The sequence below is a fragment of the Canis lupus genome, chromosome 9 (assembly GCF_011100685.1).
Source record: "Canis lupus familiaris isolate Mischka breed German Shepherd chromosome 9, alternate assembly UU_Cfam_GSD_1.0, whole genome shotgun sequence".
Taxonomy (NCBI): domain Eukaryota; kingdom Metazoa; phylum Chordata; class Mammalia; order Carnivora; family Canidae; genus Canis; species Canis lupus.
In genome coordinates this window covers 5,406,729-5,680,420 of record NC_049230.1, presented here as the reverse complement: position 1 = coordinate 5,680,420, position 273,692 = coordinate 5,406,729, and the positions used below count along the sequence as shown (strand labels likewise).

The 273,692-nt window shown below is 51.0% G+C and overlaps 15 protein-coding genes, 2 long non-coding RNA genes and 1 pseudogene across 53 annotated transcripts in view; 7 read left to right on the top strand and 11 right to left on the bottom strand.

Moving 5' to 3' along the window:
- The window catches only part of UNK (unk zinc finger), a 33,687-nt gene extending 1,685 nt beyond the window's left edge, over window positions 1–32,002 (top strand). The window contains 15 exon segments of the mRNA NM_001003390.1: window positions 17,319–17,528; window positions 18,364–18,540; window positions 18,671–18,801; window positions 19,268–19,403; window positions 19,978–20,095; window positions 21,068–21,152; window positions 22,735–22,877; window positions 23,302–23,502; window positions 24,062–24,127; window positions 24,624–24,798; window positions 25,730–25,831; window positions 25,998–26,186; window positions 28,799–28,980; window positions 29,593–29,850; window positions 30,599–32,002. Coding sequence (NP_001003390.1) covers window positions 17,319–17,528; window positions 18,364–18,540; window positions 18,671–18,801; window positions 19,268–19,403; window positions 19,978–20,095; window positions 21,068–21,152; window positions 22,735–22,877; window positions 23,302–23,502; window positions 24,062–24,127; window positions 24,624–24,798; window positions 25,730–25,831; window positions 25,998–26,186; window positions 28,799–28,980; window positions 29,593–29,850; window positions 30,599–30,754 — 2,329 coding nt within the window. The 3' untranslated portion in view covers window positions 30,755–32,002.
- Window positions 8,857–9,025, bottom strand: LOC119873522 (annotated as a pseudogene).
- Window positions 32,003–32,994: 992 nt separating the features above from the next.
- Window positions 32,995–46,433, bottom strand: UNC13D (unc-13 homolog D). 2 transcript variants are annotated; one of them, XM_038546571.1, is made up of 32 exons: window positions 46,106–46,433; window positions 45,368–45,403; window positions 45,022–45,129; window positions 44,843–44,902; window positions 44,685–44,751; window positions 44,269–44,449; window positions 43,877–43,921; window positions 43,674–43,742; window positions 43,452–43,521; window positions 43,232–43,336; window positions 43,029–43,121; window positions 42,840–42,943; window positions 41,618–41,735; window positions 41,383–41,507; window positions 41,179–41,269; window positions 41,034–41,090; window positions 40,858–40,955; window positions 40,704–40,755; window positions 40,499–40,632; window positions 40,287–40,407; window positions 39,800–39,943; window positions 39,505–39,603; window positions 39,197–39,403; window positions 38,944–39,012; window positions 37,828–37,907; window positions 36,388–36,493; window positions 36,225–36,296; window positions 35,704–35,787; window positions 35,490–35,610; window positions 35,203–35,326; window positions 34,594–34,790; window positions 32,995–33,869 (listed from the first exon to the last, which is right to left on the bottom strand). In XM_038546571.1, exons 1-32 carry the CDS (start codon window positions 46,220–46,222, stop codon window positions 33,748–33,750), a joined length of 3,276 nt encoding a protein of 1,091 aa, XP_038402499.1. In that variant the 5' UTR covers window positions 46,223–46,433; the 3' UTR covers window positions 32,995–33,747. The 2 variants fall into 2 exon arrangements, with proteins under 2 accessions (XP_038402499.1, XP_038402500.1); XM_038546572.1 differs by lacking the exon at window positions 46,106–46,433 and adding an exon at window positions 45,542–46,073.
- Window positions 46,434–47,443: 1,010 nt separating this feature from the next.
- On the bottom strand, window positions 47,444–56,269 carry WBP2 (WW domain binding protein 2). Of its 4 annotated transcripts, none has more exons than XM_038546574.1 (8): window positions 56,111–56,176; window positions 53,130–53,238; window positions 51,712–51,847; window positions 50,316–50,408; window positions 49,550–49,684; window positions 49,208–49,330; window positions 48,704–48,780; window positions 47,444–48,598 (listed from the first exon to the last, which is right to left on the bottom strand). In XM_038546574.1, exons 1-8 carry the CDS (start codon window positions 56,167–56,169, stop codon window positions 48,545–48,547), a joined length of 786 nt encoding a protein of 261 aa, XP_038402502.1. In that variant the 5' UTR covers window positions 56,170–56,176; the 3' UTR covers window positions 47,444–48,544. The 4 variants fall into 4 exon arrangements, with proteins under 4 accessions (XP_038402502.1, XP_038402505.1, XP_038402503.1 ...); XM_038546575.1 differs by lacking the exon at window positions 56,111–56,176 and adding an exon at window positions 56,029–56,069 and having other exon boundaries at window positions 48,412–48,598; XM_038546576.1 differs by lacking the exon at window positions 56,111–56,176 and adding an exon at window positions 55,753–55,884 and having other exon boundaries at window positions 48,412–48,598.
- Window positions 56,270–69,056: 12,787 nt separating this feature from the next.
- On the bottom strand, window positions 69,057–73,582 carry TRIM47 (tripartite motif containing 47). Of its 2 annotated transcripts, none has more exons than XM_038546569.1 (6): window positions 72,877–73,582; window positions 71,702–71,797; window positions 71,201–71,431; window positions 70,830–71,028; window positions 70,318–70,392; window positions 69,057–70,028 (listed from the first exon to the last, which is right to left on the bottom strand). In XM_038546569.1, the coding sequence occupies exons 1-6, from the start codon at window positions 73,567–73,569 to the stop codon at window positions 69,388–69,390; spliced, it is 1,935 nt and encodes a 644-aa protein (XP_038402497.1). In that variant the 5' UTR covers window positions 73,570–73,582; the 3' UTR covers window positions 69,057–69,387. The 2 variants fall into 2 exon arrangements, with proteins under 2 accessions (XP_038402497.1, XP_038402498.1); XM_038546570.1 differs by having other exon boundaries at window positions 70,318–70,389.
- A 6,304-nt stretch (window positions 73,583–79,886) lies between these two features.
- On the bottom strand, window positions 79,887–85,845 carry TRIM65 (tripartite motif containing 65). 2 transcript variants are annotated; one of them, XM_038546567.1, is made up of 6 exons: window positions 85,381–85,845; window positions 83,758–83,853; window positions 83,273–83,506; window positions 83,014–83,188; window positions 82,814–82,879; window positions 79,887–82,289 (listed from the first exon to the last, which is right to left on the bottom strand). In XM_038546567.1, exons 1-6 carry the CDS (start codon window positions 85,816–85,818, stop codon window positions 81,700–81,702), a joined length of 1,599 nt encoding a protein of 532 aa, XP_038402495.1. In that variant the 5' UTR covers window positions 85,819–85,845; the 3' UTR covers window positions 79,887–81,699. The 2 variants fall into 2 exon arrangements, with proteins under 2 accessions (XP_038402495.1, XP_038402496.1); XM_038546568.1 differs by lacking the exon at window positions 82,814–82,879.
- Window positions 85,846–87,507: 1,662 nt separating this feature from the next.
- MRPL38 (mitochondrial ribosomal protein L38) lies at window positions 87,508–93,594 on the bottom strand. Its single transcript, XM_038546561.1, has 9 exons — window positions 93,436–93,594; window positions 93,156–93,335; window positions 90,894–91,028; window positions 90,602–90,810; window positions 89,984–90,056; window positions 89,822–89,867; window positions 88,423–88,581; window positions 88,043–88,179; window positions 87,508–87,870 (listed from the first exon to the last, which is right to left on the bottom strand). Exons 1-9 carry the CDS (start codon window positions 93,500–93,502, stop codon window positions 87,734–87,736), a joined length of 1,143 nt encoding a protein of 380 aa, XP_038402489.1. The 5' UTR covers window positions 93,503–93,594; the 3' UTR covers window positions 87,508–87,733.
- A 1,932-nt stretch (window positions 93,595–95,526) lies between these two features.
- On the bottom strand, window positions 95,527–117,196 carry FBF1 (Fas binding factor 1). 6 transcript variants are annotated; one of them, XM_038546548.1, is made up of 30 exons: window positions 117,073–117,196; window positions 116,459–116,542; window positions 115,273–115,300; window positions 114,410–114,451; window positions 112,442–112,535; window positions 111,431–111,491; window positions 110,841–110,891; window positions 109,358–109,499; window positions 108,781–108,858; window positions 108,146–108,265; window positions 107,712–107,850; window positions 107,443–107,576; window positions 106,763–106,862; window positions 105,247–105,729; window positions 104,072–104,167; window positions 103,654–103,742; window positions 103,439–103,497; window positions 102,496–102,651; window positions 102,279–102,379; window positions 101,945–102,151; window positions 101,134–101,241; window positions 100,909–101,048; window positions 100,704–100,822; window positions 99,762–99,884; window positions 99,491–99,676; window positions 98,630–98,806; window positions 98,401–98,538; window positions 98,193–98,310; window positions 97,316–97,425; window positions 95,527–96,792 (listed from the first exon to the last, which is right to left on the bottom strand). In XM_038546548.1, exons 2-30 carry the CDS (start codon window positions 116,477–116,479, stop codon window positions 96,709–96,711), a joined length of 3,504 nt encoding a protein of 1,167 aa, XP_038402476.1. In that variant the 5' UTR covers window positions 116,480–116,542; window positions 117,073–117,196; the 3' UTR covers window positions 95,527–96,708. The 6 variants fall into 6 exon arrangements, with proteins under 6 accessions (XP_038402476.1, XP_038402475.1, XP_038402474.1 ...); XM_038546547.1 differs by lacking the exon at window positions 117,073–117,196 and adding an exon at window positions 116,951–117,064; XM_038546546.1 differs by lacking the exon at window positions 117,073–117,196 and adding an exon at window positions 116,637–116,902.
- Window positions 96,144–107,308, top strand: LOC111097293. Of its 4 annotated transcripts, none has more exons than XR_005364200.1 (4): window positions 96,144–96,810; window positions 99,386–100,617; window positions 103,005–103,623; window positions 106,371–107,308. It is a non-coding gene; the product is annotated as an uncharacterized LOC111097293 (long non-coding RNA). The 4 variants fall into 4 exon arrangements; XR_005364199.1 differs by having other exon boundaries at window positions 101,875–103,623; XR_005364198.1 differs by having other exon boundaries at window positions 99,386–103,623.
- A 380-nt stretch (window positions 117,197–117,576) lies between the features above and the next one.
- Window positions 117,577–141,911, bottom strand: ACOX1 (acyl-CoA oxidase 1). 7 transcript variants are annotated; one of them, XM_038546552.1, is made up of 14 exons: window positions 141,382–141,911; window positions 140,972–141,131; window positions 136,952–137,112; window positions 127,402–127,509; window positions 126,467–126,586; window positions 126,205–126,320; window positions 125,642–125,811; window positions 124,403–124,565; window positions 123,803–123,993; window positions 123,118–123,297; window positions 122,878–122,983; window positions 122,578–122,721; window positions 122,225–122,431; window positions 117,577–121,375 (listed from the first exon to the last, which is right to left on the bottom strand). In XM_038546552.1, exons 1-14 carry the CDS (start codon window positions 141,488–141,490, stop codon window positions 121,325–121,327), a joined length of 1,986 nt encoding a protein of 661 aa, XP_038402480.1. In that variant the 5' UTR covers window positions 141,491–141,911; the 3' UTR covers window positions 117,577–121,324. The 7 variants fall into 7 exon arrangements, with proteins under 7 accessions (XP_038402480.1, XP_038402479.1, XP_038402481.1 ...); XM_038546551.1 differs by lacking the exon at window positions 136,952–137,112 and adding an exon at window positions 129,742–129,902 and having other exon boundaries at window positions 141,382–141,908; XM_038546553.1 differs by lacking the exon at window positions 141,382–141,911 and adding an exon at window positions 129,742–129,902 and having other exon boundaries at window positions 140,972–141,111.
- On the top strand, window positions 141,652–165,020 carry TEN1 (TEN1 subunit of CST complex). Of its 5 annotated transcripts, none has more exons than XM_038546565.1 (5): window positions 141,652–142,040; window positions 146,068–146,104; window positions 152,264–152,384; window positions 155,700–155,854; window positions 164,607–165,020. In XM_038546565.1, the coding sequence occupies exons 3-5, from the start codon at window positions 152,296–152,298 to the stop codon at window positions 164,726–164,728; spliced, it is 366 nt and encodes a 121-aa protein (XP_038402493.1). In that variant the 5' UTR covers window positions 141,652–142,040; window positions 146,068–146,104; window positions 152,264–152,295; the 3' UTR covers window positions 164,729–165,020. The 5 variants fall into 5 exon arrangements, with proteins under 5 accessions (XP_038402493.1, XP_038402491.1, XP_038402492.1 ...); XM_038546562.1 differs by lacking the exon at window positions 141,652–142,040 and adding an exon at window positions 143,024–143,061 and having other exon boundaries at window positions 146,068–146,108; XM_038546563.1 differs by lacking the exon at window positions 146,068–146,104 and having other exon boundaries at window positions 141,652–141,931.
- On the top strand, window positions 165,013–169,191 carry CDK3 (cyclin dependent kinase 3). 3 transcript variants are annotated; one of them, XM_038546560.1, is made up of 8 exons: window positions 165,013–165,118; window positions 165,584–165,709; window positions 166,016–166,093; window positions 166,173–166,293; window positions 166,373–166,543; window positions 166,637–166,738; window positions 166,991–167,194; window positions 168,525–169,191. In XM_038546560.1, the coding sequence occupies exons 2-8, from the start codon at window positions 165,594–165,596 to the stop codon at window positions 168,648–168,650; spliced, it is 918 nt and encodes a 305-aa protein (XP_038402488.1). In that variant the 5' UTR covers window positions 165,013–165,118; window positions 165,584–165,593; the 3' UTR covers window positions 168,651–169,191. The 3 variants fall into 3 exon arrangements, with proteins under 3 accessions (XP_038402488.1, XP_038402487.1, XP_038402486.1); XM_038546559.1 differs by having other exon boundaries at window positions 165,090–165,148; XM_038546558.1 differs by lacking the exon at window positions 165,013–165,118 and having other exon boundaries at window positions 165,171–165,709.
- A 317-nt stretch (window positions 169,192–169,508) lies between these two features.
- EVPL (envoplakin) lies at window positions 169,509–188,115 on the bottom strand. 4 transcript variants are annotated; one of them, XM_038546543.1, is made up of 22 exons: window positions 187,966–188,115; window positions 184,194–184,293; window positions 183,665–183,819; window positions 183,436–183,562; window positions 182,535–182,660; window positions 182,305–182,343; window positions 182,000–182,161; window positions 181,804–181,911; window positions 181,522–181,617; window positions 180,509–180,634; window positions 179,938–180,084; window positions 179,650–179,804; window positions 179,409–179,506; window positions 178,930–179,102; window positions 177,412–177,590; window positions 177,181–177,319; window positions 176,885–177,078; window positions 176,373–176,523; window positions 174,357–174,440; window positions 174,139–174,252; window positions 173,941–174,033; window positions 169,509–173,208 (listed from the first exon to the last, which is right to left on the bottom strand). In XM_038546543.1, exons 2-22 carry the CDS (start codon window positions 184,254–184,256, stop codon window positions 169,771–169,773), a joined length of 5,967 nt encoding a protein of 1,988 aa, XP_038402471.1. In that variant the 5' UTR covers window positions 184,257–184,293; window positions 187,966–188,115; the 3' UTR covers window positions 169,509–169,770. The 4 variants fall into 4 exon arrangements, with proteins under 4 accessions (XP_038402471.1, XP_038402469.1, XP_038402472.1 ...); XM_038546541.1 differs by lacking the exon at window positions 187,966–188,115 and adding an exon at window positions 186,614–186,948; XM_038546544.1 differs by lacking the exon at window positions 187,966–188,115 and adding an exon at window positions 186,338–186,474.
- Window positions 188,116–195,937: 7,822 nt separating this feature from the next.
- SRP68 (signal recognition particle 68) lies at window positions 195,938–232,545 on the bottom strand. Its single transcript, NM_001003271.1, is given in 16 exon segments — window positions 195,938–196,743; window positions 197,218–197,270; window positions 197,715–197,790; window positions 199,552–199,681; window positions 200,924–201,018; window positions 201,645–201,798; window positions 205,035–205,099; window positions 207,921–208,019; window positions 220,678–220,818; window positions 222,643–222,725; window positions 223,087–223,196; window positions 223,676–223,758; window positions 225,432–225,627; window positions 228,097–228,210; window positions 230,532–230,598; window positions 232,374–232,545. Coding segments are annotated over 16 exon segments (1,860 nt in total). The 5' UTR covers window positions 232,540–232,545; the 3' UTR covers window positions 195,938–196,515.
- Window positions 232,546–237,709: 5,164 nt separating this feature from the next.
- Window positions 237,710–240,278, top strand: GALR2 (galanin receptor 2). The gene is made up of 2 exons (XM_038546084.1): window positions 237,710–238,077; window positions 239,307–240,278. Exons 1-2 carry the CDS (start codon window positions 237,710–237,712, stop codon window positions 240,100–240,102), a joined length of 1,164 nt encoding a protein of 387 aa, XP_038402012.1. The 3' UTR covers window positions 240,103–240,278.
- A 1,280-nt stretch (window positions 240,279–241,558) lies between these two features.
- ZACN (zinc activated ion channel) lies at window positions 241,559–244,860 on the top strand. Its single transcript, NM_001010955.1, has 9 exons — window positions 241,559–241,655; window positions 241,740–241,864; window positions 241,988–242,032; window positions 242,182–242,288; window positions 242,514–242,683; window positions 243,439–243,563; window positions 243,699–243,909; window positions 244,030–244,194; window positions 244,676–244,860. Exons 1-9 carry the CDS (start codon window positions 241,559–241,561, stop codon window positions 244,858–244,860), a joined length of 1,230 nt encoding a protein of 409 aa, NP_001010955.1.
- Window positions 244,861–245,817: 957 nt separating this feature from the next.
- EXOC7 (exocyst complex component 7) lies at window positions 245,818–262,139 on the bottom strand. 8 transcript variants are annotated; one of them, XM_038546532.1, is made up of 21 exons: window positions 261,982–262,139; window positions 261,729–261,794; window positions 260,413–260,597; window positions 260,124–260,229; window positions 257,008–257,230; window positions 255,906–256,073; window positions 253,487–253,579; window positions 252,499–252,567; window positions 251,399–251,544; window positions 250,993–251,145; window positions 250,643–250,741; window positions 250,255–250,317; window positions 249,929–249,995; window positions 249,195–249,233; window positions 248,416–248,481; window positions 248,013–248,133; window positions 247,638–247,733; window positions 246,777–246,840; window positions 246,498–246,539; window positions 246,236–246,369; window positions 245,818–245,993 (listed from the first exon to the last, which is right to left on the bottom strand). In XM_038546532.1, the coding sequence occupies exons 1-21, from the start codon at window positions 262,039–262,041 to the stop codon at window positions 245,891–245,893; spliced, it is 2,163 nt and encodes a 720-aa protein (XP_038402460.1). In that variant the 5' UTR covers window positions 262,042–262,139; the 3' UTR covers window positions 245,818–245,890. The 8 variants fall into 8 exon arrangements, with proteins under 8 accessions (XP_038402460.1, XP_038402461.1, XP_038402462.1 ...); XM_038546533.1 differs by lacking the exon at window positions 249,195–249,233; XM_038546534.1 differs by lacking the exon at window positions 252,499–252,567.
- Window positions 262,140–264,326: 2,187 nt separating this feature from the next.
- LOC111097292 lies at window positions 264,327–271,200 on the top strand. Its single transcript, XR_005363972.1, has 3 exons — window positions 264,327–264,885; window positions 268,726–268,892; window positions 270,983–271,200. It is a non-coding gene; the product is annotated as an uncharacterized LOC111097292 (long non-coding RNA).
- Window positions 271,201–273,692: the final 2,492 nt, after the last annotated feature.

Genomic DNA, 273,692 nt, shown 5'->3' with positions numbered 1-273,692 from the left:
AGGTGGCTTAGTAATCAACAGAAGTAGATGGAATGAATGCCCAAGCTTGATTGGGTGATTGGAGGTTGTAGGTGTTCCCATCTTTTTATTTCCTGTTAAGTGTTCATTTGCGTATATGTTTATGTTTTTATCCAAAAATCAGAGATAGGCATCCGTTATCTTCCTTGGTAGATTTATGGGCATTCAGAAGCTGTGATGTTTTTGGGAAACTTTATTCCCTTGTCATCCCTGCTCTTAGGAACAGGGAGTTTGAAGATACAGATGATGGCACCTGTATACTTAATGGCACTTTTTTTTTTTTTTTTTTTTTAAGGTGAACCCATTTGTTACCCTTGGGGGTTAGACCACAGGAATATTTTTATTTTGATTTTAATATTTACTTTAAAATTTTGAGCTGGCTAGCATTTTTAAAAATTCTCCCTTCTGAACTTCCAGAATTTGTACCCGTCTGAATATGGCTTTATATTTTGCATTGATCCCATTGTGAAATACAGATATAGACCCCCCTTTTTTTTAATGTCTGTATTTTTTTACCTGTTAATATTATTTTTTTTACTTTTTAAGACTTGTACATAAATCACACTTTGTGTATTTTTGGGGCCTGATATTATTTGAGATTATGAGATATGCAGTAATCTTTGCCATAATCCAAAAATCTGTTAAAATTGAGTGCCACTCGGGGCACCTGGCTGGCTCAGTCAGAAGAACATCTGACTCTTGATCTTGAGGTTATGAGTTTGAGCCCCACGTATGCTGTAGAGATTACTTAAACAGGAATTTTTAAAATTGGGTGGCACTCATCATAATGGCAGACAATCCACCAAAAACAAATAATTGCCTTTCCATAAGCTTGCCTTCTTGCCCCACAAATAAAGTCCTAGAGTTTGAGCTCTTTTTTTTCTTAAACCAAGAGGATTATTCATAACATAGCTTGAAGGATAACTTTTTTTTCTAAACTCATGAATAATCTTGCTTTAAGAAAAACTTTGAAATAATCCTTTCAGCAAATTGGTGTAGTAGACACTTGTGCTAGACCTGAGGAATCCCAACTGTTTAGAAAATGGCTATATTCAAATTTCCTCTGTTGTTCAGCTCCAAGTATTTGATTAGCATGTAGTAAAATGATAATATGCATGTATCAGTCCTCCTTCAGTACAAGAACCACCTGACATCTTGCTAGGTAATTTGTCCTTTTATTTGACAAAGATGGAAATTAATCCACTTGTAAGTCCATCCACTTATAAGTCCATCTTATATATCGTATTAGAAGAGTTTTAGAAAAACAGACTTAACAGGAAATTTTGGAGTAATTACATTCAAAAATGTATGTACGAATTTAGCCGATTGGACTTTTTACTATATAACAATTATTTTGTTAAAAATATATGGTTGAAAGGTCACCAAAAAAACCTAGTTTCTGCCTCATTATTTTGATCCTATAAGAGGATGTAAGCCTTAAAGACGTCAGATCATTTTTGGATTCCTTCACCTGCAGTTGATTCTCAGACTTCTTAATGCTCTTGAGGTAAAGGAAAATGAATTCCAGTTTAGTGAAGGTTTTTTGGAGTTTTCTGGCCACTGGGTGATTTCTTATGGGTAGACAGAGAATAAATGTTTTATAGCGTCATCTAGCCAAGTGTCATTTTTTAAAATTTAGGTCTGTTCCCTGGGCTTCTCTAAACAGGGATATTGTAGCAATTCTTCCATAGGCAACTATTTGGAGGCAAGTTTGTTAATTTGTACATTGTATAAATGTCATGAACTTTACTTGATTGCATCTGACTGTGTTTTGGAAAATTCAGGAAATGAAACTGTATTTAAGTCATTATTGCAAATTGCAATAAAATTGTAAATACGTTACCAGAGTACAACTTGTTGCACAACAGAAGTCACTGGAAGTGTTGCTAAGCAACCTCAACAAGCATGAGTTAAATTACCAATAAATATTTCTAGATCTTGTTTACTTGTTTATCAAGTAGAACTAATTTCTTACAGCACAAAAATTAAGAGCTCGTGGTCTTCAGTCAAGCCCACAAAATCCCCATTAATAATTAAGTGCCCATGCTAAAGGTAGAGTCAAGCATAGCACCTAGTTGATATTTGCTATGAAAGTAATGATTAAAGTGAAGATTTGCTTAATGGTTAAGTTTTTTTGTTTTAATCCAGCTATGTTAGATACTAAAGAAGGCTTCCCCACAATCCATTTGCATCTGCTTTGACTGGTGGTTTCTATCAACCTACAAAGACTGACTTATTGGTGAGGGCAGCTGGACAACTCTGAGAGCAACTTAGAGAAATCCATCTTGGGCACACTCTATAAAGGAGCTCCTTCTCTGGAAATAGCACCCCAGATAAGTGCACAAAAGCAAGACACCCTCGTGGACCTACTTCCTCCCGCTTTCAACACCCTGATGCCTGAAGGTGAGGTCTCCTTCCTGTGTGTCTTAGAAGCCATGAGCTCACTTAGGTAATGAGAGCCCTGCAGCAGCCTGAGCACTACACATCTGCAGGCTTTCCTGCCAGACCTTTGCTTAAAGGTTATTTTTCTTGTTAGGAGAGGGTCTAGGTCACAAGAATGATAAAAGTTACATTACTTTAAATACTGGACTGGTGTAGGGATTGTTTTCCCAAATGGGGCAATATTTACTTAATGATTAAGTTTTTCATTTTGTTGTTGTTGTTGTTTTTTTTTTTTAATCCAGCTATGCTTGATACTAAAGGAGGTTTTCCCACATTTGCATCTTCTATATTTTGAAATTGCAACTATGGAAAGTTATGGCTAATCCTAGTAGATTGTCTTCCCTTCTTTTAACATCTTGGATGAATTTGGGGCACACTAATGTGTTAAGTGAAGATGGATATTGAATGTAAGTTTCTCTGCCATTCTTAGCCAATATAAAAAAATTACATTAGTGTAATTGCTAAAATGTCAAGAATTTGGATTCAGTATCCTTCTGGACAATGTAGCTTTCTTGTTTTCTTACCATATAGATACTGTGTAGATTCACCCCAGCCAGCCATCTTAAAATACCTGCATGGGCCACAGAGATATCTGCGGAGAAAGTATGGGTAAAATCAGTGCATATGATAATAGGTATGGGGTTTCTTTTTGGGGTGATGGAAATGTTCTGGAATTAGATAGTGGTGATAATTCTACAACATGGTGAATATACTAAGAACCACTGAGACGTACACTTTAAAATGGTGAAATTTTTATGTTGTGTAAATTACATCTTGATTATTTTTTTAAAAGCATTAAAAAAATCAGTGTATAACAGTCTATCAGACTCATGTGGCCTTTCAGGGATTGGCAGCATCATTTGGTTATGGGAAAGCCTACAGTTTGTGAAAAGCTCATTGGTGCCGCTTTTCTAGCCTTCTCAATGGCTTGGTCCCTGTGTATCCATTCTAGGTGAATTCCCCCATGTTCTAGGTCTGTGGAGATGCTTTTGAGATAAGAACTGAATACTCAGCAAGTTTGAGATTCCCTAGTTGTTGGTAGTTGTACTTCAAATAGTCTCTGAATTGACAGCCATTATAAGGAACAAGCACATTTTTTCCCAGTGCCTTTGTAAAATTGAATTGAGCTTCCTAGGGTGGGTGGGGGATAGAGGGTTGCTGTTCTGCTGAAATGTAATGAATCCCATTCTCAGTTATTTTATGGTGGTTTTAATGTTCACATTGGCATTTCTTTAAGGACAGGCCATGTGTTTTAGGCATTTTAAATTATATCAATGGCTATAATATTTTAGTACAAGTAATCACAAATTTATTTCTCTATACAATCCCTCAACTTTCACCCCTTTTTTCTTTGCCAGTGTGTAGAATTTGACAGCAGTATCAAGAGCTGATGAGGAAGAGAAGATGGAAAGGAGTCTAGCGACTTAAAAATCTCATAGCGTTCTCTGTGAGGTGACCTTTTTCCTGTTGGGGGCTCAACTTATTTAGGAGATAAAGAAGATATTCAGGCCTGTGATAGTGTCATTATGTCATATCTGAGCTTATTGAAATGTTTCATCCCTTATATAACAGTTTGCTTTTTGTGTTAAGTCGACTCATTTGTTTCCTACTAGTATTTGAAACACATGTGGCCACAGTAAGTCTTGACAAATTGACTTCTTAGGAGGAGGGGAACGGCCCATGTACCCACTTTCCTGTGAAATTTTAGCCTTGTCACAAAACTACCCCCATTGAGGAGAGGTAGTTATGTTTAGGAAAGAAGAGGTTGGGAAAAACCTTTGGCCTGGTGTTTTGAGACTTAACAGTTTAAATATAGTTTTTATATGTAAGTTTTTATTAATTCTGGTAAGAACATTATATTTTTGACATTTACTGCTTAGAGGTGCCAAGTATTTGGTAGCCCACCACATTAGGATTTGTGTAAATCAATCTATCCATACATAACATAAATTAGAAGCCCATACTTGTATTTTTTATTTTAAAAAACTCCAAAACTTAAATTTTATAATTGAACTAAGAGTATTTCATAATGAATATTAAATTTTCAGTAAAGCATGTTAAAGTTAACATTTCTGTTTTTTGTTTTTAGTAACTCATTTTGTGGTTAATTATGGCCTGTTAAAAACTCCCTGACATATCTTGAACAGCTTTTAGAGAGTCACTTATGCTTATTTGCTATTCCTCTTGTTTTTCTTTTTAGCTCAATTAAGAAAAGCATAGTTAACAGTCAGCATGATGTTTAAGAGTACTGACTCCAGGGCCAGACTGATTGAGTTTGAAGCCCAGCTCTGCCACTTACTAGCTGTGGGACCTTAGGCAAGTGACTTTACTCTTTGTATGTCAGTTTCCTCAGGATACCCATGGTACCTGCCCTGTGGAGTTGTTATGAGGTCTAAATGAGTTAGTATCTGTAAAGTGCTTAAAATAGTGCATGGTATTTAGTACAGTGTAAGTACCACTCTTACCAATGTCTGAATAAGGCCCACTTACTGCTTTCAGTTTCATTGCTTCCCTCCTTCAACAGCTTTAACCAGATGCCTTCCTTAGGTACATCTGTCCTAAAGCAGATTCTTCAGTTCCAAGGCACATGTGGGTCAGTGTTGTCTGCAGAGAGCATATTCCTCTCCTCCGTATCCATTCAAATTTTACTTCAGTTGCCATTCTTCTAGTAGTCTCTGTCAGACTACCTGTATCTTACGTGATGGATTTGTGTTCTAAACGGAACAGATCTGCTTTTATGGGGCCAAAGACTCTGTTTTACAGAAAACCATGTACAAAGTAACACATCAGTTCAAACTTACATACTAAAACATTCCTCAAATTGTTTTTTTTTTTTTTTTCCAAGCCAGCTGTTTATAGGAAAACTGAATCAAGTCAAGGTGTTACCTAATTTAGGGAAGAATGAACCAGGGTTTTCAGTGCTTGTCACATATATTCTCCACAATTGTGATGTGAGTGAACCTTCCGTGAATTTTTTTCTCCTGTTTAACTAGTTCCAGAATTCCTAGGGCAAGGGTGTGATCCTGGAAAAAAGGAAGCAGGGGGACATGTAGGACTAGCTGCCAATATTGTATCATTGGCTCTTGTTAATTCTCCTGGCTGGGATGGAGTCAGACCTTGCCCAGTAAAGAGTGGGCTCCAATCATTTACCCATCAGGGCTCCTCGACCTGAAAGCATTTGCTCTCATAAGTGCTTGTAGGACTTAGACACTGTGAGTTCCTATGTATGTTTCTGTGTGTTAGAACAGTTTTATTGAATCCAGGAGGTTCATACTGGCTGTAAAATCCTACTGTATGTGCTCTGGCTAAAAATCAGTTATAGAGGGATCCCTGGGTGGCGCAGCAGTTTGGCGCCTGCCTTTGGCCCAGGGCGCGATCCTGGAGACGCGGGATCGAGTCCCACGTCGGGCTCCCGGTGCATGGAGCCTGCTTCTCCCTCTGCCTGTGTCTCTGCCTCTCTCTCTCTCTCTGTGACTATCATAAATAAATAAAAATTAAAAAAAAAAATCAGTTATAGAATCAAAGTCTGCCTAAAATGTTCAGACACACTCAAATGCATTAGACACTTTATTTAATGCATAGTACTGAATACTGAATAATACTATGAATAATACTATCTGAGCTTGCTTTTTTGCCAGAGAGAATGTCATAGTCAGGATCAATTGAAATTTGAGAACCAAATCTCTATAGGTCTATGGTGCTTTTTCAGAATTGTTCAAATATTTGCTAACAAATTTTAGCTTTATTTGGTCTTGTTTTTTATTTATTTATTTATTTATTTATCTATTTATTTATTGTTGTTGTTTTTAGAAGACATTTTCTGTAAATAAAAATTTTAAGAGGGAGTAGATTGCTTTAGTAGCTCAGTCAGTTGAGTGTCGGACTCTTGGTTTCAGCTCAGGTTGTGATCTCAGGATCATGAGATCAAGCCCAGCATTGAGTCTGCTTTTTCTAGTTTGCATGAGTCTCTCTCTCCCTCCCCCTCTACTCCTCTCCCTCCTCTCTTTTTCTCAAATAAATAAAATCTTAAAAGCCATTTTCTAGTAACTCTCACTAATGTGGTTACTGTTACACAGTTGTATGGTTTCTGGGTTATGTTTGGTATCAAAATAGAATGTGTATTTATATCCTTATATAAAATCTAGAACTAATAATTTGTGTTTTTTTTTTTTTTTTTTTTTTTATGATAGTCACATAGAGAGAGAGAGAGAGAGAAAGAGAGAGGCGCAGAAACATAGGCAGAGGAAGAAGCAGACTCCATGCATCAGGAGCCCGATATGGGATTCGATCCCGGGTCTCCAGGATCGCGCCCTGGGCCAAAGGCAGGCGCTAAACCACTGCGCCACCCAGGGATCCCTAGAACTAATAATTTGTATTAGCTCTTCAAAAATTAGGGAAGATTTTCAGCAAATTGTAAGAAGTATATATATATATTTAAAGTATATATATATATATATATTTTTTAAGAGTTTATTCATGAGAGAGAGGCAGAGACACAGATAGAGGGAGAAGCAGGCTTCACCCAGGGAGCCTGATGTGGGACTCGATCCCAGGACTCCAGGATCATGCCCTGGGCAAAAGGCTGGCGCTAAACTGCTGAGCTACATAGGGATCCCCTTAAAAATGATTTTGAAAAGCCATAATCTATGATTTCTGTGGCTCAGTTTTTTTCTAGGAGTTATATAAGGGTAGGTTAAATATATGTATATATATATTTTAAGATTTATTTATTTATTCGTGAGAGACATAGAGAGAGGCAGAGAGAGAAGCAGGCTCCATGCAGGGAGCCCGATGTGGGACTCGATCCTGGGACTCCAGGATCAGTGCCAGCTGAAGGCAGGCACTCAACTGCTGAGCTGCCCAGGCATCCCATGTATGGGTAGGTTACTTTATTTTATTTTTTTTAAGATTTTATTTATTTATTCATGAGAGACACAGAGACAGGCAGGGACAGGCAGAGGGAGGAAAAGCAGGCCCCGCGCAGGGACTCTGGGATCATGTCCTGAGCTGAAGTCAGGCACTCAACTGCTGAGCCACTCAGGTGTCCCAGCATGACTCTTGATCTTGGAGTCCTGAGATCAAGCCCCACATTAGGAATAGAGCTTACTTTATTTTTTTTTTAAGATTTTATTTATTTATTCATAGAGACAGAGAGAGAGAGAGAGAGAGAGGCAGAGACACAGGCAGAGGGAGAAGCAGGCTCCATGCAGAGAGCCTGACGTGGGACTCGATCCAGGGTCTCCAGGATCATGCCCTGGGCTGCAGGCCTGCAGGCGGTGCTAAACCACTGTGCCACCAGGGCTGCCCTAGAGCTTACTTTAAAAAAAAAAAAAAAAAAAAAAAAAAGGAAGAACAAGACTTTTTTTTTTTTTTTTTAATTTTAATTTTGTATTCTGTTTCCATGGTAAAGCTTATACATTGCTTGAAAAAGATGAAATTCAGTTTTTATGAGACTAGCTGTAATAAAGATGAATATTTGTGACTTATTAGAGATGGAGACCTATCACATTTTCCTTGTGCAGCTTGTGAACAGTGATTTGACTGGCCAAGAGAAGCAGCAGACTCCCTAGAAGCAGGTGCTTCCTTGCGGCCTTCCAGGGTCATGATCTCTGTGTTGGGGGGTGAGAGGGTATCTGAGTTTCTTCAGTTGGCTCAGTCTCTTGCCTATTGTCCCCTTTTGTTGGGCTCACATGTTGCTGTTCACTTTGTGTATTGGGATTCATCACATCTTTAACAAATCTGGTGTTTCAGCACCATCTCTTCTCTTGTTTTTCCAGAGGCCGTCACTGTATTGCTTATTTGCCTGTTTACTCTAACCATTCTGCATATGTGTCCAAATGAGGTTTTACAAATCATAAACTGGATGACATTCTAATAGTTATGAACTTTAAAAAAATATTTACCACAGTTCACTTAACTTTAAAGGAACTCTTTTGGCTTATTAACATCTTTAATTTTGCATCAGTATAGATTCCCTGTCAAATTGTCATTAATATTGTGGATTTCTTTCCCAATAAAAATTTTTTAACTCTAAAAGTAATCACAATTTAATAAAGAGAAGTCTAGATAACCTCTAAAATCAATCAGATTAAAAAATAATAAAATCAAACATATTGGATGTATTTTCTCTTACAGTTTTTTCCCCCTCCCCATTTATAGTCTGGTGACATGCATCCAAGATTTTTCTTGATAAATCCTTAGTTTGTACTCAGTTTTTGCCAAATAGTCATCATAATACACCTTAGTTTTTGGAAGAAACAGAAAAAGGAATTTAATACATTTCTAGCAATCTGTATACATCCCCAGGAATGATAGAGCAAGCCTGGTTGTTTTTCTAGTCTGTGTGTGAGTCTGATCTCAAAATTAGTGTTCAGGGTGAGGAACAAGGCTGGGCAGACATTATGGGGAAGATAGCTAGAGAAGTTACTGGATTATTAATTGCCAGGAGAAGCATGTAAATCAGAGATTGGAATTGTTTCTCTGTTTTGCTGGATTAGTTTTCAATTAGCAATAATCTCACCTCGGATAAACCTCATTGGCTACGATACTGCCACTGCGCAAAGCTGTTTTGCTGGATTAGTATATAGCTGCTATGGACCGGATTTGTACCACTTGTGACGCTTTATGTCTTTGCTTTTTCTTGTACAGACCTATTTTGAATACCTGCTGTGAGCCTGTTCTTGCAGAGGTACAGAAATGTGTAGAGATGGCTACATACAAAGCAGGTGAAATCAACTGCAGTCGGGACTCTCTGGGCTGTATTTATACCTTGTAGTGGAAACATGGAAGGAGGGGGATTAACACCAGTGGGCTGGGTTGGGGAATCCTCATGCAGAGAAGCCAAAAGGGTAAAAAAAAAAAAAAAAAAGCCAAAGGGTGATCTAGACACCAGGAGCAATATGATCAAAAGTGTAGAGATGTGAGGGGAGGATTATGGTATGTTGTGGAATACCAGCTTTTCAGAGCAAAATGCAGCCTGCCTGCCTTTGTATGGCCTGTAAGCTAAGAATGGCTTTTACCTTTCTTTTTTTTTTGCTTTTACATTTTTATTAGTTGAAAAAGAATCAGTAATATTTGATGACACATGAAAATTATATGAAATTCACATTTCAGCATCTATAAATAAAACTTTAATGGACCCCTTTCCCCGTTGGTTTACATATTTTCTGTAGCTGTTTTTGCACTGTAACTGTAGGATTCTGTCGTTGTGACAGAGACCATATGTGGCATTCTCCTCACTTGGCATTGCTGTTCAATGTACTACAAATGGCAAGGACACCGTACAACTTGATGGTGTTTCCAGTGCTGTGTGTGTCAGCACATCATGTTTTATTTATTCTTTATTATCAGTGCCTACTGATCATGTCAGAACAAGTGAGGAAGAGAAAAATGGACTTAGAATGTCATGTTTTTAGGGCACAGTAGAGTGTGCATTCTTTTGTTATCAAATTAGTTGGCAAAGCTATCCTTAGTAAGAGCTGTGCTGAGAGGACCCATCGACATTATCAGACTAAATAGTTGCCACGATAGTCCCAACACATAGGAAGGGAAGTCTTAAAGGGACTGTTTCATCACACACAGCAGAATTTCTTCACAAAAAGGAAAATGAGGCTACTACTAGAGTAGGTTTCCCAAGTGGCTCATCAATTAGCTGAACAAGGAAAGCTTTTTACTGATACAATGCTGAAGAAATGTGTCGAGAGCAAACAAACGTGTTTAAAAGTGTTAGCCTTTTGGCAAGAACAACTTCTCAAAATGTAGAAGTCCTTGGGAGGAATAGCAGTAGTCAAAACACTAGGCAGATGAATTCATGTGGTTTTCCTTGGCTCTTGATGAGTCAACAGATGCCACTGTTACTGTTGGTTTCTTCACAGAATCAATCCCTCGTTTGAAGTGACTGAAGAATTAGCATTAACGAATAGTCTACTTAAAATAATGACAGCTGAGAATGTTTTCAAAAACGTTTAAGAAAAGATCAGTACAGGGGATCCCTGGGTGGCGCAGCGGTTTGGCGCCTGCCTTTGGCCCAGGGCGCGATCCTGGAGACCTGGGATCGAATCCCACATCGGGCTCCCAGTGCATGGAGCCTGCTTCTCCCTCTGCCTGTGTCTCTGCCTCTCTCTCTCTCTGTGACTATGATAAATAAATAAATAAGTAAAAAAAAAAAAAAAATTTAAAAAAAAGAAAAAGAAAAGATCAGTACAAAAAAAAAAAAGAAAAGATCAGTACAACCTGAAGTGTGATCTGCTAATATCTGTTACAGGTGATGGTGGTAAGAATATATATGGAGCAGAAAAAATTTAACTGGACAAATTTATAAAGCTTGTGAAAATGTAAGGTGTTTAAAGCCTGTGGTTATTCATTATATCCTTCCTCAGCAGGTACTTTGCAGAAAAATATTTGAATCTATCATGTTACTGAACTGTTAGAATCAGCACTGAACTTCACTCCCTCTTGTGGACTTCACGATGATAATCAATTCCAAGAATTTTTGTTAGAGAAGCTGAATATTCTAGCATGCCCTAGTACATAATAATTTGACAACTTACCAGTGATAAAGTTTTCTTGTAATTTTCTGAGTTTAGGACTGATGTTGAAATTTTTCTGAACGAGAAGAATCGTCATTCTCAACCACTATTACTGAATGCTGAATAGCTTTGGAAATTGGCCTTTGCTGCAGGCTTGATAAAGTTTCTTAATGACTTTAGCCTAAAATTACAAGGCAAACAGCTTCTTTGCAAACCTTAAATTGTAGTAAAGTCATTTTGACAACTGGTGTTTTTTTTTTTTTTTTTTTTTTTTTAATATATTTTTAATTTTTATTTATTTATGATAGTCACAGAGAGAGAGAGAGAGAGAGGGGCAGAGAGAGAAGCAGGCTCCATGCACCGGGAGCCCGATGTGGGATTCGATCCCGGGTCTCCAGGATCGCGCCCTGGGCCAAAGGCAGGCGCCAAACCGCTGCGCCACCCAGGGATCCCGACAACTGATGTTTGAATCATAAGTCATGTCAAGCTATCTTATGTACTTCGTTTTGTACTGTCAAAAGTTAAAGACAAAATCTCCATTCCTACACAAAGTTACTGTGGATATGATCTCTAAATACAAACTATGGTTCTAGCAGTGATACTGCTGTTTGATGTGAATGGAAAAGAAATTTCCTTATTTCAAAATCCATTTGTGGAACTAAGGAGTTTACACCAAACCTTTGATTGGAAGTGATTAAAAGGCAACTATCAAGACTCTAATAGAATTGTATAAATGTCTTCTAAGAGAAGAATGTGTTCAATTAAAATCATGCTTGTGGAATGATAACAGTATTTGGCGCAATACCTATCTATGTGAAAAGATGTTTTCAGAGATGAAATATGTAAAATCTTATTACAGAATCTGCATATTAACAGGTGAACATTTGTAACCAATTTGATGAAAGGGACCTTTGCAAATGTGATCCCACCCCCTAAATCTGATCTAATCTATTAGTAGAACCTCTACAAAAAATGTAGCTAATTACCAGATTTTGAATTTCATCAATTGAAAAATGTGGAAGTTTGTTTTCTCTCTTGTTATATAAGTACATATTCTCAATTTGGCCTCTTGGCCCTGAAAGTCTAAAATACTTATTGACTGGTCCTTTACAGGAAGTCTGGTTGTTGTGGGAGGGAGCAGGTTAGTGACAACAGGGCAGGTAGAGTCAGAGTAGAGGCAGTGGGGGTCTAGATGTGGATTAGAACACCAGCTCTCTTTTCCCCATTGCCTCTAAACTTACATAGTTCTTCTGTCACCTCTGATACTTTTCTGTTTATTGAGTTTTGTTTAAATTCTCCTCACACTTCTCCCTGGAAGAGAGTGAAACACCCAAACTGATAGGTCTATTAAGTGAGACAACTTGGAATAGGATTTAAAGTTTAGCTGGAAATTGAACTGGTAGCAGTTTAGCACGTGATTTAACACCTCCTTTGGGGTGATGTAAATTACTGAATTTATTGTTAATCTCTTATATACTCTCACAATTAGTGGGGCAGCTAATTTAATTTAGATTTCCAATAGCTTGCTTTTTGCTGTTACTTAGGATTTTAGAAAATATTTGGGCATCTGGGTGGTTAAGTGTCTGCCTTCGGCTCAAGTCACAAGCCTGGGGTCCTGGGATCAAGCCCCACAGCCTGCTTCTCCCTTTGCTGTTCCCCACTGTGCTCTCTCTTTCTCGAATAAATTCTTTAAAAAAATTGGAAAATAAAAATAATCCAGTAAATGTTGAAAGTATCATTTGATTTTTTAAAAAATGGTTGCATATATTTGATTCTAAGTTTTTAGAGAAAAGTATTAACAGTTGTGTAAGTGGCTTAGCAACATGATACATTATATCTGTGTAAAAATACCGAGAAAATTTACCAGAAGGCTAACATTATTAGTGATGGGATTAAGAGTAATTTTGCCCTTTTCTCCATTTTCCAAAATTTTTACAAGTGGGATTGTGACTTTTATAATAATCTTTTACATTTATAAATAAACCATTGCTAGGATAATTAATGTGATGTCCTGAAAAGGAGTGAAAGGTAGCTTTGATTTAAGCTTAGCAGTGGGCCAGACATGGAGGCACTGCTTAGTTAAAGGTGAAGCTCTGAGCAGTTGTGTGTCCCTCTAGGTTTTGTCATCCTTTTATAGGTTGAAGGCGTGGCTTTCTTTGACAGAGCTTTTATCTAGGGCTTGTGTGGTTTCTGGACTCATTCTGGCCATAGTAGCTCACTGAGGCCTCACAGTTTGAAACTTGTATGTTACTGGGTTTTACCCTTGAGTGCAGGTATTCCTGGGAGGTGAGAGTGTGAAGAACTTAGCTGTGTGGCCCTTGTGCCCTCCCAGAGCTTTGAGGGGGGAGTGAACAATTGGTGTGTCTTCCCTCCTTGGTTAGATCCCAAGACTTCTTGGGTTTCCTGAGAGTTTGGTTGAATTAAAGAGTGAGTTTCAACCTATTTAATTTCATAGATCTTGTACTTTCAAAGCCTTAAGATGAAGAGAGGGGATCCCTGGGTGGCTCAGCGGTTTAGTGCCTGCCTTTGGCCCAGAGCACGATCCTGGAGTCCCGGGATCGAGTCCCACATCAGGCTCCCTGCATGGGGCCTGCTTCTCCCTCTGCCTGTGTCTCTGCCTCTCTCTCTCTGTGCATCTGTCATGAATAAATAAATAAAATCTTAAAAAAAAAAAAAAAGATGAAGAGATGGATTGGAGCTTAACAGTGACAGTTGTGTATTTCCACTGAAAATGTTTTATTTCAATTCATGAAAAAAGAAAAGTGATTTCTAAGTGGTTTTCTCCTTGCCTCCTGGGCACTGCATTGCCTTTTAGCATAGGGTCAAAATTGGAGAGGGAAAATGGAACATTCTGAACAAACATTTTGGTTCCAGGGAACAGATGGTACAGTTCCATTCATGACTTTAGCAAAAGGTTAGAAATTTCTCTCCTCTGATTGTAGTTGATTGAAAGTGGGCTCTCTGTGTAAATTTGGTCACTCAGCCCCTTCTCTTATGAGGCTTTTCTGCAGGACACTCTGCCCTATCTCCTAAGTTACAGGTTTCCAATAGTGTAGTACTTTTCACAAGGGAATAGGGATTAGGCTTTCACCTCTCAATGCTCTGCCTGCTGGTGGCATCATCAAGCTGTTGGTATTGCTTTGTGGGTTTGCCTTTTCTGTGACTTCATTTCTTATATTCATTCAGCAAACTGTACTTGATTTTTGCTTGCTGTCAAGGATTATATAATCTAGTAGAGAAAGTAGAGGAAAATGTACAGATTATTAACATGCATTGCAGGGTAGTAAAGGCTATAAAAATATCTAGAGAATGTGCTGGCAAAACTTAGATTACAACTTTTAGCTGGGGACAAGGCCAGAACGGGGAGGGTAGGTGGAAGTCAAGGAAGGCAACATGGAGGTGATGGCATTAGATTTATTACCATTGAATTCCGCCTTGAAAGATTTCTACAGGTAAGGAAGGGGACATAAAGAGATGGAAGTTAAAGATCTATTTGCAAGACACCAAGGACTCCGGTTTTAGTAGCTGGAATGGAAATTAATCAAGGGAAATAAAGCTGGAAGAAATCTATTGGGCCAGATGTATAGGGCCTGGCTTCATGCCAGGCTGAAGAATTGTTTATCTGGAGCTACTGGGGGAAGCTAAAGACTTTTAAGAAAGTGAGAATTAAATTTGGGCTTAAGGAAGAATAATTGAGTGCTGTTAGGATAAGTTGGACAGGGGAAAGGCTTGAAGCAAAGAGACTGGTTTATTAAAAGATACCAAGTCCCTGGCCTACAACTTAAAATGAGATAATTTGTTGCCTTGTGTCTGTCTTTTGTGGCATTCCTGCCAGCCAGAGCCCTTCTGGAGCCCTGGTATTTGCGTGTGGCACTGGGGACATGGCTGCCCCAAGCCAGCAGGCCAAGAGGATAGACTATGCCCAAAGTCAGGGTGACCGTGTCTTAGAGCTCTTCTTCCTCTGGCTGCCTCCTGGTTTTTCACTGAGGCACTGATACCAAGCAGACAGGTACCACTCAGGGTTGGCAGATTTAGCAAACAAAAATGGTGCCAGTTAGATTGGGATTTCAAATAATTGGATACATTTTTATTATCGTTATGCCCCATGAAATATTGGTTTATCCGAAATTCCAATTTAACTAGGTGTCTGTCCCATGTTTAATCTGACAATCCTAACCACTCTTTCTCAGCTCCTGGCCCTGGATTCTGCTTCTTCCTCTCCCATATTCTACCTCTTACTTCCTAGTTAATCTCCTAGTGAGTATGGAGTATGGATAGAGTATGCACTGCCCAGGAGGGATCAGCCTAGTAGTTGGGAGGATAGGTGTCCCAACTCAGTGCCAGGGTTTGGGACATGTGTGCAACATGAGGTACAGCTTTCTGTCTAACCAGACAGGAAGAAAGACTTGCTATTCTGGTGCCAAAAGGGACAGGAGAACATCAGGCCCTCGGGAGACTTCCAGGTTTCTCTCCAGTGTCTCAGAATGTACCTGGGACTCAGTCCCTGAAATTTGGCTCCTCCTGCACCTCACCTTATCCTCATTTCCCCTTTCTAATTCCTTTCCGCCCCACTCATATCCCACAAAGGTACTTGGAGCTCTTGGACGCAGACACACTCTTTCAAAGCTCATACTTAGTCCTTTGCCTAAAAACATCCTTCCCACATTCTTCACTCACCAGCACCTCCCCGTTTCCCTTCCTCTGTCCCAGCCTGGGCCCCCTGCTCTGGGTTCCCAAGGAACTCTCAGCAAACCTCCCTTGTAACCTTTTCCACACTTGGTTGATTATGCCTATTATTTCTATGTTTCTCCCATGAAAATATGGACTTCCAAGGGCAAGGACCTGCTTCATTAGGGTCCTCAGTGCCTACTACCACCACGCCTTCACCTAGAAGATGCTCAAATATGTGCTGAATGAACAGCAGATTCTGTTCGGAAGTTTATTGCCCCTTAAACCCTTACTTGTGTTCCTCAGGGAGCACCCAGCTCCAGCTTCCTCTGGCCCATTAAGTACACCTGGATACTTCTCTACACTTCAAGGTGGAGAGGCTTCTTCAGCACTTTTTTATTAGCGTTAAAGAAAACCTGTCTGGAAAGTCTTAGCCCTCAATCTACCTATCCCTATACCTTCCATATGCTCAGACTAATAAGGCCTCAAGTATCCTGGCATAAGCCGGATCTTCTCACCTTTGTCCCATGCCTTCTAGCTTCAGGTGCTGCTCCAAGCCGGGACAGTTACTTCAGGTCAGGTGGTAGTTCCCTCCCTGTCCCCTTCTGTACACAATCTTCTGTGACTTCTAGAACCATCCTCATTCCTGGTATCAAATATCCTCTGTCAAGCCATTTTTCCCTGCATTGTTAGGGCTTAAGGGAATGAGTAAAGAATGCTGCCTGCCTGTCCCCACTGTGCAGGGGCTCCCAAGTCTAGGATACCCTCCACCTGGATACATAGAGTGAGCAAAAACACGGATGGTGTGTTCTGTAAGGGGGTAAGTGGGTCTTGGGCCCTCCACTGGGTGGTGCATGGGAGAGTGCTGTGTTGGGGTGTCTTGGATATTAAATGCAGAGGAGAGGGACGAAGGTTGGGAGGAGGCCAAAAGCACAGTGCCCCCAAATCCCCAGGTTAGCCAAAACATAAACAGCCCCAGCTTTTGCAGGTATGCAGTTGCAGGTACGCAGAGACTGCTGGGGGCAGGCAAGGCTGGGAAGGAGAGTCTCTTCAGATGCTTCTGTAAAAGGAGCTCCTTTCTAAGAAAGGCACTAACCTGTGTAGTGCTAGGAAGTGTTTCTGAGAGGAGGTAAGCAGACAACGATATTCTGATTGAGTAGAGGAACACCTTGTGACTTGGGCTTTCAGTTCCAAAGCAGTAGCCTCCCTAGCCCTCAGCCTGGAGCCCCAACCCTGCTTCTGGGACAGGTGAGACCCCTAGGGATTGGCAGGCAAACCTGGGCAGCAGAGGACCCTACAGGGAGCTTGGGAGAGGCTCCTCATGCTCTTGTTTGCAGCCCTTTGTCTGCAATCAGTGGTTTGGTGTGGGAAACCACACGGGCTCAGAGAACTAAGCCACTGGTTAAGCCCTCCAACGGCTGCCACGGCAGACAGCTGACTGCTGTGGTCTGTGGTTCCTGCTCTTCAGGCTGGCTTGGGATCTGGGTACTAGGAAGGGTCTGGACGCTAAGGTCTATCCTTAGCTCTGGGCCTCTTCTGTCCTAATGGAACTGGCACCCCAGAGTAGGGCCCTCAGAAGACTTGGTGGCTAACTTCTTGTTGAGAAGCAAAGGGCTTAAGTCTCTGCTCCTGGCCCACCCTACGTGGGGGCTCTCCCTGCAGGTACCTGAAGGAATTCCGCACGGAGCAGTGCCCCCTCTTTGTACAACACAAATGCACTCAGCACCGGCCCTACACCTGCTTCCACTGGCACTTCGTGAACCAGCGACGTCGCCGGTCCATCCGCCGTCGGGACGGCACCTTCAACTACAGCCCTGACGTCTACTGCACCAAGTACGACGAGGCCACAGGCCTCTGCCCGGAGGGCGACGAGTGAGTGCCCTGCCCCTCAGTCTACCCTCAGAGGAGCCTCCTATCTTCTGGGTCAGATGCTCTCAGAATAGGCTGGGTAGATTCTAACAAGCTAGCTAAAAGCTACTTTCAGGGGCGACTGCTACAGCCTGGCCTGCTTTCCTGTGGCCTGGACTTGGGCTCAGACCCCACCATCCTTGAGAGTTGGGGCGGGGGGCTTCTTTACCCACTTTTGGGAAACTCTACACAGGATTTTCTTCTAAATAGAAAAGAAAAGGCAAACCTGGGGACATCATTGGGAGGGAGCATTTGTTGACCCTGCTTGTTTGAACTGTGCAGAGGTGGTAATGGGAAACCCTGCTAGAGGCCTGTGGGTATAGCTCACTGAGCCATCCCTGCATGTGCACTTCTCCCAGACGTCCAAGACTTGTCATCCCCACCGCCCCAGCCTGATAAATAAAGCCCTGCGGCATGAGGGGGTACCCATGCTTTGAGCAGGCCCTTGCTCTGTGGACCTCTGCGGATCCAGGCAGCACTTGCTCTCTCAGAAGTGTGCCGCCTCTGGAGCTTCAAGTCAGCCCAGGGCCCTGGCCAGGTAGCCTTTGAGAGGCCTTGCTGAGCAGGCTGAAGTAGGAATCCTGGCCCCTGTTGGGCCCCCATCCAGCCACAGCATCCGACAGATGGTGGGAGGGTGATTTTGTTCCCACAGCAGGGCCCTTCGCTGCTGGCCTTAGCGCACTATCCACGCACTGTCCCAGTCCTGGAGAAAGCCTTCAATGGGGAGGGCAGGGTAGGGGCTGATTGCCCAGGCTACAGGAGCAAGGTGAGTGACCCCTCCCTCACCCCAATGTTTCAGGTGCCCATTCCTGCACAGGACCACAGGGGACACTGAGCGCAGGTACCACCTGCGCTACTACAAAACTGGAATCTGTATCCATGAGACAGACTCAAAAGGCAACTGCACCAAAAACGGCCTGCACTGCGCTTTTGCCCACGGGCCCCATGACCTCCGTTCCCCTGTCTACGACATCAGGTGGGCTGATGGCTGTGGGCCAGGTGGGGGCCTGGCTGCTGACACAGTGACTGCCATAGATGGGGTGCAGGGGCTGGTACTCTGCTTCTCACCTCATGCCCTGGCCCCACTTTCTGTCCTATCCTCTCAGAGAGCTCCAGGCGATGGAGGCCTTGCAGAACGGCCAGACCACAGTAGAGGGCAGCATAGAGGGCCAGACGGCTGGGGCTGCGAGCCACGCCATGATAGAAAAAATCCTCAGTGAGGAGCCACGGTGGCAAGGTAAAGGTGGCCCCACAAATGGCTATGCTTCCTCCTGCTAGCTGTGTCCTCTCTCCACTCCTGCCCATAGCTACCCTAAGGATTTGGCTCAACACCACCTACTGCATTCTCTAGCCAGAGCCACCACTTCTTCATCCCAGCTTTCTTCCAACCACAGCCCTTTCGTCTGGGGGCACTTCTGGCGAGTTTCCCCAGACACATCTGCTCTGATCAGTCCAGGTGCTCCCCAACTTCCTCAGGGGGCTTTCCCACAAGCGTACTTAGGTATGTTTATATACACCTGTGCTTGACCCTCCTGAGTTGCCCTGTGTTACCCTGTGAGCCCAGTGAGGGACAGTGTTTTGATTATCTTGGGTCTCAGTCTTGGTGTTGGCACGTGAGGAGGTGGCCTGAGCTCCTGGACTCCTTCCTAAGTGGCTTCTTCTGCCCCACCTTCCTGACCCTTGCCTCTGACCCCTCTGTGTAGAGACCGCTTATGTGCTGGGGAACTATAAGACGGAGCCATGCAAGAAGCCCCCGAGGTTGTGCCGCCAGGGCTATGCCTGTCCCTACTACCACAACAGCAAGGACCGGCGGCGGAGCCCCCGGAAACACAAATACAGGTCCTTTGGCCCAGGCAGGCCAGTCATGGGAGGGAGGGGTGGCAAGGAATCATCATGGTGGGGGCTGCTTCTAGTGTGCTCGCAGGGGGGCAGGGAAGCCAGCCCTGGGGATTATAGGGTTGTAGGGCCCAGGTACAAAGGGAGGGGATGGTCAGGATAGCTGCATGACGGGGAGTCCTCTGGGATTCTCCCCTGGCATGAAATAAGGATCTTGGGTCAGATGATTTCTAAGGCCCCTCCAGTTCTGATCCTCAGGGGTGACTGCTGGGGCAAGCCATTGTATGGGAAGTATGGTTTGGCTGTCGTGGGGCTGCAAAGTGCTTGGTGTGAGGACCTGGTGGAAGGGGACAAAATGTGTCCTTGCTGATACAGCCACGCTGCTCCACAGAAGCAGAGTCTAGCTTCTGGCCCCAGTAAGGCTCTCGCTCTGCAGCTCATCTTTTCTCTTTGTGAGCCTGGCCCTGTGAAGCAGGGAGACCAAAGAGGGCCCTGTACAGGCACCTAGTTGGCATTCCCCAGTTCCTACTCTCTCCCTCTCCTATATCCCTCTGACCCCATCATGTAATTGGACCAGGTCATCTCCGTGTCCCAACGTAAAACATGGGGATGAGTGGGGAGACCCTGGCAAGTGTGAGAACGGAGATGCCTGCCAGTACTGTCACACCCGCACGGAGCAGCAGTTCCACCCAGAGGTGGGTGTTGGAGCAGGGGCTGGGGCCCTAGGAGTTCTGTGGGTGGCTTAACATGCCCTTTTTGGGAAGCAAGGAAGAAGGAAAGGAAGGCCTGGGCAGATGTGGGCAGAACTGACACTGACACCGTTCTGGAAGAGGCCCCCACCCAGGCAGTGCCTAAAGGAGCCCTGTACCCTAATTTGGTCACTTGCCTGGTTCTGAGCCCATAGTCACTGAGCAGCCCCCTGCTCCTAATTTTGTATCTCCCTGGCCTCCTGACAGGGAAGATATGGACTGGACATAGTGACCTGGCCATTCTGGGCTTTGTACTACTCATGGTGCTTACAATCCAGTGACCTCAGGATTTAAAAAATAAGAGAGCCCTTTTTTTGTGTTTCAGATCAGAGTTGATGGTACCTGCAACCTCTCTATTGTATTTTCCCAGCCCACTGGCCCCATGCTGTAGCCTTGGGCCACGTCAGTGTTCTAAGATCTGGTATAGGGTATAAAGAGACACATGCTGTCCTGGCCTAAGGGACCATGGAGGCTAGGACATCATGAGATAGACATATGGATAGAGGTCACCTTATGTGGGTTACAGATAGCAGGATGGAAAGTTAGACATAGATCCCAACCCAGGGTGCCCCCTGGTGGGTGGGTGCTGCCTGTGATCTTGACTTTCTTAATGCCCAAAGGGGCATTTAGAGGTCATAGCCCTGGACAAGACCCTGAGTGGAGAAACAGCATCGAAAAGATCCCTTGTGAGGGCCAAAGAAGGACTGGTTGAATCTGTGACTCCAGAAGGGAGGGTGTCCTTGGCATGGGGGTGGCCCTATCTGCTTCAGGAGTTTGAGTAAGAAGTGAATACAGAGAGACTTAAGGAAATGATGTGGAATTAGGAGGAGAAAAGAGTTACTAAACTAATCCTTCCATGTTGAAGGCCTGCCTGTCCCTCTCTGCCTAAGCTTGACCTGCCTCTGTTCTGCCCTCCAGATCTATAAATCCACCAAGTGCAACGACATGCAGCAGTCAGGCAGCTGTCCCCGAGGACCTTTCTGCGCCTTCGCCCACGTAGAACGTATGCTGTTTCCATTGCCCTATCCACCCTCCTCCCCTCACCCTCTGCTCAGGCTCAGTCAGAGGAGTGACCTCTCATTTGCCAGCCAGCAGCGGGCTCTGTCCTCACTGGAAGTTCCAGTCCCCCTCTGCATCTACCCCCTGGAACTGGCCTCAAAGCCCTGGAGCTTCCAGGGTCCTGAGACAGAGAGCAGGACCGGGCCCCTAGTCAGGCACTCACAGGCCCAGACAGGGTGAGGCACCCTCCCAGAGCCAAGTAGGCAGATCTCAGCAGCCACACCATGCTACATCCATGACCGACATCACTAATAGAACACGGCGCTCCATCCTGCTGAGAGCAGAGCTGTTCCATGAAAATGTACTGCAGCCCTCCTTATGTCTTTTTTTTTTTTAAAGATTGTATCTATTTATTCATGAGAGAGAAAGAGGCAGAGACACAGGCAGAGAAGCAGGCTCTATGCAGGGAGCTCAACGTGGCACTAGATCCCGGGTCTCTAGGATCACGCCCTGGGCCGAAGGTGGTGCTAAACCGCTGAGCCACCCAGGATGCCCTCCTTATGTCATTTTAGACTTTATAGTAACCATGTTAAAAAAAGGCTAAATTTTTACAGTATATTTTTAGTTAATCCAGTATAAAATATCGTTTCAAAAATAGTATAAAAATCAATATTTTACTTTTTTATCCCCCCAGACTAAGTCTTTGAAATTTGTTGTACACTTGAATTAGGTACAGCATGTTTCAGTTCCAACCAGCCCCTCATAGCTGCACGTGGCTCATAGCTGCTGTGTCAGACAGCGTGGCTGTCAGTGCTTCCACTGCACTCCAGACCACCACTGCCCAACTCAGAGATGGGGATCGAGTTAAAACCTGTGGCCACCACAAGCCACTGCTCTGATTGTCCTTCACCTCTTTTCAGGGCCAGGCCTTACCTCTGAGATTAGAGTGAAAAGTACACTGAGGGGGATCCCTGGGTGGCGCAGCGGTTTAGCGCCTGCCTTTGGCCCAGGGCGCGATCCTGGAGACCCGGGATCGAATCCCACATCGGGCTCCTGGTGCATGGATCCTGCTTTTCCCTCTGCCTATGTCTCTGCCTCTCTCTCTCTCTCTCTGTGTGACTATCATAAATAAATAAAAATTAAAAAAAAAAAATACACTGAGGGCCCTTAGAGTGGGGAGTGTATTCTTGGCACAGAGGTCATCCCCAGCCAGGGGCAGCTGGACCACATGGAGGGGTAATTAATGGCTCAGGCTTTGGAGTAGTTCAGATCCCAGGTCTCCTGTTTCCTAGCTCCAACACCTAGGGAGACTAACCTTATCTCTCTGAGCCCCAGTTTCCTTACCAGTAGAATGTAGACTACAATATTTTGTATCTTCTAGTCATTGTGAAGATTCACAGTTAATACAAATTGCCTGGCATAAAGTAAGTGCACAGTATGTAATATTAACAGAAGGAAGGTAGGAGCCTTCCCTTTGTGCAGGGGGGGGCGGGTGCATGCTCTCCTTAGAAAAAGACCCAGATGTGTTTTTGGAGGGATAGAGCTGACACAGGAGCCTGCTGACACCCTGACCCTGTCTCTTGCAGAGCCACCCCTCAGTGACGATCTACAGCCTTCCTCAACCGTGTCGAGCCCCACTCAGCCGGGTCCTGTCTTGTACATGCCATCTGCTGCCGGAGACTCGGTGCCCGTGAGCCCTTCCAGCCCGCATGCCCCTGACCTCAGCACTGTACGTGGCCGTCCAGGGAGTGGGTGGGCTCCAGCTAGCCAGGAGTTCAGCGCTTGCCTCTGAGGCCCCCAGTTCCCTCACAGCCAGTGCTTGGGCCCTCATATTTTGCTTCAGGCCAAAGGGTTCTGCCCTTTCTGCCTCCGGGTGTTTCTGTCAAAATCTGCTTGGGGCGGGTTGGGGAGTAAACCCAGAGCCTGCGTTGGTCAGCCTGGGTACAGCTGGTAGAAGGGACACGAGCCTTCTGCCACACATCCCCCGGTCATTTCCTCATGAGGTTTGGGGTCTCTGCATGGTAGTTGCTGCCCATTGGCAGATGAAAATAGAACTGAGCCCTGTTGAGGACTTTTCCTGAGGAAGGGATGGAGGATGGGTTGTGCCGCAGCCCACATTTTGCACACCAAGCTACTCCCTTTCTTTTCTGCAGCTCCTCTGTAGAAACAGCAATCTAGGAAGCCCATCTAATCTCTGCGGCTCCCCCCCGGGCTCCATCAGGAAGCCCCCAAACCTGGAAGGCATTGTCTTCCCTGGGGAGTCTGGCCTCGCCCCTGGCAGCTATAAGAAGGCTCCTGGCTTTGAGAGGGAAGACCAGGTGGGAGCTGAGTACCTGAAAAATTTTAAATGCCAGGTAAGGGCTGCAAGGGGAACCTCAGTGAGGTTAGCCTTCTCCTTGCATGGGACAGGAGGAGCCCTGGAGGGCAGTCTTGCCCCAGCTTTGGGGAGGGAACATGATTGGGAGCTAGGAAGCCCCTGGTCATAGCCTCTTCGACACTAAGCAGAGTGAGTGAGGCTATCCGGATTTTACAAATGAAGACAGGAAGGTTAGCATGGCCAGGCACCTCACCCTGTCACAGAGACTATCTCAGTTTTATGACCCCATAGCCAGTCTTTTCCCTGCCCTATGCTGCCTTGATGGAGTGGCAGGGCCTTGGGGAGCAGGACAGAGAATCTCTAATTGTACTTACCTGAGGCTTGGAGTCCCCAGCGGGGAGAGAACGGCTCACTTGGTTCCTAGGGTAGGTAAAGGAGTAGGGGTGGAGAGTGAGTCCAGTGTGTGTGTTTGGAGGGGAATTGTGGGACACATGCCTTCAGCCTCAGTGGGCCATGGCAGGTGGATGGTTTGGGAGGACTCCTGGACTCCCAAGCATCACATTGATTTCTTGCTCTCTGACTTCTCTTTCTCTCAGGCCAAGTTAAAACCCCACTCACTAGAGCCCAGGAGTCAAGAGCAGCCTCTCCTTCAGCCCAAACAGGTATATAGCTCTCAGCCCCCTTCCTTCCCTTCTGGTACTAGCTATGGACAGGATAGGCCCAGAATCTCAGGCTTCAGGGAGTGGGGCCACTGCTTTCCCCACAAACTGAGGGCAGAACTAAAGTGTGGTCCCAGCCCCAAATCCAGAGAGAGTGGGGTCAGGCCCTGGAACCCCTTACCTCCTGGACTCAGTCATCAGTCAAAAAATATATATTTCTTGAGCACCTATACTCTGCTCAGCACTGGACTTACTTCTCCCTTCCCTACTGCAGGACTTCAGGGTGAGTGGGCCCTGCAGCCTGCAAGCCACAGCTCTCCAACTCCAGCCTCTCAACAAGGTGTCAAGAGGGTGGGGTCCTGTCTGGGGATGGGGTTATCTGTATGAGAGCTGGGATGCACCATTTCCCTCTGCCCCTCCTCCCAGCCTCCATCTCCAGCCACTGGCCATGGCCTCTATAAGCAGGCATCCCATTGCCTCTCCTCCTCTCTCGTTGCAGGACATGCTGGGCATCCTTCCCGTGGGCAGCCCCCTGACCTCAAGCATCTCTTCTAGTATCACCTCCAGCCTGGCAGCTACTCCTCCTAGCCCTGCCGGCACCAGCAGCGTCCCTGGCATGAATGCAAATGCTCTGCCCTTCTATCCCACCAGCGATACGGTAGAGTCAGTCATAGGTAATTAGGCCATTTCTGTTGCCAAGTCCAGGACTGGACCTGTAGTTAGAGAAACTAGGTCTCTGGAGTGAGATTCGAACCAGTGTACTTATCACTTGTCAGTTTATCTTGGGAGAGTCAGAGGGTGGGCACTCTGAGCCTTTGAGCTAAAGGGAAAATGAGCCCAAAGTGTAGGGCCAAGATTAGCCCTTATAGCAAAGTAGCCCTCCAGTTTGCTCTGTTGTGCAAATTAGAAAGAGATGCCTCTTCCTCTGGACAAGTGTAGTCTCATTCCATGGCATAGGTCATTCAGCCCTCACTCATTCTCTCACTAGGTATCCTTGTGTAGTGAACAACCTGCGCAACTGTCCTCAAGAGTTCCTGGTTATTAGAAGCCACTGTCTCTCTCTCTCTCAGCAGCCATTTATGGGTGCCACTTTGTGCCAGATTGTGTTTTAAGCACTGGGATATTAAGAGATGGAGACAGTGTTCCTGCCCTCAGGGAGGGACTTTGTTCCCAATCTCGCAGTCTAGTTCAGCAGAGGGCAGTGGTATTTGTTGAGCACCTACTACGTATACTACCCCCTGAGGGCCGAGAGACTTGCTTTCCCCTAGAGAACTCAGGGATGAGACATGAACTGTAACAATAGGAGACAAGATAAGATCTCCATCAGATTCAGAGACCCTGCATTGGGTCCCCCGGAAGTATCAGTGAAGGCTTCGGAAAAGAGAGCCATGTGAGCTGGACTTGGCAAGGCAGACAGTGCAGGGCATTTGTGTTGGCAGAGGAGCAGCCCAGCAGGCAGAGGCTTGAGAGCATGGGTCTAGTGGGACTGAGCATGAAGAGGAGGCAGTAGAGGGCAGGTGGGTCCTGGAGGCAAGACCTGGAACTCAGGTTTGTGTGGTCCCTTGGGAGGCAAGGAGGCTCATACCCTAATCTCTCTATCCTCAGAGTCTGCCTTGGATGACCTGGACTTGAACGAGTTTGGGGTGGCTGCCCTAGAGAAGACTTTCGATAACAGCACGGTGCCCCACCCAGGCAGCATCACAATTGGTACTGGGCAGTGGGCGGGCAGTGCATGAGGGCGGGCTCCTAGAGGTCCAGCCTGGCCGGGGGAGGTGGGTGGTGGTGGTGGTGGTGGTGGTGGTGTAGATGAGCTGTACCCTGCCCCGTGTAGCTTGCCCTGCCCTCACTGGGCCCTCTGGGGCCTCTCTTACAGGTGGCAGTTTGCTGCAGAGCTCTGCACCCGTGAACATCCCTGGCTCCTTGGGCAGTTCTGCTTCCTTTCACTCAGCATCCCCATCCCCTCCTGTCAGTCTGTCCTCACATTTCCTGCAGCAGCCCCAGGGCCACCTGAGCCAGTCAGAAAACACATTTTTGGGGACCTCAGCATCACATGGATCTTTGGGTAAGAGGGGTTTTATGTCTCTGAGATCTGGGGCAAAATCCGGGCTTTTGGAAAGTGCATCTGGCCACAGCCAGATGCAATGCAGAGTAGAAGCTGAAGTAAGGGGCTCATGGCTTGGAGGTGGGTCAGGCTCTCTCTCACATTTTCCTTAGCTGGGTAAACCTAGACAAGCAATTTAGCCTCTCTTAGTTTTCTCTGCTTGAAGTTTGTGTAATGGCAGCATCCTCTTTGTATAAGACAGGGGTGAGGCTTAAACGGAGTGACAAGAGTGAAGTGTTGGGCACAGGGGCCAGTGTGTAGTGAGAAGCAGTGGCCTTAGGCACAGGGGCCTAGGTGCCAGTTCTTCCTGTCACCTTGAACTCTGCGTGGGGGACTCAAAACAGCCAGCTTCACAGTAGGTGAAAGGAAGAATCTGAACAGGCTCAGGGTTGCCCAGGTGTAACTCCAAAGGCTGTACACAAGAGTTAGAATGGTGTGGACTGTGGGTTCCAGAGGGCACATCAAATCCTAGTTAGAAGCAGGGTGTGGAGAGCCACAGGCTCCACCAGCTCGGGCAGGGTACCTTCTCATGGGCGGCCACTGTTTGAGTATTCACTGACGTAACACTTGGGCCCAGCCTGCCACCTCTCAAACAGCAGCTGCTCTGCTTAGTCCATCTCCCAACCAGAAGCTGTTGGGAGGAGGTCAGGAGTAACCTCCCCCCAGGGTTCTGGGGTTCCTGGTCACACTGAGCCTAAGCCTCTGAGCCTTTGACATTCTGACCAGGTTTGGGAGCTTCCTAATCTCACTCGAGATTTCTTAGCATCTTTCCAGTTTTGAAGGTGGCCATTGCCTTTTTATGTTGATTTTTGTCAGCTTCAGATGCTTTCTGTTACATTTGTCTGACTTGCTCAGTTCTGGAAGCGTCTTGACCCTAGCCCTTCTTACTGACCCCACATTCATTCGTTCCTTCTCTATGTAGTTACTGAGCAGAAGCTTTTAGATACACTGTGAGCTCAACAGGTCCAGCTGGCAGGGAGGAAGGCAGAGGTGCACAGACATTAGAGCATACTTAGGGACTGTCACTCTTGTGTGGAGTCAGAGGCCTGGGTTTGTGATTCAGAATAATAGAGGTCATCTGACCTGGACATGATCAGGAGAGGAAGTGGCTCTCTTCCAAGAGAGGAAATGCCACCTGAGTTGTGGAGGAGAGGTCCATGGGAAGAGCTTGTTGCTGGGATGGTGTTATATTGGTTCTGAATTCCCATCTCTGAGACTGGGCATGTAGGCTCATAGATAGCGCACATCTCAGGCTCTCCACACAGGATGACGTCTCTCATACTTAAGGTGCACTTGTATTGCTTGGAAGGTTCTGGAATATCCTGGCTGGATTAGTTGGGAAGGGAATGAGAAAGAAATTATTAGAATAATAAGTGTGGGGCAGCAGTTTAGTGCCGCCTTCAGCCCAGGGTGTGATCCTGGAGACCCAGGATCGAGTCCCACATCGGGCTCCCTATGTGGAGCCTGCTTCTCCCTCTGCCATGTCTCTGTCTCTCTCTGTGTGTGTCTCATGAATAAATAAATAAAATCTTTAAAAAAAGAAAGAAAGACTGAGCAAGTGCATGGTTGGAGGAGCATGCAGCTTAGCTCATCAAAAAGTGTAAGCCCTTGGAGTCAGATATCCTGACTGTATATTGGCTCCACTATTTACTGTTTGTGTGATTTTTTTTTTAAGATTTATTTATTTATTAGAGAGAGAGCGCGCATGCATGTGAGGGAGTGTGTGGAGAAGGGGCAGAGGGAGAATCTCAAGCCACCTGACATAGGGCTTGATTCGCATGACCCTGAGATCACGACCTGAGCCAAAACCAAGAGTTGGAACCCCAACCAACTGAGCCACCCAGGCGCCCCTACTGTATGTGTGATTCTTAGCAACACGTTTTATCTGTTTCCTTAGCATAAAACAAGGGGAATGAACCCAGGGCTCCCTGAACTCCTCTTGTTCCAGCTGTACCTCCATCTGAAGCTCTAGCCTGCATTTTGCCCCTGACTCTCCTCCCAAGCCTTACAGCAGGTGCAAGAAGGTGCTCCTCCCTCTAGGCTGAAAGTCAGCTCATAGTCACAAATTGCTCCCTCTACAGATTGCTTTCCTGCAGTACTTCTGAAGCCCCTGAATCACTCTGTGAGGCAAGTGATGGCAACCTCACTTTTCAGATGAGGATGCTAAGCCTCAGAAGCTAAGTGCCAAATTTTTTTAAAAATATTTTTTGTTAAGATTTATTTATTTATTCATGAGAGAGAGAGAGAGGCAGAGACCTAGGCAGAAAGAGAAGCAGGCTCCCTGCAGGAAGTCCAATGGGGCACTTGATCCCCAGATCTGAGCCAAAGGCAGATGCTCAGCCGCTGAGCTACCCAGCCATCCTTAAGTGCCAAATGTTGAGTGGCAGGTCGTGCTACAGTAGGTCTGATGCATCTTTGGGCCCTCCATACCTGGGAGAGGCCCCAGCCTGACACGGCAGAAGCCTTACACAGCTAGCCCCTTGAAGCCGCCAGACAAAAGTGGACAAGACCATGGCCTGGGCCCAGGCCTGAAGCCCTCCAGAGCTCTCACATTCCTCCCTTTCCTGAGGCAGGTCTGAACGGGATGAATAGCAGCATCTGGGAGCATTTTGCCTCTGGTAGCTTCTCCCCAGGCACTTCCCCTGCCTTCCTGTCAGGGCCAGGGGCTGCTGAGCTGGCCAGGCTGCGGCAAGAGCTCGAAGAAGCTAATGGCACCATCAAGCAGTGGGAGGAGTCCTGGAAGCAGGCTAAGCAGGTACTGGGTCTCCATAGCCACTCGCCTTCCCAGGGTCTGGGTGGCATGCAGCCTGAGCCCGTCTCAGACAGAGCAGGCACAGGGGTGCAAGGGTGGGGGGTCCTAGAGGACAGAGCAGAAACTCTCACTCTCTTCTCCTGTGGAAACGCTCGCTTTGCCAGTCATGACCCTGGGGAGCCTAGTGTTCCCAGCCCAGAATTCCCACTGAGTTGCTTATTTGATGTGGTTCCACAGCACTGCTGGCCTTTCCCCAGAAGCCCTGACTCTCCAGGGCTCCAGGTCCAAGATTCTAGGTTCTGAGATGGCTCCTCTGGCCAGGTGCAGCCTGGCTGCTCCTGCAGGTGCTGGCCAGCAGCACATGCAGCTCTGCCAGGTGCTACCCTGCTGTGTTGGGCTCAGCCCTCTTCCCTGCCTAGAGAGAGTCTCTGGCAGGTCCTGAAATCTCTCTTCTCTGCAGGCAGTGTCCGCCTCCTCCCTCCCCAGGCAGCTGACCCAGCTCCCGAGCAGCCCCTGCAGCCACAAGTGGCCCACACAGGCTCCCAGAGAGGCACTTGCAGGGGGGACCGGGGGCAGGGGGCCATCACGATGAGGTGCTGTGTGTTGGGCCCACAGGCTTGTGATGCCTGGAAGAAGGAGGCAGAGGAGGCCGGTGAGCGGGCCAGTGCAGCAGGTGCCGAGTGCGAGCTGGCCCGGGAGCAGCGGGATGCACTGGAGGGGCAGGTTAAGAAGCTGCAGGAAGAGCTGGAGCGGCTTCACTCGGGTCCGGACCCGCAGGCCCTACCCACCTTCTCTGACCTGGAGGCCCTCTCGCTCTCTACCCTTTACTCCCTCCAGAAGCAGCTGCGGGCCCACCTGGAGCAAGTGGACAAGGTCAGCCTGGGAGGTTAGGGGAGTGCTGGGTGGGGGTATAGAGTAGCCTCAGCCAGTACTTGGGCTCTGCTGGGTCCATGCTGCTCCAGGGACAGCCACCCTTCTGAGAGCCTCTACCTACCTGCTGGGCTGACACAAGATCCTGCCCTCCTAGGGGTGGGCATGGTGGAGATGGAGAGGTTTCAGTGCCCCCTGCCCCCCACAGTTCTGGGTTGGGCTGACCCAAGCTGCATCACTAGGCCTTCAGTGGCATCGAAATGCTTCTCCTCTGAGCTCTGCACATACCAGTAGGCATTCCAGAACAGTTAGGTCCCCAGGGCTACTTTGTCTGCATTCTTAGGTGCCCGGCTGGATGTCTGGGGAACATGGCACAGTAGAAAGTGCATTCTTTCCTTCACTGGGCATTTGCAGCCAGGCCCCACTATTCTCTTTTGGAGACCAAGGGTCACTGTTAGATCAAATGAAGCAGGGGCAGAGGCTTTGTGAGAGGAAGAGTCTGTCAGGGTAGGAGCCTGTGGAGTCACCCTGGCCCTCTGCTCTCCCCAGGGGGGCCAGAAGCAGACTTTGAGAGTCTTGAGGGTAACAGCCTGAACTCCAGCTCTCACTTGTCTGCCTGGGTCCTGCGAGCATGCTGCTGAACTCTGTGCCTTAGTTTTCTCATGCCAGGGGGACTGAAGTGAATGTTGAGAGAGCTGCTGGCCCCAGTGCTGGGCCAGGCCAGTGATCACGGTATCCCCTCCCACCGCAGGCCGTGTTCCACATGCAGTCGGTGAAATGCCTTAAGTGTCAGGAGCAGAACCGAGCGGTGCTGCCATGCCAACACGCCGTGCTGTGCGAGCTCTGTGCCGAGGGCAGCGAGTGCCCCGTCTGCCAGCCCAGCCGGGCCCACACCCTCCAGTCGTGACCCTGCAGGCCCGGCCCCGGCCTGGCTCAGATCTTCTTACCTAGGACTTTTTAAAGTATATATATATATGTATGTATGTATGTATGTATGTATATGTATATGATTCTGTATATGTATACATTTCTGTACGTGTGCAGGTATGCGTGGGCAGCAGTGTGTGAACAGTGTCTGTGTGTATATCTGTACATAGATATAGACACACACTTTAAAACAGACTTACCAAGCACTTTTTAAAAGAAACTATTTTGCAGCCCTCCCCTTGCCCTCTCTCTCCTTTTCCATTGCAGAGACAAAGTCCCTTCATTGCCCACCGGCCTTTTGGCAGGGGATGTGTTTCTGTCTCTTTTTAATGTAGGAAAACTAACTAGTTTTAACTTCTTCCTGGGGCCCAAGCAGAAAGCTGGAAGGGGCCGAGGGGAGGGACCCAGCCTTCAGGGCAGGCCCTGTTCACTGCACCTCCCCAGGCCAGGGTGAGAGCCAGGGATGTGGACATCCCGGGAACAGACCTGCTTCCCAGCTGTGAGGCTTGAGGAGGTGGCTGTGCTGGGGTCTAAGCTGGCCTAGCTCCTAGGTTTACCAAATGTATATTTAGTCTGGGGCTGGCAGGCCAAAGCTGCAGAGGCCAGCCCCACTCCCAACCCTGGGCCCTTGAAGCTCCTGGAGGGGCAAGGCCTGGGTGTTCTACCCCTCAGGTTCCTGAGGCCAGGGGTCCGCCTCAGTCCTCTCCCTCCGGGCCCCCAGAGCAGCCTCCCCGGCCCCAGGACCCCCAACCAGACTGGCACTGCCCTCTTCCTAACTCCCCAGCTGCTGTCAGCTTCCCCCCTTTCCCCTCCCTCCCTCTGGCAGCTAGCAGGGCAATGGGTGGGGAGGAGCTGCGGACTGAGGACCAAGGTGGGGCTTAAGCCCTGCCCTCCTCATGGGAGGGGCTCCGTATGCATTCCTTGGTGCTCTCTGAGTGCAGCTGACGTCCTGCCCTTTGGAGCGGACGCCTGTATACATGTGTGTGCGTGCCTGTCCAATGTATATTGTGTCTTAGCTTCCATTTTAAAAATTGTTCTGTACAGAAAGATGCAGCGGGGGTGGGAGGGCAGAGCAGGTGGAGGGAAGCCACCCTGCTCCCAGCGCTGGGGGTCTGGGGATGGGAGCGAGAGGGCTGTGAAGGGTCTGGCCTGGCCCAGGCTCCCCCTTGGGCTCAGCACGAAAGGGCTTTCAATGAATTAAGTGAAAACTTTTTTTTTACAAAAATGCAAAAATCAACAAAGCTCCAAACCTATTGGAAATAAAATATGAACTTACAGTGGTAGCCTGTTTACATGGGGGGTGAGGGAGAATAGGGTTCCAAGTAAGGGCCTCTGAAAGACTTGGGTGAGCCAGCTTGGCCCTCCCAGCCTAGGCCCCAGCCCACCTGGGCCATGGAAAGAGCTTGTGCCCCCACCCAAGCTGTGGCTAAGCAGCTAAAGCCACCTTCAAGCCCCCAGGTGGCTCCAGGCCCCTACACAGAGCTCAAGTGCTCTCTGACTCAGGCCTGCTGGCACCTTTAGTCTTGGACACAGACCTCCTAGGGCTTGGGACTCTGCTGGGACCCATTTACTTGTTTTTCCAAAGTTGTTTCCCAGAGAAATAGACTTACTGCCTTCTCATAAAAGCACTAGAAGGAAGGAGGAGGGTCTCCGCCTTTGAGCCACCTCCTTCACCTGCTCTTACCCGGCTTAATAGGTAGCTGTGAGAAAATGCCCCGAGTGGGCTCTGTATGGGTCTCAGGTTCAGAAGCTGAAAGGAGCCTTGGAGATGATCTCGTCTGACGCCTTCCCCTGTCGCACTTGGGCAGGCTCAGAGGGCCAGCTAGAATGACAACCTGGCCTTGGGCTCTGTGACTCTCAATACAGGGGTCACCTCCCCCCCGCCAATCCAGGCAAGGCCAGGACCCTGCTCCTTTAAGCCTTAGAATAGGCACTCAGCCTGCACTCGTGGGAGACCCACACTCCTGGTGTTCCCCCCCTTGGAGTGTCAGGCAACACCCACAAACTGCCATGCCTAGAAATGTTTGTTTGAAGCCCTGCTTGTGCATCAGTTACACACCACCTGCTTTGTAATATGGGGAGATGGGGGGGGGGGGGGACAGGCCACAGGTGGGAGCAGCTCAAGGTCTCCCGGGGGCTGAGGAGGCAGTTGGCATGGCCTGATTGTGATCTCTGGGCCCTGATGCAGGCCAACAGTACAGTTCCTTACAGGACACTGACATGTTTTTGGTTTTTTATTTTTGTTAAGAAAGTTCTTAAGTGGCAGGTACTGTCCCAGGGAGGAGGTGTCCTCAGTAGACATGGCTGGCCAAGCTGTCTTTTCTGCTTCTGCCCCTCCACGCCAGCCCCATTCCCTGCCAGCTTTCACCTCTTCAGAGCCAGAAGGTCCTTGGCTCTAGGCTCCTTAGCCAGGGTACTGGCAGCCGCTCCAGGAGGGGAGCCAGGCTCCCTTCATTAGAACTGTCGCCCTCCCCACTAGCGCAGCTGTAGCCTTGTCTTTCGCAGGGTCCCCTCCCTCCCCCAGGAGGCTTTGTGCTGTAGCTCTAGCCCCAGTGAACCAAGGTAGGGGTGCTAAAGGATAGGCCCAAGGGAGCCGAGCCCCCACCCCAGTGACTGGAATAGATATGCTGGAAACAGATGGCTGAGAGGTCTCTGCCAGAGCAGCTTCTAGAGGGAAGCAGGGGTGAGAGCTGCAGACAGCTGCCCCTCCACCTGGTGCTGGGGTTTGGTAGAGAACGCTGAGGGCAGGAAGGAGGGAATATAAATACTAATGGGGCCCCTGCACCAGCACCACGGGCCCCTGCTCTGGCAGGAGGGCCAGAGGTGATCTTCATGCTGGGCCTTCCACACACTGGGGTTCCCCAGACTTGTGGGGTCCTTCTGGGCTACGCTATGGTGGAGAGAACCCAGAGCTCTCAGGAAAGCCCGTCCCTACTGGGCACCCAACCCCAACCCCATCTGTAACCTCCACTGCTACCGCCCTGGCCTTGGGGCATGCTGGGAGGCCTGCTTGGCTCGCTGCCGCCGCAGCCTCACAAACACCTGGGCCTCCCGATCACCCTTTCGGCTCTCCAACAGCTGCAGGATGGGATCCCCTGTGAAGAGAGGCGTGTGGGGGGGTCAGGCTGCAGCAGGAGGAGACAGTGCCCCATTTTCCAGCCATCCTGGAAACTGGAAACTAGTGGACACACACCAGCCAAGCTCACAAGACAGCCTGACGGTTAAGACAAGACACCTCACTGTCTTTGGCATGACTGCTCTGGCACAGACACTGACCCCATTTGCAGTGGAAGAGGCTGAGGCGCATCTCAGGTTGCAACCATTACCTAGACCTGAAACTAGCTAGTTAACCTCATTGTGCCTCAGTTTACTCATCTGTAAGATAGGAATAATAGTACCTGCCATGGTTGGTGGTTGTAGATTGGGAGTTAACGTGTCAAGTGTTTAAGAGTGGCCTTGGATAAGTACTCAGACATGTGACCTATTATTCGGCCCAGAGAATGTTTGGCCTGTGCCCCCCAGGCGGAGACCCAGTCTCTCTCCCCAGGTAAACTGGTGACCTGCCCCCCACTGAAGAGAGCCACGCCACACATGGCCTAACAAATTTCACTGGTCTCTGCATTAGACTGAGATCTACTCAGCAACACAAGCCACCACACTGACTCCACTGGCTTCTGCATCCAAGGAGGGATTTCTCTGATCTCAACTTCATTCACTTCCCTAGGGGCCACCAACTTTCGTGGGCTGCCCCTTCCCTGCACCCTAGTGCTGGGCCAGGCCCTGCACCCGAAGCCCCACTGCCCTGGGGCTCAGGCCTACCGTTGAGTGCGGGGTAGGTGAGGGGCAGGCGGATCTGAGGCACCTCGCCAGGCTCCTCGGTCCCAGTCAGGCCTGGCACCGAGCACAGGGGCAGAAAGGCCTCCCCTTCCAAGTCGTCAGCCCCCAGCGTGTCATGGTCCAGCACCGTGAGCAGGAGGCACGCTCCGTCCTTCTGGCACGGCTCAGCAGGCACCAGGCTGAGAGGGGGACAGAGTGGGGCTCAGCTGCCTGCCCCCTACATGGTCACTGTCCCCCACCCCCACACACGGTTCACTGCTGGTCCTAGAGGACGGGCCAGGGCTGATGGCAGGTGGGGATTAGGATCGCTGTCAGTGCTCAGTGGGCATGTGCTACGTCGGACGCCTCCTCTGACTGGCCTGCTACTTTAAACCAAGACCCTCCTGTCTTGGGGAACAGAGGACCTCAGGAACAGGATCGTTCCTGGAAGCAAGCCTCTAAGTCCTACAGGTGGACTTCCTGTCCCCGGTCCGACTCCTCCTGGGTCCCTGCAAGCCCCTGTTCCAGGTGCCCCTTGGCCTCAGGTGGGAGGAGCAGGTCTGAAGGAAGTCCAGGGCTGGGGAAGGGTGGCAAGGGTAGGCACCCACTCACAATTCAAACGTCTCATCAAACAGAGGGTGAAGCTCCTTCTTGTGCCTCTGGGTCTCCCGGGGGGCCAGCTCGGGGAACTCGTGCCTGGGCTCCAAGGTCAGCTGGACGAAGGGGTCGCTGGAGCCTGGCAAGTGGGCAGGTGACGGGGCCAAGGCTCTCCCAGCCCCGGCCCCTAGTCGCCGGCGCCTGCGGCTGGCCACATCGCCCCCTGCTGGCAGCACCGCCCCCTCCTGGCAGCATGAGGGAGGCGCAGCCTGCGCTCCAGGGAGGGGGCGGCCTGCACTCACCATTGGAGTCCAGGGGCAGCAGGCTGGAGGCGCTGAGCAGTTCCACCCGCAGCTTCTGCTCCGAGGCGCGGTAGGAGGCCTTGACCGTGACAGCCCCCAGCTCCTCGGAGGCGGTTTCTGCCTGCGGGGGGGGGGGGGCGCACGTGGGCAGTGTGGGGCAGGGTGGAGGGGGCTCCGGGGGCGCCCGGAGTGACTGGGGGGGAAGGAGCCTCACCTGCTGCTGGATGCGGCTGCAGTAGTACTTCTGGATGAGCTCCCGGCTGGAAGCTGCCTGCAGCTCCAGGTCCCTCCGCAGAGCCTGCGAACAGGCATAGCCGAGCAGTCCCGCGAACTGCCATTCTCCACCGCAGCCCGGGGCCGCCCTTCCCCTTCGGGAAAACGCAGCCCAGAGGGTTTGATTCAGCCAACAGCAATTTGATACAGAAAGCACCGGGTGCCCCAGATGCTCACCTGGGGAACGCACCCTCAGGACGGCAGGCCTGCCGCGGCACGGACGCAATGGGCCTCGAGGGTGGCCACCCTTACCATGGCACGGCCACCCCCTCACCGTGCCTGAAGAGCTTTATGTTTGGTTTAATGCTCTGCCGTTGCTGTCTTTAAATTTTTAATGATTTTTGGAAAAGGGGCCCACATTTTCTTTTTGTGCTGGGCCCTGTAAATTATGTAGTTAATACGGGACACAGGACACAGAAAGGCAGGCTCCCTCCACCCCACCAGCTCACCAAAGACCCCCACCTGGAAGGTGACTGTGTGCAGCGCCGCAGGTGGCAGGCCGCAGCCCTCCGCATAGAAGCAGATCTCCAGATTCTAGGGGATGAGACATCCGAGGTGACCCCACCAGGGTTATTATTTGTCATCTCCCACTAGGGTTTTTATTTGTTGTCACTGCTCTTATTACCTGCAACGCAATCTTCAGTCTGCTAGAGGCGAGGGGGCAGCTCCGCTGGGAGGCAGCCACGTCCACCAGCACGGTGAGCGTGTGGGTCCAGAGCAGGGTCAGAAGGCTGGGGTGAGGGGCAGAGGGATGCCAGTCACAGGACAGGAGGATGTAAGAGGAGGAAGCAGAGACACTCTTGAGAAAGGGGCCCCGCCCCGCCCCCAGGTCCTCCCTACCCCACCCTCCACTTCCACCTGTTACTCAGGTAAGGCTGGGACCAGGGCTGTAGGCAGGAGTGTAGGGAGGGAGGGCTGGTCTCCTGAAGGAAGCAGGACAAGGAGGGGGGCAGATGGGGCCAGTCCCAACCAATGTGTCTCACAACCTAGCAAAGAATCTTCCTCAGTAGGATTATCAAACCCCAACAAACAAGGTGCGGTGGGGAGGCTGGTCCCTCATTGACTGAATCCTGATTCAATATGGGATTGGCCAAAAGGAATAGGATTTCAACATGGATAAGCACCTACTCTCCTGGGGAGAAAAAGGTAGCGACCTACTACCTGAAATAACTGAAATTTCACATGTCAAAGTAGAGTCAGGCAGTTAAGTACAAAAAGAAAAAAAACAGCTGAATTGTGTAAGTAAGAATAAGGAAGGTCATACGAAAGGTAGTTCGTGTGTTCAGCATATCTGAGTGCTGATTACGCACCAGGCAATATTCTAACACCTTTTGAGACAGCAGTGAGTCGAGTCCCTATAATGGAGGTTTAACTCTGTTTTAGCTGAACAAATGGCATGTTGTGGCCTGAGAAATAAGGACGCTGGGCTCCCTCGGGCCCCACTGCGCCCCTGGGAGTGGACCTCCAGGGGGAGGGGCAGCAGCCTCAGAGCCCAGATCCCCGTGGAGGACCCACGGTCATCATTCTGCCGCTTGTCACCGACCACTTCCTTTGCACAGGCGCTGGGCTCGGCACCCCATGTGACTCACTCAGTCCTCGTAAGAGGTCAGAACAATGATCATCTGCATGGAAAACTTGAGTAATCTGCTCCATCGGCTCACCGAGCAGCAGCAAAGCTACAGTCTGAATCCAGGTGGGCCAAAGCCCACACCTTTGAGTTCTAGTCCTGCGCCCGGTGTGCCGGGCCCCTGCTTTAAGAGAGAGCCTAACTAGAAGTTCCGTTGGGTCCTGAGACAGGAACACCAGTGGCCTGTGATGTTAGGAGAGTAGAACTGTAGTCGGCAAAGCCCCACAGATAGCCCAGGACTAAGGGAGAAAGAATTGGCAGCTTTCTGCTCAGCCTAAAGGGAAATGGGCAGGTGTGTGAGGTAGTGAGCTCCCCATCCCTAGGAGTGAGCATTTAAGCAGAGGCCGGTTGCCTCCTCCCCTGAAAATGGATGCTGAGGCCGGGAAGGAGGGGCAGGTGGAAGGGAAGGGCGCCGCAGGGCAGGAGGCTGCCGCAGACCTGCTGAAGTTCTCCTGCACCAAGTTGGTATTCATGTAGCAGAGCTTCACCTCCAGAAACTTCATCAGAGGCAGAATGGCCTGCGGAGAGCGGTGGGCGGCAGTCTGGCTCTGGCCCCTTCCCATGCCCCCACCCGGAAGAGGAGACAGGGCCGGGAGCTTTTGCCTGCTCCGTTCAGAACGTGTGCCAGAGCTGAGCCCTGCCTGCAGTCGGCTCCGGCCTCCTGGCTCCTCCGTAGCCCCCCACTGCCAGGCCCCTGCTGTGCGCCCCCCTAGAAATCCTCAGGGCTCCTCTCTGGCTCCCTTTAGGTCTCGTCTCAGCGGTCACCCTCCGGGGAAGGCCTTCGCTAGCCACCATCTAAAACTATCTTAAAAAAAAAAACAAAACAGGGATGCCTGGGTGGCTCAGTGATTGAGCATCTTCCTTTGGCTCAGGGCATGATCCCCGGTTAGGGGTTCGAGTCCCACATCGGGTTCTCTGTGAGGAGCCTGCTTCTCCCTCTGTCTATGTCTCTGCCTCTCTCTGTGTGTCTCTCGTGAATAAATAAATAAATAAATCTTAAAAAAAAATACAATAGATACAAATATTTTCATTTTCTCTAGTTCTTACTACCTGGCATGCGCCTGGGCGCACACACACGTGGAGTGGTCCTCACGGCTATGGTTCTAGCTCTCCGCCTCCCCTGCCAGCACCTAAGCTCTAGGAAGGCAGGGGGTTCTGTGAGTTTCGCTCGTTGATCCATACACCCCAGGCCTAAATCTACGCCTGTGACAGAGCGCTTAAACAGTCGAATTGCTGAGTAACCTTCCCCCCCACACACAACCAACGGGATCTGTGCCCCTGGACCTGCGAGGACGCTGACGTCAGCTGACCTGCAGGAACAGGGAGCTCAGAAGGATGCACGCCCACCCGATCTGTCTTGGCGGCAAAGGCCAAGCCCTCCCCCACCACAGTCCCCTTAGCTGCTGGGAGAGCCAGGGGAATGGCCCACGCTGCCCCCTTGCGTCCAAGGAGGAAACTGAGGTTCAGGAGGGGACATTTCCTGCCGGAGTCTGGGAGACTTATCTCTGCCACCCTAAGCCCCTTTGGCAAAAGTGAGCAGGGAGGGCCACTCACATCCTCAGGCAGGACAGACTCCTTGACGTCCACGAGTTTCTGGATGTGCTTGGCAATGCCTGCCTCCAGCTGGGGACACAAAACGGTGTGGGGGGAGGCCAGGGCATGAGTTCCAGGGACAGGGTGAGGTCACCTGGAGGCTGATTTAGGTTCAGGAAGGGGTAGGGCCTGGACATCAGCCCAAATCCTGCTGAGGATGCTTCAGACCGAGGATGGGGGGCAGGGGGAGGTCACTGTGAATTGCACAAGGTACCTGCTTAGCCAGAGTGCGGACGCCAGTGCGGATCTCGTGGCCCAGCCCAGCCAGCGCGCCCTGCAGCTGGGCGTGCAGCGTGTTCTGCAGCTGCCCCTGCTCCAGCACAGCCCCTACTCGCTGCTCCACTGCCTCCCACGCCAGCTGAGTGGGCAGCCTGCCGATCACCAGCCGCAGCTGCTCCATGTCATTCACCACCACGCACAGCTGAAGGCAGGCATGGGCACAGGGACACAGAGCGTCATGAGCTTGTCGGGACTGGCCCTCCCTGTGCCCACTCAGGCCCAACATCCAGGTCTGGTCCTTACCATGTTGGCGGCCTGGCCCTGGTCCTTCTGGCCTGCGGAGAGCTCACGGGCCCGGGCCTTTATAAGGCTGCAGTACACCAGAGCCAGCCGGCAGGTATCCTGGGGTGGGGAGAGGATGATCAAGGTGGGGGGAGCCCCAGGGGAGGCTGATGCGGGGAGCCACGGAAATCTCAGTGACTTGGGGGTTTAAGACCTAGGCCTTTGGAGGCTGCTAGGGCAAGAGCTTGGGAGAAACAGGGTAAGTCAAATGAAGCTGTCCTGGAAAGGTGGGGGAGGACCCATGAAGACCTTGCACCTCCACAAACTTGACGGTGATCATGAAGGCCTCCTCCGGGTCGGGCCAGTCCAGCTGCCGGGCAGTGTGGCTGATCTGGGCGAAGCAGGTGGACAGGTCCACGGCTGACGTGCTGTGCTTGGTCAGCTCACCCAGGGGCACCAGCTGGGGCATGGGGGAGCGTGCAGATAGGAGGGCTCAGGGCTTGCCAGTTCGTCCCCTCCCTCCCCCCACCTTCCTTCCGCAGGCATTCAGAGCTACCACCAGCAAGCGGGGGTGAGCAGGGGGCTCAAGGGGTACACGCAAGGCTCCACCCAGCCCCCCAGGCTGCAAAGATCAGAGTCTGTAAAGGAAAGCCACAGTCTAAACCAAGGATATCAGGAGGCAGTGTTTTACACACAACGGGCCTCAAGGGCTGGTCACCAGCATTGGTGAGTCCTAGAGGTGCAGAGCCCCGAACCCCGCCCCCCAAGCCCGGACCCCGCCCCGTCTCAGGCCCCGCCCCCACCTCATCCATCTGCACAGCGCGCTGCACCCTCGCCAAGGCCACACTGTAAGTCTTCTGCAACCAGGAGGGGATGGCGGGCTGGAACCAGCGGTGAAAGCCATCCAGGGCCTGGACGCCATCTCTGGGGAGAGCGGGGGCTCAGCCTGGGTGGTGCCGGGGCCAGCACAGACCCTCCGTGCCCCCTTCTTTAGAGCCGACGGCCCGCTGCCCACCTCTCTGCGGGGGCCGGGCCCAGCTGGCAGAGCTCCTTGAGGCTGACATAGAGCTGGAATAGACTCTCGCCCACCTCTGGGGACACAGGGTTGCCCGCCACCACCGCCGTGTGGTCCTGCACCCTCTTGGCCACCTGCAGAGGGAAGGCGTGGGGACAGGGCTCCAGAGCCAGGGGAGAGGGCAAAGGCCCAGGGAGAGACTCACCAGCCACTGCAGCTCCAGGAAAGCCATGGAGAAGAGGTCGACCTTGAGGGTACTGGAAGGAAGGCAACGGGTGTGACCTGGTGGCCCACACAGGGGTCCTTCTGGTCCCATTCTGATCCCCTGCCGTGACCTCCCAACCCTGCCACCTGCTCACTTCTGGAAGATCTTGTTCCATGTGTGCTGGCACTGGCGTAGGTCGACTATGATGTCCTGCACCAGGCTCAGCAGGGCCTGGCCTGCCTCCAGCATGCCCTGGCAGGGACAGAGGGGCACTGAGCAGGGCTGCAGGGAGCGAGCACCCCGCCCCCCGTGCTGCCCAAGCCCCCTCACCTGCACCATGGGCTGGTGGTGCTGCTGCTTCAGGTGGAACCACTCAACGGTGCCAGTCTGCAGGCAGAGGGGCGTGAGCAGGGAGCGCTGCCAGACTCAGGCACCTGCCCTCCTCGTCCCCCCCACCCCTGGGTGAGTCCCGTACCTTCAGCGCTTCGGTCACCAGGTGGGGCAGTGGGGCGCTGTCCCGGCACAGTTCTCCAAAGGCCTTCATCTTGCACATCTGTACGAGGACCCTGTGGAGACAGATAGCTGTGTCCAGGATGCCTCCACTCCTGGCCCCGGCAGGTGCCCCAGTTGTTCCCTCGGCCCTGACCCCACCGAGGAAGGGGGAGGGCTAGCCGCCAACCTGAGAAGAGACTGCAGCCGGGCTGGGGAGTCGGACACAGACAGGGGGAAAACAGACCGGAACCTCCGGATGAGGGAGAGGCCGTAGGCCAGCAGGTTGCTGAACGAGGTGGCCAGCTCCTCCAGCTGCGGGCCGGACAGAGTGGGGAGCAGCGTGAGGGGGCCCCGCGCGGCCTTCCTGCTCCCCGAGCCCCGCCTGCCCAACACCGCTCCTCACTCCGCAGCCCGCTGCCCACCTGTTCCTCCTTGAGCCGGCCCTGGATCCACTGGTACTCGATGCTGGTGATGGGGTGCAGGAGGCAGCTGCTCGGGAACTCCAGGCTCTGGTATAGACGACTGTAGGCCAGCCACTGCCTGCGGCACACGGGGGGCCCTCAGCCCAGCCCGGTGGGGCCTCTCCCTTCCTGCTGCTCCCCGGCCCTGGGGGGGACAGCGAGACGCCCCGCCCCACCCCACAGGCCGCCCGTGGACCCCCATCACCCTCGTCAAGGTGCTTTTCAGACGTGTAAATGAATCAGCTACCTCTCAAATTGGGGGATATTTGTGATTTTAAAATTTAGGATTTCTTGCTCCTTTTGAAAAATCAGATGTGCAGACTAGAGCCTTCAAGTGCACGGGCAAACATCCACTGGGACTCCCCTTTAGACAGTTCAGGGGACATTTGAAGATGGTGACGACCAAGAGGAGATGAGACCCGAGTGGGACCATGAAGGAGGACGGAGGAGAGAGCAGTCTGGCTGCCCCTGGGACATGGCAGTGGGCCCTCACTGTGGGTACCTGCTCCTGCGTCCAGCACTCTCCCCTCTCCCCCACCAATCCGGGGACACCCACCTGCCCATGGTCCTATAGGCCTCGTCCTCCCAGCCTCTGTCCACCTCCCACTCAATGCCAAGTGTCAGCCGTGGCCCAGGGCAGCGTCCGCTCTCATTCCACCTGGTGTGACCCCAGCTGTGTGCCCCTCACCTGAGACACGTCCCCACAACCTATTACAGCCCTGGGGACATGATGGGCCCTCGACACAGGTTTGCTAATGCAGCACACTAATCCGTTGACCCCAGAGCAATGGAGCTGAGGAGGAAGGCTGCCGTCTGGTCTGCGGCAGGGGTAGCAAGTTCAGAGGCACAGGAGGACTCAGAGGGTGTCGGGGGGGCTCTGAGCCCATGGCAGCCATGAGGGGCTGGGGAGGCCATGCGCTCTGCTGTGACCAGCTGCAGCCCAACAAAACGACAGCGCTTAGAGTACACGGGAAGCTGGGGGTGCGAGTCTGTATGGACAATCTCCAGATTTTTAAAAGTTGGCAACTGACTCAAAACTTAAAACACACAGTTAGGGCCAAACAGAAATCTCTCAAGGGTTAGGGGGTTTGGCGTGCCAGCTTCTAGGAGGACAGGCAGGGAGGGAGAGGCTAGAGCCCCTCCACCCCCCCACGACCCAGGCAACCCTCCCAGGGGCACTCACGCCATGGACTGGTGGAAGTCGGACAGGTCCTTCTGCGTTGCATGGAGAAAGAGGATGGTGGCAGCCTGGGGACTCAGCGACCCATCCCAGGAGGTACTCCCTGCCTGAGGGGGCAGAAAGAAGGGCGTCAGGACCTGGCAGGCAGGCCCCGTGCCCCCTCCCCACCCCCCAGCCCTGGGAGGCCAGTACCTGGTGCTGGGTGACCTCATGGGACACAAGCTGCTGGAGCAGGTGGAGATGCACCGAGTAGCTGGGTTGGGAGCGGCTGGCCACAGTGGCTCTCTGTGACAGGGCCAGCATGGCCGTGAGGAGACGACCCCATCCCCAGCATGGCCCGTCCACCTGGCCCAGGCAGACCGCTGGAGGACCCCTGGTCCTGGGCCCAGGCCTACCCGCTTGTGGATGAGCTGGAACTGGAGGTGGCACTGGCCCCGGTCTGGGTGGGTCTCCGTGCGCGGCTCCAGAGGGTACCACTGATCCTCCCGGCAGTGCAGATCCTGGCAGGCCAGGAGGGCAGAGAGGCAATGGGAGGCAGACCCCAGGCTCTGCTTGGTGTGGACCCACAACCCCTCCCTTGAGCCCCTCACGAACCCGTTTCCTGACCCCACTCACCTGTAGCCTCACAACCACGTTCCCCAGAAAATCATCCTGGCCTTTGTCCTTCCGCGCCTCCTTAAAGATCCTGTTCAGGGCAGGGGCCGTGAGACGGATGGGGCAAGGCACGGGGGTCAGGCTGGGATCTGTCCCCTTCCCGCGGCCCTGGGGCCTTGCCAGAGCCTGCAGCCCAGCAAGCAACCCACAGGCATGGGAAGGGCAGGAAGCGCCCACATTCACCTCCGCAGCCCATGCAGGTCTGTGAGCTCCCCGAGCTTCTGTCTGACGGACTCCACGGTGTCCAGGTCCCTGGCGGGGTGGGGTGGGGCAAGGTTGGAGCAGGAGATGGAGAGGGGGTCCTGGGGGCCCTCAGGGAGGAGGATCTGCCAGGCTCCACTCCCCCCTTCTCTCTCTGGCCCCGACGGGCAGGGCAGGCCCCTCACCACATGTCCAGATGGAAGCTCGAGTTGCTTATGTTCTCAAACTCCCTACAGGGAGAAAAGGGTGTGGCTGAGGGCCTTGGACGGCAGCGACCAGAGCCTGTCCCCTGTCCCTCGAAGCTCCCGCCCCCACTAATCCACTGTCCAGTCTGAGCCCCTCCTTGCAAACTCCCCTCCCTCCCCTGAGGTAAGGCTTGGGCCCACCGCCCACCATCAACCCAGCCATGCCCAACCCTCCACCGCCTGCCAGCACAGGGTGTTTGTGCCACGGCTCTGTCCCATCTGGCCTCCTCTGTGTCCCTGGCCTAGTGAGCAGGCCCCTCCTCCGGTCCCCTGAGCCAGGAAGTCCCGCTGAGCTCATGGAGGGGACAGGGGCTGGGGCAAGGGCCACGTACAGAATGAAGGTCTCCTCCCAGACGGGGTTGAGGGTCTGGGTGATGACCTGGGTGCGGTGGGTCTGTTCCTCGGGGATCGTGTGCCTCACCACAGCCTTCTGCCGATGCCGGGACCCAGGGCTGTCCCCCGGCACACCCACCCCCTGCTCAATTCCCAGCAGGCAGTAGGGGTCACTGAATCCTGAGGAGGAGGGGAAGGACAAGCCTCAGGGTGTAGGCTGGGCTCCCTCATCACCCCAGTCTCAGGGGCAGAGACCCTCCCCAACCCAGACTCGAAAGGCCTGGGACCAGCTGCACCAGGGTGAGCCCCAGGGGACATCTGGGAGATGGGAGTCCCAGCTGAATTTTGGACAGATTAACGGAGGGAAGGAGGACTGGAAAGAAGGCCCTCGGGGCCTCTCACCCCCCATACTCACCACTGACATCTTTGCCCAGAATGCCCTTGGCTTGTTTCACCGTTGCCTTGAGACAAAATATTGGCTTCTAGAAGGATGGAAGGGTCAACCTGAGTCCCAGGGGGAGCTGGGCTTCTCAGCCCCTGTCCTAGCCTAGGATGGTCCCGGACCAGGGTTACCTCAAGTTTCTGGACCTGCTGCAGCATCTGCTGGTGCTCCTCGGGTCCCATGTGGAAGGCCTGGGGGGTAGGAGTATGAGAAGCTGGGGGCACAGGGCAGGGGTGGCTGGGCGGGCAAGAGAGAGAGGACTCTTGGGTCCGGGCTGCAGGACGGCGGGCGGAGGGCGGGCTGGACTCACCTCCTGCAGGTACTGCAGCAGCTCGGAGGCCTCCCGCACATGATTGGGCTCAGGCTGCCCCAGGCGGTGCAGGACGGTGTAGAGAGTTTCCTCATAGAGCAGGGCCCGCTGAGACACAGCAGGAGCAGGGTCACCTCAGGAAACCCTGTCTGCCCACAGCAAGGGGAGCCCCACTGGCCACCCCAGCACCAACACTGCACACCCAAAGCTGGGACGAGGCACCCGCAATGCGCAGGGGGTGCGGGGTTTAAGACCCGGACGTGCCCCCCTCCGCTGCTGTTGCCATCAGCCTTGGCCAGTAGCCCAGGAGTGTGTCCCTGTGCCCCCCCGCTGCTCCCATTCTTACCTCCTCCGGGGAGAGGTGATGGGATGGAGGCTCGATCTGGGGAGAGAGGTGAAAAGACAAGGTGTCCCCGAGGCCTGGAGCAGGCCTCAGGCCGCAGAAACGGCTCACGGAGCAGGCCAGGCCAGGGCGCGGGGCCCCCTACTTCCCGGCCCCCAAGCCACCGGTGCTGCCCACCTGTTCCCACAGCAGGCCTCCTGGGAGTCCAGCCCCCGGGCCGCCTTGCCCGTCCCCTGGCCTGCCGTGGCTGAGGTCCATGGGCGCTCAGCGGCCCCAGCAGCCTGAGCTCTCGACACCCGTGGCCCCAACCTCCCTTCCTTCCCCAGAGGAAGCAGCGCTGCTTATCGGGCCGCCACGCTCCGCACCCCAGCGGCGGAAGTGAGGCCCAGCAGTGGAGGTGGGAGACGGGGGGTCATGCCAAGCCGGCCTGGGGGCTGCTCAGCTGATCCCCAAGCAGCCCAGCGGCGGGGACACTCCCAGGCTGATGGAGCCAGTGCCTCTGGGGCCGGAAGACCAGAGGGCAGGAGGCCCCTCCACAGGCGGGCTCAGAGAGGCTGGGACCCCAGACCTGAGACCCGGGAAGGGCCCCGAGCTCACGTGGCCGACCTCGGCCTGCCAACCCAGGAGGCCCTGCCCGGGGGCTGCGACGGGCCGGGAGGGCCCAGGTCCTCCAGCCCAGCCGGCACCCGGAGCCGCGGAGCCCCACCCTGGCCGCTCTCTCCTCGCTGAGGTCACTCCTACCTCCTGAGCGGGTCGGGCCAGGGGATCCTGCAGATCTCTGACCCTGCGGCGCCTTATCTTGATGGCCTGGCGTAAGAGGGGAGGGCGCCGCTGGGGGTGGGAGAGGAGTGTCGCCATGGTGGCCGCTCTGCCCTTCCCTGCGCCGAGGAGCTGCCTCCGCGGGGGAAGATAGCGAAGCCACAGGATTATGCAAAGAGCACCGGGTGCCACCCTGCGCCGGCGAGGGGTGGGGGCGGGCAGGTGGGGGGTTCCGGTCAGGGTTTCACCACCCCGAGGCCTGCACCTTCCTCCCTCTCTGGCTGGGATCCTGGGAGGAACTAAACCAGGCTGGAGGCAGGTGGACACAGTGGGCGGGCCCGGCCCCTCCACGCCCTCCCCCAGAGGCCCGGGTGGGGTGGGGTGTGTGTGTGGGGGGGTGTCTGGTGCTCCCCAGGAGGGGGCGTCAGGGCCAGCCGGGCTGCCACCCTGCCCCATCGTGGGTGTGCACCCAGCTGGGCCAGGGACTGAGGGGGCTGCCCTGGGTGTGTGTGGGGCTTCTCACCCACAGACTTCCCTGAATGGACCCCAGACCTAGGATGGACATGGGCAGGGCACAGGGTGGGGGCTCCAGAGAGGCATCTCCCTAGCAGGCAGCCGGCTGCTCAGCCGGCTCCACCCCACGGGTGACATTCCACCAAGGTGACGGGGCCAAGCCATGCTGGGCTGGGTGGAGAAGGCCCCGCGGCCCCCTCCCCCACAAGGACGGTCGGGAGGTGCTCTCTTCAAATGCCCTTGTAGGGGGCTGGCCAAGGCCAAGGGCTCCTGGGCGGGGCTGGCAGCCAGGACAAGAGACGGACAGAGTCCAGCGCTTTCTCAGAGCCCCAGGCCCACTGAGGCCAGGCCCAGGCTCTCCTCCAGGCCAGGGCCCAGGGGCTGCAGGCCTGGGCATGGGCTCTGGGGGTTTCCTTCCCTCCCCTACACCCAGACGTGGAGGTTCACAGGAGCAGCCACGCGCTGGAGGGACTGCCTGGCACGTTCCTCCTGCAGGCACTGGGCCAGGGCCGCTCTTCCCCGGGGTGGGGAGCACAGCAGCCCAGCAGCCCGGCGCCTGCCTCCAGGGTCTCCCGCCCAGGGCAGCTGCTGTTGCTGCTGCTGCCCAGGCCCCAGGGGACCCCACGGGTGGGCCAAGCTGCTGAGTCATCAGCACAGACTAGAGCCATGGGGGGCCTTAGCGTGGGAACCAAGGGCTCTCACATGCGGAGGGGACGGTCTCCCCACGGGGCCACCCTCAGGGCCCTTAGCAGCAAGACCCCTTTCCCCAAAGAGTTCACACTGGTCACCACACAGAGCCAAAAAGGGTCCAGTCACTTCATTTTTACTACTTCACATTTTCAGCAAATAAAGGTGCAAACAGGGTTTATTTCACATTAATATATTAACTGTTTTTTTTTTTTTTTTTTTTTGTCAAATAAATAGGGAATTCTCTTTTAAATAACCATCTCCTCCCTTCTCGGCCAGTCCAGAAGCAAATGAAAGCAAATTTTAATGCATCCAGGGGGCATATCACCAATTATGCATGAAGCTTAAATGGACAAGGGCAGGGGGAGGGGCTGGTGAGGAGGTCACGGACAGCACACACAGGCTCAGGCCAGGCCCCAGGGGTCAGCACCCAGCAGCCCCAACACGGCATGATGGAATGAACATGCATTCTCCAGTTCCAGTCTGAGAAGCCCCTTCTAGAGGGAGAAGAGAGAAGGCCAAGGGAAACAAAAACCAAAAATGGAGGGAAGCAGTGGGCTCCCTCCCCATCACAGCAGTCTGGCCGGATGCCGCCCACCTTTCAGAAGCTCAAGTTAAAGCTCCAAAAGCCAAAGTGGTGGCAACAGAGGACCAAGGACAGAACAGGGAGGAGAAGGTGAGTGTGACCGGGCTGGAAGCTGGCTGGGATTGGAATGTGGGCCAAGAGCCCGGTGAGAACGTGGCCTTCCACAGGTAGGTACAGACCAGAGTGGAGGGAAGGTGAGAGGGGCCCGGCAGGGCCCCCAGGAAGACACAAGGCTGGTCTGAGGGAGTTCACAAGGCTGAGTATAAAGTGGATTCCAAAACGAGGGAGCTGGACTGCGGTAGAGGAGGTGGCCAGAGAGTCCCTCTGTGGGCAGAAGCTACTAGAGCAGGACAGGAACGAGGTGGATGCCCGCGCTCCTGAGCAGAACCCCGGAGATGGTGAGAGGGGAGCGCATCCGAGCGGCACCCTGGGCTCTGAGCTTGAAAAGCGGGAGGCATGGCTCCCAAGTCAAGGGGTGCCCCCCCTTCCCTCAACACCAGTCTCTGGGAAGTATTTTATAATCAGACCTGGAGGAAGAACAGGGCCCCTTCCATCACCCTCCTAGCCCCAGTGTCAGCCCCCAGGAGAAGGGAAGGGGAGAGTGATGAGGGGTGGGAGGCAGGGGCAGGAGGGGTCTACTGCGTCTTCTTATCTTCTGGGGGGTAGTAGGGAGGTGGCGGAGGCTGGTTCTGAGGGAGGAAGGAAAAAAAATCCCATTAGAAGGTTCACGACAAGACAAGGTCTCCCTGCCCCAAACCCTTGAGAGCTGTCGGCCCGCCCCCGGCCCGGCTCACCGTGGGCATGTAGACATTGTGTGGGTTGCCCGGGTTGTAATAGGCGCTGGCAGCCGCTTCTGCAGCCTTGGCTTCAGCTGTGAGAGCAAACACACTCCGGGTGAGCCCCAGCGACAAGCCCTCCCCTCTTCCAGTTGCCCCCGGAGGCGGTGCTACTGGGTCCCTTCCAGTCCCTTTACCCACTTCTCCCCACCTGATCCTCCGCACAATCCCACCATGTGGTACTGCCACTATCTGATCGTGGATGATGAGATGACAGAGGGAGATCTTCTCCGCCCCAGGGCCCACAGCTAGCGGCGGGGGGAGGGGTGGGGGGAAGGACGACTGGAATCTAGATCTTCACCAGCAGCCACCACACTGCCAATCCCCTGGACTAGACCAAGCCCAGGGGTCATTCACCATTCAGGGCTCCTGGCCAATCTCTAGCCGTTTGCTGAGCTCTCCATGCAGCCATGGAGAGGAGAGAGCTGGCCCCCCAGGACTGCTAGCAGCCCAGGGTCTCACCTGCTGGAGTGGAGGGGACATCAGGGCCGCTGACTGGAGGCTCCATGGGCCCAGGGTAGGGCGGCGGTGGAGGCTGCACATATCCCATGGCCCCATCCATCATGGGAGGTCCTGGATAGAACTCTGCTCCACAAGAGAGTGATAGAGACCCAGTGAGCAACCTAGCCCCCAGCTCCCTCAGCTGGCACCTCCCGGGCCTCTCCAGCTCCTCCATTTGTCCTGAAGCAGCTCAAAGAACAAGTCTCCCCTCTACAACCCCCTGGCCTGGCCGGGGGAGGGGTAGGGGTAGGGGTGATTAGTGGGAGGGGGGTAAAGGGGGTGGGCAGCAAAGGACACACTCACCAGGTGGGGGCGGTGGATAGGGGTAGCCAGGAGGGCAGGGGTACATTCCATTGGCGACTGGCGGGGGAAAGACATAGGCCCCGCTGGGCGTGTAAGAATACCCATAGGCTCCATTGGGGGCTTCACCTCGGGAGGCTATAAGTACAAGGGGAGAGAGAAGTGAGTGTCGTCTACCGAGGGGAGCTGCAGGGTCCCGGGAATGTGCACAGCAGACATGCCTTACTCCGTCCCATTCCATTCCCCACCCACGCTTGAGCCAGCCTCTTGAACAGAGAGGAAGTGAGGGATCTGGATGGGGACAGAGGTCAGAGCCAGGGTAGGGTAGGGTAGGGCCAGGGCAGAGGAGGACAGATAGACAGAGAGAAAGAGGGGGGCTCAGGGACGGGGGACTAGAAGGAGCTGGAGTAAGGCTGGGGACAACGTGAGGATGTCTGCTGAACACACCCCTTGGTGATTTAAACTGCCTAATGGTTGCTTAACGGTTGGGTTTCTTGTTTGTTTTTATAAGGCCACAGTAAAACGTCTCGGAGTCCAAAGAGCTGTGTCAAGATGTCCTATCCAGGCTCCAGACAGGGTAACCCAGCCTCTGAGATACAGGCCACAGTGACAAGCTAATGACAAGCTTCCTTCCCAATTCCCAGCCTCGGTCGGCCCGGGGCCCAGAGACTTAGCTTAGTAACAAAAAGTAAACAAACTCAAATGAACAAACTAAAACCCACAGGTTTCCAATATATGTTTTCACCCCGCACTTTCAGAGCCGGGATACCTTGAGATGCCACCTGTAGCATCCGCTGTCCAAACTCGATGGCGCCCCCTGCCGTAAAGGTCAACTTGTATGACGCAGCGCCTTCCCAGCCACCTGGGAGGGGAACAGGGCATTACTGGCTCAGGAAAAAACACAGATTACAGCTGAAGAGATGGCTCTGTTCCCTACAGGTCTCCTTCCAGTGCCCGTGGGGAGAGGGCTGGCTCTGCAGTGCCTGCCTTCCCGCCAGGCTGCTTCTGGTGCGCTGCCCACACAGCATGTGCCCGCTGCAGGCTGGCCTGTCTTCTGCTCCTGCCTGCTTCACTCTCTCGAACAGGGGGCTTTTCTTTCTTGGAACTTGTTATCCCACCCCCAGCTGTATAAGTTCCTCAGCGAGAGCCTCCCACTCATCAATGAGGCAGCTTCCCCAGAGCAGGTTTCCTCAGCAACAAGTGACATTCAAGTTCAGAGCATCTCTCTCCTCCTGAGGGGCCTAAGGATGGGCCCCCCGCTCCTCCAGCCTGGCTTCTGCCAAAGGGGAACCATGAGTCTCTAGAGAGCAAGGCCACCTGGCTGGGTGGAAGGGGGAGGCCAAGTTTAACACAGAGGTCTCTGGTGTCTGCAGAAGAGCCTGCTGCCAAGCAGGGCCTCTCCAGGAGGCAGAGGGGCCGCTGGCTCTTCCTGGCTCTAGAAAAGACCATTCCTGAGGGACGCCTGGGTGGCTCAGTGGTTGAGCGTCTGCCTTTGGCTCGGCGTGATCCCAGGGTCCCAGGATCGGGTCCGACATTGGTTTCCCCACACAGGGCCTGCTTCTCCCTCTGCCTGTGTCTCTGCCTCTCTCTCTGTATCTCTCGTGAATAAATAAATCAAATCCTTTTTTTTTTTTTTTTAAAGATTTCATCTATTCATGAGAGACACAGAAAGAGAGAGAGGGAGAGGCAGAGACACAGGCAGAGGGAGAAACAGGCTCCATGCAGGGAGCCCGACGTGGGACTCGATCCCGGGGCTCCAGGATCACGTCCTGACCCAAAGACAAAACGCTCAACCGCTGAGCCACCCAGGCATCCCAAATAAATAAAATCTTAAAAAAAAAAAAAAAAAAAAGACCATTTCTGAGAGTCTGACACGTCGTTTCCCATACCTAGAATGTGAACATGCTCCCCGGTTACGGTAAGCATTTATTTTTCAGTCATTTGGCTGATTTCACTCTGAAAAGGTGACATGAGCTGCTTTTAATGTCAGGATTTCTTAGCTCTTGTCATTCAAAAACCCACCCCTGCTGACCAGCTCGCAGCCCAGGGTTGGGTCCTGGAAGCCAATCCAGAGCCAGGAGGAAGAGGATATCTCCGAGACAGTAGAGGTGTGCCCCAGCACCTCCCTGAGAGCCCATCTGTGGCCCTGAGCCCCCTTCACCCACCTCCTGCTTCAGCTTTCACTGTTCCCTTGATGTAGTTTGCACCAAACACAGGCTGCTTGATCTCACAGTCCTTCATCAGATAAAATGGCATCATGAAAGACTGCATGGCATCCTTTCCTTTGGACAGAAAGATAACCTGCACGGAGACAGGAAGAGAGCCTTCAGTGGCCACACCACGGCCAGCCCGCTCAATTATCACTTCCCAGCAGCCCTAGGGCACACTCTGCACCAGACACTTCCGGAGAGAGCTCTGTAAGTGAGAGGGCCTACGTGCGGCCTGGCTGGAGAGGCTGAACGTGGGTGTTCACGAGACAAACACACCACTCACAGGTCACATGAGAGGGACAGGCTGCTCTGCCGTTTAAGTGGTGGCTGTGGTACGCAAGTGAGGGGAGCTGTAAAGCTAGGGCAGGGGGGCAGGGTAGGGCAGTGCTGACTTCCAGAAGGGGGCTGGGAGGCATAGCCTGAGCTTCACAGAACAGAGTGAAGGAGAGGTAGGGGGTGTTGGGTCCCAGGAGAAGGGGGCTGCCCAAACTGCAAGTCTCCCAGCCTGCACTTGGAAAACTACGTTTTAAACCCTTCAATCTGTGACTGAAGATGCCACCAGAAAAGGGGTTTTGAGGCTCCCTTGTCTCTAAGTTGCGGTGATGAAAACCTTAAAGATATGCCGCTCTCTTCCAACCATCTTTAAATCTAACTCTTGGGACGCCTGGGTGGCTCAGTGGTGGAGCGTCTGCCTTCGGCTCAGGGTGTGATCCCGGGGTCCTGGGATCGAGTCCCATATCGGGCTCCCCGCAGGGAGCCTGCTTCTCCCTCTGCCTTTTTGTCTCTCACGAATAAATACATAAAATCTTAAAAAAAAAAAAAATCTAACTTTTGGTAGCTACAAGCAGTGAACCTTTTCTAAGAATGGCCATTTGTCTTTCTCTGGAAGACTCTCAGTCGGCCTGGCTCAGTCTCAGGCAAGGCCCATCCTGCAGTTGGGCACTTCTCGCTCTGCAGGGCTGTGCTGGGCTTTCCGCCCAGACTGGAGGCTCCGGCCATGCTACTATGTCCTGTTTTCCGTACTTGTCACTCTGGATGTGTACAAAGGCCTTGTGGGCCCTTTCTGCTCTCACAGAAATCAAGGTACAACAGCCCCCTGCTGCCCCAGGCCCCAGTCACCCCAGCTGCTGCACACAACAACATAGATTTTACAGTAGTGGTTCCAGAATTTTCATGGATTCAATGCCCAGGGGTTGGTTCAGCTGCCCACAGAGTCTGCTGATTCTAGAACCTGGGAGCACATGACAGAAACATGGGGAGGGCTGGCCACAGGTTCAGGGGCCACTGGACCCATAAGGCTGAGGCTGACATAAGACTCACATCGGCCTCCAGGAACCATGGGCTTGCAAACCCACCATCACTGTGCAACTCACCCGGTAAGGAGTAAGGTAGACGGTGCCTTTCTTGGTCCCTTTGAAGGCCTCGGGCACGTTCTTCATGTCATTGAATGTAAGTTCCACATGGTCATAGGACATCAGAATGCTGTGATGAGAAACGAGAACAGGCCGTGATGAGCCAGCTGGGAGCCACGACCTGCCTACGCCAGGGACTAGACCCCCCATCCCTGAGATACGCAGGTGTCTAGCACGTCGTGTCTCAAAGTTGTTTTGACGTTGCTGCAAGGAAACTATTAATACATCCTCGAAATAGATGAGCAAGGCGGGGTCCTCAGAATTTCCCCAAGCCCCACATATACCCCCTCCTCTCAAGGGACAACAGCAGAAGAGCCGAGGCGGAGGGCTTTAAAGCCATTAACACCATAATCCCTCAAATCAGGTTAGATTACCTGGGTTGACTCTCCCATTTTCTTCTGAGTCCCTATAATGTGTGTCTGTTTTCATTGGCTTATTAGTACTGACCCATAAACCCTCTAAGACAGGACTCTACACATTACCAAAGGGCTCATTTCACACCTCTTTAAACCGGGGCTTCCTGAACTGGGTCTACATGGGTGGGAGTCCATGAAATGATGGTGTACGTGCGTTTTTCTGGAAGAATCTGCGGCTTTCATCACTCTCAAAGGGATTCATCACTTGAAAAGTAAGACTATCTTACACATGAAATTTTAAACGCTAATTTAAACTTCAACTGCCATACAATTTTTTCCAGAAACAAGGCGGAAACATTTTCTAAAACAAGGCACACCATTATTTAGCAGCACAGAGCCCGAAGCCAGGTAGGAGGTCCACCAGGACAGATACATTCTTGTCCCACAAAGTCCCACTGAGAAAGAAAGAAAAATAGTCCCAGGAGATGTTACCAAATGGCATCGAAGTGTTTTTCCAGGCCTAGGACTGGCTTGCACTCAAGAGAGACTACAAAATGGGAACAATGTGAGGTTTCTCTGATTAGAAGATAACAGAGTCCAAGTTCACATGGTTCCATTTGTCTTCCTCCTCCCAAATATCACAACTTTCTTCACTGGGGAGGGTAAGTGGGAAAGAGGACTGGTACCAGGGAAGAGAAGTACAGCTCAGAGGGGCACCAAGGTGGCTCAGTTGGTTAAGTGGCGGACCCTCAGTCTCTGCTCAGGTCATGATCTCAGGGTTCTCATGGGACTCTGAGCTCAGCCCTGAGTCTGCTTGTGGCTTCTCTCTTTCTCTCCCCGTCTGATCCTCCCCCTGCGCTTGCACGGACTCTCTCTAAAATAAATAAACCGGGGATCCCTGGGTGGCGCAGCGGTTTAGCGCCTGCCTTTGGCCCGGGGCGCGATCCTGGAGACCCGGGATCGAATCCCACGTCAGGCTCCCGGTGCATGGAGCCTGCTTCTCCCTCTGCCTGTGTCTCTGCCTCTCTCTCTCTCACTGTGTGCCTATCATAAATAAATAAAAATTAAAAAATAAAAATAAAAAAAATAAATAAACCTTGACAGAGAGAGCGCCCATAAATAGGTGGAGCAGCAGGCAGAGGGAGAGGGAGAAGGAGAAGCAGGCTCCCTGCTGAACAGGGAACCTGATCCGGCCTTGATCCCAGGACCCTGGATCATGACCTGAGCCCAATGCAGATGCTTAACTGACTGAGCCACCCAGGTGTCCCTAAAACAAATAAATCTTAAAAACAAATATAGTTAAGAGGTACAGCTCAGAGAAAAACAGCTCATTACCAGGAACAGGCTGGGCTGGCAGACCCTGAGCAGGGACGATGGAGGGAACGTCAGCACTCTGAAGCCCGGGGCACCCCTGGCTTTCTCCTGACTCATCAAGCATTCCTGGGTGCTGGCCCTGGCAGCCTACAAGGCTCTGATCCCACTGAAGTCTCTTCCAGGGACTCAGACTCCTCGTAAGCACCTCCCGCCTTAAAGAGAATTTCAGCGTCAGCCTAGCTGAACCGAGGCTGGATGGTCTAATTCCCGGTGCCCAAGGAGCAAGAGAGAAGCCACAGAGAAGTTCAGAGACCAGAGCAAAGAGGACAGAACTGACGGGCGGGGGGCGGGGGAAGGTGAGGGAGGGGGTGAGGGGTATGGAGAGAGGCGGGGAGACCTCTGCTCAGGGAAGTGATCCAAGTCAACAGGCACTGGAGAGAAAGACGCAAGGACAGACATTGTGCCAGGAAATGTGTTCGCCATTTGACAAACATTATCTATCTAACTGCACCTCTGGGCCTCAGTCTCTCATCTGGAAACTCGGCAGTTCTGGAATATACCAGAAGGCTATGTACTGGTAGTCAAGCCTTTTGACTTTATTTAAACAGAATTAAGATTTTTCATGAGAGACACAAAGAGAGAGAGAGGCAGAGACACAGGCAGAGGGAGAAGCAGGCTGGATGGGAGACTCGATCCCCGGACCCCAGGATCACGCCCCGGGCTGAAGGTGGCGCTAAACCGCTGAGCCAGCGGGGCTGCCGGCCTTTTGACTTTAAAGACGCCTTTCCTGGAATCCCGTCTGTGTCATATACAGCCCTGTGATCTCTGGCAAGTCACCTAACCTCTCCGTGCCTCAGTTTCCCTGCATGTAAAACGTGCAGACCAGCATGATCTAAGCGCTGCGCCGCACTTACACGTTAAGGCAGAAGAGCACAGCCTGGCGCGTAGGAACGTAGTAAACACTCAGTAAGTAGCAATTATTTTTGTCTAAGGCTCTTCCCACCCCGTGAAGTCATCGACTCTGGGAAAGGGGCTCAAGAGCGACCCCGGGGCCCACCTGTCTGCCCAGCCGCCGCCCCCCCGCGCCAGCCCACAGCTAACCGCGACGTCCCAGCCGCTCCGCCGACCCACCCTCGGCCTCCGGCCCCGCCTCCAGCCGTTAACCCCCCCCCCGCACCCCGTCGGTTTACCTTCACCGGTTCATCCCCGGCCGCCCACCGCCCACGCCCCCCCCCCCATCGTTTTTCCAGGATCCTTCCGCCGTGTTTTCACCTCTCGGTGTTGTTGACGATCACTCCGCCGCCCTCCGAGTGGTTCTTGTTGAGCGCCATAGTCTCTCGGAAAAGGGTCCCGAGACTCTCAACGCAGTGCGCCTGCGCCCCTCCACGGCCCGCCCCTAGTGGCGTCGTTCGTATTAGAGCCAGCCAATCACAGCTCTTGTGCGGAGCCTGGTCCAACCACCTGATCTCGAGCGTCACGTGGTAATAGTTTACTCACTCCCCCTCCCGTTTCGCCTGCATCACAAACAAGCTGAAGACTACAATTCCCAGAAGGCCATGCTCCCTCAATCGGCTTTTCTCTACGTTAGCGGAAGGATGCACTCTGGAACTTGTAGTCTTCCAGGCCGGATTGACTGCCCCAGTTGCATAACTAATCGGCCTGCGCATTACGCACAGCCCTTCGTATCTTCCAAGGGACCGGAATAAACAGTTGGACACGTCACAGGGGTATTACTCGGAAAGGCCTTGAGCACAAAAGTGAATACTCACAGAATGAGGGGGCGGCGGTGGGAATCTAAACCGGGTGTGGGGAATGCTGAGCAGTCACTTGCTAGGGCATCTTTATTTGTGAAACACTGAGTCTACATGACTTTGCCCCTGATCCGGGTGGTCACTGTAGCCGTGTAGATGAGCGCAAGACCCGGGTCCAGGACGGGGCGGGCTGCCAGAGCATCCCTGTCGTGAAGTCAGACCCGGACCCTCGGAGGTTGGGGGTGAGACTGTCCGGTGGCCCGACCTGACCCCTGCACCAAATACCAGGGTCCGGTGGGGAGCGCCTCTACCTTCAGCCCCGCAGGCCTCGCGGTGGCCCTGCTCCCTCTAGAACGATCTGGCTTCGGTCAGGCCCGCCCGGGAGCTTTCCAGCTGTAAGATTTCAACAAGACTCACAGTCATTGAAAGGACCTAGGAGCCCGGACAAGGCAAGTCCGGCAGCCCCATTATGTGGTTTATGAAATACAGCTGAGTCATTTCAGCTTGGGCCCCAGCACTGGGCGGCGCCCTTGGGCAGCTGTAGTAATTATGTATCTCCACGTCCGAGGTAGTTCTTTTTTTATTATTTTTATTTTTTTATTTATTCATGAGAGACAGAGAGAGACAGGCAGGTTCCCTGCGGGGAGCCTGATACAGGACTCGATCCCAGGACCCCGGGATCAAGACCTGAGCCAAAGGCACATGCTCAGCCACTGAACCACCCAGGAGACCCTGAGGTGGATCTTCCAGGGGAGGAAAGAAGGGTGTCACTCCCCACGTGGTGGTGCTGGTGCATCATTAATCTTAAAGGATCGGAAGTTTGAGTTTAAGCAGTACAGCTGATTCCCTGACATGTGATGGCCAACCTGGGGACCCACCTGCCTGACTTATCTTTTAGAGTTTCCTAGGTGAGGGATCAACACCCAGAAAAGATGAAACATGTAACAGCCTTCTGGGAAGTCTTAAGCACAAGCAGGTGGGGCCTTGCAGGACGAGTGCAATAAATTACTGCACGATGGACGTGATCTGCTCCAGTAGTTAAATTAATTTTGGCTCGCGAAGTCTATGCAGCTTTTTTTAAAATTTTTTATTTATTTATTTTTTAAATTTGTATTTATTTATGATAGTCACAGAGAGAGAGAGAGAGGCAGAGGGAGAAGACACAGGCAGAGGGAGAAGCAGGCTCCATGCACCGGTAGCCGACGTGGGATTCGATCCCGGGTCCCCCCAGGATCGTGCCCTGGGCCAAAGGCAGGCGCCAAACCGCTGCGCCACCCAGGGATCCCTTTTTTTTTTTTTTTTTTTTAATGAAGGCAAATTCCATGTGCAGATACAGAAGGATTGCCAGTTTGTTAAGTTCAAACAGGTGTATAAATATGCTTCCACAAAAACAAAACAAAACAAAAAACAAACAAAACTTTTGCCTAGGGGTCGCCTAGGTGGTGCAGTTGGTTCAGGGTCTGCCTTGGGCTCCAGTCATGATCCCAGGACCTGGGTTCTAGCCCCACATCCAGCTCCCTGCTCAGCAGGCAGTCTTTCTCTCTCTCTCTCTCTGCCTCTGACTGCTGTTCCCCCTGCGTCAAATTCTTTTTTAAAAAAAGAAGAAACTTTGCTTGTGTTAACATTAAGATCTAGATCTAGATCTAAAATTTCTAGAAAGAGCTACCAGGCATTGTTTTTGGCATTATCCCACTGAGGCATGTGTCTGGGAATTAGGGTAGGCTGGTGACTCTGTGTATTATATATTTCCTTGTACTGTTTGATTGTTTACTGTGCACATGCTAAATATTAATAACACATTACAAAAGAAAGCGAAAATCCAGGGATCCCTGGGTGGCGTAGCGGTTTGGCGCCTGCCTTTGGCCCAGGGCGCGATCCTGGAGACCCGGGATCGAATCCCACGTCGGGTTCCCGGTGCATGGAGCCTGCTTCTCCCTCTGCCTATGTCTCTGCCTCTCTCTCTCTCTCTGTGACTATCATAAATAAATAAAAATTTAAAAAAAAAAAAAAAAAAAAAAAAAAGAAAGCGAAAATCCACCCAGTAAAGGTTATGCAAGAATAATTGCTTAGAAGACCATAAAAGGGAAGGTGGGGACTCAGTCCAGTCCCACCCCACCCCTCTGCAGAACTCTGTCGGTGGCAGAGGCAATTGAAGGTTTTGTGGGGCTTACAGCTTTTGGAGGCCTTGTTAAGAGCTAATATACACAATCATGAAAACACAGTATACACAGCTGTGGCCTGACTTAGGCCTCCTGCATGAGAGGAAATGTGTTGAAGAGGAAGTCAGAGTGAAGAGCTAGACGGCTTAGCTGGTTTCAGCTTCCATGTCTGACTTTTGCAAATTGAATAAAAACCTATGACTATGGAGACGCCTGGGTGGTCAGTGGTTGGGCACCTGCCTTTGGCTCAAGGCATGATCCCCCAGTCCCAGGATCGAGTCCCGCATTGGGCTCCCTTTGGGGGCCTGATTCCCCCTCTGCCTGTGTCTCTGCCTCTCTCTGTGTGTCTCCCATGAATGAATATATAAAATCTTAAAAACAAAGAAACCTATGACTATGGAGCACTTGGCTGGCTCAGTAGAGCATGCAACTCTTAGTCTCGAGGTTGTTGAGTTTGAGCCCCACGGTGGGTGTGGAGATTACTTAAAAATAAAATCTTTTTTTTTTTTTTTTTTTATGATAGTCACACACACACACACACACACACACAGAGAGGCAGAGACACAGGCAGAGGGAGAAGCAGGCTCCATGCAGGGAGCCCGACGTGGGACCCGATCCCGGGTCTCCAGGATCACGCCCTGGGCCAAAGGCAGGCGCTAAACCACTGCGCCACCCAGGGATCCCAAAAATAAAATCTTTAAAAAGAAATAAAATCTTTAAGAATAATAAAATAAAAATTTAGGACCATGTGAGCACATTGTTAGTCACTCCCAACTGTGAAGGGGGCCAGGTGGTTTCCAGGACCCACACTGAGGGGCTGGAGGGCAGTTCCTTGGTGAACCCAGGCAGTGACAAAGTGCCCCAACTGGGCCCAGGTCTCAGACCTCAGACCCCAGGCCTTGGAGCCACGCAGACTCTGCGTGTTTCCAGAAGTGATCACTTTTCGATGAGCTGTAATCGTTCCTATTCTCCAGAGGGAAGCTTCTTGAGCGGTGCACTAAGCAGGAGCCCGAGTGTGCCTGAGATACTGCTCCCTTCACTGCAGGCCACCCAGGTGTGGTTTGGGGTGACTGGGCCCCTGGCCCCTGGGCCCTGGACCAGTCACCTCTGAAGCCCCAGGAAGCATCATGTATTTGCCCCAGTGAGCAGAGCAAATATCATCTGTACCAAACAAATAATAATTTTCTTTTTTTTTTTTTATTTATTTAAGATTTTTTATTTATTTATGAGAATGCACAGAGAGGAGAGAGAGAGAGGCAGAGACGCAGGCAGAGGGAGAAGCAGGCTCCATGCACCGGGAGCCCGATGTGGGATTCGATCCCGGGTCTCCAGGATCGCGCCCTGGGCCAAAGGCAGTCGCCAAACCGCTGCGCCACCCAGGGATCCCAAATAATAATTTTCTATGTGTGCCACAACATTAAAAAGATTAGGAAGCAGTTTACCAGATGGTGGCTTTTTATTAACCTTGACCACAGTAAGAAATACATTTTATAAAAAAAAAAAAAAAAGAAAGAAATACATTTTATGTCAAGACTGGGTGTACCCAGGGGTATATTTATAAGTGCAACTGAATAAAGGAAAGACCTGGGGCGCCTGGTGGCTCAGTTGGTTAGGTGACTGCCTTCCCCTCAGGTCATGACCTGGGGTCCTGGGATTGAGCCCCACGGCGGGCTTCCTGCCCCTCACCCTGCTCATACTCTCTCTGGGTCTCAAATAAATAAATAAATAAAATCTAGGGACGCCTGGGTGGCTCAGCAGTTGGGCGTCTGCCTTTGGCTCTGGATTTGATCCTGGGATCTGGGGTCGAGTCCCACGTCAGGCTCCCTGCAGGGAGCCTGCTTCTCGCTCTGCCTGTATCTCTGCCTCTCTCTGTGTGTCTCTCATGAATAATCAATAAAGTCTTTTGAAAAAAATCTAAAAAAGGAAAGAAAGAAAACCCCTGTCCCAGAAGAAAGGCTGAGGGAGGGTGGGTGGGGGTGGGTAGGATGGGAGGAGGAGGGAAGGGAGCATAGGAGTTGAGGCTAGCACACTCCCCTCCCCTCCCCCAGCCCCGCCCTGGTGTGGGGGGACACCTGCCTTCACCCAACTCCTGCAGCTGGTACCTGTCATGTTTAGGTTTTCCAGATCAGCCCCTGAAGGGCTGTATCTGTGCTTCCCGTGTGTGGCAGAGCCGTTGAGCAGGTACTGCCCTTTCTCCACCCTTCCCGAGGTGGCCGAGGTGGCTGTGGTGGCCGTGGTGGCCAAGGTGGCTGACTCAAAGACTGTGAGGCATCTTCCCATCTCTTAGCCAAGAGGGCAGGGGAGTCTTTGTTCCCAGGGCGGCCTCCGGGCTCCCTGTCCCCAGCGCGGCTGAGCCCACCGAGGGCGGCTGGGGCTGCGGGTGCTGGAGGCCTGGCCCGGTGCTTCCCGGAGCCGGGGGCAGGGGCAGAGTTTGGGGGATTCTCCTGCGGTAGCCCCCCTGCCCCACCCCCATCGAGCAATCCCAGGAGGTGGGGTGTGGCTGCTGGGAGTAGGGGGGCCGACGCCAAGAACTGTGGTTTGGGGTGCTGTGAAAGGGGCCAGTCAGGAGACCGAAACCACAGCAGCTCTGGGGCCAGGGAGCATTTACTGTAAGGAATTAAAATAGGTATAAAGCTACAGCAACGGAAAAGGTGAAATCTCCCCGAAGACTTCCAGTGATGGGGGGAGTGGTCAGACCCCCAGGGCTGGGGCTCCTTCTCCTCCTCTGGCCCCGCGGGCCGTCTCCCACCCCTGCTGGTGGAGCCTGGCGGGGAGCAGCCGCCGAGCACAAGTGGGGCCCCTGGACCCCAGCATCCTAAAGCCACATGTAGAGGGTGAGTGTTACGGGTTGAATTATGTCCTCCCCCAATTCATATGTTGACATCTTAACCCCTAGTACCCCAGAACTGACCTGAAATGGTCGTGGAGTTGTAGATGTAACTAGTAGAGGTGAAGTCATTGGGGGGGGGGGGGCTAATCCAATATGACTGGTGTCCTTATAAAAAGGGGAGATTTGGGGCATCTGGGTGGCTCAGCGGTTGAGTGGCTGCCTTCGGCTCAGGTCGTGGGCCCGGGGTCCTGGGATCGAGTCCTGCATCGGGCTCCCTGCAGGGAGCCTGCTTCTCCCTCTGCCTTTTTCTGTGTGTCTCATGAATAAATAAATTTTTTAAAAGGAGGGGATCCCTGGGTGGTGCAGCGGTTTAGCGCCTGCCTTTGGCCCAGGGCGCGATCCTGGAGACCCGGGATCGAGTCCCACGTCGGGCTCCCGGTGCATGGAGCCTGCTTCTCTCTCTGCCTGTGTCTCTGCCTCTCTCTCTCTCTCACTGTGTGCCTATCATAAATAAATAAAAATTAAAAAAAATAAAATAAAATGACTTTATAAAAAAAAAATTTTTAAAGGGGAAATTTGGACACAGGCCCACTGGGCGAAGGCCATGTGAAGATGAAGGCAGAGATCTACAAGCCAAGGATTGCCAAATGTCCTCAGCAAACCGCCAGAAGCTAAGGGGCTGGTACAGATTCTCCCCCACAGCCTCAGAAGGACATAAATCTGCCAAGACCTTCATTTCCAACTCTGGCTTTCAGAACTCCGAGACAATAGTTTCTGTTGCCTAAGCCACCTACTTTGCAGTCCTTCCTTATGACGGCTCTAGCGGACCACGACAGTGGGTTTGGGGCAGAAAGACAACAGTTTGGCGCGATCCCCAGACCCTGCTTGGCCCAGGGGAGAGAAGGCTCGCCATACAAGGACCACCTGGAGCTCAGACAATGGGCATCTCGGCAGCTGCCATTCTGGAAAGAAGATTCCCAACCCACGGAGCAGCTCTCCTGTCTGGTGGCACCGTGTAAACCCCAGATCACTGTCTACCAAGGAGAAGGACCACTGTCGCCCCCTCCGAACATGCCTGAGGTCAAATATCTTACCCTCCTGGCAAAGGGCAGCTCATAATCAAATTTTATTTGATTTAGGAAAAACAGCGACATTTCTTGTACCTGAGTGTTACAGAACACATTCATGCTTGACGACACCAGGTTTTTTTCAATCGGCGAGTTGTCCGCTTTCCAATAAGCCAGTGGAGAAAAGAAAACTCTTGGTGACTTTCACTTTTCGGCCATCTGCCTGGTTGGGTGGCCTGCGTCGTTGGAGTGGCAGATGCCATGTAAGGCGTCGGTGATGTGGACGTGAGCTATTTGGGGACAGGTCATTTTGACTGGGTATTTCAGTAACGCGTATTCCTTGCTTCTCCATCAGGAGGCTGAGCCAGGGCACGCCTGGGGCTATTTCTGGTTGCTATGGAGATGAGCCCCACCCCAGGTTCCCAGTCCAGACCTCCCAGCTCTGTCGAGTTCAATGTCCCCGGAGGCAGCTGCAATGGCCTGTTGTGAGCAATCCCTACTGCAGGAGTGTTTACGCAAACCTTCCGCTGTCTGTTTCCATTTCTGTGCCTCCCAAACCCCAGAAAGCCAGAAAAACATGGGCGTCACCTCTGAAGGTATCCCCGGTCCAGCACTGAGGAGCCACACCTGGGGGCACCCCTCTGATGGGGGGGAACCCGGGGAGAAGAGAGACCAGGAGAGGCTGTCATGGATGTGGGCCTCCTCCCAGATTTTCTGGATGCTCCTTCCCAGCAGGGGGATGAGGTAGGGGGAGGGCTCCTTTCCTTCTTCCTGGAGAGATGCAAGTTGGGGCATCCTTAATCCTTCTCCCCTTTTCCCTCTTTTCACCTAAATTACAGAGTGACTTGAGACTTTCAGGTCCGCTTGTACTGTTTCCCCCATGTGACATCCTGCCATGGCTTCCCATTGCTCCGAGGAAAAGTCCAGAATCCTGACCAGCCTCTGCCCTGCCAGATCTGGCTCGTCCACCCACTTCATGCTCTTCCCTACCCTCCTGCCTGGGATGGGAGCGCTCTGGCCTGGCTCACACCACCCTATTTGTCCTTGGCCAGCAGACCTCAGCCTCCAGGAGGTCACCCTGGAAATGCCCCTCCCTGGTCCTAGTAGGGCGCCTTCTCCCAGCCACTGTCCTCTTCTTTTCTTTCTTTCTTTTTTTTTTTTTTCTTCTGACTCTGAAAATGTGGGTTTTGTCTTGTTTGGTTTGGTTAGAGGGGAGGGGAGGCAAAGCTTTTCCTCTACTTTCTTGGGGTCTCTGGGACCTGAGAATTAAGTCAACCTAAGCAGACAGATTTTCCTTTCGCATGTACCCAGGAGCCTTCACAGGAAAAAGAAGACCCCCCAAAATTTAGGCCTAAGTGCGTCTACATGAGGCTGCACAGAGGAGTAATTGTGGAGAAGAAGGCTCACGGAAGTTGTTTTAAGGAGGCCCGTTGGTACAGATGTCTCTAGGCCTCAACATCCCCTCCCCGGTGATAAGAATGTTCTTTTCCTCTCAGTGCAGGGAGGCTATCTTTCACGTGGGAGTTTTATCTCCTCTCGTCAGGAAGAAAAGGGGAGGCCAGAACACCCTTCCTGCATTTGTTGTCTTTCAAAGTCTCTCTAGCACAGGACACACTCTGAACCCCTCAGTGGTAAGAGCATAATGTAAAATGTACTGTTTTGGGGCACCTGGCTGGCTCAGAAGGTAGAGCATGTGACTCTTGATCTTGGGGTCGTGAGTTTGACCCCCACGTTGGGGATAGAGTTTACTTAAAAGAAATTTACTGTTTCAATATTTATTTGAGAGACACAGAGAGAGCAGGAGCAGGGAGAGAGGCAGAGGAAGACAGAGGAGCAGACTCCCCACTGAGCAGGGAGCCTGACTCGGGGGTCAGTCCCAGTACTGATCATGACCTGAGCTTAAGGCAGACGCTTCGCCGACTGAGCCCTCCAGGCACCCCCATTTAATCTTTTTAAGGATACAGTTTGGTGGCATTACACACATTGTCGTGCAGCATCACCACCATCCATCTCCAGATCTTTGTCATCATCCCAAACTGACCCTCTGTCCCCGCTAAACACTAACTCCCTACTTCCCTTCTTTCCCCAGCGGCTGGGACCCACCACCCTACTTCTGTCTCTGAATTTGCCTGGTGTGGGAACCTCATATAAGTAGAATCAGGCAAAATTCCTTTTGTATTTGACTTATTTCACTTAGTGTAATGTCTTCTGGGACCATCCATGTGGTAGCAGGTGTCAGTGGTTCCTTCCTTTTGAAGGCTGCGTAATATTCCATTCTATCGTAAATACCACCCACCCTGAGTTTATCCGTTTATCCATCGATGGACATTTGAGTTGCTTCTACCCTCTGGCTACTGTGAATACTGCGAGGAACCTGGGTATGGAAGGCTCTGGTCAAGTCCCTGTGTTCCGTGCTTTGGGGTATCTCCTGAAGACGGAGTTGAGGCCCTTGTTTAGTGCCTCATTGCAGCAACAGTTATCGTGTAGCCCTTTGTGAGGTTCCCAAGAAGCCGGGGCATCCCTGTTTAGGTCATTCACCCCATATCCCTAGCGCTGAGCACAGCGCACCACACTGAACAAATATGGTAAAATGAGTGAGCCAAAGTTTCTAATCTTTGCAAGTGAGATGTAATGTAGTGTCCTGGCAAATGTGAAGTTTGGGCTCATCTTGGTGCCTGAAGAACATCTCTGGGGCTCCCTCAGAGGTTTGACAAATCTTCCAAGAGTATTGATTTTACTCAGTTATCCCAGGGAAGAATAATAGCAACAACACTTATTGAAAGCTTGCTCTGTGCCAGGACTTGTGCCAATAACTTTGCCTCAGTTCTCTCCTTCCATCTTCAAAATAATGCTATGCAGGTCCACTGTTATCCTGTTTTTTTTTTTTTTTAAGATTTTATTTATTCATAGAGACAGAGAGAGGCAGAGACATAGGCAGAGGGAGAAGCAGGCTCCATGCAGGGAGCCTGACGTGGGACTCGATGCCGGGACCCCAGGATCACACCCTGGGCTGAAGGCGGTGCTAAACCACTGAGCCACCGGGCTGCCCCCTTGAATGCCTTTTAAAGATAAGTACACAGGACACCAAAGCATATTTCCCTCCTGTCTCGGTGCTCTGTGCCACGCACCTTTGAGCCTGTGTGCCCCCAGCTCCTCCTCTGAGGGCCCTGGGGAAGGAGGCTGAGGGTTCCACCCTGGGTGAAGCCCATACGACCTCCTAGGGTCTCCTGCAGTTTCTTCCTTTTTTTTTTTTTTAAGATTTTATTTATTAATCACACACACACACACACACACACACACACACACACAGAGGCAGAGACACAGGCAGAGGGAGAAGCAGGCTTCATGCAGGGAGCCCGACCCAGGACTCGATCCCCGGTCTCCAGGATCACGCCTTGGGCCGAAGGAGGCGCTAAACCGCTGAGCCACCCGGGCCGCCCCTCTCCTGCAGTTTCTATGCATCTTCTGGAAGATGTGACTGTGTTGCCAGGAGGTGGCCTCTGTTCTCCGTTTTGCATGGTAGCATTGAATGAATGTGTGTGCTGTGTGTGGGGCGGGATGGGACACACACCCGCAGCTAGATGCTCCATCTCCCCCGCTGCAGAAACCCTAGCACCAGCCCAGTGGGGACCATCTGCAGGCCTCAGCCCCTGTCTTCCTGGCCAGCCCTCCCACTTAGCTACAGTCTGGGATGAGGGGAGTGTGAAGAGAGGCACGGCTGTGAGTGTGTGCCTTGGGAGAGGACAGCAGAGGAGGCCGAGGACAGGATGGTCAGCCTCTTTCCTCCTGGAGTGAGTGTGTGTGTGGGTGGGGGGTGCAAATGCAAACCAGTGAGGATACAGGACCCTGGCTGCCAAGACAGAGCAGTGCTTAAGGCCCTGCTCAGTCCCTTGTTTGGAACTCTGCAGCTCATTTTCCCACAGAAACAAAGCTCCAGTGGAGGTTGGCTCCCCGCCTGGCCCCAAGGAGCCAGATTCAACTAATAGCAACAGCCTCAGAAGACCCTTCACACTCTCTGCTCTCCATCATTGTGGGTGAGCAGCGGGGGCTCTGGGGTGGGGGCTCTGGAGAGGGCTTGGAGACCACAGGCCCTCGGAACAGCTCTGCCAAGGGCTCTGGTGGCCGTGGGAACTGGGGTGGGGCGGAGGGCGGTTCTTAAACTTGTAGGCAACAGTGCTGGGAAGCAGGGTGTGTGTGTGTGAGTGTGTGTGTGAGTGTGTGTGTGTGTGTGTGTGTGTGTATGTTAGACATTTCTAAGCACAGGACATACCTAAGCCATGGAACGTGGAGCTGGTATCCTGGACTGGGTGGCCTGGGGCAGCTCATGTCCATGTGCCTCAGTTTCTTCATCTGGAAATTATAGCGGTAGAAGGTTTGGACTAGACTGAGGGTTTTCTAACATTTTTTCTTATAAACAGTTTCTCTTTTTGCGAGCAATCTGGATGAAGCATGTACCATCTGCTCTGAGTAAAGCGTCGGTAGGGGCAGTGAAGGGCTGCCCACCCCCCACAGCTGGTTGCTACTCCTGCTCTGCCCATCTGCCCTGCCTCAGTGTACCTTCTTGATGCTTGAGATCTTCTCAGAGCATCTCTCACACGTGCTCCCTCCCACTCCAGCATCATTCCAGAGTCACAGCGGAAGTGCAGGGCTGCAGATGACACTCCAGACTAGAGATAACACTGAAACCTGGAGTCGGGCCCAGACAGCCCCTCGCTAGCTGTGCAGCCTGGCCGAGCCAGTCTCCTGCTCTGAGCAGTAAAGTTGTCAGTGCAGGGATTTGGCATGATGATGCATAAGGTTCCATGAGTTCTGGAAGCTGGGCATCACCCTGCAAGTGGCAGGGACTGCTGGCTGCAGCCTTGGCGGGTTGGCCCAAATTCCACCCAGGCAGCACCAGTCCCATGCAGTGGCCCCTCCGTCTAGCTCATGTTCCGGGACAGGCCAGGGCCCTGCAGAGTCAGGGCCCCGAGAGTGAACGAGTGTTCTTTGCAAAGGGAACATGTGGGGTGGGAAGTGCAAGTTGGAGGAGAAAGAGCTGAGCAGGGGGTGTGGTGGTGGCAAGGGCTCTGTGAAATGTGGGAGGCTTGCAACAGGTGAGCGGGCTCTAGCAACCCCCATTGGTCCATGTTTCTGCCGATGACAGGAGCAGCTTTCCCCATTCTGGTGAGCTGGGGACCCTGGCTGCCAAGGAAACCGTGTTGAAAACACAAAGCACCAAGAGCAAAGAGGCCCCACCCGGAAAAACAACATCCTGGCTACTGGGCAAAAGCAGAGCTCCGAAGGAGGGGCTATTTTTAGCTGCTGAGCCAGGGCAGGACTTGTATGGCCTTGCTGTCTGGCTGCATAACTCACCCATTGTCCCGTCTGACCTTGGACTCATGCCTGAGGAGCCTCTGTCTGTGCCAGTCCGGCGGGCATGGACCCTTTCTAGGGGGCACCTGGGCCCCAGAGAACCCAGGGAGGAGGGACTGGCCTGGAAACACACTCCTGGTGTGGCCTCCCTGTGGGCGATGGGCATCCTGGGTTGGGCTGAGGGCTGTGGGGCAGTGGGGGGCCCTGGGCCTTCCTGGGAGAAAAGCAAAGGCTCTACTGGGGTGCAAGCCCGGGTCTCCCCAGAGTACAGCTGTGTTCCAGCTGCAAGGCTGAGTGTGGGGGCACTGAGGGGGATTCTGGGGCGGACACAGACCCCTTTATTGGAGGCAGTCTCACCTCCAGCCACATCCTGGGGCCGTCTGGGCCGCAGCCCGCCCCGACTGAGAAGTTGTGTGTGTGTGTGTGTGTGTGTGTGTGTATGAAAGCAGCTGTAGCTCTCAAACTTTCCTTCTTCTTTTTTAGATTTTATTTATTTATTCATGAGAGACACACAGAGAGAGAGGCAGAGACATAGGCAGAGGGAGAAGCAGGCTCCACTCAGGGAGCCCGATGTGGGACTCGATCCCAGGACTCCAGGATCACGCCCTGGGCCGAAGGCAGGCGCCTAACCGCTGAGCCACCCAGGCATCCCATCTCTCAAACTTTCTTGCCCACACCCAGGAGTGGTTCCCTGCTCCTGGGGGGTATGTGCTCTGCATTTAGCCCTGGGCACAAACCCCAGAAGGCAGGTCTAGAACCAGGCTGTGGCATCAAGGATGAAAATAGCTCATGGGAATGGGCCACGAAAAAGCACTCAAGCAGCCGGAAGGACTGGGGAGGCTTGGCTCCCTCCGGAGAAGCCACCTCTAGCAGCCCCTGCCCAGAACCAGGAGAAGGGCTGCCCCAAAGGGCAGGCAGCTCTTTTCAGCCCCTCCTCCTGGGTCAGGGCTCCCCATCCCCCACTTTCCCCCCCAGGAATCCTGGGACCTCCTGCCTTTCAAGATCAGCTCTCCAAAGAGAATTCCTGATGGGTGGAGAGAAGGATAGAAAAAGGAGTCATTCATTCAACAAATATTTATTCAGCACCTACTATGTGCCAGGCACTGTCCCAGGAACCTGGGAAAGGAGGGACCGGGTAGCCTGGATCTGTCCCAGCTCTGGCTTTCTCTCCCAGAAACAAGGCCTACAGGGGGACAGGGTCTGAGGGGCATTTCAAGGGGTCTGGGGGACGCTCCTTGAGAGGTGGAAGGCCCAGGAGGCCTCCAGGAATGAGAAGCCTGGGGAGGTGGGGGACTCCACAGTACCGTTCCCTGGGGTCAAGATGAGGGTGTGAAGAGAAGCTAGCTTCCCAGGAGCAGAAACACTGCAGGAGGCCCCATGCCCTCCGGCATCACCTCCTCTTCAGCACAGATATGCAGGACTTCTTGAGAGGCCCGATCTGCAGGTGGGCGTCCACACTCTCCAGGAAGAAAGCAGGCTTGAGCCTGCGAGTGAAGAGTCCTGCAAAATGGCCATCCAGGCGGCTCTGGAAGGGGTCGATGGAGGAGGCCAGGGTGCTGCTCCGGCGGGCCCTGGAGGCCTTCAACCTCCGAAGCAGGTTCATCTTGCCGTCCCGCACGGCGTAGAAGGCCAGGGCTCGGTCAGCATATTCTAGGCAGATCCCGACGGTGGGCGAGAAGGGCTGGGGCAGGGGCGCCTCGAGCCCGTGGAACCAGACGGAGAAGCTCCGTCCATTCCACTGCAGGCAGCAGGAGTGGGCGTTGCGGCCCAGCCGGCCCCGATCATAGGGCTCTTGCGGGGAGAAGTCTTCGGCCATGACCCCCACGCTGACCCAGCCGTCGATGATCTCTACCTCCCAGTAGTAGGTGCCCCGGTCCAGGGCGCCCTCACCCAGCACCTGCTCGCAGTGGGTGAAGCGGGTGGGTGACTCAGGGTAGTTGATGGGACACAGCACCCTCTTTACACCTTTGGTCCCAAACAGCTGCAAGTACTTGTCTGCCGTGTCGCTGTCCAGGTCCACGATGTAGGCGACTGCTCCGGGGGACAGGAGAGAGACATGGGCTCAGGGTTGGGGGCAGGTGGGATAGCCTCTCCGCCAGATGACCACCTCCCTCAACACAGGCCCCCCCCCCCGCCTGCCTTCGTGACCAGCACGACTCAGCCCCCCTGGAGAGCACCCAGTGAGCTGACCCAGTTCCCCCGAGAAAGAATGGGGTGGGAGGGGAGGGAGGAAATCCAAGCCTTTGTGCAGTAGGGCCCAGCCCAGCAGCCTTCGGAGGGCCTGGTGCGGGCAGAGGGGAGAGCCCAGGCGTCCACTTACACTTGAGGAAGTAATCCCTGGGAGCCTCACTCTCCACGTTGTTGGTGCTATCAGGGTCTTGGGACTCGGCATCTGCTGCAGAAGAGACAGGGGAGAGGTTCTCTCCAGCTGCCTGTGGCTGGGCAGGGATGCAAGGTGCTTCTCCCCTGAGCCTGTGACCAAAATCCCTCTCCTTCTGCATCCTCCGGGCCAATACCCGGGCACAGGCACACACCCAAATATGGGACTCCGTCCTCACATGCAAGCCTGGTCCTTGGGTTCTGCCCCTGCTCCACCCCCTCCCCGCTCAGCCCCTCTGAAACTCAAGGGCAGGGCAGGAGGGGCTCCCTTGACCCCCCGATCCTTCGGGCTGTGGCCGCAGGGGCCGGATCGGTGGCCTCGCTCGCCAGTAGGAGTTGGGGCCCACCCTGTGCCAGGCACACAGTTTCCATCTTCCACTCCTGAACGGGTGCCAGGCCTGGGGCCCTGTGTGGGGAGACTGGGGAAGGGTGAGTCACTTGGGGGGCACCCACCTTCTGTGCCCAACTTCTGCAACTCGTCTTCATCACCGCCCAACCCCCGCAGCTGCTCCCACTGGCTGGCACAGGCCGCTGCCAGCACATCTCTAACCGCCCGCACGGCTTGGGAGGATTTTGTGAAGCTGAGCTCCCTCGGGGGGCCGGGCCCAGGGCCGCACCCCTCCTCCAGGGCCAGCCTCAATGCCAGGAGCTCCTGTGCCAGAGAAATGACTAGTGAGGCGTTGCTGGTTCCAGCTCCTTGGGCTGCGGGGAGAGCCCTGTGGGACGATGGCACAGCCCCGGAGCCCAGGCAGCCCCGCAAGCCCTCCCCACTCCTTGCCTGACCCCCTCCCGTGCCCTCTCTGGCCCAGGAGAGCTGTACTTACCTGCAGGAAGCTGACCGAGTCGGCCTCGGGGACCTGACTGAGGTTGTGGCGGGCCCGGCTCAGCCTACTGCGCTGTTCCTCCTGGCGCCGCAGGTCACCCTGGGAGCGGCCCAGCATGGTGGCCTCCCCCTCCTCGATGAAGCCCAGCACCTCTGTCTGGAAGCCCTGCAGGATGGCCGCAGCCTCGGTGAACAGTCGGCTCACCTTCTCCCGCTCTGCCAAGGCTGCGCTCTGCTCGGGACGACACAAGGGACAAGGATGAGGGCAAGAGCAGTGTGATTCTGGCCCCATCCTTCCCACCCTGCCCTCTTGCGGGGACAGAGGGACCAGCCCTGGCTGTCCTGGATCTATGTGCCAGGTCAGAGGAGCCGCTCATGCTCAGCAGGACCAGACAGTGCCCTGCGCACAGGCCTCTTTGGAGAGGACCATAGCATGCTACAAGCTCATTGCCAGGAGCCTGTTGCAGGACTGCACGGGGACGGGGTCAGCGTGGGGTCCGACCTTGATGAGGGCCACCGTGCGCCGGGACAGTGCAATGCCAGCGCCCAGCTCATCCATGCGATCCTCCACGGCACTCAGGACTTTGGATTGGTCCGCCTGTGGGTGATACTCTTAATCAGCATGGGGCCTGCAGTGGCCACAGCCCTACTCTGGGCTACCAGGCTTCACCAAGGGGGAGAAGAGGGATGACCCGGGAGTGGTATGTGTGCACAGGTGGGACTGGGAGTGGCCATGACATCCCATAATATGCCAGAGGTGCTTGGAGCCCAGGAGGGTGCCATTCCCAAATGTCTGGGGAGAGCACAGGCTGGGCAGGTTTGTGGGCTCTGTGCCTCGCCTCTCTGACCAATGGGCAAGCACAGGGCCATCCCTGCTCCTCAATGTTGCTGAACTCGCTGGAGAACTTCCTTCAGTGAGGACGAGGCAGAGAGAGTGGGGTAGGTGCTGCACAGAGGGCATTCAGCTGTCTCGGGGATCACTGTCCCCCAAGAGTCTGTATCCCCATTCCAGGCCTGAAAAATGGGGATTCCGGGCAAATCCCCTGGGTCTTATGAGTCACTGCTCCAGGCAGGAGAGACGGAAAATCCCAAGGCCAGAGGCGCCAAGACCGGGCTGGAGGCCAAAGGAAACTGGGGGTGGAGGTGGTTGACGGCCTGAGAGCACATGCTCCCTCCACGGCCCCGGAACAGCTGGACAAGAGCGGTCTGTATGCTAGGTCCACCCTCTGCCACACTCCTGTCGCCTGCCACACCCATCTAAACCCGATGCCTCAGCCCAGGCCAAATGCGACCTGGGACCGCCAAGAAGCCTGCCCAGCTCAAGGCAGCGGCGAGGCCAGAATCAGCAGGCGGGGACCCCCGCGGGCCCGGACCCCCGCGGTCCTGACTGCTCCCTGTCGCTGGACCGGGCTTCAGGCCCCTGCTTGCCCTTCCAGTCCTTCTTGCGTTCCCTCTGGGCTCCTCCAACCCCCATTCCCAACTCGAGCGGAACGTCCCACAGCGAGTGGATGGATGGGTGACATTGTCAGTATTGGAAAGGACGCCAAAGGGCCAGGTTAGCGAGCATTAGGGCCCTACCAGGGAAGGGCAGGGGGCTGGATCCATGGCTCCCCCCACCCCCGCTCGGCCCTCGCCCGCCCTGGCACCCCCCACCCCGCCCCGGCTGCCTGCGCCCACCTCCTGGAGCGCGCGCTCCTGCTCCAGCGGCACGAGTTCGTGGCCCCGGTGCTCCTGGGCGGCGCAGGCCTCGCACAGGCACACGCGCTCGGCGCGGCAGTAGCGCTCGAGCGGCCGCAGGTGGCGCGGGCACAGGCTCTCCTCCAGCCGGCGCAGCGGCGGCACCAGGCGGTGTCCGCGCAGCGCGGGGCTGCGGTCGTGCGGGCCCAGGTGCGCGGGGCAGAAGGAGGCGAGGCAGGAGAGGCAGGACAGCGCGGCGGGCAGGGCGGCGCCCTCGGGGCACGCGTCGCAGCGCACCGGCTCTTCGCCGCCGGGCCAGGGCTCGGGCGCGCAGGGAGCCGAGGGCTCCGGGGCGCTGGGCGGCGCGCTGGGCGGCGTGGGCTCCGGGGCCGGGGCCGGGGCCGGGGCCGGGGCCGGGGCCGGGCCGGGCCCGGGCGCGGAGCCCGAGCCCTGGCGGAGCTGCAGCAGCTCGGACAGCGTGTGGTTCTTGCGGAGCTGCAGGCCGTCGGGGAAGGGCTCCTGGCACAGCGGGCAGCGGGCCGCGCCTCCGGGCCCGCCGGTGCCACCCGCGCCGCGGTGCGGCCAGAGCGCGCCCAGGCAGGCCAGGCAGAAGTTGTGGCCGCAGGGCAGCGTCACCGGCTCCCGGAGCGGCTCCAGGCAGATGGGGCAGCCGAAGGGCCCGCTGCCGTCCATAGCTCCGCGGCCGCCCGGGCGCCGCCTGCTCTGCTCCCGCCCAGGGAGGGCCCCGGCCCGCGCGCTGCGGCCCCGCCCCCGGGACCCGGGCCAAGGGTCCAGCCCCCTTCCGTCCCCCGCTCGGCCCGCCCCCGGGGCCCGGGACACCGGCCCCAGCCCAGGCTGCGCGCGCGGCCCCGGCCCCGTGTGACCCCCAGGGGCCCCTGGACGACCGTGCCTCCCGGTCCAAGGGGAGGGCGGCACACTGGGAGGGAGCCGGGGTGGGGGGGAGTGCACCCCTCCGGCACCCCTCATCTCCCCTCAAGGCCGCCCCGGGCTCCAGACCTCCCCGCCGCCCTTGTTTTTTTTTTTTTTTAATATTTTATTTATTTATTCATAGAGACACAGAGAGAGAGAAAGAGTCAGAGACACAAGCAGAGGGAGAAGCAGGTCTCCAGGTCTCCAGGTCCCGGGTCTCCAGGATCACACCCCGGGCTGAAGGCGGCGCTAAACCGCTGAGCCACCGGGGCTGCCCCCCGCCGCCCTTGTTAGCAAAGTTCCTGAGCTGTTGAAAATGAACCGCTGATGTGCGCTTGTTTTTGCCCCTTAGCGACTCTATTTACCCCTGTGGGGAACTCGGGCTTTTCTAAACTTGAAACGGGAAGTCGACGTCACCCTCCCAGTCCCTTGTCTGAGATAATTCAGTTTCCCTCCAGGACCCTGGGGCGCAGGCACTTGTGCCTGGGGCTTGAGGTATGGGCTCCCCCAGCGGAGGCATTTAAGGCTTGTCCAGCCATGCACTTAATAATGTTGTTTTAAAAAAAAATGGCAACAAAATAAAGTAGTATTGGCTTATAACCCAAAGTATAAAATAAACACCCGTGAGTGCATACTGATGTAAATAAATGAATGGGTAAATAAACAGAGGAGCACAGGCGAATCTCCCATTCAGAAGAATTCAAAATAACTGTTATACATACTCCAAGATGGCCTAGTTTCCTACTTCTTAAACGTGGGCTGTGCACAGTGACTTTCTTCCAAAGGGAGCTAAAGAATCACTTTATAGGGATGCCTGGGTGGCTCAGCAGTTGAGTGTTGTGTGCCAGGATTGAGTCCCACATTGGGCTCTGGGCGGGGAGCCTGCTTCTCCCTCTGCCTCTCTCTCTGTGTCTCTCATGAATAAATAAATAAAATCTTAAAGAAAAAAAAAGAATCACTTTATAGTGGTGAAGCCTGGCAAGCAGGACCTCAGCCAGGTGATCAAGGTCACTGTCAATAGTGATAAGTCATGTTGACACTAAGCACCCTGTATAGGATGGTCTTCCTCTCCAAAACCCATAGCCCAGTCTAATCATGATTAAAACATCACACAAATCCCAGTGGAGGGACAGTCTACAAAATACCTGGCCAATACTCCTCAAAACCTTCAAAAAAATGCCCCCCCCCCCACACAAATAGTAGGGGGTCAAGTCTGAGAAACTGTCCCAGCCATGAAGAGCCTCAGTAGATATGATGAGTAATGTTATATGTGTTCTGGATGCATTTCTGAGACAGAAAAGACATTAAGGAAAAACTAGTAGGGAGATTTGAATAAATTATGGACTGTAGTTAATGTAATGTATCAATACTGGCTCTTAATTGTGACAAATGCACCATAATTATGTAAGATGTTAACAAAAGAAGAAGTTAGGAGGGAGGTACCTGGGAACTCTGAGTTATCTTTGCAAATTTTTTGTAGATTTACAATTATTCTAAAATTAAAAGTTCCTTAAAAAAATGGTCCCCACCCCCAGACCTCCTGCTGGCAAGAGTCCAAAGAGGAAGGAATAAAAGAGTGAGGAGGGGTGTTCCATCCATAAGTGGGGCTTAACCTTTCTCATCACACCGGAGCTCCTCTTAAAGCCTGGTGCAGACTTTTCCAAAGTTATGCTTTTAAATGTACAAAACAAAATGCATAAGATTCCATGGAGACTGATTATACTGAAATACAGGTACAAAATATTAAGAAAATAAATTTGTGATAGAGTTGTATGTATTTCTTTTTTTGAAAAAAATTAAAAGACGGTATGTATTTATTTGACACAGAGAGAGAGAGAGAGACAGAGAGCACAAGCAGGGGGAGCTGCAGGCAGAGGGAGAAGGAGAAGCAGGCTCGCTGATGAGCAGGGAGCCAGACAACATGGGGCTTGATCCCAGGACCCTGGGATCATGACCTGAGCCGGAGACAGATGCTTAATTGACTGAGCCATCTAGATGCCCCATATGTATTTCTTTTTTTTTTTTCCCATATGTATTTCTTTAACCCAATAAATAACAAATACTGATGGAGGCTAATAATGTATTTTTGAAATAGTGATAAACATAAGTGATATTTGAGTTACTCTGTCGCCACATAATGTGCTATGAAAATATCTGTAATTTCTGTTGGTGACAAGTCACAGAATTGCTAACTCCTCCGTAGTGTGTTCTCTCCATTTGTAATAGAAAGAAATGCTAAATTTCAGTTTAGAGAACAGTGAAAATACAGAGAATTTTCTCATCAAGACCCCCAGCTTAAGAATGTCTAATTTAGGGGCACCTGGGTGGCTCAGTAGTTGAGCGTCTGCCTTTGGATCAGGTCCTGGGATGGAGTCCCACATCAGGCTCCCCGCTGGGAGCCTCCTTCTCCCTCTGCCTATGTCTCTGCCTCTCTCTCTGGGTCTCTCATGAATAAATACATAAAATCTTTAAAAAACTGTTTAATTTAGAAAGATGCTATGCAGAGCTTCCTTATGTCTTTCCTGGAAGGAGGGAAGAAAACTAAGGTCTGTGTAATATTAAATGAGGGGTGCAATCCTGGGGGACTCACGGGAAAGGGGGCGGATCATGGAGGCCTGTGTGGAGGAGGTGGCATCTGAGCTGGGCTTTCATGGGTTGCTAGGACTCAGGCGTGCAGAAACTAAGGCGGGAACAGATCTTGCAGCAGAGGAGTAGCAGGGGGAACCGGCCTGGGTGTGCCCAGTTTGGCAGGAAGACGGGTAATGAGTTCCATACGTTGGTTTCCACAGGGATCACTTCTTGATCATGACTGTCCCTTGTTTGCCAAGACCCAGGAACAGTTTGGAGGCTCAGACATCAGCACCACCCTGCTGCCCGGCTGCACGCCAGGTTGCCTGGACTTGCGGAGACCGCAGACCAGCCTGGTTCTGGAGGGGTGAGGGGTGCCACTTGGGTTGGGGAGTGTTCATAGACAGGTGCCGGCCGACCTTCTGCTCCCACCCCAGAGCACCCCAGGGTGCATGCTCAGGAAGAGCCGCTTCCCTAGGAAAGCTCAGAGATGTGATTTGTCAAGACAGTGGTGTTTTAATACTTCATTTCCATTATCGGAGTTTTAAGGTTGCCTGACATGTTAATTCTTTTTGAAATGAATTGGCTCCTGAGGGGGAAAGGTAATGGGTGTTTTTGACGTCTGCAGGAACATGCTCACACCCGTATCTCACTCTGCCCCTGCAAGAACTATGTCATGAAGGATGGGAAATGGAATTCCAGCCGGTTGTGCATTTTGCCAGAGGTCACACAGCTCATCCTGCGGAGGGGGGAGAATTTAACCCAGAAAAGTGTGACCTGAGAATAATACTAAATCTCTTTTTTTTTTAATTTTATTTATTATTTATGATAGTCACACAGAGAGAGAGAGAGGCAGAGACACAGGCAGAGGGAGAAGCAGGCTCCATGCACCGGGAGCCCGACGTGGGATTCGATCCCGGGTCTCCAGGATCACGCCCTGGGCCAAAGGCAGGCGCCAAACCGCTGCGCCACCCAGGGATCCCAATACTAAATCTCATATATGAACTTGTCTACATGGCTGGAGTATTCATTGAAAGGGGTAAAAAAAGAAGGGCAAAACTGAAACAAAAGTGGGGATACCTGGGTGGCTCAGTGGTTTAGCGCCTGCCTTCGGCTCAGGGCGTGATCCTGGAGTCCCGGGATCGAGTCCCACATCGGGCTCCCAGCATGGAGCCTGCTTCTCCCTCTCCCTCTGCCTGTGTCTCTGCCTCTCTCTCTCTCTCTGTCTTTCATGAATAAATAAATAAAATCTTTAAAAAAAAACTGAAACAAAAGTAAGCAAAAGCAGTCCAGAAACGGGAGTAATGAGCAAGCCATTCCCAGCCTTGCTTACATCTATGAAATTGAAATGGGATCCAAGCCAGGTTCCACAGTAGCACTGAATGGTTCTGATATATATTTTTTTAAGTTTATCTATTTTTTTTACTAACCTCTACACCAAACGTGGGGCTAATGCATGACCCCAAGATCAAGAGTTGAATGCTCTTCCGACTAAACCAGCCAGGCACCTCATTTTGACCTACTTAAAAGTTTTTTTTTTAATTTGTATTCATTTCAAAATAATTGAGTTTACAAAGTAAACAATTTAATGAGGTTTATAACAGAGCTGGCAGTTATGTGTCCCACCTACTCCAGAGGCCAGCTCCCGCGACCACCAGTTTCAACTCTTAACCATTTCTTTCTTTTTTAAAGATTTTATTTATTTATTCATGAGAGACAGAGAGAGAGAGAGAGAGAGAGAGAGAGAGAGGCAGAGACACAGGCAGAGGGAGAAGCAGCCTCCATGCAGGGAGACTGATGTGGGACTCAATCCCTGGTCTCCAGGATCATGCCCTGGGCCGAAGTTGGTGCTAAACCACTGAGCCACCCAGGCTGCCCTCTTAACTATTGCTTTTGGCATTTACTTCCTCATCCGTAAACCCTGTGCTCATAAGCCTTGAACACGTGTGTGGATGTTTATGCTGGAGTTTCTGGAGACTTCAATTCTCTCACTTCTCTTCTGTGTTGATTACTTGTTGCTTGGGTCCCAGGTCTTCCTTCACCTTCAATGACTTTACTTCTTGACTTTGGAAGAGCACATCTTCTGGGGGATTCCTGAGGATGGATGTGAAAATGCCCGCAAAAGTAATTTTTCAGGCTCCAACACCAACTGGCAGTTTGGCTGGGTATGGAATTCTCGAATGAGAATCCCTTGCCTTCAGGAAGCCTGACTCCACTGTCTTCTAGCTTCCAGGCCCATGGTACTTGAAGCCACACCTACAGCACCATGCTGCTCCCTCCATCCCTTCCTGCCTGGGGAACTCAAGCCTTCAACCCAACCCCCTCATCTCCCTGGACACCTAAGACCCATATCTTTTAACATCTCTCTTGTCCCTCTGCCCTGCCTTATCCTGCCTGTGTGTCCATCGTCCTGATTCTGCCTCAGAGAAGCTCAGATACTAGAGCGGTGAGGTAGATATACTGGAAACACCTACAGACTAATCTAGTGTCCTGCCCTTACAAATGTTACACCCCAAAGTCCATGCTCTTTTTCCCTCTTCCCAGTGTGTTTTTCCTACAGAGGAGACAGACTTCTGTCAGAGTCAGGTGGATCGGGGGCATTTCATTTGAAGCAGCTCTCCAACAGATTTGCAAAGGGTTGCCCCACACCTACTTGAAAAACAATCTACAAAAAGGGCAGTAGCATCTCATCACATGTAGATAAACATGAAGGGTCACAATAAGGAACACTCCCACAGAAGAATACGGAAAGGACTAACAATCTGATAAAAGGTAGTATCATAGAATAAAGACCCCAAACCTTTCCCACCACAGAAGCAGAAGGGGGCTGTTCTTCCTTTCTCTCCCCCTTTCAGAGCATGGGCACAACCAATGGGACATGGACACGTGTGGGGCTTTGGGATGGCAGGAGATTGGTTGTGGTGGTGATGGTTAGACTCTACATGAGGACAGCCATCAATGCCAGCTGCTGGACCAGCCCCATCCTGATTCCTCCCCTGCTGGGTCTCTCAGCAACTGTCAACCCACCTGCCCAGCAGTTCTTCCCATCTGGCACCAGGTCCCATCCCCTGACCCATGTTTGCAGAGTCCCCAACTTAGGAGTCTTCTTAGAAGCTCTTTGCCCAGGGTGTACTGGTCAGAGGCCTGGCCCCACCCTTGAACAGGGAGCTACAGGCTGGGGAGGTAGCTGCAGGATTGAATGTGGGGGGCTGGCACCAGGTTACAATATGGGAAAGAGATATATTTTTCACAAATACAAAAAAAAAATCTATATTTTAAAATATTTATTTATTTATTCATGAGAGACACACAGAGAAGCAGAGACACAGACAGAGGGTGAAACAGGCTCCATGCAGGGAGCCTGATGTGGGACCCAATCCCGGATCCCAGGATCACACCTTGAGCCAAAGGCAGACACTACACTCAGGTGTCCCTACAAAAATATTTTGTATTTTTTTGGAGTATGTGTTTTTGCATGTGTCATCCTTTAAAAAATTTATTGTGAAAACATAAAAAAAATAAAGAATTTATTGTAAAATAATTATTCCTGAGTATATAAAACATACATGTACAGCATAAATAGTTATAAGGCCAACATCCTTGTAACCACCACCCAGGTCAAGAAGTGGAATGTTTTTTTTAAAGTTGAATCTTTTTAAAAGATTTTATTTATTTATTCATGAGAGACACAGAGAGATAAACAGGCTCCATGCAGGAAGCCTGACCTGGGACTCGATCCCAGGTCTCCAGGATCACACCCTGGGCTGAAGGCGGTGCTAAACCGCTGAGCCACTTGGGCTGCCCAAGAAGTGGAATGTTTTAAGTAACAAAATTACAGTTGCCTTAGGTCCCAGCAGCACCAGTTCCAGAAACACAAATGCCTGTCCAGGGATCTTCAGGAAAGCATCTCCTGAGTAGCAAAAACAACGGAAGCCAGCACTGTTCTGGCACCTGCACTCATCACTGCATTTAATCCCCACACCCTGGGTAGGGGTGACAGGGGCTGAGGCTGTGTCCAGCTAAGCTGGCTGGTGGGGGTGGGGTGGGGAAGAGTCTGTCTGACTCAAGGTTGCTTCATTTTGGCCATTTGTATAAAAATAAAATCTTCAAGTGCTCATCATTATTATTTTTAAAGATTTTATTTATTTAAGGGGGTAGGGGCAGAGGGAGAGGAAGAGAGTCTTAAGCAGACCCCTCACTGAGCGTGGAGCCCATAGGGCTCCACCTCATGACCCTGAGATCACGACCTGAGCAGAAACCAAGAGTCAGACGCTTAACCAACTGCACCACCCAGGTGCCCCTCATTTTTTTTCGGTTGAGGAACTCCGCTGGGAATTCTGCCTACATATGTAGCCATGGATATGGCCAAAGCTTCCTGCTCAAAAATATGCATCGCGGTGACATTTTTACAGCCCCAAATAAAACAACTGGAATGTTCGATATGAAATCTTTCATGAGCAAAAACAGCACACTGGGACGAGCATCCCTGGCTCTTCAAAAGTTTGCGGCGTTGCCACTGTGCTTTACAAAAGTCCTACAATCGTACCTCTTTTCATGAACCAGAAGAAACTTGAAACCACACCAATATAGGTCTTTTATAAAAGCTAAGTGGCAGAATTTGAACTTTTGGAAAGTGGAAGATGCCCGTAGTGGGGAAGTAAATTCTAATAGTCCTTGGAAAGACTGTTTATATTGCAGTGGTGCAGGAAAAAATATTAATCCCGTGAGAAATGGCTATGCTAGATAACAGAATGCGAAAAACACAAGTGTTTATAAAATGCAATCACAAGGATGTGTAAGAGACTAAGGTGTATCAAATTGTTAAGAAAAAAAAAGAGGGAGGAAAGAGATAAAGATCACTTTTCTCTAGGTTTCTTCCAGAATTGCTTGTGCTTTGGGCCCCCTCGCCTCCCGCCGAATGCCTATGATCTACGTCACCTGCATGGGAGGCAAGCGGCTGCGGGGTGTTTGCATGGCAGCGTGGGTGAGGCCCCAACTGCACAAGCTCTCCTGCAGCCCCAGGAGCCCACAGGCGCTGCACCCACCTCTGAGGCCCAGGCAGCGCCGAGAAGTGCGCTCTCCTCAGGCAGGGTCCTTGTTTTAGTCCCTTCCTAGTCCCCGTGCCCTTCCATAATGTTGGAAAAAGTGAACTCCATTTTGGGGGCATCCTCCCAATCTCTCTTTCCAAGTGGCCCGGCCTCCTCCTGAGTCAATCTTGTGGCCAAAAGCTGGTCCCATTATAGCTGTGGCCTCAGGCCCCCAAGCTAGGGGCTGGGCAGCTCTTGGGCATACAAGCACGGTGGCACCTGTTCCTGGCCCAGAGCTTCACCCTGTGCCTTCCTCCGCTGGGCTCGAGGCCTCTTCCTGGAGCTCTGGAGGGAGCCTGGCCTGAGGCCGATGGCACAGGGTCAGGGTCCTACCCTCCAGGAGCCAGAAGACAGGGTAGAGGGGCTGGGTGAAGATGGCATGGAAGGTGTGCAGAGGCTGGGCCTTGGGTTCCAGGCTGTAGAAGGTGAGGCAGCCAGAGGCCAGGTCCAAATCCATGCCCAGGAGCCGCCCTGACACTCCTGGGAGGTGCTGGGCCTCCCCGTTATGCCAAGCCTGCGCCCTGTCCTCCTGAACACAGAGCCCCCAGGAGCTTGGCCCACGCCCAATGTTGTCTGTGTGGGGCCCCTGCTTGCGCCGCGTCAGTTCTGGATAGGCGACGCCCAGGGTCACTGAGTGGTTAGATGCCCGCACCTCCCAGTAGTGTCGCCCGCTCTGGAAGCTCTGGGCACACTGCACCTGCCAGAGCTCGAAGCTGCTTGGCCCGGCCAGGTCCCGGGGCTTGTGGCGGTGCTTTACCTGCTGGTCCTGCCGAGACAAGTAGAGGTGGCGATTGGCGCTGTCTGGATCGAAGGTCAGATTTCGATAATCTGTCAGGACAGAGGGACGGAGGTGAGTGGGAGGACACCTGTGCACGTCCACCATCTTGTCCCCAGAGGGAGAGATGGCAACTGAAGCTCCAGCAGGGCCAAGCCACACATCTGATGGGTGTACAGCAAGCAGACCAAGCACCGGATGTCACCACAGCAGGTAGCCTGCGAGGGGGACCTCTTCCGTTTACCTCATTTCAAAGATGAAGAAACAGGCTTCCCAAGATAACCTAACTTCGTTAACAAGTGGAAGAAGCATAAGTGATCCCAGGTTTTCATGCCCAGAATCTCCTTACCCCCGTATCGGCTCCACGTATAAGAGGCTTACATCCTGTGACAGATGTGCGGGGGGGGGGGGCAGGCCAGATCCCAGGAAGGGCAGGGCAGTCCCAGCACACGCCCCCCGCGCCCCCAGGTACACACACAGCCACACAGACCTGCGCAAATGCTCACACGCACACGTAGACACACAAATGCACAATGCACACATGCGTATGCGCACGCAAACATGCCAGTCTCCTTACTCTGCCAGAGTTTCCTCCTCAGTGGACACACTGGGCTTGGGACTGGTGCCAGGGGACCTGGGGCCTCTAGGAGGCAAAGAAGTCTTAGGGCAGTGATGGGGAGCAGAGCTCATGGGGGCAGAGTCCTGATCCTGTTCCCGTGGGCCGTGGGAGGGCTGGCTGGGCCCAGAGGGGTAGGGAGGGATCGGGGTGAGCCTTACCCACGGGGCCCAAATTGGCGGCCTCCACTGGTGCCCTGCAGGGGCCCCCCTCATCTAGCAGGAGGCCACACAGCCGGCTCAGAGACTCCTTCAGGCTGGCCAGCCGCTGCTCTCCGTCCCACCGCAGAGGAGTCAGAGGCCTGAGAGGCCCCGGGGGTGCCAGGAGCTGGGATTCCTGGGCCCCAGGGACAGCCACAGTGAGCTTTTGGGTGAGGTGCCGGGACGCCATCCCCCGACCTGCTGTCCTGGGGCCTGGTACCTGGAGGAAGGTCCGGTCATCCAAGTGTTCCAGGACGTCTCGGACCCTGCGGTCATAACGAGACAGGGCTTCCAGGTGGCTCCGCAGTTGTTGTTCTGTATCCTGGGCCTGCGCTAGGGCCTGTGTCTTGGCCGCCTTGATGTCCTCCAGGGCCAGGGCCCGTCGCATCTCCAGGGCCTGGAGCAGGCAGCTGAACTTGCCAGAGATGGCGGAGGCCAGGGTATGGGCTGAGCTCTGAGTGGGTGATGGAGTTGCCTCGGGTGGTCAGGGCCAAGGCTGCCCGTGGACTGAGGGGTGGGGATGTGGGGAGCAGGGGCCCCTGTGACCTTCCCTCCCAACTCTGCTTAGTCCCTCTCTCTCTGCTGCCAGGAGGCATTTTTAAGGCAGCTCACACCTCCTACCCAGCGTCCCAGGGACCCACTGCTGGCTGCCTGAAGGACACAGCATGAGGATGTAGTGGGGGGTCAAACAGACAGGCCTTGTACCTGGATCTGGCTGCTTTGCCGCTGCAGTTCCTCTAGCTGGCTCTCGGCCTGCGTGGCCTGCTGCTGGGTGACCTCCAACATGGCTCTCAGCTGGGCCTGTGGTGCCCACCAGGGAACAAGTGACAAGAGGGGACTGGGAATGGCTGTAAAGTCCTCCCCTCCATCAACAAACACCTGCAGACGTGGGACATCCCCCTCCTTGTGCCACCCCAGGCAAAACCAGTGGACCAGCCCACAGAACAGTGGCCTTGGTCTGAGCCCCGGGGTGAACTGGGTCAGAGTCCTAGGGAGACCCAGACAAAGCCCATTCCCAACTTGAAGCAGGGCGGTACACAGGCAGAGCAGAGGCCTGGGGCTTTAAACCTGATGTCCAGTTCATCTTGCAGGCTGAGCAACCTGGGGCACAGCACCCACCAACTCTGGGCTATAAACCCACCCCAGGGCAGCCCGGGTGGCCAAGTAGTTTAGCGCCACCTTCAGCCCGGGGTGTGATCCTGGAGACCCGGGATCGAGTCCCGCATCGGGCTCCCTGCACAGAGCCTGCTTCTCCCTCTGCCTGTCTCTGTCTCTCTCTCTCTCTCTGTCATGAATAAATAAAATTTAAAAAAAATCTTAAAAAACAAACAAACAAAACAACCCACCCCATACTACCCCCAGCCAATAAACGGTGGAAGCAGTACTTCTGGCTTAGGCAGCCTTGCAGGGAAGGGGCAACAACTCAAAGCACCAAAGCTATTTGACCAGCGGGCATTGTAGTACGTGTGTCTGCATGGGTGGGTTCTTTCAAATACCCAGTCAGGTCTCAGCCCCAGCTCTGGGCATGGGGTAGAAGAGGGCACCCATATTTGTGACTCCTCTGGTACCCGTGAGGGTCACAATGTTGTGCTTTCATGGGAGCAGGGCAAAGCATCATTCCCTGCCCCTGATCAAGAGCCTGCCTTGCTTCTGCTTCTTCCAGCTGTACTTGACAAGGAGATCAAGGGCCATTGTGATCCCCACTTTATAGATGAGAAAACAAGACAGAGAAACTGACAATCTGGCCAAAGGCATCAGATCTTCCAAAGCCCAATTCCTGTGTCTTTGCCCAGGACCCAAGGCCTCAGCGTTGTACAACGTGCCACACCCAGGAAGTGGGGCAGGGGCGCGCTCTGCTGGTTCCATCTGACTGTCCCCCAGGATGGCCAGGGGTCCTCTCACACCCCATAGAACTTCACCTCGCTCTAGGGGAACACGAGCTCCTTCGGTGTGCACGTGCCATCTGCCTGTGCCACCTGCCACTCCCTCCCTCCTGCTCCTGTCACCTGCTGGCCGGCACTGCACTTTCATGCTCAGCCTCAGCACTAACAACTCATCCTCAGTCTCTGACTTCTGAAGCCACGATGGTATCCTCCAACGTTGGCTCCGGACTCCCTGACCTCCTCACTCGCAGAACCTTCACTCCATTTCAGCCACTCAGGCCTGGGGTCTCACCTTGGGCCTGTCACCAGCTCCGAAATCTCTACTCCAAGCACCTGTTTTGTCCTTTTACTCGGGAATACAACAAACGTCCCAAAGCCTTCTCCTGCTTAAGCAGCCCGCCCCAGCCCAGGCGCCGAGAGACAGGGCGGGGCACCCCGGTGTCACCTCGCGCTCCCGACGCTCGACGTCCAGCAGCGCCCGCTCGTGGAGGCGACACTCGTTCACGGTGCACGCGCTGCAAACGCAGAGACCCTCGGTGCGACAGAAGAGGTCGAGTGGCCGCCCATGTCGGGGGCAGCGCGCGCCCGGGCCGGGGCCAGGGGCCGGGGCGGCGCCGGGGGTCGCGGCAGGGTCGGAGCCGGGGGCCGGGGCGGGCCGGGCGCGCATCACCTCGAGCACGGCGCTGAGCGCCACATTTCGGCGCAGCTCGGCCACGTCGGGGAAGGGCTCCCGGCACTCGGGGCACGCCTTGTCGCAGCGGCCCCCCCAGTCCCGGATGCAAGCCCTGCAGAAGTTGTGGCCGCAGGGCAGCGTCACCGGCTCCTGGAAGAGCCCCAGGCAGATGGAGCAGGTCAGCTTGTCCTCTAGCCCGTGCGCGGCCATGGCGGCAGCGGCGCCTCAGGGCGCGCGGGGCGGGGCCTCCGAAGGTGGGCGGTGCGGGGCACGGCGCGGGGGCGGGGCCTGCGGGAGGGGGCGGGGACGGGGCCTCCGAAGGTGGGCGGCGCGGGGCATGGCGCGGGGCCTCCGAAGGTGGGCGGTGCGGAGCACGGCGCGGGGGCGGGGCCTGCGGGAGGGGGCGGGGGCACGAGGCGTCGGGGTGACGGGGGGCAGCGTGGGCCCGCCTAGCGGAGGAGAGCAGCTGTTGCCTCTCCCCCACCCGCGCCTAGGCCCTTGCCGCGCGTGCTTGCTCCCCTCTGCCCAGGCTCTGAGCCGTCTCATGCCACCCCAGGATGGGGTTTGAGGTCCGGGTAGTCTTGGTGGCCCGGCTCTGGGAGCTCCATCCCGCTTCTCGAAACCCTCATTAAGCAGCTCCCGTGCAGGGGTGCGGCCTCCACCTCCAGGGACGGGAACCTTTGGGAACCTCCTGGCTGAAGGACCCCACAGAACCCCTTCTGGGCCCCTCATCCGTAACCTGGACAACAGGAGCTCCTTCCCAGGGTTTGCGCCTGTCAGTAAGAGCACTGAGCACAGAGCTCATGTTCCCTATACGCTCCGGACCCGAGGTTCTCCGCTGCCCTTTTCCTTGAGCTGTTTCAGGCATTTGCCAGATTGGAGTGTCTCCTTTCTGTAGGCTACCAAATTTTGGTTCTTTTAAAGTAAGCTGTGTTCAGGGACGCCCGGGTGGCTCAGCAATTAAGCGTCTGCCTTTGGCTTAGGGCGCGATCCTGGAGTTCCCGGATCAAGTCCCACATCAGGCTTCCTGCATGGAGCCTTGCTTCTCCCTCTGCCTATGTCTCTGCCTCTCTCATGAATAAATAAATAAAATCTTAAAAAAAATAAAAACTAGAAAAAGTACATATTAAAAAAAAAGTAAACTGTGTTCTGGTCACCAACACAGAGACCGATCAACGGTTTTCATACCCCCCTTTACTGAAAGCCCAAAGTGACATTCAGCTGTTCTTGGAATCTTCTCCGCGTGGGCCCCCTGCTGGGGAGTTCCTTGTTTGTAGGCGGGAGCTCTTCTGGAAGCCCGGTATCCTCCGTGGCACCTGCCCTGGGGCAGTGTGCTGCATCGGACTGAGCAGATGGAGGGCTAATTTTCCTAACCAACCTGTCCTAATTTTGAGGCAGAGTGCCCTCTCACTGCAATGCAGCATTCAGTCTTCTGTGTTGTAGTATGGGAAGCTCCTCTTTATGGGAAAGGAAGGTCTCCTTTTGACTGGTTAGGTAGAGGAGAAATCATACTCCTAGGATCCAGCAAGGGTGCAGGGGATTTCTGGGCCCCAAGGAGAGGTGTACCCAGAGGTCTGAGACCTGCTTCTCATTCAAAGCATCCCAGCCAGATGCCAGGAGCCTGCCACCATGCTGTGAATTCCCAGTAAGGGGCCAATGCTCATGGGTGGCAAAGCTCTTTCTAGAGACATATGGGAGCACCCAAGCCCCACTGCCTTTCTTCTGTATCCATCTCCATCCATTTGATCCCAGGGCTCAATATTCTCTAGAGGCAGAATATTGCCTCTATAGGTGGGAGGCAGGGCTCTTTCCATCCATGAAGCATTACAGATTCATCGTGGGGTTGGAGCATTTCCAGAACACTGACCCAGACCAGCTACAGAAAAAAAATCTTTTTTTTTTTTTTTTTTTGAAAAAAATCATCTTTATTCACATGTCCCATCCCTGCCACTATCCTCAGAGAGCTCTCTTCATTTCCAAAGCCTGGGCCTGAGAAGGCCACAAAGGGGCTGCCTCAGGCAGGGGCTAGAGCCCAGAGCGTGGCCCAGTGGAGTGGTCTTTATTGTTCCTGCTGGTGGGGCCTGAGAGGCTCAGTCCACTTTGAGGTGGGTGGCACTCTGGCCACTCAGTAGATGCCGTAGGTGGGTTCGTGACTGTCCCTATACCGGTCCAGGTAGCGCAGGGGCTGCCGGTGGGGGAAGCGCTTCTGTTTGGGGTGGTAAGAGGGTGGCCGCACAAACTCAAACACGGGCTCCTGCATGTCTGTAGGAAGAGGGGGTATGGGTGTGAACTGCTGCTGGCCCGCGACTGCCCAGCCACCCACCCAAGGAATGGCATGCCTCCCAGGGGCACTTCTCCCTGGCAGGTGTCAGGAGAGTTCTGTGAGCTCAGGCCAGCCGCCCCTGCCCTGTCCCCCAGCCCACTCTGGCCTTACCCAGAAGCTGGTGGAAGATGTGGGTCACTGAATCATCCCAGCGACACTGGAAAAAGGCCAGCCCAGCTGGTGTCATGGCTTCCTGGTGCTTCTTGTAGAAATCAAAAGTGTGGAAGGTCCGCTGGGCCAGCTGGTAGCTATAAGATGAGGAAGTTTTAAGAGCAATGAATGAGACATCAGAGCCCCACACCCCTCCTCCAGCCCCATAGGCAATCCTGAGAAGCCCCTTAGGATCTGCCTAGCATAACTCCCTCTGCCCGTCTCAAGCTGAAGTTAAGAGACAGGAGAACTGAGCACGACAGACCATTCCTGGGGAGGTGGCCTGAGAGGGCAGAGGGAATGTGTATGGGGGGCTACAAGGTTGAGGGGGCATATATTACCAGGGTGAGGGCCGGGTGTCCTCAGAGAAGTCAATTGGCTTATCCTGCTTAAAGAGCAGGAAGGCAAAGCGGTGGAAGCCGGAACCTCGGGCAGGGAAAGGGGGCATGTAGGGACAAGTCTCCTGTCCTTCAGCCACACTGTTGCCTGGGATATTGGTTCTGGTGGGAGGAAAAGTGTTCATGAATTATCACTCAAGGAAGGTGGCAGCAGAAACATTCCCATCCACATTTTCCCTAGATATTGATACCACTCCCTGGGAGGACAAACCCTAAAATGATCTTCATTCAATAGTCTTCATGCAGGAGGCATGGCTCTGTGAACCCTTGGATAGACTACAAACTTATGAAGGGAACAGTAGGGCCTCAGAGGCTGACAATGGGGGTCCTAGAAATGGTCAGGAAGAGAGTAAGGTCTAGCACCCTTTTTACCAGGCCACGGGGAGCTGGTGGGGTCACCACAGCTATTCAGGCTACAAAGCCATACCACTTGGGCTGCATCTCTCTTTACTGAAGGTTCTGGGGTCTGTCAAGGAGTGTTTGCCAATCCCAACACTACGATGGCCACTGTACCTGCCCTAGATAGAACTCTCTGTGGGGGTCCTGCTGCACAGATTGCTAACTGCAGTTGACTGAAAATGATGGAAACCAACCTCCCAGTCACTGGCTCCAATTACCTAGAAGTTCTAAAGCTAGGGTTAGCTGCCTGACCTCTGCCCCCTGGCTCCAGAGCCAAAGGCCACAGAGAAAACAAAAGTAGCCCAGCATGGGCAGTCCCAGCTGTTAGAGGCCTCCACCGTCCTTTTCCTATCTATACTGTCATAGAGCCCCCTCAGGGTGGCTAACGCATGGGGTGGCATCACCCTAGTTTTTTTTTTTTTTTTTTAATCACCCTAGTTTTATAGATTAGGAAATGAATTCCCAGAGACCAAGAGGCCTGTGGGAACAGCTAAAGCCTACTGCCTGGTTTTTCTTCCAGACCTGTCTTCAGCCAGTGGATCACAGGCCTCTTGACAGCATCAGGAAGCAGAGGTGAGGGGCTGCCACCTGGGGTGGGAAGTTAATCAAAAGTTCCATAGTTAATCCACAGTGGAGCCGAGACTGAAATTCTGGTGCAGCCCTCTCCAGGATACCAAGGCCTCCTTTTACTTTTTTTTAAAGATTTTATTTATTTATTCATGACAGAGAGAGAGAGAGAGAGAGAGAGAGAGAGAGAGAGAGGTACAGAGACACAGGCAGAGGGAGAAGCAGGCTTCATGCAGGGAGCCCGACATGGTACTCAATCCCGGGTCTCGAGGATCACACCCTGGGCTGAAGGCGGCGCTAAACCGCTGGACCACCAGGGCTGCCCCCAAGGCCTCCTCACATGCCTCTGACCTCTTCCCCCATCCCAGGTACTTACACCAGCCAGTGGACGTATTCAGCATCTGGCTCCAGCAAGTGTCCATCTGCACACAAACAGACCCTAGTAACTGCCGGGCCCTGCTGCCCTTCCAGCCTGGCTCCACCCCTGGCTCCTGGGAGGTGAGGGAGGTAGGAGGCCTGGTGAGCCCTAGGTACCTACCCAAGTTGGTGAGCAGCAGTGTCCAATTGGAGCCCTTGTCTGCCTCATAGGTCACCTCCGGGGCCTGGGCAGCCTGGTGGGGAAACAACATGAAAGGTGTCACTCCCATCAGGGACAGACAAGCTGCTGGGAATAGGCCTTCTTTCTGGAGGACAGGAGTCTGAGGGAGCTTTGGAGAAGGGAGAACTCACCCTGATCCAAATGTCCCTGACAGTCCTTTGAGGGGCAGGTCAGCAAAAAGAAGCTTATAGAAAGATCCCTGCAGAGTTGCCTAGCCAGCTCTCTATCTGAACCATGAGGTGGCCCTCACATCAATGGACAGGGGCTAGGAGGGCACTCTGATTACAATGGGGTAGTGGCAGGAGTGTGCCAAGATGGAGCTTCTTTTCCCTTCCTCTCATATTCCTTCCTAATTATCATGGTAGAGTTTAGCAGGAAATCCAAAGGGAGAGAAGACAGAGAAGAACAAAACCCCAAACGAGCCTACATGGATGCCAGGCTTGTGCCCTTAACCACCATAAAAACCTCCTCTGTGAGTGTTTCAAGGAGTTGTCTGTGGTCCTGTGGTGGGATATGTCCGTATACACAGTGCAGGGAGGGGCTCGCGTAAGCAGTTACCTCTGCTGGAGTGACCTCATTGCCGTGGTACACGGGCATCAAGTCATCCTCACCCACAGCATAGGCCACATGCAGGGGGACTCGGGGCACGAAGGTGGCACCACGGAACAGATCTCGATAGAGGCCGTAGTATTCAGCCAGACGCTGCTTGTGGTAGGGGCCACAGGTCTTTTCCCACTCGGCCCGCACAGCCTCCATCGGGATGCGTGCTGGTAAGGAATGATGCCCGTTAGGATGCTGGGGTGGGGCAGGGACACAGCAGGGGGGGGGCCTCTGCCCTGGGAGGGCTTACCTGTGCCGAGGCGGGCAGTGCGTTCCTCCTCTGAGTTGGCCCGCAGCTCCCGAAGGACCCGTTTCCGCTCCAGCAGCTGTTGGGTCCGGCAGACCTTGGATGGGGGCAGCCCAATGTCAACCTTATCTTTGGGATCTGGGGAGGAAAGTTATGTTGGGAGAAAGTGGGATCAAGTCTCAGCTGCCTGTCCCTACTTAGTCCTTGCACTTGCCCAAGCTCTGCTGCTGGTAAAGCCTACCCTTCAATTCACAAAACTAGATCATACTATGCAGTCTGCTTCACAGTTGCTAAGCAAATTGGATTCGACTGGAGATTGCATTTTCTGATCCCTAAACCAGGCCACAATGTCTAGGTCATGGGACATAGCTGAAGCTAGAAAGACTTAAAGAAGCACTTCTCATACTTTAATGGACACACCATGTAAGTCACCTGGGAAATTTGTTAAAATTCAGATTCTGAATCAGCAGGTCAGTGTGGGGCCTGAAATTCTGCATTCCTAACAAGCTCCTAGGTAATGCCTGTGCTGCCAGTCTCACAACACACTTTGAGTATCAAGGCCCAAGAAGACTTTCGATCCGATATCTTGTTCCATTTACATCAGACAGTAATACTAAGTAAGGTGTGCGGAACCTTCATCAGAGATGGGATTTGCCTAAAAAAATCCAATGGACTGCAATCTTTAAAACAACAATTTTTTGACACAGACACAATTATTTTAATTTACACTGAGGAAACTGAAGCTTAGGCAAGTCACTCTGAGGGAAACTGGAGGACTTTGCTTTTTGCTCCTTTTCCTGCTGTGTGTGTGTTTTTGAGATCAGACGAGATCGGGCGCGTTCAGGGTGGTATGGCCGTAGACTGTGTGTGTGTTTTTAAATAAACTCTATGCCCAACATGGAGCTTGAAATCATAACCCTGACCCAGATCCCAAGTTGCATGTTCTGGGGATCCCTGGGTGGCTCAGCGGTTTAGTGCCTGCCTTTGGCCCAGGGCGTGATCCTGAACACCCGGGATCGAGTCCCACGTCGGGCTCCCTGCATGGAGCCTGCTTCTCCCTCTGCCTATGTCTCAGCCTCTCTCTGTCTCTCATGAATGAATAAATAAAAATCTTAAAAAAAAAAAAAAAAGAGTTGCATGTTCTAACAACTAAGCCAGTCACACACCCCTTTCTGTTAACTATTTTTTGCTAGGGCCCACACCCCCAACTTACAGATGCCTCTTAATATCCCTTGTAAGTAACAAAGAATTGATGACTTCTTTAGAATACAGAGCATCTAGGGAAGAAGCGGGTGAGAATGACCTAGATGAAGCCACCCTATATGTGTTCCAGACCACCAGCTCTAGACATCTCAACGCCAAGATCCTTTGGCTCCAAGGAATAACATTTGGGCCCTCACCTTTGTTCTAACTCGTTCCTGGATGGCTGAAGACATGTGCACTGGACCGCAATCCTCAGTAAATACCTTCAGGCCCCAAGCAAAGAGGAGACTCCCTCCTTTCCTTTCTGAATCTCCCAGACACTCTGTCCGTACCTGCACTCTTTCTATTCTTTTTTCTTTCTTTCTATACTTTCAAAAAACTCTGCTTTCATCTTCTGCTGGCTCGAGTTTGATTTTTATCCCTCTGTGCATCAGGGATCCTTGCCTAGGTGCCTGGACCTGGCCTGCCAGCTTCAACTCCTAAGATGCGGACTTAGGTTTAAATCAGGATATGTGGATTCCCTGCCTGTGTCCTCCACGATCATAAAACTGCCTCCGTAAATGCTTTCCAGAAGGATGTACTTAGAAATAGGTCGCTCAAGGGCAGGATCCCCGAGTCCCTCTGCCCAGAGCTTTCAAGTTCATTCAGGAAAGAACTGCACACCTACGCGCCAAGCACTACGTGGGGGCAAGGGTCAAACGGCGGTCCAGACAGGCAAGACCCCCGTCCTTAAGGATCCAATGTGGGGAGGGGGCCGGTGAAAAGTGAGTCAGGACAGGGTGTGGCCAGGGCTACACACGGTATTCGAGGGACCTTCTAACACGGAGTGGGGGTAGGGGAGTGGGGAGACGTCTGGAAGGGGTTTTAGGAGTATAGATAGGCTGGAACAGCGGGGGAAGGGAGTCTTCCAAGTAGAAGAACCAAAAAGGTGTGAAAATCCCTGGTGGGGCTAAAGAGCCCAGGGCGCGCACGTGGGCGCCGGCGCCCCCCCCCCCCCGCCCCCGCCCCCGCCCCCGCGTCGCGAGGCCGCCGCCCACAGCGCCCGCCCCGGTCGCCCCGCACCTGACTCCTCCCCGAAATGCTCCCGGTAGGTCCGCCACCAGTGGGGGGCCCGCGCCTCCTGCTCCGCCCGGCGCCGGTAGCGGTGGAAGCTGCGGTATTTCTCCAGCCGCTCCAAATTGCTCACATCGATGTCCTCGTTGGGCATCGGCCCCAGAGGGGCGGTCCGGCGGCCCAGGGCGGCTGCGGGCAGACAGCAGGACGTGAGGCCCCGGGCGGACCCTGGGTCGAGTCCCGGGGTCCGGGCCATACGGGGACCTCCAAGGGCCCCCCCCGCCCTCACCCGAGGTGCTGAAGCCCCGCCACCTCCGGCTTCCATACAGCGCGGCTCGCCACCAGGGCGCCGCCATCTTCCCTCAGGACGGCTGCCCCTCCGCCGCGCCGCCGCCTAGGACCTCGCAGAGGTGGCCGCAGCAGCGCCTGAGCACACTGCGGAGGCCCCGCCCCCAGATTTGCGTCCTACGCGCCCCGCCCCCACCCGGGCTCCAGATTCCTCCCTCCCGGGTGGCGCGAGGCGGAGGCCGCGGGCTCGGGAAGGCCGGGTGGTGGTGGCGGGGGGGCCTGGCCGCCGCGGGCCACCAGGGGGCGGCATACCCCACAGCCTGCCCCTCTGCGGCGACACGCAGGGCCTCGAGGCCCCGGGCGGCAGGCTGGCCGATGACCTGGTGGCTCGGGTTTCTCCGATGTCCTTGCTTTTGAGAAACGCTTGTTCTCTCACTGCCCTAGAACGCTCCAAGAACGGGCTCACTTGGAATTTAGCTGTTTGAGAGGCCTGGACGGATTCCAGCGTGTATCACGGAAGCAAATCCCGAACACGGATGACCTACCAAGCGGACGTGATGCCTCCCCCACCCGTGCCTTTTCTCATTGGTACTTTCCACCCATACGTCTCTCTCTACAGCTGAATTGAGCAATTGAGCATCTGGGTTATGACCTTGACAGGTTTTTTTCTAATTTTGAAAGGAAAAGGACCAGCAAACCAGCTGTAGCCCTGTCTGTGGCCTGGGGTCAAAGCTGACCTAAGGGGAGCAGTGAGCTCCTGGCCACACCTGAATGCCAGGGGGCAGTGATCGGAGCAGCTGTGGCACTGAGGAAAGTATCAGTGTAACCCCGCGGCTGTGGGGCGTCTCTCCCTGGCTGCTTCATAGGCACTGCTGTCCAGTCACACCACCCAGTTGCCCAGCCGGAAACCTTCAACATGTCTCCCTTCCTGACCTTCCATGCCAGGCATCAGGTCCTGTGGGGTCACAGTCTCCTGACCGCCCCCCCCCCCCCCCAGTGCATTCACTCTGCAGCCACAGTGAGGCTTCTAAAGTCAAACATGGGTGCCTGCCTGGTGGCTCAGCAGGTTAGGCATCTGCCTTGGGCTCAAGTCATGGGGTCCTGGGATAGAGCCCTGCATTGGGCTCCCTGCTCCAAGGGGTGTCTGCTTCTCCCTCTGCCCCTTCCCTCACTCGTTCTAATAAATAAATCTTTTTTTTTTTTTAAGATTTTATTTATTCATGAGAGAGAGAGAGAGGCAGAGACACAGGCAGAGGAAGAAGCAGGCTCCATGCAGGAAGCCCCATGCGGAACTTGATCCAGGGGCTCCAGGATCACACCCTGAGCTGAATGAAGGCAGACACTCAACCGGTGAGCCACCCAGGCGTCCCTAAATAAATAAAATCTTAAAAAAAATAAAGCACACACATAGTCTTACTGTGTAGAACAGTGAGTGCATACTCACTGCCCTGAAGGTGAGGCCATACAGACCTGCTTTCTAATTCCACACTCATTTCTCTGTTTTGAAGGCCAAGCTTGCCCCTGTGGGTCTCCCTGCAGGCTGGTCCTATCTGTCAGGGGACTAAGTCAATGCCCGTGCTTACAGCTCTGCAGCTCTTCACACAGGTGACAAGTTATTTAGGTGTCTGTGGAGAGAAGGACCCAATTCTGAGCTTCATGAGGTTTCTCACGGAATGGGACGTGGGACAATGAGACACTGATGCTTCCCTCCTCAGTGTAGGCACCATCCCGAGCAGCAGCTTGGAGATCTCGTACCTCATGATAGCACTTTGTGCAGCGTGCTCTTCTAGAAGGAGACAGTGGAATGAGGTGGCTGAGCGCCTGGGGCTTTGGAATCTGCCCTAGGAGAAGGCTCTGCTATTTGCTGTCACATAGGGCAGATGATTTAATCTCCCTGAGCCTCTGTCCCTTCCTGGGTGAGGTAGGGCTCGTCGTCATACCCTCCTCCTGGTTGTGAGACAGCTAGTGAGGGTATAGACTCAGGAAGGTCCCAGCACCAGCCAGCTTTAGAGCAAGTAACAGCGCTAGAGAGTGAACACTACTAAGAAATAAGTATAAACCCTCGGGAGTCATGGCAAATTGTAACAATTCAGTCGTTAGGAATATAGCAGTTTAATGGGTCCAAGGTGAAGGCTGGAACTTGTTGGTAAATGAAGATCCTTCTAAAGGCTGTTCTGAAGGAGGAGAGAAACTGCGCCTGCTTATACCCTCTCAGCCTTGTCCTCTTCTGCCCTTTGTCCTCCAGTGGAAGGTAAACCAGTCACTGGCTGAGGGAAGCCGCTTCAAGAGTAACCATGGTCATGCTAGTGGAGTCCATCTGTCTCGGGTTTGCTGGAAAAAGCCTCCGCCCCCCTCCTGGTGCCCCTGGAGGGAAAAGTGCAAAGGCGCCTTCCTAGGGGTGAGCAGCCTGGATTAGGCCCCGTGGGGTTCCCCATACACTCTACTCTCCTGGGGCAGGGGCCCTCACTCCCTTGTCTTTGTTCCCATCTGCTGTGGCCTCGTATCAGGTGAACAGGACAGAGAGGCCTCTCTCTGGTCCCTCCCCACACCCTAAGTCAGTCCCAGTCCTGCCTCCAGGAAGCCCTAATCACAAGAAGTGACAGGCCAGTGTTTGCGTGGGGCTGGTCAGGGCCTCAGGCAGCTGGAAATGAGGCAGGGAGTTTATGCCAGCCAACCTGAGAGCACAAGATGGCACGGGAAAACCTAGCTGGGCACGGTGCCCTTCCTGCCACCACAACACCGCCCGCCTCCTTGGTCAGGAGCATAGAAGGCACTTCAAAACATGTGCTGACTCTATGTCCCAGTTAGGGAGGAGAGCCTGTGCTGTCTCTCTTGGCCTCTCAGGATGGAGGGCAGGAGTGGCATCTCTCAAGAAGACCCCCTGCCTCAGAAGAGGCTCGGGTGAGAATATCCCCAAACCCTCTGCCTGCTGAGGAGGGGAGGAGTCCACAGGGCCCATCAGACCCTCGGATCTGAGCTGGGAGTCTGGGGGATGGATCTGAGCTGGGATGTTGGAGAACGAAGCTGTGACTGGTAGTGTCGTGGGGCTGAGACACTCTCAGCATCACATCTCCCCAGAGGCCACTGCTCCTTAGGCCCTAGAGGCTGGAGCATGCAGGAGGCACTTGCACCCTGTCCCCAGGAGGAGCTGGAATCAGGCTCTGCGCGCTGTAGAGCTTTCCTCGGGTACCCCCTCCTCGGGGCCAGCAGCCAGAGGGCTGGTGGGAGAGCCTTGCAGGGTTGGAGGCCTCTGCTGAGGAGCCAGTGGCACCCTTCAGGCTGAATGGGATGTCATGTTGTAGGAGGCTTTTTTCAGGGTCTCCAGGAAGAACTGTTCATTCTCCAAGAAGTCACGGTCCTGGAAAGGCACACCTGGGTGAGCAGTCCCCCCTGGCCCCCACCTGTACCCACTTCTGTGAACAGGGATGCTGGCTCATAAGACCCCTTACTCTGGGCCCCCCTCTGCACTTACTCCTACAATGAAGTGAGACCCCTATCGGCGCATGACTTCACCTCTGTACGCTTGGAGACCATAGCATTACCTGCCTATAGGGGTGGTGGGGGATTGGGGGGAGGCTCGCACCACACTGACAGCTTCCAGCACAGAGCCTGGAACGGAGCCTGGAATGCAGGAAGTGCTCCGTAAATGAAGCTATTATTTGGGTCGTGGGGCTACCATGAGGTTCAGTCAAGATGGATGGGTGCAAGCTGCGGCCCACAGAACCAGGCCTGGAGGACAGGTCTCAGTTGGCTCACTGGGGAATCTGCACTATTATCCTGGGGTGGTCCTTTCTGCCTCCCGCCAGTGTGGGCAGAGGAGCCCGGGGCCCAGGCAGTGTGGGCGGCTCAGGCTGGGACCAGCTTCTGCTCGGGACACTCACCTGCTCCGCTGTGTGCTTTAGCAGCACCAGCTTGGCGTGGAGAAGTGAGGGGCCCAGGCCGGTGGGTGGCTGGATGCCCTGGGGGACGGTGGGAGTGGGGGCCACGATGGCTGCAAAGGTCAAGGAGAAAGTCAGGGGCTCTGGCGTCAGTGGGACAGCAGAACAGCTGCAGCTTCCTCCCTACAGCCTTCTCACTACCATGGGTGGCAACCACTGTGCCGACCTGGGTGCTTCCACCAACTCTTAAAAGCTTTTGAAAATGCTCATGGGATCTTACCTGGCAAGTCCAATTCTAGGAATTTATTCAAGGGAAATAATCAGGCACAGGTGTAGGGGTGTATGTACCAACATTTCCACTGGGGTGTTTATCTTAGTGACAAAAAACCACTCAGTAGGGAATCAATAAAAGCATGGAACATAATGGACAACGATGCTGATTAAGAATTACGGTTAAACGCTTCATTATGGATGGGAAAACCTGTTTGATACATAAATTTCTGAATGAAAAAAATCAAGGTAGAAAACATGAGATGAAAGAAAAAAAAAAGAAAACATGAGATGATCTCAGGTTTTTTTTTTTTTTAATCTCAGTTTTTTAAAAAAAAATACACACGCTGCATAGAATGCTAAGCACCAACACGTTAAAAGTGGTTTTCTCTAGAGAGTGAGGTCGAGAGTGACACTTTACAAAGCAGCTTTCCTCTCCCTTATCTCTTACTGGGGTTTCCCTAAGGAACACGCGTGACTCGGTGTAACAAGGGACCAGAGAGCAGACTCTCACAGCCCCTAACTGCAGTGGAGGGGAGCCACCCCTGGCACTGCCCCCATCAGGCCAGCCCAGCCCACATCCCATCCTTGTCCTTGGAAAGCTACTTACCACTCAGGCAGGAGGCTGCAGGGCCCTGGGCCTTGGGGAGGAGCACCACGGGGCTGGAGGGCAGGTCCTGTCTGATTCGGTCCAGCCGCAGCCTCTGGTGAGCCAGACTCAGATGCTCCTGTCCCCAACCCGAGAGAGGAGGATGTGGCTGTGGGGGCGGGCAACTGGGGGATGTTGTGGGGGTGGCGGGAGCTGGGAAGAGCCTTGCCTGGTGCATGTGTTGCTCCTGCTGTCGTAGGTGCTCCTGCTGCTGCTGTACCAGCTGCAGTCGAGCCTGCTGCTGCTGCTGCACCTGCCGGGCCTCACACAAGGCCCGCTGCCCCTCTTCGAACTTCTCTGAGGCGACCTGCAGAGAGGTTACAGGTGTCAGCTGGGCTGGCTGGGGTGGGTGCCCAGTCATGTGTGCCCTCTGCCCCCCAAGCCGAGCTGCCTGGCACCTGGCTCATGCTCTCCACCTCCTCAGCGCGGAGCCTGGTACGCAGGGCAGCAGTGCTGACCCTCTCCTTCTCCAGCCGCAGCTCCTGTCGCTCCCGCTCCAGGGCTTCCCTCTCGACTGCCAGCTGCTCCTCCTTGGCTCGGAGCTCACTGGCCCTGATCTTTAGCTCGGCTTGCTCCTGGAGAGACAGCAAAGCCTTGGCTGCAGTCTCCCCTCTAAAAGCAAACCACCCCCCCCACCCGCCTCAACTGGCCTACCCTGCCTTGGTTCCGTGGCTCTGATCCACCCTGACTCGGGGGGTGGGGAGAATGAGGCAAGGGGTCCAAGGATGGGTCAGGGAGTTGGGGACCGAGCCTCAGGGCTGCCCCTCACCCGGGGCTCAACTCCTCTAAACCCCAGCTTCCTCATTTCTAGAATATCTAAGTCAGAGAACGTGATGACGATTGAATGAGAGCATGTGTATAAAGCACTAGGACAATCAAAGAAGTTATCATTATATGATTCTTGTTTTCTTTTTTTTTTTTTTTACAAATTTTTTTTTAAATTTTATTTATTTATGATAGTCACACAGAGAGAGAGAGAGAGAGGCAGAGACACAGGCAGAGGGAGAAGCAGGCTCCATGCACCAGGAGCCTGACGTGGGATTTGATCCGGGGTCTCCAGGATTGCGCCCTGGGCCAAAGGCAGGCGCCAAACCGCTGCGCCACCCAGGGATCCCTGATTCTTGTTTTCATTTCTACACTCTTGTTATCTCTAGGCTCTTTACTAAGCAAACGCATCCTGATGGAGGAGCAGCAAGAGCCAGGGAAGGAAAGGGCAGGGCTGCTGAACTCCCCGCTGCTCTGGAGGCTCTGGGCCCTACCTTGGCCAGGCTGACGAGGGTGCCCTCCCGCTGGGTGTCCACCTGCAGTGCCCTCTCTGCCTCACGCTCGGCCCGTTCCTTACTCAGCTTTTGCTGTGCATAGAATTCGGCCCACTCGGCTGCAAGGCGCCGCCGCTCTTCCCCACACTTGTGCATGACAGACTTCTGCTCCTCCAGCAAGGCACTCTGGGACAAGGAGGTGAGGTCACACAGTGAGCAGCTTTAGGCTTACGGCAGGGGTCACAGCCGTACACGGCGTGGCTGCACTCACCTTGGCCTTCTCCAGCTCCTCCCGCTCCATGGCGATCTGCTGGACCATGACCTTCCTCTGCTCTTCCAGAGCGCGCTGCGCGGACTCAACTCTGGACTGCTCGGCATTCACCCGCCATCGCTCCTGGGGGCCAGGTGAGGGCTAAGGACACATGTGTCCTCGACGCTCCACCTGCACCCTCTGCGCCCCGGTCAGGTCTGACTATGCCCTGGGGAGCTGGGCCAACCCGCCCGCCTCTCCCACACTGGGCCACAAACGCCTCCAGAGAGGTACGGAAGGAGAGGTGCTGAGCAGGGCTGCCAGGGCCCAGCCGCTGGGGAGGAAGTGCCTCAAGGTTCTAGTGGTGCAGGAATAGCCCTCACAGGGCCGGAGCACAGCCACGGACGGCCCCACTCCCCAGAGTGCCAGCTATTGCACTCTGCCTGCCTGTCTCCCATCCACCAAGCAGGCAAGTGTGCCAGGGCAGGTGTGACACGGTGTATGCCAGGGGACTAGGGGACACACAAGCATGGCCCGAGACAGGGGCCTTAATAGTTACCAAATAACTGAATACGTATGGTTCACGAAACAAACACACCAGGTCAGTATGTCTATGGGAGGGATGGGAGGTCCCCAGTGGCTATCTCTGGCTAGTGGGTAATTTTAATTTGCTCCTTTGTTGCTAATCATATTTTAATTTTTTCAATATAATGTATCACGTTATAATCTAGTACAAAGGAAAGAAAAGGAATGACTTTTTTAGAGAATGGAGCTTGCTCTTCTATACAAAAGATATGCAGGACTTCAAACGTGCAGCTCTTAGAGCTCAGCAGACATCGGCTTCGGTGGATGGATGAATGTGACGGACCCGGGCAAGGTGGGGAGAACGCGTGGGAAGGAGAGCCCTGGCGGCACCCCTGGGGTGCTGGGGAGACAGGCCCTGCCGGCAGGAGGATGGCCCACCTGCTCCAGTAGCCGGCTTTGCTCGTTCAGGCGCGCCTCCATCTTCCCGATGACCTCCTGGAGCCGGCTCCGCTCCTCCTCCATGTCCCGCTGCTGCTGGCCCAGCCTCTCCTGCAGCGCTGGGGGGGCCATGGGGCACTCAGCACCCACCCACTGTTCTAGTGCGATGGGGGTGCAGGGGCAGGACCTGGGGCCCACCCGGTACCTCGGAGCTGCTGGTCATGTTGCCGGAGCCCGAGCTCCCGTTCCTGGGTGGTGGTGAGGTGCGAGGCCTCCACGCGGGAGGACAGCTCGTGCAGGCTGCTGGAGAACTTCTCCATCTGCTCGATGATGCCGTTCAGGGATCTGGGTGGGTGCGGGTACTGGGTCAGCCTGGCCCCGGGCCATGGGTCTGCCCCTCGGGTGGGCAGGGCCTGGATGCTGCACATACCGCGTGTGGGAGGTGGCGCTGGTGACCGCGTCGATCTCGCGGTCCTTCAGCAGCTTCATCCGCTGCAGCTGCTCCTCGTGGTCCTTGCGCATCTCCAGGATGGAGGCCCTGAGAGCAGTGGGGGGTGGCGCAGTGAGCATGTGCGCAGAGCCGCGGCAGAGGGCTCAGCCATCAGCGCTCCTGGCGTCTCTCCTCCTCCTCCTCCTCTCCTCCAGGCACTGCCTCTGCTTCTTTGGCTCCTCATCCTATGTGTCTTGGGGCCTCAATGTCACATCCACTCTAACGGGGAGACTCCTTCTGTTATTTAGCAAAGGATGCTTTACACAGTAGGAAAGACGGGTGTGTGGACAGCCTCTTCTGTCTGGCCAGTCCGGGAAGTGTTAAAAAAATCTGCTCTGCACACATCGACTGGCTCCCTTATGTACCTGTTCTTAGTTCCATTCTCATCTAGAAAGGCAACCAGATGGACACACCAAGCGCAAAAGTGCAAACCCTTTCCAAGGTCGATCTAGTCACTAGACTGGAGTGCGTCAGTGGGTGAAGGACTTGACCTGTGTTGAGTTAGGTCCTTGAGATGCCGGGATTAACCTAAACAGCCAGGGACCTCTGCCCTGCTGTTGGAGGAGTATGGGCCCTCCACTCAAAGGGGGGTGGGTGGGTTAGTGTGCTTGGCCTTGGTCCTCACATGGAAGGGAAGGGGTCACGCTTCAGTTGCTGAGCCACGGCTTGGGGGGTCTCCAGGAAACGGACTTCCTCTGGCCATCCTCCAAACCAGCTCCCCCTGCCTGCCTGCCCTGGGCCTCGCCCTCACCGCTGCAGCTCCCGAAGCCGCTCCATCTCCTGGTCCTTCTCTTGCATGGCAGCCGCCAAGCGACGCTGGTGCTGGGCTGTGAGCTCGGCGTGGGCTTGCTCAGCTTCTTGGCAGTGAGACAGATACCGGGCCGACAGCTCCTCATGCTCCCTCCGTAGCCGCTCTTCCCGTTGCTGGTACGATGTTTCTAGCACCTTTATTCGGCTTCTGCCAACAAAACACAGTCGTAGGGCTCAGAGGGTGAGGTGAGATACCTAAAGAGCCTCTCGGAGCACGTTGGCTAGGGCAGGCCCTGAGGCTTGGGAAACCCAGATGGGAGGAGTTGGGGGGGTACCTGTGAGCACTCTCGATGAGCTCTAGGTCAGCCTGGTGCCGCTGCTGCAAACTCTCCAGCAGCAGCTGGTGCTGTGCCCGCTCTAGCTCCAGCTTCCGCACCTGGAGACGGTGGGAGGGTGGCAAGGGGGGCTCCCTGGGGAAGCCTTCGGGCCCTCAGAGGGAGACCTTCCCGTCTCAGCTTTGCCCCCCAGCCCGGGGCTCCTCTGCCCCTTCACCTGGGCCTCCAGCTCTGCCAGCTGGGCCTGACTCTGCAGAAGGTCAGCCTGGAGCTCAGTAGTGCCACTCTGAAGCTGCACCTGTGCGGCCAGGAGCTGTCTCTGGTATTCTGTGCCTGGCAACAGGCTCTGCACCAGGGCCTCCGGGAGCAGAGGCTGCAGGAGAGGGTGGGAGATGTTCCAGGGGACAGGGACTCAGCGAAGCTCAGCTACCTTTGGCCCTTAGCTCACTGGACCTCCCAGGCCCTGCACTTGACCTGTGGCTGCAGATGGGGACAGAGATGTGACACCAAGAGGCCAAGGACGAGGCCTTGGAGTCATGCAACTGTTGTACCTCCCCACTGAGTCTGGTTAGAATGAGTCTCCGCTCCCCCCTCAGAACATCTTCCCAGCAGGTGTTCCAGATCCCTGGACCAGCCGCAGGGCCCCAGCAGCATCTCAGCTGTGACAGTAGTGTCCTCCTGCCAGGCCTCCAGACCAAATGTTGGGTGCTACTCTTCTTCCTGCAGGTTGCCCACCCCCTACCACCTCCAAAGGTGCTTCTGGGTTCCTGGGGATATGTCTCTGTGGCCTCCTCACTGCTGGGCTCAGGCGTGACTGGCTGCCATCCACAGCTGGCAAACAGCAGACAGCAAGTATGGAGGCAGCTTTCTAGACAGACGACGGGACATCTGCAGCCCTACTTTCTGACCATTCCTTGCTCCATGCTCCCCAACCTCCCCTGTGGATGCCACCTCTAATTCCCTCCCAGAGTTGATAAATTACTATGACTCTGCCCGAGAATGGCAAGGCTAGAAGTTGAGGGAAGTGCTGGGGGAGGTGCTGTCTATCCTGACACATGACTCCCCGTAGGCTATTGGCTCAAACTACAGCTGTTGCCTCTGAGCACGGGAGATTTGCTCCATGGGCCTGAGGCCCATTCCTGTCTGTCCACCCTGCCTACCTGGGCGGGCAGAGAAGGCCCTGTGGGCTCCTGGGACCTCGGGAGACCAGCTGCAGGCTCTGAAAATCAACGACAGAGAAATGAGCAGGAGGCCTGAAGAGCATCTCTTGTGTGTTTGGGAGTCCAGCTCTACTCACCTTCCAGGACCCCAAAGGAAGCTCAAAGTGCCTCTTCCCCACCCAGAGGTAAAGCATCAAACAAAGTAGGAAACAAACCAGCACTGGAGAGGTCTCCAAGGGCTGTTCCCTTCTTTGGGTCACCTACAGGGAGGGTCGAGGCAGCCCGGTTCCAAGTCACAGGGGACCTAAGGACACAGAGATTTGGGGAGTCAGTGGTGGCAAGGTGAATAGCCTCCTGTGAGGAACACAGGCAGAAAAGAGAAGGGTTGGCATGGGCAGGAAAGGAAAACAGGTACAGGTAGTTGACTGGAAAGGCCTGGTGGCTGGCAGTTCACTAAGAGTGAGGTCTTGGTTGGGTAAAGGGAGATGGGGCCCGGCTTTAGGTCCCCATAGTCATGGGCCCGACACAAGGTACCAAATACCATATACCAAACTGATCAGGTCAAAGCCCAGCACAGCTGCCCATCATCTCTAAGGAAGGAGGCCCACACGCAAGCCCAACCCCACCTCTCACCCCGAGGTGGCGGGCCTTGTAGGTGGCTTCTGTGTTGTTCCTGAGGGCCCTCCAGTGGCTGCCTGCTCGAACTCCTGCGCGCTGGTAACAGGTTGGCTGAGGAAGTAAATGTTAAAGCAAAGGTAGCAGAAGGTTCAGGTCGGGCTCACCATGGCTGGGTGGGGACAAGGCCTGAGCATGAAGTTGCTCACCATTCCTCCCCTCAGCCTGTTCCCATCATCCCGTCCTGGGACTTCTCCTCCCAAGTCTGAGCCCCTGGCCTTCCAGTACCCGCCAGGGCACAGTGGAGGGGCACTGACCGTCTGCTGACAGCCCAAGGAATGACAATCCACACTTTACAGATACCAGAATTCAGTTCAAGGCCTTGTTCTGGCCCACATAGCTTTGCTGAGTTAGACTGGGGCTCTGCTCACTCTCCTGCCAGGTCCAGTTCCCTCTGGATTCTTTTCTCCAGTCCGTGGTTTCCACCCACCTTGGCTCTCAGGGTCAAAGGGAAGCCTTCCGCTTAGTTTCAGATGGAGGTCAACACTACCCTCCTCATTCACACCACCCTTGGGGCTGGGTGATGTCTCTGGCCTATCACACAATTGCCTACTTCACCTCTTCCTCACTGTGGCCACCTGGCATCTTGTCACTTCCTCTGAACAATCCCAGTCTTTCTAGTCCCTTTTGCCCTCTTACCCTCAGAGGCCACTTGGTGTCCTGCCCCACAGGATTGCCTCACGGTGGTTTTCCCTAGGAGTTGCCTCTTAGCCACTGTCTTCTCTAATACTCCCCCAAAGCATGAGCATGTGTCATGTACTGTAGGTAGCTCAGGCCAGCAGAGGCACCAATAATTTGGGTGCTGGGTCTTTTGTGACCCCAAGGGCACTGTGGGCAAGGCCCTTGCTCTAAGGCACCAGGATGACTGTGCTTCATCACATCAAGGTGCCCTCTGTCCCCGGCTGATCAAGTCAGCCCTTGTCCACATGACAGTCAGGGTTGTCTACAGCCTCCAGATCCCCTCCTGTCTGCACCTGGGCCAGGGTGGGGAGCCAGACACTCTCTCTGTCCAGAGAGGTAGAGAGGCATAGCTAAGAGGTGGTACAGGCTGGCACTCCTAAATGAGGCATGGAGATGGCCCCTCATGCCCCAGCCTGGACCTCCCTGCCCTAGATAGTAGCCCCAATCCATACCTGCTGGCAGGGGGGCTGCCTCCTGCCCCCACCAGATTCTGGCCTTTAGAGGCCTCACTGTGTTCCTCTCTGGCCAGATCCTGGGACTTCTTCCGAGACAAGGCATGACTCAGCCAATCCTCTTCCTCTTTCTCCTCAGAAGCTCCCAGCTTGGAGGCCTGACTGGCTTTGGCAAGGATATCTGCACCCCCAGTTGGTAGCTTGGCCCCCGAAGAGGAGGAGGGCAGTCCAGGGGAGGTAGAGTGCCGGCCTGGGGCAGAGTGCTGGCTCTTGGGAGGGAGCACGGAGGATGTGGAGAGTGCTGAGCCTCCCTTCTGCGCCTCTGCCTCTCCGGTGGGAGAGGGAGGGAGCAGGTCCTCATCCTTGAGGCCCAACCAGTCAGCTCCTCCCTTCTTAGGGTGGGTGGGGCTGGAGGCCGCTAGGGTGCTCTGTTTGGAGCCTGGTTCTCCCTTGGGGTCTGCGCCACCTTCTGCTAGGAACCTACTTTAAGATAGAGAGGAGGGGGGTCTAAGGCAGGGCAAAGAGGTCTTCCAAACATCCCCCTGACCAGCCTCTCCCTCCACTGCTTGGGGTGACTATGAGGCCCGCACTAAAGAGTCAGAGGTGCCCGGGGCTCTGTGCAGCCAGCCTGACGCCCAGCAAGCACAGTGCCCACAGCAGCTCGGGCGGCAGAGCAGCGGCCAGCAAACACAGACACCTTGAATTCCACCATGTGAACAGGTGACCATCCTATCCGTAGCTAACAGCACCGAATTACAACCACGGGTGCGCATGCCCAGAGAAAAATCAGTTGGATCGAGTAGTTTTAGGTTTTCTATCAACAGTGTTACCTGTTTGTTTATTTAGCTGCTATCTAGAAGTGCTACTGGCCACTGGCCGCAGGTTCCAAGGTGCAAGAACACACCAGGACTGGAACAAATGCCAATGTGCATGTAGGGTTACTGAGATAGAAAGGCTGATAAGGCCAACATGGCATAATATCAACCACCGCAGATTCTGGGCCAAGGGCTGGAAGGAGTTCTTTGCACCATCCTTACAACTTTTCTATCGGCTCTATTGACTGGGAGAAAAACTCCCAACTTCAGAAAATCCTATCCGCTAACCTGATGTTTTGCTGCACACAGGGATGAGCCCGCCAGGAGGCACCATGCTGGATCCCAGGCCCATTCCTGGGGAGCATGATGTGGAGAAGCCACTGAAGGCTCATGGTCTCGCTACACTGGGACCCAACATTCCTCAGGGAGATCGGCTGACCTCTGCAGCTTAGGGCTTTAGGGGTTCCCAGTGGGGCTGGGGCTGCCTCCCCCTTTTCCTTCCAAGGAGGCTGGAAGGAAATCAGCCTGGAAGGGCAGGACTGTGCCACGTCCCTCCTCCTGCACCTGCACCACCCTTAGGCCCCATATGTGTGGTTCCCAAACAAACTGTCGGCAGGATGGGGATAGGGAGGCTGGGGCACCTCTTCCTTCCTGGTGGGCACGCACCTCCCAAGGCCAGCCTCCCTGCAGGCCCCGCTTACCTGACCGACTGCCGGCGACACTGCCGGCCCTCACCGGAGCCCACGGTGGGCTGGTAGTCCCCGAAGATGAAGTCTTCATCACTCCGGGGATCTTCTTTGTCTGTAAAGGAAGAATCCTGTGATCAAGAGCAAGGGAATCAGACTTGTGGCTGTAGAACTCTGTTGAAAAAACCCAAACTGGTAACTTGATGTGTCCAGCACGTAAATAAAGGTGAAGCTGCTCTGGGGGAAGCAGGGGTGCCGTGCTGGTGAGAGCTCGATGTTTTAGGACCCAGCACTCTGGGCATCATCTGGGAGCTGTGAAAAATGCCCTGGTGGGATCCTGCCCCAGACATCCTGTAGATGAGGCCTGGGGAGCTGTGTGTGCCATGAGAACGATTCTCAACAGATGGCCCGTGGGCTGACACTTTGAGAAACGCTGGTCTAGAGCGACCTTTTTCAAACTGTGACCTACCAGCTGGTCAAGAGTTGTTGTGAGTCACAACCAATGTTTTTAAAAATCAAACAGCACATAAATACAAAGTAACAGAATATCGAACATGGTAATTATCGTTTTGTGACACTTTTATCTCAGTTGCGATAATGTGTGTTGTGATGTAAGCTTATTTATTATGGGTTCTGGTAAAAATGTGGTCTGGGAGCCCCTCACCTCACCTCCCCTGCCCCGCAAGCTTCCTCACCCTGTGGCCTCTGGTACCTCTTGTCCAGCCTGAATTCTCTACGTTCCCCAGTACCTGGGCGGGCCAGGAGTTTGGTGGCAGTGCCCAGACCCAGCAGCTCATCCAGCCTGGAACGAGCAGAACGGGGCCCTTCCCTGCAGGATGGGACACACACAGGTACATGTGAACGGCAGGTGCTCCTGCGGGGCCTCACCGTGCCCGCCCTCTAGCTCTTCCCTGGACCTGGAGCAGCTGTATGGCCAGGTTTCTTCACCCATAAGGACCCTTACTGGTCGCCCATCTGCCTCCTGTCTGCCGTGGGGCTGTCTGCAAACCCCAGGGTGGCCATGACATCATCCTCCTCATCAAATAGCACTTCTTCTCTCTTTCGGACCGGGGTGTCCCCGGGAGTTAGAGGGATAGATGGACCTAGAAGACAGAACACCAGGCGCAATGCCCACAGCTCACCATGCCCTCAACTGTGGTGTCTGAAGGGGTGGGGTTGGGGGGGGCGTTTCTCCGAGACCCGGACCTCTGGCTATGGCAGCAGGAAGCACACGTGTCTGGTCTGCCCACAGGACTGGACTCCCCCGCCCCACCCCCTGTTCTGAGACACTGGGAATCTCTTGGTCAGGGATCTGGGACTTGTAGTACCTGCCGGGTGGAGTCTCTGGTTGTGCCAACTGCATCTGCCCAGAACGAACGACACGCTCATCCTCCCTACCTTGATCTCTGACTGGGGCTGGGCTCTTTTCAGAAGCCACTTTACTCGCTGCCCCAGGTGGCTTCTTGGTGATCCCTTCCTCATCGTCAGAGAGAAGTCCCGCCAAGGGGTCTTCCAAGTCTCAGGGCCAGAAGGGAAAGCATAGGTCAGACTGCACACTTTGGTCAGGAAAACAAGCCCTGCGCGGTCCAGTGGAGATTTCTAGCTACTCGAATACATGAACAGGCAACTGAGCATCCAGAGGACACAGAGCAGCCTTGGCAAGGAGACACGGAGCTGGAGAGCGGCCTGGGCCTGCCTATGGGCCTCCAGACTCTGCTGTCTGCACAGCCTTCTGGAAATGTCCATCAGGCATCAGAAGTGAAGTAAAACATTCATGTATTTGGAAGAGGGAAGGGAATTCTTATAGCTTATAAATTGGCTTCAAAGTCCCTACAAATAAGTTACCCAAATCTCCCCGCCAACACATCAGTCCCTCTCTGAATTCCTGAGGAGCTAAACTGGTGGCACCGGATGTCTGTTCCTCCTCTGACACACATGGCAACCTAAGCTTGGGCAAGCAAGTGAGCATTACCCAGGCTCCTCACCCTCAAAACCAAAGCGTCCCAGAAGCATGACCATGGGGCCTGTGGTACCTTTGAAGGAAAACTTTCTGTTCTGATGCCCAAAGTTGTTGGGAGAGGGAGGGGGCTTCTTGGCAGGAGTGGCAACACCTGCAAGAAGCAAACAGAAGACAAGGTCACGGGCCTGGGCCTCTCCCAGCCAAGGTCCTGCCACACCACGACTGGGATCCTGGAATGGCTCGTGCTTCTCCCTGGGGGGCTGAGAGCTCGTGGCCATGGAGATAGAGGTGGGATGGGTTGACACCTCCCTGGTTCTCACACAGGCTTCTGGCAGGGAAATGTGGTCTGGAGTCTCCTCCTGCTCCCCAGTCACATGTCACTCCAAACACAGTCATGGACTTGGGAGGTCCATAGGCTCCCCCTAAATCCCCCAGTTTAACTCAAAGGGTTTCTCCGGGAGCTGCCATGTGGAGCTTCGAGGAACTGGACCCACACTAGGAAGGGAGGAAGCTGTCCCCTCCCCAATCACAAACTCTCAAATGGCCTCTCCACCCCAGAGAGAGAAAACCTGCAGGAATGAGAGTTACCTTCTGACTATCCTCCCTGTCCCCAGAGCGTCCCTGGACCTGAGGAACTCTCTCTCACTCACCTTTCTCACTGGCTGTCAATATACTGGCAGGTTTGGGACGACTGGGCAGCTCTTCTTTCCCAGAACCCTTTGCAGCTCTTCTGTTAGAGGTCAGATTAGACTTCTTCAAACCTAAGAGATCGGCATCCATGTCATCCAGATCCTGGAAAAGTGGGAGGGAGGGAGGCGTCTTCACAGGTGCTTAGCTAGTGATGCTAAACGCCCCTGTGCTCCGAGCAGCCTGGTGGTGATCCTGCCTCCATACTTCACAGGGGACAAATGGGGACTTGGTCTGGGGAACTGATCCTGACAGAGTTATAGAACAAGGTGAGAGGCCAGGCCAAAGCACAAAGTCTCCACTGGCTCAGTCTCAGGTAAGCTTGGATGGCTCCCTGACCATCGCTTACTAGCAGGTTCACTAAAACCTGGTCACCAAAGCTTCTCGCACAGCTTAGTAGGCAGTGAAGCTCTATGGCAGGAAGAAAACAGCAGGATCCTGGGATTGAAAACTCCCAGAGGGACCACTGCCGGGCTGCAAGAAGGGTCCAGGAACCCAGCCAGTAGAGGAAGGCACCCAGTACAGACTTGCCAAATGCGGATCCTTGTCAGGAGATGAGGACTTAGGACGCCTGGCACCTCAGGGGCAGAAGTGTGGAGAACGAAGGGAAATGAGGAGTGGGAAAGACAACTAGACCACAGGGAAGCAAAGCAAGCTGGGGGTGGGGGTCTAGCTCATGGTTCTGGAGTGAGACTCAAAGTAACCACCAGCAGCTGAATCAGAGGACTTGAGGGTTGTAGCTGGGGGTGCCAGTGGCTCGGCCCTGGGGGGAAGAGTGATTTCAGGATGAGGTTAGAGAGGCTGAATATGGAGCCAAGAAGGGAACAGACTCTAACTCTTTAGCCCTCCTTTCCACCCCAGGGCTGGAAGCAAGCGCTCAGCCTCGGCCTGGGACCATGGGTTAATAAGAGGGACGAGAGGCAGGATGTTGGGCAGGAGGGTGCTGCTGGATGGAAGGGCGGGGGGAGCAAAGGTGACCTAAGGTTTCAGACCCCAGCTAGGCCACCTGAGTCCTGGGGGATTAGCTTATAAACTGTACAGAATTTATGTCTTAAAATTCCATTGCCAAGCTTAGCTTAGGGCTTGATCCAAATGAGAGCACAGCTGGACTGAGGGGACTTGGCAGGGGATGTGGAGAGAAACCCAAAGAATGGTTAAGAGCTACTTTAGAGGAGACAGTCTCTCCTTTCCCCTCAATGGTTGTGGTGGCTTTGAGTGGGAGCCAGCCTCACTGCACTAGGGGCCTGGTGCATGACTGTGTCTCCGGGTGGATGCATCTTTCTACACCAGGAAAATGGATTTCTAGCCACAGGGACATGAAGGGTGGCAGCTCGTGGATGAGAAACACAAATTGTAAAGGGGAAAATGTGGGGGAGAAGAATGCTTGACACAGAGCATTCCTGCCACCCGCCCCTGCTCCCAGAACTGTGCAAGCTGGGTCAGTACCTTCAGAGTCTGGAGCAAATTCTGTGGGTCTGCATCTGAGACGTCAGACACCTACATCCACGGGAGGGTAAGAACACATTAGCTGAGGCCCAACAAAGTTCAGAGCTCTAGCTCCTGTTACCTTGCTACCAGGAGGGCAGACGGCAGCTCGGCCAGTGAGACACAATGAGGAGGTCCTGCCTTCATCTGGGTCTTAAGTATCAACAGAAGTCAAAGCTACCAGGCGTGGAGACCCAGAAAGCGCTGCCACCTTCTGCCCCTCCTAACCAGAAAGGACCCTTCCATCATAGGCCATCGCTATACCGCCATCACTGGATGGCAGGGGAGTTGATTACCAGCACAGTACCAGGGGACACCTGAGGCTCTAACACTTGCTGGGGGCTCTACTTTCTAGCTCATCTCATTGGCAGGAAGGAAAAGCACATGGGGTCCACTTTGGGTCCACTTGGCAGCCCTTGGGTATTATTTTAAGAACACTGGCTTTGCAGAGACTTCTAAACCTTTGTTGTGAGCAACCTCCCAGCTACCACCCTCATTTCATTGTTTCTGGGGATAAGCAGAGGGCAGGAAGGAGGGTGGACCAGGCTCACCTCAGCATCAAGTCCCGTCAGGCCTGCGGTGGTACTGAAGGCATAGTCTTCCAGGAGGGACCTATGAAGAGGCACAATTGGCACCCACCTGCATCCCCAGGGCACTGATTCCAAGAAAGGAAGGTGGCTTAGAGCCCAGCGAACCTGGGAGAGACTTCTCCAGGGGAAAGGGACAGAGTTGTTCGAAGGAATGTCACAGGACGCCTAATGCAAAGATTTTCAATTTTCTAAAGCGGTAAAGCCCCGTGAAAAACAATCTGTTTAACACTTATGGTGATCACAGCATAACTATAGACCTATCCAATTACTGTGTGGTACGCTTAAGACCACCTTAACGCTGGATGTCAACTGTATTTCAAAAAAAGAGAATAGCCACAAGATGGAAAAACAACTGCTAAAAACAATAGACCAGAGAGTAAAACAGAACTGCACTGGCCAAGGTGAAAGTGGGGAGTGGAGAGCTCACAAAACCGCCTCCTATCTCTCAACTGTCAGGAGCACTTTAGAAGAACAATCTGAGGGGCAACTGGGTGGCTCCGTTTGTTAAGTGTCTGCTTCAGCCCAGGTATGATCCTGAGGTCCTGGGATTAAGCCCTGCCTGCGTTGGGCTCCCTGTTAGGTTCCTTCTCTCTGCTGCTCATGCTGTCTCTCTTTCTCTCTCACAAAAAAAGAAGTTAAAAAAAAAAAATCTTAAAAAAAGAGAACAATCAGAAAGCCACCAATCTAGGCCAATCCTCTTAATCTGAGGATAAGAACATCAAGGCTCAGAGAGGTTCAGGAATCACCCAAGATCACACAGTGAGCAGTGGATGTAGGATCAACAGCCAGGACTTCTGACCCCTGGTCAGTTCTCTTTCCACCCCTCAGGTTCCTTCACAGGCCAGGAACAGAGGGAAGGGAAGAAGAACCAGCGGGAGAAACAGGGAGCACAACAAAAGAAAATTGGGGGTGCGGAGGCAAGAGCATTTGGGCTGAAGGGGTCACAGTCACCCAGGCCAGTCCTGCTCTTACTTCGTTCTAGCCCTGGAAGAAGGGAGAGCCTGGGCTACGCCTTGGGCATCTCGGGAACGTGAAGCCAGTTTAACAGGCTCCTCTGGTAGTGTCACTGGAAAAAAAAAGAAAACAGAAATGATGCCATTTAGCTAGCGAACTGGAGGCAGATGAAAAGGACTGAAATTCCTCACCAAGCTCTTTAAGAAACACCTCCAGCTGGGGCCCAAGGGGCCAACCCCATGAAGCACTTCCACCACCCAAAGCTCTCAGTTGGAACCCAAGGCTTTGGCTCCATGAGTTCTTCTGGGCCAGGCGGGATTGGGTGGATGGGGATCCTCAGCCGGGCTGTCCCCAGTGAGCTCTCTACAACCTGGAAGACCCCTCCTCAATACAGCAGACGTGGACACAGAGCGTAAAGGACTAGTGTCCAGAACATATGAAACTCTTACAACTCAACAGTAAAAGGATAACTCAGCTTAAAAAAGGATCTGAATAGATCTTTCTCCAAAGAAGAGACACAAATGGCTGATAAACCCATGAAAAAGATGCTCAGCATCATTAGTCATTAGGGAAATGCACAACAAAACTGCAATGAGAGGGGAAGGGGGGTAGAGGGATGGGGTCACTGTGTGTGGGTATTAAGGAGGCCATGTGATGGAATGAGTGCTGGGTGTTAAATAAGACTGATGAATCACTGATGTCTACCTCAGAAACTAATAATACACTACATGTTAACTAATTAAATTTAATTTTGAGGGCAGCCCGGGTGGCTCAGCGGTTTAGCGCCGTGTTCAGCCCAGGCCGTGATCCTGGGGACCCGGGATCGAGTCCCACATCGGGCTCCCTGCATGGAGCCTGCTTCTCCCTCTGCCTGTGTCTCTGCCCCTCTCTCTGTGTCTCATGAATAAATAAATAAAATCTTTAAAAAAAAAAAAAAAAAAAAAAAAATTTAATTTTGAGAAAAAAAAAAAAAGGACTACCATGAGATGCAACTGTCTACGCACTAGGATGGGCATAATCAAAAAGACAGGAAATTAGCAAGTGTTTGCAGGGATGTGAAGAAACTGGAACCCTCATCCACTGTGGGCGGGAATGCAAAATGGTACAGTTGCTGTGGAAAATAGCCTGGTGGTGCCTCAAAAAGTTAGACACAGAGGTACCATATAGGTAATTCCATTCCTCACCATCCCCCCAGAACTGAAAACATACGGCCACACAAAAACGTGGACCTGGTTTTCCTAAGAGCATCATTCATAACAGTCTAGCCCAAATGTGGAAACCACTCAGGTGTCTACCACCTGATGAGTGGATCAGCAAAACATGGTCCATCCCCACACCGGAATAGTGTCCAGTCATAGGAAGGAAGGAAGGAATGGCACAGCGTGGATGAGCCTTGGGAACACATCACAGTGAGTGACTGAGGCCAGATGCAAAAACCACGTAGTACGTAATTCCATCTTTTTTTTTTTTTCATAATTCCATCTTATACAACACGTCTACAACAGGCAAACACACGGGAAGGAGAGGGAGTAAGTGGTTATCTAGGGTTGGGGGAGGGGAGAATAGGATCCACTGCTAATGGGCATGGAGTTTTCTTAGGGAGTGATGAAATTGTTCTGGAATTAGACTGTGGTAATAGTTGTGTAACTTCGTGAACATACTAAAAGCCAGCAAATTGTACACTTGAAAGAGTGAATTTTGTGTGAATTAGATTTCAATAAAAAAAGAAAGAAAGAAGGGCACAAGGGTGGCTCAGCTGGTTAAGCGTTTGACTCTTGATTTAGGTTCAGGTCATGACCTTGGGGTCATGAACTGGAGTCCTGAGTCAGGCTCTGCATTCACCGAGAGGTCTACTAGGGATTCTCTCTCTGCTTCTCCCTCTCTTTCTGCCTCTCTGCCTCTCTCTCAAATAAATAAATAAATCTTAAAAAAAAAAAAAAAAAAGAACAAGCCTAATTCAGGGGATTCTGGAGAAGGGGCACTTACGCTCATCCCCTAAGAGGTCACCGAGGACATCATCAATGGAGCCTGGAACAGAAAAGGAACTGTCAAGACTTTAGGAAGAAGGAAGAATGTCCTTAACATGCCTCACGTCTTGAGACCTTATCCCAATTCCAGACTCCTCAACATTAGAGCGCTCAGATGCCGGGACTGGGGCCCCATTTTCTCTTCAGTGACCACGACACATTTCCCAGCTCTCTGGCAACAGATCATAATACCTTGTTGAAAGACCCCAGGGTAGAAATTGAAGATAACTTTCTCAAAGGATGATGGTGAGGATCTTCAGGACAGCCTACATTCTACGGGCCAACATGACAGTCTTCCAAACTCTGAATAAAGCCCCATGTACTTCTTTGGGAAAAGTGTCCAACACTACTAGGCATACACAAGCTTCTTTCACACCAATGGCTTCCTCATGTCCTTTCATCTGAGACTTCTCCCTGCCCCAGAATGGGTCTGGAGGTACATCTCCTTGGCCACTTTCCAAAGGGGGCCCATGGGGGAAACCATTCAGTACAAGTACTGAATTATTCTTGCATCCAGCTTAAACCTTATTTAAGCTTAAACCTTATTTAAGTCTTTATTAGCTTTAACACCAACCATATACTTCTGGTTACAGAGCCCGACAAAGACTTTATCTCCAAGCCCCAACCCTATTTCTGGATTTCTCTGAGGGCCAATAGGCAGCACAGGGAGTTCCCTAGAAGATCTAAGCTTCCTGTGCAATCATGGGGAAACCGACAAGACTCACATCAAAAACATTTAGATACCGACATGTCTAGTTATTTTTGGATGAAAGGTCAGGAATTATTTTTGGCTTACGGGTGATGTTCCATTTTTCCACTCACCTTTCAATCCCTTCTTGGTTTTTGGCGCCTAAAATTGGAAAAACAAATCACATTAACAAAATCAAAGCAGTGAATGTGGCTGAAACTGAGAATACGGAATAAATCATTTTGCCTTTTGCCAAGTCGCCAGAGGAAAAGGAGAACCAATGGCATTTAGAGACAGAAGCTCTTTATACTTTCCCAGGGTTTCTGAGAATAGATTCATTCAGACCATGGAAACAGCCACCACTAATCAGCAATGGATGCCACTGTTGGTGCCATCCGGTGGGCAGAAGTCTCTCCTCTTCCCTGATTTCCAGATGTCACATGCAAACCCTTCTGGGTAGGATGTAACATGACTGGGAAGATTTTTTCCCCCTCTTCTGTATCCCTGACTTCTCAACACCAGCAAGAGACACTTAAAAATGCTTCTGGCTGGCCTTTCGGAGGCTCAGAAGGCTTGCTCATCTCTTAATAAGTTTGGTATCAATTCTACCTCCCATCATTCCTCTCTGGGGACCATATCCTGGTCCTTGTCACCCAGCCCCTAAAGTTCTCCACACAGTCGAGATCTTGGAGGTGGAAGTGGAGGTGAGAGTCTGCATTCTGCCTACCATCTCGAGGCTATGGGAGCTGCTTGTAGCTTGTTCACAGCGCTGTCCAGCTCATTTGAATTCTGCCCACATCAGGCTCATCCTCACTAACGAAGAAAATTCAAGTGGGTGCTTAAAAGTGATGTCACTTTAACAGTGCTTGCGTCCAAGGCCCATCAAGGCTTCTCTGACTCTACCCATTCAAGAGGTTAAAATCTAGTTCCATCAATAAAAATTCCTTATAGGGAAAGAAAGCTACTTAGATGAGAAGCAACGTGCTCTGGGTGACCTAATGAGCTTTCTGAGCCCTGGAGATTACTCACATAGAGTGCAGGGGTCCCCATCTCTTCCCCTGAAAGAGGATGCAGGAGATGGTAGGTACCCATCTGAGAAAGGAGGTGGGTGCCTGGCACTATTGGCCAATACCCATTCCCAGGCAACACCCATGACTACATTTGTGTATTCAGCACAAAGAGTGGACGTGAGCGCTGGTTACTCCTTGACACTATTTTCACAGACTGTGGAAATTTTTCCCTTCATGTTAACTGCAAATCCGACTTAATCCATTAACAGCCAAGTGTTTCACTCCGAGTGTCACTCTCTCCTTCCCTCACCTGGGCATTACCAAGACCCATCTTCCCAAGCCTTGGAAGAAGGAGTCAGAGGGGATCATCTCTATTTGTCTGGCGTTGCAGGTCCTGTTAATAGAATGCGAAATTCATCTGGGATTACGTGCACTGGCCACTCCGGATGTTTGTGTTTCTCTTTCTTTGTAAAGGCAATTTTCACGACCTACGCCAAACACGTTTTGTCTTCTAGCACATCATAGCTTCTGCCTCTCCAGGGGATTCCGTCCTGGAGTCCCAGGACGGGGGAATCTCTGAGAAGTCTGCAAAGGCCAAAGTGCCACAAAGTACCACCGCGTCATCGCATCTGCAGAGCCAACTGGCATTTAAAGATCCCTAGCAAGGGCCCCGCCGAATCACCCACTCGGGCCGGAGACTCCGCGCCCCCCCCTGCGCCACCCGCTCCGCACGTCCGTCCCAGCTCAACCCCGAGCGCGGCCTACTGTCTTCCCGGCCCCTGAAACCCCCCGGGTTACGCGCCATTCCCCGCGGAGGCGCAGCCGCTGGGACCTGTCCCAGCCATCGCCGCTGGTCGAGACCCCCCTCGAGCCCAGCTCGCTCCGGCCTCCCGCCCCGGAGCCCCGCGGACGCCAATCTCTCACTGGACGGAATGGAAGAGAAAGGCGAGGCGCGAGGCATCCTGGGAGTTGTAGTCCTCTGTCCGTTCACTAGCCGGAGCTTAGGGAACAGGGGACGCCGAGATAAACTACATTTCCCAGAGTGCCGCGCCACGGCCGTTAGTGGAGACCAGGCCTCTGTCCGCGGCCCTGCGCGTTGCTAGGAGCGGCCGCTACGCCGCTTGGGAAGGAGGGTATCCGACTCCCGAGTTGTTCGGCTTACTCCTCTCGGCCTCCTGGGGGACTGCTGGGGACCTGTGTTCCAGGACCTCCTCTGAGAGCTGACTCGTGGCCGTGGCCGGGTGGAGGGCGTGAGAAATGTATGAAGATTGGGAAATTGACGTGTGAAACTAACGAACAATTATGCATGGGTCCCACATCCCAAAGTTTAGGGAGGTAGCTGTGACCTATAGGCTCAGTTGTGAAAAAGTTGCGGAGCCAAAACATAACCCAACACTGCCACCCAATAAAGGCACCCAACGCGCTGTGTGTTAATTACAAGGTTTTATTAAGGATTTTTTTTTTCTTTCAGTTTTACAAGGGAAAAGGAGGGTAGTGGTTTGGCTTACCCGCAGCCCAAGCCAAGCAGGGACCAGCCAAGTTCTGGGCCCGTGCACCTCCACTGACAGGTCCAGCCAGGGATGGGTAACAATACATGCTTAATGCAACTTGTCAGGTAGGAACAGAACGCAAACCCTAACATTAAAAGGGAAAAAGCAAGTAATTATACACTCCGAAGAATACAATTTCCTTGAATCCACAGCAATTGGAAATAAAAGGGTGTTTACAAAGTAGTCAGCTGTCTGAACACGTGGAGGATGTTTGCTACCTAAACTATGACATAGTCAACAGTATTGTGGCAAAACAACCTATTTTGGTTCAGAATTCTTAAAATCACTCCCAATTTTTCGTGATCTTCCTAAGATAATCAATGGCTCAAATTTAAAGCAAAATAAAAATCAAAAAACACCCTGGAATCTAGCAATTTGCAGGTCTGCAACAGCTAACACCTGGTAACATATCTCTATGTTTAGGATCATGGAGCACAGTAATAGTGAGAATTTAGTGTACATAGTTAAAAGTTTAACTTAAAAGATATTTTAAGATAAAAAAATCATTTTAGCCATTTACAGTGTGACTTGGTTGACTCCTCCAAGAATAGAGTAGTAAATACTTAGCTGCAATGACCTCTGCAATATTTCATGAAAATGATCAAAATCTTTATTCAAGTAAGGAGAATCGACAAGACTCTTGGTCTCAAGAAGAATTCATTTCCTGGTACTGCTTGAAGGCAGCCTATGACCCCAGGCATACATACTACATTTATAAAGATTAGCAGGTGTGCACACCCGCACCTAATCTTTTCCTTCCTAATATGATGGATGGAAAGGGCTCAGAAAGGGTCGGGAGGGACTGTGAGCCTCAACCACCTAAACAATTTCCGTTCCTCATGAATTTGGGTCATATTTCCCCAGCCAAAGTCCTGCACTGAAGAAAATCCAAAAATTATGATCTAGCATGTTTAGGAAATATAAAATGCCTCCAGGTATATAAAATCTGAAATTACAGGTAGGGGGTCCTCAGAAAGCATGTGAATATAGTTAATGTTGTAATTAAGCCAATGTTCTGAAGATAAGCTGATGTTTAGCACTGCTATGTTCTTAAGAACATGAAAAGCCCCAGAGGCCAAATTTGGAACCAACTGTGCTTTGAAGCCACTAATGTCCAAACACTGAAATACTCCTCAGAATATATCTAGTAGAACACAAAGTAGAGTTCCAAACACTTCAGAAGGAATCAACCTGTATCTAACACAAAGCAAAATCCTGTTAAACTTCAAAATTCCAATTTTGAGTTCTGTTCATACTACTTTTTAAAAGGATTGTCAATATCTAATAGAAAAAAATCTCATCAATTATCTTAGCATTTATCATTTTAGAGGAGTAGGTTGAAATTTTGTACTTTGTGAGAATGGCTCACAAAAGAACCAAGCTTATCTGTAGCAGAGACCTGGCTTCTTTGGGAGAGCAAACTGGATCTGCTGCTTCCTTTAAGAGCTGCAGAGCTGCCACCAGGTAGGCACTCCCGCGCTGGTGAGAGCACGCTTTGTTTTTTGTGTCACCTCCACCCAATAACCTCATAAATCTGTACCTTAAAATTCCTCATAACTTGAACTTGTTTAATCATGTGGCATTCTCTTTCCCTCACAATAGTACAAATTAGGGAGGTTTTACTATATTCTTAGGTTACAGTGAATAAAAGTACAAGACAAAAATTCCAAGGTTAATTAAAACTAGTATCAAGTATCAGATTTCGCTTTTAAATAAAACTCAAAGTGCTGGATGGAAGGTGGCTCTGTAGTGCCTACAACTTACTCAAACCTGCCTAGATAGATCCCAGATCCATGCAGCTGGATTAGGTGGGTGCTAGTTCAAACACTCTTAGATCTCAACTACAGATGTTAATCTGTGAATAAACTAATTCACTAATTTTGAAGCAATTCTACATATAACACGTCAATTATTAAGCAATTTCCTCTCCATTACTTCCCAGAATCTGAACTATCATCAAGATATATCCCAAAGAAATGAACAGAGTGCTTATTACTTCAATCTTAAAACAATTCCCAGTCAACTCTCTCAGTGGAGATTAAGGTTTGTCAACAGATAGTATTTCTGCAGGCCATCAAAATCTCCTATTACTGGTTCCACTGGGATAGATTTTGTCAGGTCCCAAGGTAGAAATGACATTTCCCCTGAATTTTACTACATTCTCAAGACTGATTCTAGAACTGGTTTTACGAGGCAAATGTCACAGAGTTAACAGGTTTAAAAAAGAAAAAAGTCAAGTAATGTTTTTACATCAATTTTAAGAAAAAACTTCATTAAGTAGTCCATGTTTAACCTTTTAAGTGTAAATGATTGTGTAAATTAGATTTCAGCTCAAAGGACAATGTCAGTTCAGATCAAGCTCCTGGAAACAAACTGAAAATAAAGCCAATGTACAGTAAGAAAGAGATTCTGTGGAACTTGCATTTATCCATTAGCCATAGTTTTGATGATTACATTGATTCGATGATTTATATCCAAAAATCAGAAGACCTGGTTTGTCAAAGGAGTTTTCTGTGGTATTCCTGGGCAGAAGAGGTGGTCAGAGGAATGCTTCTATCTTTGTACTGCCAGACACTGTGACCTCCAAGCACTGTAATGGCTTATGCCAAATGACAGAATACAGAAAATCTGGATTGTTCCAGGATATCCAGTTGATATGGACATCCCACAGTCATGGTAACTGCACTAAGAGAGCTCTCCCTATATTCATTCTACTGTGAAGGAACTGTGACCCTTTCTTCTCCTTTCTTAGCATCTTTCAGGACAGGGAAAGGGGGAGGGAGAAGAATCACCACTGATGGAGGAGCCATCAGTTGCCAAAAGTCAAATGCGGAAATAATTTTGCTTCTTGCCCCTTCCCAAGAAGTTTGGGACAAAGTGACCTGTTGTCCTACTGCACCGCCGATTTAGGGCTCCCTCAAGTTCCCTCGAGTGGAAGATTAATTCCTAATTACTCGGGACAGTGATCCTATGCTAGACCCATGCTGAAAAGATGCTGGAAAGATGCTACAGTGAATAGTTAGGTGGAAACAGGTTGGCAAAGAGGGGTAAGCAGGCGGAGGTCGTGTCAATGGTTCAGGCACAGATTCACTCACACTAGGTTTCCTGATTAGTCTATTTCCCCAAATCCTTTCTCTTCAGTCCTGCTTCTTAGCCAGGGCCCATGGCAGGAGCGGTAGAACATTGAGGAGAAAAGGTGGGAAGGGCTCTACCCCACTTAAAAAATACCTTTGCTTAAAAACTTATAGATCCAGTGATTAGCAATTAAGTGAAAATAATTAACTACTCAGTAGTTAAATTCTACGAATTATCAAAAGTCATGGCCTACTGGGATCAGCAGCACTACAAATGGAAGTCATGCTGCATTTCTTAAAGCTCTTTCTGATGCTTGACAGGTCTCTTGCAGTGTTAATTGCACTTAAAACACGTCTGTTTTTTTTTTTTTTTTTCATTTAATCTCTGAAATCTGTTCATTTTTGTCTTCATTTATAAAAAGAGGAAAGGGCTCAATTTATCATTTGCTCTATAGCTTTCTGAGTTTGGTAAAGATTCCAAGCAGATTTGTGTGGCAAGTGTAAGGGGCTCCAGCTGTTTCTGGAGCAAATGAGACTTGTCACCATGACCCTTCAGAGCTTGGACTGCAGTGGCTTTAGGTGCTTGTAATAAGATTCATGGACCTGCAGGCAAGAGAGAGAGAAAGAATTATTAATGAGGAGCCTGCAGTGTAAATTAGCATATATATATTTTTTAAGATTTTATTTATTTATTTATTTATGAGAGACACAGAGAGAGAGGCAGAGACACAGGCAGAGGGAGAAGTGGACTCCCTGCAGGGAGACTGATGGAGGACTTGATCCCAGGACCCCAGGATCACAACCTGAGCCAAAGGCAGACACTCAACCACTGAGGTGCCCATAAACTAGCATACTGTTAACCAAGAAGGTACCCGGACCTTATTTGGATCGTGATTCAAAAAACTGAAGGGGCAAAAAATAAAATGGAGTCAATTGGGGAATCTGGACACTGGGTAGTTCATGATATTATTTTTCATTTGTTTAGGTGGGGTAAGGACACTGTGGTCGTGTTTTCAAAAAGTTCTTATCTTTTAGAGATACATACTGAAATGCCTATGGATAAAGTCATCTGATATCTTAGATTTGTTTTACAATGATCCCCAGCGCGACAGTGGGGGGTGGTGGTGGTACGGGGTGTTCAGATGAAACACAATGGCCATGAGTAGACAGGCAGTCTACTCATGTAGAAGTGTGAGAAAGGGGTGTATTACAGTATTCTAGTTTTGTATATGTGTGAACATGTCCAACAGTTATTAAATGGTTAAGGAAATGAAAGACCTGTGTACTGTGGGAACAACCTAGCTCCCTTCTGAATCTGTTACTCAAATAAAGTGTCTGAAAAAGCCACAAGAGGTTCCAAAGCTTTCTCAGAGGAGTCAACTCTGAGATCCTTTCTGCCTTAATATTTAAGTGAAGAATTTCAAAAGGTGGAAAGACACAATTTTTTTGTACCTCTGCTTTGTTCAGTGGAGACTTCTTGGCCCACTCAAACAAATGTTCGTACACATTCCCATCATACCGGCCAAGCACAGAGCCGAGTGTCACATCCTTAAAATCAAATGCATCAACCAAAGCAACAGCATCTGGGCGAACTGCAGTCAGCAACTCCTTTATGCGCTGATTTACTTGGGTAATTTGGGATTCCGTCATGATGCTTCCCTAGAAGAGATAAAACAAGCAAACGTGCATGCATACATGCAGAAGGACATGTAGAAAGATGTGCGTGCACACAAATATCGTGTAGACGATGGCTTTTGATGGCTTTTCTACTACAAAAAAAGGACCTGAATTCAGAAAGTACTCACCTGAAGAAAATCCCCTGCCTTCTGACTGATTCCATACAGACAATACAAGAGACATAAATTCCTTAGGACAGTGTGGATGGATTTATCTTGAATTTTGAGGAGTTTTTCTGAAAAGAGCTTAACTACCACATAGTGGCAGTGTGCCTAGATAAAAAGGAAACAGTAGAGTGAGAGAACCTTTGAAAAGATGCACTGCCCAGCAATAAGGGTTTCTGTAGTAAGAAAATGGGTTGGGGGCCAGGGTGAAGGATGGAGCCGGAGAGGGGGAAGGCGAGAGAGGGTGAGTGGGTTATCACGGACCTCGCTTGCTCGAACAAGGTCAACAGAAGTGAGGTTCCAGGCTACCTCCTTGCTTTCTCTGCGAATCACTTCATTTTGAAGGTTTTTTGCAGCAATTTCTACTAATCTGTCAAGAAATGAAAGAGAACTGGAGCTTGCAGGAAACATTTAGCAGTGCTCAGGCCTCCCGCTCTTCCATCAGGGTCCCAGTCTCCCAGAGGCCCCCAGCTGCCAGGTCCCAGCTCTTCAGGGTGGCCTCACCTGGCTGCTCGAAGTTTATATGCTTCTGTGAGACTGTCAGGGCTGTCGATGTCCACCACAGTCGGCCACACTGCCACCTGCTGCGGCTGGATGCGTTGAGTGGGCAGGTCATTCAAGTAGGACACCATGCCACACACCAACTTCCCTGAGTGCACCTGGTCATAACTTTTCATCAGGAACCTAAAAATCACCAGTGCACATGCTTTCGGTGACTACACTTCTCATAAAACAGAGAAACTCTTCCAATGACTTTAAGCATGTGAAAGGTGCTTTGTAATTGTTCTGCTGACCACAAGATAAAATCGATGGGTAAGGATGGGAGGCAAAACTACATCTCTCAGGAACAAATGTAACATGAAGAGCAAACATAGGAACAGGAACATTAAAAAACAAAAACAAACAAAAACCCCACCAAACATTGACAGAGAGAGAGAGAGAGAGAGAGAATGAGAGCAAGCCAGCGCACACACATGCATGCAGGTGGGGGAAGGGGGCAGAGAGAGACGGGGGAGAGAGACTCCCAAGCAGACTCCACACTGGGTGGGGAGCCTGATTCAGGGCTTGATCTCAGAACCCTGAGGTCACAATCTGAGCCAAAACCAAGGGTCAGACGCTTAACTGACTGAGCCACCCAGGCGCCCCTCAAATGTTTTTACAACCGATACAGCACGGATCAGATTCTTACCTAGCCGTCTGCAGCATCATGACAGTGTTCTCTCCTTCAAAGGTGCAGGTGGGGGTAAAAGTGACATAGATATTTGGAAGGCCACTGCAGTGAGAGTAGCCATGCCCGCCACAAGCCATCCGGCAAGCTTCAATAGCAGCATTTGTCGTCCAAGAGGTGAAAGCCTTCAGCCCGGCAGTGAGGGCATGGAGCTGGAGGGGAAAGCTCAGGCTGTCAGAGCTGCCACAAACAGCGGTTTTCCTCACCTAACCGTGCCGGTCACTCTCAACATCACTTGCCATGTATGCAAACTGGAACTCGGTCATCTCAATGGCCTGAGTTAATACTGTTCTGACCCTCCCTTCCAAACTGTTCCATTTGGCAAAAGAGTCGCCACTTATGTTCCGTTGATAAGCAAACGTCCAACGGTACTATGCTTCGAAATTTAAAACAAATCCCACATATCTTCGGATCTGATCCACTTCCAGTTAAACAAATGGCTGTTTCTTTTGAGAACACATGGATTCTTCTCAAGAAATTCCAACGTTTCGTTTTCTCTGGATATTATCCAACAGCAAATATCAAACAGAAGGGTGCCCACAAACCAATGAGTAGACATACCTCAGGCAGTTCACTCAGATCCCCGTGGCCAATGTCCTCATTAATCCGGTGGTAGGTCTCCTTCATGTACGCACCTACAAACTGGAAGGCATAGGCCGTGGCCAAGAGTGGGAAGAGTTTATACTGCTGGGTCTGGAAATCCAAAATCTGTGGCTCTGGTTCACTAAAGGATATAGAAAAAACAAAAGTAAAAGCTTACATAGAACTTAATATGCGCTAGATTCTGGTCTAAATACTTTGACATACTTTCCCAGAGGGAAAAACAAGAGATTAAGAAACTGCCTGAGGTCACACAGCGGATACATGGCAGATTCTCAATTGAAATCTAGGCTGTCTGGCTACAGGAAACCATGCTCTCAATCGCCTTGTTGGACAGAATTTTTGAATTGTGAAATTCCTATCTATCTTAGTCTTTGCAGTACATGACTAAGGAAACTATCTCCTAGCAACATACAAAAATCAAAGTTAACTTCACAAAAGGAAGGCAATGATAAAAAATTCTAACACACTAGATGGCTGAAGAAGTTATTTTAACCATAATTTTGGAGAAGACCCAATGCACAGAGTTAACTGTCTGACATCTAAGACGTCAGGTCTTACCAATTTCTTTATCCCTTCTATAGGAGTTGAAAAGCTCATCAGGGAGTCCCGTTCAAGTGAAAGGCAGTAAGACTAAACTATGGCTATGAGGACAATAGGGAGTCCTGTTCCATGCCACTTTCACCACCCTCAATTCATAGTTGTCAGGAGCAATTAGGATGTTCAAACTGCCTTTAGTTGTTTTTTTAAAGATTTTATTTATTTAGTCATAAGAGAACAGAGAGAGAGAGAGAGGCAGAGACACAGGGAGAGGGAGAAGCAGGTTCCCTGTGAGGAGCCTGATGCAGAACTCGATTCCAAGACCCTGGAATCACGACTTGAGCCAAAGGCAGACACTCAACCACTGAGCCACCCAGGTGTCCCTGCCTTTAGTGTTCTAAACATTTCATTTATAGAGCTCAAGAAATATTACTGATTTTCTTAGAAGGTTAAAAACAAGATGGCTACCCTCATCTTTCTACTTAAGAAAAGGAAGTTTTGTTTCTAAGTTTTGTTTCTAAGCAGACCTAGCACACTGCCACCTTAGCTAAGTTTGAATGGGCAATGAGCATTCTCTAGATCACATTTGGGAATTTTGATATTTGAATGGGGTCAAAGGTAGGTCTTCAGCACTGAGCTCATCTCAGATGCCACCCTTACCCTGGCTTGATTTCAGACTGGTGCCTCACAGCACTGTATCGGATGGCGATGGTGCAAGCCTTGGACAGAGATCGAGCAGCTTCTCCTACGAGGAAGGACCTGACAAACACCATGGTCCCGTAGGTCAGCTTGTTACTCACGGGTTTCACGTACGTCCCATCAGGCTTTACCTGGACAAAGAACACGGGACTGATACTTCCTTCTGTGAAACCCGAGAGGCAGTCTGAGATCATGATTCTCAAAGGATGGTTCCCAGGATGGCAGCATGTCCTGGGAACTTGCTTGAAATACAAGATCTCAGTCCCCACCCTGATCTACTTTCAGTGACCCTCCAGGTGATTCTGATACATGCTCAAGTTTGAGACCCACTGGTTTAGCAAACTAGAATACATTCCTCCTATCTGCCAACTGCTTCTGATTTCACTGGCGTTAATGAAAGAAGCATCAAAAATAAAAATATGTTACTACCTTCTAAAAGAACAGACCCTTCCAACCTTGTGGTTATTTAGAGCTGCCAAAATCCTGTTTGACACCTCTGCTCCTCTCAATATATCTGGGCATACCTGGGCATACTTCATCAGCATGTTTTCTCTGGGAATACGATAATTGTCCATCTTCAGGTAGCCGTTATCCATCTCATCATAGCCAAATTTGGGGCCGATATCTCCAACGGTAATACCTACCACAGATGAAAGGAAAGTCACAAGATGTTTATGCTCTGTAATTCCTGGCTTGCCCTGGCCTCTTTCATCGTGTGCTATACTTCTTGCAGAAGAAAGTGATCGGTTTGGTTTTTCATCTCAACATCAGACAAACAATTCTAACCTGGCAAAGGTTTATGGGTCCCAATTTCACGAATAGGTACGATGAAGGCATGTAATCCATAGCATTTCCCCTTAGTGATGAGCTGGGCAAGAACTATTGCATGATTTGAAGTCTTTCCAACTGTAACATCAAAGAGAACAGGAGAGAGAAGTGAGCAAACTCTCTTATACTTTCAAAGGACAGAAATAAAAGATGGGGAAAAACTATATGTTAAATACTGGCTTTCATCAATAAATTGTAGCCAAGAGGCTTATGACAGCACCATATCCAGTTTTCAGAAAGAAATTCACGTAAGCTGATAGCCATCAAAATTTATTGGATTTGGCAAAGCAATCCTCTGTTTTACATTTATATAAGCTTTTATACAAATTTTGAGATATTATTGACCTATAATATTTGTATGTTTAAGGTATACAGCTTGCTGATTTGATAGGAATTCTTCATTTTTAGAAAGACTTTACTAAAAAAATAAAAGACTTTACTTTCTTTTCCACTTATTTCTTATTTGATCACATAAAAATTTTTTTCAGATAACCACAAGAATCTTAATTTCTTTTTTCTTTCTTAATAAAGTGTTTTCCAAAACAGTGGCCACTAGCCACATGTGGCTATTTACATTTAAATTACTTATAACCACACAGGGAACACAGCTTTAAAGCTGCTTTAAATGTTGACTAAGGAAACTGTAGTAATGATGGGAATGTTCAGATTGAAAAATTAAGAAAAGAGAGTTAGACAGCTGTCCTTTCTGTGCCTTGTAAATGGAGGAAGGTCTCCCACATGCACTGTAAGAGACTGGGAACAGCTGAGAAGAGTCTAAGACGTCAGAAGTTTTTATTTCAAAATTATATTCTCATATAAGCTCTACATTCTAAACACAATCTTGTAATGACTCCAATAAACATCCAATAAATGCTAAAAAAAAATTCACATACGTCCACCAGGCCACCACTTGATGGAGGTCACAGTAGGACTGTTGAGAATGAACTCTTGAGTTTCAGGGTCGTAAGTGGCTGTGGTTTCCAAACCTCGGAGATGAGTTCCTAAGGAAGTAAGTTACATTCACATTGGATAAAATACGGGTAAAATTCTCCTGCCCTGTCCTTTCAGCTCTAGTATCTCAGAGAACAACAAACCCTAATGACAATAAGACACTGGTAGATAAGCTACAAATAGTTGATAACCAAGATACGTAATTCCCTATACTTTTTTTTTTTTTTTTTAAGTAAACTCTACACCCAACACGAGGCTGGAACTCTTGACCCCAAGATCAAGAGTTACATGCTCTACCTGCTGAGCCATCCAGGTGCTCCGTAACTTCCTGTACTTAAACCAGACAGTTCCTATTATGGTGAAAATATAAATGTCAAGCATATTCTATTTCTATACTTGAATCACTACACCTCTATTTAGATCAACCAAAAAAAAATTGTAAAGGCTATTCAGAATCGTATTTTCACAAGATCATAGAATATGAATGTAACAGGGAAGTTAACTGCCCTTTTAAATTAACATCCCTACGTATGCCAATTTCAAATCATGTATGGTGTCCACCACACCAGTTCAACATTCCGGACTTCTCTACTTACAAAGATTAAGATAAGAGATAATAGAAAGAGACTCCAGCCAAAGTTCCTATAAATTAAGGACCTACTTCAGGGTGATTGGTAGAATGGAAAACAATACTTTATTTATTTATTTTTAAGATTTTACTTATTCATGAGAGACATACACGCACACAGAGAGAGAGAGAGAGAGAGAGAGAGAGAGAGGCAGAGACAGGCAGAGGGAGAAGCAGGCTCCCTGAAGGGAGCCCGACGTGGGACTCAATCCCGGGACTCTAGGATCACGTCCTGGGCCGAGGGCAGGCGCTCAACTGCTGAGCCACCCAAGGATCCCCAGAAAACAAGACTTTAAAAAAATATAACCACTATGGGGCAAAAAGACCTGGAACAATGACTTTGATTTATAAAGGTCTGAGGATAAGGTCTGGTTACACCCTGCGATTTCCAATGCCAGGCCTTAACTTCGACCCTGGCTGGTTCATGACTGCAACTAGGAAGAGTTCCCAGTGTCATATGTTTACTGGAGATGGACAAAGATTCATGCTTTCAATCCTAATACAAACGTGCCAAAATTATTTGAAAAACAGTTACAGAAAAATTTTCTAAGTGACACTCCCTCTAGGACTACTATCCTGAAGCAAATGCTGAGAACCTCTTCCCAAACACTTAGATAATGCCAGGACTCATAAACACTTAAAACTTTGAAACATTTAGAAACTTCCAAGTTGAGTAACAGAAATGGTCACTTCACCTGTGATCCACAACCTTCTCCATTATAAGAGGAGCATCAGGAACCAAACATTTTCAACAAAGAAGTTTTTATAGGAAAAGTAACAGAGTAACAGAACAGATAATGACAAAATGTTTGCAGATGAACAATGGAACCAAACAGCACCCCACTCTGGGTCTTGTGAAAATCCTGTAAAATATGGCTCAGCACCAAGGGCCAAATTAGCTATAAAATCAAGATAAAGTTGCACAGAGCATGAGAATGTGGCAAATACACATTTGATCTCTTTCTGAAACCTCCAAGTAGGAAAAGAGAAGACAGAAGGAGATGAACAGTGAACAGAGATACCAATTCAGACCGGCTAACACTGCAGGATAGCCACTGCCTCCAAAACCAACTGTCTGGAAGAACACCTTAATTTATTTTTCATAATTTTTGGCCAAGCTACCCTCAGGACTTAACGGAATTTATTCAACCAAGGCACAAAAAAGGTCAAGGTATGAAATGCTCATATTATGGTTATATAAGCCACTAATTTCCCTCAAGCAAGTCAAAGAGCACTTGTACTATCAATCTGGGTTTCTTCTGGGATTTGTGCAAGTTTGTTAAGGTATCTGTAGCAAAGGTAATCAGTAACAAAGAAAAAAAGATGGGTTCAGGTTCTACCCGCACACAAATTCTATACAACTCCAATGAACTTGAAAAACCACTTGGTAAAGAAATCCTGATTTGTAATTCTTGAACTACTCAGGGGGAACCAGGAAAGAGAATCAGCATTATCTCTGTGACAATATAATGTTTCATTTCCACTGACCAAAGCAATGTCTTCACCAAGATCTGTATGTGTGAAGAACCCGGCCTTTGAAGAAAGACCACACACAGTATGTGGATGTGCTGTTGCTAACACATGGTGGGCTCTCCACATCTGCTAAGCCTGCGGGGCCCCACCCAACCCAGAAGGTAGACCGAATGCACCGTACCATGGCCCATCTCTGTCTGGGCATAAGTGCCAATGATCTCCAAGTTCCAGGCAGGCATGAAGAAGCGCTCCTGCTGCTCCGCGGTTGCCTGGTGAAGTAAAGTAGGCAAGAACATGCCCAAGTGGAGATCCAGAGGCTCAGGCCGCCCTCGGTGCACAAAACTTCGGAGAAACACCAAGGATGGGTATTTGAGAGAAGAGTCATCAGGTGTGAGATAATCACCAATGTGAACAGAGTAAGGGGAAGGAGAAAAAAAATCTTCTGTAAGTATGAAGCAACTGGGTGGACTATATAAGGGGTGGGAGCACTGCCCCTTTCTGTATTACTTGAATAAACTCTTGGCAAATTTCGTTTTTCTTAAGTGGGTGAGAGAAGTTTTTTTTTTAGGCTACTCAGCTCTCAAGCAATCAATCTTGGTGAGGATTGGCTCCCAATTCCAAAGCCCGTGCAGCACCAACATGCAAGTCAGGCAGAGGAGTCCAGCCTTGCAATTAAATCAAAGGAAATTAGAAAATCGGAAGAGGTTGTACGGAATGGAGAATTTAAGTTGTACAATGATTTACTCTGGTTTGAGGAAGTCAGACAGGAGAACTCTATTCTCTCAGGCTGACAATATGCTCCCCTAGATGAAAGGCTTTCCTAGATGCAATTTCAATAATGCTTCTAGGCTGGAATCCTTCCGGTTTGTCCATAAAACATCCAGCATAGATCCACATTTCTTATATAAATCTGTTCTTTTTTTGAAAAATCCGGTTATTTCATTCAGATTCATCACAAAAAACCAGCCATGCCCTACTGAAACAATTTAATACAAAAACTGACAGTGCTCCTCACCCAATAATTAATTTCAGAAATAAAAAAGATACGCAATTTCTAGTAAAGACCATAATAATAATTACACGTAACAGATTCATGCATAACAAGCCAATTATATGGGAATTATCACTAATGATAATAAACATCTTAGTTTTAGTAATTCTGAATCCTTTTATTTATTTACTACTGAGCTGGCCAGGTGCCCCTGAATCCACTTTCTAAAGTCATTCTTTTCCATTTAGAATTTGCAGATCCCTAGACTTCCATGTGAATTTATTTCCAATAGGAAACTGATATGTTTTCATTATCTTTCCACATTACTAGCATCTCATTGAACTTCTAGCTCTAGCTTAATCGACTCTATATTGCTCTTATCATTCTCTTTAATGATCTTAGAAATTTGCCTATACAACATTTCAGTTTTAAAATCTCGCAGTTTGGGGCACCTGGGTACCTCAGTTAGTTAAGCATCTGCCTTTGGCTCAGGTCAAGATCCCAGGGTCCTGGGATCGAGCCCCCTGCCAGGCTCCCGGCTCAGCAGAGTCTGCTTCTCCCTCACCCTCTGCCCCTCCCCCTTGCTGGTGCCTTCTCTCTCAAATAAAATCTTAAAAAAAATAAATAAGTACAAATAAATAAAATCTCTCAGTTTGTTCAAAAAGTAAGGAGGAAAATAACCAGGGCACACAGCTTAGGCAAGGGCTGATCAGTTATGTCTTCCAGTTGGGTGGTTGTGCTTTCAATTACATAAAAATTAGACTGTACAACTGACATGCTCATTTTACAAAGAAATCAGGCTGAGGTGAGTTAAGTGCTTTCAGATCAAGAAGATAATGGCAGAACAAGGACAAGAATCCCACTACCTAATCACATTTTCTGGCTGGAGAAATTCTCATAGAAGTGCAACCAGGACTTAGCACCAGAAAGACTTCCCAAAACCAGAGCAGCTATCCTTAGAAGGGGCAAATGGCAATCCTGTAAGATATTAACACTGGTGGAAACTGGGTGAAAGGTCCATGGAACCTCTTTGTGCCATTTCTGCAACTTCCTAGGAATTTACGACCATTTGAAAATAAAAAGTAAAAAAAAAAAAAAAAAAAAAAAAAAATAGTGAAAATCCTCAGAAAAACACATTCATGTGCTGAGAGAGTACTTTCACTCACAAACAGGAATACCACTGTCTCCAGTTTTTTTTTTTTTTTAATTTTTATTTATGATAGTCACAGAGAGAGAGAGAGGCGCAGAGACACAGGCAGAGGGAGAAGCAGGCTCCATGCACCGGGAGCCCGATGTGGGATTCGATCCCGGATCTCCAGGATCGCGCCCTGGGCCAAAGGCAGGCGCCAAACCGCTGCGCCACCCAGGGATCCCTGTCTCCAGTTTTTAAAAGAATGGTGCCTAGGAAGAAAAATCAATGTACACCTGGGATCTCAAAGGAGAAGGCTGTTGGAACCAGGACTGAACCCTGTGGCCTGGGACTGAAAGACTATTTCACCTTACTAGAATCCAAAGCCATTCTTGGGGAGGGAAGGGCCTCTCTGAAGCAGCCCATCGGACTCACAGGAGGGGTCTGCATCAGTGTGCTACATAACAGAATAACATATGCCAAGGTTACCACAAAATACACTGAGTAGGGCAGGGGTAAACTACTGTAATCAGAAACTATTTTGAGACTGAACAATTTTTTTTTTTTAAGATTTTATTTATTTATTCATGAGAGACACAGAGAGAAGCAGAGACACAGGCAGAGGGAGAAGCAGGCTCCATGCACCGGGAGCCCGACGTGGGACTCAATCCCGGGGCTCCAGGATTGCGCACTGCGCCAAAGGCAGGCGCTAAACCACTGCGCCACCCAGGGATCCCTGAACAATGTTTTTAAGAGAAAAAGGTCTCTTGTGACTAAGATAAGGATTATTCACAAGTGGATGAAATTTAGACACATTACAAGGCGAAAGTGACCTGGATAGTTTTTTTTTTTTTACTTAAATCAAGTATTTGTTGCAAAAAGTTGGTTATGCATGATAGAAATCATGTTATTTTTATTTTTTTAAAGATTTTATTTATTTATTCATGAGAGACGGATAGAGAGGCAGAGTCAAAGGCAGTGGGAGAAGCAGGCCCCATGCAGGGAGCCCGATGAGGGACTCGATCCCGGGACTCCAGGATCACGCCCTGGGCCGAAGGCAGGTGCTAAACCCCTGAGCCACCCAGGGATCCCCCATATGTTATTTTTAAATCACTTATTTTAAAATTACAAAACACCAACATTTTACTTTGGTGAAACGCTACAGTTAATTCTTCTAAAACCATAACACCAAAAAGCCTTCCCAGTCTCTTCTACATGACAGAGGGCTGGAAGGGCTGGCAGCCAATGCTGAGGACAAAATGATTACGTTAATAATACATAAGAAAGGAAGAACTTAAAATAGCATCTTTATGGACAGCATGATTATAAGCCTAGGAAATCAACAATAAAATGCCATCAATAATAAATGAATTTAGAAAAGCTGTGGGCTATAAGCGGGAGTGGGGGGAATGCATTATTATCCATTAGGACGCTTAAAGTAGAAACCTCAGCTAAAAGAGAAGCAATTTACAAACCCAATAAAATTTAAATTTGTTAAGTAATTTAGCTCAGGATATTAAAGATTAAATTAGGAAAAAATATCCATAGCTAATAGGAGGATTAAAAGAAGATATATGTAACAGGAAATAAAGTGCTAATTCCATATTGAGAAGTCAATCTTTTATAATAATAAAGATAATACCTCTCAAGAAATACAAAGATTTAATGTAACACGGATATGAAATTCTTTTAGGATATAATCTAGAATTTGAAAAATTAAGATTGGAATTTGGCTAGAAGAGTAAATACACAAGAATACCAAATATGTAGGTCTTAAAATGTAACAACAGCAGGCTTATCCTATCAGATTTTTAAATAGCTTACAAAGCAACAATGAACCAATGTTCATGATGTTAGGAGAAAAACAAAAGGGACTAATCAATATAATGTATTTTAAAGTTCTAGAAATAAATTGAAATGATTAATAAAACTCTAAGAACCAGAAAGAACTGGAAAAAAAACTATTAGTTAATAAACATAAAACGGAATGAGATCCATTCATCGTCCTACACTATAGAAGTCAAAGCATTAAACATTAAAAAAAATTGATAGAATAGAGAATAATAATCAAGATATGGGGAAAAAATGTAGACCTACTCAAAAGGATGCACTCAATACATAAGACTAAAGCAGTTTTTTTGTCTTTTAAAGATTTTTATTTATTCACAAGAGACAGAGAGAGAGAGAGGAGGGGCAGAGAACATAGGCAGAGGGGGAAGCAGGCTCTCTGTGGGGAGCCTGATGTTGGACTTGATCCCAGGACCCCGGGATCATGACCTGAGCCAAAAGGCCAAAGCGTTTAATAAACAGAAGACAATAGAAAAAATATCCAAAGGATCACAACATAATCATGTAAGATCAATGTACAGATTCTATTCAACCAACAGAGAAGAACCAAGTTTATACATAGGAAATACAAATTAGTAAGCCAAGATATCCAAGGTCGTTGGCATTGGAAAATTAATACTTTAACTCTTAGATATATATTAAAGAAGCAAAAAAAAAAAATTTAAAGTAATCACATTGATGGGGCTTATGGAGACACAGTATACTAATAAGTCACCAAATATACCACAAACTTGTTCTGTGTTTCAAGAAAAGTCTTAAGCTATGCAATAAAAGCTATAAAGTGTTCATTCCTTTCACTGTATAATTTACTTCTGAGAAAGATATTCCCAAAGTATAACCCCAAAGGACATAGTTTTTGTAAAGAAGTTTATATTGTTACTGATAATAATAGAATATTATTAGAATATCCCCCAAACCCACTGATCATGTTTCACAGGATGTCCAACAGGGAAGAGATTCATTTGGAAGAAAGAGGACAGGAGACAGGGTAGTGAAAATACAGGGGAGAAAGACTAGTGACTTACACAATCACATTTACTATCTATTTTTCAAGTTTCAAAAGAAGAGAGGTGCTTTAGTTCATATTTTGAGTATGGGAAGGTGCAGACGTATTGCACCAATCTTTAAGGATGATAACTGTTGACTATATAAGCTCATTTTCCTGAATAAACAGCAGAAAACAAGGGAAGGATAATTGTTATAAAGCAGCCAGAACTTGAAGTGATCAATTATCTGTGAAGACTGAACACAGTACCTGCTTTGGGACCCGGTGAAATGTATGGTCAGGAGGATTCTTGCTGGACCACATTCCACAGACGGTCCCTTCAACACCAGAACCCCCGGGAGAGGGTGCACCCCTCAGCCCAGACCTCTGCCTTTGATGAAGGCTCACAGACCCACAGACCAAGTGTGTCGGGTTTTGTGTGTCTCTACAGACAGGTGAGTATTCTGAGGAGGGAAGACAGAAAACACATGATGGACACTTCATGCAGGGGACTGAATTTTAAGATTCTTCAGGGTCCTGGAAGGAGCCTGGGCAATACCGTCTTCCTCACTTCTCAGCAGCTACCTAGAGCTGAAAGAGTTACAGCCAATTCTGTCACAACACTTTAGATAATCCTTGTTGGCTGGTTGATGTTCCAAAGTCTATTTAACCGTCAAACTTCCATCTGCACAAGTTGCTCTATTTCCAGTCTCTTTGATGTCGAAGGACTTAGTATTCTACACAAGGCTATACTGTCACAGGATGCAAATTAATCACCAACTGACTGGTGCCCCCGGAAAAGAACAGCAGTGGACAAAGCACAACAAACATCAACAGGAACAGACAAGATTCCAGTGAGAAACAAGACCTAAACTCACAACTCTGTTCTCTAAAATACAGAGATTAAGACAAAGTTGCTTCAAATACAAGAAAACTAACAGATGCAAACTCACCCAGAAAAACACAGGACCTCAGTCCAATTTCTGGGCTCCTCAAACCAGAAACTTCAAGTCTTCATTTCCTCCTCTCTTTCAAAATTTAGGGCAAATATGTTTTATAAAGTCCTTTTTAGAAACAGAAGGGTTAGGCCAGTAAGACATTCATAATAAACCCATTTAGCCTCAGAATAATTTACATCTCTATGCCTCCTATGAATAGCATTGACTGTAGGTCAAATAAATTTCACAATGATGCGTGCTTAAAATAAGGGTTCTGTACCACAAAGCTATTTCAAGATTACATCTCTCTTTCTCTCTCTCTTCCTCCCCCAGACAGGGAGACCTGTATGAGTGTTATATTACTTTTCTTAGGAAACCTTTCTTCAGGCTGCTTATTTTCAGTACTGGCCATCCTGAAGCTAAAGCCTCAGGTGTTTTTGGCAGGGTATTCATAGGACAATATCATAACCAGAATCTGCAGTTCTCATGAGGAATGTGATAAAGAACATTTCTCCTTAAACCACTTCACTAATCAAAAAGCACCAAATCAAACACAAACATGAAGTTTTCATGCTATTTGCATCTCTTCCTCTTCTCCTTATTCATGTAATGGAAGCCTTATGATAAATTAGAGAATGAAACTGGGCAGCTCAAATTCAAAATCCCCAAACCTGCCAATGGCCTTGTCTATGAAAACAAACCTCTTTCATATTAAGACCAAATATAAAACTTTTTGAAAGTAGCCAGCCTTTTATAAACAAAAATTTTAAAAGTAGACACCACACCCAGCATGGAGCCCAACACGCTCAACCTTGTGACCCTGAGACCAAGATCTGAGCTAATAATCAGGTTGGACGCTTAACCAACTTAAGTCAGCAGGCGCCCCATTTCTATGAACAATTTAACCAAGAATGACTGGCAACACAAAGTCCAAAAATATGTAAAGAAAAAAAGTATAATAGAAAGACTGCTGTAATTAAATGAAGAGAATCATGAATTTTTTTCCAAACAGCCTTATAATCCTGCTAGAAGGCAACGAAAGAAAGAGTAAGACACTTAAATGCTCTCTCTGCCCCCCCCCAAAACCCACATCTTTAGTTTCATTAAAGCAGAGGGGCAACTTCCAGATATTGCTAAGGCAGTAACACTCTCAAAGCAATTCCAACAAAGTCTTTTTTCATAATTAGACATCAATGTAATATTGCCACATTTTCAATCCCATCTTCCCAAACTGCTCAACCGCCATTAAAATGGGATTATAAGCAGCAAGGATAAAAAGACTTTTAGAAATAACAATGAAGGATGTTTGAGGCTAGAGTCTTGGGCTAGTTTATGGGGAAATGACCTATGGAAAAATGAGAAGCTGAATTTTATTTAAGGTTTAACAACTGAAAAACAAAATCCCCAACGTGTAGCAGCAGGAAAAACCAAACACCAAGAGTCATTTATCAATTTAAATCCTAAGGTGGGTTACCCACTGACCCTCAAATGTGGACTAACCGTGGCCCATTTCCGTCTGGGCGTAGGTGCCAATTATCTGGAGTCCTTTGGATGAAAGCAGCCATTTCTCTTGCTGAGCAGTGGTGCCCTGATTCAGCAAGGTAGGAATAAACATGGAGTAATTGAGGCCCACAGGTTCCACAAAATTGACCAAATGAACTCTACAGGAGAGAAAAGAAAAGGATCTCAGCCTTACTCTAGAAACTGCATTCTAGTATCCATTCTTGCCAGACAACCATGGCCCTCAGGATTGAGGCTGGGACAATTTCAACCCTTCTATCAAGAAACTAAATGTAAAATGTATCACTTTCCCACCTAAAAGGCCAAATCCAGTGGTATCTATCTATCCCCTCCCTGCCCAAGTCATTTCAGGGCCAAAATTCCTCTAATTCTACACTTCATCCAGGAAGCAAATTCTGTTTTAGCCTAAAAATATCTTGTTTTTTTTTTTTATTTTTTTGTTTTGTTTTGTTTTTGTTGGTGTCATCTGTTGGTTGGATTCTTTGGAGTGTGTGTTTGCTTTATTTTCAAGTTTTACTTGTTTTAAAAATCAAAAGGAACTCCATAGAACATTTATTTGTAGAGCTCTTAACAAAGCTTTTGTAATCTTTCCCTATATAACTAAAGCAGACACCCAGGATTGTAAATATATATTCCAGGACCAAACTACAGATCTCTAAAGGTCTTCAGAGGTTACAGATGGGTAAGCGGAAATGTGAGAATATTAAACATTTATCTCTGATGACCTTTGAAATTCACTCCAGATTAAGAGAACTTCAATCATAATGAAATTGTCTTCATTATTTTCTCATAAATCAATCTGCGAAATAGTCGAAATACAAATCACATACAATTGTCAGCTTTAGCTACACTATTCAAAACCTTAACAGGGACCTATTTTGTTCTACCTATCTATATAAAGAGCTTAAAAACACAAAGCAAGTACCAACTAGTAATCTTCATGACTCCTCCAGGAATGAATAGGATGTAGTGTCACCAGTCTGTCTTGGTCTGGCCAATGAGCACAGTATGAATTCAAAGAAAGAGGGGGAAGGCTGCCAATTCATTGTTGAGGAGGCCCTAAGAACAATCCTACCACCCTTAGGTTGGAAGATCACTTTTCAGGGGTGCTGGGACAGACTAAAACATCTAAGGAATGCCTGCATCCAAGCTCGGAACATCAAAAATGCTTTTTAACCTGAAGGTTCCATAATTTTACACCAATATCTAAGGTCACTTTCTCCTGGGAGAGCAACAGGAAAAAAGAGGGGTATGAACACAAGAAGTTAGCTTCCAAGTAACTTGGATTACCAGGGGTTTACTGCTGCTGGACAGTAGAGAAGTAACGTTCCGCTTCACCAAAGTGGGAGGCAAAAGCTTGATGAGATAGATAAATGTAGACATCATTCTCTCAAAGGCGAGAGCACCGCAGCATTCCCTAACCATCATATTTTCCTAAAAGAGGAAAGGAACTTAACAAGAGTTTGTGAGGAAGTGAAGTACTAGTTTAGGTGCCAAAAATGGTGGCAACAAAAGACACTTCTGTTCACCAGAAGGGAAGTGAGGGGACTGTAGGGTTATGTGAAATGATGATATTGACACAATGTAATTCTAGGAAACTCAGAGAGAAAAAAAATCATGACACAAAACAAAGACTGTCAAATGTTTGTTAATAAACACACTGAGATTCTTTTGAGGATGCCTGAAAATCTACTTCATGAACAAAATCTCAGTGCTTGTTTTTAAATTATGTTTAATCCCTTCTGAAGACCTTTTCAAGGAATCAGCTTTAAAAACCTAAGGAGGGTAACAAAAACCAAGACTGATCCTCACTAGAAGTTTTAATTACTCTTAAGAACATTTTACAATTTGCTTTTCATAGTAAACAATATAGTTAAAAGACAAAAATCACTGGACAGGAGATTAGAAAATCAACTTTTACATTCCCTGAACAGCAAGGTTTTTTTGCCAAGGACTGGAGAGAGAACAGTTCTTGTACTGCTCAAGTTGAGAAATCTCAAAGTATTTCACTAATATTCTATCAACTTCAATATATTCCCATATATGAATTTTGAGAGAAGATAAATAATTGTAAATAAACCCAGTAAATGCTCAAAATCTCCCAGAAGAGAAATATTACTATATTTCACCAGTTCTGGTAACATCCCCTCCCCCATCTTAGCTTTAAGAAGTCAGGTGCATTTCACAAGTAACGGGATGTCATAGTTAACTGGCAGCACTTTTTCTTTATTAGTGGTACATGAAACTCGGGTGTGAGTTATAATTGATGGTGGGCTTGGATTCAACGGCATTCAGTAATTGCCAAGACTAATTTTCAATCGTTAGTCTCATATTAATTAGTCTCAATCAATTTTCTCTCATGTAAGTTGATCTCCCTGTCCTATCCTAGAGACACTGGAAGGATGTCAAAAGGTATGTTAAAACTCTGTACTCAAAAAAAACAAACAAACAAACAAACAAAAAACCTCTGTACTCTATATCCCCCAAACAGCAACGTCTGTACCATAAAAAATGATAAAGACTAATAGCTCATGTCCTCTCCTCTTCAACCACAGAAAGGAATCTGCTCTATTTCATTGTGATTTCACTCAACTCTGGTTACATTCTTTTGAATCACCATTGATGATGAACTCTAACTCTGGAACACACTGCATCACCCACTTAAAAGCAAAACAAAACAAACCCTTCTTTTGGATTGTCTTAAAAAACAAAAAACAAAAACAAAAAAAACACAAAACTTTAGGTTTTTGAAGTTTATCTAAAACGCAACTCAGATAATTCAGAAACACGATCTTCTAGGAGGTGCTCTACACCTCAATATTCCCCAAACCGCCATGAGTTACAAATTTCAAAAGTGAAAAAGAACATTTAGAAGTTAGTCAGTACTCTGATTTGGGCTACCAAAAGTAAGTAAAATATAATTTTATGACTAAAAGGGAAAGGAATTCTCAGGGCAGTCCTAAGGGCCGGAGTAGAGTATTTTATCCTCAACAGTAGTAACTGGGTCAGACTGAAAATAATTAAGATACCAAACATACTACAGGCAGTAGAATAAAGGAGAATTTTGTCATTACATACAAGGAGAACTTGTAACATGTTCCCTTTTTCTTGGCTCTTGAATACACACCATTCGTATCATTTAATCTCTATTGACGAAAATACTGTAATTCACCTAAAACGTTGAACCCCCCCACCCCAAAAGGAAGTGCCCAGGAATTAATGAGAAGTATAACAGAGGCTATAGGCCAAAGAAATCTTGTACTCAGATCACATTAGTGTTCATTCAGATAAAGGCCAAAACAAAACAAACAAAAAAAACCCGGTACTTACTTTTTTCCTAATTAAGAAACAAAAAACAGATAATCTGGAAAAAGTACATACTCTTTTCAGCATTAGGACCAAGGCATGTTTTTAGCAGGTCTCATATGCCCAAGAACCATTGAACGCTGCCACTGGATTCGAGAATGCTGGGTTCTTACAAATACTTCATTCTAAAGTTTCGCTCACATTCTTCATCTACCCCACAGTGCCCATCCGTTTCAACTCAAGAGCTACACTTTCATAAGGAAACACAACCTGTTATTGCTCCAAAATACTGTTTGGTCTTCCAGCTAAAAATCGAATTCTGCCCCTAAATTTAGCAAACCACCACGTGACAAAGAGCAAAGTCATTTGCAATTTAAAATCACCCTACATTGAGACACCCGGGCCAATGAAATCTGTACTGATTAGCGAGGACAACTGCAACCTCTCCGTTTATCATCAGCATTCTCCAAACGTCATCCCTTTAAAGGACTTAAAGACATAAGCAAACACAGTTTTTCTCACACACACACACACACACACACATACACACACACACACCCTTGAAAGTGGGGTGCAAATAGGCAGCCAGAGTCTTCCAACGCCGAGCACGATGAAAAAGGGACACCACGGGCTGCGCATTTAAAATTTAAAAGTTTGGACGTGGGCGCTTGATCTCGGCGGAGGCATACGTACTTTTTAAACCACATAATTTCCTCAGGGTCTGCGATGCCAAAGTCCCTCATTTTCTTCACCATGTTGGCACTCTTCCTGACGGCCACCTCGTAGCGCTGGCTGCGAGTGAGGAAATTCAAGTCCTCGTGCTGGAAGTCTGGGTCATTCAGAATCAGGTTCTCTGGAAGGGAGCGAGAGGGCATCAAGTGGAAGACAGGACTCCAGGGCTCCGTGACACCTTCCCGAAGCCCAGCGGGTTTCTGGAGCGCGGGCCTCGGGACGGACGCCACCCCGCGCCCCGCCAGAGGCCGGCCCTGGGAGTGGGGGCGGCCTGCGCCCCACAGCGCCCACACACACACCCCGGATTCCTCCTCCAGCGAGTCCCCGAGCAGCGCTCGGGGAAGGAGGGAGGCCCGGCCCGCCGCCCTCACCGATCTCTCGGCGGCGCCGGGTGTTCTCGGGGCTGCCGTCCAGGACGTGCGTGAGCAGCTCCGGGTTGAAGCTGGCGGCTTCCCGCTCCCTGCGAAGGTCTTGGTTCATGGTGGCGACACGCAGCGACAGCGGCAGAGGAGAGGCAGAGGCGGCTGCGGAGGCCGAAGCGGCGGCGGCTGATGCTGCGACGACGGATGTCCGCAGCTCCGAGGCGCGCCCGGCCCTAAGAGTCGCCCCGGGACGCCGCTCGCCCCGCCCCCGCTCGCCCCGCCCCTCCTGGTTCCCCGCGGCGCCGGCGTGCGCGCCGTGACTGCGGCCTGCGCCGGACTGAGGCGTCCCCCGGCCTCGTCCAGGGGAGCCCCGCAGCGACCCCCGGCCGGGGAGGAAACCCTGGAAGACCGTCGGGAAACTGCCCTGGGGAGCGGTGGCGGGCGCTGGGGGAGAAAGCCAGGCGCTCCTGGTAGCCCGCCCCTCCGTCGTCACATGATCGCGCGGGGCGGAAAACGGGAACCCGAGGCCGCCGCGACGCCCTGACAGGTCGGCGAGAAGGTAGGGAAGGGGCGGGACGATGCGGCTGAGGAGGAGTGCGCCTGCGCCGTGGGACTCGCCGGGCCCGCCGCTTCCGGGTTCGCGTGCGGAGACCGCCCGAGGACTGAAGGTCCTTGACTGGGGATTGGGTGGGGGTGGGGTGGGCTGGGGTGGGGGTGGGGCGCGACGTGGGGAGGTCGAGCCTCTGGACCGCGCGGCGTTGCCCCGGACTGTTGTCGTAGGGTTTCCTCAGATCCTCCCAGATTGGACACGGGAAGGAGGACAAAAGCCGCACTGGGATGAGGCCTCCGCTTATCTTTTGTTAAGATAATGGCATCCTTGTTGCCAGAAGGAATGGCTTCGGGGAGCTGGGCGTGGGAATGCGGGCCGCCTCCCCGGTCGAGGGGTGGGTGTGGACCAGAATGTGACCGAGCCGGCCGTTGAGAGGTCTTGGAGTCCCGGCTTTTTTTGCTTCCACAGTCGTCACCGTATCGTCATCGAAGTGACAGATGTCCACGTTTAGGAAACCTAGCCTCGGAGAAATTGTAATGAAAAGCGAAAGCTCCCCATCCTCAGAGGCAGCCACTTTCAACCATTTTTAAAATTCTGATTCCAAAACAACTGCTACATAAAATACATGCTAGCTCTTGATTTGTTCGTTTTTAGTGACCTTTTGACTTCACACCACTGTGATGAAGACCGAGCACTCTACACCATCTCCTTTTATTTCTCCCTAACTCACCCTCATGACTTTAAACAGCATACGAATCCACTGTTTTGGAAAACTATGCACTTCATACTCTTATTTATAGCATCAGTTTTTAGTAACAGTACTGGGAATGGGGCAAAGTAAGTGAGGCATTCACCTCTGATATAATTTAAGGGAGCACTGGTCAAGATGAATGAAGACAATTCATTTACTTGAACTTAGAGTGAATCAGCATTCACTGATTTTTCCTTTTGCCCCAGATTCCAATATATCAGGGCAAGGCACTGTTACTGATTGTGTTTTTAATACCTCCCTCCCCCGCCCCCCAAGCTTTAAAATAGTTTGGCTGCTGTGTTTGGACTGTTGTCCTGATCCAAAGCCCGCTCTTTAGATACCGCTGACACAACATCATAAGACAAATGTGGGGTGATTGCTTACTCAGGTAAGGAAAGGCGCTACTTGGCAAAGCTTTGGCAGTGTCTCAGGAGAAAATAAGGCCAGAATTTATTAAGAGTTGGAAGTCTGGTCTAAGATGTGTCTGTCAGTCCAGGGTTTGGTAAGAACCCTGTATAACAGTAGAAAATTGGTGGAAACATCAAGGCAAGGGAATTCAGATAATCTCAGTGGGCAAACTGCTGTTGATGATCAAGCCATTTGCCTGGGCTGGACAGTCAAGAAGAGTAACAACAACAACAAAAGTGCTAATGAAGGCAGAGGACCACAAAGTCCCGTTAATGGAAGCAGTAAGATGTGGTTTGGGTTCTCTGTGTCCAGGCTAAGTGGGGTGTAGATGGTCTTCATGAGTACATTCATCTATTCAATAAATATTTAATAATGTCCCAGACGCGGTTTTAGGCACGGAGAATACACTGAGGAATAATGCCCTCATGGAGCTGATAGTCAGTCTAGTGGGAGACGGGGGCGTGAAACAAGTGGACAAATCACACTCTTTGAAATTCTACCATTTAGGAAAATGCAATGAAGAAAATAAATCAAGCTAAGTGGGTAGAGTGACTGGGGTTGGAGAATGCTAATTTAGATAGGGTGGGCAGGGATGGCCTTGCTGAGGAAGAGGAGGATGACCTGGGACCTAAAGGGGGAAAGAGAAACAGTTCTGTGAAGGTCTGGGGAAGGCTGCTCAAGCCTGAGGAGAAGCAGTGTGCAGGTCCCGAGGGTGAGGAAGCGTGATGGCCAATGAAAGCTGAAAGGTAGGCCAGGTGCAGATCCCTTGTGGCACTGCGGGCCAACACAGAGACTTTCAGTTTTAATAGGAATTTATAATAGGAAGTCTTTAATAGATTTTTTTTTTAAATTTTTATTTATTTATGATAGTCACAGAGAGAGAGAGAGAGGCAGAGACACAGGCAGAGGGAGAAGCAGGCTCCATGCACCGGGAGCCCGATGTGGGATTCTTTCCCGGGTCTCCAGGATCATGCCCTGGGCCAAAGGCAGGCGCCAAACCGCTGCGCCACCCAGGGATCCCCTCTTTAATAGATTTTTAATGGGATCATGTGATCTGATTTACATTTTTAAACTGTTTTATTTTTTTTCACTTTTAAACATTTTATTGTGGAAATGTTCAAAGGGTTTAAACATCTACGAAGGTAGAAGGAATAATACAAAAAACCCCATCTACTTTTCACCCAGGTCCAAGGATTATCCACTGTACCTCCACCCAGTTCCCCTCCATGTTAATTTTAAGCATATCTGATATCATATTCATAAGTACTTTTAGTATATATCTTTAAACAATTTTTTTTTTATCTTTAAACAATTTAACACAATCCTAATACCCTTATAACACTTGGGTATATTAACAATTTCTTGTCATTGTAATCAATATTCAAATATTTCATAAAAAAATTGTCTGCCATTGGTTTGTTCAAATCAAGGTCCAAACAAAGTCTACCCATTGTAGCTGATAAGAATCTTAACCCTCTTTTAATATATAGGTTTCCACTCTATAATTTTTTTCTTCAACTTATTTGTTGAAAAAGCTAGGTCGGGGCGCCTGGGTTGCTTGGTCAGTTACGTGTGTGACTCTTGATCTCAGCTCAGGTCTTGACCTCAGGGTCCTCAGTTCAAGCCCCATGTTGTTCTTCATGCTGGCTGTGGAGCCTACTTCTAAAGAAAAAAAGAAAAGAAAGAATTGGGTCATTTTTTTTGTATTGAATTTCCCACAATCTGGATTTTGCCATCTCTATGGTATCTTTAACACGTTTCTCTGTTTCTGTATTTGCTGTAAGCTGTTGGTTTTACCTAGAGACATTGTTAGATTCAGGCTGAGGTTCTGGCAGAAAATACTCCCTTCGGCATCGTTTCCATTTTATTTTATTTTATTATTTTTTTTTCTTTTTTTTTTTTTTTTCGTTTCCATTTTAAAATAGCACTCTAAAATATCAGCTCGGGTGGCTCAGCGGTTTAGCATGTCTCATGAATAAATAAATAAAATCTTAAAAAATTTTAAAAATATCACTGTTTGTTACAAGAAAGGGAACAATAGAAGGAAAATAGTGGAAACAAAGAGACCAATTTTGAAGCCGATGAAAGCTTGGACTGGAGTGGCTTGGAGGGAGTGAAGTGCATCAATTCAGTATGTATTGTGATGTAGAACTAGCAGAAATTTGTGACCAGTCAGATGAGACCATGAGAATAGGGAGGCATCAAGAGTGACTGGTGGGCTTGCGCAGATGGAAGACAGCCGTGCTGTCGGGGACAGAGTGGGGGTGACTCGGAGGTCATAGTAGAGCCACAGGACTTGGTTCTGGTAAAACGTCACCCACCTGTGCCTATTGCCTCTCCTTCTCAGGACCCACAGACATGGCCAAAAAGAACAGTAGAACAGCAATTATCAAATGAAGGAAATACAATACTTTTGATACCACACCATAATCTACAAACCTTTTCATGAATTATAGTTGTCCAACAATGTCCTTTGTCTCCTGCACCTGAGATCCCATCCAAGATCATGAATTATATTCAGTTGTATTAGTTTCCTAGGCTGCTGTAACAAAGTACCACAGACTAGGTGTATTAAATAACAGACATTGTGTCATAGTTGGGGGAGGTCAGAAGTCCAGATGTAGACAGCTTTGGATCCTTCTTTTTTTTTTTTTTTTTTAATTTTCTTTAATTTTTATTTATGATAGTCACACACACACACACAGAGAGAGAGGCAGAGACATAGGCAGAGGGAGAAGCAGACTCCATGCACCGGGAGCCCGATGTGGGATTCAATCCTGGATCTCCAGGATCGCGCCCCGGGCCAAAGGCAGGCGCTAAACCGCTGCGCCACCCAGGGATCCCCAGCTTTGGATCCTTCTGAGGCTGTGAGGGAGAATATGCTCCTTGCCTTTCTCTCAGCTTCTGATAGTTTGCTGGCAGTTCTTGGTGTTCCTCAGTTTCTATCCACATCGCTCTGACCTGTCTTCATCTTAATCTCTTTTAGGTGGAGCATCTTGTCTTCTGTGACTGACACGTTTGAAGTCAGTAAGCCAGCTCTATAGTGTCCTTCATTTCAAATGTCTGATATCTCTTCATGATTAGATTCAGATTATGTATTTTTTGCAAGAATACCACAAAAACCATGTGTCTGTGTCAGTGCATCATATCCAGTTAGTACACGAAGGTCATATTTGCTAAGTTCCTTGACTGTGAAGGGGATCATTTTTCTCTTTCTAATTAATAGGTAATCCATGGGCAGATATGTTGAAATCATGTAAATATCCTGTTCCTCATCAGACTGTTACCTAGTACGTGTAATATTCATTGATTATTCTTCCCTGAATATCTTTTTACCCTGATGATTGCAAAACTTTTCAAAACATTGTAAAACTATCCTTTTATTTGGTAAAATTCATGTAGTTGAGATTATATTTAAAATCTGTGATAGGGTTCCCTGGGTGGCGCAGCGGTTTGGCGCCTGCCTTTGGCCCAGGGCGTGATCCTGGAGACTCGGGATCGAATCCCACATCGGGCTCCCGGTGCATGGAGCCTTCTCCCTCTGCCTATGTCTCTGCCTCTCTCTCTCTCTCTCTCTCTCTCTCTCAATGTGTGTGTGTGACTATCATAAATAAATAAAAATTAAAAAAAAATAAAAAAATAAAATCAAATCTGTGATAATCCCCACAGGATAAAATCTTTGCGGCGGGAGGGGCATAGTTCACATCGTGTGGTGTAACTTGGGTTTTAATGTTGAAGACTCATTGTGCAATATCAGCTAACAAAGAATTGCAGCTTTAAAAACATTTATGAGTGGCTTCAGGAATGGGCTGAGACAGTGTTGTGCTCCTAGAGAGTAGGGGGGCTTGACACATCTCTTCCATCTAACTATTCCTAACTTTTATCCTGTTATAATAAACTGGTAATCTGTTCTAATTGTGGAATACTAAACATACACAATCAAGATTCTTATCTCCAAGAAAGAAACCCAAAGCTGATAAAAGCTATAATGAACATAGTTACAGGTGTTACTTCCCTGACCTTCAATCTGACCTTCAATTCTACTACAGAAATCTTAGTAATTGCCTCAGAAAAAAAAATGAAAGAAGCAATCAGATCGAGTCACCATCCTTCCTGCACGGTATTTTCAAATTTCCCAGTCATTAAAAAAAGAGGACTATTTTTCTTATTCATATTGTAGACTTTTTCTCCCAGGAGTAGATGTTTTGCCTTGGGGAATGAAAAGGACAAGGCTCTGAAGTACAGGTTATGCCATTACTCAGACTTGTAAAGACAGTGCTTGAAGCCTGGCTAAGCCATAAGAAAAGCCAGTCTTGATAGATCTTCTCAGAAACTTCTTTGGATGTCTGATGATATATGGATAATAATTTACGGAACCAACTGTGTTTATTGTAAATTAACAGAAGTGTTTTAATAAACACATAGTAACTTATGATTGAAAAAAAAATCAGAGAAGCCTGGGTGGTTCAGTTGGTTAGGCATCTGGCTCTTGGTTTTGGCTCAAGTCATGATCTCCTGGGTCGAGGGATTGAGCCCTGTGTTGGGCTCTGCACTCATAGGGTTGTCGGCTTGATGATTCTCTCCCTCTGCTCTCACCTCCCCCCACCCCCAAATAAATAAATATTTTTAAAAATTAATAAAATAAAAAATCCAGACACCTGGTGGCTCAGTCAGTTAAGTGTCTGCCTTCAGCTCAGGTCATGATCTCAGGGTCCTGGGATTGAACTCCAAGTTGGGCTCCTTGCTCAGTGGGGAGTCTGCTTCTCCCTCTCGCTCTCCGTCTGCCTCTGCCCCTTGTCCTACTCATGTGCGCTCACTCGCTTTCTCTCAAATAAAAAAATAAAATAAAAAAAAATATATATATATATATTTTTTTAAAGAACAAATAATCAGTGATGGGGCACCTGGCTGGTTCAGTCAGAAGAGCATGCTAGTCTTGATCTTGAGGTTGTGGGTGTGAGCCCCATGTTGGGTATAGAGATTATTTAAATAAATAAACTTTAAAAAATCAATGAGGTTGAAATTTGCAAAAGCATATACCCCTCCAAAAAGTCAATTCTGCTGTATGATAATTCAAAAAATAAAATTAATGGTGTAGTTACTTATAGTTTAACTTATAGTATGTGTAGTACTTGAGAGTAGAAAAATTACTTTTTGTTTTTAAGATTTATGGTTAAGATCAGATGGTTAAGCATCTGCCTTCAGCTCAGGTCATGATCTCCGGGTCCTGGGATCAAGCCCCAGGTTGGGCTCCCTGCTCAGTGAGGAATCTGTTTCTCCCTCTGTCTCTGCCTCTCCCCTCCACTCATGCATGTATGTGTGTTCTCTCTTGCTCTCTCTCTCTCTATCTCAAATGAATAAATAAAACACTTTTAAAAAATAAATGAAAAGATGTATTTATTTTAAAGAGGGGTGGAGGGAGGAGCAGAGGGATAGAATCCTCAAGTAAACTCACCACTGAGCACAACCCAACGCAGGTTTCAATCCCAGGGCCCTGAGATCATGCATGACCCTACCTGAAACCAAGAGTCACACGTTTAACTGACTAAACTAAGCCACTGAGGTGCCCCTAGAAAAATTACATTTTAAAAAAGATTCTAGGGCAGCCCCAGTGGCGCAGCGGTTTAGTGCCGCCTGCAGCCTGGGGTGTGATCCTGGAGACCCGGGATTGAGTCCCACGTCAGGCTTCCTGCATGGATTCCGCTTCTCCCTCTGCCTGTGTCTCTGCCTCTCTCTCTCTCTGAATAAATAAATAAATCTTTAAAATAAAATAAAATAAAGATTCTAAGTTTTCACCTTTTTGCTAGATTGAACAGAATTGTCCCCTTTATCCAATACTGGAACCAATACATTTTCTCTTTTCTTGGCTGATTTTTGGATTTTTGGTTTTAACTTTTTGCTTCTCTCTCTTGCCAAAAATTATTAGGGGGCTCTCTCATTTCTGGGGACAAGAAAGAACAGGTGTACTCCCTGGTCGCAGGGATACTGAGCATCTGCACTTAGGGCAGTAGGACTGGGACTTGGCCAATTGCCCTGTGCTGCTGTTCTGTACCCACTGTCTTGAAATGCCCTTTGACCAGTAACACTGCCCAATGACCTTGTTAGAGGATACTAAAGCCAATTGTACAAGGTTCTAGGTAACATTAAGCTGCTGCTGCCTTTGGTTTTTTTTTTAAGTAAGCTCCATGCCCAGCGCAGAGCCCAATGTGGGGCTTGAACTCACAACCCTGAGATCAAGACCTGGGCTGAGATCAAAAGTCAGACACTTAACCAACTGAGCCACCCAGGTGCCCCTAACATTAAACTTGTGCACTAAAGCTGTGTCATCTGGCTTCTGCAAGGGTCTTACTTGGGATGATTTAATTACCATTTTCTGTGTTTCTGTCTCGGTTTATCCCATTGAGCAGCTCAAGCTATCACCCTTGGCCATCCCATCGTCACTGATATCTATTCCAGAATCCCTACTTCTCTAACATTTTCTACATGTGGATCCTCATGTTCTGGAGTGTTCTTTCACACTTACACAGATATACATATTACATGTACATGGCTGCTCCATACCTTTTTTGCTGATGGTCTATCTTGGAGATCTTGCCATATGAGTGCCTACAATGTCTCATCTTAAAAAGCCTGCCAAGTGTCCCATGCATCATTATTACGTGACTTATTTAACCAGTGTTTTCTTAAAATTACTAACAAAAGGTCAACCCTAGTCTAACCATGAGAAAAACATCAGACAAACTGAAACTGAAGGTCATTCTACAAAATACCTGAGTAGTACACTTCAAAACTCTCAAGCCCAGGGCAGCCTTAGCAGTTTAGTACTGCCTTCAGCCCAGGACGTGATCCTGGAGTCCCAGGGTCGAGTCCCCATCGGGCTCCCTGCATGGAGCCTGCTTCTCCCTCTGTGTTTCTGCCTTTCCCTCTCTCTCATTCTCTGTGTCTCTAATAAATAAATAAAATCTTAAAAAAAAAAAAAACCAAAAACCTCTCAATGCCAAAAAGCAAGGAAAGTCTGAGCAACTGTCACAGCTTGGAGGAATCTAAAGAGACAACTGAATATAATGTGGTAGTCTGGAAGAGACTATGGACCAAAAAGAAGCATCCGGGAAAAAAACTAAAGGAATCCAAATGAAGTGTGGTGTTAATTACACATTGATACAGGTTCATTAATTGTGACCAATGTGTCATACTAACATAAGATGTTAATTATAGGGAAAACTGGGTATGATATACCATCTTTACAGGTTTGGTTGCTTTTTTTAGAGGTGGGGAGAGGCAGAGGGAGAGAGAATCTTAACTAGGCTCCATGCCCAACGGGGAGCCCTATGAGGGGCTTGATCTTACAACCCTGAGATCAACACCTGAGCTGATATCAAGAGTTGAATGCCCAACCGATTGAGCCACCCGGGTACATTTTTTTAAATAAACTGTATTTTAGGATACAGTTTTTTAAAGAAATTTTAGAATTTTAGAGTTTTAGAGTTTTAGTCTTCATTTTTTTAAATAAACTATATTTTAGGATAGTTTTAGAGATGCCTGGGTGGCTCAGCAGTTGAGCATCTGCTTTCGGCTCAGGGCATGATCCTGGAGTTCCGGGATCAAGCCTGCATTGGGCTCCCGCTTCTCCCTCTGATTGTGTCTCTGCCTCTTTCTCTGTGTCTCTCATGAATAAATAAATAAAACCTTTTAAAAAAAAGATAGTTTTAAGTTTATTTTTTAAAGATCATTTATTTATTTATTAGAGAGAGAGAAAGAGGGAGAGAGAGAGAGAGCACAAGCAGGGGAAGTGGCAGAGGGAGAAACAGACCCCTACGGAGCAGAGAGCCCCATGAAGGGCTCAATCCCAGGACCCTGGGACCATGACCCAAGCCAAAGGCAGATGCTTAATCTACTTAGCTACCCAGGTGCCCTAGATTTATATTTTAAAAAACTTGCAGGGGCATCTGGATGGCTCTGTCAGTTGAGTGTCCGACTCTTGATTTCAGCTCAGGTCTTGATCTCGAGGTCATGGGTTCATGCCCTGCGCACACCCAGTGTGGAGCCTCCTAAAAAAGAAAGGAAGACTCCCTTTATATACAACAATGAAAGAATGCCATAATATATTAAGTGAAAAAAATTAAAATACGGAACACCATATATAGTATAGAGGAAGGAGTTGCGTGTGGTGGCTCAGTCGGTTAAGCATCCTACTCTTGATTTCAGCTCAGATCGTGATCTCAGGGTTGTGAGATTGAGCCTGGAGTCTGGCTGCATGCTGGGTGTGGAGTCCGCTTGAAATTCTCTCCCTCTGTTCCTCCCCCTATACTGTCTTATGCTTACTCTCAAATAAATACATAAAGTATTTTTTTTAATTTATAGTATAGAGGGGAAATAAATATCTACTTATCTTTGTTTTTATTTGCATAATGAAACACTGGTTACATAAAAAATGAATAAAAATGGTTTTCTTTAAGGGCCAGGGTTGGCAGACTTTCAACACAGGTCAGATCCAGCTCATTGCATGTTTTTGTAAATAAAGTTTAAGGAAAAAGCCTCACACATTTCTTTGTATTCTCTGCGACTGTCTTCATACTGTAATGGCTGCATTGAATAGTTGTGACAGAGATCGTGAGTGACCATCTGCCCTTTTATAGACCCCTCCTTGGGGGATCAGGGTGGGAATGGGTTGCATAGGGATTGGAGTGGGACAACAGTTCTCCCTGTAGATTTTTTTGCAAAGATTTATTTACTATTTGAGAGAGAAGCGGTGTGAATGCATGGGGGAGGGGCTCAAGGGGCAGAGGGGGAGAGAGAGAGTCTCAGACTCTGTAGAACAGGAAACCTGACATGGGGCTCAGTACCATCACCTGAGATCATGACCCAAGCTGAAACCAAGAGTCACATATCCAACTGACTGTGGCACTCAGGTGCTTTTATCTTTTATATATATATTAAGATTTTATTCATGAGAGATGCAGAGAGAGAGGCAGAGAGAGAAGCAGGCTTCCTGCAGGGAGCCCCCTGCGGGACTTGATCCCGGACCCTGGGATCCCGACCTGAGCCAAACGCAGATGCTCAACCACTAAGCCCTCAAAAAATGTTTTTGATACTAAACTACCACTCACTGGAACTAGCCTTTCAGGTGTTGCTGGTCTCAGGTTTCTGTTAACCATAGTCTTGTGTTCTTTTTGGTTTGTCAGGAATCTTCAAAAATCCCTCTCCACTATTTGGGATGCTGCCCAAACCTGGGATCTATTACTTCCCCTGGGAAGTCAGTGCTGGCCAAGTTCCCGATGGGGGCGCGCTGAGAACATTCGGCAGGTGAGAATGGTTTCTTCATCATGTGGTAGGAGGGTGTTTCAGTACCTCCCACCCCACCTCCTGCCAGAAAAAAAAACAACTAAAATAGTGTTATTATAAGGGTTTTTTTTGTTGTTTAATTTTTAAAGTTTTCTTTGATCAAGTCATCTCTACACCCAACATGGGGCTTGAACTCACGACCCCAAGATCAAGAGTCACATGCTCCCCTGACAGGTAGTCAGGACCCCTTGTCTACTTATTTTTTAAATGCCAAAACATTAATATGTTTTCACTGGAAAAAAATGTAGGCAATCCACAAAGTGTAAAGAAAGCAAGCAAAAATCACCTGGAATCCCACTGTCTGGACAGCCACTGCTAACCTCTGGTGATTAATTTAGACACATTCATGAGTAGTAGGTACATGAATATGTGGATGGGTGTGTGTTCACACAACATTAAGTATAGCATTATCAGGAAAGTGCAAATTAAAACCATAATGAGATGCTTCTCCTATATCCCCAGTAGAGTGAAGAAACCAAGTGCTGAGGAGGGTTTGGGGCCACTAGAACTCCTGTGCACTCCTGGTGGCAATGTTTCTAGCTCTTTTGGAAAACAGCCTACAGGTTTTGTTTTTTGTTTTTTGTTTTTGTTTTTGTTTTTGTTTTTGTTTCTTTTAGCCTACAGTTTTTTTAAAAGCTAAACATACATCTAACAGGACACCTGGCTGGCTCAGTCCATAGAACATGTGACTCTTGATCTCAGGGTTGTGAGTTCGAGCTCCATGTTGGGTGTAGAGATTGCATTAAAAAAAATGAAATCTTAAAAAAATAAATAAATAAACCAAGCCCCCCCCGCCCAATTACATGTTGTATGGCTCCATTTATGCAAAGGTTTAGAAAATGCAAAAAACATCAATAGTGGGGGGAAAAAAGCAAGCTAATTGCCTGCAAGGATTGCCTGGGTATGGTGGGTAGGAGTATTACAAAAATGCAAGAGGGAAGTTCTTAGGGTGATTGAAACTATATGTTCATTATTGATTGTTTTGACAGTTTCTCAAGGGTAAACAATGTCAGATGTCAAATTGTGTACCTTAAATATGTATAGTTTATTATATTTCAGTTATATATAAGTAAAAGTGGAAGGGAAGAGCATACATTCCTGAATGTTAAAAAGGAGGAGGGCAAAAGACTTGAAGAAACACTTCACAAAAGAGGAGATATATATATATATATATATATATATCCTCACCACGTAGCAGTCATGCAAAAAGTAAACAATTTTGCATATGACTATATATATATATATATAATATACACAAGCACAAAAATGGACAATAAACACATGAAAAGATTCAACATCATTAGTCACAGGGAAATGCAAATCAAAACAGGCCAGGAAGTCAGGGGAAGAGATCTGGAAGGGAAAGAATCCCAGCAACCGGGGATCCCTGGGTGGCTCAGCGGTTTAGCGCCTGCCTTTGGCCTGGGTTGTGATCCTGGAGTCCCGGGATCGAGTCCCACGTCAGGCTCCCTGCATGGAGCCTGCTTCTCCCTCTGCCTGTGTCTCTGCCTCTCTCTCTGTCTCTGTGTCTCTCATGAATAAATAAATAAAATCTTTAAAAAAAAAAAAAAAAGAATCCCAGCAACCTAGGAGAACCTCTTTGGCATCAAGAGTTGAAGGTTGCAGGGCACCTGGGGGAGCTCAGGGGGATGGGGTAAATGGGTGATGGGCATTGAGGGCACATGATGAGATGACCACTGAGTGTTATACTATATGTTGGAAAATTGAATTTAAATAAAATATTTAAAAAATAATAATAGGGCACCTGGGTGGCTCGGTTGAACATCTGCCTTTGGCTCAGTTCATGATCCCAGAGTTTTGGGGATCAAATCCTGCACTGGGCTCCCTGCAGGGAGCCTGCTCCTCCCTCTGCCTGTGTCTCTGCCTCTCTCTCTGTGCCTCTCATGAATCAATCAATCAATAATAAATAAAATCTTTAGGGAACCCTGGGAGGCGCAGCGGTTTAGCGCCTGCCTTTGGCCCAGGGCGCGATCCTGGAGACCCGGGATCGAATCCCACATCGGGCTCCCGGTGCATGGAGCCTGCTTGTCCCTCTGCCTATGTCTCTGCCTCTCTCTCTCTCTGTGTGTGACTATCATAAATAAATAAAAATTAAAAAAAAATAAAATAAAATCTTTAAAAAATAATTATAATGGTGATAAAAATTTTTAAAAAATAGAATAAAACCACAATGATATTTGTGCCCACTAGGATGGCTAAAATTAAAAAGACTGACCATACCAAGTACCAGCCAGGATGTGGAGTAACTAGAACCGTCACACATTGCTGCTGGGAGCATCAAGTAGCACAACCATTTTGAAAAACAATTTGGCAATTTCTTTTAGAGTTTAACAGTTTGACCATATAACTTTGTAGTCCCATTTGGGTATTTCCCCTAGAGCCAAAGAGAAAGCATATATCAGCCAAGAGATTTATATGCAAAAGTTCATACCAGTTTATTCATAAGAGCCAAACACTGGAAGCAAACCAAACAAGCTGATGGATGGAGAAACAAATTCTCAATAATAATTACAGCAGGGAAAAAAAAATTTAAAAAAAAAAAATTACAGCAGGGGCCCTCGGTGGCTCAGTTGGTTAGGTGTCTGCCTCCAGCTCAGGTCATGATCCCAGGGTCCTGAGATGGAGCTCCACCCATGTCAGGCTCCCTGCTCTGTGAGGAGCCTGCTTCTCCCTCTCCCTCTGTTTGCTTTTGTTTTCTATCTCTATCAAATGAATAAATAAATAAATAAATTTAAAAAAGTAGTTCCAATAGGGTGCTACCAAACAAATAAAAGGAATAAACTGCTGATTTACCCAACAGCACAAATGAATCCATAAAACCATTATGCTGAGTGAAAGAAGCTAGACACAAAAGAATAGATGCTGTTGTGATCTGATTTATATGAGATGCTTGAGTAGGAAAACTCACCTGTAGAGACCAAAATCAGTGGTTGCCTGGGGTGGCAGTTGGGGAGACGGACTTCAGAGTAGTGGCACAAGAGAACTTGTGGGGGTGATGGAATGGGCCAAATCTTAATTAGGGTGCTGGTTATATATCAGTTTATACTTTTGTCACCATTCATGAAACAGGTGCCTTGTGATACATGTAATTCATATCTTCACAGTGTAGACTGAAAACAATTTTTTGAACTTGTTGCTGCCATTTTAATTCTCTGATCAGAGGCCCATGGATTTATTGGCCTTCCAGAACCTTTAAAGCTTTTTGAGTTTGTTCTGTTTGTGGACAGAAATGATCGCACTTTCTCTGACCTGCAGGTTGTGCCTCTATGACATGACCCAATCCCGAATGACCCTGCGAGCTCAGCATGGATCTGACGAGCACCAGATCCTGGTCTGCACCAAGCTAGTGGAGCCGTTCCAAGCCCAAATTGACTCCCTGTACCTTGTCCTTGGGGAGCTCGAACACCAAGGTAAACTTGTGGATTTATTTATTTATTTATCATTCAGTCAATCAATCAATCAATCAATCAATCACATGTCCTTTCCACTCTGGGTCCTGGGCCTGCCTTCTGATGCAACAGGAGTCCCTCCCTGGGTTTAGCTTCCCTTCCACAGCAGCCCAAAAGTTCAAGGACTCATGGAAAACAGATGTGATCAGGCTCAGTGGACCTGCTCCAGGGAAGTGAGAGGAGAGAGAAACCATGAATTACTGAAGGCCAACCACAAGCTGGGCCTGGTACTACACGGTTTACTTCAGTCTTTTTCAATTTGCACACCAGGTCTTAAACTGAGTCTTATTGTTGCTGTTCCATAGATAAGAAGACCAAGGCAAAGAGGATAGGGCTGGAATAACAGGCCAGGAAGTCAGGGGAAGAGATCTGGAAGGGAACGAATCCCAGCAACCTGGGAGAACCTCTTTAGCATCAAGAGTTGAAGGCTGCAGGGCACCTGGGGGTGCTCAGGTCATGATCTCAGGGTCCTGGGATCGAGCCCCGCATCAGGCTCCCTGCTCAGTGAGGAGTCTGTTTCTGCCCCTCCTTGTGCCACTGCTCCTGCTCGTTCTCTCTCTCTCTCTCTCTCTCTCAAATAAATGAATAAAATCTTGGGGAAAAAAAAAAAGAGTTGAAGGTTGCTCTTTAAAACCCAGGTACTGGGATCCCTGGGTGGCGCAGCGGTTTGGCGCCTGCCTTTGGCCCGGGGCGCAATCCTGGAGACCCGGGATCGAATCCCACGTCAGGCTCCCGGTGCATGGAGCCTGCTTCTCCCTCTGCCTGTGTCTCTGCCTCTCTCTCTCTCTCTCTCTCTTTCTCTGTGACTATCATAAAGAAAAAAAATAAAATAAAATAAAATAAAATAAAAAAATAAATAAAACCCAGGTACTGGGCAGCCTGAGTGGCTCAGCTGTTTAGCACCGCCTTCAGTCCAGGGCGTGATCTTAGAGACCCGGGATCAAGTCCCACATCGGGCTCCCTGCATGGAGCCTGCTTCTCTCTCTGCCTGTGTCTCTGCCTCTCTCTCTCTCTGTCTCTCTTGTGGATAAATAAAATATTAAAAAAACAACAACGTAGGTACTCAAATGAATTCTTTGCCTCCCTCTCTGGCCATCCCTATGTCATCTTCCTTTACATAGTTGATATCATACTAAATAATGCTGTATCTGATTATTTAGGCTTCACATTATATTGTAAATATTTCCCCATGTTTTTAATTTCCCCATGTTTTAATTTTGTAGATACAGTGTTTATGGCTATATAATATTTTATAGATTAGATGTATATCAGTTCACACAATCATTGCACGTTTATATTGTTTCTGTTTTTTTGTTCTTAAAAATATACTGTACGTTTACTGGTTAAAGACATTATGGTATTATGTCGAATGTTATGCAACCATTAAAAATGGTGTAAATTTAGTAGAATATTATGCAGCCATTAAAAATGGTGTAAATTTATATCAGTTGACATTAAAAGATGTTCACAGTATCTTTTTTTTTTTTTTTTCTTTGAGAGAGAGTGAAAGAATGTGTGAGTTGGGGGTGGAGGGACAGAAGGAGAGAGAATCCGAGGCAGGTTCCATGCCCAGCACAGAGCCCAGTGCGGGACTCCATCCCACAGCTCTGAGATCTTGACCTGAGCCAAAATCAAGAGTCAGACTCTCAACCAGCTGAGCCACCCAGGCGCCCCGATGTTCACAATATCTTATTAAGAAAACAGTTTACAAAACAATATGTATTGTATGATCCCCCCATTTTTTTTAAGATTTTAGTTTTAGGGATCCCTGGGTGGCGCAGCGGTTTGGCGCCTGCCTTTGGCCCAGGTCGCGATTCTGGAGACCCGGGATCGAATCCCACATTGGGCTCCCGGTGCATGGAGCCTGCTTCTCCCTCTGCCTATGTCTCTGCCTCTCTTTCTCTCTCTATCATAAATAAATAAAAATTAAAAAAAAAAGATTTTAGTTTTAAGTAATTAATCTCCACACCCAACATGTGATTTGAATTTACAAATCCAAGATTAAGAGTTGCATGCTCTGTCAACTGAGCCAAGCAGGCACCCCGATATACATTTTTATGTATATAAAAAAATAAAATTTGAAAGATTACTCACCAAAATGTTAATAATAGTTATTTTTGTACTTTCATTAGCATTTTACAATGAAAATGTATTACTTTTATAGCCGGGGGGGTGGAAACATTTATTTATTTTTATATATATATATATATATATATATATACCAGGGTGCTGGGTGGCTCAGTTGGCTAAGCATCTGACTCTTGATTTCAGATCAGGTCTTGATCTCAGGGTCATGAGTTCAAGCCCTGAACTGGAGCCTACTTTTTTTTAAGATTTTATTTATTTACTCATGAAAGACACAGAGAGAGAGAGAGAGAGAGAGAGAGAGAGAGGCAGAGACACAGGCAGAGGGAGAAGCAGGCTCCATGCAGGGAGCCTGACGTGGGACTTGATCCCGAGTCTCCAGGATCATGCTCTGGACTGAAGGCGATGCTAAACCGCTGAGCCACCTGGGCTGCCCTGGAGCCTACTTAAAAAAAAAAAAAAAAAAAAAAAAATATATATATATATATATATATATATATATATATATATATACACTTTATATATGTGTGTGTATATATATATAAATTTTAAAAATTTATCTACCTCAATAAATATTTTTAATATTTTAATATATATTTAAAATGCTACAAATTAATACCTTCATGCACTTTGTCCATTTTCTGATTATTTCTTCAGGATAGTTTCCTAAAAGTAGAATTGCTCTATTGAAGGATGCAAACATTTATGTTTCTTGCTTTATACCACCAACATCCTTTCTAAAAGTCATGGGTGGTTTTTAACTCTGGATGAAATGTTATTAGATGGTGCTTACTTTAATTGTCTTTAATTTAATAAAAGTTAATCTTTTTTTTTTTTTTAATTTTTTTTTTTAATTCTTATTTATTTATGATAGGCACACAGTGAGAGAGAGAGAGGCAGAGACACAGGCAGAGGGAGAAGCAGGCTCCATGCACTGGAAGCCTGACGTGGGATTTGATCCTGGGTCTCCAGGATCGCGCCCTGGGCCAAAGGCAGGCGCTAAACCGCTGCACCACCCAGGGATCCCTAAAAGTTAATCTTTATTCAGGCTTAAGCCTTTGAACTTGCTTACAGAGTTCCTACCCTCATGTTGAGAGGCAGGAGGAAGGTGGGTGGGAATGGGTACAAAGGGCCTTTGCACAAATGATTTCCATTTTGACTACAGCCCAAGTCACCTGAGGCTTTATTCTTCTTCTTTTTTTTTTTTTAAGATTTTATTTATTCATGAGAGAATGAGAGAGAGGCAGAGACACAGGCAGAGGAAGAAGCAGGCTCCATGCAGGGAGCCCGATGTGGGACTCGATCCCGGGTCTCCAGGATCAGGCCCTGAGCTGAAGGCAGCACTAAACCACTGAGCCACCGGGGCTGCCCCTGAGGCTTTCTTCTGTACCTCCAGCCCTGCAGTGAATCTTGGGAGCTCCTGGGAGCCTGCTGCTCAGTGTCCAGGAGGCTAAGGCCTGACTGCAAATACAGAGAGGTTGAAACAAAGGTGGGACAGCAGACCAGGAGGAGAACAGGACCTGGAGGGGACATTTAGAATTACTTGTGGGAAGAAAATTAAGAAAAACTTTGTTAAAGTTCAACACATATAATTTTTAAAATTTAATATATTTTTTAAAAGATCTTATTTATTCATGAGAGACAGAGAGAGAGAGAGAGAGAGAGGCAGAGACACAGGCAGAGGGAGAAGCAGGCTCCATGCAGGGAGCCTGATGTGGGACTCTATCCCGGGTCTCCAGGATCATGCCCTGGGCTGAAGGCGGCACTAAACTGCTGAGCCACCTGGGCTGCCCCTACATTTAATATTTCAAATCAATGATGCACAAAAGTAGGATGGACCTCCCCGTACCCATCACCCAGATTCAGCAGGGACCCATAGTCTGCTGTTGCCTGCATTTTATTTACTTATTTTGCTGTCCTCCTTTAGAGCAAACCCGTAAACACCTCATATGCTTCTACCAGTACCACACCCAACAACATAGCTGTCCTTTGATAAAATCTAATCCCATGTCCAAGTTCATTCCATTCCCCTCCATTGGTTTTTAAAATTGGTTACTTCAGATCAGGATCCAAAGTCCATTTACTGCATTTGGCTTCCATAACCCAGGTCTCTGTAAGAGTTCTGTCCTCCTCTCTCTCTCTCTCTTTTTTTTTTTTTTTTTTTGCCATTTATTAGAGAATTTGGGTCTGAAATTGGCTGATTGCTTCCCCCTGGTTGCATTAAGCCTTCTTTTCCCAGCCTTTTCCTGAATGGATTGGAGTTCAGGGACAGCTCATGGTTGATGAGGAAAAGTTCTTTAGAGAAGAATCCCAGGGCATAAATGCAGGAAATGTCGAAAGGCACCTCCTTAAAAGACCTGATAAAATAATGAATCTGGGCAAGATCGTTATCACTGGCTGCTCCCATCGGGCTATCAGCCCATGAAAACAGGGCAGGAACGCTGCGCAGCAGGGACCAGCCAGCAGCACCGGGACCTGCCCCACAGGCCAGACTCTGCAGAGGCAGATCCATCAGCCAGGAAGGCACAAACAGTGCAGCACCACTCTCTGTCCTTGCCCCCACCCCCCAAACCTGAACCCCCCAAACCTGAACCTGAACCATCGAGCCTCAGGTCAAGCGGCATTCTCTCTGGGTGCTGGCTACTTGATCCCTTCTTATTATTTTCTTTTTTTTTCTCTTATTATTTTCTAAACACAATCTATGTGTTTTTTCTTTCTTAAAAAAAATTTCTGGGATCCCTGGGTGGCACAGCGGTTTGGCACCTGCCTTTGGCCCAGGGCGCGATCCTGGAGACCCGGGATCGAGTCCCACGTCGGGCTCCCGGTGCATGGAGCCTGCTTCTCCCTCTGCCTGTGTCTCTGCCTCTCTCTCTCTCTCACTCTGTGTGACTATCATAAATAAATAAAAATTTTTTTAAAATGCTATTAAAAAAAATTTCTCCGTAAACTTCTAATTTTTAAATAAGACATGCTCATCATTTGAAACTGACACACGGAAGGAAAGACAACGATGAGGAGGGAGGGGCAGAGTGTGAGCCGAGCCTGGAGGTGGCTGCTGGTCCCTAGTCTACAGGGTGCCTGCATGGCTGCCTTCACACCTCCTCTGTCTATCTTGTCCTGGTCAGGTCCCAAGTCCCATGGGGCACAAACATCAACTAGACACAGATCTAAGATCTGTTGGGTGGCAAGGTGAGCAGTTCTGAGGACAGCCAAGAGGCCAACTAAAGTCACCTTTCTGAGGCGCCTGGCTGGCTTAGTCATAAGAGCATGTGACTCTTGATCTCGGGGTTGTGCGTTCGAGCCCCATGTTGGGTGTAAAGATTACTTAAATAAATAAAATTAAATATATATATATAAATAAGTAAAGTCACCTTCCTGAAATTTGTGCACACAACTAGCCAAGGAGGCCAAAGGTGAAGAAATGCCATACCAGAAATCCACTGGCTCTGACTTGTTCTTTGGGTACCATCCCAGAGCCTGAGGCCTTCCTGCCCAGGGCTGAGGGGTGGGGACACAGTCTTCTCTCCATTCTGCTCCAGGGCCCCTGGGAGAATTCTCCCAGCTGCAGATGACCTCGCCCACAGCGAGAGGCTGCCCTGGAGCCCTAGCCATAAATCCCATGAATCCCACCTGCCTGATTTTCCTCCAGCTGACTCCTATTACCTGCCCCTACAGGCCTTCCTGTTGTGTTGTAGCCTGGAACCTTTGTTCCTGCCTGAAGGGCTCCTCTTTCTGCGCTGGCCTTCCCCAGGACGTGCCTGGAACCTATTCTCTTTGCCAGGACAGCGATTCCCCTCTGTCCCCATGTGGAGCCTGGTCATCCTCCCAGGGCCCAGAGGCAGGCCCAGCAGCCTACTGGCTGATAGATTGGCTTTGCCATTCCACCTTTGTCCTCTGTGGTCAACCGGTTCTGCCACTAGGCACCTCTGCCCCACTTCTGCCTCCCATGGCCATGGCCACACCTCTGCCACCTGATACTGCAGTCGTGACTCTGGGTGACTCACAGGACCTGTGCACTCTGGGCTCCTCCTTTTTTTCCCACCTTCTGTCCTGGTCATGGCCTCCTCACTGCCATGGCCACCCCTTTCTTGGAGGAAGTTTCTGGCACTTACCTTCCATCACCGATGCCTGATGAACCCCCAACCTCCACCCTTGCAGGTCCCACCTGCCTGCTGCTGATGGAGAAGGTTCCCACGCTCCGTGGGTTCCTAGCATGATGTTAAAGTCTCTTGTCGCACTGGGGCCTCCCGTGTGTCCCCGTCCACCCTGTCCCACGACCCACAAACAGCTGTTTCTGACATTTGCCTGTCACGGGAGACCCCTACTTCATCACCTCCCTGCTCGTTTCATCAGGTCCAGCAGAGGCCGCAGCAGCAGCTCCTCCTAAAGTCACCTGTGTCCACACCCCCCTGTGGCTTCTTTCTTCTGTCTGGGTGGAGGGCCCTTCCTCAACCCCTGCGCTGTGACCCACGGCCGGTCCTCCCACAGGGACTTGGCTTTCCCAACTGAGTCCTTAACCTGTTACTGCTGCCTCTTCCCTTTCTGAGTATAAATCACTCAAGCCTCTTCTACATTAAGATAATAACAATAACAGTGTTCTCTTCTGCTCTGTATCCCTCCCTCGCTCTGGCCCTCCTTCCCTCTTTCCTCCCCACACCTCTGCCCACTGCCCTGGTCATTCAGTCCTTCCGTTGTTCTGGGTTTGTTAAACTTGCAAGAAATTATTCTACAGGACTTCCTAGTCATCTTGTCTGTAAACTCTGTTCTCCCCTCCCTGCAGCATTTCCTCAAATGCTGTTCCTCGCATTCCAGTTTCAAGGGCCTGCGGATGCTCTGACAGGACTGCCCAGTCTGTCCCTTGTGATTATCCTATTTCTTAAGGTCACTCCTGTGTTTGATAGTGTTTTTCATTCACAGGGAGAAACAATATGTTCCTCAATATAAATCTAAGATGGAGGGTTTCCCCAGGCTGACGAGAGGAAAGCGCTGATAGGCATCGAGTCGAAAAGTTCTGTGCAGGGTGCCTGGGTGACACAGTGGGTTGGACACTGACTCTTAGTTTCAGCTCAGGTCATAATCTTGGGGTCGTGGGATTGAGTTCTACCTGCATCAGGCTCCATGCTCAGTGCTGAGTCCATTTCAGATTCTCTCTCCCTCTCCCTCTGGTCCTCTCTACTCATGCACACTCTCTCTGTCTCTCAAATAAATAAATAAAATGTTTAAAATAAAATGAATCTAAAAAAAAAGTTCTGCGCAATTAAGTCAGATAACTAAGAACATCTTCATACAGGAAGTTGTTGTGTTTTTTGTAAAGATTTGTTTTATTAGAGAGGGGGCCAGGAGGGGCAGAGGGAGAGGGAGACTCTCAAGCAGACTCCTCTCTAAGTGGGGAGCCTGACGCAGGGCTCCAGAAAGAACCAACAGTCTACACTGATGGCTAGATCAGGGTAGTGTCCCACACCCACTGCTCCATAGGCCATGCAGCCTCTGCAGCCCGGCCCCAGGGCCGACAGAACCTGAGGACACAAAGGTAACCTGTTTCAGACAAGTTCATCTTCCTGTGTTGGAGGCTGGAATCTAGACAGTCTGACCCTCTGAATTCTGCCCCCGTGCTGTGTTAAATCAAGAAAGTGGTTCTAGGGGTGCCTGGCTGGCTCAGTTGGTAGAATGTGCAACTCTTGATCTCAGGGTCGTGCGGTCATAGAGCGTACTTAAAAAAAGAAAAAAAAATAAGGAAAGAAAGTGGCCTAGACCAGGAGACTAGGAGGAAAGCTAGGCATGACCTATCTAACAAAAGAGCCTGTTTTTCAAAACCGCATCAAAAGAACACAGGATAATGTCCTAGAGCATTGAATATGTTTGTTGACATGCCCAGAGAGCATAAAGAACATGGATGAAAAAAGAAAAAAAAAGAAAAAGAAAGAAAAAAAAAGAAAAGAAATCCAGAGTGCCTGGGTGGCTGAGTCAGTTGAGCATCTCACTATCTCAGCTCAGGTCTTGATCTCAGGGTTGTGAGCTGTTCTCTCCACCCATGTGGAGCCTAGTTAACAAAAAACCTGTTAGGGCAAACCCCAGAAGTCTTTCCAGCTTGGTGTCACCTGCATGTTGACAAATCTTTCCATCAAGTCAGCACAGCATGTGCCAGAAGTACCTCCCAGCCCCTCATCCAGGGTGGGTTGACTTGGCCCTACAAGGCCAAACTCTTCCCCCTGGATCCCAATTTCCAATGCCAGTGGGGCCCAGTATGCCAAGGGGGGAAAATGGGATGGTGATTGAGACCCCTCCTCAACCCCAGGGACTCAGGGCCTACAGAGAAGGTGGCAAGAGGTGTCAATTAAGATGACAAAGAACAGAGGTAGAGGTGCATCTACCTGGCCCTTCCTCGGTGGAGAAGTGGGACTTCCAGGCCATCCCGTGTTCCAAACAGGTGTGATCACATGCACCAGCCCCACTGTTCTGAAGCCCAAGTAGAGAAAAGTGACCAGTATCTCGCATACCAGCCTTCAGACTCATCCTGTCAAAGTTCAGGCCTGAGAGCAAGTCCGGGGAAACAGCTGGAATGCATCTGTAAGGTGTGTGGCTTACACGGGCTCAGTCACTGCTAGTGCCTTGTGCTTGTGTCTTTCAGACGGAGGCTCCGTGGTGAAGGCCCGGGTGCTGACTTGTGTGGAAGGAATGAACCTACCCTTGTTAGAACAAGCCGTGCGGGAGCAGAGGAGGTACCAGGAAGAGAGGGACAGCAGCCGGTAGCAAATGGCCGTTCCTGGCAACCGCCCTCCCTCGCCCCCCAACCAGCTTCTGAGGCCGAGCCCACTGGAGATGCCTGAGGAGAGAAGATCCAGGACCTTCCTCAGAATGACACCCTCTGGAGCCAGAGAGAAGAGGGGACGTTTGCTAATTTGGATCATTCCAGACACACACACCCCTCGCCGGGAGCCCGTGGGAGGCTGAGCTGTGGGGTGCTGGGCGCTGAGCCTCGTGTGGGAATATGGAGGGTTCTGGAAGGTCCTCATGAATAAAGGCCCCAGTGGGGGAGACCTTGTGTTGTGTGCACGTGGTGCAGCGCCGGCCGGGGCCAGGAGGGGGAGCCGCCGAGCAGGAAGCCTGTCAGCAGTGAGGCTCCAGAGCACAGGGTTTCTGGTGAATTCTGGGCTGGGGTTTGCCGGAGGGGTGAGCTCCTAGCCTCTGGGAGCCTCCAGGGCCCGGGGGGCCGGCTCAGGATGCAGGGGGGCCGCCCCACCAAAGTTCTGCCCTCAGAGGAGGCCGAGCGCCCCCAGCATTTGGGGCCCAGCCCCTCACCCTGGCCATGCGGCCTGGGGCAGGACCGTGGCTCCAGAAACTCTTCCTGACCCCTGACCTCTGCCTCAGGCTGACTCCGGCCCCTCAGGCCGCCCTCCTGGGTGCCTTCACCCCCAGAGCCTGGGCCCCGCGGGGCAGAGGCAGGGGCTCGCTGGGAAGTTTGGGCCCTCCTGCACCCCGTAGCCGGGGCCCGGGGAGGGCTGGGGTGAGGGGGGCAGAGGCGGGGCAGCGTGTCCGTGGGGCCGGGGGCAGCCGGGCGCTGGGTGTGGCGGCCACTGCCCCAGGCGCGCTCTGTTTCCTGGGCAGCTCTGCGGCCATGGATGTGTTCCAGAAGGTAGAGAAGATCGGAGAGGGCACCTATGGGGTGGTGTATAAGGCCAAGAACAAGGAGACAGGGCAGCTTGTGGCCCTCAAGAAGATCAGGCTGGATTTGTGAGTGCCGCCGCGGCCCCGGAGCCACCCTGCCCAGGGCGGCCCCCTGCCCCCTCAGGGCTCAATGCCCCCCCCCCCCGCTTGGGAGTGTGCCCGGGTTCCGTGGGTGCCCCCACGGGTGCCGCCCGCCTGCCCCCCGCCGCGGCCACACTTGCCCAGCGCCCTCGGCGGGTGTGTGCTGAGGAGCTCGGCGCCCCATTGCCAGTGGCCCGGGCACACTTCCGGAAAGCGGGACCCACAGGTGACCCCCGGGCGGGAGCACCCTGCTCGCTCCGGCCTCCACTGCTGCGCCCTCCCGCCCCGCAGGGAAACCGAGGGCGTCCCGAGCACCGCCATCAGGGAGATCTCCCTGCTCAAAGAGCTTAAGCACCCCAACATCGTCAGGTGAGGTGGGGAAGGAGGTGGGGAGGCCGGGCCGCCCCGGGCCAGCTGGGGCCGCGTGGTGACCCGTGTCCCCGGTCAGGCTGCTGGACGTGGTGCACAGTGAGAAGAAGCTTTACCTGGTGTTTGAGTTCCTCAGCCAGGACCTGAAGAAGTACATGGACTCGGCGCCGGCCTCTGAGCTGCCCCTGCACCTGGTCAAGGTAGCGAGGGCGGGGTGCGGAGGGCCCGGGCGCGCCCACCTGCCGCCGTCGCTCAGGCAGCGTCGCCGCGGCTCGGCAGAGCTACCTCTTCCAGCTGCTGCAGGGGGTGAGCTTCTGCCACTCTCATCGGGTCATCCACCGAGACCTGAAGCCCCAGAACCTGCTCATCAACGAGCTGGGGGCCATCAAGCTGGCCGACTTCGGACTGGCTCGAGCCTTCGGGGTGCCCCTGCGCACCTACACCCACGAGGTACCGCAGGACGGCGGGGCAGGGGCGACAGCTGAAGGGATGTCACCCGAGCACCCGGCCCCCCCGAAGGATACTGGCTTCTCGCCCCCACAGGTGGTGACGCTCTGGTATCGCGCCCCTGAGATCCTCTTGGGCACCAAGTTCTATTCCACAGCTGTGGACGTCTGGAGCATTGGTTGCATCTTTGCTGAGATGGTAGAGTGAGGGACGGGCATGGCCACAGGGAGGCCGCAGGCAGGGTCCTGCTCGGGGTGGGGAATGGGACTCTGATTCTCCCTTGAGAGGTGGATTTCTGGGGTGTTTGGGACTGGCTCTGGGACTAAGAAAGCGAGCCTTATTCCAGAAACGGGCAGGATTCTTCGCCCAGCCCTGGGAAAGACATCTTAACTGGTTTTGGATTCTGTAGGACAAGGGAGTGGGCCCCACACCTTCTCTTCCTCATTTCAGGTGACCCGCAGAGCCCTGTTTCCTGGTGACTCTGAGATTGACCAGCTCTTTCGAATCTTTCGGACCCTGGGGACACCCAGTGAAGCCACGTGGCCAGGGGTCACCCAGCTGCCTGACTATAAGGGCAGTTTCCCCAAGTGGACCAGGAAGGGGCTGGAGGAGATCGTGCCCAGTCTGGAACCAGAGGGCAAGGACCTGCTCATGGTAGGTACAGGTGGGAGGCAGTGCAGGGCGACAAAGCCTGCTGCCCCCACGTAAGTGCCTGTCAGCCAGCCCGTGTGTCACCCCAGCTCCTTCAGAGTCCAGCTGGTCTCTTTTCTGACCCCTGAACACAACTCGCTTGTCCCTGTCCCTGTGCATATTGATGGTTCAACCTGGAGGCATCAGCCCTGAAAAGTCCAGGGCTCATGTTTCCTTTTAAAATTTTCTTCTAGTTAGCTTTGTTTTTATGCTCTAATAGTTACCTTTAAGATTTTATTTATTTGAGGGCACCCCGGGTGGCTCGGCGGTTTAGCACCGCCTTCAGCCCATAGCATGATCCTGGAGACCCGGGATCGAGTCCTGCGTCAGGCTCTCTGCAAGCTCTGCCTGTGTCTCTGCCTCTCTCTCTCTCTCTCTCTCTCTCTCTCATGAATAAATAAATAAAATCTTTAAAATAAAATCTTAAAAAAAAAAAGATTTTGAGAGCGAGCAAAAACAGGCAGAGGGAGAAGCAGACTCCCCGCTGAGCGGGGAGCCCACCCTTGGGCTCGATCCCATGACCCTGAGATCATGACCTGAGCTGAAGTCAGACCCTTAACTGAGCCACCCAGGGCCCGATAGTCGCCTTCCTACGTAAGCTTTCCCAGGCAGGGAGCTTGCCTCCTTCCATAGCAGTTGCTCTTCCCGGGAGGCTGTTCCCTGCTGTCTGGGCCCCTGCCACGGTCTGAGCCCACCTGTCCTATTGCACATCCTGACCTGTTGGGCTGGCCCAAGCCAGACTGCCCAGGCCTCAGGCAGAGCCATCCATTCTTACCCACAAAGACTCCGAGCCACATCTTTAATCTGGTGTTGGGCCAGAGGAAGGCAGGGAAGTATTTTCATTTTTTCAGAGGCCTGTGTGTGTCTACCAGCCCAATGCCAGCAGGATGGCATATACCTCCAGCCATGGCTACTCCCAGGCAAGGGGTCCTTCCACAGCCCAGCTGGGCTTAGGGACTCTGAGTTCCTGTCTCACCCCCTGAGAAGTCTGTCTCAACCAGAAGTAGGCTGAGGCTGGGAACCCCAGGTAGGAAGAGGCCAGACGGACTGAGCCTCTAGTCTGCAGGAGACAAGGATGACTTCCAGGCCACCCTAGAATGAGCTCTTTGTCCCCAGGTTCTGACAGCTTCCAGAACGGCTCATGAGCTGGGAAGTAGCGGGTGCATGCGGTTCCTGTTTGAAGGCAGCTGCTCTGGGGCTTGGGACTCACCCCTGGGGGCTGAGGGTAACCCCTCTCTGGGCCTGACCACCCGAAGGCTCAATCTCTTTCCTCCCCCTCTTCCTTCCTCCACAGCAACTCCTGCAGTACGACCCCAGCCAGCGGATCTCAGCCAAGGCAGCCCTTGTGCACCCCTACTTCTCGTCTGCCGAGACCTCCCCAGCTCCCCACCAGTGCGTGCTGGAGCGTTTCTGCCGATGAGGAGGTGGGAGGCCCTCTGCCTTGGGGCCTCTCTCCAGCTGCCTCCCTTCCCACTTCCCCCAAAAAGAGAACAATCTGGGAGAGAGCAAAACTTTGAGGAATTTGGCATCAGCCTCCAGAGAGCTGAGTTTGGGTGTTAGTTTTGTCAGCAGGTTAGCACGTTCCCATGATGTTTGTTGGGTTCAACAGGGCCGGTTCGAGATGGTGGTAGTTAGTCTGGCTCCCTGGTGCTGGAACAATAGTTACCAAGGCGGGTGGGAAGCCTGCCCTCTGGCAGCGAGGCAGAGCCAGCCCCCGCCCCCCAGTGGAAGGGTGCCCCCTGCTGGTCTTTACGGCTTTAATGTTTTGGGAGAAAAGCTGCATTCCAGTTAAGAGTCTGAGTTAAACAGGGAGCATGGCCAAGGACAGGGAGGATATTTTCCTGATCCCAGCGTAGGTCGGGGTGTGTGGCGGGTTCTAAATAGTTGTCTGTACTCAGGATATGCTTATGTTCGTTTGCCTCTGGCTTTGAGAACAGGAAATAAAAGTGATGCGTTCCTGAGCTGTCCAGTGTTTTCCTCCTCAAAGGGGGTCACCAGGGACTTGTTGACAAAGGGGAGGTTGACAGAGGGCTGGAGACAGTTCTGGCCCGAAGCGAGAGACCCAGAACAGAGGCGGTGGGGAGGGGCCGTCTGTGACCTTTCCAGGATCTGCTAACATACCCTCCCCAGAGTCAAGGGAGCCCAAGCCCCTGGGAGCACCTGTTCCCTTGGCAGGGCTGGCTGGCATGTCCGCATCCCACCTGGGTGGGGAGGACCCCAGCCACGCTGTCCCTGGCACTCATGGCTCCGACAAATGGATTCCAAGTTCCCACACATAAACTAGACGCTGGGCAAATTCGTTTATTGGAAGCACTGGGTGCGGAGGAGGGGAGGAAAAACAGATGTGCCCATCTCTGGGTCTGGGGATGGACTGGGCATCAAAGTTAGGGGAGGGGCCCAACACCAGAAACCGCTGAGTAATATAGCTCTGCCTCAGAGGGAAGACCTGCCCCCTCGGATCAGGCTGCTCTGGGGTGAGGGGTGCCGGTGGCCCACCCTCCCCTGCCCCCGCTCCCCAGGACTGCTGGGCCCCGTCAGTGTCAGCGCAGGGAGCGCAGCGCCCTGGGGGAGGCGGAGCGGTAGCAGTGGTACCCCTCCAGCGTGGCTGGGAGCAGCAGCAGGCCGCTCAGGGGGTCTCTCCGGCAGCGCCCCATGGCCTCCTTGTAGCTCATCCGCTCCCTGGAGATGGGGTCTGTCAAATCCTTCTCATAGCCGGACTCATCCTGCAGGAGCTGGGCCAGCTCTTCACTGATCATTCCGGAGAGCACGGCCTGAGGGACAGGGATGCGGCCGGTCCTCTTGGGGTCGATGAGTCCCCCGGTCAGGTGCTGGACCTGCAGGTGTGGGAGCACGCTCTCCCGCGGCATCCAGCCCTTCTGCACGGCCTCGCCCACCGACAGCCTCTTCCTGGTGACGGGATCCTCGATGCCGGTGAAGGCCTTCTGGGCGTTGAGCAGCCTCTGTGTCGAGGTGTTCTCGATCAGCCCCCTTTCCATGGCCTTGTGCACGGAGTAGCGCTCCCGGCTGAGGAGGTCCACGATGCCCCCTGTGGCCGCCTGGGCCTCCAGCAGCTTCTGCCCCGTGATGGGGTCCAGCATGTTCTTGGCCATGGCCGTCTTGATGCTGCATTTGTTGTCCGTGGTCGTGTCATAGATGCCAGCGATGGGGAAGCTGTCATCGCTGAGCCCAAGGGAGCCGCTGGAGAAGAAACCGGAGCCCTGGGTGGCTGGGGAGGCGAGTGGGGACTTGGAGATGATGGAGCCAATGGAGAGCGAGGAGCAGGGCTTGGTCTCCCCTGCCACGAGCAGCGCGAACTCGGAGATGGGCAGCTGGCCGTCCTTGTAGAGGTGGTACTCCTCCTTGGAGATGCGCCGGCAGTGCAGGGCCGCCTCGATGGAGTACTGCTTCCCGCTCTTGCGGTCCAGCAGCACGGACTCCTCGCCGCAGGGGCCCGAGGTGGTGACCTCCTCCCAGTCACACTCGAGCTCCTGGAGCTGGAGGTACTGGCCCCGATCGATGATGCCCTGCTTGTAGGCCTCATACGGGGACAGGTCCTTCCCTGTCTCGGGTTCCAAGATGGAGATCTTGGTGGAGAGGTTGGTCTCTCGCGTCTGGGTCTCCTGGTTGAGCTCCTCCCTGCTCACCCTGGCGCGGAGGTCGCGCAGCGTCCTCTCCTTCTCGTGGATCTGGTCCTTCTCGCGGAGGATGGCCGCCTCGAGCTGCGAGAGCTCCTGGCCCCGCTGGGCCGCCTTCTGCCGCTCGCCGTCCGTCCTCTGGCTGAGCAGCTTCGCCTCCTCCTGCAGGTGCAGCGCCCTCTGCTGCTTCCGCCTCTCCAGCTCCCGCAGCTCCTGCCGCAGCTGCCGGTGCTCCTGGTCCGCCTGGGCCCGGGACCTCTGGAGCTCAGCCTCCTCGCGGGCCCGGGTCCTCCTCAGCGCCTCGGCCCCGTCCAGCCGCTGCCGGAGGTGCCGCACCTCCTCCTCCCGGCTCTGCCGGGCCCCGCGCTCCCGGTTGAGCGCCTCCCACGCCCGGGACCGCTCGCCCTCCAGCACCCGGTCCTTCTCTACCCGGATCACTTCCTTGTAGATGGTCTTCTCCTGCGATTTCGTGGTCTGGAGGACGTCGATCTGCACCTGCAGGTTCTTGCACTCCCGATGCAGCTCTGTCACCCGGGTCTTCTCCTGCTCCAGGTCCTGCCGCAGGGCTTCTGTGGACTTCTCCAGATCCAGGTCTTTCTCCAGCTTGACCACCTCCTCCATGATGATCTTCTCTTGCACCGCAGGAGGCCGCTGCTCGAGCTCCTGGATCCGCAGGGTCAGCTGCCGCAGCTCCCTCTCCACGGCCAGCTTCTTGGTCCGGTCCTCCTGGAAGCTGAGCAGGCTCTCCTTCTCCTGCACACCAGCCCGGAGCTGCTGCACCTCCCGCTCCAGCTGCCGCCGCCGGCCCGCCTCCTCGTCCAGGCTCTGGCTCAGCCGGCCGTGGTCCTCTCGGAGCTTCGGGTCCTTCTGGGTGACCACCACCTCCTGTACCACCACCCTCTCCTCGGGCCGCCTCCTCTCCAGCAGCAGGTACCGGTTCTGCAGCTCGGAGACCACGTCCTCGGTGGCCCGCCTCCTCTGGGTGGCTTCTCGAACCTCCTGGCGCAGCCGCTCGGCCTCCTTCTCCAGGACAGGGTCCTTCTCGTGGCGCACCACCTCCTTGTTCACTGTCTTGGTCTCCACCTTGGACCGCTCCCGCCTCCACTCGTCGCGCTCCCCCTGCAGCCGGATGAGCTGCTCCTGGGCCCGCCCGCTGCCGTTTACCAGCTCATTCAGCTGGGCCTTCAGGCGGTCGATCTCCCGCAGCACCTCGGGACTCCTCTCGTGCTTCACCACCTCCTGCGTCACCTGCTTGTACTCCACCACGGGCTTCTGGGCACGGAGGGCGGCCAGCTCGGGCAGCAGCCCCTCCAGCTCCTTCTCTACGCTGCTCCTCCTGCTGGCGGTGTCCTGCAGCTGGGCCCGGAGCCGCGCGATCTCCTGCTGCGTCTCCGGAGCCACCTGGAAGGTCTCGTGGATGCGCTCCTGGAGCTCCACTTTGGGCTTCTGCTTCTCCACCACGCTGTACTTGCCCCGCACGTCCTCCAGCTCGCGCGCCAGCGTGGCGTTCCTGCTCCTGGCCTCCTCTAGGAGGTTCCTCAGCCTGGACGCCTCTTCCAGGAGGCCCAGGTCCTGCTCCACCTTCTTCACCTCCTTCACGATCACCTTGGGCTCCACGGCACCGATCGCCCGCTCTAGCTCTTCAATGCGTGCCCGCAGCTTGGCCACAGCCTCTTCCGCCCCCTTCCTCCGCGCAGAGTCCTCCTCCAGCTGCAGCCGGAGGGCCTGGGCTGCCTTAAGCATTTCCAGGTCCTTCTCCACCTTGACCACTTCTTTCACCACGACCCTCTCCTTCACATTCGGCTCCTTCTGCTCCAGGGCCAGCAGCTCCTTCTTTAGCACCTCGAGCCGGGCCGAGACGGTGGCATTCTCCCCCCGCAGCTGCAGGATCTCGCTGCTGAGCTGGGCTGCCTGGCTCTCCAGGTCAGGGTCCCTCTCGATCTGGGTTACCTCCTTGGTCAGCAGGTGAGGTTGCATGGCCCTCTTCTTGCTCTCCAGCTGGACGACCTTCTGGGCTGCTGCCTCCAGGTCCGCCTGCAGGCCGGCCCGCTTCTTGCCTTCCTCCTCTACCTGGGACTTTACCCTGGACAGGCTGCTCTCCAGTTGGGGGTCCCGGTAAAACTCTACCACTTCCTTCTCTTCTAGCCTCTCCAAGGGGCGCTGGGTTCTCAGCTGCAGCAGCTGGTTCCGCTGTTCCTCCAGCTGTTGCTGCACCTGGGCCACCCGCTTCCTCTCCTCCTCCAGCTGGGACTTTAGGGCCTCTGACTCCTTCCTTGCTTGGGCTGGGCTCTCAGACCCCTGCTGTGCATCATGGGTCACCTGGACATCCTCACTGAGCTCCTTCTGCAGAGTGAGAGGGAGAAGGGAAGAGTACTGAAAGGGCAGTGGGGGGAAAGGGATGAGCCCCATTTCTACCCCTCCCCACCCCAAGATCAAAGATCCCTCCCTGCTTCCTGACACTTCTGGAAGGTCCCAGGAGTGGGAGCTGCAGTCCTGAGGTGCTTGGATGCAGGTTTTCGAGAGGACATCTCAGCCCCATGATGTTGGGATGCAAGGCAGTGTTCAGAACGTGCAAACAAGACAGGTCTCCTTTCCAAACCTTTCCCCCTCTCCTCCCATCCAGACTCCTGGATATGGGCCTATGCTCCATCCCCTAGGGGAGGCTGGGGTATTCCTCTGGGTAGGAGAAAGCTGGCAAGTCCCTTAGCCAGACACTAAAAATCATAGAGGGCTTCTGTCTCCTGGTCCCCCAGGCATGGAGACGTAGGTGGCCTCTTGCCCACCGTGGTTGGTCCTGAAGCTGAAGACTTTGTGGGGATTTTCTCCTGTCCCACCAGAAGACTGTCCAGTGGCTAAGCTGTGATTGCACTGAATGAATCTCCAGGGCCTGACTCTGAGATGGATACCAGCCTGGAAGAGCTGCTGTGGGGAGCACAGGTGGGGAGCTGCCCTCTTCAGGATGCAGAGCCTGTCCTGTGGCCACAGGCTACAGGGCGAGGAGGAAGGGAAGCTGGCCGGGTCAACGAGCAGCCCAGGCCTCCTGGCACAGGGACAGAGGGAGTGTTCTCACCATACCTTCTCCAGCATCCTTCTGGCAAACTCCAGCTGATGCAGCTGCTGCTGGTGTGCAGCCGCAACCTCAGTATAGGCCTTTGTCAGGCTCTTCTCCTAGAGAGGCCGAAGGGAGGCAGAGGGAGGTCAGGGTCAGCCCCAGCCAGGGTGCCTGCAGAGCTGATGCCAAGGGATACTGAGCCCCACTGGATCCCATCTCACCTGCTCCTGGATGCTCTCCTGCAGGGGAGCCACTCGGGGTCTCTTGGGGGCTGACCCTGCCTGGGTGGTGGTCTCTAGGGAGCAGCGGTAGGTGTCTGCCTGCAACTCATAGTCCTGAACAGGGAGGGGAGGAAAATAGGCTCTCAGTCAGTGGTGGCAGCTGGGTTGGGGAAGCGGGAGGCTGGCAGGAGTGAGGGGAGAGGAAGGAAAGTGCTTACCTGGAGAGCTGCCTGCAGGTCCTGGGAGAGGCGGGATGCCATGGCCCTGTCCTGCTCTCGGCCCTGGATCTCCTGCTGCAGCCTCTGCCGGGGAGGAAGTGAGAGTCAGGGGAGGTCAGCAAACACCACTCACCCAGTGTCTCCTGCAAGGCCTCCAGGGCAGCTGGCACTCCACAGGGGCAAGAGGTCGCCTGGGGAATGGCCTTTCCAGGCATGATTCTCTCCGTGAATTCTTCCTTTCTCTCTTTGGGAGAGTCCCTTCCTCCTGCTTAGTGCTCCTCAGACTCCTGTTCTAGCAGGGGGGGGGGGTTCTCCCGCAGGGCTGCGCATCACAACCGCCTAGAGAGCTTGTTCAAGCAGAGATTGAAGGCCCCACCCCAGTGTCTGACTGAGCAGCTCTGGGTTGGGGCCTGAAAATTTGCGTGTCCAAGCATCTCCCTGATGCTGATGCTGCCAGTCCAGGGACCACCTCCTGAGAACCACTGCTCTGTCCCAATTGTTCATAAGCCTGGTTGCCCCTTTTAGTCACTTGGGGAACTTTAAAAGAAACTACTGATGTTCTGGTCCTGGGTGATTCCAACTTAATTAGTCTGGAGTGGGGTTTGACACAGGGATTTTATTTTATTTTTTTAATTTTATTTATGTATTCATGAGAGACAGAGAGAGAGAAAGAGAGAGAAAGAGAGAGAGAGAGAAGAGAGAGAGAGAGAGAGAGAGGCAGAGACACAGGCAGAGGGAGAAGCAGGCTCCATGCAGGGAGCCCGATGTAGGACTTGATCCCGGGTCTCCAAGATCACACCATAAGCTGAAGGCAGATACTCAACTGCTGAGCCACCCAGGCATCCCTGATACAGGGATTTTATTTTATTATTTATTATTATTATTATTTTATTTATTTATGATAGTCACACACACAGAGAGAGAGAGAGAGAGAGAGAGAAGCAGGCTCCATGCACCGGGAGCCCAATGTGGGATTCGATCCCGGGTCTCCAGGATCACACCCTGGGCCAAAGGCAGGCGCTCAACCGCTGCGCCACCCAGGGATCCCTATTTTATTTTATTTTATTTTATTTTATTTATTTTATTCTATTTTATTTTATTTTATTTATTTATTTTATTTTATTTTATTTTATTTTATTTATTTTATTTTATTTATTATTTTTATTTTATTTTTTTGATACAGGGATTTTAAAAGCCCCCTTGGGCAGCCCAGGTGGCTCAGTGGTTTAGCACCACCTTCAGCCCAGGACGGGATCCTGGAGACCTGGGATTGAGTCCCACGTCAGGATCCCTCCATGGATCCTGCTTCTCCCTCTGCCTGTGTCTCTGCCTTTCTCTGTGTCTTTCATGAATAAATAAATAAAATCTTTAAAAAAGAAAAAAGAAAAAAAGCCCCCTGGATGATTCTGATCTGCAGCCAGCACTGAGTCTCTGTCCCAAGCCACCTTACTGACATCACCCCATTACTCTCTCTTGAGACACTGTCATCCTCCTGCAGTCCCAGACCTTTGCCTTCCAGAGCACTCGCCCTGACCCCACGTGTCCTGCCGTAGGCTCCCACAGTGCTGCAGCTCTCCACCAGAGCTCTTAACAGCATCATGGCCTGCGATGCACTGGCCTCCCCCACCAGACTGGGCTGCCTGAGAGCCGGGCTGTACCCGCAGCCTTTGGTTCATTGCCAGTACGTAGCAGGGATTGTCAATATGAGGAAAGAGATGGGATAGGAGTTGGAACCCCGAGGAGCATAAAGCTCACTGCCCATCTCGGAACAGATGGAGACGGGCTTGCTGTTTCTGAGGGCAAGATAGAGCATTTAGGGTAGTAAGTAGGTGGTGGTGACCCAGAAGGCCCGAGGTCTGAGCTTTGAGGTCTCCTAGAACTCTGGCCACTAGGGGGCCACACGCACCCAGGCGGCTGTGCCTACAGGAGGCTCCCTGAGCGGTGAAGTGGCTTGAGGCCCCAACTCTGGAGGGGCCCTGACCTGCCCCCAGGTTGTCTGCAGCCTCAGCTCCTCACCTTCTGTGCCTGCAGCTTGTAGGCGAGCTGGCTGGGCCCATCGCTGGGCCGCACTTCATTGCGGGGCAGGTTTTCCAGCCAGAAGCTCAGATTGTCCAAGTAATTCTTGAACTGCTGGTAGGTGAGGCCAACATCCTGCAACATCTTCTCCCTGCAGGAGGAGGGGGCCCGGAGCAGAGGTGAGCACTGCCCTCTGGGAACAGATGAGGGGTGCATGGAGTAGGCTGGTGGGAGCCTCCCTCCCTGGGGCAAGTCAGAAGGCCTGAGTGACCCACCAGAACGATCCGCTAACTCTGGCCTTGTGTCAGAGCTGGGCATTCAGGGATAGACTGGACGTCTCAGCCAGGGTAGGCTCACCCTGCGAGATAGCTACTATTATCATCCCATTTTAGAGTCGAGGAAACTGAGCCTCAGGGAGGTGAAGTCACCAGTCTGAGGCCACACAGCTTGGCAACAGTGGCTGCTGTGCACCGTGGGGATGTGTATCGAGCCCTAATGGCCCCGCCACTCACCGCAGGTCCAGCTGGTCCCCCACAGCGTGGTAGCGGTCGGTAAGGGCCCGGGCCTGGCGCTGCTGGCGAGGCAGGTCTTGGCAGAACTCCTGGAAGTTGTTCTGCAGGGCGCTGCATGCATGCTCGGTGGCCTTCAGCTCGCGGTGCAGCCCCAGCACACAGGCCTGCTTTTCCAGCAGCTCCCTCCGCAGGCGCTGGGAGAAGAGGGGACACAGCGCCATGCACCCTCGTGTTTCTACACATTCCCATGGGACCCCACCCGTCCATGAATGCTTGGCGAGGCCGGGCCCCCTCACCTGTAGCTCATTGACCCTCTCCTGCAGTGCCCCGGGGCTGGCGGGGATGGGGCCCTCCTGCGCCACAGTGGACTCGAAGCCTCGGATGACCCTGTCCGCGTCCTGGATCCGGCGCTCCAGACCCAGGGCAGCTCTGGCTCTGTCTCAAGGGGGCCTGAGGTCAGGCCCTCTGTCAGCCACACCCTTGTGCGCCACCCAGCGGTCCCCTTCCCCCATCCCCAGGGCACTCACTTCTCCCCGTAGAGGTTGCAAAGAATCTGCACGTCGCTGTACTTGTTCTTGACACTGTTGAGGGCCACGGGCAGCTGCAGGGCAGCGGGGCCCCCAGGCCGGGCGGACAGCAACGCCTCACACTCCTGCTGGGCTGTTTCTTTCTCTGCTCCCAGGCCCTGCAGCCGCTGGGCTGTTTCCTGGGGTGGGACGGGGCAGGGTCAGAGGTCTCCTTCCTGCCCACGGGGCCTCAGAGAGTGATGGGTGAGTCTGTATGCAGGCCACAGATCCAGGGACAGTCCTGGCCCCAAGAGAGTCCCCACATGGATGACCTTGGGCCAGTGAGCCTCGCTGAGCCCCAGTCTGCTCATCTGCAGAATGATCGACGGGAAGAGGCAATGTGACCCCGTGGGTCATCGTGTCAGCCATGCCTTGCACAGAACATCAGTTCCCTATCCTGTCGCCCCAAGTCAGGCAACAAAACCCTAGCTCTGTCCACATGGGGTGATTCTGCTCCTCATTCACTCATCCGTTCTGTAAGTCGTGGGTGCTGACTCTGTGTGCCACCCACCACCTACCTTCCAGTCTAACTGGGTTTCCTGTGGCCCCTACCCTGACATGGGAGATGTGGTGACTTCAAGACTCAAGGACGTATTTGGGGGTGGCTACGTACAGGTCCAGCCCTCTGTGGGCCGCAGAGCCCCGGGAGGAGCTGGTGTCTGTTGAGGCTGCAGTATCACCCTGGCCTCCTGCTCCTGCCTCCTCCCCACAGTCTCGTCCCCATGGGACTCCCTCAGAAACTCCCAGTACACCAGATCAGAGACCCAACCTGCAACACCTCCTGCTCTTCCCACCCAGGGCTGGAGCCTCCCAGCCTGGTCCTCTGACCTGGGAAATGTCACCTCTAAAACTACGGTACAGGATGGAGTGGATATAACAAGCTGCACCATAATGTGTAATGACATGACTCAAAAATTTAAAAACCAAACCCAAATGATATACTTGAATAAAAGCCGGTTGGGAAGGACATAAGCCAGACTGCAACCCCCCAGGTGTGGGGAGGGATTGCTCTCTACTGGGCTTTTGGGATGTTTTGGGATGCTACCCCTTCAGGGAGGTGCCCCCACCTGCCTCCAGGAGAAATCACCCCTGAGACGTGTAGGCTTCCTTGCTGCTCTCAGGACTCTCACCAGAACACCTCCCAAGTGTGGGGTACAGGGTCTTTACTCTGGGCCCTGCCCCTCTAGAACCTTCTCTGGCCTTAGTATACTTCATCCAGATAAGCTGAGTATTATTGTGCCTGTTTTCAGTGAGGAGGAAACCAAGGCCCAGAGAGGTTAAGTGATTTCTCAAGATAAGATCACACAGCTGGTCAGCGGAGGACCAAGGGTGGGAACCAGCTTGTCTTGAGCCCTGGACTGTCCGCTCCCTTCCTCTGCCTTGGGTCCCTGCGCCTGCTCCCACACTTGCCCACACTTGCCTTATCCTTAGTTCATACACCCTCAGTGCGGGACTGTTTATCCTCGCTCACCTACCCACCTTATGGCTCTGGATGCGGCCCTCCAGGTCTTCCAGGGGTGTCGTGCGGCTCAGCGGGGTCCGGGCCCAGGCCAGTACTTGCCTCTCTATCTGCTTCAGGTCTCCATCCAGCTGGGTCATCTGTGTCAGGAGCTTCTGGGCCTGTGGGTCTTCTGGGGCTGAGCCAGTGGGAGCTGGGGGCATAGGGGTCATGAGGGGCCAGGGCCTACCTCCCCTGCTCATATACCAGAGAAACAAGTGTTTCCCTGAACGCGCCCAGAGCATCCTGTGTCTGACAGGAAGGGAGGGGGATGGGCAGGGCCTGACCAGGGCAGGGACAGTGCTCGGGGCTTGCCAGCCCAAGAGATGGAACCCCCAAGCAGAAGTCCCTACTCTGGGGTCACTCCCCGCCCATTGCAACCACCCCCCACCGTGGCCAAAGCAGGAATCTACTCCCTCTGTTCCAACAACCCCCCGAGTTCCTGGCCAGCCCACAGTACCCTGCTGGCTGGTCTGTAAGGGCTGCTCAGCACAGGCTGTCAGCTCGCTCTGGACTGCGGCCAATTTCTGCTTCAGGGCCTGCAGCTCCGACGCCAGCCTAGAACGAGGAGGAGGTCAGAGAAGGATGTCTCCCCTCTCTCTCCAACCTTCCCACCCACCCCAAGAGTCACTGGTCCAGGAGAAGGCCAGGCAGGGCCCGTCGTCTCCCTCCTGCTCCTGAGGATCCCCAGGCAGACCCACTTGGAGGCCCTGGCCACAGCGTCAGGGTCCGGAGCTGGGATGCAGAAGCAGGCGGCTGGGGCACGTTTGGTCTCCCCATCTGGACCCTGAACGACCCAGGTGTGCTGGTCAGTGTTGTCCATCAGCAAATACCGTTCGCCCCGCAGCAGCTGCACCTGGGGGGCAGGGAACAGAGATGGGGCAGGGGCAGGGGCGGGCCAGAGGCAGGGCAGGGCTTGGAGGGGGGCAGGGCGGGTATTGGGTGGGACTGGAGGGGGCAGGGGTGGTGCTAGGTGGGTGAGCCTGTACTTCTCCTGAGTCCCAGTCACAGATGCTGTCCACGTGCAGGGGCTGCTGGGGTGGGTTTCTGCGCTGCTGCAGAGGGGCCACCTGCTGGCTCTGCCGCTGCAGGTCCCTAATGGTCTTCTCAGTGACAGCCAGATGCTTCTTCTCTGCCTGTGGGGTCCCAGGCTTCACTTGAGGCCTGCCCCACCCCACCCCCCATGAGAGCCAGGGGTCCGGTCTTCACAGAGACAAGGTCTCTAAGTCAGGACAGTGAAAGAAGCCCCTCCAGGGAGCCCAGGATTCTGGAGTCTGCTGGTCGGAGTTGGGGGACTGCTCAGCATCACTCAGGCCTCTAGAGAAGGGCTGGAGGGTCAGGGGCTCACCTGCCACATTACAGGTGAGGAAATGGGTCCAGAGTGGGGAAGCGCTTCTGGTAACAGAGCAGCCCCCTCCTGCTGGAGCAGATCCCCTTCTCCTGCCTCCCAGGATTGGCTCTTGGCAGGACTAAGCCCCAGGGAAGGGTGAGGCCCAGACACAGGCCAGCCCCAATCCCTGGCGTGGGATGCAGGTGGCCTGCGGGGTGGGGTGCTCTCACCTCCAGCTGCTGCAGCAGCTCCGTGAGGGCGCCAGGGGGCGCCCCAGGGGCTGGGCTGTACTGGGTGTCCAGGCTGGAGTTCAGCTTCGCCAGGGTTTGGCTCACGGAGTCGGCCTCTTCCTGGAACTGAGGCCGTGGGCAGTTAAGGGCACAGTCGGGGGCACCCACTGCCCACCAACCCTGCAAGCCAGCTAAACGCGAATTGCCACCGGCCCCCGCACCGTCAGCTTCTCAGGCCGTGGGGCCTTTTTTTACTGGAATGCTCTGCAAATGGGGCATTTTGGGCTCACTGAACGTTTCTTAGTGTTTTAAAACACCTTGGCCTCTGTCCTTCCTGCCCAGATGGAGGCGGGGCTCTCCTGCAACCTCCCCGCGGGTGGGTGCCAGGGCTTCGGGGCTGCGCTTCTCCCAGGCCCGGAGCGGAAGCTGGGAGTGTGCTCTAAAGAAACATCCCGAGTTGGGTGATGTTACGGAATTCCTGTCCATGGGTGTGATGATGGAAGGGTGGTTTCACGGGAAAATATTTTTTTTTAAAAAGGATGGAAAACACTCTGGCTTTTGTCCCTCTCCAACTATATGAAACATCTTGGGGGGAAATTACCGAAAGAAGAAAAGTCCCTGTTGTATATTTTGTCAGTTTCTCAGCCTACTTTTTGTTACTGTCCCTTCCAAGGAGAGTTTCTGGGCATCTCTTCCATCTCCATAAAATCGTGATACCACACATATGCTGTACATCCTTCAGGTACGTGTGTTTGTGATTTATGCATAAGAAGATTTATGTGATTTATGCATTTTTGCTTTTTTCCCCTTAAGAACCAAGCATCCCTGGGAGCGATACCACCCTGCTGCAAAGGTTTGCGTGACATCATCTTCCCTCTGGGGCCGAGTCACGGTGACACAGCTCTGCCGTTTTTATGAGGTGCCTGTCTCCCTCCCTGTGAAGGCGTCCTGCGCTGTTCTGCAGGTGTCTGTGCCCCGCCCTGGGCCCTGCCTGACCTCCGCCCTCGGCTCACCCGGTGGTAGGCCTCCACGTGCTGCAGCTGGCTCTCCTGGCAGATGCAGAGGTTTAGAAAGTTCTGCCATTCCATCTTCAGGGCCTCCTGGTGGGTCTGCGGACAGCAGCACGGAGCCCTCGGACCATGCCCGCCCTGACCTCTGCACCCTTCCGCTGCCCACTTGGCCCGCCCTGACCTGGGCCACGTCTCTCTCTCTGCAGCCTCCCTGGGAGGCTCCCCCCGCCCCTGATCTAGGGAGCAGGTGTCCCTGAGACGATGGGCAGTGTCTGTCCCTTGCACCTGGATGGGCCCCACAGCCGGGTGCCCCAGCTCCACCATGCGCTCCCCGTCATCCTCCAGCTGGTTCACGCTCTGCTCCTGGCTCAGCAGCTCCTGCTGCTTGAAGTGCTGGAGGAGAGTTGGGAGCATGGGCGAGGGGAGGACAGGACGAGGGTGCCCCTGCCCGCACCCCCCAACCCCGCTGTCCCCCACCCACCTCGTACTCCCGCCGCACGCCCTGGGGGTCCGCCAGGAGGTCGCTCCAGTCCTGCTGCAGGATGCCCTGCTGCTGCTGGGCCAGGGCACTCAGCTGGCGCGTGCAGCCCTGAAGGTGCGTGTACAGGCTGCCCAGGCTCTGGCCGCGCCACGAGGCCGCCTTCTGTGCTCGGCGACACGTGGGAGGGAGTAGGGGTCGCGAGGGATGCCGTCAGCCTGCGCCCACCAATGTTGCCCACCCCCTGACGGTACAGGCAGCTGGGCCTCCCCGCTCCCAGCCCACCCACCCACCCAGCCCCTGCTCACCAGGAGGTCCCGGTATTGGCTCCTGATGGTAGCTGCGTCCTGCCTCGACCAATGGGGTGGGGGTGGGGGGGACACAAAGCAGGCTCAGTGAGAGGCGGGGTGCAGGCTAGATGACAGCCCACGTTCTGGGCCTACGGTGCCCCCCACGCCCATCCCTTGTCCCACACAGGCTCTGATGGAAGACAGTGGGGGTAGGGCTGGAGGGCCAGGCAGGGATGGACGGCACCCACCGGCCCGATGAGGTTCCGGAGCTGCTGCCCGTAGGCCTCAATCTCCTTCTGCAGGATGTTGTGCTCCGCAATCTGCTGCTCCAGCTCTGCCATGCCCGGCCCGTACTGGCCCTCGCAGACCTGCTTCTGCAGAAGACCTGGCCACTCAGCTCAGCCGCAGGGCTGGGACGGCAGCCCTCCCCTGTCCCCCGTGTCCCCGTGCAGAGGAGTGGAATTGGTCGTTTGCGCAGAGGCTGCACGAGGCAGCCGAGCAGCCTGGTGAACGGCTGGCAGCCCGCCCTCAGGGACATGCTACTCTCCAGGGGCCCAGGCTGAGGCCTGACTGCAGCCCCTGACTCCTACTGGTCCCCAGAACGCAGGGCTCAGCCTGTCAGATGTCCTCCTACTCATCCCTACCTCCTTGCCTCTCCAGCCTCGGCACCTTCTGCCTAGAAACTGCTCACTAGGTTCTGGGACCCTGGGACACCCCCTCTGCCCATGGCCTCCCCACTGTCCCTTCCTTGTCATCATGGCACCCCTTCTGCTATGGCATCAAAGCACAATTCCTCACCTGATGTTCAGGGTGCCCATGACCTGGCTTTGCCTGCCTGCCCAGAAAACCCCACCCTCCACCACACTCCAGGCTGCAGCCTCTGTTTCTTTCTGGAATGTCCTTTCCTCACTATTTCACCCCAGCCTCACTAAGCCCTCCCACCTCTCTGAGGCCTCTTCATATGCCCCTTCCTGCAGGAAGCCTTCCCTGACTGCACTGTCTCCTCTGCTCTCTCTTCCCAGACCTTCCTACAGGTGCAAGCACACTGATAGGTCCCCGATGACACACAGCTCTGTTTTGCTCTCTTGATTGTGCTACGTGTGATTTTGAGCCCCTGGAGGTATCTCCGACACTGGGCATGGTGCTGACCTGTTTCTGCTCTAGCACACGCGCCCAGTCGACCCTGGGCCCCACATCGGGTGGCAGCACTATCTTCTCATACAGGGCGCGGTACTCGGCACACTCTTGGGTCACTCGCTCGTGCAGCTGCTTGATGCTGCCAAGGAGGAGGGCAGCGGGTCAGGGCCGGGCCCGGGGCTCCCCTGGAACCCCAGAGCCTCAGTCCTCATGCCCTGGCCCTGGCTGCCACCCCACTTACTCCTTCTCAATCTCCTCGGCCTGTGGGTGCTTGAGCCGCCGCGCCTTATCCACATCCAGGAAGAGGTCTTTCAGCAGCACCTCAGCCTCCTTCAGGCTGCGCCCCACTTCCTGCCTGTGCTGCAGGGCCTGGCTCTGCTCGCTGTGCAGCCGGTCCTGTGGGTGGGGGACGACACCCCTGCTGCCCATCACTGCCCCCTGAGCCCCACCCTGAGTTCCCCAGGCTGCACTGCCAACATTGGTGCCCACGCCGGCAGAGGGCCAGACCCAGGGCATCTGTGGGGTGGGTGCAGGGACACAGGGGAGACCCAGGCCCCCCGAGCCCCTCTAACCACCCCTCCAATTGGGAATCCAGCAGAAAAGGAGAGCTGAGCCCTCTCTCCCACTGTGTTTAGGGAGAAACACAGTGGGAGAAAGACAAGGGCTGAAAGACAAGGGCTGTCCCAGCGTAAGCATCCCCAGTGGGCACTCTGGGGCTTTAGTGAGCCTCCCCTGCACTCACACCCTGCCGCTTGCCCCTGAGGCCTTACCTGCTGCAGTCTCTTCTGGGTCTCCAGAATGTCCCTCTCTACCTGGTCAGCATTGGCCTGCATGCGGGAGATGAGCAGGGCCAACTCCTGGGTGGCAGCCCTGGGGCGGGGGTGGGGACAGAGCCAGCATGGTTGGAAAAGACCCCTCTGCCCCACCTGAGTGGGATCCCTTGTCTCCCTCTGCCCTGTCCTGCCCTCCAGCTAGGCTCGTTGCCCAGGAGGGAGGCGTCTAGGACCTGGGGAGCTCTGGTCTCTCCCTGGAGGAGACTCTGTGAGAAACCCAGCCCTAAAGGTGGAGGAGTGCTGTTCTCAGGTGAGGGTTCAGAAAATGGGGGCCTCTGGTGTGTCTGGCGACCATGGAGCAGGCCAACATCACTGTCCTGGCAGTGAGTTCCCAACCCCACCCAGCTCCTTGCCACTTCCTTAGGAGTGAATCACGGCTCAGCCGCTAATACCCGAGACAGCATGGCTGGGCTTTGGGGAGGGGCAGTTGGGCTGCCTGGGGGCAGGGGAGCAGGAACATGTCCCCCTCCCCAACCTCTTCCCATCCCAGCCCTGTCTCCCCCCGACCACCCTGGGCTTTGCCTGTGCCCAGGCTAACAATCATTTGGAGGAGCTGCATGGCACCAGGGCAGGAGGAAGCCAAGAAATTGTTGGGGCACCCCAATAGCCCCCAGATTTGGAGATTATGCCCAGATTAGGACCTGACTTGCTCCAGATCAAGTGGTAAGCAACAGAGTATGAACCTGATTTGGCTCCCCAGGGTCCTCTCCATGGGCATTGCTCTCTGGGGCCTAGAGGGCCAAGTAGACCTAATAAAAGGTGGAGTGATCCAAGGCTCAGAAGCACAACACCCTATGAAGTTACAGTTCTGGAGAAGGGGAAGGGGAAGACTTCACTGAGCTGGGCCCTGAACTAGGGGTCAAAGGATGAGCCACCTCCACCTTCACACCCCGTCCAGGCAGAGGGGCAGTGCCTGCCAGTAAAGACCAGGCTGAAGGAACTCTGTGGCCAAACAGCCTGGGTCTGATCGTTCTCTAGCCCTACTGCTGTGTGGCCTTGGACAAGTTACTTAAACTCTCTGTGCCCAAAGTTTGTCACTTGCAAAGTGGGGCCTTAATAATCTCTATATCACAGTGCCACCTGCATGGATTAAGAGAATGAATCCATCTAAAGCATCCAGGGCACAGCCTATGCGGAGTTGGCACCCCGGAAATGTTTATTCTGCTAGAATATAAGTATCACAAAGGCAAGGACCTGTTCGTTCTGTGTAAGGTGGCATCCTCAGTGCCTAGCACAGTCCTGGCACACAGTAGGTTAAGTATAAGTTAAACGAATGGATTGCACACGACGAGAATGGTGTTTGGGGGCTGCAGCCAGAGTCAACCAGGCCTTGTGGACAGAGACACCAGCTGCCCAGGGCTAGGAAAGCATTGTCCAGGAGCCTGCCTGGGGACAGGGAGCTGTGGGTCCTGACCCCTGGGCAACCTGTCCTCAGGCCCGGCCTCCTGGGATGGCTGCTCCCACAGGGAGGAGCACACTCCACCCTGGGCAGGGCCCAGGAGCACCAGGGAGGACAGGTCACTCCAGTGAGAGTCTTAACTGCTGTCTTTCCTGTCTGCCCAGAAGCCCAGCCTCCCTGTCATTGCCCCGATCCGATCCCTATCGGAGTAATGAGTGTTTCATCTCCGCTCCCATCTGCCACCTCCACCCAGCAGAGGCCCAGTGACAGGAAAGAACAAGAGAAAAGCAGCCAAGTCTGTGGACCACAGGGCGGAGAGCCAGGCTGGGTCCGGCAGGGAGCTGAGGGTGCAGAGGGAGGCTCTGAGGATGTCCTGGCCTGCAGGCCCTCCCCGTTCCCCGCAGCACCCTCTCCCCATACCCACCGGGTGAAAGAGGCACTCCAACACTGTAACGAAACTCAAGGCCCGAGGGGAGAGCCTTGCGAGGAAATCTGCAGCTTGGACTTGGTATAGCACCGCCTCCCTGCAGCAGGCACCCCACCTCCGCCTCTTGGCCACAGTCCTTCTGCCCACCCCGGGCCCAGGTTCCAAGGGTCAGCCCAGCCCAAGCAGAGCCTTGAGGGCAGAGCCACAGGCAGGGAGCCAGGCTCTCCAGTCTCCCAGCCCCTGGCCTGTCCTTACCCAGTGTGTCTCCTGCAGAGCACCCCTACCCATGGCCCTCAGGCCCCCTGGACAGTGTGGGAGCCCCAGGCCAGCCATGGCCTCCTGCCAGGGCTGGAACTCCATCTGGGCATGGAAGAGAGTCCAACGCTACCACTCCCCCGCCCACCCTTTGGCCTCGTGACACTAAATGCCAGCAGTGGGCTGGTCCTGTACTCTGGGCTGCCATCTCCAGGAGGCTAGAGCACCTGGGCCTGGCCCTACCTGCCCCAGCCCGCTGCCCCAGGCCCCGCTCACCGGCTGTGCTTGCTGGGGGAGCCCTTGGCTGAGGAGCCCTTAGGGGACCCTTTCCCCTGGGAGCCTTTGCTCAGACCCTTGAACATGGTTGTAAAGGCAGGTGCCGGCTCAGACTGGGCTCAGCTGGTGCAGGCAGGTGGCGGGAAGCAGGCGTGTGTCCTTGCTGGCTGCTTGGCTGGGCTCTGGTGAGGTGGGGTGGCCAGGCGCTGGGAAGGCAGTTTCTGGGAGGCCCCTCCCCGCAGGTGAGGCAGCGAGCGAGTGAGCGCGGGCTGGGGCTGCCACGCATGCACCCACACTGCCCACACTCAGCTGCTCCTGCACAACCAGTTTGGGAAGAAAGGGCACAGCCCAGAGGGCGGGGCGCCTGAGCCTGCTCGGCTCCCAGAGAAGGTTTGGACTTGTTACACCCACACACCCAGACGGGGAAATAGCCAGGCCCAGGAGGGACAGGGCTACAGAAAGACAGATGCTTGCACATGCTCAGGGACAGAGGCCCAGCCTCAGAGCTCAGGCTAGGTGTTAATAAACACCTCCAGGCCACACAGGGCGCCCAGTTATCAGGCCTGCCCCCACCCATAGCTCTTGCCCCACCAGAAGAGGTGGGGTGGCTCCCCGTCAGCCCGGGGCATCTGGACTGTGCTCTGTGCTCTCTACCATCACTATGGGGCAGCCAGGGAGCAGTCACCCCAGACAACTGGCACAAGGTACATTTTAAAAGTGGGCATCAGGGATCCCTGGGTGGCGCAGCAGTTTAGCGCCTGCCTTTGGCTCAGGGTGCGATCCTGGAGACCCGGGATCGAGTCCCACATTGGGCTCCCGGTTCATGGAGCCTGCTTCTCCCTCTGCCTGTGTCTCTGCCTCTCTCTCTCTCTCTCTGTGACTATCATAAATAAAAAAATTTAAAAAAATAAATAAAAGTGGGCATCACCCAGTCAGCTCCCCAGAGGACAACCCCACAGTCCCACTGCCCAATCTTCCTGGCTGGCTCAGTGTCATCCTATCTGTCTATGGCTCTGGGGCCAGATGCAGTAGGACATGCATGTCTGGGATCCTCCAAAGAGTCTCAGATCAGCTCCAGAGGGTCTGGGAAACCCCCTGGACCCCTTGTCCAACAATCCCCAGCATTAGCCTCAGTGTAGCTGAGCCTAGGGTCTGGCTGAACCCACTGTACTTGGGTTTTCCTGCTTGTGTCTCTTCACTCGGTCTCCTAGAAGGGGCCCCTGATGGCTTAAGTCAGATGGAGAGTGGATAGTGGTGCCACTTTATTGGCCTCTTCCAGGGAGGCCATCTTGGTGGCTGTCTTCCTCCTGCGGCACCCCCTCTATTTCCAGGCCCTCATTTCACTGGCCTACCTCGAAGAATCCTTCTACAGTTCCAGAGCCACTCCCTGGAACCACTGCAGCATTGGCGGAGGGCAGGCTGGAGTAGCAAAGGGGAGGGATGCAGTTGCGCTGGGTTTGGCACACGGGGACAGGGACATCCTGGCAGGTCCAGCTGAGGGTAAAAAACACCTAGAGAAGACATAGGGGTCCCTCTCACTAGAGAGGGCAGGGGGAGAATAGAGACTGGTCATGTGCACTAGTGGGACAGAAGAGGTTTAACTCCCTTTTCCTGTGTCTCATGGACAAGCCACCAAACCTGTCCTGGAGAGGGGACACAGGAGTCACCTGTCCTGGCTGGGGAGAGGCTAAGAGGGGCAGCAGGGATGGGGAGGGCACGAGGGGGCCTTGACAGAATAACAACAGGGAAGCAGAGGGTCTCCAAAGCTGTGCCCCAGGTGGACTGTTGATTGTGAGCTGGATGGAGCCAGAGATGGAAGGCCAGGCCCAGAGGCTATGTGGCCCTGGCCCCGGCTCCTCTCATTATTGCTGGGTGACAATTTTCTTTGAACCACTACTAGCAGGCCTGCAATCAACTGTCCTCAGAAATAGGCCATTGTTTAAATGACTGGTCCTGGGGGCCAGGCCTGAACGCCAGCCTCTAATTTCAAACCAGAGCTCACTTCCTTATCTTTGAGATTGGACAAGTGGTGGCAAAACCCAGGAGAGCCAAGACGGAGGTAGAGGTTATGGCCATCAGCCCACTGTCCTGCCTCCCTGGGAACTCTGGGCCCCTTCCTGGGAGGTGGTGGTCATCAGAGGTAGAGGGCTCAAGGGGAAAAGATGTAGACTCCAGCCCTGGGAGCAAGAGCAGCCAGGGGAGCCCCCCCACACCCAGCCAAGCTGGACAGGGGAGAGGGTAGCAGACCTGGCTCCAGATGACAGGCAAAAGGCAGCCAGGCTGATTGGAAAGGTTGAGCTTTGTCTCCCGTCTGCAGCAGCTCTCCTGGAAATAAATGAGCACCACAGGAGGCCTGCACACGCCCCAGAGATTAAGGGTAACTGATTCACTGCAAGAAAAACAAGAGCTGAATTCCTGGCGTGACTGTCTAATGCCAAATCAAATCAGCCCCCGGCTCCCCAGATAGGGGCTGACATGCAGCCGGAGGAACAGCCTGCTCTCTGGGATGCTCCTCATCAGATGGCAGTGACTCTGACCCCCAAGATCAAAGCACAAGAGAAAGGACTGGGACAAAGAAAGAAAGATGCAGGGTTTTAAATATGTGAGAAAGACAAGTGTCATTTAGAAGGCCAGGACGGGACACAGCCTCCGTGGAGACCTGCACTGTCCCACATGGCAGCCACAGGAATTCAGCCACTGGATTTCAAAGACTCTGTATGAAAAAAAGGTGTAAAATATCTCAATAATTTTTTACCTTTTCTTAAAAAAAAATGGTGGGGGGACACCTGGGTAGCTCAGTGGTTGAGCACCTCCCTTTGGCCCAGGGCGTGATCCTGGGGTCCCAGGATTGAGTCCCACATCGAGCTCCCTGCATGGAGTCTGCTTCTCCCTCTGCCTGTGTCTCTCATGAATAAACAAATAAAAATCTTTAAAAAAAAATTTTATTTTACCTTGGCCACAATATTTTGGATATACTTACTATGTTAAATGAAATGTTTTTAAAAATTAGTTTCATCTGTTGCTTTTTACTTTCTTAAAAAGTGGCTACAATTAGAAAACCTCCAATTGCACATGTGGCTTGCATTTGTGGCTTACATTAAGTTGACCCTTGAACAACGTGGGGGTCAGAGGCACCGACCCCCTGTGCAGTTGAGAATCTCCGTGTAACTTCAGACTCCCCCAAAACTTAACTACTAGCAGCCTACTGTTGACTGGAAGCCTTACCAGTAACAGAAATGGTTGACTGTTACATCTCTTGTGTGTGATATGTTATATACTGTATTCCCACAATGAAGAAAACTAAAGAAAAGATGTCATTAAGAAAATCACAGGGAAGAGAAAATATATTTACAGTACTGGACTGTATTTATATATAAAAAGTCCCTTATAAGGGGATCTGCGCAGTACAAACCCATGTTTTTCAGACGTTGACTGGACAGTTCTACCAAACAGCTCTGGCCTAGGAGCCCAATTTTCAGCCTTCCCAGGCCTCGCCCTACCACATCTCCTCCTTTTGAACGAGGCAGGAAGCCTGGTCCTGCCCCCAGGGACTCCCCTCACCTGGTGCTTTCTTCCTCTTCTGTGGAGAGGTTGAGGTCCGCTGGTCCAGGGTCTCCCCCCAGCATTATGCCAGCTGTGACTTCAAGTAGCAGCTTCCCAAATCCCCTAGCCTGGAGCTCGCAGGCAGGCTCACATGTGCCACTCACAGCTCCTGGGGTGGGAGGCCAGAGCAGGAGAGCCACCCAGCTCCCAGTTTCAGGCCGCCACGCATGCATGCAGCTAGGCAACAGGGCAGCAGCTTGGATAGCATGCCAGGGCTTAAGCTACCCACTCTCTCCTCCAGTTCTTGGGCTCCTACAGGAAACATTCTTCTCCCTGCTGCAGCAGATGGTGGCAACTGCTGACTTTGCCCTGGGAGCCATAACCTGCCAAACTCCCATATGCTCCTCAATCAAGACAAGCTTTGCCATCTCCGGAAATTACCCTCTGTACTAAAGCTCTGCCACCAGACCCTTGGAGCCGAGCTGGCTGATAATCTCTCTGCCTCACCCTTCCTTGCCCCACTGAGGAGCCTGGAGAGGATGACGGCTGGTGAGGAGGGGATCCAGGGATGAGTCTCCCTTTGTCTGCAGGCGCCAAGAGAGGCAGGGCTGTGGCCCTGGGAACCTACAGGGTGGTCTAGAGGAGGGCTCTCTTCTTGGCTTGAGTCTGTGCGATAAGCCTGATGAAAACAGATGCTGAAGGTCAGCCTGGAGAGAAACAGGAGGTGACCATGGCTGGCCTCACTAGAGCAGAACAGGCAGGAAAAGGGGCTGGTTATTCCAGGCCTCTTATAGGGAGAGTCTAGAGAAAGCCATTCAAATACAAACCAACAAACCAACCCTGCCTGTCAGAAGATCAGGGTCCCACATACTAGATGGCGAGACAGAAAATATGGGGTGACCTCAGGAGTCCTCAAGCCCCAAGTCTGCCTAAGAGAATGAGGTCAAGGCTGGTCCCCTTTAGGACTGACTCCCTCTCGCTAGCCTTGGGTCACAGTGGCCAGATGTGGGACCCTGCATGGAGCAGGGAAAGCGCAGCCTGGAAATCTGCATCTACCCACTCTCACTGGGGAGCTGCTGGACCTCCAGGTCTCCCCCGTTGCCCAAGGGCTCTGGGCCCTACCGTGAAGTTCAGGTCTGATGGAGGCGGCTATGCCGTCGTGGTGCTCACAAGCTCAGCAGTGGGAAGGTCACCCTCGCTGTACTGAACCTGCACCAAGCCCCGGTCCCTGGTGTGAGGAAAGAAAAGGTTTATAAAACAAAACAAAAAGCTAATAACAGTCTTCGTAGCTGGGGAGCGACGCTTCCTAATTAGTCTTTGCCCAGGAAATTGAAAGCACTCAAGGCAGCTCAGTGGATTCAGCTTGTTGTCCTGGTGATGCCATTTAGACCTAGCAGGGCCTGGCTCGGGGAGGGTGGCAGAAAAAGACCGTGCGGGTGCACCAAGCGAAGGGAGAAGGCTGGGTGTCGGTGGAAGGGTCCCCTCACCTCTTGGCCCCACCAGCTCCGCCTCCTGGACACGGGGTTCACGCCGTCCCGGGCGGGGGGGGGGGGGGGGGGGGGGGCGGGAGCTGGTCACTGTAGGGTACAGTCAGAGGAGACTTTCCCATGGCTCTGTCCTCGCCAGGCAGGAGCTCCTCCCGCGAGGCCCCAGGCCACAGCCAGGATGCTCGCAGGCACCCATGGGCCAGAGGCCTGTTGGGGGGGAAGGAGGGAAAGGAAATTCCTACTTAGTGCCCATTAGGTACTAAACCCTTTGCAGGTTTTCCTTCCCACGATCAGAGAAACGGATGCCCCTCCCTTCCACGTGAGGACCCCCACACCCTCTCCACTCCACAGTTAGCCAGAGCTAACGAACACAACAGCTTTCGGGGACCGATTTACCTGCCTGTCGGAACTGTACTGCCTCCTGCCAGAAGACCCCTGGGAAAAGTTCAGCCGGATAGAAGGGATGTGATTCTTTTCCAAGTGTGAGGAGTCACCGAACCACAGACTGAGCATGAGGACACGTACTGCAGTTAGCGGAGGTGAAGAAACCATCTGCCGAAAATTGGGCCCAAGAGAAGCCAGGCTCCCCCTCCAACACAACGAACCTCTGCACAGAGGGTATGGTTGGGGGGAAAGCAGAGCCCTGCCAGCTCGGGGTGTTCTGCAGGTCTTGGCACCAGCACAGAGCGGCTCATCAGACTGCTGGGCTCTGATGGAGCTGCTGAGGCTGTCACAATCCTGCCCTCAAGCAAAAATAAAAACCAAGCCTTCGGGGCAGCCCCCGTGGCACAGCGGTTTAGTGCCACCTGCAGCCTGGGGTGTGATCCTGGAGACCAGGGATCGAGTCCCATGTGGGCTCCTTGCATGGAGCCTGCTTTTCCCTCTGTGTCTCTGCCTCTCTCTCTGTGTGTCTCTATGAATAAATAAAATCTTAAACAAAAAACAAAAAACAAAAAAAACAAGCCTTAGATTCTGAGATCACAGCTCGAAAAGGTCAAACTAAAGATTCTCATGGGTACGCCATCAGTATTCGTCACCTGAGACTACATTTCTTCTAACTTATACCAACTAGTAACACTGCCAACACTGCAGAGCTGCCCCCCAGCAGGGGCTGTGCCTGCCACTCGTGCGGTCCCGCCCGCGCCCGGCACACCAACACCTAGCAGACCAACAGGCTAGACTCTTCCAGCTGGTGTTGTCAGGATGCAGGCAGCATCCAATCTATCTCTCTGCTTTGGAACATCGATAAATTTTACAGCTAAACCTGGTTTCCGTCTCTTCTGTAGCAACAACTGTCTTAAAAATAAAATTAGAACCAACACATATTGTTGCTATCTTTGGCCGTCTTCCTAGACCTCTGAAAGTTCCAAGCTTGTGAAGGTTGTGGACGGCAATGTGCTGTTTAGAATTCTGTGATCAGCTAGCCCTTGGTATTAATGATGCCAGGTGTGCATAATCAGTGCTGCCCCAGCAATGACAGTGACCAGGTGGAGTGCAGCCCCTACCCCCGAAGTTCCTGGTCAACTGGCTCAGCGGGAGAAGAGCTACTGGGGGGGTGAGAGGGAGGGGGGCCACTGCACCATGGGCTGTCACCTGCCGGCCATGGTGAATGGCTCAGGCGGCCACAAGAGAAAGGAGATGGAACCAAGCCTGGCAATATTTCACTTCCAACGGGGAATCCAAGAATTCTCAGCTTAAACCAGAGAGACAGTACCTCGAAACAGTGCCCATGGAAAGGAGAAAAAAAAAAAACCAGGAAAACTGAGCGGTGTAGGGCCCATCTGGCCCCGACTGCCTCAACACTGTTTTTCCAAACAGAACTAACAGGGTTAAAGGCCACAAGCTTAGCCAAATTAGGTCTTTCAATCCGATGTTCAGCATTAGCTCCTGGTAACTGAAGTTAGCTTTTCACCACTAATGTTTCTTCAGGTCAAGACCGGCACCACTCAACAAGCAAGAAAACAAACAAAAACCATCATTAGCACAGCAGCTTTAAGGAATCTTCTGAAACTGCAGAGCCTGAATTAAGCTTCCCCTCCTCTCTGGATCTGGGGAGACAGATGCCTCCTGCAAGGTCCAAACTTACACAAGCATAGCTCATCCCAGAGAGCGATGGGAGCCTCAGCCAGAGGAAGAAGCACAGGAAGGAAAGCAGGTACCTGCCTCCATCCCTTACACCTCAAGACCTCACTCATTCCCCAGGAAGGAAGGACTGTGTGACTGCTGGCATTTAGTTCTGTGAATCTACCCAGCAAAATGTGCCGGCCTGTGGCTCGACTCTGAACCTGCTGCCATGAGAGCTGCCTCCTGGCCCAAGGACCCAATGGGCTCCTGCTTTTGGTGCACTGCCTCCCATGACAGCCTGTTTAATGTCCAGGGATCCTATGTGAGGGGATGTACTAGCTAAGCAGAGACTTCGGCCCTGCCAGGGCTGTCTTCTTATGTAAACACATGCTGTTAATACTAAACATGTCTTGTTACAGCCTCATTGGCTGACCACAGCCACTACTACTCAGAGCAGACAGGGACACCAGGAGGAAGGGAATTTCTAGTGTGGCCACAAGAAAGGAAAAGCTTAGAAAAGGTCACTCAGAATGACTGACTCTGGATTCTGCCTCTCAACTGACACCAGTACTCTAAAGAGAGCAGGAGGGTGGGCAGGGCCATGAGCAAGACAAAGGGACATCTTCCCACATGAGGGCAGGAGACGCTGGCTCAGACAGGCTGGAGGGCTGCCCGCATGGGGGCCTGAAGTTGGGTCCAGAGAACCTAGTCCATAGCCTGGTGCTGCCAAGCTGGGGAGCCGAGAGGAGGGTGAAGAAGAGGATAAAGGGCCCCAGGGCTCCCTCAGCACATTAGGGACACAGCCCCAAGCCTTCGGGACCAAAATCCAAGACCTCATGCTCAGATCATCTGTACTGCATCTTCAAAGGGCGAGACAACCCCTGAATTATATGGCGGTGGTAAATTCCTATTTAAAAACAAAATCAGGGGGGATTCCTGGGTGGCTCAGCGGTTTGGCGCCTGCCTTTGGCCCAGGGCGCGATCCTGGAGTCCAGGGATCGAGTCCCGCATCGGGCTCCCGGCATGGAGCCTGCTTCTCCCTCCTCCTGTGTCTCTGCCTCTCTCTCTCTCTCATAAATAAATAAATCTTTAAAAACAAAACAAAATAAAACAAAATCAGGGATGCCTGGGTGGTTAAAGTCGGTTAAGCATCTGCTTTTGGCTCAGGTCTTGATCCCAGGTCCTGGGACCGAGTCCGTATCGGGCTCTCTGCTCTGCAGGGAACCTACTTCTCCCTTTCCTTCTGACTGCCACTTTCTGCCACTTGTGCTGTCAAATAAAAAAAAAATCTTTTAAAAAAAAATTCAGGGTGCGCTTGGGTGGCTCAGTAGGTTAAGCATCTGCCTTTGGCTTAGGTCATGATCCCAGCATCCTGGGATTGAGCCCTGAGTCTGGGCTCCCTGCTTGGTAGGGAGATGGCTTCTCCCGCTCCCTCAAATAAATAAACAAAATCAGCTTCCTAAAGCTCTCTGACCCAAAGCAAATCCTGCAGGTAGCAGAGACCACAATCTGAGCATCTAGAGTCCTTGACAACATTCAATTCTAACAAAGAAGTCTGATTTGTCTTCCCATCTTCTAACTTCCGGCAACCCCTCTGCAGTTCCCTGGGAAAACGAGAGGCACAGCCATGGCCACAGTGGGTTCCAGCTTGAAATAAAGTTCTCAGATCTTTAACCACCCAGCCTTCCCTTCAAGCTGCTCTAGTCAGCTCCAGCTTTGTGCCACATTGAAGCCAACATTTCCCATGGTGGCTCTGCTTTCCTATGGGGAAGTGAGGTTCCATCTCCAAAGGGATTCAGAGGTTTCAGATATATCTCGTCTAAATCACCTTTATTCCTTCTTTCTTTACTGCTTTTGGGACTTCTATTATTGATGCAATGACAAACAGAAAAGGGTCACTAAGGGAAAAACCTAAAAATGAAACTGGGGGCACCTGGCTGGCTTAGTAGGCTGAGCACGTGACTCTTGATCTCAGGGTCAGGAGTTTGAGACCCATGTCAGGTGTAGAGCTTAGTTAAAAAAAAAAAAAAAAAGGGAAACTGATTTAAATATAATTTATGGCATCTAAATATTTCAGAAACTGCCTCTAACAGGTCTTAACTGGCATCAGACACATCTGAGCTGTCAGAAGTCAGGGGACACCTGACAGGACAGGACTGTGTGACAAGGCCCCTAGGAGAGAACTAGGACCAGATGTGTGTGAGGGCATGTAAAAAAATGGGCACAGTCTCCAGCATCTTTGCCTTTTAATATAAGATTTGTTTTCATCATTTCTGAGTGTAACACATTTCTTCTAAAAATAGAGCTCTTTGCTTGTTCTGAAACTTAACTTCCACTTGGAGGTGACAGGGCATAAGGCTGACTGTAGTTGTGGGGTGATGCTGCCAGTGGTTCCTGGTCACAGACTCTTCACGGGACTCTGGATGGATGCTCACAGCGAGGAGGAGTCCATTTCAAATTCGTGATACTGAAGAAACACGACAAAGTTCCGAGCTCCCATCTATGCCTGGAGTGGACCCACCCAAGCACGGCTCCCATGGGGCCAGGTGGCAGTGGCCCTTCCCCCAGGAGGTGCGGACAGAGGAATCCCGCACACATCCACCAGAAGACAGCAGGGTCCCCTTTGAGCACACCGGTTAAGAATGTTAAGTGCACAAACACACAAGACATAGGGACGCAGGGCTGAGGATGATACACTCTTGCCCGGGGCCAATGCAGACCTGGATTTAATATCATGGAACTTGCTAGGGTTTTCTCACAATACAGATGAAGAGTGAGAATCTCCCCTTGCCCCCAAGAAGAGCCTGGTTAGCTCCGGAATCCAAAGATGCCCTTGATGTATCCAGTGAGGCCACTCTTGGTCTTCTGCTCCAACTTGTCCTCGAGGGGTGGGAAAGCCACATGGTTGAGGGCCAGGTCAAAGAACAAAGGCTTGCAGGGGATAGGCTGGAATCCTGGCGGGAAGTGCACAAGGTTGGCTTGCTTGGTGACGAGGGAAGGGTCCAAGCAGAATGTCTCAAACCGTTCAACCAGAGGCTGGGAGTCAAATCAAAGGGAGGAACCCAGGAGTTAATCACAGATCACCGATGGAACATTCACTACATGCTGAGTACCCAGTTCAGAGCCTACATGCTAGCTCACTTTGATCCCCACAAATCTGCTACGAGGGTGCCTTCACGTCCCCAGCTCATAGCTGAGAGTCACTAAACCTGGAGAGGTTGAGAGAGGCATGGGCCAGGACTAGGGCACAGGTACCTTGGGGGGGGAGGGGCGGTCCCAGGCAGAGTTCCTAGCCAGCTGCTCTGTACAGCACGAGTTCCTAAGCTCCTTATCTGGGACCATCTAGCTGATACTAAGAAACCTTATACAACCAGCTTTGAGGTTTTGGAGTAAAAGAAGGGAGGCAAGCAGGGTGTTTACTTAGAAATTAGTTTCTCCATTCTATAACTGAGCATACATCTCCAGGGAGTTATGAATTCTCCTCTTTATTCCTCCAAAGTCCAGACATACCTTGTTGTCCTTGACTTGGGAAGAAGTCTCCGGTTGGTGGGAGTCACTTGCATCTGAAAGTTGCATAGGGATTGGGTAAGAACAGGGACTTAACATGTTACAGTCACAAATGACACCTGTCACACCTATGGGATCTAAATCCCAAGAACAAAAGCAGCCAACACATGAGGAGGTTAGCCCTTTCTTTCCTAGGTGAAAGCCTGCTAAGGAGTGCAAACAGATGATAAACCCCAGAAGCTATGCTGTCAGGCCAATGGAGCCCTGATGGTTGTACAAGAAAATACTGTTAGGGAGAAGGGACCACGTAACTGGTTCTCTAAGTTCTTCCACACAATTTGACGCCTTCATGTGGCAGAAATTATGGCAAAAAAACCCAAAACAAAACAAAAACACCTTTTGGATGAACCAAAACAGCAATGTAGGGGGCAGGAGAGAAGAGGGCTAGCAGCAAAGGAAATTTGGGAACACAGTCAGCAAAGAACAGGCAAGTGGCTCACCCAGGATTGCTGCTGCCTGCAGAGAACACTTTTCTGACCTCACTTGAGTGATGAGCTCTTGCACATCGGGCAGGTCCTGTAACGATTCAGAAAACATGTACTCACGAGCCAGAGCCAGGTCAGATAAGTGTGCCAAGTTAACCTGACTGAGCTAAGTGATCCCACCAGCATCTTCACAGGATTTCAGACTTTATAAATGGTTTACCCTATTAATAAAAAACAAAAAACACTTGGGATGCCTGGCTGGCTTAGTTGGTAGAGTATGTGACTCTTAATCTCAGGACCGGGAGGTCAAGCCCCATGGTGAGTGTGGAACCTACTTAAAAACAAAACAAAAAAAAGCACAAGCTTGTTTCAGAGGGGAAAGGGTATGCCATGGCTTAAAATAATAACGCCTGGAGACACTAGTGAGGATACCTCTATTGGAAATAAGTATATCACATGCTACATGCACGATGGGCCAGGCGCATTCTGAGCAGTTCACACAATTGCTAATTCCATTTTCGTAACAATCCTGAATTAACCTGTACTCCGCTTTACAGAGGAGGAGACTGAAGCATAGAGGGGCCCTGTGGGAGGCTGCAATCTCTCACTTGGCAAAATCGAGAAAGATCTGAACCCCTCCCGTCTCTGGCCTTAGACTTAGGTCAGACGTGGATTTGTAAATGCCTCTTCCTCCCTCCTGGGACAACCATCCACACAGTCTGCCTCTACATCCTGGGGTCAAAGACACCCCATCATTACGCTGCCGCCATGCTGGTCACACACCCCCTCATCAACGCCTTCCTATCTCCACCCTTCCTCGAGGACCTCCTATCTGCACGCCAAGTCTATGGCTCAACAAAACTGCAAGCTCTCTGAAGGCAGAAGCCTGGCGTGTATGTTACCCCAGAACCTGGTGCCATTCTGAGGGAACAGGCGAACACCCAGAGAGCAGAGGCTCCCGCACTGGCCTGACCAAGGTAATCCTAGCTTCCCTTTCTGAACGGTCTACATGGGACGCCTGGGTGGCTCACTGGTTGAGCATCTACCTTCGGCTCAGGGCATGATCCTGGCGTCCCAGGATTGAGTCCCACATTGGGCTCCCTGCAGGGACCTCTGCCTGTGTCTCTGCCTCTCTATCTCTCATGAATAAATAAAATAAAATCTTAAAAAAAAAAAAAAAGTCTACGCTAATAAGTAATGTGCCTGGATGGATTCCTTGGACTGGCTGGTGCTTCGATCCTTACATATCACAGCAGTCTGCAGCTTAAAAAGCCAGCTGTCCAATTCAACAAGCAGTAGAATGAACCACACCACCAGGTACTTTCGATCAGTAGGCAAGCTTTAACGTATACCCAAATCTCCTGGGGGGATTGCTAAATCCAGATTTTGACTCAGTGGGCCTGGAGTAGGGCCTGGGAGCCTGTATTTCTCACAAGTTCCCAAATGCTGCTGCTGGTGCAGGCAAACTTTGTGGGGAAAGGCTTCATCAGTGGTTCTTGGCGTGGCTGCCTATCAACAGTCACTGAGGTGCCTTACAAGATCCCAGTGCACACCCCTGACACCACTGGGATTGGAAGGAACCAGGACCTCTGGGGGTGGGACTCAGATAGTCATCTTTTAAAACTCTTTCCAGGTGACTAGACCATGTAGCTGAGTCTGAGAGCAATATTTCAGGTTTATTTTAACCACAGGAATGGCTTTCCTTCTTAGTACCCGAGTCCATCTCAGGCCTGGAGCACAGTTCCCGGGCACTTAGGGCTGCACCACACCCTTGGCTGGCAGGCAGGATTGGCCCTGAGGAGGCCTCACCACACAAGCTTCTTGGGCTTGGGGACAAAGACCAGCAGCACACCTTTAAGCTGTTCCTGAAGGCCCCAGCATCCGAATTTACTTCATTTGCATATTTCAGGACTCGGTCATACAGGACGAGGGCTTCGCTCCACTTCTTCACCAACACATAGGACTGAGCAATGAAAAAACACCTGGCAGGGAAGGGAAAGAACCAGAGAATTCTAGAGCAACAATTACCTGAGACCAAGGCTTTCCTTCAAATTTAGATTTGGAAACAGGTTTCTCAACCTCAGGATCACCGCATGCAAGACCCTGACGTTCTCCATGCCCAGGCTCACCAGGCCACCCTCTCTCTTCCCCATGCCCACAGCTGACTGTGCAGGTCTTGCACAGTCCAAGACCCACTGTCTTCTAGTTACTGACTCTCCTGCTCCCAAAAGATGTGGCTGAAGGTGGGACAAGAACAAAGAAGGAACGCTGCCCCACCCAAAGAGAAATCCCACCCACTGCCCACACATCCAGCCTGCTCACTCAGCTCTGCTCATCTCTTTTTCAAAAACCAAACCCAGAATCTTCTTAATGGAAATTACTCCACTGGGGTTAAAAAAGCCTGAGGGCTGTTGGTCCCTGACAGAAGGGTCCACATGGGCCAGGAGGGAGGCTGACAAGAGCACAAATGGGGCATACTGGAGTCAGAGAGTGCTGGGGTGTGAGGGCCAGATAGGGGCACGGCAATTACACACCCCTATCTTGCTCCACACAGACTACCTCCAAGTTGCAAATAACATGATTCATTTAAAAAATAATAATAATAAAAAAATAGGGATCCCTGGGTGGCGCAGCGGTTTAGCGCCTGCCTTTGGCCCAGGGCGCGATCCTGGAGACCCGGGATCGAATCCCACGTCGGGCTCCCGGTGCATGGAGCCTGCTTCTCCCTCTGCCTGTGTCTCTGCCTCTCTCTCTCTCTCTCTCTCTCTCTGAGTGTGACTATCATAAATAAATAAAAATTAAAAATAAATAAATAAATAAATAAATAAAAATTAAAAAAAATTTTAAATAATAATAAAATAAATAAATAAAAAATAAAATGGAGGCTTAGCTTTCGCCTAATTCAGTTCAAGTTCCACTCTAGTTTTGTTAACGACTTGCCTTTTACACTTGTCCCTTTCCCACAGGGAGGAAGGAGGGAAGAGGAGGGAGAAGACCATTAACGTGTGCTCCCCCCTTCCCCGCCCTATCCAAAGAGCAAACGAGGTAGACTAAAAACTCCCTGTCACCACCTTTAGCAAAAGCTTCCTTTGAACATGCTGGGCTGACTGTTCAAGGTAACCACACAGACAACCCCCAATCTTCTGGAGTCTGGCCCATGCTCCCAGGGCGTACAGAGCCAGTGGGCAGCACAGGAGAGCCCCATCCACCTCATAGGACCTTACCTGTAAGCCTTAAACACCAGAGTCTTGAGGCCTATCTCTTTCTGGAAGGCTCTGTCCTCCTCTAACCCAGGAAGCTGGAGCAATTCCACCAGATTCTGCATGAGAGATACAAGAAAACTCAGGAAGAGCAGGCCTCACATTGGGTCTTTGACAAGAGACCTTATAAAAACACACACACACAGGCAAAAAGAGAGCCCAGGTCAGAAGTAATGGAAAACTCCAGAGGAGTGGCTTGGCAGCAGATCCACCTAGTGTCACCGCCACCCACTCTCTGCTACCAAAAGCCTGTTTGTCCTTCATGACTCTGCTCACACTTTACCTCCCTCCAAGACTTCTCAGACCAAGTCAGCTATAGGGGATCTCTCGGCTCTGAGCTTTCATTTCAGAGTGGCCCTCTGTGTGGCATCTCCCACAGATGCCTGAATGGGGTGCATGTGTCTCTCAACCTTACTCACTGACCAACTCCCAGCAGCCAAGACAGTGTGGCCTCAGGTCTCAGGAAGTCCCAGGCATGTGGGAGAGGATCTTGCACAGGCGAAGTGCTCAGTGAATACCTGAGGGTTTGCTGGACTCTACACATCAACACATTGAGCTGTGGGGCTCATGCACTGCTGAGCGAGAGCAAGGCCTTCCTTCCTGAGACACTAACAGCTGCTGCAAGTCACAGCCCTTCACTATGCAAAGCTAAGTCATTCTGGCTTCCCCAGTCCTTGAGGGTCACCTGTAGAATGATGTCATAGAGCCGGATGAGGTCCTGGGGCCGTGGCGAGCGCTTGCTCTCATCTTCTGGCTGCTGCTGTAGTGCTTTCTGCAGCCCCTTAGCCATGTTCTCGTTCCGCCTGATGGCCGTTGACAGCTTGATATAAGTCAGGTAGCTGGAATGTACCACACGTCAGCTCAGGTTATACTCAGGGAAGCTGGCGTTCTGAGAAGAGCACTGGACCACAAGTTGGGACTGACCTAGGGGAAGGGTGTGGGGGCGAGGGCGTGTCACACAGCAGGGCCATTTGACCTGGGTCTTAAGCTCAAGGGGCCCTCAATTCTGGCTGCTATTCAGTGGCAAATCTGCAAGGAACTGCTATGAGATCTTATGATGAAATTTGGTTTTAGCTGGAATTATATCCCTGTTCCTGTCTTAAAGAGCCACAAAGCTACTGACTTCAGAGGTCAATGTTAGTCCTTGAGATGATCCATGGATGGCAAGCCTGTTCCTGGAATAAGGATTTGTTAACTGCCTAGCCCACACTACAAGGATACTGAGCTTGCAGAACAGCTGCTCCTACTCATCCGATGACCTTCTCTTCTCAGAAAATACTTAGGGACAGTCTTGTACTGAACACCTGTATGTACCACAGATGATGCCTGCTAATTTTAACTGTACCACCTGGAAAATCTCTTATAATACTTAAAGATAAAAATACAGTAACAACTGAAAAGTCTGTTTAAAAAGCATTTTGGGAGTCAAGTGTTTAGGGTTCTAGATCTCCATCCTACTCTGGTAGAAGACTGGAGACATCCTTAGGGGAAGATACAGCCTGGAGTTGAAGTCAGGGCTCCACCATAAACACTGGGGATGAAGAGACTGTCAAGTCCCAGGTGTTGGCCCTCTAGCCTTCTCCTACTCGGCTTCTAGAACAGGAGCTGCCTGTACATTCTGGGGCTCTGACCCACCCAAGGAAAGGCCCTCCAAGATTTTGGAGTCAGGGTATTGGGTAGAACACCTCCAGTGAAGCCCACAGCTATGAGCCCTGCACACAAATGCGGAGTTCCCACTACACAAGCCATATTCTTTAACAGGAGTAGATGTTAATGAATCACCAGCTAAGAAAAACATCTAACAAGACAGAACAGATCAAAACCAAGGGGAGGAGAAAACAACTTGGAAGAATCAGACTTGGAAGGAAGAAGAAAATTTCAGAAAACCATTATTAATAATCCCAGAGAGGGAAGACTTTCTGGTCATAAGCTTAGAATGAGAAACTTTTTTTTTTTTTTAAATCAATATTCAGGGGCGCCTGGGTGGCTCAGCTGGTTAAGTGTCTGCTTTTGGCTCAGGCCATGATCTCAGGATCCTGGGATCCAGCCCCAAGTCAGGCTTCCTGCTCAGCACTCTCTCAAAACAAAAAACAAACAAACAAAAAAAAAACCTTAATAAAAAAAATCAATATTCAAAGAACACACACAAGCCCTTAGAAACTAAAATGGTACACAAAATGAGAAGGCCTGTAAGGAAGTCATCTGGGAGATCAGAAGAGTGGGGGTGGAGAGTGGGAACAGAGGAGTGAGGGCTATCCTGAGAAGTGGGGCAAAATACCTAAATCCAAAAATCAGTAAGTAGCAACACACACGTCATTTGGAGACATAGAGGTAAATGCCAAGAAAATTTGTTTAAAGAATTAAAAGTGGCTGCTTCTGAGAAATGGGAAAGAAAGGTCAGGAGATGGATTTTCCTAAAGCTTTTCAGAAAAAAGAGACTCTCCAAGTATTATTCAGAGTGGTGGAGAAATTTAGATACCTCTTTACAAAGTTTTATTAAAATACAAGAGCTACCTGATTCCTGGTGTCAATTTACCCAAAAGCTGAACTCCAGTTCCTTTTTTCTTTTAAAGATTATTTGACAGAGAGCTCATGTGCAAAAGCAGGAGGAGGGGCAGAGAGAGAAGCACGTTCCCCACCGAGCAGAGAGCCCTGACACAAGGTTTGATCCCAGGACCCTGAGATCATGATTCAAGCCCAAGGCAGATGCCTAACTGACTGAGTCACCCAAGCACCTCTGGGCTCCAGTTCCTAACTGAAATCCAGGATTCTGACAGCTGCTAGATGTGAAGGTGGGAGGAAAGATGCAAGGGCATGGGCGCATCACAATTTGAAGGTTTTCTGAGCCCTGTTGAAGCTCTCAGGGTCTTTTTAAGGTTAGGAAGTTGGACCTACCCCTGACTGATTCTCTGTGGCTGTTTACTACAAACACAACCCTTAACCTCCTGGGCCTCGGCTTTTTCACAGGATGCTGAATAGAGGACATCAAACAGTCCTTCCTGCTCAATACCCCTCGGAATCATCTGGCATTGAATTTGACATTCATATAATATTGAATTCCCTAAAACAGAATAAGGTACAGAGTGGAGAGGTATTTGCATAGTTTTGTTTTTACAAAAAAAGGAGGGGTTAAGGGAATGGCTGAAAACAGTGCCAGGTTCACTAAAAAGTTACAAGTAGTAACTAAGCAATGAAGACTTCAAGGTTACACGGAACACGGGGCACAGAATCTGATGAGAAGTGCAGTTTTCCCAAGTCATTTTACTCCTCTCCACAAAGTTCCAAAAATGCTACTCTTCTGGATGAACAGAATAATCCAACCTTTAAAACAAAATTAAACTTGACAAGGTGATTTAAAATGTATATAAAAGAGTAAAGGAAAGAGAAATCTAGCTATGTCTGAGGGAAAACCTGGTGGAGGATGTGCTCCACCAGACATCAAGACTTACTACCAAATCACATTCACTGTCCTGGGCAAGTACAGAAAATAAATGAGCAGAGCGGAAGAGTGTCCAGAAGAGGAGAAAATGGGATGCACACCTGATGGAACTAGCACTGTGGGTGAGTGGGAAAAGGATGGTGTTGTCAGTAAATTGTACTGGAACAATCCATCCTCGTGCAAAAATGTGAAGATCTTACACCGCACTCAAAAACGAAGTCCAAATAGAACAAACCTGAACTGAAATTGAACTTAAATGTAAAAGGGATGACAATATATTCAGAACATAGAGGAGCATAACGTAGGAGCCCAGCACCAGGAGGATAGTGGTTACCTCCAGAAGAGAGAGAAATAACCAGGGTGGGGCCACAGGGAGCTCAAAGTTACCGGCTGTATTCTCATTCTTAATGTATAAAATTTAAAATTATTGGTGTAATAGAATAATATACAAATGCAACATACATACTCTTTATTTGCAACATATACACTCTTGTATGATAAAACAGGCATATATACATATTATTTGCTATGTAATGAATCAGAAATTAAAACATATCTGAACACTATGTATATTCTTTCATTCCAATGATACATTCTACAACACTGTTAAAAAGTAAAAAAAATTATAGCCCTTACCTGTGCAGGTATTGAAGATTAGATACCTTTCCCGACTCCCCGTCAAGGGTGTAATCTCTCTGTTTCTGCAGAAATCAATAAAGGTAAAGATAAGACAGCTGACCCTGTCCTTGGCTCTGACCGCCTCATTCCATGGTGTGGTCCCCAAAGTGCCCTGGACATGGGCATAGGCTCTAGTAAATTAAGGCTCTTGATATATCAAAGACCTCCTGAGCATATTCTAGAACAGCAAGGCCACTCGGTTGTCATGAGCATCTAAAAACTGGACTTAAGAGGTCCGAGTAATGGCTAGCCAAGCTTCCTACCCACTGCTCCCAGTCTCCAGACCTAAAGCATGAACAGCAGACAGTCCATGGCCCATGGCTCCATTTTAGGGTTTGTGCCTTAGACCCACGTCCTGAGATCCAACCCCTTAGGCTGTCAGCTCAGCCTTTTGCAGTTGGCTGAATAATGGCTCCTAAAGATATGTCCTAACTCCAGGACTTATGAAGGTGTTACCTCACATGGTAAGAGATGTGATGAAGGATCTCTTAATTAGCCTGGATTATCCAGGTAGGCCCAGTGTAATTACAGGTTCCTTCTAGGAGGGAGGCAGGAGGGCCAGTGACAGAGAGAAGGTCCTGGGATAGAAGCAGAGTCAGAGAGGAGTGAAGGTGCTGAGCTGCTGGCTCTGAACATGGAGGAAGGGGTCATAAGGCAAGAAGTGTAGACGGCCTCTAGAAGTTGGATATTGCATTCCCTGGCATGCTGGAAATGGCTTTCTCCCTTAGAACTTCCAAAGGAGGGGCACCTGGAGGTGTTCAGTTAAGCATTCGACTCTTGATTTTGGCTCAGGTCATGATCTTAGGGTTGTGGGATCCAGCCCCCCATGGGCTCCACAATTAGCATGGAGTCTGCTTGAGATTCTTTCCCTCTACCTCAACCCCTCCCCCTGCTCAAAGGCTCTTTCTCCCCCTCTAAAATAAATATTTTTTTTTGAAAAGAGAACTTCTACAGGAGCACAGCTCTATGTACTTTTAGATTAACAACCACCCAAAGCTGTAAGAAAATAAGTTTGTGGTAATGTTATAGTAGCCACAGGAGAAACTAAGACACCTTGGTATCACCATCTTCATTACACTCTGAGAGGTGTCCCTACAACTGCTATGAGTTCATGGTGAATGATGGAGGGCAGGGCTCTTGTTAAGTGGATGAAGGGAAGTAGAGTATATAAGGACAACTTAATGAGAAAAGGAAATGGGACTAAAGCTTAATACTTATGAATGTTTTATACTCAAGGTACCATGGGCAGATGCTAACTACATAGCTGCTTTTTATATGCTTATAATCTTGAAAAAAGCATAAAAAAATATAAAATATTTAAAAAGGCAATTCTTGGTTAACTATCAATTATAGCCACAAGTACCAAACATTTATTTATTATCTATCTATCTATCTATCTATTTATTTATTTTTAGTACCAAATATTTAGAGTGTGGGGTGACACTGGGCTAGGATGGTGCAGGCAAGCTTCTCAGAGATGAGCTATGAGCTGGACACTGAACACCAGGTAAGGTTTGGACAGGTGAGGAGGGAGAAGATGGACAAGCCAGGTGTGAGGAGAGAAAGGAGCACAGAAGGAGTGCACCAGAGTGGGAAAGGCATATTAACCAGACGGTGAGTATAGCAGCTTGAGGCAGAGGACCCAGAAGGGAAGAACAAAATATCTGGAAATAGACACCAGCTCACAGAGTTGGAACTGCATTTGCTGGACCAAGGAGCTCTCAAGCAGGGTGCACACGACCTGAAGAGTGTGATACAGGAACAACATTAGAATTTCTGTTTATCGGGATGCCTGGGTGGCTCAGCAGTTGGGTGCCTGCCTTTGGCCCAGGGCGTGGTCCTGGAGTCTTGGGATCAAGTCCCGCATCAAGCTCCCTGCATGGAGCCTGCCTCTCTCTGCCTCTCATGAGTAAATAAATAAAATCTTAAAAAAAAAAAAAAAAAGGGAACTTCTATTTATCTTATTTCTACTGAATAATTAAGTATATAATTTACAAATAAATGTATAAGAGGTACATGATCAATTTTACTTATGGGGTGATCATGAAAAGTTTGGAGCCCACTCTCTAGACCTGGGAGATGGGGTCCAGAAAGATCCCACTTTTGCTGCTGGGAAGGAAAGACCTGGAGAACTGGACCCAGACCAAGATGGGAGAAGCCATCAGATCACTGTGGCAATCTAGGAATAGGACAACAAAAGGCTAATCAGAGGGATGCCTGGGTGGCTCAGTGGTTTAGCACCTGCCTTCGGCCCAGGGTGTGATCCTGGGGACCCGGGATCGAGTCCCACATCGGGATCCCTGCATGGAGCCTGCTTCTCCCTCTGTGTCTCTGCCTTTCTCTCCCTATGTCTCTCATGAATAAGTAAATCTTTAAAAAAAAAAAAAAGGCTAATCAGAAACAGGGCAGAGGTGGGAGATGGAAAAGTGGAGAATGAAGCCAAAGGGAGAATTAGTAGGGTTTCTAGTGACAGGGAAGAGAGACACAAAGACAGTCCTGAGGTTTTCAGCCTGGATGACCAAATGAATTATACTGACATTAGGAAAAGGAAGCACTGGAAACGTCCACCTGGAGCCATGAGTTTGAGACCAAAGGCTTAGCAGGTAAAAAATGAACCCATTAGAAGAACAGGATGGAGAGAAAATTTCTCAACCTAATGGAGTTCAGAGGCTTCTGTCATTTGTCAGCCCATCACTAGATCTAAAAATACCATGGCTAAGAGTCTGTGCACTCAGACCACTGCCTCCCTCCCCCTTGACCAGCCTCCACCCCGAGAATGAGACACACAAACTGAGAAGGACCTAAGCCCAGAGCAAGAGTCGGTGGCCCAGCTGACAGTCCTACCTGATCTGGCTTGAGCTCTTCCCGAACAGCCTGGATGGCGTCCCGACACTCACTGAGCATTGATTCAAACAGACGCTCCTTGGTTTCTTCACTTTCAGCCTAAACAAAGGCAGAATGCAGCACAAAATTTTCCTCTGAGTAAGCCAAAGTATTCTAATGGGAGGAAGGCATAGTGCCTTGATTCTCCCCATTATACACACACACACAAACACACATACATATCCAGCAGAAACACCCCAAATCACAGATTGTTTCAATTGTCACTAGTCTCCACCAGGTTAAGATTTTTCTTATAGTCTTATCCATTGTTCATATGGAAATGGAATTTTATATATACACATGTATGTGTAACTATAAAGTGAACGTACTGAAAAAGAATCCATACAACTGGGACACCTGGGTAGCTCAATGGTTGAGCATCTGCTTTGGCTCAGGGCGTGATCCCAGAGTCCTGGGATTGAGTCCCGCATCGGGCTCTCTGCATACAACCTGCTTCTCTTCCCTCTTCCCGTGTCTCTGCCTCTCTCTCCGTGTCTCTCATGAAAAAATAAATAAAATCTTAAAAAAAAAAAAAAATCTGGGGATCCCTGGGTGGGTCAGCCGTTTAGCGCCTGCCTTTGGCCCAGGGTATGATCCTGGAGTCCCGGGATCAAGTCCCACATCGGGCTTCCTACATGGAGCCTGCTTCTCCCTCTGCCTGTCTATCGTGAATTTAAAAAAATAAATAAATCTGTACAATTGATCCGAAACTGTCAAACAATAGATGCTTTAAATTTTTTTCTATCATTGAACTTTCTACCACTTTCCTCCACCATTTCACCTCTGTTCAGGACCTGCACCTGACATCCCTGAACTCTGGCACATGGAACAAATGGTCTTTTTTTTTTTTTTTTTTTATGATAGTCACACAGAGAGAGAGAGAGAGAGGCAGAGACACAGGCAGAGGGAGAAGCAGGCTCCATGCAGGGAGCCCGATGTGGGATTCGATTCCGGGTCTCCAGGATCGCGCCCTGGGCCAAAGGCAGGCACTAAACCGCTGCACCACCCAGGGATCCCAGAACAAATGGTCTTTAAGCTCTACTGTGTGCCAGCAGAGTTACTCTTACAAATGTAACCCCAAAGACTTGCAGATACTGGTCCAAGCAAGTGAGTAATGTTACTAACCAATATCAAGTCAAAAATATATTTCCTCTAAGTATCATACGAAGCTCCCTGCACCACAGAAATTCTGCACCTAGATATTCCCCATGGTTATGCTGAGATTGACAAGCACTCCATGACAGTCTTTGCACAAGTTCAAGGGCGTCGCCAGCTGGGATAAGGGAAAAGTGATTCATTAACTGAGTGCCTGCCGAACCACATTACCATTCTAAAGAATCTGACTGAGCAGGTAGGAGTGGATGAGAGGCAGAAAGGAGATGAACTTGTGTCGCCACCAGACCCACTGTGACATTAAAAGATCAACACTCCATTATTATATTTGACTTTCCACAGAAACATCCAATCTGATCCCTTGACATTCAACTGACCTCGAAGATAGCCCAAAAGAATACCCATTACTGCCCACTCCTTTAAGTCGTTGGTAGGAGCTTAAAGAAAAACCTTTTCTTCTCTTAAGAACTCTTATGTTATTCCTAGTTTCCAATGTTGGGGGAAAAAAAAACACTTCCTTGTAAATTACTCAATATAAATCAAACATACTTTTCTATTTGTATTGACTTTCCTGGTGCTCACTAACTTAGGAAAAAATCAGTGGCACAGTCATTCTTTAAATTTCTAATTTTTTTTTTATGATAGTCACACAGAGAGAGAGAGAGAGAGAGAGAGAGAGGCAGAGACATAGGCAGAGGGAGAAGCAGGCTCCATGCACCGGGAGCCCGACGTGGGACTCGATCCCGGGTCTCCAGGATCGCGCCCTGAGCCAAAGGCAGGCGCCAAACCGCTGCACCACCCAGGGATCCCAATTCTTTAAATTTCTAAAGGCAAACATAGCCACTATTAATTTACTGAAACCACAGCACTGTCCAACAGAACTTTCTGTGATGGGGCACTTGGCTGGCACAATCCAGGGAAACATGTGACTCTTGATCTCCGGGTTGTGAGTCTGGGCCCACGTTCATTGGGGATAGGAATTATATAAAAATAAAATCTTTATTGAGACGCCACTGGGTGGCTCAGTTGGTTAAGCATCTTCCTTAACTTAAGCTCAGCTCATGATCCCAGGGTCCTGGGATGGAGCCCTGCATTGGGCTCCCTGCACAGCAGCAAACCTACTTCTCCCTCTTTTGCCCCCCGTTTTTGTTTGTGCTCACTTTCGCTCTGTCAAATAAAACCTTTTTAAAAAGAATAAAATCTTTATTTAAAAAAAGAACATTCTGTAATGGATGGAAATGCTCTCTAGCTGCACTGTCTAGTACAGCAGTCATTAGCCACAGTTGGCTACTGAGCACTTGAAATTTTCATTAATTCGGGCAGCCCCTGTGGCGCAGCGGTTTAGAGCTGCCTGCAGCCTGGGGTGTGATCCTGGGGACCGTGGATCGAGGCCCACGTCAGGCTCCCTGCATGGAGCCTGCTTCGCACTCTGCCTGTGTCTCTGCCTCTCTCTCTCTCTCTCTCTCTGTGTCTCTATGAATAAATAAATAAAGTCTTTAAAAAATATATATATAAAAAGAAGAAATTTTCATTAATTCAAGCATAAACAGCCACAGATGTTCAAGTGTCTAGTATACTCCACAGCGCAGAGAAACACTTCACATAAAACACTATTAAGCAGCACCTCAAGTTAGCAAGACTGTAATAACTTAGTCAAACTTGATGGCCAAATTTTTTGAAGTACAAATCCTGTGGACTGGGGGAGCCATGTAACAGTTAACAACTGAATAGGATCTGTGAATAGAGTTGGCAGCAGGTGCACACACACACTGGAGACACACTGAGCTCGTGAATCAATTTTGATGCCATGCAATCCGGCAGATATGCCACCAACACCATTTTAAGAAGGGTGGGGCTCAGGGCACCTGGGTGGCTGCCTTCAGCTCAGGCCACAATCCTGTGGTCCTGGGATCGAGTCCTGTATCCGGTTCCCCACAGGGAGCCTGCTTCTCCCTCTGTCATAGCCTGTCTTTCTGTGTGTCTCATGAATAAAAAAATAAAATCTTAAAAAAAAAAAAAAAAAAAGGTGGGGGTCAATGTTTGGGGCAATGGGTATATAAAGTAAAAGAAGAGTAAACTTTATTTCGCCAGCTACACAGGTTCTGCTTTCCTGTAAAGAGAGTGTAGCTCAAAATAAATAAATAAATAAATAGATACAAAAATGCTAGACTTCTTTACTGCCATGTATTGCTCTCATTCCCTCGGAACAAGGGCATCTTGGCAGCAAGGTACTGAACATAAGCAAACTTTCCCAATGCCCAGTGTAACAAAAGTCTAAGTTACACTGGGCATTTTATAGAAGACTTAAATCACACGGCAGGAAAAAGCCCATCAGAAGGGCAGGGCTTCAGTTACTTGTATTTTCTGCCACCCACACTGCACTGTGACTCAGAGATCACTAATCTCTGTAGCAGAGCTTCTCAGGAGTCTCCCTGGGCTGGGCAAAATGTCTCCAAACAGAAAGCCAAAAATGTACTTTGCTACTTTCACTCATATTTATATACATATTTTGGAGGCTAAAATCACCCTGAAAAGACAACAGAACAAGAAATACCTCTCTATATGCAGAGGCAGGATTCCTCAGCATCTACATGCAGACCTCCCAAGTCAGCCATGGAATGAACAAAAATGTGCTCCTAAACTCAAGTAGCAAACTCCCTGCATAAGAATTTGTGGTCGGCTTGCACCTTTTCCCAGGTGTGCCTATGAGACAGAAATCTTAAGCCCAGAAGTAATGTGTTACTTGGATCTAAAAAAAAAAAAAAAAAAAAAAAAATTCGAGATCAACTTTTATAAAACTTGGAACACTCCAGGATGTGTTTTGACAGCTTCAAGATCTGTCTCAAGGACACGTACATGTACAGAGGGAAACCAGCTGTTGTGTCCTGAGGTAGAGACCCCCTGCTATTCAAAAGTTTCCAGATTGTTTTCACTTATCTACAAAAATTGCTGGAAGGTGGTGGTATGGCTAAGAGACAGACAAGGCGAGTCTGACCACATTCTCTACCTCACCGGTAGGAGAACCAAAGGAATGGGAACTAAGCCTTCCTTCCTAGGGCGACTAAGGTCCAGTAAACAATACATGGAAATCTGGTAAAGGAGAATACAAACGTCAAGAACAGCGATGTTTTTTGTTTTAAAGAGGACAAATGGAGATCCCGGGGTGGCGCAGCGGTTTAGCGCCTGCCTTTGGCCCAGGGCGCGATCCTGGAGACCCGGGATCGAATCCCACGTCCGGTTCCCGGTGCACGGAGCCTGCTTCTCCCTCTGCCTGTGTCTCTGCCTCTCTCTCTCTCTCTCTGCGTGACTATCATAAATAAATTAAAAAATTAAAAAAAAAAAAAGAGGACAAATGGTCTCCCTTTCACTCACACATTAAAATATTAACCATAACCCAAGGATAAGACTCATCAAACCTGCCACCTTTTCCAAAAGAGTGGCCTGACAACATCGTCACAATGCAACCACGAGTGACAAGTCAGGTAGAATCAAGTATTAATAAAGCAAAACAGGGCAGCCCGGGTGGCTCAGCGGTTTAGCGCGCCACCTTCAGCTCAGGGCGTGATCCTGGAGACCTGGGATCAAGTCCCACATCGGGCTCCCTGCATGGAGCCTGCTTCTCCCTCTGCCTGTGTCTCTGGCTCTCTGTGTCTCTCATGAATAAATAAATAAAATCTTAAAAAAAAAAAAAAGCAAAACAGAAACAAATTATAAAGGCAAATTATTTAGCACATGAAGACATAAAGCCTGGCTCAGGAGACCAAGAATTTTGCAACTGGGTTTTGGCAGCGGATTAATTCTCTGCTCCAGTCTTTTCGGTCTGACACTTATCTCTCTGAATTATTTCTTCCTTCCATGCTTTTCAGTAAACTGCTGTTCTAGTATTTAAATGTCATAAAACCTCTACAAACAGGCATAAACTAGGTCTACCGAATTCTTGCATCCTAGTTCCCAGAGGGGGGCAATACCCACACCAGCTAGGTTAATATGAAGGGGTACCTGGCTGGCTTAGTCGGTGGAGTGTGTGACTCTTGATCTCGTTGTGGGTTCAAGCCCCATGTTGGGTGTAGAGATTACTTAAAAATAAAATCTTTAGGGGCGCCAAGGTGGCTCAGTGGTTGAGTGTCTGCCTTTGGCTCAGGGTGTGATCCTGAGTTCCCGGGATCGAGTCACACACTGGGCTCCTTGCATGGAGCCTGCTTCTGCCTGTGCCTGTGTCTCTGCCTCTGTGTCTCTCATGAATAAATAAATAAAATCTTAAAAAAAAAAAAAAAAAAACAAAAACAAAACTAAGTAATCTCAGGGTCTTGGGTTCAGAGCCCCATGTCAGGCTCCCTGCTCAGTGGGGAGTCTGATTCTCCCTCTGCCCCTCCCCAAAGTCATGCTCTCTCCACCCCCTCAAGTAAGTAAATTAAAATCTTTAAAAATAAATAAATAAAATATTTAAAAAGAAAAAAAAGAAAGACTGAAATTAAGAACCCTGCATCTCTAAGGCATAGCTCTTGGTTCCCAGGGCAGGTACCAACACCATACAATCAGAACAGGCAAGATGGTGAAGACTTGTGTGATATCCAGCCAAATAATCTGGCAGTGGCACCAAGGGGCACATGGTTCTTCTTGGGATTAACCTCAAATGGCCAAGGGCATTTTCCCCAGTTAATAACCCATGGTTAACTTAATTCAATAGACATTTAATCAGCTATACTGCTAGACCCGACTTCTAAGGATTTAACTAAACTTTATTTCATACTACACTTGAATTATTTTACTTACCAACTAGATTTGATAACTGTGTGTATAGGACATTAGGCACTGAACTGTTTCAAGGTTAAAACCTTACTGGAATTCCCTACGACACACGTTTTGTTTGATCTACATCTTTTATATCTACCACATTATTTAAAGATCTCATACTCAGAAGCAACCTGAATGCACTGTAAGATCCTTAACAACCAGAGATAACTCTATTCACTGCAATCAACACATTAACTAGGTACTTCACTGAAATGATAAGGAATATTATATACTTTATGTCAGTAAATTCAACATGTACATGACATTCCTCCTAAGACGATTCATCCAAAAAACACAAGATGAAACAAAATCTGAGTAGCTCTTTATCTCATTAAGGAATTACCTTTGTTTAAAACAAGCAAAAACAAAAATTAAAAACTTTCCCATAAACATCAAATCATTATGCTGTACACCTGAACTAAGTTTCTGACAATTATATCCCATCCACCCCTCCTCCACAAAAACCCTTCCTACAAAGAAAACTCCAGGCTCAATAGTTTCACAGGTGAATTATAACACACATTTGAGAAAGAAAAATACTGATATTACCTAAACTCTTTTTAGAAACAAGGAAAATCTCCAAACTTGTTTTATGAGGTGTGTATAACCCTGATACCAAACCCTGAAAAAAGGCATTATAAGAAACTTATAAGCCATGAAAATAGATGCAAAATTCTCAAATATTAGCAAATGAAATCCAGCTATATATAAAAATACAATAATATACCATAACTAAGTGGGGTTATCTCAGGTATGCAAATTTAACACAGAAAGTTAATCAATGTAATTCACCATGTGAGCCTTCAAATACTCTTCCCTCTTCAGCCCTTACTCTCAAACTCAAAAATGTGAAACTGTCATCATATGGCTCCTTCTAAACCTCTGCTTTCTGACATCCTTCACACATGCCACTGTATCCCATGGAACAGCAATTACAAACCCATACACCATTCCCAGCGTACTTGCCCATCAAAATTTTCACAGGCACAGGGCAAGCCTGATGTCAGGTTTCCTAGTGCCCCTATCTGACTGAGGCGCAGCTACCTTTAGCAGTAAAAGCCTGCAGAAGCCGGGGCAAGAAACCTGGGCTACTGATCCTTACCTACCGTCAAAATAAAATCTTGGACCAGGTCTCCATGGAACTAAATAAAACACATCCAGTGGGAAGGACTCTTTTCCTCGTGTGCAGAAGTACTCGTATGTTTTTAAATGTAGTAACTTCAGCAATGTTAGTAAGACAGAGGGTAATGGGCTTAAGTGAATGCTGGAGATCTTCAGAAAATAGTAAAACACAAAAATGTATCACCTTCATTACTAAGCCTTTATATTACTTCAAAGAACTACTTATTGAAGGATGGTCTTCTTGATAAGGACCTTAAGTACCATGATAAAACAAAGCATGTGAAGAAAAAACCCAAACTACCAAATACACGGAGATTCTTTTGCTCTCTTTCCATTTCACTTTTTTTGGGCAAGTACTTAATTAACAGAACTTTAAAATAAACATTTTCTGGGGCCTTTGGGTGGCTCAGTCGGTTAAGCATCTGCCTTTAGGTCAGGTCATGATCTGAGGGTCCTGGGATCAAGTCCCACATCCAAGAATCTGGCTCCCTGCTTAGTGGGGAGCCTGCTTCTCCCCCTCCCTACTTCGGCACACTCTTTCTCAAATAAATAAAATCTAAAAAACAAAAACAAAAACAAAAACAAAAAAACATTTCTCTATTAAATCAAGACTGAAAATTCTTAGGGCACCTGGGTGGCTCAGTTGGCGAAGAGTCTGCCTTCAGCTCAGGTCATGATCTTGGAGTCCTGGGATCAGGCCCCACATCAGGCTCTCCACTCAGAACAAGTCGGCTTCATCCACTCCCTCTGCCCCTACCCACTGCTCATGCTCTCTCTCTTTCTAATCCTAAAAAAAATTGAAGGAGCACCTGGGTGCCTTAGTCGGTTGGGTGTCTGCCTTTAGCTCAGGTCATGAATCTCAGGTCCAGGGACTGAGCCCTGCATCAGGCTCCGAGCTCAGCACACAGTCTGTTTCTCTCTCTCCCTCTGCCCCACCCTGCCTTGTTCATGCTCTCTAATAAAATGTTAAAAAAAAATATTGAAAAGTCTTAATTTAAATAACTTTATTCAATCAGAAAAAAGATCAAATATATGTTTTTTAGAGGCACCTGGGTGACTCAGTTGGTGAGGCATTCGACTCTTGATTTTGGTTCAGGTCATGATCTCAGGCTCATGAGATCAGGTTCCATATTGGGCTCTAAGCTGGGTGTGGAGCCTGCTTAAGATGTTCTCTTTTGGGAAGCCCGGGTGGCTCAGTGGCTTAGCACCACCTTCAGCCCAGGGCATGATCCTGGAGACCCGGGATCAAGTCCCACATCGGGCTCCCTGCATGGAGCCTGCTTCTCCCTCTGCCTCTGCCTCTGTCTCTGCCTCTCTCTCTCTGTATCTCTCATGAATAAATAAATAAGATCTTAAAAAAAAAAAAAAAAAAAAGATGTTCTCTCTCCCTCTGCCCCCACTACCCACACTTGTTTTCTCTCTCCTTAAAATAATAAATATTTATATGTTAATATATAAATATAATATATATTTATATGAATATAATATATAAACATATGATACAGCATAACATAAATATAACATATATTTATATGAATATATAAATATATATGATACAGTATAACATACATATGTGTTTCTAAGTCTATGCAGTATTTTCATTTTAGGTAATTTATTCTACAATAGTAATCAAAAATATGGAAAAATCCATCTATAAAATTTTCACTGTACCATAATTTACATTTACTTAAAACCTGTATAGAATCCAAATGCCAATAGGTGTATTTTGATTAAACAGCATTTAAACAAGTACACTTGCCATTATCTGTATATATTAAAGATAGGTACTAAATAGAATATACTTGACAATATAAACACAAACACTATGATGAGGTGAGAACACAGAACTAGCAGCAGCTGTACTGAGATGACTGACTCTGAGTACAGCTGACTCTTCAACAATGTGGGGGTTAGGGGCATAGACCCCTGGCACAGCCGAAGATCTGAGTATTAACATCTGACTCCCCAAAAACCTAACTACTAATAGCCTATTGACAGGAAGCCTCACCAATAACAGTGGACTGATGCATACTTTGTGTGTCATGTCTATTATATATACTGTATTCTTTTCTCCCCCCTTTTTGCTTGCCAAAGCCTTTTAACTTTCTTTCATCTTTCCACAAATACCTAATAAATAAAATAATTAAGATTTGTAGAACTATTCAAAGCACGGTCCTGGGACCAACAGAATTAACATCATTTGGGAGCTTACAAGAAAAGCAATTTTTTTTTTAAGATTTTATTTATTTATTCATGAAAGACACACACAGAGAGAGAGAGAGAGACAGACAGACAGACAGACAGACATAGGCAAAGGGAGAAGCAGGCTCCATGCAGGAAGCCCAATGTGGGACTCGATCCCGGGACTCCAGGATCATGCCCTGGGCTAAAGGCAGGCGCTAAACTGCTGAGCCACCCAGGGATCCCCAAAAAGCAAATTCTTAGGCCCCAACTCAGACTTACTAAATCAAAATCTCTGGGGAGTGAGGCCTTGAGTTTATGTCCTTTTTCTTTTTTTTTAAATAATTTCATTTTATTTTTTTTTTATCAGTGTACTCTTTTCCCATCCGGTCCACCCACCTCCCTTCTGATACATACTAGATTCTATAATCTATGTTATATACTATATTCTCATAATAAAGTATGCTAAAGGAGAGAAAACATTAAGAAAATCATATGAAAAATACATTCACAGTATTGTATTATCAAAAAATTCCACCTATAAGTGGACCTGCATAGTTCAAACCTGTGCTGTTCAAGAGTCAACTGTATTTTTTTTTTAAATCTATTCAAGATGTTGAGCCACCCAGGCAGCCCAATTTTGGCCAATCTTAAACTGCTTCAGAAGCAGCAGCTATTTAAAAAAAAAAAAAAAAAAAGCAGCAGCAGCTATGAGATACCTGGGTGGCTCAGTGAGTTGGGCGTCCAACTCTTGGTTTCAGTTCAGGTCATGACCTTGGGGTTGTGAGACTGAGCCCCAAGTCAGGCTCCTCATTCAGTGGGGAGTCTGCTTGAGATTTTTCTCTCCCTTTCCCTCTACTCCCTCACCCGAGTATGCTTTCTCAATAAATAAAATTTTTTAAAGGGGGGTGGTGGCGCCTGGGTGACTTAGTCAAGTATCTGTCTTCGGCTCAGGTCATGGTTCCAGGGTCTTAGGATCCAGCCCCACATAGGGCTCCTTGCTCAGCAGGGAGTCTGATTGTCCCTTTCCCTCTGTATATTTCCCTGCCCACATACATGTGCTCCTTCCCTCTCTCCCTCTTGCATGTGCATGCTCTCTCTCTCAAATACATAAAACCTATTAAAAAAAAAACAAAACACTATGATCTGAAGACCAAGAAGTCAACCCTTCAAATATACTAAAAATCAAATTTGAGAGTAATCCCTTTAAAAATGTACACAAAGCTCAACTAGTCATCACATGCTTGAAATGACCTTCAATTTTATTATTTTATTATTTTTTTTAAGATTCTATTTATTTATTCATGAGAGACACACACACACACACAGAGGCAGAGACACAGGCAGAGGGAGAAGCAGGCTCCATGCAGGGAGCCCAACGTGGGACTTGATCCTGGGTCTCCAAGATCAGGCCCTGGGCTGAAGGCGGCACTAAACTGCTGAGCTACCCGGGCTGCCCATGACCTTCAATTTTAGAAGCAATGGCTTCACATGCAGTTGTAAAATGCTTTCACTTCAGCTAATTTTGCTCAAGCTGGTTTTACGAATAAGGTAAAAAGATCTCCCCCATATGGGTCTTCATTTTCTAATTATGCATACAAAACAGGAAAAAGATAAATTCAGACAAAACACCACTAAACCTTCTCTTCCCATGTGGGAAACTCCCCTACCCCCACTAATCTACTGAATTGGAGAGGATTCCTTCCCAGGGACTATTTTTCAATTAACATTCTGCTCATTCAGTCTTTCCCAAGGCCCAGGACTCTGCTTGTGTGTACCATGTATTATAAGATTACATTAATTAAGATTACATTAACTATTCAAGTAAAATGATCCTGTTACTAGTCTTCCTGATATGTGGAAAATTTCAAGGAATATGCACTCTTTGGAGTCAAAAGGGTATGGTTTACAGGCAAGCACTCCCTTCTATCAGACATGTATGGCTGTGTACAAGTTATACAGTCTCTCTGAGACCTATTTTCCCATCTGTACAATGAGAGTATCACCTACCCCATAGGGTTAAAAATGTCAAAACACAAAAGCTTTAAGCAGCGTATCTAGGACATTAAGGAGGACCGTGACCCTCCTTTGTTCATCTCTGTGGTGTTTCTGTCCAGGTAGCCACGGCATATTCTTAAAGTTTGTGAATTGATACGTAAGCCCATGGAAAATCCTTACAACATGATAAGTAAAACAGGATTCAAAAGTGTATTGAGGGGGCAGCCCTGGTGGCGCAGCGGCGTGACCCTGGATCGAGTCTCACATCAGGCTCTCTGTATGATGCCTGCTTCTCCCTCTGCCTGTGTCTCTGCCTCTCTCTCTCTCTCTCTGTCTCTATGAATGGGTGAATGGAATCTTAAAAAAAAAAAGTGTATTGAGGTATGATTTCAACAAGTGAAAAAATACGTAACACCTCTTATGAATATGAAGACTAAAAGGAAATCCAGTCTTGTCCTTTTTATCAGCACAATGTAACATCAATGAAAGTATATGGGAAGTGGGACTATCAGCTGATCTCTTAAAAACACTTACCTTTTCTAAACTTTAAGCTAAATAACTTTTTAAAATTAATAAATGTTAATTTTCCTTGTCCTTTAATATATGTCTGTGGCCCCATTCCTAAGGAGCCCCCTATTTATGTGCTCCCTGGGCCTCCCCCAACTCTGACTGCAGCCAGAACTCCTGTCCCACTGTCACTGATGGCAGCTCTGCTCTTCCACTGCTGAAGTGTCCTCAACCCAGTGTAGCTACTTCAGAACAAGTCACTGAAAAGTTTGGGTGCTTAAAACAACTCATGAGCACAACTAACAAAGAAAGCACTCCCACATACAAATTACTCAGGGTACAACAGCTTACTGTGAAGTGTCAGGAAATGCCCCTGGTTCATGGGGAGCCTGCAGATATGCTCAGCAGCCAGGGGTTTTCTTTAGATGCTTTTCACCTCAAGGAAGAGATCCAAAAAGTGCTTTTGTCTCGGTCTACTTTGTACAAACCAAGATTACCCGGGTCTCTCATCTTTTGAAACTCAGGTGTTCATACCCATGAACAGGTAACAAGTCAGTAAGCAACATCAAGTAGTACCGCTTTGTATGAATGTTACGTAAATGCCACATGTCAAACAAGATATTCTGGCTTAGCCAGGCTCTTCTGAAACTGCTCAGGAATAAGGGGGGCCCCTTTAGGGATAGAAGGCTAGGACAAGAGGTCAGACAGCAACAGTTAAGCTGCTGCACCACCTGCTGGGCCCGACAGGACCCCTTCCATTAAGCCAGCCTCTCACCACTCCCATTTCTATGTCCATGTCTAGGAGTGCCACTGCCAATTTCTTTGCCCTCTAAATGCAACAACTCTTCTATGAGCTCAGCCTTTACAATAATTTGGTGACCAAATCCCAAATAGCATTAAGACAAGTTTTTGTTTTGTGAGAAATGAACACCCATCTACACCTTAAGCACACAAGGACAACTTCAAACATATATGGATGACAGAACGGGCAGCTGCTCCTTACCTGGGCAATGGCTGCTTCGTTATCAGCCAATCCCAACAAAAAGATCCTCACTTTGTCAATCTTCACTGGAACCGTTCTCCCTCTCCATTCCACTTCGCTCATGGTGGCTGCCTGTTTGGCCCGAGTCTGAGTGATCAATGCCTGGAAAATAGTTTTCAGAAGTCAAAGCTTTAATTGTTGATGGTGAAAGTGGTCTCTTTCTATAACCAACATATTACACCTTATATACTAGTATATATAAATGGTATTTAAATTCCTCCTTGGTGGGGCACCTGGGTGGCTCAGTGATTGACCGTCTGCCTTTGGTTCAGGTTGTGATCCTGGAGTCCTGGGATCAAGTCCCACATCAGGCTGCCCTGCATGTAGCCTGCTTCTCCCTCTGCCTATGTCTCTGCCCCGCCCCCCTGCCTCTCATGAATAAATAAATACAATCTTAAATAAATAAATAAATCCCTCCTTGGTGTATCATTTATCCTAATTTATAGAAATTCAAACATGAAAAGGACACAACAGAAAATTTAAAACAGCGACATTGGGGCACCTGGCTGGTTCAGTGCCCATGTTATTCTTGGCATCGGGGTAGTGAGTTCAAGTTGGATGTGGAGACTACTTAAAAAAATAATGATAAAAAAAATTTTTTAACTTAAAAAAATTAAATAAAAAAAGCAACACTAAGCTTTGGTAAGAGTGTAAGAAAAAAACATACTTGTATATATTGCAAGCAGAAATGTGAATCAGGAGAAATCTTTTTTTTTAAGATTTTATTTATTTATTTATTCATGAGAGAGAGAGAGAGAGAGAGAGAGAGAGAGAGAGAGAGAGAAACATGCAGAGGGAATAGCAAGCTCCATTCAGGAAGCTTGATGTGTGTGGGACTTGATCCCGGGACTCTGGGATCATACCCTGAGCCAAAGGCAGACGCCCAACTGCTAAGCCAACCAGATGTCCTGAATTAAGAGAAATCTAAAGAAATTTATCACTATGAATCAAAAGCTCCCAAAATATTCAATGCAACGTTTAAGAACGTATCCTAAGGAAATAACTAAAAATGTGTACAAGAAGGATATTCACAGTAATACTATTTATCACTTAACAACAGCAAAGTGCTCATGTGAAGCCGACTTCAATACAAGAGTACCACGTGGCTATCAAGATATGACAGTGTAGGAATATTTACTGAAGTGAAAAAAAATACTTGGGATATTATATTTAAAAAACACATTATTAAACACTATACTGAGATCCCATTTAGAAAATATATGCCTTTTCAGGGTGCCTGAGTGGTTGAGTCGGTTAGGCATCTGACTGTTTTGTCTCAGGTTGTGTGGTCTCAGGGTTGTGGGATTGAGCCCTGAGTCAGGCTCTGCACTCAGCAGGGAGTCTGCTCGGGCTTCTTGCTCCCCTTCTCCCTCTGCCCTTTCCCCCACCTGGGCTCTTTCTCGTTCTAAATAAACCAATAAAATCATACATACACATACACACGTATGTAATGGTTACCTCTGATTTTACCATTTAGTTCTCCCCTACCTTTTGTATTTCCTTTTTTAATTTGCCTACATTACTTGCTTAGAAAATAAGTGAGATAAAAAATTGAATACAATATTAAATGAAAAAGGTTTTAATTAAAAATACATGGATCTATGGGGCGTCTGGGTGGCTCAGTTGGTTGAGTCTTTGGCTCAGGTTGTGACCCCAGGGTCCTGGGACGGAGCTCCACATCAGGCTCCCTGTTCAGCGGGGAGTTGGCTCCCCCTCTCCCACTACCTGCTGCTCCCCCTGCTTGTGTGCTCCATCCCCCAGCCCACCAAATAAATGAATAAAATCTTAAAAAAAAAAAAAAAAAAAACAGGGATAGAAATATACACATATTAATAGTAATTATGCTAAGTATTGAGATTATGGATTACTTCTTTTTCTGGATTTTTTTAAACCAAAGAGTTCACAAAAATGTACAGACTACATTACCTCCAATTTTTCAGCCAGGAGACCCTCAGTGCCTCCAGACCTCAATCTCATCTGCATGAGTTCATTGATAGCTGACTGGTCCCCTGAGAAAGAGAAAGCTATTGAGTGGAAATCCTCAAGGGTCTGGTCTGTTCTCTCAAGAACCACTAGATTCAAATCTGAGCTCTTCCCCTTGCAGAAGCAAGTTTTGGTGAACCCCAAGTCCCTTTACAAAGCTCCTGAGGAGTACAGAACTTGGCATGATGGAAACAAAGCAAAGGAACTGCATTCTGTGATTTTAAGCTGGGCTGACTTCGACAGCTCTACTTTTCTCATCAGCCAAAACCCATGCCAAGGATGGAGGCAGGGACAAGGAAAGCCTAAAAGTTAAATAAATCCTCTAGGGCTCTCTGAGATGAACTACCACCAACCCACCCATTTCTGCTCAACTCAGCCTCTGCTCACCAATGTTATATGCACAGTAGCGGATATTAGGCGAGATCTCTTCCACACGTTGGTTGTATAGCACAGCCTGCTCTTCTGTGAAAGCACTGGCTAGTTTCTCATAGATAGTTCTGTGAGGAAAGAAACATTAGCTTTCACAACAGCCTTATTTTAAGAAAATAAAAGGGAACACATCAGCTAAAAACAAAACATGGCACTTTGAGACCCTTCTATCAATTATGAGAATTAGCATGGTTCTAAGGAGGAATGAGAATAATCAATATTCCTAAAGGGAATGAAAAATAAATAAATAACTGGAGCTAGCTCTGTTGATTGGGTGCCCAACTCTTGATTTCAGCTCAGGTCATGATCTTGAGGTCATGAGACTGAGCCCCATGTCAGGCTCCTCACTCAGTAGGGCATCTGCTTGAGATTCTCTCTCTCCCTCTGTCCTCCCCATTGTGTACTCTCTCCTGCGTGCACTCTAAGATAAATAAATCTTAAATAAATAATTGTACTTCTCTAGAAACAATCTTATCAGATGATCTGCAGCCTGAACGGAACTATATACAAGTGAAACTGGCCATAGCTTTTGAATCAGACCACTTACTTGCACTTGTTAAAAGCCTCAATCGCAGCTTTCCATTCTTGATGTTCAAAACGCAGCATTCCTGAGAGGTAAGCCGTGTAAGCCTGGAAGGGGGGAAGGGAACTACTTCAACATCCAGCCCGCCTTCAGCCCAGGGCCTGATCCTGGAGACACAGGATCGAGTCCCATGCCGGGCTCCCTGCATGGAGCCTGCTCCTCTCCCTCTGCCTGTGTCTGCCTCTCTCTCTTCTCCCCCTCTGCCTGTGTCTCTGCCTCTTTCTCTCTCTGTCTCTCTCATGAATAAATAAGTTAAAAATTCTCAGACGAATGGATAAAGAAGATGTGGTCTATATATACAATGGAATATTACTCAGCCATTAGAAATGAAGAATACCCACCATTTGCTTTGACGTGGATGGAACTGGAGGGTATTATGCTGAGTGAAGTTAAGTCAATCGGAGAAGGACAATCATTATATGGTTTCACTCATATGGGGAATATAAAAAATAGTGAAAGGGATTATAGGGGAAAGGATAGAAAATGGGAAAAATCAGAGAGTGACAAAACATGAGAGACTCTTAACTCTGGGAAACGAACAAGGGGTAGTGGAAGGGGAGGTGGGCAGGGGGATGGGGTGACTGGGTGACGGGCACTGAGGGGGGCACTTGATGGGATGAGCACTGAGTGTTATATGTTGGCAAATTGAACTCCAATAAAAAAATGAAAATAAATAAATTCTTATTTCTCTGAAACTAATAGTACACCATATGTTAATTAGTTGAATTTTTTTTTTTAATTTTTATTTATTTATGATAGTCACAGAGAGAGAGAGAGAGAGAGAGAGAGAGGGAGGCAGAGACAGAGGCAGAGGGAGAAGCAGGCTCCATGTACCGGGAGCCCGACGTGGGATTCGATTCCGGGTCTCCAGGATCGCGCCCTGGGCCAAAGGCAGGCACTAAACCGCTGCGCCACCCAGGATCCCTAATTAATTGAATTTAAATAAAATTAAATTTTAAAAAACGCAGAGTCCTGAAAAAAAAAAGTTCCATTTTGTAAACTTCCCAGATTTAAGAGTCAAGCTTTTTATCTTCATTTTCAAAGATGCATGAACTTTTAAAAAAAAGTTAAAGCTGATTATTAAAAACCAGGAGCTCAGGGCACCTGGCTGGTTCAGTTGGTAGAGCATGTGACTCTTGATCTTGGGGTCATGAGCTGAAGGCCCACACTGGGTGCAGAAATTACATATATACATACATAAAGTGGGGGGAAGAAAACAAAAACAAACCAAGAGCTCAAAAACAAAAGAGAAGACAACTTTGCCTTGAAAAAGCAAGACGGTGTTATTTCCTCTCCCGTCAATTTATAACATTAAGAAACTGTTCTAAGGAGGGCACGTGATGTAATCAGCACTGGATATTATGAGACTGATGAATCACTGAAACTAATTAATTCACTATATGTTAACTAAATAAAAAAAAAAAGATTTTATTTATTCATCATGAGAGACACAGAGAGAAAGAGGCAGAGATACAGGCAGAGGGAGAAGCAGGCTCCATGCAGGGAGCCCGACATGGGACTCGATCCAGGGTCTCCAGGATCATGCCCTGGGCTGAAGGCGGCAGTAAACCGCTAAGCCACCTGGGCTGCCCTGCTAACTGAATTTAAATTAAAAAAAAAGAAGAAAAAAGAAAAAAAAAAAAGAAAGAAAATGTTGTTTAACCATAAAGTCATGTCTCCAATCTTCTCAATAAAGCAAAGCAGACGTTAAGTCACTGACCTGAGCCTCTAACTTGGTCTTGGCATCCACGCGATTGCTCTCACACAAGCGTTCCAATTCCTCCGCATGCTTCACAGCTTTGCGAAGGCGAGACAACAAGTGGAAACGTTTTCGGGGTTCAGTGTTGGCTTCCTGTTTCAGCTGCATGGCATAGCTCCAGGCTCGTTCAGCATCCATCAGAACCAGAAGCAAATATCTAAATGAGAGAGAACATGATGAATGCCAGGAGCATCAGACTCTGATATTCCCTAAGGCACAAGCTTCAGCCTCTCAACTTCTCTCTACGCCCTGCCTGGCTTTCCTCCTCAGAACTACTCTTCTCACAGTATTGATCATGGCATTTGATCGGTATCTCTGACCAGGCTCCACCTCAAGTTTCTAACCACCTACCAGACACGTCTCATTAAAAACACTGCTACCACCTCAACTTGACAAACCCAGACCTACCCCACCCCAATTTTAGCAAAGAGGCAGTCCAGGCACACAACTGGGCCTCATCTTAGAATAAACGTCACTTCCATCCCAACCCAACTGAAAACTAAGTTCTTAAGAAGCAATATACTGAAGTGATTAAGAAAAAGGTTCTAGAGTCAGGATTGGAATCTCAGTGTCATCCGTCACTAGCTATGTGATGTTGGACAAAGTACTAACTTTTCTGTGCCTCAATCTCCCATGCAATAATACATGTAACACGCTTAAACCAGAGTTTGGCACTTATTAAGGACCGATTAAATTAGTCACTTTATTGTTATACTGGAGAATCTCTTTTTTTTTTTATTTTATTTATTCATTCATTCATTCATGAGAGAGAGCGAGACAGAGACACAGGCAGAGGGAGAAGCAGGCTCCACGCAGGGAGCCTGACGTGGGACTGGATCTTGGGTCTCCAGGATCACATCCTGGGCTGAAGGCAGCACTAGCTGGCTAGCTGGTGCTAAACCACTGAACCACCTGGGGTGCCCACTGGAGACTCTTTTGTGAAACTAATGCCTTAATATTCCTTAAACATCAGCTTAATCTTGTCTCTTCAAAATAAAAGATCCCACTATAAGAGATCCTTCCTAACCTGTTCTCATTAGATTTAACTGATACATCCTGCTGAATCCCATCACGGTCTCTAAGCTCTAGTTTTCTGTGCCTCCATACACCAAGCTCCCAGCCTCTCTACTGCCTGAGCAGCAGCTAACAACCATCCAGAGTATTATAATTCCTAAAATACATTCAGACACCTAGGCATTCTGTTTCCCTCACACAGAATGTTCTTTCCTCTCAGAAATCCCTCAAGGTCCAGCCTCCTCAACACTGGCTTCCTGGTTTCCCAATCAACGCCCCCCCCCCCCCGCCGACCCCCCCCCAGGCGCCTCCCTGGCTCAGTCAGAAGAGCATATGACTCTTAATCTCTGGGCTGTGAGTTCGGGCCCCACGCTGGGTATAGAAATTACTTAAAAAAAAACAAAACAACCAACTTTCAAGACTTCAGAATTCTTTTTTTTTTTTTTTAATATTTTATTTATTTATTCGTGAGAGACACAGATAGAGAGGCAGAGACACAGGCAGAGGGAGAAGCAAACTCCATGCAAGGAGCCCAATGTGGGACTGGATCCTGGGTCTCCAGGATCACACCCTGGGCTGAAGGCAGCACTAAAACCACTGAGCCACCCGGGCTGCCCAAGACTTCAGAATTCTTAAGAGTAAATGACATACAATACAGCAGCTACAATGCTCCTAGTTTTGAACTTGACCAGTATCTCTCAACAAGATCACAGTCAACCAGGTTCAAGAACTGTGCCTCTCTAACTCTTCTATGTCCAAGATGGTGTCTCGCTCTGTCCTGGCCACATATTTAGATTAGGGGACAGCAAACATTTTTTTGTAAAGAGCTCAACAGTAAACATTTTAGGTTTTATAGGCCATATGGTCTCTGTCACAACTACCCTCCTCCTCTGGCACAAAAAACAGCTATAATACCTAAATAAATGGCTGTGTGACAATAAAACTTTACAAACACGGGGGCGCCTGGGTGGCTCAGTGGGTTAAGCATCCAACTCTTGATTTCAGCTCAGGTCATGATCTCAGGGTGGTGAGACAGTCCACAGCAGCTCTGCACTAAACGTGGAACCTGCTTAAGATTCTCCCTATCCCTCTGCTCATCCCCTCCCACCCCCAAATGCGCGCTCACTCAAAACAAAACAAACAAAAAGCACTTTACCAAAACAGATGGCAAAAGGACCAATTTGGCCCATAGGCTGAAATCTGAGGAACTGGCCTAGACACCTCTACTACATGTTGCTTGACAGACTGATCCTTCTGCGAATGTTAAGCATGGTTATATTCAGCACTGAAACACAAAACTCTCCAGGAGTAATTCACACACAGATTCCATTTAAGATGCATGGATTTAAGTATACACTGAAACTTACATTCCAGAACCCTCACCAATACCCCATCAGGTCCTAACTGCACTCCAGCACAGCTCCTGAAAACCTTACTGAACCTCTGTGAGGCTCAGTTTCCTCATCGTATAACTTAATAGTACACGTGTCTATTCCAGAGAGCTGCGAGAAGCATCACCTGAGATAGAGTTCTGGCACAGCGTCTAATACATAAGTGCTTGATACATGTATTAGCAAGAAGTATTTAACAACTAGCATGGAGCACACAGTACCTGTTATCAGTCAGAAGGTCTTCAGTTACTTTTTTCCCTGTAAATTTGTGCCTGTTCCCCATCTTGAAGTTGAGTGTTTTCCGAAGACGTCTTTGTCTACGGGAACAGTAGCCCCTGAAAGAAAACGACAGTTCAGGCAAGCTGACAGTACTTGCAACAGCAGGTTTGATAACAAAGTAAGGCCAAAGGTTTGAGGTGTTCTACTTATGGTTTCCACAGACACCACACACCATCTCGCATTTACTGATGCAGGGCAGTATGACTGGTGTTGCCGAAAACACATTTCAAACCTAATCTCAGTGTCAGGGGTCATGGTTGTGGGGACCTTTGGGGAGGAAGGGTTTGTGATTAGAAGGAGCAAAACAGGGACTTCAGGGATGCTGATAATGTCTGCTAGTTACAGGTTGTGAAAAATTTATCTCTACTTCTCTGTATATAAATTATACTTCAATATAATGGTAAAAAAAAATCCCTCAATAAAAAAATATTTTATTCATGAGAGACACACAGAGAGAGGCAGACACATAGACAGAGGGAGAATCAAGCTCCCTGCTGGGAACCTGATGTGGGATTCGATCCTAGGACCCCAGGATCACGACCTGAGCCAAAGGCCAACGCTCAACCACTTAGCCACCCAAGTGCCCCCAAAACAGATTTTCTTTTTTTTTTTTTTTCAAAACAGATTTTCTTAAAGAGAAGAGGGAACAGGGGCACCACCTGGGTGGCTCAGTCAGTTAAATGTCCGACTCTTGGTCTTGGCTCAGGTCCTGATTTCACGGTTGTGAGTTCCAGCCCCACAATGGCATGGAGCTTAACTTAAAAAAAAAAAAGGGGGGGGTCCCTAGGTGGCTCAGTGGTTTGCCTCTCTCATGAATAAATTTTAAAAATCTTAAAAAAAAAAAAAAGAGGGAACAGAGGGCAAAAAGCTGATCGCTGTAATAACTGAGTGATGGATTCATTACAGTAGCTCTACATCTGTTTTTGAAATTTTCCTTATTAAAAAAAACAAACAAAAAAAACCCAAGTTGTAACAATCTCCAATTAAAACCTTTTCATGGCTTCCCATCACTCCTACACTATCATCTGCACAAGTTACCAGGGCTTAAGGTACCCTGGTGGTTCAGTCGGTCAAGCATCTGCCTTCAGCTCAGGTCATGACTCTGGGGTCCTGGGATGAAGTCCCAAGTTGGGCTCCCTGCTCAGCCAGGAGCCTGCTTCTCCCTCTCTCCCTGTCAAATAAATAAAATCTTAAAAAAAAAAAAAAAAAAAGTTCATTTTCTACCACTCTCCACCTTGCTCATGCTGCCCCAGCACTGTGGACCCTCTATGACAATGCTCACTCCTTAGAATCGGTAGAGTGTTTTCTTTACTAGCACTTTTTAAAGTCCTATAGCCAGTGGTGCCCAGTTGAGCGTCTGCCTTTGGGTCAGTCATGATCCCTGGCTCCTGGGATCCTGGGATTCAGCTCCACGTTGGGCTCCCTGCTCAACTGGGAATCTACTTTCCCTCTCCTTGCATGCATGCATGTGCATGCTCTCTCAAATAAATATTTTTTAAAAGTTTTTTTTTTTTATTATTTATTCATGAGAGACACAGAGAGAGGCAGAGACACAAGCAGACGGAGAAATAAATAAAATCTTAAAAAAAAAAAAAAAAAGTTCAGTAGCCAAAGCCTGTATCTTCAATATGAAATGGTTGGATATTTCTGCTTCCAAAATACTGGATTATATTATACACTAGGCATCTATTTTTAAGAGTTATATTAAATTTGTTTTCCAACTTGAAGGCTGTTACAGAGTTTACCAATAAATTATAATGATATCATAGAAATTCGCCTTATATAGGGTGCCAGGCTGGCTCATTCCGTGGAGCAGGTGGCTCTTGATCTCGGGGTCATGAATTCAAGCCCCAAGTTGGGCACAGCGCTTACTTTAAAATAAATAAGGAACTGAAAAACTGACAATATGGTTAGGATTAACAAAAATTATTACCATAACTGTTTGCTATTTTCAGCAAAAGCCTCCAGTGTATCTGCATATTATGAGGCAAAATGGATAAACAGTTGGCTTTTATTCATTATGAAATTTTAAATTTGAAAAGGACATTTTAAAGACTCAGTATAGGCAGCCCGGGTGGCTCAGTGGTTTAGCACCGCCTTCAGCCCAGGGCTTGATCCTGGAGTTCCGGGATCAAGTCCCACGTCGGGCTCCCTGCATGGAGCCTGCTTCTCCCTCTGCCTGGGTCTCTGCCTCTCTTTCTCTGTCTCTCATGAATAAATAAAATCTTAAAAAAAAAAAAAAAAAGGCCTCAATATAAGTTCAGAGTCAAACTTTCCAAGTATAACTGACACAGCAAAATAAGTAGGATATTAACAAAAGCAAACCAAGTTTGAAAAGTCCACAATAATTTGCATACATCTTGCACACGATACTAACCTATACCTCTGAAAATCTCCATGCCGCAAACCATGCTGCTGCTGGGATTCCTTAATTATCTGAAGAACTAGAGCCAAGATTAAGGAAAAACTTACAATGGTAAGAATCCAAATAAATCATGAACATATTCCCATTACTCAATATTTGTATCAAACCACAGCACATTCAACATTGCTGAAATACTTCGTACATTAACTACTGAAATCTCTTGTCATCATTTTCAATAGCTATCTTGTCACAGGACATGGCTAACCAAGTAGAAAAACTGTTCCCCCAAACCTGTTACTTTCAAACTAAAAAAAGAGCGTTATTAGCCACTGAGGATTCCTTAAATCAACACCTTAAAAAAAAAAAGTTGCTGGATTTTAACTACTGGATAAAGCTGGGGTTGTTCCCACTGATTTACACCTGGACCCAGTATTTTACTCATTCGAGCAGATTCAGGTTTAAAAATGACGTGTACTACTCCTCTATTTGCATAACTTCCTACATCTACCAAATCTAACTTTTCCTTAACAGCTGTGATCCTGTATGAGCCTATGGTTAGCGCATGCCAACCAAACGAGGCCACAGCTTGCATAAAAATATTAGTTTTTCTTTTAAAGAAAAAAAAAAAAAACCTGACCAAACTCTCCTTTTTAAGAATCTTAAAAATATTTTAAGATCATGTGCTAAACTTTAGGAAATCCAGGGACCTTTATCTACAATTTGAATTCCCCTCTAAAGTTTCCTCAACGTTGCTCTGCAGACTTATGTTGAAATACTGAACGCCATAAGGACTCTTTCAACAACTAGAAAGGAATAAGAAGGTGTAAGTTTTGTAAAAAAGAAACCAAATCGTTCTAATACCATTTAAAACTATATCTATCACCAGTTCAAAAAGTAAAACTCCAAACCCCTGAAAACAGCATGTGAAGCTAAACGTGTTATTTCAGAAATTCAACTACATTTTCTCCATCTGTTATTCATTTCAAAAAGCCACAAACTAGTGCCTCGGGCACTCGGTTGTGATACACTTGGATGTAAACTACAGGCCCATCCCTCCAGGTCAACTGAACAACTCTCCACGAGATAAAATGCCTACAGACCCCTCAAGAAAGCTATTCAAGGGGATCCCTGGGTGGCTCAGTGGTTTGGCGCCTGCCTTTGGCCCAGGGCGGGATCCTGGAGTCCCGGGATCAAGTCCTGCGTGGGGCTCCCTGCATGAGCCTGCTTCTCCCTCCTCCTGTGTCTCTGCCTCTCTCTCTCTCCCCTCTCTCTGTGTCTATCATAAATAAATAAATAAATCTTAAAAAAAAAAAGCCATACAAGTGATGTTAAGCTACGCTTCTATTAAAAATGGACAACAAGCTCTTCCTCAATCCTTGCTCCACTGCCAGAGCATCAAATTGTAATGCTCACTATCCATTCTCCGACAGCTGTCGACAAAAGTATTAAGACAAAATGTCAATACTGCAATTGCCCCCCCGCAGTTCAGCGATTCAAGGTGCCAAGAGCGCAGCTCACTGGGGTGGCCACAGTGTCATCCCCGTCACCAGCCCTCCACGTGTGCAAGCGCAGGGAAACTGCAAAACTCTGCCCAATACCCGCCTCCCCACCCCCGCCCCCGGTACCGCTTGAGAGAAGAGGACGCTCCCCCAGCCTGGGAGGCGAATGAGAAGCGAGAAAAGACCGATCGAAATACAATACCCTGTAAATGAGTGCCAGAAAGTAAGAGCGAGAGAAACTGCAACCCGAGGCCTCTCCTGCCCGGGACGTGCCGGGACCCGCCGCCTCTCCCGCCCCCGGCCCTGCACATCGACACGTAGTCATAGCGAGTTAGGCCCGATTACTCTAGGATACTCTCCAAACTCAGGCTATCCCCGAATTCTCTGTTTGCCTTCGATCCAGCTGAAGGCCGTTCGTTTTCCTTATTTTCCTCTCCTCCGGCACCGCGTCCGCCGCCGCTCCCGCCGCCGCCGCCGCCGCCGCCGCCGCCGCCACCGGGAACCTGTTTCTCGGCAGCCATCTTGCCCCAGCGCCGCAGAGACAGACGGGATAGAGGAGGCGGGACGACGGAGGCGGAAGAGAGCGAGGCCTGCCCCGACCGCCTGACGGGATAGCGGCGGACTCCGCCGCCGACGGCCGGGTCCGCACGCCTAAGCCACTTGTTGGAGTGCGCCTGCGCGTAGGCTCGGGTTCCCGGGTCGCGGCCGGCAAGGCTGAGGGCGAGCTCGGGGGCCGGACCAGAGGTGTTAAGCTCTTTTCCCGGCACTGAGGGCGGAAGACTGGAAGGTGGACCCCCTCTGTCTCCTGCATCCCTGCACGGAGGAGCCAGCTCACGTCCCAAGCGCAGAGGGCGGGGGAGGTTGGCTAAGGAATTTGGGTTTGGGGTGTCTACGTCCCTGGATACTGGGGAGCTGGGGTTCCCCACACTCCCCGAATGAAGCACTCCTCCTGTTAGGGAACCGCGCCTCTGCGCTCTCCTCTGGGGCCCACCCTGAGAAAGCGCTGGCGGGGTCAGGGGTCAGCAAGTGGGGAGGCTCCTGGCCCAGCTGGCGACCCTTGTCCCTGGATTTGGGAGCAAGCAGTCCAGCAGTTCAGGAGGGAGACATGCTCTGCAACATGCGTTGGGAGATGTTGGGCAAATAACTTGGTTTCCCTCTAAATGCTTTCCCTTCTCTGTGAAATGGGGATAACCAATTAAGACAGTTTTTTTTAAATTTTTATTTATTATTTATGATAGTCACACAGAGAGAGAGAGAGAGAGAGAGAGAGAGAGGCAGAGACACAAGCAGAGGGAGAAGCAGGCTCCATGCACCGGGAGCCCGACGTGGGATTCGATCCCGGGTCTCCAGGATCGCGCCCTGAGCCAAAGGCAGGCGCCAAACCGTTGCGCCACCCAGGGATCCCTAAGACAGTTTTTATGAAGATGAAATGAGGCAATTTAGTGGCGGCTGGGTGGCTCCGTAGGTTAAGAGGTCATGATCTCAGGGTCCTGGGATGGATCCTCAGGGAGTCTGCTTCTCCTTCTCCCCCTGCTCTTGTGCTTGCTTTCTCTCTCTCTCTCAAATAATCAAAATCTTTTAAGAAAGAAAAGAAAGAAGAAAGAAACAAAGAAAGAAAGAAATTAAAGTCTCTACTCAGTATCACTAATCATTAGGGAAATGTAAATCAACCCCGCGATGAACTATCATTTCACATCCATTAGGATGATTACTATATATATATATATTTTTTGGATGGTTGCTATTTTTTTTAAGATTTTATTTATTAAAAAAAAAGATTTTATTTATTTATTTGTTTATTTATTTGAGAGGGAGCCCACAAGTGGGGGGGGCAGAGGGCAAGAGACAGGCCAACTCCCTACTGAGCATGGACACCACCCCTGCCACAACCGACTCCCCAACCCGGACTCGCTGAGCCTGGCTAATCCTGGGGATTGTGACCTCAGCCAAAGTCAGACACTCAATGGACTGAGCCACCCAGGTGCCCCTGGATCATTACTATTTTTTTTTTTTGGATCATTACTATTTAAAAAAAAAATAGTGATAAAAGAAAATACCATGTATTGGAGAGGATATGGAGAAATCAGAACCTTGGTGTGCTTTTGGTGCAAATGTAAAATGGTACAGCCACTGCAAAAACCAGTATGATGGTTCTTTGGAAAACTGAAGAATTATGATTCCATCTGGTAGTTCCACTTCTGGGTGTATATCCACAAGAATTGAAAGTAGAATCTCCAAGAGATATTTGTACATTCATGTTCATAGAAGCATTATTAACAATAGCCAAGAGATGGAAGTAACCCAGTGGTCCTCCAGGAATAAACAAAGTGGTATATCCATACACTGGAATAATATTAAGCCTTAAAAAGGAAGGAAAATCTGGGCACCTGGGTGACTCAGTGGTTGAGCGTGTACCTTTGGCTCAGGTCATGATCATGGAGTCCTGGGATCGAGTCCTGTATCAGGCTCCCCACAGGGAACCTGCTTCTCCCCCTGCCTATGTCTTTGCCTCCCTCTGTATCTCTCATGAATAAATAAGTAAAATCTTTTTTTTAAAAAAAGGAAGGAAATTCTGACACAAGCTTCGACGTGGCTGAAGCTTGAAAATATTGTGCTAAGTTACATAAGCCTATCACAAAGAGACAAATATGGTATGATTCCATTTATATGAGGTATCTAGTGCAAATTCATAGAAAGTACAATGATGGTTACCAGGAGCTGGAGGCAGGCGAAAGGGGAATTATTGTTTAATTGGTACCGAGTTTTAATTTTGTAGGATTAACAAGTCCTGGAGATTGTTTGCACAACAACATGAATATACTTCTTTTTAAGATTTATTTATTTTTAAAGAAAGGAAGAGCAGGGAGAGGGGAACAGAGAGGGGGAGAGAGAAAATCTCCAGCAGATTCTCCTCTCAGTGCAGAGCCTGACATGGGGCTTGATCCCAGGAATGTGAGATCATGACCTGAGCTGAAACAAAGGGTTGGGCACTCAACCGACTGAGCCACCCAGGCACTCTTGCATATACTTAATATTACTGAACCGTTTGCTTTAACATATCCAAGATGGTAAATTGTATGTTCTGTGTATTTTACCACAATTAAAAACTAAAATAGGTCTCAGGGCACCTGGCTGGCTCAGTCAGTGGAGTGTGAGACTCTTGATCTCAGGATTGTGGGTTCAAGCCCCATGTTGGGTGTAGAGATTACTAATAAAATAAAATAAAATATATTTTAAAAAATTCTCCCAGGGACGCCTGGGTGGCTCGGCGGTTGAGCGTCTGCCTTTGGCTCAGGTCATGATCCTGGGGTCCTGGGATCGAGTTCGCATCAGGTTCCCCGCAGGGAGCCTGCTTCTCCCTCTGCCTAGGTCTCTGCCTCTCTCTGTGTGTCTTTCATGAATAAATAAATAAAATCTTAAAAAATAAAAATAAAATAAAGATGTTACTTTATTAGCTGCTAGTTTAAAAAAAAGTCTCCCAAATGTTCATAAACAAATGAATGGATAAATAGAATTGGTATCACCATACCATGGAATATTATTTGGCCATAAAAAGCAACAAAGTACTTATATATGCTACAAAGCAGACAAATCCTGTAAATACTATGCTAAGTGAATAAAGCCATCCAAAGACCACATATCATGGGAGTCCATTTATATGAAATGTACAGGGGCACCTGGTTGGAGCAGTTGGTAGAGCTTGTGACTCTTGATCTCAGGTTCATGGGTTTGAGCCCCATATTTGGTGTAGAGATTACTTAAATAAGTAAATAAACAAATAAAACCTTAAGAAAAATATATTTGAAATGTCCAGAATTAAAAAAAAAAAAAAAAAAAGAAATGTCCAGAATAGGTTTGATGCCCAGCGGGGAGCCCAATGCAGACCTTGAACTCACCACCCTGATCTCAAGACTTGAGCTGAAATCAAGAGTCAGAGCTCAGGATGTCTGGGTGGCTCAGTGGTTGAGCGTCTGCCTTTGGTTCTGGGCATGATCCCAGGGTTCCAGAACCCGAGCCCGGGTTCCACATCGGGCTTCCTGCATGAAGCCTGCTCCTCCCTCTGCCTATGTCTCTGCCTTTCTCTTTCTCTGTGTGTCTCTCATGAATAAATAAATAAAATATTTAAAAAAAATAGATGCTCAACTGACTGATCTACCCCAGTGACCCTGGCCACCTTATTTTAAATTGCACCATCACCACCACTATGGTACTCCCAATTTCCTTACCTGATCTACTTTTCCTGCTAGTGTTTATCAATTTGTAATAGGTTAATAACTCAGTTGAGGGACGCCTGGGTGGCTCAGCAGTTGGGCGTCTGCCTTCAGCTTCAGGCGTGATCCTGGGGTCCTGGGATCAAGTTCTGCATCGGGGTCCCTGCATGGAGCCTGCTTCTCCCTTTGCCTGCATCTCTGCCTCTCTCTGTGTGTCTCTCATGAATAAATAAAATCTTTTAAAAAGTCACTTGAATTTTGTTTATTGTCTGTCTCTTCTGCGAAGAGGAAGTTCATGGAAGGCCTTGATCTTTCTAGAGCTCACCGGTATATACTAAGGACCCAGAACAATGTCTGGAAAGGGGTAGATACTTAATGAATGCTGAATGAATGAATGAATGAATGAATGAATGGCAAGCAGCTCATGAACATGAACTGCTGTCTTTCTATCCCTGAATAGGCAGGCAGGGCAGGGGTGTGGATAATGCTTCCCTGACCAAGGAGTGGGAGTAGGCTTCAGGGCTGAGATTCTGGGGTGCGGGTGGGAGGAGGAAAAGGAATGTTCCACACTGGGACCCAATGAGCAGGGCAGGGAAAGGTGAAGCAGAGGTCACACTTCAGTGGCAGAAGGTGATGATTTTCAGACCCAGTGATCCGGGAGGGGGGATGTGGATAATCCTACAGAAACAGCAATGATTCCGAGTCACAAGAGCTAGATCCTTAAAACGTTAAAATTAGAAACAAGTATTTAAGTTTTATTGCAACCTAAACACCTTCCTGACCACGCAGGAAAACGCTCCTGGCGCAGGGAACTCTGCTCTTTTGCATTTCCTTAATGTTTTCCCTTTTTGGATATCTAAGGCAAGGAGACAGGACCTTGATTCGCTGAGATTCAACTAACTGGCTTCAGGCCACACATCTCAGTCCATGCTCACTAGAGCCCTCCCAGAAGGTACTGTGATCCCCCGGTGCCAAAGAAACTGAGGCACAGCGCCAAGGGCAGGGACTGGCGCACAGAAGAGGCGCGGAGCAGGCGGCGGGCCGGCCCCTCCGTTCACCTCCGCCCTGGTCACCTCCCCGCCCCGCTTAGGGTCGCCCGGGAATCTTCCGAGGGGGCCGGGCCGCGGGAGAGGGACGCGTGGTCCCAGGCGGGGCGCTCCCGGCCGCCCAGACAGGCCCGGGGCGCTGGAGCGCGCTGCCGACGCCGACGGCCCGGGTCCCCGGGCCGGCCACCGCAGCCGGTCCCCCAGCCCTTCCCCGAGCGCAGGGCTGCGGCGGGGCCCAGCCCACCCCTCCGCTGCTCGCTCCTCCCCCTGACCCCCGCGCACCCCCACATCCCGCCCCGGCCGGTCAAGGCTTGCTCCGCCCGCAGCTCGGGCGGCTCGCGCTGGGCGCCGCAGCAGCTGCAACCGCGGGAGCGCCGGGCTCCCCGGAACCCAGACGGCGGCAGGAGCTCGGGCAGCCCCGGGTCGGGGGCGCCATGAACGGCTCGGGCGGCCCCGGGGCCGAGGACGCGAGGGAGGCGGGCGGCAGGGACGGCTGGCAGCCCGAGGCGGTTATCGTGCCCATGCTGTTCGCGCTCATCTTCTTGGTGGGCACCGTGGGCAACGCCCTGGTGCTGGCGGTGCTGCTGCGCGGCGGCCAGGCGGTCAGCACCACCAACCTGTTCATCCTCAACCTGGGCGTGGCCGACCTGTGCTTCATCCTGTGCTGCGTGCCCTTCCAGGCCACCATCTACACCCTGGACGGCTGGGTGTTCGGCTCGCTGCTCTGCAAGGCCGTGCACTTCCTCATCTTCCTCACCATGTACGCCAGCAGCTTCACGCTGGCCGCCGTCTCCCTGGACAGGTGAGCGAGCGCCCTGGCGGGCCCCCTGGGGGCGGGGAGCGTCAGGCACCCAGGTGTGGGCTGGAGAGGAAAGCGGGACTCGAGGCTGGAGGAGGGGCGCGCGGAGAGTAGAAAAGGGCACTCCGTAGGCAAAGGAACCGGGAGAGAGTGAAAGACAAGCCGAGGTGGACAAGGGACAAGGGACGAGAGGAATAAGATCGGGGGACTGCGGCGCCCCTCCGTTAGGTGCGCGCTCGCGGCTCCCCGCGGCGGACCTCGGCTCTCCAGCGCCGCCGCGGGCGCCTGGCAAAGCCGGCGTTTCCCGCGCACATCGCAATTTCGCGGCTTCGTCCGGCTTGGGTGCCCCTGTGAGGTTGGGACGGGAGGATTACTGCGCCCCGTTTACGGATGAGATCGAGTTCAGAAGCGATGTGTTCAGAGTCTCCCATCCAGTAATCGTGTGCGTCAGGACAGCCAACGGGGTGTCTCTTGGAGACTCAGGCGCCTCCGCCTCGCTGGCCTCGAAGCCACGGTTTGCTCCGCGCAGTCGACTCTGGTCCGGCTGCGGAATGCGGGTCCTTCGCAAGGGCTCACACCAAAGTTCAAGCGAACACGCCCGCCCCAACCCCTCCCCGCCCCAGGCCCAGGGAGAGGAGAGCGCTGGAGGGTCTCCTCCATGCGCCCCGTTCGGAAGGACACCGGGATGATTCCTGGGGAGGAAATCTGGGTCCAAGTCCAATATCTCCACGGCCCCTTCAACCCCCACATCCTCCTGACCCTCCCTGGGCGGGCAGCGAGGTGAGCCCCCCCCCCCCCATATACCTCCCAGTTCCGCCGAGCGCGGAGTGTGCTGGTGGGACCCATAGAGCCTCGGCTTCCCTAAGCAAGTCCCTCGCGATGTCTCCGGGCTCAAGGAGCCTGGGTCTTAACCTCTCCGGGCACCCTCACTGGTGGGTCATCACAGCCCCAAAGCCGGTTCAACTTTGGGGTGCCCTCCCGGCTGGAGTGTGACTGTGGTCAGAGTCCCGGGAAGAGCAGATGAGTGGCCTACACGCGCGCCTTCCCTGCCGCGGGTCCCGCCCCACATCTCAAAGCAGCCGAGTGTCTGGGCTGCTCCCGGGCCAGTGCGGTGCCACCGTGCGCTAGGCACCCTCCTGGAGAGAGGGTGAAGGGTTCGAGGTGCAAGGGTCCGGCCCTGCGCCCCGCCAATCCAGCTGTTCACCCGTCCCCCTTCCCGGCCTGCCCCACAGATACCTGGCCATCCGCTACCCGCTGCACTCTCGCGAGCTGCGCACGCCTCGAAACGCGCTGGCTGCCATCGGGCTCATCTGGGGGCTGTCGCTGCTCTTCTCCGGGCCCTACCTGAGTTACTACCGCCAGTCGCAGCTGGCCAACCTGACTGTGTGCCACCCGGCGTGGAGCGCGCCTCGCCGCCGCGCCATGGACCTCTGCACCTTCGTCTTCAGCTACCTGCTGCCCATGCTGGTACTCGGCCTGACCTACGCGCGCACCCTGCGCTACCTCTGGCGCGCCGTTGACCCGGTGGCCGCGGGCTCCAGCGCCCGGCGCGCCAAGCGCAAGGTGACGCGCATGATCATCATCGTGGCCGCGCTCTTCTGCCTCTGTTGGATGCCTCACCACGCGCTTATCCTCTGCGTGTGGTTCGGCCGCTTCCCGCTTACACCTGCCACGTACGCGCTGCGCATCTTCTCGCACCTGGTCTCCTATGCCAACTCCTGTGTCAACCCCATCGTCTACGCGCTCGTCTCCAAGCACTTCCGCAAGGGCTTCCGCAAGATCTGTGCGGGGCTGCTGCGCCGTGCCCCTCGGAGAGCCTCAGGCCGCGTGTGCATCGCGGCGCAGGGCCCCCGCGGCAGCAGCGTGCTCGAGCGCGAGTCCACCGACCTGACGCACGTGAGCGAGGCGGCCGGGGCCTCCGCCCCTGTGCTGGCGCCTCTCAGCAGCCCGGCCTTGAGCCTGGTGCCCGGCCGGTCCTGGCGGGACGGAAATGCCCCCAGTGGCATCCCGACGGTTAATGCGACCTGAGGACACTTAGCGATTATGCTTTTGTGTTAAAGGATTGGAGTCGGAGGGCGAGGGATCAGGGAGGGAATTTCCTCTGTTAATAAAATACACAAACCCGGATCCCTGGGAGGCTCAGCGGTTTAGCGCCTGCCTTCGGCCCAGGGCGTGCTCCTGGTAGTACCCGGATCGAGTCCCACAGCGGGCTCCCTGTACGGAGCCTGCTTCTCCATTTGCCTGGGTCTCTGCTTCTGTGTGTGTGTGTGTCTCGTGAATAAATAAAATCTTTTTTAAAAAAGATGCAAATCTTTTCATGTGAAATCACGTGCTGTGTGTCCACATATCTCACAGTTGTGAGGCTCTGTGGTCTGCAGCCTCTGGGACTTCACGGGGGAGCTCTGGATGAATGCGCCCAAGGTGCTCTGCTGAGCCACAGAGAGAGTGGCCTGCAGCCAAGGCAGCCAAGTTTAAGTCCCCATAGAAATCCTGACTGGGGAGCACGGGTCAAAGAAGGCTTTCTGCACACGGCCATCCAGAGGCGCCTGGCATACATACAAGGCCGCACCAGTGGCCAGCTGTGCCTGCGACAAAGGCAGGCCGAGTGCTTAAGCGAGGCCCGTAAGTCAGGGAGGCGCAGACACTATGTATGTTCTGAGTAATGTTCAAGCACCAGCGAGTGGCAGGTCACTCCCTACTCCCAGCTCTCTGGGGCGTTTGGAGTGTCTGCAGCTGGATCAGTGCTCACCCTCTTTCAGCCTTGGGGCTCCTTCCCTGGCTACAGGCCGAGTCAGGCCTCCAGCAGCTGGGTTTCCATGAGGCCATGAAAAGTTGCCCCTCACCCCCACCAGTCCTGCTTCAGGGCACCCAGGAGCGCTTCTAAGGCACTGCTGGGCTGGAGCAGGTGGTGAATCCCGTTGCCCTGCTCCAGGTTTGCCCCACCCCTGGGGTTCTTGAGACTTTCAAGGCTTTTTAATCAGCTCAGTGTTTGAGGAGATGCAGGAAAACTACAGCATGTACAGATCTCAGGATGTTGAGCGCAGGGCACTTTGGCAAGGGCTTGAATATTTAACCCAGCAGGCACCCACTACAAGAAAGCAGGGAAGGCCTGTGGCATCTGCCCAGATTGGAAGGACCGAGTTTGGGAAAGGGGTGTGTGTGTGTGTGTTTGTTGGGGGGAATCTGTAGTTGCCTGGTCCACTTGGCAGTCTTTGAATAGGGCTGATTCCAGATGGTGGAAATGAAGCGGGGATGGGAAGCCTAGGCAGGTGCACAGTGGGCGGGGCTGGGTCCTGGGCTTTGTCTTCAGGTGTTTGCGGAACCCTGGCTCAGGGGTGAGGGTGGGGTGCCAGCTCCAAGGCCCCAGAGCTCTTGCACAGAGCAGCTGCCTGACTAACCACCCAGGCCTCCGGAGAAGCAACTGAAACTGAGGTTGCAGTTTAGGCTGTGCTGCTCCATCCAGCCCTCCATGCAGCCACTGACGATGGCCCCGCGGCTCCTGCTGCTGCTGCTGGCCTTCCTCAGGCTGGGCACCACGGGGCCCTTGGTCCAGGGGCGGGGCTTTCGCTCGCCAACAGTTGGTAGGTGGAGAAGGTAAAGTCATTAAGCTCTGGGACTTGGCCGCCAGGGCTCCCACCCAAATGACCTTGACCTCTGTCCTTCAGCCTGGCCATCCTTTTTCAACTTCAACCAGCCCCAGGGGGTTCAGGAAACCATCCAGATTCCAAACAATGGCAGCGCGCCCCTGCTCGTGGATGTGCAAGTGTTCGTGTCCAATGTGTTTAATGTGGTAAGTGTCCTCAGGCCAAAGAGAGGGCAGGGCACTAACCACTCAGCCCCAGCAAGCGGTGGGGGCTCCTGCCTCTTTTGTCCCCTGCGCCCACCCCCAGGTGACACACTGCCCCTCCCTCAGGACATCTTGCGGTACACAGTGTCCTCCATGCTGCTGCTTCGGCTGGTGAGTGTCTGGGGCAGGGGGCGGGGAAGGTGGGACTGGAGACCCTTCTCTTGTCCAGCTCAGAAGTACCAGCCTTCATCAAACTGCCAAGCCAACTGACTTGTAGATACTTGGGAGCGGGAGCCTTAATGCCTTCTTTATGTCCCCAGTCCTGGGTGGATACTCGCCTGGCCTGGAATGCGAGCCTGTACCCACAGCATGCAGTCACACTGCCCTGGGACTCACTCTGGACTCCGGGACTCACTATTCAGGAGGCGTAAGTGAGGAGGGAGTTCCTGGGCCAGGAGGTCCTCTTTAGGGACTATGCCCCTCTGGTGGCCCTGCCAGGCCACAGGTGCACCCCAGTGTCCTGGGCCCACCTCACCCTTCTGGAACCTGGATGCCAGTAGAGGGCAGCTGGGCTATGCTAGGGTCTCCCCCTCCACCCCCTTCTGAGAAGCAGCCGAGCCTCCAGCTGTGGTATCTCCCTCCTCCACAACAGGCTCTGGGTGGACTGGCAGGACCAGAGCCCGCGGGCCAGAGTGGGCCCTGATGGCCACGTCGACCTGTATTTGGCCCTCACCACGGAGACCAACTGTGACTTTGAGCTCCTCCACTTCCCCAGGGACCAGAGCGACTGCAACCTCAGCTTCTATGCTCTCAGCAACACTGGTGCTGACAGGACAGGAGCTGGAGGCGGGGAGGGGGGAGGTGCAGCCTCTGGCCTCCAGCAGACATGTGACATGGGGGGCAGCCAGCCTGTGTTCATACCGGGCCACCTCAGGCTTAGGGGAGCTGAAGAGATCCTAGAGCAGAGCGTGCCTCTCACCTGCACTTCCCACTCAGATGGCAGCCCACCTCCAAGCTCTCCCCTGCTCCGGGCTGCGGCCCCCACTGCAGCCGCCCTCAACAGCCAGGGCCAAACGGCAGTGTCTGCACTGCTTTTGTCAAGGCCAGAGGCCAAGGTTGCTGCAGCCTACTCCCGGAAGTATCCTAAAGGTGTAACCATCCAGTAAATATCCCATAGACCCACGGGGGATATCCAGCTTGGCCCAGAACCCCCAACCCTTGCCTCACATCCCTGCCCTCTAGGAAATACTACAGCAGCCGCCCCCTGAGGCTAATACTGCAGGCATGAGATATACTGGGAGATGCATCCATAACCACACCCCCCTCTGAGAAGTGGTGCCACATGCATTTAGTTTCATAATGAAAATTCACCTGTGAACCTGAGAAGGCCCTTCCCCCAGCTGGAGGGAATGTGGGGTGTTGCACAGAGCATGCTAACCTCCTGGTCTGCCCCCAGCCACCATCAGAAGTCTCCATCAGCCCTGGGCACCTGGCTAGTCCCTGCCACTCACTCCCAAGAGAGTCAGGACCAGGGGGACCTTTTTCCTGCTTCACCACTTTCCCCTGCCCCCTTCCAGTGCTAGAGCTGGAGTTCCGGGCCCATGCAGTGAACGAGATTGTGAGTGTCAAGAGGGAATATGTAGTTTGGGGTCTGGAGACCCAAATCCCTCCCCGGCAGCTGGTGCCCTGCTTCCAGGTGACGGTGAGTCAGGACATGGGACATGGCGCACACAGGGCTGGTGGGGGTGTGAAGCATGTGGCAGAGGCCACGGGGCCACCCTTCAGCGGTTCGGGCCCCTGATGCCCTCCCACAAAGCCCCAACTTTCTCCCTTCCAGTTGCGCCTGCAGAACACAGCGCTGAAGGCCATCATAGCTCTGCTGGTACCTGGGGAGGCGCTGCTGTTAGCGGACATGTGCGGGGGGCTGCTGCCCCTCCGGGCCACCGAGCGCATTGCCTACAAGGTGACCCTGCTGCTAGGCTATCTGGTCTTCCACTCCTCCCTGGTGCAGGCACTGCCCAGCTCCTCCTCCTGCAACCCGCTGCTCAGTAAGTCATGCGCCCCTCACCCAGCCCTGGGAGGGGGCAGGAGCGTGTTCTGTTCATCTTTCTGGGCACCGGGGGATGCAGGCCTGGCCCTGACCCCACCACACCCTCCTGCCCCGCCAGTTTACTACTTCACCGTGCTACTGCTGCTGCTCTTCATCAGCACCATGGAGACCGTGCTGCTGGCTGCACTGCAGGCCCGGGGCCACCTCAGTGCCAGAAGCAGCCCCATCCCAACCCCAAGAGGGGAGCAGCAAGATCATGGGGACCTGGGGCCGCATCCTGAAGGTGGGCAGGGAACCCTTGCTGGGGCAGGGGTAGAGGGAGGAGTCTAGGAGCAGCTTTGACAGGGGCAGAGCTGGCAGGCTGCGCACTTAGGGCTGATGCTGGGGATCGCGAGGTTATTTAGAGGCTCCAGGCACTCACTCTGCTAGCTCCGCTGTCCCTGGGCTCCTCCGTGCCTGCCATTGGAAGACGCAGGTATGGAGCAGGGAGCAACGGCAGCTTCCCTAAGGGCCCAGGTGACTTCAAACTCCCTGAGATAACAAGGGTGCTTGTTATCGGAGCTTCTGTAGAGAAGAAGCCCTTCTCTACAAAGGCTTCTTCAGCTCAAGATGGCCTGGAACGGGCCAGACTGAAACATTCAGCAGTTGTGAATCTAAGGAAGAGATCCAGGCTGACAGCCCCCAGGGTTCAGCCTCCTGCTCTGGGCCAGCATGTTGGGGGAGCCCTGAAAAACAGCTCCTTTCCCTGCTTCTTCCCCCACCAGAAGCTCCCGGAGTGAAGGAGTCAAGGAGCTGGGCTGAGGCTGCCGACCACATCTTCTTCCTGGTGTATGTGGTGGGGGTAGTGTGTAGCCAATTCTTCTTCATTGGATTCTGGATGTGGGCGACATGCAAGTCTGACCCAGCCCCTGGTGAGGCCATACCCCATGGTGGGCAGCCCAGGTTGTAACGGGCCAAGGCCTAGAGCTGTAGCCCGGGGAGGAGGGCCATGACAGGGTCTCTGGAGAGAGGAGGAGGGAAGACGACTCTCTTCCCTAAGCCAGAGGATCCCAGGCCACCCTGAGTTCTCCCTTAGTGACAGCATGCACGCAGAGCATGAAATAAACCCATCACCCAGGTGTCGTGCACACGTGCCTCGAGGGTTTGTCTTCACTGAGCTCAGCTACTCCTCATCCTGCGCAGGTGGGGCGGCCACTCTGCACCCACCCCCACTATGCTCCTGAACTTCTCACCACTGTGTACCAGTCATCTGGTCCCCATTTCTGTGCAATTACTGCTGCCTGACCCTAGGCCCCGAGAGATGAGCCTGGACAGGCCACACAGGGTGGCCAGAGCTTCTCAGGATTCCTTCTGCGGTGTGCTGGACCCCAGAGGGCACGTGCAGAGGGCACTCCTGCTCCAGCCACCTGAGGGATGCCTGGGAGGCAGAACACCCCCGATTTTCAGGACCGTGGGTGACGGGAACTATGTTTTCTGCATAAATCCATGAGCAGGTCAATCCTGCTACCTTTTTCTCCATGCTCTCTGGCTTTGCTGTGGCCTGCCCTACCCACACTTCAGGGCTAAAACAGGTGGTCCCCACCCGCAGCTCTGAGCTGGGCCGGAGGCAGGCTGTTTCCCCTCCTGCTCTTGTACACACGAGGCAGCTGTGGGCACAAGCCCTTTGTCCTCCTTCTCTGTCCTTTCCTGTCTAGAAGCCATCACGTGGCCCATGCAGCTTGAGGGTCATGAAACCTAAGGTGGGAAGGAGCCCCAGTATTCTGGGAGAGTGCTGGTCAGGGGTGGGGGTGGGTTCCAGGAAGAAGTGCAGACCAGGACTCGGGGCGGGGGGGTGCTCAGGGACAGCTCTGGGCTGGACAAGGGGTGGAAAAAGTTCCTGTCCCAAAGGATGTCAAACTCACCAGGCCCAGAGTTAACACTGGTTTATCTGTCCAATAACAGGGCTGACCGGGCAGTACCAGGCAGGGAGAGCAGCAGGCTCAGGCAGAGGTGTCAAAGAGGCGATCGATCATGTCGCCCACCTGCTCCACGCGGTACTTGATGTACTTCTCAGGGTTCTTGGTGAACGGCACGCTGCCATACCTGCCCAGGCACTGAGGTCAGGGGCAGCCTGGCCAGCCCCCCAGCTCCACCGCAGCCTAAGGTGCTCCTGACAGGCTGCCCCTGAGAGATGTCCCTTTCTGGCCCCACAGCAAAGCCCACGGCCCTGGATCTGCCACCCACACCCTCACGCCCCTCTGTGTGTTCCTGTAGAAGAGAAGAGCAGAGACCCAGCAGGGGAAGCGCGGGGCCCAGGGCTGGGAAGGTGGAGACAAAGGGCTCACCTGTGCAGAAAGGCCCCGTACGTCTCCCTGACGATGTTTTTCTGAGCTTGGCGAATCTTGTCTCTCTGCTCCATGTCAGGAATAGCCCAGGCCTTCTGGATCTTGCACAATTCTTCAAGGCCATCATTGAAACCCTGGCCACCAAAAAAGTGGAAATGGGAGTGACCCAAAGATAAAGACTTTGGGTCCGTGTCCCTGCAATAGCAGCAGGAAGCACTGGAGGTGGTGGGGGGTTGGGTGAGCAGGGAAGACCCCAACTCACCTTGAAACGCTCTTTGATCATCTGTCGCTCCTTGTCCCTCAGCTGGGGGTGGTGAGAGAGGGCAGAGAAAGTGTTCCTCAGAGCAGATCTGCCCTGCCACTGGCTCCTTCCCCAAACACCCAAGCCTGGGCCTGGCCCTTCTTCTGGATACCGTCATGGCCACAGGCAGGCATCATTTGCTCATCCCAGCAGGATGCTTGTCCATTTTTTTCCCCAGAGACATGACACAAAGTATCACATCTGCTAGACACCCCTTCCCAGCCCAGGCCTTCCGCCCACCTTGACTCCGGGTTGGAATACAGGTAGATTCTTCTCAGAAATGTAGTCAGTCACCTTTAACCAGCTGTCAGGTGGAGAGAGAGGCAGAAGGCAGAGGAGGGACAACCTCAGGCTGCTGCCTCTTTCCAGGGGCTGGTTTGTGTTGTTTTTTAAATCTACTAGGGGAGGGGAGGTCAACGATCCATGGGGGTCAGAACTCAGCAGAGCACAGTGAGATTTCTCCTTGGGAAAAGAAAATGTTCAAGCTGCTGGCTTTTAAAATTAAGAACAGGAAACAACATTCAATAAATTGAACAAATAACTAGCAGCTATGCCTCACATCGATCTCCTGGAGAATAAAGATGGAGAAGCAGATGAGGAAGAAAGAAGCAGAAGACAGACAAAGCAAGGAGGAGGGAGACCACTTACAGGAAGAAACACACAAACCAAGGAGAAACAGGGGCAAGGAGCAGAGGGAGCCCTGGGGGCGAGGAACAGAAGGAGCTCTGAAGGACGGGTGAGGAGCAGTGGGAGCACTACAGAGCGAGGCTCAGGAAGTTTGAGTATTCTTACAACCTTGCTCTTTGCTTGGCCTCACATCCCCACACCTCTGATATGCAGTTTTTTGAGTCTTCTTAGCCTGCACCCTTGGCACACCACCCTCTAGAGAGGCTGGCCATAGCAGCCCCTAGGGAGCAGGTGGTGGTAGGGAGGGGCTTCCCCTCCACCTGGTCAGTGTGGTGAAACAGCAAGGGGAGCATTGAGTTCATAGGGGAGCAGTTCCCCATTCCTGACCCCACTTGTAATGAAGCTTGGACAGGAAGAGTGAGTGAAGGACACAAGCTTGGGGGTAATGGGGGGGGGGGCACGGTGGAGGCCCACCTCCGCTGGTAGGTCTGGATCTGCTGCTCAATGTGCTCCCGGTAGGAGCGCTCAGCAGTCTTCTGGGTCACAGCCACCAGCTGGATCAGCTCAGACCTGGGGCGGGGATAAGGAGGAAGCAGAGGAGGGCCGCATTGGCTCTTGGGGCCCAAGGGTAGTGAGCCTCCGCAGCAGCACCAGCAGGAGGCCTGCCTTATGCCTGTGCCCCAGGTCCTAGGACTCCAGGAGGTCAAGGGCTTCCCTCCCCACCTGGCCAGGCAGAGGGTGCAGGCAGCCCCAGGAGGGAGGCAGGCAGGAGGGCAGGCAGGAGGGAGGGAGGCAGTGTGGGAGGACAGGCAGGAGGGCAGGTAGGCGCAGGCCCCTGCAGCCACTCACTTCTCCAGGGCCTTGAGGATGTAGTTGTAGTTGTTGTGCAGAAAGATGGCGCTCAGAGCTGGGTCCTCATACACTTTGGACTTGCTCAGGAGGTTCAGCTGCAGGTTGCCCAGGACTTTACCTGCACAGGGAGGGTGTGGCTACATCCATGGGCAGTCTGACCTAAATGACCCAGTCCCTGTCCCAAGAGCCTTGTCCTTCCCAACTCCAGACTCCACAAGCCTCAGGAGCCCTCTGCCCACAGCCCAGCTCAGCCCCTAAACTGGAAGTTAGGCTGCGATTCCAAAGGTGAGGCTCAGGAGAGCACTGGGAATAGCAGGAGGGCACAGAGGAAGGAAGGGAAACGCCAGTGGAGGTGGGCAGGTGGGCGCGGGGGGCTGCCGGCCAGCCAGAGAGCACTCACAGATATACGTGCTTAGCAGGCGCTTGCTGAACTCGGAGCTGTAGCTGGTGGCTGAAGAGCTGGTCTCTGGGAGAAGAGAGGCCTGTCACTGCAGCCATGGCAGCAGCCAGGACCCTCTCTGGCCTTCCCTCAGCCCCTGGAGCAGCTGTGGAAACCTTGGGGTGGGGGTGGGGGGGCCCTGAGCCTTCCTCAGGCAGACTGGACGCAGAACGGGGAAGGGGTTGGTCTGCTGAGCTGCCAAGCTCCCACCTGCTGCAGGAGCACCCCCTGGGCAGCCTCTTCCTGGAGCCCAGGGCAAGCCCCTCTATGGTGATAGGTGGCAGGATTAATGAGCTGGCCCATGATCAGCAGGAAGTCTGGGGGCACAGGAGTGGGACACCCCTTTCCCCCCAGCCCCAACTAATGCAAGGTGCTCTCTATAAGGTCCACTTATCATATTTGTGAACAGCAGGGTCTCAGAGTGGGCTCCCTATGGCCTTTCCCCTTTCTCCCCCACTTCCCACAACCTCCTCTACTGGGCCCCTCTAGACAAACAGAAGGCCAAGGAGGTGGTGGTGAGGGTATATGGGGAGGGAGGGGGCAGGCACTAGGCTAGCCTGGAGGGTGCAGCCAGCCTTGCTGGGAGCTGAGAGAGTTGGGAGTGCCCTAGAGAAACCCACATCCCCTCTGATCCCCGCTCCCAATAGGTCCTGAGTCTGTCTGGGTGCCTCTGTCCCTAAGGAATCTCACCCATGGGGTTTCAGAGGGGTAGGATGGGGCTGTAGAGCCCTGCCGCTTACCTCGGGGGTCTAAAGGAATATTGTATGTGTCCCCAAGAACTACGGAGTGAAAGGCAGTGCACTCAGAGGGGAAGGGGAGACAAAGAAGGGAGAAAGACGCAAAGTGCAAACACAGGTTAGCAACCGTGTCCCCGAGCAAGCAGACCCCTCCCCGTGACAGCCAGAACACAGACAGCAGGACACACCCAGGCTGCTCCCCGGAAGGTGAGGGAGCACGCAGCGAAGTGGGGATCTAGAGAACTGCAGGCCAGAGGCCGCTCCTGGCTCCCTCGCCCCCAAAATGGAGGGAGGGGGAGGGCCCGGGGGCCCCAACAAATTGGGTTGGGTCTTGGTGCTCAGAAATGCCAACCTCCTTCCATGCCAACCTCCCCAGCTCCAATGCCAGGGCAGCAGTCAGTGGGAAGACACCCGGCTGGCCCTGAGGCGCCAGCCCACGGAACGGTCAGCTGTGTGAGACTAATCGGGAGGACAGGCGAACCCAAGAGCAGATGGAGAAATGCGGAAGGAGGGGCGAGGCAGGCAGGGCATCTTCGAACCAGGGAGTGCCACTCTCCAGAGCGAGGACGGTGGAAGGAGCGAGAAGGGAGGGAGGTCGGGTCAGGAAAGGCACAGTCAAACCCCACTTCACAGAGCCGGAGGAAATCTCTCCCAGAGGTGGCCAGTAACCCTGTGTCTCCAGACAAGAGGGAGGAGTGGGGTATGGGGAGGGGGCCCCACTGGGAGGTGCCAAGTACCTTGGGAGGCCAGCATCGCCCCGGCTGTCTCTTGGAAATCCAGGAGTTGCTGTAGGAAAAGGATGGCCTGTGTGGGGAGAAAACAGGTCCAGGGAGAAGGTCAAGGGCAGGACCTTAGAGTCAGATCACCTCCCAAACACACCCCTTCTGACCGTTCCAGGGCAAGTGCAGGGCCTGGGGTCTGCCAAGGGAAGAGTGGTTGCAAGCTTCCTGCCCTGAATGATCCAGTCTACTGGAGACACGAAATACTTTGCCATCTATCCTGCCACAAGCTCTGGGCCAGGCTGGGTCCCTCCCCTCCCCAGGCAACCCGGGGCAGCACCTACATTGCTTGTGAGCTCATGCACGGTGCCATCCTTGGGCATGTTGTATTCCTTGTCTGGATCATTCTGTGGAAAAAACAGTCCCAACTTCCTGAACCTGCTTCCAAGGCCTTGCGCTCCACCCCGGGGCCCAGGCTGTCTGCACCCGATGCCACCTCCTGGCAGAGAGGTGTTGGGGTGCCCCTCAGGCACACAGGTGAGAGATGGGACAGGAAAAATAGGGCAGCAGCCTCACCCCTCAGAGGCTCTGGAGCCCCCTGGGTATTGACTAGCAGCACAGCCAGCTAGTCAATGGGCTAGCTGGGTGGCTTGGTTTCCGTAGGAGCCCCCGAGGCAGGCCCCTGGGGGTCCTGCCCACAGTTCTAGGGCCGCAGATGGAGAGGGAGAGCACCTTGATGTTGTCGGCAAAGTCCTCCAATGCCTTGGCTCCAACTGTCTCCATGGAGGTGATGAGGCCGGGCAGCTTGTTCTTGGTGCTGGCAGCTGTACCCTAAGGACGCACACGGCTGCAGAGCTGAGCCTGGCTCCCCGCCAGCTGCCTCCCTGCCCCTCACTGCAGGGCTCCCACTCCTGTTCGGTCACCCTGTGAGTGTGTGCCTACATCTGCGGCCCCGTGTAGAAGCTGCTTCCGCTCACCTTCTGACTGGAGGCATGAGGGCAGAGAAGCTGCACCCCTTGGGAGGCCATGCCAGGCAGCACGATTCCTCCTCCCTGTGTCCCCGGGTCTTCCTACCCACATACCTGGAGCACCTGGTCAAACTCGGGCTTCGTCTGCTTGAGGTGCCGCAGGATGGGGAAGACAGTGAGCACGGCAGAGAAGTCGTGTCGGATGATGGCCTTGCGGGCAGCAGACACGATGTTCTCCCCTTCGAGCATCAGCCCGTCCAGTGCATCCTGGGAGAGCATGGCAAGGATGCGGCTCACAGGGGGGCAGAGGGGTGTGAGCGGCTTCCCAGGGGCCCCTGCCTCAGCAGGGGGCAGCAATGGGGAGGAACCCCCGCCCCCCTACACACACACACACTAGTTGTGTGGCTCTAGTTGAAGGCTACAGGACAACAGGTCTGTCCCAAACGTGAGCTTCTGTGGTGGCAGCTTCTGCTGGGGCATCTGGTCAGGACCCAGGAGCAGGGTGGGGGCGGGGCAGCACCTGGATCAGAGAATCAAAGGTCTTTTTCTGATGGTGCTCAGGGATGACGTCCATCAGCAGCTGGTACTCGCTCTGGGCCAACTTGACGAAGGCACTGACACAGTGAATGTAGGCGTCGGTCTCCACATCTAGCGTGTCGTCTCTCCCTGGAGGGACAGCAGTGCCCCTGAGCTGCTGGCCTGCGGGAAGCCGCTCTCCCTGCTGGGTCTCCCCAGCTCCTGGCCTGTAGCTCGGGCCAGCAGGAGATGGGGAGGAGGAGGACTATTCTGGCAGAAAGCTGAGAGGATTCCAGCAGGCCTGACTGCTCAAAAGGAAAAACGGGGCTGAATCCAGCCTTTGTCCTGGCTTCATTTTCAGCTCTGCTGGACAGTGTTTACGTCCCAGAGCATCAGGTACTAAAGGTGGTAGGGAGATCGATGAGGGGATAAAGAGGGAAGAGCCCTAAATCGGCTTCCTAGCCACGGTATGCCTGACCCCAGGACTTAGGATTCTGAACTGCACCAGAAAGAGGGTGGCCAGGGTGGGCGAGAGGCAGTGCCTGTCTCAAGGGCACTGTGGTCACCCATCTGAGAAAATGCTAGGTCACTGAGGGCAGTTCTCAGCCCCACCAGACATTCTGGAATGTCTAAGAAGGCAGTGGTGGACTATGGCCTATGAGGCTAGCTGGCACAGGGTTACACTCTGAGAAGAGGCAATGTGAGTCCCAGAAAAGGAGGGCTCCTGGCTGGTCAGCTGGCTCAAAAGGAGACTGGGACCCACTAGTGGAGGCTGGGGCAGGGGGCACCCGCAGGCAACCTGGTCCCATAAGCAAAGAAACGGGCTCCGAGTCAGAGCTTTAGAGCTGTTGGTGGAGTCAGATGTCAGGGCTCCCTGCCCGCCAGGGAGCCGCCGTCCAAGTAGCGGCGACTTCTCCCCTTGGCCCAGGCCCTGAGAGCCAGGCATACACTCCCATCTGGAGAGAGACAAGGAGACCTAGTGCCCAAAAGAGAGACTTGAGAGAGAGAGAGGCAAACAGGCCTGGCTCATCCTCAGAGCGGAGCCCTCCGGGGACTGTTGCCAAGGCAGCGGCGGCTGCCCTCGGGCTGGGCTGCGGTACTCACCAGCCAGCGGCCCGTGCTTGTCGTTCAGGGCCTCGGACAGGTGCTTAACTCGGAAATCATGCTCGTGACCTAGCAAGACGTCGGCCGCACAGACACAAGCAGCGTTTATCCAGGGGCCGGGTGGGCTGCCCCTCGGGGCCGGGGAAGAAGCCCTCAACCTCCAGGAGGGGATGTGAGATGGGGGTGTGAGAAGGGCCCCGGGAGGGGGCTCTGAGGCCCTCCTCTGCCTCGGACCACCTTGGGAACAGCCATTTCAAGCCTGACTCGCAGTGTCCCAGACCGTCCTTGGGAGCTGGTTCTCCAAGCCCAAGGCCAAGAGAAAGCCTGCGGGACGACCAAGGAGGGTTCTGGAGAGCTTCTGGCAGCTCCAGAGGATCTGATGCTCAGCCCCAGGGGGTTTACCCACCTCACCATATTTGGGGAGAGACCCAGTTAGAGTAATGTCACTGCTGAGTGAAACGGGACAGCCTCCTTTTGTTCCAAGGATTATTCTTTGGAAGGAGGGTCAGGTCCACCAGGGCAGGGCTGTCCCTCCTCTGATAGGAGGCAAGGAGGGACCCGGCCTACAGGCTGCCCATCCCCTTTGCGGCACACCCTCCCCTCTCTAAAGCCAGGGGAGGTGGGGGTGGCCCGGAGGCCTAGGCCGGCTTGATCCTGCCACTGCTGGTCTGAGCGTGAAAGGGCTGCCCATGACAAAGAACTTTCTCTGAGTTCAAATAGAAGACAAGGACAGAGACGGGGAGGGAGGGAGTAGGAAGCCTCAGGGAGGGCAGAGCTGCCGTCAGCCCGCCAGGACCAGGCCGAGGCCACGACACCTACCCCTGTGGCCATCTGGAACGAGCAGCACCAGGGACCTGCTGTTCCCACCCCTGCTCCCCTCTCAGGGACTCTCCCATGGCCCTCCTGGGGGCTTGGAGGCTCTGCCCTGCCACGAGAGTGGACACATGGTGGAGGAGGAGGGAACAGGAGAAGAACACAGGGTGATTACCTTCCAGAGGAATGAGGTTAGAGCCCCCCTTTTTCCCATCTAGACCATGCTGGGAATACTGTTTCAGAAGGTTCTGAGCCTTACGGATCGTCCCTGTCACCAGAGCCACACAGAGAGGAGACAAGAAGACCTAGGAAATGAGTGAGAGAAAACAGCAGCAGGCCTCCACCTGCCCCCCCGAGCCCCGGCCCCGGCCCCCCAACAGTGAGCATGCCCACACGCCATCTCTCCAGCAGGCCCCTTCCAGGACCCCCGGAGGCACTGCAGATGGACAGGAGGGAACGGGCCCAGGTCATGCCCCACATGGGGCTCCTGATTCTGCTACTGACCCTCGTTGCTCTGGATTTGAGTTCTCTTTAGGAAGTGCAGCAGGTGAAGGAGATGAGATGGGCAAAGATCCATCGGGAGAAGCCAAAAATAAAGACACCACTGAGTGGCAGTTAAGGCAGAACAGACCAGGGCTCAGGACGGAGGTGCTGGTGACGAAGCTCTCCCACCCGGAGAGCACAGCCAGGTTGGCGGAGTCTGGGGACCCCCTGGCCCGGCCCCGAAATGCCAGGCAGGGTTCCCCGGGCATGCTCAGTGTTGGGACGTGGACAAATGGAAGAGGTCGACAGAACGCAGAACCCGGGAGTTGGTGAAACGTGACTGAGCTTCTTGGGAGAGCGGTGCCTGAGACAGAAGGCCTGGAGACCCTGAGGCAGCCTGGCCCCTCGCACCAAAGCGACCCGAACCCCCAAAGCAATCGGGAACAAACTCAAAAGCTCGGTTGGGGTTAACGGAAGCCACCACACAGAGCCGGAGGAGGCAGGATAGTAGAGAGGGGGGCATGCTCCCGGCATGGGGGAAAAAAACAACAGTTAGTATCACGAGTGAAATCAACACAAACAAAACCACAGCGCCTACAGCCCCGGGGGTCAGCCACCTCGGTGGGAATGAGACCTCGCAGGGCAGAAAATGGGGGATATAAAATAGTATTTAAAATAGCCGAGGACAGCTGCCTTGTTGATAAAATGTACTAGGAACGGGGAGGAGGCCCCACGTGTAACCCTGGTTCGTCTCCCCTGGAGACTCCTTGTGTCCCCGCAGCTGTCTCTGAACACAGTGAGGCTGTGCGGGTCCTGGCAGCACCCCAAAAAGCGGGGCGAGGAGGGGCAAGATCTGTGACAGCTCCTTGTTCTGTTTGGACCACGTGACAATTAGCCACTAATGACCAAGTTCAGGGCCCAGGCTCAGCATCTGTCTCCTGTGTTCTCCCCATTCAGCCAGCGGTCCTGCTAATGAGCAAATCGGATTCCTGCCCCACAGCCCCAGCACACGGGCCTGGGGGAGGCTGGCTGGTGTGGACATGGGTGACAAATGCTGATGGGGTGGCCGCCAAACCCATCAGGTGCCCAGTGACCACAGATGCTGACATTGGGATTAGATTACTGGTCCACTGAGGCCTCGCTGCTCCCCACCTCCGAACCAGGAGCGGATGTGCCAGGGGCCTGGCTCCCTGGTTCTCTAACATCAGCCCTGATGCGCTGGCTGCTGACAGCTCTTGAGACTCTGCAGAGACCAGGGATCCTCACAGCCTGAGTCTTCCTCTAGAACCCACAAGCCAAGGACAGATGAGACCCCCTGTGAGCCCCGCCATGGCCAGCCAACACTCTGGGGGCAGTGCAGACCAGTCGGGGGCCCCCTGTGGGCCTGTCAGAGAAGAGATGGGGAAGAGGGCACAGGCCAGCTGAAGCGGGCTGCCTCACAGCCTCATGGAGGAAGACTGCCCCGCCCAAAGCACAGAGACATAGGAATAGACCTACTGTGTGCCGGCAGCTGCGGCCCAGCAGGCTGGCTCAGCACAGTCACTATTGGGAGCAGGTTTTCTAGGTGACAGCCAGGATACCCACGCTGGAGGGAAGAAGGCGGTGTGTCTCTGCTGGGGCCCCCAAGGGCAGCCTCTATGCTACCATTTCTCCAAACCCCAACTAAAGGCCTGAGTGGGAGCAGGTGCTTGCTGAGGGGCATAGGGAAGAGACACTTAAACACAACCTGCTATCACGAGGGACAGGTCCCACAGGCTACAGTGGGCAGTGTACACAGTGTACACAGCTCAGCAGTGTCAGCTATGGTGGCAGCAGCCCTTCACTTGTGATATCCTAGCCTCTCCTGCAGCTGAGGACAACAGCTCTCAGTAGCCCAAGACGGCCACGCTCGCCAGGCCGTGGCTGACACACAAGGACATTTCCCCCGGAGCACAGAGCCTTAGCAGAGAGGTCCCTGCTAGGTGCTTTCTGTCCTGCGTACCTACAGTTGGGGTCACCAAGAGGACCAGCTCTGGACGGGCCGATGCTGCTAACCTCAAGGTGGCTGAAAGTAATGCAGGTCCCATGCAGCCTCCTGGCTGGGGCTTAAAGGGCCGGGGTGGGGGGCTCACCTGGCCTCTTGAGGGGCTTCTTGGTGGGCGTGTCTTTCCTCTTATTGGGGATAGCAGGGGAGTAGGGAACCCCAGAGGAGGAACTACTCTTCCGGAAATGCTCCTTCAGGCCCTTGATGGAGCGGTCTAGCTGGCTGGAGCGAATCTGGTAGTAGACATTCATGAAATCTGAGGAGAGAGGGGATGACAGAGCTATGGCAGCTGGGGTCCCTGCCTCTGCCTTGCTAGGGGAACCTCACTTTCCCCTCTAGGTGCCGGGTGCAGAGCGGGAGTAGAGCCCACCATTTTAGTTGCTAACTCATGCCTAGCATCTGCTATGGCTCCCAGCCACCCACATACCCTGGTCCCAAATCAAGTCGTCTTAAAGGGAAAATACCCCTCAATAGAATGGCTAATTAAGTTTTGAAGGTAAAGTTCTTTTAAATAAAAGAAATACATAAAAAATTAGAGGATGCCTGGGTGGCTCAGTCGGTTGAGTGTGCGACTCTTGGTTTTAGCTCAGGTCATGATCTCAGGGTTGTGAGACTGAGCCCTACGTTAGGCTCCACACTCAATGGGGAGTCTGCTTAACACTCTCTCTCCTTCTGCTCCTTCCCACTGCATGCATGGTCTCTCTCTGTTTGGACAGATCTGTTTGGACACTTCTGTTTGGACACTTCTACCTGATAGTCACATCTTTGAGAAAACAGCCAAAGAACTCCCTATGTAAGAAAAGCCTGAGTATGCTCACTGCAGCACTGTTTATCAATACTGGAAAACTGGAGAATCCAAAAATGCAAATGAACAAGGACACACTACATTTCCGCAGTTTCCATCCAATGTGTCTCTGGGAGCCCCGTGAAAAAAAACGGGCCAAAACACAGGGGCTCTGGCTGAAGGCCGCTGAGGGGTCTGGAGGCTGTCTGATGGCCTCCCTCTTCTCCCAAGGGAGCCCCTAAAACTGCCGTGGACGCATTCATAGCTGTCACATAAGCTGTAGGTTTATTGCTCATATATCATTTCGTATTGAACTTCTACTTATTAAAAAAACACCCAGGTAGATTAAAGAAATAAAGGGGAGAAAAGCCCACTTGGTCTGGCCCTGCCCCCCAGGTCCTCTCACCTTGGTTGCGGCCGTATTCCACCAGCCAGCGGGAGATGCGGATCACGTCCTGGAGCACTCCCTCGGGCAGGTGCTCCAGGGGTACCTCCTCCTGGACCTCCAGCTCATCTTCGCCACTGATCAGATCCAGGATGAGCACAGGGGACACGACCTTACTGTGCCTGGTCATCAGGCTGCGGAACTCGGACTCCAGCGACTCCTTCCCCCGCTCAAACAGCAGCTTCTGCAGGGACGACGGGAGGAAGGAAGGGAGAGGGTCCAGGGCTGCTTCAGCATTCAGCTGGCCCCTCCTCTGCCCTCACCAGCCGATGAACATCCCACTGAGCCATTAATCTGTCTTCTTGTTAGGAAAGGGTTTGCAAAAGAAAAAAATAGACAAATCGGGAGATCCCTGGGTGGCTCAGTGGTTTAGCGCCTGCCTTCGGCCCAGGGCATGATTCTGGAGTCCCGGGATCGGGTCCCACATTGTGCTCCCTGCATGGAGACTGCTTCTCCCTCTGCCTGTGTCTCTGCCTCTGTGTGTGTGTGTGTGTGTGTGTGTGTGTGTCTGTCATGAATAAATAAATAAAATTTAAAAAAAAAGAAAAAAAATAGACAAATCGAACCATGTCAACTGAAAAACTTTGTTCAGTGAATGACACCATCAAAAAAGTGAAAAGATGACCTAAAGGATGAGAGAAAACACTCACAAATTATCTATCTGGTAAGAAGCAGGTAGCCAGAACATACAAGAGAATGGGAAACATCTGTCCACACAAAACAGGATCCGTGAGGATTCATAGCAACATTATTTGTAATCGCCGAAAAGTGCAGTGTCCATCAAGTGGTGCATGTGGTCCATCCACACAATTCGACATGCTCAGCCATAGCAAGGAATGAAGCGCTGACACACATCACCATATGCCTAAACCTTCAAAACATTATGCTCGGGATCCCTGGGTGGCGCAGCGGTTTGGCGCCTGCCTTTGGCCCAGGGCGCGATCCTGGAGACCCGGGATCAAGTCCCGCATCGGGCTCCCGGTGCATGGAGCCTGCTTCTCCCTCTGCCTGTGTCTCTGCCTCCTCTCTCTCTCTCTCTGTGACTATCATAAATAAATTAAAAAACAACAACAACAACAAAAAAAAACATTATGCTCAAGGGCACCTGGGGGGCTCAGTCAATGAAGTGTCTGCCTTTGGCTCAGATCATGATCTGGGGTCCTGGGATCAAGTCCAGCACTGGGCTCCCTGCTCGGTGCTTCTCCCTCTCCTCCTCCCTATTTTTTTTTTTTATTTTTTTATTTATTTATGATAGTCACAGAGAGAGAGACAGAGAGAGAGAGGCAGAGACACAGGCAGAGGGAGAAGCAGGCTCCATGCACCGGGAGCCCGACATGGGATTCGATCCCGGCTCTCCAGGATCGCGCCCTGGGCCAAAGGCGGGCGCTAAGCCGCTGCGCCACCCAGGAATCCCTCCTCCTCCGTATTCATGCTCTCTCTCTCTCTCTCTCTCAAATGAATAAATGAAATCTTTTAAAAAACACATTATGGTAGGTCAAAGAAGGTGGACACAAAAGGTCACACATTACATGATACCATTCACAGGAGAAGCCCAGAATGAACAAATCTGGAGAAACAGAGTAGACCATGGACTAGCAGGGGCACGTGACTGGGAAGAAGAGCAGAGAGGAGTGGCTGCCAGTAGGTTCAGGGCTCTTGTTTGGGTGATGGAAGTGTTCTCAAATTGGTTCCAGTGACGTCGTGCAACTCCATGATTATACTAGAACCACTGAATTGCATCCTTTAAATGAGCAATTGTTATGGTATGTGAATTACATTTCAAGAAATAATTATATCTCAATAAAGGTATTTCAAACACGAGAGAGGAAGGAGTTGGACCATCTCTGCTTGAACGAGGAGGACATCCTCTTGAGACCTCTGGCTAACGTGTTCTGTCTCCACCCTAGCCCCACGCCCAAGTTCTAGGATAGCTCTTCACTCCACGATCCAAACTTAGCAATGAGCCCCAAAACAAAGTTGTCCAGTCCCTGACACCCTAATTGCAAGACAGGCCCTCCACCCATGTGCTGCAGTGCACTGATGACACTGGTGTGTCCCCATTGGTGACTGGTGTTCCAAGGTACTGATCCTGCCAATCCTCCAGGCAAGAAGAAAGAACCTTGGGTGGCCAGAAACCACTGCCTGGTTACTAGTTCACCCCAGTGTGACATACAAATGTCCTCACTTCCATCACAAACCCCGATGGGAGAAATGTTGGGAAGTACTGCTCTAAGCAAAAGCTTTCTGGGTTTGAGAAAGGCCAGGTTCCCATCTGCGTATCTCGCTTACTTCCTGTTTTGGGCAAGACATATACTTGGGGTGAGAACTGTAGTGCCAACAGGAAGGTGTGCTGGGTGACTAGGTCTGAGTTGACCCTTCCTCTACTGTTCTTCCCGCTTTGGGAGGTCTGGGGCTCCGCTCCTACCACTTTTCGGGTCTGCATTCTCCCCTTTTCCTGGTGCCTTGAGACAACCTCACTTTCTAGCCTTACCCCATTCTGCTCTGGTCACCTGCTAACTCTAATACTTAAACACAAAGTTGTAAAACAAAGAAATCAAACATGAAAACACGAATGCAGGTTCTGAGAACAATCAGATTCATAGAGATATAAAGGAGAATGATGCTTGCCAGGGGCTGGGGAAAAGGAGGAATGGGAGTTAAATGTTTAGTGGGCAAGAGTTTCATTCTGGGAAGATGGAAGGAGTTCTGGAGATGGATGGGGGTGGCAGGTGCACAACGTGAATGTACTTAATGCCACTGCTCACTTAAAAATGATTAAAATGGCAAATTTTATATTATGTTTGTACCACAACAGAAAAAAACACAAATGAATGTATAAAGCTCAAATATGAAATTTATATTGGATGTGTAATTTAGTTTAAATTATAAAAACATAATAAAAATATGTTATCTATAATTTCAAAGGCAGAAGTCTTCATGCCTGCAGTATGCATACTGCATTGCCTACAACTGTTTCTTCTACTAGGTTCTCCTTTAAGCTGGCCCTGTGTCCCTCATGAGACCAGGGCAGGGCCTGGTGTCCCCAAACCTCCCACATTCACCCACGGGCCTCTCACCACTTTGTTGAGCTCTGGGCTGTCTGGGCTATTGTCCTGGAAATACTCCACAGCCTTCTGAATCTTGGCCATGCTCCCCAGGTACTCTTCCAGCCTGCCTGTGGGGCTGTGAAGGCAAAGAGCTGCATCAGCCTGGGCAGATGGAAGATGAAGAAGAAGGACCAAGAGAATGGAATCTAGAAGGGAAGAGAATTAACACAACGGATTCTGGGCTCAAATATATTCAAAAGCCTAGCGTTGTCACTGGCCCAAGAGGTGTTGGCAATGTGACCCTCTGGCCCTAGCTCACCCCTCCCTGATGATTTTCTCAGTGTCACTGGCCACATGGTAGTAGCTGATGACATGGTCTAGGCAGGACAGAGTCTTCTCAACATTCTCCTGCAGCCGCTGCAGGTTCTCAGTCTGCTTGTGCACAGGGATGATGGAGTTCTCTAGCTTCATAAGGCGACTCTCAAAGGATGACAGGATAGACACCTGCAGGGGGACAGCCCAGTCTCAGGACTTGGGGTTGTCCCAGGACTGCTTCCACCCACCCACAAGCTCTTCGACATTTGCAGCCTTTCCTTTGGTTTCCTAGATAATAATTCGTCCATGAGGGGAGGGAGACGGTGTCCTTGTTTACCACTGTATCCCCAGCACTTACCATGTGCACAGCACAAAGGAGGTGGTCCAAGTAAAGTGGAGGAAGTTTGACTTGAAGGCAAGCCACACAGCAAATGGAACTCATTCTAAATGATCACCCAGGATAGCTTCCCTTCCACCCTTTGAAGCTAAATCTCAACTTCACTTCTCTTGGAAGCTTTCCTAGCCTGAACAAGAAGTAGTTTCATACAGAGTCGCCTCAAATGCATTGCTAGTACCTTCAAAACCCTCTCTCTCTCTCTCTCTCTCTCTCTCTCTCTCTCGGCCAATCTCATTAGATAAGGACTAAGACTTGATGATTGTATTCCTGGGCACATACCCAGTTTGCATCTACTCAATTTGAGCTTTTCCAGTCTCCTCTAGAAATAAGAAAGGAAATTCCTATTTGCTGAGCACCTGTTGTAGACCAAGTACTATGCAAGATGCACTCCCAAACATTGGCTCCTACGACCTTCACAGCCACACCGGGAGGTTGGCATCGCTGCTTCTAGTAGGTGAGTTAACCGAAGCTCAGAGTTACCTACCTGTCAGGAGCCACACACAAATACAGGGAGAGGCGAGGACCAGATCCCAGCTCTGTTTGATTTCAAAGCTCCTTCGACCCCTAAAGCCCTCTGAGGTGAAGGCTGAGTTTTCTCTGCCCTCAGTCATCACAAAATCTCAGGCCACTCCTGCCCTCTGGTCATCACCCGAGGTGAGGACGGCACACGACCAGTACCCAGCCCACCTAAGTCAGTGTCGCTAGAGGTTTGTGTTAGGAGAGAAGGAAGAATGGAGAGCCTGTGCAGAAAGCGGAAAGTCTGCACCAGCAGGGGCTGCGGCATCCTCAGTGATGGGGCAGAAAAGGCCAAGGGAGCTAGGTAAGAGACACCCCACACATTACCAGCTTCGCGACCCGGGTTCGAACCCCGGGCCTTACGCAAAAACGGCCTGTCCGCCCCTCCCACCCGAGGGGTTACTCACCATGTTTTTGGTGAGCTGGTCGCTCTTCTCCAGGCTGTCTCGGATGAAGGACAGCGTCTCCTCCTCCTGGGGGAAGCGGAGGTGAGCAGACCACAAGAAGCCCGAGGCTAAAGAACCGCGCGTCTCAGCCCCGCGGCCTCGCCCCCAACGCCGTCTCCCCACAGGGGGTGCTCCCTCCCAACCCTGCCTCCTCCCAGAGCAGATGCCCTGGCCCGGACCTTGGTCCCTTCCCTCACCTGCTCCCCAGCCTCACCTGCTTCAGCTTGTCCTCGATCTCCCGCCGCCGGGCGGACGCCTCCTGCGGGGGGATCATCGCCTCGGCCCAGCGGCTCCCACCGCCCTGTGCCTTGTCTCTCTGTGTGCCCTCTCGGCTCCCGTCCCGGCCACACCCACTTCCGCCTTTGGCCCCACCCAGTGGCGCGCTAGTCGTGCCATATTGGGAGTGGCAGGCGGAACTGGATAACGGGTCTGGGCAAGTGGCCATCTTGGGTGTGGCAAGTGCGTGTTCCCTGTATTGTCAGAGAAGGTTCGCAAGTAGCTGGACGGCTGGAGCTCACTTGCGGTCTTCGTGTGAAGACTCGCCCTTTTGACAAAGGCTGCTGGGGAAGGACACATGCTTATTTCACTAGATCGCATTTTGTGTCCAGGCGCGGATGTCGCGTTCCCCGCAGGCCGCAGCACAGAGCGTGTCACAGAGTGGGCCCCGAACACGTGGCCACTTGATGAACCAGGGGCTTGTGCTGTCGCTTCTTCCTTCGGGCCTGCATTACACAAAAGCATGAAGGGGCGTCGTGTGCAAGCCCCGAGCTGGGGGCTGGGGACAGAGTGGTGGCCCAAGGCCCTGGTGGCAACCATAACCATAAACCTGGCGTGTGTGGAGCCCAGCCAGATTCCTGGGGCTGCAGAGTCCTTGGAGCATCCATCCATCCCCGGGAGGCTTGGAGCTTGCTGTCCAAGCCTCACCCTAGGGTGTCTGTTTTGGAGAGAGCTGTATGGTTTTATTTGTTGGGAGTGAGAACCTGGCTGCTGGTGAGGTGTCTTCTGCTGGAAGCTTACCTAGATCTGGAAAAGGTGCAAGAGGAAGGCTGAAAGTTCTCAAACCTGTCTGAGGGATTGGGGCCCAGCTCGGTAACTACTGTCAGTTAAAGAGAGATGGTCGCCTGTCTACAGGGATTCAGACACACGGGGAGCATTTCTCATAGAGGCTTTGGGGCAATGAAAGGCTTGGAGGGCCAGCAAGGTCCTTTCTCCAGAATTCCAAAACATTCTAAGTCCTCTGCCCCGAGGCTACTCTAACCACAACTCCAGGGGAGATGCTCCTGGATCAAGGTTCCTGCAAAGCTGGATGTTCTGCTCTCACCACAAGACAGAGCTCCTGCAAAAACCTAAATGCCACTCCCTCTTCCATCCCTTCCCTGCCTACTCTGCCTCTGGTCCTGGTCCTTGGGGAGATAAATAGCTGTGTGGCTTTCCTCAGGTCCTCTATGTATCTGGCATCCAAGCAGAAGGGGATAGACAACAAGGCGTGACCTGGTGTGTGAGGATATTTCGGGATACTAAACCACAGTGTTCCCCCCCAGGACTCCCCACATCCAAGAGGAGGAAGAAAGGGGACCCAGAGCCTGGAGAGGGATTGGGCAGCTCTTCTGCTGGGGCAGGACAGTTTCAGATCTGGTGGGTGGCCACAAAAGTGGTATTGAAGGAAACCACCAAGAAGTGCAGCCCTGTGGCAGATGGAGGAGATAAAAAGGCAGAGTCATTGTAGAATGGCACGTGCGATGATTTCACGGAGGAGGTCCTTGTGCAGTCCTGAGAACAAAGTAAAGGGGAAAGTTTATTTTATTTTTTTAAAGATTTTATTTATTTATTTATTCATGAGACACACACAGAGAGAGAGATAGAGAGGCAGAGACACAGGCTCCATGCAGGGAGCCCTACATGGGACTCAACCCCGGCTCTCCAGGATCACACCCTGGGCCAAAGGCGGTGCTAAACCACTGAGCCACCCCGGCTGCCCAAGGGGAAAGTTTAAAACAGGTGCCACAGTACAGAATGAGGGCCCGGAGGGCTACGGTGGGAAGGACTTTGGACTTGGTAGAGCAGCCCAGAGAGCCCCCTTCAGCACCTACATCTCTGAACAGCACCAAGCCCAGGGTAGATGCTCAAAGAAAAATATTGATAATGTCTTGCTCTGTAAGTCTTAGGATCCCTGTAATCATGAACAAATACTTTGAACTCGGCACAATATCATGGCATTTTTGCAAATACAATACATATCTGTGTGCTTTTCTATATTTTCTCAAATCCCCTTTACTAAGTGTAATCTGGTAGCCAGCTATCCGGTATTGAGAGCCTTCTGTTTGTCTCTCTCTGTTACAAACACCATCCTTCCTCCTTATCTTGTCTAATCCTCACAATAAACTTACAAGTCAGGCACAGCTGTTGTCTCCCTGCTGCAGATGAGGAAGCTCAGGCTCAGAGGGGCCAGGTGCACTAAGTCAACACAGCTGGCTGGGAGAGGGTACAGCTGAGGCTGCTCCCCTCGTCCCCATGCTGGGTAGCTCAGGAGTGGTGTTTGTTGCTATGCAAAGCTACCAATTTTATTTTCAAGAAAATCTGTTGCAAAAAGCAGGTTATATTTATGACAACTATATCTAGTAAAAGGCAAACAGAATGAAAGATGAGTTTAAATTGTTCACAACCCAATGTCAGGCATGTGTTGACAAGTAGACACTGATTCAGTAGAAGCTGTACTTCCCCAGCCTGTACTCAGAACAAGCTGCTTTAGCAAAAGGAGCAAGTGGTGTTTCAGTTACAGCCTCAGACACCTTGCTTTTAATTTGGAAACTTGTGTGGAACCAGAAGTGGCAATCATAGGCAGGCCCCCCACTGCCCACTCACAGAGATTCTCTTTCCAGAGGAAAGGAGGGTGGAAGAGCTCTCTCTCCCAGCAGCATGTTCGTTAGTTTCGTAGCTTCCTAATTCCAGACTTTGTGTTCTTCCTAAGGAACCAGGTATATAATTCCTCCAGATGAATGTTTCCTGGTCCAGGAACAATACTGGCATTGTATATGCCAGGACATATACAGCTGGGATTACAGCCATTGGAAATATGGGCGATGCACTGCAAAAAAGGAAAACACAAAATACTAAAATGGTAAGTAGAGTAGATATGGATGATTCAGTTTCTCTAGTTTCTAAAGATAATGAGTTTAAATTACCTTTCCATTAAAACACTTCTAAGGAAGCAAATTTTCCTTTTTTCAGTAATGATAAAAAATAGCCTGTCTTGCTCATTTAGAAACCATCAGCCATCAACAGTGCCATCTGAAAGAGTGGTCAGGAGGCTTTTTCTTTTCTTTGAAATCCTCTCAGATATAAATTGAGACAAAGGACCAAGATGTCCAGACCCCAGGGGTGGGCAGCCTTTCATGTCCTTTCTTACAAGGAAGAGGGTGCACAGGAAATGGTTAGCATGCTTTGAAATACCTGTGAGCTCAAACCTGCAGTTTGGTTTTAAAACTATTTTCCAGGGATCCCTGGGTGGCGCAGCGGTTTGGTGCCTGCCTTTGGCCCAGGGCGCGATCCTGGAGACCCGGGATCGAATCCCATATCAGGCTCCCGATGCATGGAGCCTGCTTCTCCCTCTGCCTGTGTCTCTGCCTCTCTCTCTCTCTCTGTGACTATCATAAGTAAATAAATAAAAATTAAAAAAAATAAAATAAAAAAAATAAAACTATTTTCCAAATGTAATTCTTATTCAAGGTTAAAAATTCAAATGGTAAGGAGGGTATAAGATGAAAAACAGAAGATGCCCTCTTCCCGCTAAGCCCCAAGCTCCTTTGTCCCAAACATAACCAGTTACTACTTTCCCAGTGCGTTTGTACAAATCCAAACACATTATACACAGAATAAGCTCTTGTTTTTTATTTTTATTATTATTTTTAATTAATTTATTTATTTGAGGGAGAGAGGGCAGGAGAGTACACAAGCAAAGAGAGGAAGGGCAGAGGGAAAGCCGATTCCCTGCTGAGCAGAGCTCCATCCCAGGATCCCTGCTGGGATCATGATCTGAGCTGAAGGCTGATGCTTAACTGACTGAGCCACTCAGGCACCCCTATTAAAGAAATTTAATCAACAATGATTAAAATCCCAAAACGGAAAGTACCAAGTCCAGATGATTTTACTGATAAATTCTACCAAAGATTTAGGGAAGAAATGATATCAATTCTCTACACTCCCTTTGGAAATGGAAGCAGGAAAAAAAAAAGGAAATGGAAGCAGAGAAGATACTTCTAAATCTATTCCCTGTGGGATGCCTGGGGAGCTTAGCAGTTGGGCGCCTGCCTTCAGCTCGGGTCCTGATCCTGGGATCCAGGATCGAGTCACACATCGGGCTCCCTGCATGGATCCCACTTCTCCCTCTGTCTGTGTCTCTGCCTCTTTCTCTCTCAGTCTGTGTCTCTCATGAATAAATAAGAAAATCTTAAAAAAATCTATTCCCTGAGATCAATATCACTTTAAAACTAAAACCAGCTAAAGATATTATAAGAAGGAAAAACTGCTGACCAATCTAGATGCAGAAATACCAAAATATTAGCAAATCTAATCCAACAATGTCTAAAAAGAATTATACACCATGGAATGATTATACAAGTGAGATTTATTCCAAGTACGAAAGGCTGGTTCAATATTTGAAAGTCAATTAAGGTAATAAATTACATTTCAATAAGCAAAAGAGGAAAAATTATATGATCATACCAATAGATGCAAAAAAAAAGCATTTGATGAAATCCAACATCCATTCGTGACAACAATTTTCATCAAAAACCAGGAATAAAGAATAACTCCTTCCACTTAATAAAAACATCCTTAATAAAAACAACAATAAAAACTTACAGCTAACATCATTACCTAGTAGTGAGAAACTCGACACTTTCACCCTAAGATGGGGAGCTGGGCAAGGCTGTCCACTCTCACCATTGCTCAACATCGCGCTAGAAATCCTAACTCTTGCAAAGAGACAAGGGGAGACATGTGGGAATTCTGTACTTTCTGCACAACTTTTCTTGTAAACCTAGAAAATTAAATCCTAAAAAATATATATATATATAAATTGTAAATAGCATCTCGTGTTTAATTTTTCTTCAATTAAAAGTAAGTTTGGGGGCAGCCCCGGTGGCGCAGTGGTTTAGCGCCGCCTGCAGCCCAGGGCGTGATCCTGGAGACCCTAGATCGAGTCCCACGTAGGGCTCTCTGCATGGGGCCTGCTTCTCCCTCTGCCTGTGTCTCTGCCTCTCTCTCTCTCTCTCTGTGTCTCTATGAACAAATACATTTAAAAAAATCTTAAAAAAAAAAGCAAGTTTGGGGCAGCCCGGGTGGTTCAGCGGTTTAGTGCTGCCTTCAGCCCAGGGTGTGATCCTGGAGACCCGGGATCAAGTCCCACGCCAGGCTCCCTGCATGGAGCCTGCTTCTCCCTCTGCCTGTGTCTCTGCCCCTCTCTCTGTGTCTATCATGAATAAATAAAATCTTTAAAAAGAAAAAAGTAAGTTTGAGGGGCACCTGGGTGGCCCAGTCAGTTAAGCATCTGACTTCAGCTCAGGTCATGATCTTGGGGTCCTGTGATTGAGCCCCGTGAGTGGGGAGTCTGCTTGTCCCTCTCCCTCTGCCTTTCCGCTTCTCTGGTACTCTCTATCTCTCAAATACATAAATAAAATCTTTAATTAATTAATTAATTAATTAATTAATGTAAGTTTGAGGGGCATCTGAGTGGCTCAGTTGGTTAAGTGTCTGACTATCCATTTTGGCTCAGGTCATGATATCAGGGTCATGAGGTCAAGTCCCAAGTTGGGCTGTGCACCAAGTATGATAGAGCCTGCTTAGGATTCTCTTTCTCCCTCTGTCCCTCCCTTTCCTTCTCTTAAAAAAAAAAAAAAAGTTTGAGGAAATTAAAAGACTTGGGAACATGGTTAATATAATAACTTTATGTGCTGACACAGGGTAACTGCACTTCTAGTGGTGAGCTAATGTACCTAATTGCCCATAGTTATTGGACTGTGTTGTAGTTGTTGGACAAACTTAAAACTAGCATAACATTGCATGTCAGCAATATCTGACTTAAGAAAAGTAAGTTTGAGTATCTTTCTTGTTTATTGGCTATACTAGTTTTGCAGAATCCTTTGTATATTATTTTTTTTAATATTTTTATTTTTTTTTAAATTTCTATTTATTTATGATAGTTACAGAGAGAGAGAGAGGCAGAGACACAGGCAGAGGGAGAAGCAGGCTCCATGCACTGGGCGCCCGACGTGGGATTCGATCCCGGGTCTCCAGGATCGCGCCCTGGGCCAAAGGCAGGCGCCAAACCGCTGCGCCACCCAGGGATCCCTCCTTTGTATATTAAAGAAATTTGGGATGCCTGTGTCGCTAAACGGTTGAGCATCTGCCTTTGGATCAGGTAGTGATCCCGGGGTCCTGGGATCGAGTCTCACATCAGGCTCCCTGTGGGGAGCCTGCTTCTTCCTCTCTCTCTCTCTCTATATATATATATATATATGTGTGTGTGTGTATGTGTTAGATCATAAAAATAAATATATATTAAATATATATATATTTATATATATATTTATATATATAAATATATTTATTGAATATATATATTTATATATATATATATATATATTTATGTTAGATCATTGAGCCATCTGAATTTTTCCCCAGATGGATAACCAATGGTCCCAATACTATTTCTTCAATAATTCATGATTCAATCACTAGTTTGAAATGGTACCTATATCATAAATAAGTTCCATATAAATTTAAACCTATTTGGGGGGAGTATATTCTTTTCTACTGAACTGCTTTTACCTATTTCAGTACCAGCATCAGACCAGTTAAAGTAACATGACTTTTACTGTTTAATACATGTAATGTTTCATATTTCTTTCTTGGTCCTCAAGAAAACTTCCTAGATATTCTGTTTTGTTTTGTTTTTCAGGTGAACTTCAAAATGATTTCACAATTGCAAATTGAATGTCCCCTGAGTAAACTGGTTTGAAGTCAGGTCTTCAAAGAGGCTGAGACCTTGCCCACTTGAGGGCTAGAGGCAAAGTGTGACTTCAGAAAGGGAGTCTGGAAAGCTGGACCAGAGTCTTCCTGGAGCAAGTAAGTGGCCAGCAGAGAGCAGGACCCACTGCCAGGAAGAGCCTCCCAGGCCAGAGCTAGAGCAAGGAGTGGCCAGGCCCCAGGAAGCCCTGCTGAGGGCAGATCAAAGGCAGGCAAGATGCAACCGAGCTTCACAGTTGAGTGACAAAAGCCAGAGGGAAGCTCGGCCTCCAGGGCTGATGGTGTCAGGTAGGTGACAGGAAGGCCTGCACTGGCCTTCTAACAGGCTGCCTCCCCAACGCCCAGCTTTGGTCTGACACAGAGACAAATCTATGATGAGCAAATAAATAAATGCATGATGGCTAAATGCAGGAGGACAAAGGAGGAGCAGGGGCAGGGGCAAGGAGAGACTACCAAGGCAGTAAATTAAGCCCATGAGTACATGTCTCAGAGAAGGGAATCAAGGGGAAAGAAATTGGGGCGCCTGTTGAGGCAACTGTGAACCTCTCTGCCCTGAGAATCACAGCAACATACTTACAAGGAGCAGAAACGTGAGCAGAGACGTGGCTGATAAGAATCACTACCCTCTCCTGCCTTTCTTTGGATCCACCCCAGCCTTCCACCCCGCTTTGTCACCTTACCCAGAGCAGGTCCCAGGAGAGGTCTGTGGAGCAGATGGGAGTCTGGCTTTGGACACATCTTCCCAAAGGAGTGTGTTCCATGAGGCGTCTGACTCCTGGTGAAATCCCAGCCGGTGCCACCATGGCACAGAGCAGGGAGGGAGAGCTGGGCTGTGAGGTGACATGGGCCTGGACTTTTCCCAGGCCTGCCAGCCACTAGCTGTGCTGCTTCAGCTAAGGAAAGGCCCTGCTGACTAACTTGCCACAGGAACTAAGTGACACAGCATATAGAAAGAGCCTGACATATAGGAGGTGCTCAAGCGATGCTCAGCAGTGCCCACCCCAGATTTCCACTGGCCTTTCTGGCTATACATGGGGACTGTTAGGAGTTACATAGGTGTCTGCAGCTACCACTGCTTAGAAATGTGTTCTAAATCTCAATAAAGCTAGGGGGAAAAAAGAAAAATGTTTTGAGTTCCAAACTGTTGGTCTATCCAGAACCTTTGGAACCCCCTACTTCCTTTTGTCTGCCCCAAACCAGTCCTGATTCCCTGACCAGCACCCGGAGCAGCCCAGTTGGTGCCATCCAGTGAGGCCATTCAAGAGCAAGGAAACAAAATCAAGCAGGTCGTGAGTGCCAAACATTGGATAGGTTTTTTTTAAAGAGCAGGAGCCACAAGGTGCTGGCTAAGGGGACGTGTGAGTGACATTTCCCACACTTACAGGCCAGGAAGTCGGCCTGCGGTATGAGTATTACCATGTGCCTAGCACCATGCTGAGCCTTTATATGGTTACTCCTGGCTCCTCATAACAGCCTGTGTGTGCATGGGGGAGAAGTGGTGGTAATGAGTGCCCTCAGGGAAGGAGAAGTGTCTAGAAGGGCCAGAAGTGTCTAGAAGGTGCCAGACCCAGGCCTGGAAGGAGACCCTCAATTTTGTCTCTCAAGACGTTATAGACGGGCTCACACAGAAACATGGGAATGACCTTCCTGGGCCCAGCTGGATGCTCCAGGGCCATGACCACAGTCCCACATCTTGGAGGCCTTAAGAGCCAGGGCTACTGGGGAGGAGCCTGAAGAAGTCAGTTTGGCCAGGAGCCTTTTAAATCCCAAAGGGGGCAGGTGGGTCAAGGGGCACCCAGCTATTACCCTGCTGCTGGCCATACACAAGCCACAGCCCCTGTGTTGTCCCTGGGCCTGGGGAACTTCGGTGGCCAGGACACCGGAAAACCCTGGCCACTGGCCACAGGCTCTGACACTGGCCACCAGGCAAGAGGCATTCCACTGTGTGGATCTGGAGGATGACCAACACTTGAGGGAAATTTCCTATTAGCTTTTCAAACTCTCTAGCTCCCAGTCAGCCCAGCTTGGAGAAGGCAGGGATTTGCTTCTGATCCCAGGGTGAAGGCCTGGCAGGAGGCCAGCTGGGGAGGCCAGTCCCCAAAGGCCAGGGTCAGGGGGCCACTCCTGACTCAACTCCCCGTTTCTGCCCTGCCACAACTCTCTCTCTCACGCCCTTCTCTCCCCTGCAGGTCAGACCACAGACTTCCAGCAGGTCCCTGAGGAGGTTCTATGGACAAATGTGTGAAGAACCTGAAGAGGCGGGCCTTGGCTCCTTGGAGCAACATCTGCCCCTTCTCTGCCGGCTCCCCTGCGGCTTCTTCAGTCCCAAGGGCCTTCTGCTTTCCAGAACCCTGTGAGCCGGGCCGCTGGGGGGCGCCCCCCCCCCTCAGGAGTTGCACCCTGCCCCCGACCGGTAAGGGGTGCTGGGGGGCCAGCGCCGGGTCTCTCCCACCCCAGGCCGGGCGCACAGGGGGCCGCGAGGGGGCGCCCGACACCCACGGGCCTCTCGGCGGCTCCCGGCGGCTGGAAGCTGCGAGAAAGTCCCGGGGGTGCAAAGAAAGGAAGAGAGCAGCGGAGGGCAGGTGGACGGTGGAACCGGGCGGGGGTGGGGGCGGAAAGGGGCTGAAAAGAGCAACGTGGGGACGAGAAGAAAGCCCGCGGGGGAGGGAGACTCGGGAGGGCCCGGGGTGCGGGCCGAGCCCGGCGGCCAGGGCGGCTGCTGCGATGTGGGGGGGCGCCCCCCACCCCGTCGCCTAGACCCGCCCGCGGAGGGGGTCCGGGCCAGCGGGCGCCGTGACGTCAGCCGCGGGCACCCCCCGCATTTCGGTCCCGCGGCTCCTGGCAACCGAGGACGCCGCGGCCGGGCTGCCCTGCGCGGGGGCTCCGGGCGACACCCCCAAGCCCCGGAGCGCCCCCCGTCGCCTCCTGCACCCAGCCGCACCCCGGATGCGCCCCCGCCCCCGCAGCCCCGACCCCCCGCGGGCCCGCGCGCTCCCGCAGCCCGCGCCAGGAAGGCCGGGCTCCCCGGGGGGGCCCCCCCAGGCCCTGAACGTGACTCAGCGCTTTCCGCCGCCTTCTCGGCCGCCCGCGGGCTCCTGAGAGCCGAGTCCCCAGCCGAGAGATGGGCGGGGGCCCAGGAGGAGCCCCACTCGCGCCCCCCGCAGGCAGGGGCTGGCGTCCGGGAGGCAGGTGCGGGCCCTGGTGCACTAAGCCGGGGCGCTGGCCGCGACCTCCCTTAGGCTCCTCAGTGCGCCTTACCTGCAGGCACCGCACACCTTTCCGTCTTCAGCAGGGGGGGGAGGGCTGGGCTGGAGGCGAGGCCTGGGGGTCCTGAGCCGCCTTCTCCTGGCTCCCCACTGTCTTCCCAGCTCAGAGTCCTAGCTGCTGGATCTAGCTCTGCTGCTGATAAGTCACTGGGAAAATTGGGGTGCGCCCTGCTCGCCCCCCCATCGTTTCTGCTACACTCTGTTGAGCACACACCATGTGCCGACCGGACCCTGGCAGGTGCCGTGGAGAACGTGGCACTGCCTCTGCGCTCTTGGAGCTCCCCACCCAGCAGGAGAGGCACACACATCACCAACGTGATAAAATAAAGAGGCACTGGGGTCGCAGTGAATGGAGAGGTGACAAATGTCCAATTGGGTCCCCTAGCTAACGGAACCTAAGAGAATCTGTGCTGACATCCTCAGACCTATTCCACTTTGTGTGCCTCAGTTTCCTCACCTGTAGATGACACTAGGAGGCTCCTAAAGTGTCCTGCAGACTAAAAGCCCCTGCCTCCATGACTGAGGGCCATTCCAGCTGCCCCCAGCCTCCCACAGAGAGGGCAAACAGACCAGCTTGACCCTCTACCCCTGGCCCCCCACCCCAGGAGTCTGGGCCTGCAGATCCCTCAGACCACACATGAAGCCTAGGTTTGCCAGAGGCCCAGCCAGCGGGCGTGGTGGCCTCCCAGAGCTCAGGACCCAGCCCAAGACCTTCCCCAACAAATCAACTCCAGGCAGCAGCCAGGAGCATCCCGGTGGCAGTCTATGCTGGGAGCAGGGGAGAGACATGAGTGTGACGTAGGAAGTGGACAGAACTCCTAACACTTGTCCTGACTTTGAGTCATGTGTCAGGTTGCTGAGGTGAAGCAGGGAAAGGGATTGTGTTGGAGGTTATCCCCCAAACTGAGTTCTCCATCCACCAGATAAAAAGGCTTGGTCCTGGGATTGAGTCCCACATCGGGCTCCCCACGGGGGGCCTGCTTCTCCCTCTGCCTGTGTCTCTGCCTTTCTGTGTCTCTCATGAATAAATAAATAAGATTTTAAAAATAAATAAAGAAAAGGGCTCAGGATGAAGGGTGGACTGGAAGAGGCGGGCTTCCCGGAGCTCTGGCCAGCTGGAGTCACAGTGTCAGGGGACACTCGGTCCTGATGGGCCCCAGGCTGCCCTTCCATTAAGGGTGTGGCACTGCTGGCGCTGTCACTGGTCTGGGTACCAGCCTGGGGGCCCCCCCGCATGTGCAACCAGCTGCCTTCTCAAGCAGAGGGCGGCAGAGAGGATTGGGGTGAGTTCTCCCAGTATGGTGTTCTGCCAGCGAGGGGACCCCAGTGGGGGACTCAGCCCCTGGGACCCTGAATCTGAGTCATGTAGGGAGTTACCCACACGAAGGGGGAGAGTGGGGGGTGTTCATTCAGGGCAGAGGGCAGAGGTAGGAGATGGAGGGTGGAGATGGTGACTCTGAGTCACGTCGGTGAGACTGGTCCCAGGAGGAGGGGCAGATGGGAAGATGAGTGGGAGCAGGGGCAGACCTTGGTCCTGCTCTGAGGGCCTGTACGTGAGGGAAGTCAGTGCTCTCAACATGGAGACACGTGACATAGCCAGAAGTGCTCTTGAGAAGAGTCACACTGGCCAATC

Bases quoted from the DNA above. Each gene is read 5' to 3' on its own strand.
- WBP2 (XM_038546574.1), bottom strand. From the start codon at position 56,169: ATGGCGCTCAACAAGAACCACTCGGAGGGCGGCGGAGTGATCGTCAAC. The intron at 49,331-49,549 runs GTGAGTGTGTCC...CTTGTGGAGCAG, and splicing joins CTATCCACCGCCCCCACCTG to AGTTCTATCCAGGACCTCCC. The intron at 48,781-49,207 runs GTGAGACCCTGG...TTGCTCTCACAG, and splicing joins TGTCCCCTCCACTCCAGCAG to CTGAAGCCAAGGCTGCAGAA.
- ZACN (NM_001010955.1), top strand. From the start codon at position 241,559: ATGGCCCCGCGGCTCCTGCTGCTGCTGCTGGCCTTCCTCAGGCTGGGC. The intron at 242,289-242,513 runs GTAAGTGAGGAG...CCTCCACAACAG, and splicing joins GGACTCACTATTCAGGAGGC to GCTCTGGGTGGACTGGCAGG. The intron at 243,564-243,698 runs GTGAGTCAGGAC...TCTCCCTTCCAG, and splicing joins TGCCCTGCTTCCAGGTGACG to TTGCGCCTGCAGAACACAGC.
- GALR2 (XM_038546084.1), top strand. From the start codon at position 237,710: ATGAACGGCTCGGGCGGCCCCGGGGCCGAGGACGCGAGGGAGGCGGGC. The intron at 238,078-239,306 runs GTGAGCGAGCGC...CCTGCCCCACAG, and splicing joins GCCGCCGTCTCCCTGGACAG to ATACCTGGCCATCCGCTACC.
- ACOX1 (XM_038546552.1), bottom strand. From the start codon at position 141,490: ATGAACCAAGACCTTCGCAGGGAGCGGGAAGCCGCCAGCTTCAACCCG. The intron at 137,113-140,971 runs GTACGTATGCCT...TCTCTCCTGTAG, and splicing joins GAAATTATGTGGTTTAAAAA to AGTTCATTTGGTCAATTTTG. The intron at 122,722-122,877 runs GTCCGTGATAAC...CTTTTTATCTAG, and splicing joins ACCTTGTTCGAGCAAGCGAG to GCACACTGCCACTATGTGGT.
- MRPL38 (XM_038546561.1), bottom strand. From the start codon at position 93,502: ATGGCGGCGCCCTGGTGGCGAGCCGCGCTGTATGGAAGCCGGAGGTGG. The intron at 93,336-93,435 runs GTGAGGGCGGGG...GTCTGCCCGCAG, and splicing joins GCGGGGCTTCAGCACCTCGG to CCGCCCTGGGCCGCCGGACC. The intron at 88,180-88,422 runs GTAATATATGCC...CTCATCTTATAG, and splicing joins GACACCCGGCCCTCACCCTG to CTACCAGCTGGCCCAGCGGA.
- TRIM65 (XM_038546567.1), bottom strand. From the start codon at position 85,818: ATGGCCGCGCACGGGCTAGAGGACAAGCTGACCTGCTCCATCTGCCTG. The intron at 83,189-83,272 runs GTACCAGGCCCC...CCTGGGGCCCAG, and splicing joins ATGACCGGACCTTCCTCCAG to GAATCCCAGCTCCTGGCACC. The intron at 82,290-82,813 runs GTAAGGAGACTG...CTGTCCTGACAG, and splicing joins GAGGAGGAAACTCTGGCAGA to ATTATCGAAATCTGACCTTC.
- UNC13D (XM_038546571.1), bottom strand. From the start codon at position 46,222: ATGGCGACACTCCTCTCCCACCCCCAGCGGCGCCCTCCCCTCTTACGC. The intron at 45,404-46,105 runs GTAGGAGTGACC...CTCTCTCCCCAG, and splicing joins TGGCCCGACCCGCTCAGGAG to ATCGAGCCTCCATCCCATCA. The intron at 43,122-43,231 runs GTAGGCCTGGGC...GCCCTGTCACAG, and splicing joins TCCAGCTCATCCACAAGCGG to AGAGCCACTGTGGCCAGCCG.
- EVPL (XM_038546541.1), bottom strand. From the start codon at position 186,699: ATGTTCAAGGGTCTGAGCAAAGGCTCCCAGGGGAAAGGGTCCCCTAAG. The intron at 179,103-179,408 runs GTACTGTGGGCT...CTATGCCCCCAG, and splicing joins CTTACAGACCAGCCAGCAGG to CTCCCACTGGCTCAGCCCCA. The intron at 176,524-176,884 runs GTGAGTGGCGGG...CTCCTCCTGCAG, and splicing joins GGGGACCAGCTGGACCTGCG to GGAGAAGATGTTGCAGGATG.
- TEN1 (XM_038546562.1), top strand. From the start codon at position 143,039: ATGTGGGGTGATTGCTTACTCAG. The intron at 143,062-146,067 runs GTAAGGAAAGGC...AATCTCTTTTAG, and splicing joins TGGGGTGATTGCTTACTCAG to GTGGAGCATCTTGTCTTCTG. The intron at 155,855-164,606 runs GTAAACTTGTGG...TGTGTCTTTCAG, and splicing joins TGGGGAGCTCGAACACCAAG to ACGGAGGCTCCGTGGTGAAG.
- FBF1 (XM_038546548.1), bottom strand. From the start codon at position 116,479: ATGGGTCTTGGTAATGCCCAG. The intron at 103,498-103,653 runs GTTTGTTTCCTA...GTTGATTTTCAG, and splicing joins TGGAGACCTCTCCAGTGCTG to AGCCTGCAGCTGGTCTCCCG. The intron at 98,807-99,490 runs GTAGGGCCCAGA...CTGTCTCTCCAG, and splicing joins CCCTCGTCAGCCTGGCCAAG to GAGCAAGCCGAGCTAAAGAT.
- TRIM47 (XM_038546569.1), bottom strand. From the start codon at position 73,569: ATGGACGGCAGCGGGCCCTTCGGCTGCCCCATCTGCCTGGAGCCGCTC. The intron at 71,432-71,701 runs GTCGGACCCCAC...CGTCCCGAGCAG, and splicing joins GCACGGTGGCCCTCATCAAG to AGCGCAGCCTTGGCAGAGCG. The intron at 70,029-70,317 runs GTAAGTGGACGC...CCCCCGGAGCAG, and splicing joins CAGGGATTACTTCCTCAAGT to TCGCCTACATCGTGGACCTG.
- CDK3 (XM_038546558.1), top strand. From the start codon at position 165,285: ATGCGGCCTGGGGCAGGACCGTGGCTCCAGAAACTCTTCCTGACCCCT. The intron at 166,094-166,172 runs GTGAGGTGGGGA...GTCCCCGGTCAG, and splicing joins AAGCACCCCAACATCGTCAG to GCTGCTGGACGTGGTGCACA. The intron at 166,544-166,636 runs GTACCGCAGGAC...TCGCCCCCACAG, and splicing joins TGCGCACCTACACCCACGAG to GTGGTGACGCTCTGGTATCG.
- EXOC7 (XM_038546532.1), bottom strand. From the start codon at position 262,041: ATGATCCCCCCGCAGGAGGCGTCCGCCCGGCGGCGGGAGATCGAGGAC. The intron at 257,231-260,123 runs GTGAGAGGCCCG...TCGTCCCTGCAG, and splicing joins GCCCAGAGCTCAACAAAGTG to AAGCTGCTGTTTGAGCGGGG. The intron at 246,370-246,497 runs GTGAGTTGGGGT...TTTGGTGGCCAG, and splicing joins TGATCAAAGAGCGTTTCAAG to GGTTTCAATGATGGCCTTGA.